Below are 288,358 nucleotides of genomic sequence, written 5' to 3' on the forward strand. Positions count from 1 at the left end.
TGCCAATTCTTGTTGTTAATGCTAGGAAGTATTTGAAGAAAAGCTATTGATGTCTTTGAGGTATAAAATTAAGCACTTTCAGTGGCTTTAGTTGATTTGATTTAATCCAACCATCCAGCAGACGATAGCAACACCTAAACCGTTACCTTGACAACAGCAACAATGTAATATCAATTATTATAATTTTTATTTCCATTTCGATACTGAACGAGTGTGAGGTGGATCGGGTGCTCGTATTTTTCTCTCATAAACGAACATATTTATTCAATAAGATCTGGAATCATAAATAATTCTACGCTCTTGAAAGTGAATACCCAAATACCTTAGTTCTATCTGTTCCCAAGCAACTCTACCTGAAATAGCTCCAATAACTCCGCAGAATCTCTTGTAAGCCCTCAAATGGTCACAAAAATCCACGGAGATCTTTTGAGTAAGCTCAAAAGTACAGAAAACCCAAGCGACTTATACTGGGAGTAGGAATAATTTAAATTCGGTTGGCAACGGAGGTATTGAATTTCTGAGGTGGCTTAACGTGCCTTCTACAGAATAGCTCTTCTTAAGCCGCCCGAAGCTAGTTAAAATGGAGTCGCCGTGCTCCTGTGGTTATAAGCGCTACTTCTTGTGTTTCACACTCGCACGGATCCAATTTGCAAACCCATTACGAGTGTCTCCAAAGAAGAGGCATCAATCTTTTGCAACATCACTTTAGAGATCTGCAGTGACAAGACGAGGTATGCTTGGACTCTATGTTAGGGAGATTAGGAGATCCGCAGAGACCTACTCCATTTACTTCGAAGACAGCTACGTGCAAATACAGTGCTCAATTTTAATCCCTTATTTTTCTCCCTTAAGAATACGCAAAGAATGGCTAAAGATAGAATAAGTATTAGGAGAGAGAGAGAGAGAGAGAGAGAAAGAGGATCATGGCATTCTTTGTTGTGCGTGACATTTCCTTGTTTGCGGCTAGCTAAAACCGTTTCTGAAGTATGCAAAGTACTTCGGTTTTCTTTTCCGTTAGAGATACTTATTCTTTAGGCACTTAAGTCTAATTGTATCTTGAACGCTTAATATGAACAACGTAAGAAATCTCAAAACTGTCCGAAATTTTTGATTGTGACTGATTTGAATATTATTGATTTAAATGTATTATCTTTTGAAATGAAAATTTTCACGTCATATTAGAAGAAATATATTCAGTTTGTTACCTTACAAGCTTACATAAAATTATATTTTTCAAGGAGGCCTAAATTTATTGTTTTCGAAGTGATCTGTAATTACGAAATTTAACGTGTCCTTTCTCAATATTATTCAATTCAAGATGACTTTTCTTCATATTATGTCTTTCAGAGTTATCCGAAATCGTACGTTCAAGGTGACCTTTCTTCATTTGTACCTTTCGAGGTGACCTTTCCTCTATTTATACATTTCAAGGTGACCTTCTTCCTTTATATCTTTCAAGAAGGTGATCTTTCTTCATTTGTACCTTTCAAGATGACCATCTTAATTTATATGTTTTGAATTGACCTTTCTTCATTTGTACCTTTCAAGGTAACCTATTAATTTGTACCTTTCAATGTAACATTCTTCCTTTCTTCATTTGTACCTTTTGAGATGACCTTCTTCATTTATATCTTTCAAAGTGACCTTTCTTCATTTGTACCTTTCAAGGCGACCATTCTTCATTTATACCTTTCAAGGTGACCTTTCTTCATTTGTACCTTTCAAGGTAACCCATTAATTTGTACCTTTCAATGTAACATTCTTCCTTTCTTCATTTGTACCTTTTGAGATGACCTTCTTCATTTATATCTTTCAAAGTGACCTTTCTTCATTTGTACGTTTCAAGGCGACCATTCTTCATTTGTACCTTTCAAGGCGATCTTTCTTCATTTATACATTTCAAGGTGACCTTCTTCGTTTGTACCTTTCAAGGTAATTTTTTTTTCATTTATACCCTTTGAAGGTGACCTTTAATTTGTACCTTTCAAGGTCATCATTTTCTAATAAATTTTGAGATGAATGTTCATGAAAAATCACTTTATTTGCCTTTAATTACACAGTACATAACCCTGAAAGATATTTCAATTTAGGGAATAATACTCCCAGCAATAGCACACGATAATCTTAATGCAGTTAATATTTATAAACCGCCATCCTAGACGTCTTAAAATATTAGATGTCTTAGAAATTTCTGTCTTGTTTTGTGCAGTCTGCGTGTGATTGGCTTACCAGAATCGACGCGTCGCTCGGCATTCATTCCTTTATCTTAACGAAATAAATGAGTTACTTAGTGAAAGTGTGTTAAGAACAAGGAACGCAAATAACCTTCCAAGATTAGTTGGATTTGCAATTGATTTCAGTATGCGTGTTATTGTCGTTCACAATTTACAGCTAATTTCGTGTATTGTTTCGTAAATAGACCACTTTCCTTCATACGGACTCCAATTATGCTTAGGGGCAATAAGGGAGAGCCTGCCAATAAAGCCATACAAGGCTTTGATCTTCCAAAGCCTGTCGGAGACTGTCATAACTCATTAAACTGCTTGTCTAAAATTCAAGGAGAAGCAGCAACTAAGCGCTACTTCTAAACAGTATTTGACCTTTCGTTGAAATATTGGAGGGAATTTTTTAAATCAAAGTTCACGAAACATTTGCAATGTGCGCCATCTTGCGGCAGATTTAGAAAACCCAAGATCAAAATCATCTCGATATCCTGTTAACGTAGTGAGGCTTCCTTGGAGTATATTGTGTATCACCGCTAATTGGTGAGCTAGCGAATGTCACGCTCCATAAAGTCTCGCGCCAACGATCTTGCACTAAACAATAGGTGGCTCTGTTCTCTATTGTTGGCCATGATGAATTTCCGATAAGGACGAGAAAGAACAGGATTGGTATTTTGTAGACGAAGTAAGGAAAACAACAAATGGCGATACAGAGAAGCCTTTCAGTTATTTTTCTTATCGTTCGACTTTTATGTTTCGCTGTACCGAATCTTAGAAAAGAAACCAAATATTCTTTGTATGATTAAGAGCAATTTGCCAGTCATTTCTATGAAATTCTTGACAATCAGATGCCAATTAATAAATTGTTACAAAGACATTGTTGCCAGACAATTGAGTATTGTTGTGAATTTATAAATTCTTGACATTGGTTTATCTATAAACTAACTTCGTGATTTAGTTGATGCATTTTCAGGCATTTACTTAATTAAATTATGTATTTTTATGCACCAAAGCTTTTACCAGTTAGATATTTCTTGGAACAAACTTTTTAACAGATTCTCTCTCTCTCTCTCTCTCTCTCTCTCTCTCTCTCTCTCTCTCTCTCTCTCTCTCTCTCTCTCTCTCTCTACCGTATTTTTATTTAATAATAACGAAGTATGGAAAAATGAGTGTAGGGCCATTATCTCTGCGAAGACAAGGTTAAGAACGTATTTATTGTTTCATTTACTTGCATCGTTAAGGCGCAAAAGACAGTGCAAATTGAATTAGAAGAGGCCGCATTATTCGAGGTGACATGCACTTGACTATGCCAATGGAAGAAGAAACCTCATCACAAGAGTTCGTTGTGTCTGTCACGATTACTTTAAACCAAAGCCATCTGGAACAAATTAAGTTCCTTTAGCTGGAGGCTTGCTTCTAATGAGTTTATTAAAGGTACATTATGTATCACCTCGTGACGACACTACTTGGGATGTATGCTGTACTCACTTCCGAGATGGATGCAGAATCTTCTATCTCCACAGAGATGCTACTAATAATGCGGCTCTTCGAAATCCATTTCGGACTAATCTGATTAGCCACTTCAGAGTTTTAGCAACTTTTACATCCTCATCTTTAGCGAACTTTTTAAAAAGGTTTGCTTGTCTTTATAAGCATCATTGGAATTCAGAGTTGTTTCTGTTCTTTGATAAATTAGTGTGCTATCTTTTTATTGTTAAATGCACGTTTTAATTTTAGATATTGTCGACAAACCAGCTAAAGAACACACTCAGTTCATAATAGTCATCCACAGCCTTAGTTTCTTGGTTGTAACCTAAATAAACAAACACACGAAAGAATGTGGATTATTTCAATGGTTCATAAGTTACAGTGGCATGCTCAGTAAAGCCTGATTTCTCTAATTGCATAAATTTGACATTATATTTGTCGTCCAGTTAGCTAATGGCTAGCAGTTGATCCAAACTGAAGGATGCCTTAAAGACAGGGGCGACTCGTGCATAGGCACTGCGGAACTGCAGCACCCCCAATTTTTCTCGATATATAAATATATTTATTAATTTATTTATATTTGCTTGTAATATTTAATTTTATCATCAATAATCCTATACAATTCCCTTATTTTGTATAAAAAATAATAAAAATCCATCTTGTAGCACTTAGGAGGGCGCTAGTAGCACTGTGTTTACCACAGTGTCATATTGCTACGCGCGCAAGCATATGCACGTCATAATGAGATGCGAGCTATGGCGTAATGCGGCACTGTCCTTCGCGCAGTTCCACTGTTGTTTATATGCAGTTTGCGCCAGTAGTAGAGTGTTCGCAGTGCTTATCGTGTTTACTCCGTCTCTTTAAATATTTGGACATTACAATTAAACACATAACATTAGTTATAGCTTTTATTTTAGAACATTATTGGGGTTACGATGATGGATTTTATTTTTACGTAATTTTGAAATATACGAAACTGTATAATTTTATCGATAATAAACAATTTTTTTTCATGTTTAATTTTATTTTAAATTTTTACCATAATTTTGATATTTTATCCAAACACGTATACACTGTAATTACAGTGTGTATGTATATTTCTAAAGTTGCAGCACCCCCCACGATTTCAAGCTACGAGACGCCACTATAACTTCCCTTAAAGGATCCCTCATTTCTAAGGGACTCTGTGCACACACCAGGTTATAAAACTAACTAATAACGTCCTTTACACACACACACACACACAGCAAAGAAAAACGTTTCTGATGGAAGAAACATCTCAAAGGTTATCGTTGTTATCTTAATTCTAAAGGCGTTTAACTCATTCAATTAATTACAATAATTAAAGAAACATGTGATAAGAAATGTGCTTTTAATTAATGTAAGGCATTATGGTTATCTGTACTGTAATTAGCAATTAGATTACGCATATTTGAGGAAAGCAGAGGCTTTCTTCATTGCGTTTCTGTTTTGTTCCATAACAGATGTTTCAGCTGCTAAATTACTACGTTTCTGTGAAGGACTCCATGAAATGAACAGAAGGTCAAGGAACGAAATCAAACTATTTATTAGTATTGGATGAATTACAAACATATACACATTTTATGTTAAAAAGCGTTCTGCATATAAGAACTATTAAAATGTATTACATACTTCATCATTAATGTTTTTTTCTCTCATCCTTTAGCCAATTCGTAATGGTAATATGTTGTAGGTCCAACACGTTTCATGTTTTGATTTATCAAATAAGTACTAACTTGCGCTAAACGCGGAAATGATTGTAAACTAGGGTTAAACCACGTTTCTAAAATCCCACATTTGTATGATGACGTCATTCATCCCTACAACAATTGAATTTGTATTCTCATTGTTGTCGTTTGGAACATGTGTTGCGAACAATTTATAGCAGATTTCTAAAATCCCACTCTTGTATGATGACGTCATTCATTGGTCCAACAATTGAATTTGTATTCTCGTTGTTTTAATCTGCCTAATACGTGTTGCTGATATGACACTAAAAGAACTGACAAGTATTAGTTTTTTTTTCCTCTACAGAATTAAACAAAATAAAAAAAAAAACCTTCATACTTGGGAGACGTTCTAGAATGAACACTCTCCATCGATTCCACTCATTTTTATAACCATCTTCTTTTCTACTTCCACCTTTATTAGCATCCATAACTGACTATTTCCAGCCCATTATCCTTTTGCAAAATAAAAGGGCATCTTCACAAACAAAGAAACAGCATAAGTAATTAGCTGTACTTTCTTTGGAATTTTTATTTTCTGTTCATGTAGCATTTCACGGTTGTTCTCCTCACTCCACCCCCCTCTCGCTATAATATTACGGTAATGAATGCCGTCTTTCTGCTTAATGCATGGTCGCAAAGTATCTTCAAGTAGTTTTCGTTTTTGTCGCCTCCTTGTATCTGAAGCAGCAGATGGAAAGATGAAAGGGGAAAAAAACAGACACAACTTCCATTTCGTCGTTCTTTGAAAGCATAATGCGTAGTAATAAAGCAAATTACATGCGTTGACTCAAGCTAATTATGCCTTCTTTTCTGTAATCGAGCACTTTGATAATGTCGTTTGCATGAGAATACTGACAAACCAGCCACGACACTTCATCGAGAACTAACATCAAAAAATGGGGAAAAAAATCATTAATTCTAACTACGGTATTTTAAATATAGTAGTCACATATAATTTTAGTTATAATTTTATCTAAAACTTTTATATGGATTCGTAAAAATAGATGCACAGGTATATAATGTAAATAGTATGTGCAAATAACATTTTGATTAAATATAGAAATGAAGCGAACATAAAAAATAAATAAATAAATAAAGGCATATACTTTAAAGAGCAGCGCGCATGTGCATAAAGTTGTATTTCATATAGCGATAAACAGCCAGGAAAATCTTCGATATGCAGAAACTTCCAGAGAGGAAATATTGAGTAAAACTCAAATGTGTGATCGGTTCCCTAGGACCAAAAGTAAAGTGGTGAAGTTTGTTGAATGCCAATTTTTATATATATTAATAAAACTATAAATATGTTACTTATAAATATGCAACGAAATTTACCGAATTATTGCAGTCCTTCATTTCTCTTCCATGACAATTCTCCTGCTCATTCTGCTTAGTTTTTGTAAGAATTTCCGGCCGAAAACGGTACATATTTTGTTCTGCACATGCCTTAATTTCCAATGATATCTTGAGTTCCCCCTTTTCTACTGATAAACTCAAACCAATACTGAGGGAAAGATTTTATGACATGGTCGCACAGCCGGGGGGGGGAAGTCATACTTAAATGAGTTTAAATCATAAGATTTATTATTATTATTATTATTATTATTATTATTGTTGTTGTTGTTGTTGTTGTTGTTGTTGTTGTTGTTATGGGTAACTCCAAGGAGTCGACAGACTCATCGAGGGAGGCCCTAATATCATGTCAAGAACAACTATTCGACATTCACACAGTATCTATCATACCTCGCCTCGAACTCATTTACAGTCATGGCACCCACAACAGACTCTGGCAGCTTATTCCACTCATTTACCACTCTCCAAGTAAAAAACCTAGCTCTAACACCCTTGCTAACCACACTCTTGCTCAGTTTCCATGGATGTTCCCTAGTCCTCTCACAACCAGTCCTGTTCTCAAAAATATCTTCTGAATTAATCTTATAGAAACCCTTCAGTAATTTGAATGTCTCAATCATATCTCCTCTTTTCCACCTATCAACCAATTTCTGCATCCCACAAATCTTCAACCTGTTCTCATAAGGTTCATTCCATAGACCTGCTATCATCTTGGTCACTCGCCTCTGGATCCTCTCCACCTCCTCCCCATCAAGAAGAAACCCTGGCGCCCATATCTTGGCACAGAAGTCCAGATGGGGTCTTATCAAGGCTCGATACAGAGGAACAACAACTTGTTTGTCTCTGCTTGTTAAAGCATTTTTCTGCAACCGAGTAATTTGATGAGCTGATTTAGCCACTTTTGCGATGTGCCTCCTAAATTTCAACTCCCAATCCACCAACACTCCCAAATCCCTGGCCTCATCAATCTACTGGAGTACAGTTCCACCAATTCGGTATATTCCTGCTAATCTTTTCACCCCAAAGTGCATAACCTTACACTTTCCCACATTAAATTGACATCCATTCTCCTTAGCCCAGTCCTCCAAACTATCCAAATCATCCTGCAAGATTTGGACATCTTCTGCATTCACTATTGCCTTACCCAACTTTGCATCATCGGCGAACAAATGAACAATTCCTCTCAGATCCTTCCCTATATCGTTAATGAACAACTTAAACAGCAGTGGTCCAAGAACAAACCCTGCGGCACACCACTAGTCACAAGCCGTCTTTTGGACTCTATTCCTGAATAAACCACTCTCTGATATCTCTCCATCAACTACCCTCCTATCCATCTCACCAACCCTTTATCCATCCCCATATCCTGCAGTTTACTGATTAGAATTCCATGTGGTATCCTGTCAAAGGCCTTAGCCAGGTCCAACAGTATCACTGTAAACCCATTACCCTTATTCAGTTCAGCCGTCACTGTGTTATAAAACGCGAGCAAGTTACTGTGGCATGATCTACCCTTCACAAAACCATGCTGTCCCCCCATACAGTATCCCATTTTCATTTATCTAATCCTGTGTTTTTCTCTTGACTAATTTCTCCAAGACCTTGAGAACGATTCCTGATATGCTGATCGGTAGGTAATTTACAACAGCAGTCTTGGAACCTCCTTTATGCAGTGGAACTATTTTCCCCTCTTTCCAGCCCCTCGAGACTAACCCACCCCCGAGACTCAAATTAAACAAAATGGTCAAGGGCACTGACAATTCTTTAGCCGCTTCACGTACGACACGAGCTGGTATACCATCCAATCCCACAGATGTATTGACATTGAGGTTTTGTAATAGACTATTCACCTCCACTTCATTCACCACAATTCCCGTATAAGCTATTGGTTCATTCATTTCTGCAATGTCACCACCTGGAAGATATATTCTTGCAAAGTGCTCGCTCAGTAATTCAACTATATCAACTGATTCGGTTACCTCCCTACCATCTGCATTCTTTAAAATCATTCTGCCATATACATTTTTTATTTTACTTGCCGCATATCGAAAAAAACTGTTTGGGATTCTCTTTAGCCTGCATGTCTAATGTTCTTTCATAATCCGTTTTGCTTTTCTTACCACATTCGTTACCCTTCTGGCCTGCGCTTTATACCGTTCATATGCCTGCCGGTCACCTTTCTCCTTAAATTCCCTCTACAGTTGTTTCTTTTTTGCAGCTCAAGCTTAATGGTGTTATTCATCCATTTAACTCCTACTTTATTTATTATTCGAACTCTAGGTATACAATCAGTCATAACCTCCTGTAAATGCTCCTTGACCACTTCCCATGCTCTATCTACGTCCAGCCCTTGCAGTTTTACATGCCATGGCACTGAACCAATCAAACTCCTAAGCTTGTCATACTTACCATCCTGATAATTCCACATGTACCCTGTCCTAATTGTAAATTCCGCACCTTTAGCCACCTCCCAAGTCAAGACCCCATGATCACTCTCACCAATTGGTGGCAATGTGGTCATATTTGTTACAGCCAAATCCTCAGATGCAATTACTAGGTCAAGCAATCTCTGACCCCTGGTATTTTCCATTACATGCTGTCGCAGATAGTTATCCCTTAATAACCGCATAAAATCCAATTCCTTCCTCCCATGTGTCCTCTCCTCCTTCCAATCAATGTTATTTCATTGATTACCTTCCTTCCACTATTTTCTTCTATTTGCTTATGCATACTATCTCCACCATCTATTCCATCACCTGGTCTATATAGCAGCACTCAACTGTATATTTTGTTCTGCTTGTTTCAATCTCACACCAAATAGCCTCAAATGTGCTCCTTTCTTTAGCCTTCAGTTCCACTTCTATTCTCCTTGGCTGTAGCTCATCAGCTATCATCAATAACACTCCTCCCCAATTTTATTCTCCCTGTCATTCCTGAACACACCACACCCCTCACATTCAATCCCACTAACTATATCATCTTTCGTCAGCCATGTTTCACTAATGCCAATAACCTGTGGCCTGGAAGTGCCAACCAAGGCACAAAATTCTTCCTTCTTGTTCCTAATACTTCTGGCATTAGTATACATTAATTGCAGAAGCCCATTTGTCCCATCCCTATTTTGATGCCTTATACTAACTGTCTCATTCTGATTTGTTGTCCTTCGTACACGCTCGGGCATATTACACACATTCATACACTCAACTGTCTCCCTAAAGTCTTCACATCAACGCCCCCCCCTTAATAATTCTAGTTTCCCTGATTCTGCACATCTACTTCCCCTTCATTCAACAACACCTTTTCAAGTCTCCGTACACCAAATCCATTCAAATGTAAACCATACATCTTATATAAATCCTTTCACCCATCGAACTCATTCCACACATCCACAAATTCCACACCACTCTTCCTGCATAATCTGGGCATAAAGTCATTTGCAATTTTGGCCCTCCTTCTATACTCTTCACTGTCATACCGCTGCAACACTCACCATCCTACCTCTCTCACTCTTCTCTTTTGCTACCTCAAGCAATTCCTTCACATCCTCCCTCATAACCATTTTGTCTCCTTTCAAATCATTCGTTCCTGCTACCACTATTAATTCTTTCACCTTCTGCTTTTACATTCTAATGGACTCGCTTACATCCTTAACGTTCACACCAGGTTGGTACGATTTTGTTAAACTCTCTTCTCTTCTTTGTTAAATTCTCTTACTAACGAATCTCCGTACAACAATCGCTCTTTCATTTTGTTTACACACTATCATACTCTTATTTTTCTTATCATACTTTTGCCGTTTATTAGTTGGTACGCTCGATAAACATTTTTGCCAACGCTCCAGCTTCCGATTTGCCCAATGTATCGCTCCACGTAACCAAGCGATCTCACTCATTGCATCTGGCTCATCATTTTTATTATCCATTAATTAATTCATTCGCTCTGTATGTTTACCCTCTTTCTCACTTTCAACGCCACTCTCACAGTACTACCTCGCAAATATCACCATTCATACCTCGCAAATATCACTATTTTCTACATTCTCACTTTCAACAACGAGATCACTCTCACGACTTGAAACACAGTTTAAATCCTCACATTCCTTACACTTTCTGCACGCATTCACTCCACCATCATTGTCTAACCAGACTCCAACCGCTCTCCTCAAAGCATACATTTCACAAACGGTACACTGAATAAAATCCTTTAAATTAAAATTTTTAGACAAAGATGGCAACCTGGACGCCATCTTTGTAATTCCCTTAATGGGGACAATGTGCACAAATAATCGTATCTATCAAATTACTAATTGAAACAACTCAGAAAACACACAAAAATCGCCCAGACACGCTACGATACGAAAAGTAAGTAATACTACGTAAGATTCAAGCAAAATTACCAATTATTACTTAAAATAATACTTATATTTCCAATAATATTGCGAATTCTGGTCATTCACCCAACATCCGACTATAAACCGTCGTATAAAGTGGCGAATCAAAGTTAATATGGAACATAAGTGAACAAATTCCATTATTGTTGTTATCCAATAATTTACTATACAAACTCCTCCTTTTATAAATTAGGTAAAACAAACGGAATCAATCCTATTGTTTAAAAATTCCTAGAGGATTATATCGATAAAATAGATTTTTGAAATTCATGGAGGTCAGCTATAGTCAGCTCTGTTGACTGTAGGGGGCGCACTCAATTTCGCTGTTTGGACAGAATCCTGAAATATATTGTCTCCGATATATCGCCTCTATAGGCACTCAATTCCACGGATTGTTCCCTACTTTAATCTTCTATGAAACATTAAAAGAAATGCGCCAGCTATAACTAATGTATACTTGTTACATTCCAGCAAAGGCCGTTAAAATGTTACAAGTGTTTAAAGAAGCCCCTCATAAATGTGTTCATAAAACGAAGTCGGAAATTGAAATCCCCCAATCGCTAGTACTGGAATTCCTGTATCTGAAAAGCGAAAACCTTCACTGAGTCCGATAATGTTCTGCTCATAACAATAGATCGCGAGTACTGTTGCCAGAAGCCAATCCTCTTTCATTCTCTTTCACATCAGCGCGTGTCATGAAATGTTACATTGTTGACTGCCAGCCTCCAGCATGATGGTTTTATGGTTCAGCGCTGACACAGAGTCAACATTATAGTAGCAACTGCCTTCTAGGTGTTGCAACCTTCAGTTTAACTGTTTCGATATCCATTTATCACTATAATGACGATGTAATACAATCAAACCAACAACCATACACTCTCAAGAATCTGCTTACAGGTAGGTAATAATACATTCCATTAACGTTATTATTAAATACAGAATTGTTGTACACCACATTAAATACAGTTATCTGTTTCAATGGTATAGGAATTAAATCGGTCGATAAATTTACATTGTTTACACATTACTGGAATATTTGATGGAAACTTTTATGCTGATTTCACCAAACACAGAAACAAGACTCATATACCAAGTATGTACACTAATTGGCTAAGTTATTAGGACACTGAAGCAGTCATATGACGTCACAGAACCTATAATCATTTAAATTTGCATATGCGATCAAAAATGAGATTAATTTCCATGAAAGCGTGGCTCTTAAATAAACTATACAGACATTTTATAAGTGGCACGGGTTCAAAGGCATCGCAAAAAAAAAAAAAAAAAAAAATCTAGTTTTTGCTGTATTCCCTTGTAGGTATCCGACTCAGGAATTCTATTGAAATAATTTTCCTTGGCGTTCTACTGCGCTTGCTAAAGCCATTACAACTGCAATTTACTGAAGTCTAAATGGAAGTTGGGTAACAAAAGAAATGTAATTAAATAAAAACGGAACTTCTTGAAAGACTTAAAAAGAGAATACGCTGTTTACGAGGGGACCAGCTGCTATTAATTGCTCTAAATTACATCTGTTAGTGGGGTTAGATAGTTTCTGATGGAAAATGGGAGCAAGAAGAAAGGATCGCTATCAACACTCGCCATGTTCATTTGCCCATGGGAATTACCAGTTTTTTCATTTATTTTTATTTTTTATTTTTTTATTGTACGTATTACCAGGAGTTGAGTTCTTTGCGTTAGGTTATTTTCCGATTTTGTTTTAGCATTTATTTCGTTACTCTTTTATAGGTTATTAAAAATTGACAGAACAAGGTGGCTAAGCCTTATTCCCGTAGTGTCTTATGTTTGTATATTGCGTGTATTCTCCTGACAGGTTTGACTGTTTTTACGGATTGAAAACCCCGTTTCGGTAGAAAAAATCTTCCACCTCCGCATGAGACCGGCTAATTACCTTTAAATGAAAAGTTTTGAAAATTCTTCGTGTCCTAACCGACGTATTTCCAACTAAAAGGCATTGTCAAAGCCGATTGAAGTTAAAAGGCTCGTAAGATTAATATTTATATTAAGAAATAAATGTTATAAAAAAACAAAGAAACTAATTTTCTGGAAGATATTCAATAATTATTTGACTCATAAACATGATTTTTGAATTAAAATCCAATGTTTTCAATAAACACCATTTACTTTTTAAATTGAATATGAAATAAAATTAATGATCATTATATTTGCAACATTGTTGTTTTTATCATATGAACTGGTCTTTTATCTTCTTTTATTCCTAATATAAATAAACTACAATATGTTATTTCAAGATAAAACAACAACAACAAAAAAAAAACATTAAAATCCACCGAATCCGTATAAGAATTCCATGATTTATTCAATGATAAACGCGAGCTTTATCCTACATAGATTGGACACATACCAAGATACCTTGGAGATTTACATTAAATCCGGTAAAAAGGAGAATATTTTATGTAAAAAAAAAAAAATCTGGCGTACTTACTTTCTCTCAGTGCATTACTGGAATATTCCAATGATCCGAAGACTTCGCTGTGATGGAGTATGTTTTCTCGTAGTGTCAGTGCTGTGTCCAGTTTGAAAGAAAAATCTCTCGTTGATGGGAACAATTCTTGTTTGAAAGCAAGAAACATTTTTTTTTTTTTTTTTTTTTTTTTTTTTTTTTTTTTTTACGCGAGTGATTTTCTGGTTCTCAGCGGTAGCCGATACCTTATGATCAATGTCAAGCTAACGAGTGCAATCGTCTCTTCACTAGCTGTGAGGGGGAGAGGAGACAAGATTTATGGCGGGAACATATCACACGAGAGAATTTGATAAAACTTTTCTCACTCGGTTAATATTAAAGTTTTTTTGTTTTTTTTTTGCTTTGCGAGTGTGCAAGAAGTACGCATTGACAAGAATTCTCCAGCGTATATCATTGCTTTTCAGATCGGACTGCAAAAATAAAAAAATCCTGAATTATGTTGAAAGGAAGACAGATATTGTGTTAAAGATGGTTTGCAATATTCTTCGGCCCGTTAAACTGTGGGTGATAATCGGGGGGCTGTAAAAATCCAACTTTATTCGATCCTTTGGCATTAAAGGCAATTAGCTCAGAGTATCGAAATCTTTTGTCATCTGTAAACGCTTACAAAAATTCTTAAGGGAAAAAAAAATCAAAAGTATAAATATTCCCCCAGTATTTTATTAAAATTTTAACGAATAAGATGGCCTTCTTACTTCATATCACCTGACACTGTATAGCAGTTCTTCGCAACTGGTTTTTGTTATGCTTTAACAATAAAATTGGCTAGGATTTGAGCATTCTGCATGTTATAAATGCATCCTGTCTTGGAATTTTTAATAAGAACTATAGTTCAGTTCTTCAAAGTCCACATTTTAAGCACCTACAAGATAAAGGTTATGCTTGATAGAAATAATTACATGACATCTAGCGTTTTTCGGCTGTTTTACTTCACAATTGATATCACAAATAATATATTTTTTGGATAGATGGGCGAAACAAGAACGCTTTTCATCTTCCCCGTTATCTGTAGAGGACAATGTAAGGAAAGGGTGTTATTGAGCTATGAGCTCTGATCATGGCAGGAGGGTAACAGCAATAGCCGAGCCTCAGTTAGAACTTCATTGGCTACAGCATTATTATCCATTACCCTCCCTGGGTACCCATTTTGGTCTCCTCGTACGACATGCATGGGCTACAGTGAGGCTGATATGTAAGTAAAGCCATCTCTAAAAATTAGAACGATCCCTAGACCACTCCATAGTGGCCGAGAGATCATCCAACTCAGCTTTGGCTCCACTCAGTGACGGGCTCGCCCACCACCGAGCAAAACCGCTCATTTCCAGGGAAAAGTATTCACCGTGAAAGCTCCACACGGGCCTTGCCGGAAAACACTCTCCTTTCCCTTAAGGCAAAAACCTTAAGGGAGCGAAACTCAAACTCTCGAAACTCTTCGTCCATTTTAGTAGCCTTTTACGACACGAATAGGTTACTGTGTAAGTAAGGCCCTCTCTAAAAATTAAGTCGATCCCCCTACGATTTGCCGGAAGACCGTCCAACTCAGCATTGGCTCCACTCAGTGACGGGCACCTACCCCCCACCACCGAGCAGAACCGCTCATATTCCAGGGATAAGTGTACACCGACGAGGCCCCTCACGAGCCACGCCGGAGAACACCCGACCCAGAAACTCAAAATGCTCTCCCATGGCAAACCCCCCCAGAAATCAAGCCCCCCCCCTCATCGGGAGCAAAATTCCGGAGAAACCTGAGAGAGCGAAACTCATCCCATTTTATTCGCCTTTTACGACATGCATGGGTTACAGCGGCACTTTTTTAAGTAAAGCCGACTCAAAAAATTAGGACGATCCCTAGACCACTCCATAGTAGCCGAAAGACCGCCCCACTCAGCGTTGGCTCCACTCGGTGACGGGCTCCCCTACCACCGACCAGAACCGCTCATGTTCCGGGAAAAAGCATCCACCGACAAAGCCCCTCACCGGGCCGTGCTGGAGAACACCCTCCCCGGAGACTCAAATTGCTCTCTTAAGGCAAAAACCTCAAGAGAGCTAACTCAAACTCAGTATCCATTTTAGTCATCTTTTACGACACGCATAGATTACGTTGGCGCTATTCTTATCCCGGTCACCACACGGGGTATCCATCACAAATAATTGACAATTGACATTTATGCTTTAGGGGGGTGAAGCAAGATGCTTTTCATATTCCCTGCTACCTGTTGCAGTTACAGTGAAGGTAGAATTTATGAGCAGTTTGCTCGCCCTGATTGGGCATGGAGATTATGCATCACTAAAGGAGGCTAATATAGCTTTTGGTCTTCTATGCTTGAATATGTCCGTTGCCTCGTATGCTGCAGCTTGCTGAACCAAATCGTTGGGATGTGTGGACGTCTTGAGGAAGAACTTAGATGCTAAGGATTGTAGGAAAGAGAAAATATAGGGAATATTTGCATCTCTATGAAGTTGATTGTTTCTAACATACCATGGGGCGTTCAGAATCATTCTCAAGCATTTGTTCTGTACTCGTTGTATTTTGATAATGTTAGTATTAAAGGTGTGGTTCAAGGCTGGACAGGCATAGTTGATGATTATAGTGCGAATCGTCATCTGGTATAGCTGCAATTTGATTCTGTTGCTGAGCTTGCTATTTCTATTAATTAACGGATAGATCTGTGCAATGGCTTTAGATGCCTTTGCACACGTAGACTTCATGTTATCACACATAATTGAGCTATTAAAACTCTGATCATGGCAGGAGAGTAACAGCAATAGCCGAGCCTCAGTTAGAACTTCATTGGCTACAGCATTGCCATCCATTGCCCTCCAAGAGTATTAATCATTAATCACCGCATCTCCCATACTCTCACAAATAATTGACAATTGACAATTGACATTTATGTCTTTAGGGGTGAAGCAAGATGCTTTTCATATTCCCCGCTATCTGTTGTGGTTACAGTGAAGGTAAAATTTATGAGCAGATTGCTCGCCCTGAATGGGCATGGAGATTATGCATCACTAAAGGAGGCTAATATAGCTTTTGGTCTTCTATATTTGAATATGTCTGTTGGATCGTATGCTGCAGCTTGCTGAACCAAATCTTTGGGATGTGTGGACGTCTTTAGGAAAAACTTGATTGCTAAGGATTGTAGAAAAGAGAAAATATAGGGAATATTTGTGTCTCTGTGGAGTTGATTGTGTCTAACATACCACGGGGCGTTCAGAATCATTCTCAAGCACTTATTCTGCACTCGTTGTATTTTGATAATGTTAGCATTAGAGGTGTGGCTCCAGGCCAGAGAGGCATAGGTGATTATAGGACGAATCGTCATCTGGTATAATTGCAATTTGATTCTGTTGCTGAGCTTGCTATTTCTATTAATTAGCGGATAGATCTGAGCTATGGCTTTAGATGCCTTTGTGCACGCAGATTTGATGTGTTGGTTGAAAGATAACTTTTTGTAGAGAATTACACCCAGGTAATTTGCTTCTGTCTGCCAAGGAATTTTAGTATTGAATAGTAACACATCTCCTGCAGGAGACATTGGCCTTTTTGAGAAAAGAACGGCTGAGCTTTTCTGGGGGTTGACTTCCAATCTCCACTTGGAGAACCAACCCTCCAGCTTTAGAAGGTTTTCTTGAAGCTTTCTGGTAATGAAATGGGGTCTGAGAGATCTGGTTAGTATTACCGTATCGTCCGCATACAGGGCCAAATTGGAAGTCATCAGATTGTGCGGGATGTCTGACATGTATATAGAGAACAGCAATGGAGCCAGTAGAGATCCCTGCGGCACTCCAGCAAAGATGTGGCGCTGGGAGTATGTAGAACCGTTGATTTTTACTTGCATTGATCTATTCTGAAGATATGAATGGATTAAGTGAACCATTTTTAGTGAGGTACGGGCTTAGATAAGTTTGTGCATGAGTCGAAAATGCCAGATTTTGTCAAATGCTTTGGATAAGTCTAGGAAAACAGCGCCTGTGCACTGGTGCCAGTTGTAGCTGGTGGTGATGTATTCCACAATTCTGTGGATTTGCTGGGTAGTACTATGGTGTTGCCTGAAACCAAACTGTTCTTTAGGGAGGAGGTTTAGGTCATTTACTGAGGTTTGGAGTAGTGAGAGGATGATCTTCTCTGCAACCTTACCCAGATTTGAGATACGACTGATTGGACGATAATTTTGCGGTAGGTGTGGGTCTTTGCCTGGCTTATGTATAGGAATTACATCGGCCAGTTTCCAGGTGGAAGGAAAATAGTGAAATCTTAAAATTGCATTTATTATACTGGTCAGGTGCACTACTGCTTTGGCAGAAGTTTAATCGCCCGATTAGCAATGCCGGTCTGGCCCAGGAGCTTTTTTGTTCTTTAATTTTTTAATAATGTCATATAACTCAGCAGGTGATGTTGGTGCAATATGGTCAGTACTGGAGATAGGAAGCTTGAGTGAGTGTCTGACCTTGCTGTGAATCTTATATATGTCAAAGTCAAAGTTTCCATACGAAGGCCTGCATTGCTCCTCTAAGTTGTGTGCTATAACTTCTGCTTTGTCTACATCTGTGTGAGCAAGGCCCTGGTCAGAGAATATTGGGGGAAGGGATCTGTCTTTGTTTTTGATATTTTTCAGTAGTCTCCAGATGGAGTGATCAGTAGGAGAAATGGAGGATAACTAACTTTTCATCCCATACTTGATCTCTATGGGCTCTGAGTGCATCTCTTACTGCCTCATTTAATCTGTTTAGATTTATTTTATCTTGTGGTGCACACGTGTTACGGTATCTTTTCCTAGGTCTGTTTTTGTCTCTGATCAAGTTCATGATGTCTTCAGGCAAACGATCTGGCTTGCGGGTAGATTTGTAGGAGGAAGCTACCTTTATAGCAGAATTAATTTGTTGTGTGAGATTTGTAACTGCAGTTTCTACTTCTTCTTTTGTGCGTATGTGAGGAACAGGTCCAATATAATCCTTCAGTGCTGCTGACAGTCTTTCCCATGCAATGTAGGAGTGAGAAGGAGGACATAGGTATTCTTGATTTCCCAGCTGTAGTAGAATTGGATTGTGATCGGATGATAGTTCATCCATAGATATGATGCTGAATTGAAGTTTAATATCCTGAAGGATAGCTATATCCAGGATGTCAGCAGTGCCGAACGTACTGAGAGGAGTTGGTTCGGTGGGGCCTGCCACAACAGCGTTGCTTGATCCTAAGTAATTGTAAAGGATGCAACCATTCTTGTTTGTGGTTGTACAATTCCACGCAGGATGCTTGGAATTCAGATCCCCGGCAATAATGGTGGGCTCTCTGGTGCATAAGATGGCATTTAGATCAGAGTGAAGTAGAGATTTTTTGGGAGGGTTGTAAGCTGAGTAGATTTTCAGTTTGCCAGTGGAGCTGGTGACTACTTCCACTCTTGTGATCTCAAGGTTAGTGGTTGAAGGAATGCTCACAGAGTGGTGCTTAATGTAGTTTTTTATAAAGATGGCAGTGCCGCTGCCTCTGTAGAGTAGTCTGTCATTTCTGTATAGGTGATAGCCCTTTATTGTAGGATTGTCTGAGGGTTTTAAATGAGTTTCACTGATTAAAATAACATCTGGTTGATACCTAGATGTGAAGTGTCGGAGTTCCAGAATTTTGTTTTTAAGGCCATTTGCGTTTCACGCAACTATCTGAAGAGATGCTGGAATGAGTTTGTTACTATTCATTTTTGAGAGCTGTGAGGATGACCTGTGTTTCACGAAGAAATCTTTTAGTGGAGGTTTCAGTAGGGTTTGATAAGCTGAAATTTTGTAGCATGTTTGCTAGTGAGGCCGTAATAACAGCTGTTAGGTTTTTAGGTGCTGTTGGTTGAATTTGATCTGGATTTGGTCTACTTGTACGGGTCACATCAGCATAGCTTCTTGTTTGCTTTCGGGTGTCTCTATTATTGGAGGTCTCCGACTGTGGCCGCTGAGTCTCTGGTTTTGATGTCTGGGACTCTAGTGTTCTTGTGCTGAAGGAGGAGGGCTGATTGATTGCCTCCATCCGTCTGTTCTTTGGATGCTGAGTACATCCTTTGTAGTTCGCGGGATGAGGGCCACTGCAGTTGGCACATTCGGCCGAGGTAGTCCTCGGCTTTGTGCAGGTATTGGTTGGGTGGCTGTCTCCACATTTTAAACATCTATATTCCGCTCTGCATAGATTCTAGGCATGGCCAAACTTCTGGCACCTGTGGCACTGCCCAGAAGATGATCTTTTACGGAGTGGTTCCGGTGTGACGATGAGACCACAGACTGTTTTTAAGTTGTAAATATCCTTGTATATTTTATGAATCTCAACAAGGACCAATGGCATGGGAGTCTTGTCAGCTTTGTACATTCTGCTCACTTTGACTGGGGGCAGATACCTGAGAATTTAGGTCAGCAGCTATTTCTGCTGTGTCAATGTCTTCACAGACACCACACCACGAAGGACTACTTTTAAGTTTTTGTCGGAGTTGAGCGCAAAGGTATGATACTGGATGCCTCTGTCGTCCAGTTCTTTGGACAACCTTCTATAGTCTGTCACTGTTGCTGGCTGGACCTTTATGCCTTCATCCATGTTTTTGGCCTTAATGAAGCCAATATGCAAATTGGACATTGTCGATCTTAAAGCTGCCCACTTATGCTTTTCTCTAAGGATGATCGGAGGCACCTTTTCTTTGGGAGAAATAGCGGCGTCCGAACCCTGTTCCATTTCACTATTGTCATTGTGCGGTTCATCTGTTGTTCTTCGCTTTTTGCGTGCGCGCACTTCTACAAAGTCTGAAGAAGTAGAAGGCACCGATTCTAAATGATCTTCAGCGGCTACGTCTGAGACACATTCGGGGGAAAACGTGTCATACAATTTCACTTTTCCCGGCCAATTATCACTCAGTAGCTTTACCAGTCTGAGGAATTCCTTATATACTTCCTCGAATTTGGTTTTATTCACAAGTTTAGCCATTTCAAGACACAGATGGAGAAAGAGTAGAGACAGGTGTCCCGAGCAGGTAAAGATAATCCTGTGGACTTTTGAGGATCCACTAGCAAATCCCGTAGACACTCTTAGGTTTCTACCAGCAATAAAATGTCACTATAAGAAACAAATAAAGGAGATACTAGCGGCTGTAGGCCTAGCGAATCGCCCTTGTAATTACAAATTACTTACCTGGATAAAGCACTATGGAAAATAAAGTGACTGTTTATGGTAGCAAGCAATTAACTACTATTACTAATGAATAAGCATAAATATAAATCGCTAAAAGCATATCAAACAAATTCATAATTCATCATCAATAATACACGACACTAAACACTAACACACGATCCGCCATAGTCCTCACAAATATAATTTATAGTCCTTATAAGGACTGGCTTAAAGGGGCGAAGCAAGAATGCTTTTCATCTGTATCCGTTATCTGTAGAGGACAGTGTAGGGATAAGGTGTTATTGAGCTATTAAAGCTATGATCATGGCAGGAGGGTAACAGCAATAGTCAAGCCTCAGTTAGAACTTCATTGGCTAAAGCATTGCCATCCATTACCCTCCAAGATTATGGTGGCCATCTTCACTTTTCCTCACAAATAATACTCTAGTAAACTTTTGATATTTGAGACTTATATGAAAAAATAAATGGTGTTTACAATTTCATACTAGGAAAAATAAATATCTTTCTGTGTTCTTATGAGTAAAGATGATAATGATAATAATAATAATTCTAAAAGCATCAAGAAACAAACCCGATTAAAAAAAGGAATACTAAAATAACCGATATGTGCGCTGGAAAAATAAACCCTTGCATAGCCAATTTCTTCGAGATACTGAGGACAAAATTGACGTGAACAAGAGGTGGCAATGGTTACAATATGGATATATTAAAAAAAGAAACAGAAGGATTTATTCTAGCATCTCAAGAACAGGCATTAGCAATGAAAGCAACATTTTGAACATCAATAATAACAGCAAATGCAGATTATGCGATCAGAAAGATGAGACTGCAGAACATCTAATCAGTGCCTGCCGCAAAATAGCTCAACCTGACTATAAATACATAAAAAAGACATAAAAACTAAAACAAAACAGAACCAAACATGATATTGATAAGCTTGCATACGTAATGAAAAATAGGTGAAAATAAACATATGAACAAATATTACATGAAAAAAGCAAGCGAAACAGGACCAGAACAGCATTATTATGCAGATAATACAAGTTAGTTGTATGCATAGAGATTATTCGAGAGACCCAGTAGTTTGCCACGATGTGCACTGTCAGCGTTATAATCTTCGTGTCGCCAATGGTCTCAGCTAAATCCGGTCTTCAGCACAACTCGTCGTCGGTGTTATGCTGTTCAGAATCAATTCGTCAGTACAAAAAGTCAATACGGGCTCTTGCTTTTCTTTTTCTGGTGCTTCATCTGATGATATTTCTTGCATTGGTTTTCTGATGACTCTCCTCTTTTTTGTTTCTTTTCTTAAATCCCGCTTTGTGTTTTTTATCGTTCAGTTGTAATGAGCGCTTCATCCTTCTTCTTGAGACTCATTGGATCCGGCTTCTTAATCAAACCAAAACGAAAAGGACTCAGAGTCTTATTGCTTGTGCGCACATTTCCATTCTCATCAGTCTCTGGATCGTTTTTTGTTGTGCATTCACAACTCTCGGTGTGTCGGATGTATTAAGATCGAGACTCTGTGCTGGCTATTGCAGTTTTTTTTCCCCGAACCACATGCTTACAATAATTGCTTTCTGATATGGAGCATTAAGTGTTGGAAGGAGTAACGACTGGTATCATAAAACTGTTGCACTGTAGGATGCGCGCAATTGTCTATCGATATACAGGCTGGCAGCGATGATCCCATACCTCTTGGACAAGTGGAGATAATCCTTAGCAATCCAGCATCATCACACTGTTATCGTCAAATTTCATCTTACGACAACACACACGTAAAAACAGTTCTCCAGAGTTCTTCATCGGGCCGGTTTTCATTGCCGCTCAATCCCCGTGCTATGGGAAATGGCCCACACGAATCGACGATGTCTGTACGTTGTTGACAAAACCCTGTGGATTGCACACACACACACACACACACACACACACACACACACACACACACACACACACACACACACACACACACACACACACACACACACACACACACACACACACACACACACACACGAGGGTTGCCTGAAAAGTTCTCGGCCTCGACCATAGATGGCAACACTATCGGCAAGACGTTTTTCTTCTAAGTTGAAACGTCTGTCATAAGCATCCATGTGAAATTGCAAGTCATTCTATTGAGCAGTTTGTTTAATACAGCTGTCTGAAGCAAAAGTGTTGTCTGTATCTCTTGAAATGGATGAAATTGAGTATCGTGCGGTTATAAAATTCTTTGTAAAAGAAGGTTTAACGCCAAAAGAAATTCATTCGAAGTTCATAAACGTTTATGGGCACTCTTCTCCTTCGTTTTAGACAATTAAGAAATGGGCTGCCGAGTTTAAACGTGGCCGTACCAGCCTTGAAGATGATCCAAGTGAAGGATGTCCAGAAAGTGTAACAACACAAGAAAACATTGATCAAGTGCACGATATGGTATTGGATGACCGGGGAGCCAAAGCGCGTGAAATTGCTGAGACTATAGGCATTTCAAAAGAACATGTAGGATATATTTTGCATGAAGAATTGCAAATGAAAAATTTTGCACAACATGGGTGCTGCGCTTGCTCACAGCAGATCAAAAACGCACTCGCATGAAAATCTCTGAACAGTGCTTGGAGCGTTTTAACAAGAATAAAACTGATTTTGTGCGTCGATTTATTACTGTGGATGAGACAGATTCACCAGTACACACCAGAATCCAAACAGCACTTAAACCAGTGGACAGAAGCCGGTTGTTCAGCGCCAAAGAAGACAAAGTCGGTTCCATCAGTAGGAAAGGTCATGGCATCGGTGATTTGGGATGCTAAAGGCATTTTGTTTATTAATTATCTTGAAAAGGGTAAAACAATAACCGGGGAGAATATTATGCCGATCTTTTAACCAGACTAGACGAAAAACTTCGTGAGAAAAGACCCGGTTTGCAGAAGAAAAAAATCATCTTTCATCAGGACAATGCACCTGCCCACAAAGATGTTTTGGCAATGGGAAACTTAAGAGATCTGCACTATGAATTGTTGGAACATCCACCCTATTCCCCAGATGCGACTTCTATCTCTTCCCAAAACTAAAACTCTTCCTCGCTGGTCAGCATTCTTCTTCTAATCAAGAGGTGATTGCAGCTGTAGAGGAGTATTTTGCAGATCTTACTGAGAACCACTACAGGGATGGGATAATGGCACTGGAGACATGCTGGAATAAATGTATTTGTCTTAAAGGAGGTTATGTTGAAAAATAAAGATAATTTCGAAATTTAGATTCGTTTTTTTTTCATTGTTAGGCGGAGAACTTCGATAAACGAAAAATAATTAAAATTTTAATAAAATATTTTATTATAATTATTATTCTTATAAATATTTCTAGCCGAAGATTTAAATGTAAAAATTATCAAATTGAACAAGTTCAAATGTGGTAATATTTAATATGGGAAGCAGCAACAATTAACTGAAAATAATTCAGTAATTCGTAATATTTTAGAAAATCAAGTAAATTTTAATACATTAATATTGTAAATATAAAAGTTAATTTAAAATTTAATAAAATATGAAATGTTTTAATATATATACTTAATATTATTAATTTTATATTAAACACCATAAAATTATTAAAATCGTTCAAGATCAAATAAAATGTGCTAGTAAATAAACAGCACATGATGGATGAAAATTTGATTGAGGGTAATCAATCGACCGTGAGATGCGGTGATTGATTCATTCAATCCAATACCCTTGGAGGGTAATGGATGGCAATGCTGTAGCCAATGAAGTTCTAACTGAGGCTCGGCTATTGCTGTTACCCTCCTGCCATGATCAGAGCTTTAATAGCTCAATAACACCTTATCCTACACTGTCCTTTACAGATAACGGGGAATATGAAAAGCACTCTTGCTTCGCCCCTTTAAGCCAGTCCTTATAAGGACTATAAACAGCACATTATATTATGTTTAAATAGTATTATGTTTGTTGGTATCACATGTCGTACTTCACTCAAGTACTCATCAATATCCATTTAATATTCCTTATTTTTGCTTTCTTAAGACCTAACTAGGCTAAAGCACAGCGGGTGGGTAAAAAACTTTAAAAAAAATAGTACGATTCAAAGAGTTTGCTGCAGGCATTCCTTGATTTAATGTTGAGCTGAATATAGGAGCAGTTAAAGTCATGTAAGAGAGATGGAAGTAAACAGAGAAGTAGCACGAAGTGGCCTACTGTAGATATTACCGGTTTGTTCTGGGAAAGACCACCAAGATACGACGCCCTACGAATACGGTAGCAGACTGGGATAAGGAATCATTCGCTGTCATTTTCTGTAAAAATAGATAAATCATCTCGTGGTTGTCGGCCGGGGTTTGTTATTGAATCAGAGCATTGAACAAACGGCAAGTGAGAGATATGGACAGAGTTTACAAAGACACCGAAGTGACACGTACTTTCTTTTATTTTTTATTAGAGTGAGTGAAAGGAAGCTGGTCTGTCTTATCTCTCAAAAAAAGAGTTACGAATGAGCGCAATGCAAGGTATCATTACGAGAATAATGGAAACTTTTATTCTTATGACTCTTAGCTATAAGAAACCGACAGCCTCTTTACCTATTCAGAATTTATTGAAGCAGTGTTTATTTATTCGATGTTTATTAAAATATATTTATTTTAATATATTAACATTGTAAAAATAAAAGTTAATTTAAAAGTTAATAAAATATTAAATGTTTTAATACATTTACTTAATATTATTAATTTTATTTAAAACACCATAAACTTATTAAAATCATTTAAGACCAAATAAATGTGCTGGTAATAAACAAGATGTCACTGATAACAAATAAAAAATAGTTTTTATGCTGTTTGAAAAACGTTATTTCTAGGTAGGATTTGTTTCTGAATTTGGGGGGGAAAAATGAGAAGTAAAACAGATGATGGTAGAAACATGTATGGTTATAAGAGCAAAATACCGAGATTCATTCGCCCGCAAGAAGTCAACAATCATCTTGAAAGATGATCTAAGAATCGATGATAAATGGATCTTAGATCTCGCTTTTCTCTGGATACGGCAATATATTTTAAGGAGGTTCCTTTTGAACTTCACAGGTGGGATCAATTATTATCTCTTTGCTATTGTTGTTGGCATTGAGGTGCGTGGGTACACATGCAAATGTAAATTACTGAATTATAAAACAACATCTACTTATAAATGACCGACGAAAGAACTGCGTGTATCTGTTCTTGAATTGAGCCGACTTGCAAATAATAACAATAAAGCATTAACAATACTTTAGTTAATATAAATCATTCTTCTATATAAATAATTTTTTCTATTTTATGTCTGGTAGTTACATTAGTATATCAGGATGGTGTAGATTTCATCTCGAGGAAAATCTCCATTTCGAATGGTCACGTGTCTAACAAATTACTCACGTGTCACCAGTATCTGAACTCGTAGCAAAATAATCCCCACAACGTATTCGCTGCTTCCATCGGTCTATTTGAATCCATCTTTTCTCTCTCTCTCTCTCTCTCTCTCTCTCTCTCTCTCTCTTTCTCCTTCCAAGAATGTTTTTTATTTCGCTATTACACCACATAATTTGCACTTTAAGTGTCATTCCAAGACTTGGAGATGTATTTCTAAGAAAAAAGACAGGACAGTGCAAGAAAAGGAGTAGGTCTGAAATATCCGAAAATAAATACCGAGTTCAGTGTTTACAAGCAAGATCGTGTTCGACTATATTAAACCGTGGCATTAATGGATACCGGACGAATAACATTGGTCTCTCAGTCGTAAGATGTACAAAGAAATTTCTTAGACTCATTACTCAAAGTTATCTTGACGGCTTTCTTATAGTTAAGGAGCTACAAGAATATGGAAAGCAAATGTTTCCAGATGGTCGGGTTACTCTTTACGACTCCGCATGTATTTATGGTTAGTTTAATGCTCCATAAGTCCGTCTTACGTTTAACATAAGAGAGAGAAATTCTTAGGAGACGGGAGTCATAAGATGACTTTGGAAAAACAATTTCTTAACCTTTTACTCTCTACATATTTTAAAGTGTGATCATCGGAGTTCAACGCTTATTATTTTTATCCGACTTTGTAGTACCCTATAACTGGTTTCTGGGAATTTTCTCTTTAACCTGACGTACGAGGCTCTCACTGTAGTCAAAGATCTCTTTTGTAAGGGTAAGGATAATGTCCTTTAAGAGATGATCATATCTTCGCTCAGAGTAGCTCGCGTTTAGTGCTCCTTTGGGGGAACTTCCAGGCTTGTTTCAAGCTCTAGAGAGTCATCTATAATTCGGTAGACTTCTTAAAAGTTCGTACGTCTGAAATTTAATAGCGTATTTCGTATAAAACTTTATAGACTGAGAGATCTCCCTTGTTAAATATTTTTAACAGTTATTCTGCTGCTTCTAGTCAAAAATAATGGCCAACTTCGGTAGGTGTATAATCGGTTATGGGAATGTTTTAAAAATTTCCTAGAAGATTTGAGCCAAAGGCAAGGACAAAGATGATTGCTACCTAAAAATAAACCAAAATCACTGAGAAATTTCAAGGATCGTTGATATGAACTATGGAAGTCATATCAAACATTAAAAACTAAAAGTTCAGCGGAAGACCGTAAGGTGTCGCCACTTGTTCTTCCAATAATTTCATTTGCGTTGACACTTTAAAAGTTTGGATTTATTTTATCTTGGTTATATTTTAGTACCTTTTTTTTCAGTGAAAATTTAATACTTAGTTAATTTTTCATCTTAATTACAGGGTGTTTAACTATTACTTAAACAGTAAACAAATTTACGGTAATAAGTTTACCTTTCATTTAATCGGAAGTGGATTAGAATTGCCGTTGAGCTAAACTTGGTTTATAATTGCTGATGTGCCATAGAACTTCTCATTAAAGGGCTTACAGCAAATCTCAAAATACCTTAACAAGCAGAAGGTCTAATTATTGGTCACTGTGGAAGAATAGATGGTATTATTCCTTGCAGAAAAGGATTCGCATTCATAGTAGGCAGTAGGACTTACAGTTTGCAACTACACGGCATCAAAAGTATTCCAGGTGAACTGCTACTTCTGCGTCACTAAATGTTAATGAGAATTGCTTATTAGCATACATGTTTCGTAAATTCAACGATCCTTAGATAATCATTACAAGTTCATCAGCACAAAGCTCATCGTTATTAAGTATCGTCGTTGTTAAAATCTTACCGAAATCAAAACTTAGGATAATTTTATATCCTAGAATCCATTGATCATGTTTCATATAATTAGGAGACATAATTGATGTTATTAATACCCTCTACGAAGGTATGAGTGGTCTGTCTTTCTTAAAAGCATAAATTTAGTGAAATTTCAACTAAAAGTATTAAACACGTGTCGTGATCCCATTGGAACAGGTAAAGTTCGATTTTTCATACCTAGATGGCGTTGACTGCCAAGTAAAATTGACCGATTGCCTTCCAGTGGCACGTCTAATTGATATGAATGGTTGCGCAAGTGCATTAGGTAATATCATTAGTTTTCCATAAGGGGAAAATTGTGTCCGGAGTTTAATAGCTCCAACTACATTTCCGCAACCGAACGGTGTTTGTTTACGGGTGTCCCGTAAAGTGAAGGAGAGTCGCTTAATTAATATCTAATTAACTACCGATACTTGTCTGGGAGACTTGCAGAGCACCGGCATGCTTCACCGACTTTCGTCGGCCATTAGTTTTAGCTCAGTGAATCCCGAGTGCGCGCACACACACGCACATTGTCACGAAGGAAGCATTTGGACCAGAACTCTCGCATAGGGTAGTGATCGGATGTTAAAGAGGAGACGAAGTCGACTCATTTGTTAGTACTCAATTATCCCTTCTTCTGGTAGTGTGGGGGGGGCATAAACACGAGGGGGGGAAGAAGAGGAGGATTCGTTAGCATGCAAGGAAACTCATTACGCGAATCTCTCGAGTGATTACAAGTGGCTCGTAGCTCGAGCACTGGAAGAGTCCTCTTCGTTACTGTTAACATTTTTACGATGGTGAGTCACAATGTGTACTTTGCCATCCCCCCCCCGCCACCTCACTGTAGTGGAGTGTTGCGAGTCAAAGTACCACAGAATGTGGTATTTTGACACAGAATCGCAATCTCTTAAATCTAATGTGATTATCCATTAGTAATGCCTTTCTCGTCCTCCCAATTACTTTGGTTAAATCCAGCATCATTTCAAAGCCGAATGCAGAAACTATAAACGTTTCGTGCGAAAATTGACCAGAGAACTTGCGGGAATACACTCGCCACCACACTACGAGTTGCCCTAGTTGACCCTAATAGGTGACACGAAAAGCAATGAGTTTGAAACAGCTGTCACACCAGTGAAACCTTATCAAAATGGACCAGAAGGCGAATATACGGGCGCTTTGGGCGTTCGTGGCTCCTATAAGGTTCGGCTAGGGCAACTCGTAGTATGGCGCGAGTGTGTTCCCGCAAGCTCTCTGGTCAATTTTCGCACGCAACTTTTATAGTCTCTGTATTCGGCTTTGAAATGATGTCGGATTTAATATCCACTTGATTTTTATAATTTTTCATCGCTGAAGTGAATCCTTTTGGCTCTTTATTTTAATAAATACTTTGGTTACTTGAATCCATGGGATTACCGACTTGGGCGTTGACATCGCCAACTAAACGTTCACAAAAACTGAGTTACCTGCCCTCCGCTTAGGGGTTAGCAGAAAGATATGGTATAGTTCCGGATCATCTTTGGCTAGTAATGACCCTACCGTCAACCATCCGGATTACTAAATCGCTTGAGGTCAACCTGAAAAATTAACGAAATTATAAAATTGGAAATACGATTGAGGTATTTCCAATCCACTTTCCAATACGGAAGGGGGGGGAGGAATTATTTAACGAAGATTTTCATCCTCATCAAGAAAGTTTTATATTTCCAGCTTTAAGTTAGTTTTAACTTTAACTTTAACTTGAAGGAGAAAGAATATACAAGTAGAGGAAACTTTAAAGACGTATTCTGAAGTTTTTACGTCGACTAAAGTCGTAAAGTTTGAGGATCACCATTCTTATGCAAATTAGGAAAAATCACGAACATAATATCGCACAAGGCGGATGTAAATGAGTAAATAAAATAAGGAATATCAATGGAAAAGCGGGAGAAAGTCAGTTTACTATGGAAGAAACTCAATGAGAAACTTCATGAAGATAAAGGTCAATGGAGAAGCCGGGGAGGGTTACCATTGACGATGGGTTGCTCTTTTACGAAATTTCAAACTTCCACAAATAAATCTCGGAAGAATTTAAGAAACTTCCCACGGAGAGTAGAAACACCTTTTTTGAAGTATTTTAAATTTATATTCTTTTATATATTTTGTAAAATTGTCGCCTTCGAGGCACGTGTCATAGCCCTATCTGCAGCACGTGCTTCGAAAACCTGTTACGTTCTTCAAAAAAAAAGTTTTAAAACAGGAAACGAAGGGATTAACATGTTGATACATCTTTTGAACAAGTCTCGGTGGGATCTGCATAATAAAGGCTTAATTTGGTTTTAGTTCTTTAAAGAATTCAGCAACGTAAGAAGTATATATTCATGAGGAAGTACAACACTGGATTTACTTCCTCATGAAAAATTTGCTATTAAAGGAAGTAAACTCATCTCAAACTTTCCCAGCGAGTCAAATATTATAAAGTAATATCACTTGGTTTTTGTAGAACAAAAGCCTCATCACGTAATAAAGAGCTTAATTGAATTCATTAGTTCTTTCGATCTCATTGGATTTAGCTGATGTTATATTCAATATTTTTATTGAAGAACATCATAGACATGCAATTTATAACATTATACTATAGCGCATTTATGGTATTTAAATTATATATAATTTATATAAAATACAAAAGGAAATTATATTTTATATTAAATATTTTAAAAATTCTTAATAATTTTAAAACATATTTATAATATAAAATGTTTTGTAAGTACACCAAAATTATTAATGTTAAGCGTATAACCTCTTTACAAAGTAAGGCAGATAACGGGAAGGGGTTTGATGTGAATGTGATATGCGGCGATTAATACCCACGGGGGGTAATGGATGGCTATTGCTGTTACCCTCCTGCTATGATCGGAACTTCAATAGCCCAATAACACCTTATCCCTACACTGTCCTCTACAGATAATGGGGAAGATGAAAAGCATTCTTGCTTGCTTGGCCCCTTTAAGCCAGTCCTTATAAGGACTGTTTGTCCTGGGGGGAAAATCGACCGTGAGATGCGGTGATTAATTCCTTTGGAGGGTAATGGATGGCAATACTGTAGCCAGTGAAGTTCTAACTGAAGCTCGGCTATTGCTGTTACCCTCCTTCCATGATCAGAGCTTTAATAGCTCAATACCACCTTATTCCTACACTGTCCTCTACAGATAACGGAAAAATGAAAAGCATTCTTGCCCTGCCCCTTTAAGCCAGTCCTTATAAGGACTATAATAATATTATATGGAATATTATCATGAAACAGAAACAGGACTTCATATTAAGAGCGGATTTTCAAGTCGACTGCTCGTTGTGTCTGCACACCGTCTCGTGGGGATCAGTGAATTCTGTCTGTCTATATGGTCTCTCCCTCATACAGATCTACTAGTTGACGTTGACTTGAGGTTTGTATGTAACGATACGTTCTATGTTATTAAAACCATCATTACATATAAATTTGCCCATAATGAAAAAAGTATATTGTACAAAATAGAATTTTGTTTAGAATACTTTAAATAAAAAAAATTATATTTACATATAAAATATTAAGAAATTTATAGTTTATATTTTGAAAATATTTTAAAATTTTTCTTATATAATAAAGTTTTGAAAGAACACCTATTTATATTCGTATTAACTTTAATATATATTTATGCAGTAAAATTTGTATCTACTTATGGTAACGGATGGAGGGATCAATCGACCGTGAGATGCGGTGATTGATTCATTAATGCCCTTGGGGGTGATGGATAGCAACGCAAAGCTGTACCAATGAAGTTTAACTGAGGTTCGGCTGTTGCTCTTACCCACTTGGGCGATGAGTTTTTGAGTTCGCTCTCTTAAGGTTTTTGCCTTAAGGGAGCACTTTGAGTCTCCGGGGAAGGTGTTCTCCGGCACGGCCCGCTGAGGGGCTTTGTCGGTGAATTATTTTCCTCGGAATTTGAGCGGTTCTGCTCGGTAATCGAGTTTCACTGAGTAGAACCAACGCTGAGATTTGGACGGTCTTTCGCCCACGAATGAGTGGCCTAGAGATCGTCCGATATTTTTGAGATATCACCTTTACTTACATAGTCGGTGATTGATTTTATATGAGATGCCCATACATATATAGGGTAACGGATGGCAATGCTGAACCAATGAAGTTTAACTGAAGTTCGGCTGTTGCTGTTATCCTGGGTAAATGAGTTCGCTCTCTTAGGTTTTGCCCTAAGGGAGCACTTTGAGTCTCCGGGGAAAGTGTTCTCCGGCACGGCCCGCTGAGGGGTACTTGCCGGTGAATTATTTTCCTCGGAATGTGAGCGGTTCTGCTCGGTACTCGAGTTTCACTGAGTAGAACCAACGCTGAGATTTGGACGGTCTTTCGCCCACGAATGAGTGGCCTAGAGATCGTCCGATATTTTTGAGATATCACCTTTACTTACACATTACGGTGATTGATTCATTAATGCCCTTGGGGGTAACGGATGGCAACAATGCAATGCTGTACCAATGAAGTTTAACTGAGGTTCGGCTGTTGCTGTTACCCCCTTGGGCGACGAGTTTTTGAGTTCGCTCTCTTAAGGTTTTTGCCTTAAGGGAGCACTTTGAGTCTCCGGGGAAGGTGTTCTCCGGCACGGCCCGCTGAGGGGCTTTGTCGGTGAATTATTTTCCTCGGAATTTGAGCGGTTCTGCTCAGTGGTCGGGGAGCCCGTCACTGAGTGGAACCAACGCTGAGATTAGGACGGTCTTTCGCCCACTATGGAGTGGCCTAGAGATCGTCCGTATTTTTGAGATTTCACCTTTACTTACATAGTCGGTGATTGATTCATTCAATCCAATACCCTTGGGGGTTAATGGATGGCAATGCTTTAATAGCTCAATAACACCTTATCCCTACACTGTCCTCTACAGATAACGGGGAATATGAAAAGCATTCTTGCTTCGCCCCTTTAAGCCAGTCCTTATAAGGTGTATCTACTTACGACCCTTGGAGGGTAATGGATGGCAATGCTGTAGCTAATGAAGTCCTAACTGAGGCTCTGCTATTGCTGTTACCCTCCTGCCATGATCAGAGCTTTAATTGCTCAATAACACCTTATCCCTACACTGTCCTCTACAGATAACGGGGAAGATGAAAAGCATTCTTGCTTCGCCCCTTTAAGCCAGTCCTTATAAGGACTATCTACTTATACAATAGGAATGGAGTATGTATCCTTTGTTTCGTCTGATCTGATTCGTTTCATTAGGAGTTTTGTGAATGATAAGTAATTTCTTGTTTTTCAAGGTATGGTAGATTGTAATATGGTAAGGCATTGCCTTAGTAGTAGACTGCGTTCTTGCGTTTTAATCCACAGCTTAAAATACGATGCATGAAAGCTTTTATTAAAATGTTGCTGCCATAAGACTGAGTAAATCTCTTATAACTGAATATTATATTCGTTTTTACTACTTTATATCTTTTTTTTTTATTCGCACTTTTTTTTTCTTGGATTATATGTTGACGTTTTTATTGAATAATTCGTAATAGACCAATCTGACATATGGCTCTCTTCACGAAATAGAGTAAAAACTAATGTTCGCTTGGACTGCTCTGTTAATTTTACTCCTAGTGACAGCGATGCTCAAACCTACCGATGGCAAAATGCCAAGAAAACACACAAACTGTGAACAATGACGAAACGCTGTTATATTGTTAGCTTGCCAAGGTCGCTCTAATAGCGTGTGTTTGAATAACTCACGGTAATACACCATTAACAGGGCATAAAGAATTTAGACGAGGGATGAAATATAAATATAATCACGTGACGATTTTCAGCCAGAGAATAGTAGATGGAAAAATAGTGTATATTTTGAACTGACTTATTTTTTTTTTTTTTTTTTGACGGACGAGGTGTGGGCATTCGATAAATGCTCCTCCATAAGAAAAGTCTGTCAACATTTGGTACGGATGATAGTGTAAGAACGGGTTTAGATCAAAATACGAAATCCTACTGAATTCCTGCATTTTTTTTCAAGAATCGATTCCAACGCAGAAAGCTTACTTGAAAGACCGGATTTCTGTTTCGTCAACTTCACTCCGTAATAAATTCTAACGGAAGTCACTCAGTTACTACGGCCAAACCTCGGAAGGCAACATTAATCACCGTCAATCACCAGGAAAACACTCAACTTTTTTTTTTTTTTTTTATACGGTCGACTAGTTGAAACTTATAGTAGTCTGTTTCGTTTTTTCGTTCTCCCTCTCTGCAAAGGATTTCGAAACAAAAAAAAAAAAAAAAATCAACATCGGAGCTTGCCCTTACCAACTACCGGGCAAACGTCATTCTAAATACGACCGCACTCACAAAGCGACAAAAAAAAAAAAAAAAAAAAAAAAAAAAAAAAAAAAAAATTATCAAGGACTCGCTAGCCATTGGTGTGTTTTTTTCCCCTTTCTTTTCTTTCTTTGATTGTACTTTGGATACGGTAAGGTTGCCGATCGCTTCTTGAAAACGGCCACACAGTTGCGATCTTTTATATTCTCTGCGAGTTATATTTATCATTAGATACTTGAGATATTATCAGTCTCTGTTGATTGATACAAACAGGGACAGATATAAATAAAAGTATATTTTAAAATTTTAAAATTTTCTATTTTAAAAGTCTAATACGTGGTCAAGTACACTTCCTGAGAGCCTCATCACTACCGCCTTATTGCTGAGGTTATATGCTTGACAAGTGTGGTAGGGCAGCTCATAACTCGCAAATGTAACACATGACCCATTTGCAGTAAGCATGTCTAAAATGCGCGTGCATATATATATAAATTCAACTTAATCGGATTAAAATAAAGGGATGGTTTATATCTCTGCAGACGCCTATAGGGTCTCGTGGTTTTACCGTTTTCAAACAAAATTTGGGATGGAACTCTTTCGTTGGTTCTTCTGGAATTCAAATACCAAAGAGAATACTCAGGTAGTCTCTACTAACTCACTATTTCTCTACTTAATCCTTCAGCTACAACGATACTACTGCCATCTACCGCCTACAACCACCAATAATAATTTTTGTCTGTAAATTGCGTGTGTCCTGTTGACTGATTTGCCTGTATGTGGGATTAAAAAACTCGAGTGTTTCTGGGAGGAAAAAATCTGTTGCCCCCGTACGAGCGCGGCTAACTCACCTTTATTTGAAAAAGCCCATATAAAAATTCCTCTCGTCACGAAGAAAATCGAATTCAGGTCCTGTTGTTCTTCCAACTGTGCAATCTTCCAACATCATATGAAGAATGGAAAATAGCGTATTACACAAGAACCTCAACGTACTTATGTGGAAATACGTTTTTTATTATTATTATTAATGATAATCCCATAATCAAAATAATGAATGAAATAACCACAATAATGAAGATACTGATAACATTATTCAGATAAGCTCTGCAAAGCTTCGAGGAAAAAGCCACCCAAAGAAACAAGCAAATATTATAATCGATTTATAAAGATCCAAGAGGCTATTTTTCCTGCGACGTAAATTAAGTTAAGGGGATAAGAAATCCCTCATTATTTTAAAGCCGGATACGAAACTCGGAGATCGAAATCTAAGAGTTTCATGCCAAAGATTATTGGCGAATCCAAGCGTAAGTCAACACCTGGGTGGAACACCACTAGGGAAACTCGTGTCAAAGGTGGAGCAAGCTCCTTTACTATCCTTAATATTTCCTCATAATGTAAAACGTAGCTCCTAGGAGATGTATTACTGTTTTACATTATGAGGAGAGGTCACTACCCAGACCGGTCTCATCAGTGAGTAGGTAGACCTGGAATACCAAGGTTTAAGTGAATCGAACTTACATATACGCCTACTAACGAATTGCCAGACCGGTGTACCCAGATTTATTATTACTACGATAAAGAGTCAAGAGGCTATTTTTTTCGAAACTCTCAGATTTCGATCTCCGAGTTTCATATCCGGTTTTAAATTAATGAAGGATTTCTTATCCCCTTAACTTTATAATCAATTTAATAAAAAAATGAATCATTGCAAATTTAAATGAATCCTTGTAAATATGAATGTGGAAAAAGATGTAAAACACATTGTTAATATCATTATTTATGCAATTTAAATAAGATATTTTCCTAGCATTCTGTACTGAATATATGTATGTAATTTATCTGAGACATTGTCATATTATTATTATTATTATTATCCATTATTCAAAAATTCCGTGCAATCTTCATTGTTAATATTAGAAGAGCACGTGTTGTAAATAAAGATGCAAAAAAGTATTATTATCAAAATTATTATTATTATTATTATTATTATTATTATTATTATTATTATTAGGGTGCACAGAAAGCATACGCTGTAACAACGTATGCTTTCTGTGCACCCTACAAATTAAATAGATTAATGTCGCTACAGTACAAAATGACAAAACTGATCTTTTGGGAACAAAGAGAAAATCACGATCTTATAAACATTGCAATGTCAGAACACAAAATACTGACAGCAAAACATTTATGTCATTATGCAGCTTTGCTAAAACATTATTTCGATGCCAACTACAGGACAGTCAGAAATACATACCGTATAACAAGACCTCAGACTACTAATTATATCACAGATAAATACAATAATCACTACGGAAAGGCCACGCGAAACTTCTACATCCCAGACATGATAAACAAATTACCTTTTGAATACAGAAACCTTACAAACTACAATAGCCTGAAAAGAGCTCTAAGGACATACCGTGAATAAAAAACACGCGCCCAAAATACCATACAAACTTAATGAAACACAATATATTCGCTCAGACTTCCAGTTCAGCGACGCTTCAATACATTCCAAGTTATTGTGTGCGTGTGTGTGCGCGCGCGCGCACGCGAATTTCTCAATCATAGATTTCGTAGCTTCCCAACACAGCAAAAAAAAAAAAAAAACAATACATAATAACCAACTGGTGTCATCCTCAGATAAGCTTACATATAAGCTTCGAGGATGAAAGCAAAAAAAAAATTAGTTCTCATCCAAGATGTATCATATGTAACCAAATGCATGCAATGCACGTATCACATGAAAACCAATGTATGTATTATATGTAAACCAATGTACGTAATGTAAATATCACATGTAAACAAATGTAAGTAATGTATCATATGTAAACAAATGAATGTAATGTATATAATAATTATAACAAATGTATGTAATGTATATAATAACTGTAACAAATGTATGCAATGTAAAAAAAAAAGGATTCTTTTAAAAGTAAATCATGAGTTTACACCGTATGTTTTGAGAATTAGGAAATACAATATTTAGATTGCATATGTGTAAATACTGTTGTATAATCACACCTTTTCAAACTTGAAAAAAAAAAAAAGTAAACCACAGCATGTAATATTATACAACTTATGTAACTCTGAACAATATAATTGTAAATTATTTTTATGATTGCTATATATAAAAAAAAAATCATCATTACTATTTAAATCTCATTATATGTAGCACAAAGTGCTGAATTGTAAAATAATATACTGAATAGATGATCATTGTACATATGTAAATATTTGAAAGAACAATAAAAAAATTATTATTATTATTATTAATTATTATTATGCAAGGTGGACCTCTAGACCGGAACAGACCAATATGGTCTATACCCGTAATTAGCATTATTATTATTATTATTATTATTATTATTATTATTATTATTATTAAAGTGACTGGGATTTGAACGAGTGGAAGGCTTCAGTTATTAGTTCACCTAAGGTGTCAATCAGCAACAACAATGAGGCGGAAGGACATCCCAGTCCGCAATCATAAAACAGCAATCGCTAATGGTTAGTATTCCCAGTATATACGACACTTCCGACATTCACGACTCCTATGCCTGGCCACTGTGCATATTTTTACTTGCAGTGCGACATTTTCTGACTTTCACGGCGACCTCTATTTACGTTTTTTTCTCCGAATTAAACTGACAGTATGATTAAGTATCCCAGTATTTAATGACTCCCTTGATAAATCCCACGCTTTACTAAGTCATTCATTTAAATAAGAGGGCATTACAGTGTCAGCATCTCACTGTCTGTAGCTTTTGTACTTATAATTAACAATAGTTATTGAGTAAGATTAGACCTAACTACTCAGTTTGCTAAGAAAGATTCGCTACCCGTTAAAACGATATTGTCTCTTCACAAATTATTTTACTGTTGAAATGCTCTAATTGTTGATACATGAGTGATTGTTGTAAGATGTTAATTGTTAAATGCCTTCATTTTTGAAATCGTTTGCAATTCTTTAATTGTTGGCAAGCTTCATTGTTGAAACACCTGCAGTTTTCGAATATTTGACATTAGTACATATAATTCTCTTATTGAACGAATGATTACGTTGCGTAGAAATGGGCGAAGTCGTGGATGGATCGTTAAGGAAATAGTTTCGCTATTGACTAGGAATAAAGTCAATTTAATTTCGCACTAAATCGCTGATAAGTTAGCGTTTCCTTAATCCAATTGTGGAGTTTCTGTGGACTTTCCGTGCAGTAAAGATGTAAGCCCAGGAGTTTAATTCTACGAGTACACTTGTGGGTTTCGGGAGAGAGCAGCTCATCAAATTCAAAGTTTGACGAGTGTTGTTAACTAGATTTACGCTCGTCTGTCGTTAGTGGTGTAAGGGAACTGACCCTTCTCCACAGCTTCGTTTCAGGCTGTTCGAGTCTAGAGCGAGCTGATCTCAATCATTGACGACTTCATTAGATGCTCTTCAGAGTTGAGTCATAAAAAGAGAAGTTCGGCCACGCCCCTGTAACATGCGGTTTATGAATTAATTAGGGACGTGTTATTTTTATCAGGGATTAACATCACTTAGAAAACAGGATGTCCCACGCTTTCCTGCTTTTTTTTTTTTTTTTTTTTTTTTTTTTTACTACACAACCCACCAAAGACAATTACGAAACACGCACACACAACTAATAATATAATAATTTTCTTTTTTTTTCCTGAAGGGGGCGCATTAGTAGAAAAATGCTGCGTCATAAAAATCAAAACAAAACCGAACTCCCAGAATACAGAAGACGATAAAGTCGACTTTTATTTCTCACTCCGTCTGTTTCCGCTTTTCTCCTTCCGGAAGCTACCCACGGAGAAAATTAGTTTCAAATTAGTTACGTCACCTGAAGCGAAATAACCCCGCCATTGACCTCTCTAGACAAGCAGCACTATTGCTCAAAGAAAGTGACCTTTTTTTCTCTTTTTCTTTTTTTTTTATCCCCCCCCCGTAAGCCATGATGGGAAGGAGAAAGCGGGGGGGGGGCGTCAGATAACAGGAATCGTCTTACTCGGTTTCGAGGGCGAAGTTGAAACCTCCGTGACCTATAATTGGTAAGTGGAAGTTCGATGACCTTCCCCCGAAACTGACAGTTCTTTCGCGATTACCGCGTCATGTTGGAATGTGAGTGCCGTTGAAACTTACGTTTTTTTTTTCTTCCCTTGAGCTGTTTTGCATCGTAGCAACACGGAAAGTCGAATAAGGAACAGACGAGAATATTTGTATTAAAAGTACTGACATCACCGACTTGTGTTGTAAATACGTTACCTCAGTCAGACCCATTGATTTTATCAGGCTGGTCGGAGCACTTTTACAATAAAGATATTTGTTAAGATATAAAAAAAAAAAATGTTCATAATTGTGGTCAGATGTCTAAAAAATAATATTTTACTTATTACAAATGATATCATTGAGTTCATTGTTATCAGTATTATTCACTGCTAATATATCGTTAATAATATTATTTTATGGTAACGTATTATTAATATTGTTTAAAAGTAGGAGACATTGTTGGGAGCCTTCGGATCTGATTTCTAAAGCTTGTACAGAACAGAGATACATTGTGGGGAAATACTCCATTGTTAAATAATACTGTTATGATAGTAGCCAGATGTGTTGTTGAGAAACCATGGTAACCATACTGGTGATTCTTTTAAAGCAATAATTGTTTGAAAACCAATCACTTTCTTTTGATCTTCTCGTTTTGTTACGTCACAGAAAGGACTGTGACGTAACAAATTTAACAGGACTGGGGTACAAGAGCAAAATATTATAATAAAACGTTAGCAAAGAAGTCATAGCAGTTAAAATAAATGGTATTGGAATACCAATTATGAAAAAAAAATTATTGCTATTAATTTATTTTAATATATAATAAATCGACTTCTAATAAATTACTTATTTTATTTTTTTCCTGATTTCATTATAGAGAATACAACGACATCTGACGGCAAGAAAGAAAAATATAAAGTTGTTACAATAAAAATAAGAATCGGATAATAAAGAAGGTCCTTTAACTTGTTGAAAAGAGTGCGTACGTAATGATTTCAAGCCAGTTTCCGTCACCACGGTTACAGATTTTTTTCATTTTCAATCTCTCTTTACTTTCTCTCAGTAAAGTAATTTCTAACAAAAGAAAAAAAATCTTCGTTATCTGAACTGCACGGATTGTTTCTTGAAGGTGGTTTTTAACAAGGGGAAAGAGATACCAAATTGCTATCTCTTTCCCTTGTTAAAACCACCTTCCCCAGTTCCACTGCTTGATAATTAACGTGGTAAGCAGCTCTGAAGAATTCCACCGAGAATCAGATCTTGTTAAGAACTGTCTGCATCAGTGACAACAAAGTCCAAAAAAAAATGAACCCAGAATAAAAAAATAAGTTTAAAAGAGTATCAAACGATGTAAGTTTGGACTCCTAAAAAAGAAGAATACAATGTTAAGGAAGGGACGCTAATTACTTAAAGTGTTGTCCTAAAATGGGCTAAACGAGAATTGTCGAACTATCACGTGGTTAAATAAAAAAGAAAAAGAAAAAATGGTTTAAGAAGGTTTTCTGATGATCCTGATTTTTAGTATTTAATTCATATATTCAGCACTATTCAAGTTTCCATAGCAACACTTACCAGTGACGTCATCAACAATAGAAAACGTGTCTAGCGTAAATTGTTTTCTCCACAGATCTAGTTATTCCAGCATGAGGAGCAGGCGAAGGAGAATAGTTGACTTTTATTCTCATTGTTATTCTCATTACCATTATTGTTATTGCTCTAAGTAATCGAAAAGAATGTATCAGGAAGAAATACGACCTTGTACTTATCTGCAGCTAACTCAATACTTAGTCCAAGTTTTTACGATAATAGTAAAATCAAACAGAGATTTTTCTCCTCCTCTTTCCCCCTACCCCTCTAGCCCCTGCTCGTTCCTTCTGAAAAAACATCACGCTATGCCGTGACACAAACATCGTAAGTGCGTACCTGCACATTTCTACGAAAAGTTAACATCTGAGTCAGTAGACAACGTTCTCATGGTTATGACGTCACATTAATGTCAGAACATCTTGGCAAGAATCAAAAATCGTACGGGTTTTCTGAAAAGTTCAGGCCAGACTTGACCTATATCTCATCAGGTAAAACCAGTAGGAAGAGGAGGGGACAAATAAATAAATAATAACCTCGGCACCCACTGGCAATCCCGCTGGTAAGTTAAACACAACTAGAGGCAATGAAATTCAGAGTATTTTTAAATAAATTATACAAAGAATGCAATATCATTCTGATCGTATTCATATTGGCAACCTACGCAATTTTCTTATTAATATTAGTTCGGTGAAACGCGTGGGGGATAAATTCTCCATGTACCCAGTGTCAAAAGACTCTCGGACTCCACACGAAATCCATTTATACTTAAAGATATCCAAAATGACTTTCCGTGATTATTTATTCCACTCCAATAGTAAAAACAGGAGAGGAAAAATTTCCCCTGTCTGCTACTGTTGTACGTACATTGAATCAGTGGCAAAATGTTTACAGAGAATTTTAGAATTCTCCTCAATCCACTTTATTTTAAATTTTCTTTCATGTATCGTGAGAGTAGTACGCGCTACACATTACTGAGGTATGCAATAAGATGTTCAAATTCCGGCTGGTTCATCAAGAAGTATGAGAGATTTTTTCCATTACACAATTCGTATGTCAAAAATCGTATCTGATTCTATTTTGGAAAAATAATCAGCATCGGAAGGAACTCTAAGCTAAGAATGTCATCATCTGAATATTAGGAGTTTCATTTCTGTTACATCTAGTTGAAACGAGCATTGGAAAGAATTGCAATTTATTTTGAGTTACGAAATATGAAAATGGAATAAGTTTGTAAAAATTTATCTTCAGATGGAACGACATGAAAACGCTATATCAACTCGCTCGCTGTAGGATTAGTTTTTATTTCTAAGTTTGTAATAAGGGATGACAACAATCGTCATACTACACAGAATAACCAGCCAACAATTAACACATTATGCATAATAACTTGCCAACAATGGTCATATACACAGAATAACCTATCAAAATGGTCATATTACGCCAGTGTTTCTCAACCTTTTTTGGATCATGCCCCATCCCCACATCTCAAAGATTTTGATGCCCCCCTCCAACATAATAGTCAGCAAATTTCTGAAAAAGTATAATATAAATATGTACATGTACATTTTCTAATTTTCCCCAAAATATTCAAATTGCCCATTACGCATAATAACTTGCTAACAATGAACACATTATGCATAATAACCTGCCAACAATGGTCATATTATACATAATAACTTGTCAACAATGGTTATCTTACATAAAATAACCTGTCAAATTGGTCATATTACATAATTACGCAAAATAACTTGCCAACAATGGTCATCTTATATAAAACAACCTGTCAAAATGATTATATTGCGCATAATAACTTGCCAACAATGGTCATATTATAAAAAATAACCTGTCAAAATGGTCATGTTACTCATAATAACTTCCCAACAATGGTCATCTTATATAAAATAACCTGTCAAAATAGTCGTATTACGCGTAATAACTTGCCAACAATGGTCACCTTAATAGAATAGCCTGTCAAAATGTCATATTACATAATTACGCATAATAACCTGCCAACAATGAATAAGCTGCCAGTAATGGTCATATTATTCTTAATAACTTGCCAACAATGGTCATCTTATATAGAATAACTTGCCAACAATGGTCACCTTATATAGAATAACTTGTCAACAATGGTCATCTTATATAGAATAACTTGCCAACAATGGTCACCTTATATAGAATAACTTGTCAACAATGGTCATATTACGCATAATAACTTGCCAACAATGGCCTCCTTATATAGAATAACTTGCCAACACTGGCCATCTTATTTAAAATAACCTGTTAAAATGGTCATATTACGCATAATAACATGCCAACAATGTCACATTATATAGAATAACCTGTCAAATAGTCATATTACGCGTAATAACTTGCCAACAATGGTCACCTTAGTAGAATAACCTGTGAAAATAGTCATCTTATATAAAATAACCTTTCAGAATGGTCACATTACGCATAATAACTTGCCAACAATGGTCATCTTAATAGAATAGCCTGTCAAAATTGTCATATTACATAATTACGCATAATAACCTGCCAACAATGAATAACCTGCCAGCAATGGTCATATTACGCATATTAACCTGCCCACAATGTTCATATCATGCATAATAACATGCCAACAATGGTCTTATTACATAAAATAACCTACCAAGAATGGTCAAATTATGCATAATAACTTGCCAACAATGGTCATATTTCACAGAATAATAACTCTGGTAAATATTACATATAGCTCCAACAATAGTGATTTTATCATGGCAACAATATCAGCTTACGATAATAATAATGCTGACAATGAATAAAGCTATCTCTAAACAAACCTGGATGCAATTAACAATAGTGACTACCATTTATTGATATAATCGACAGAAAATATATTTATATTCATATTTCAGCATATTTTATATTTTAAACTATAAAATAAATTGCATTTTTGTTTGGCATGCTCTTTACATACACATACGCAAATGGCTTCGAAGACACATCCTTGTGTGATGAGAACGAGATTCTGTGCTGATGATGCACAGATAAACTACGAAGAGAGTAATCGAATTAAGCCATGCGTAAATAAGAACGAGGATTAAGGATCGATTTATTCGGTCAATCCAAATTCCCAAGTAATGACGTTTGAAATAGGGGATTTCGCGAATGGGCAATCGTTTGGATAATGAATCAAGAAAGATCCCACTACATTTCCTACTAGAATGCATTCTAAATGCTTCATTTAACCAGAAAAGCCTGTGGTTCCTCGAGAGAAAAAAAAAAAAAAAAAAAAACTTCCAGGAAGGTTCTCGAAACACCAATGAGGTGTCCGTAAATGGAATTACCCGTTACGTATCTCCTATTCAATGCCTGCTTTACTAATACAAACATTCAAGGACGCCCCCGCCTTTTCAACCGGCAAGTTTCAAGTCCGCGTGGCCGTCACTAGGGTGTAACAAGTTGGCAGTTTATCTGGCCGACGCAGTTCGCCTTGTCGTCCAGATAAACACGGGCACTGCTCCGTGTTGCAGTACAGGTATAATGGATCTTTGTGTTGTTGTCGTTTTCCACTGGCGGTATTCCCCTTAAGCGTTCCCTCAGTGGAATACTACACGTTCCCTCCCTTCCCCCACATCGTCCCCCCCCCGATCTTCTCTTTGTAAATTTTCTCGCTTACAAGAACGAACACTAACAGAGAGAGAGAGAGTGACATTGATTCAGGTGTTACTTTGACGTCACGAACTTCGATGCAGCAGCGCCCTCTGTGTGTGCTTGTGAGGTATAACTTTATTTACACTTATGATGTTCTGAGAGTGCGCTTATGTGATTAAAACGAAAAATAATCAGAAAAAAGGAATGGAATACAAAAGAAATGAAAAGTGTATCGACAGACGTGAAGCTTCTTTGCCATTTTTGATGGGATGCTCCAAACCGGTTATGAAACGGATGATCGCACGTCAACAACTTCTTCGCCAGGTCAAGTCAGGTAAGCCGAAGCTATAACTTTGTAATCTGAGGGGGGGTAGAGTTGCTTTGTGAATTGTGATGACGGGGATTTGAACACTCACTCGGAAGTAGCGTTTTAAAGGACCAATTTAAGACTTTAGAGTATTTAACTGATCTGTGGATTAACTTTGACATTAAAGAGTTGAGCTCACTTCCTTGTTGCCACTGTAAGCAGAATCCATTTACGATATCATTTCGAGCAGAATGGATGACGACGTTTATCTCCTCTTGTCGTCATCGCTAATCTCCTGATCGCCATTTACGTTGCGAAAACTGGTTTTTATTTGTCCCTGTTGACCGTTTCGTACTTACGAGACCGTTTGAAGGTTTAATCTCGCGTATTAACCTTATCCCATGCAGCTTTTTCTTATTTACGTATGGTAAGATAAACTAATGAAGTTCAGCGAAGGTTTTCACAGATAACGCTTCCCATCGGGGGGGGGGGGAGAGAGGGAGAGACACGAGGTCGGTTACTTTGTACTAAATGTGGAATAGCATTCAATACGTTTGATTTATGACTCGTATCCAGAGAGAGATTGGAGGATGGAGAAGATACTAAAAGGTTAACCAAGCGATGATTGGTGAGAATTTAGGAGAGGATGGATTTCTGATTGGACGAGTGAGCGCAGACTCTCTTTTATGTGACTTAAGATTTCCATAAGTTTAGAAATAAATTCTAGACAATCAACAAATTTGTAATGATGAGAGAATAGGCTGAAGAATTTAAAAAAAAAAATTGGTTTCTTAAAATATCTTAATATTTAACTCACCAACTGCACTGATGTGCCCGAAGCGTGAGATTGAAGTTAAAAATAAAAGAAAAAAAATCATTCTATGATAGGTATATGGAGCACAAAACGCGCTACTATCAATATATTCATGACGTCACAAAACACGATCGTCCCTTGGTTACCAGAGTACAACAATGGCATTTTGGTTATAACACCAATTGATCTCCCATTATAGCACATGACGATCAAGTAGGCTAACTTTGTATAAGACTTCATCAGTCATACTAAACACTTTTCTTTCATAAATCTAATCACGTTCTCTTAAAAAGATTCATTGGTGACATATCCGAAACAAAGACCTATCACTCTAACCAAGCGTCAGCTATAATTTAATACCACTACATACGGAAAGAAAATGGTGGTCTGACATAACGTAATCCATTATCTCCACGTCATCTTGCTATCATCTTATCTCTTCTCTGAAGTGTGTATGTACCATCAGCCGTCCGCTCCTAAAATAACCAACGAAGCATTGGATCCACCAAACTTCCGTGTTTATTAATATACTGTAGCATTATATGATATTGATTTTTTTTCGCCATCTCCATGGTTCGTTATAGTCAATAGTTTCAAATTACAACCAACGTAATACTCCTTTGAGAATCGCTGTTATCTGCTAAATGCATACTGCAGGGGCGAATGCTGGTCTGGGGATTCAACTTGTTATTATTCAGGGAATGAGAGGTGCGATTGAAGTCTAATTAGCGGAATAATGAATTAACTGACCATTTAAAACTATGTACAGTATTTAGAAATTTATGTACATTTAATCATACAAATACAACATTTATTTTACAAATGATATTCTATCTTTTTCAATTTAGCTACTTGAATACAAATTCTACCCTACGGTTTCTTCTTTATGAACTGGTCAATAGCATCGTCATAAAAAGTTAGTTGTAACTTAATTTTCCCAAGCAATACGCACACTTATAAAGGCTGGATGAAGCTCACTGGCTAGAGCTACTTTGACTGCGTGTGGCCTGTGTTTAAGACGACGTGAAGGGAGTAGAAATGGTTATGCGCGCGCATGAAATCACAGTGCTGCAGCGAGGACCTGGAAGCTCCTACAACCGAACAAGCCAAGGTAGCTTTGACTAGACGAGCAAGCATCGACCTTCGATACACAACGCAAAGCTCAATTATTGCTGCGCAAGCTTAAGACGTCTTCTGTCTACAAAAATAAAAGCCTAAATGGAATGCTTATAAATGCATGCATTTACTAACAAATAAATATTACTTCTTTCTCAATTAATGATTGGAGCATGGAGAATACGCCTTTGGCATACTGTTATATTCTGGTGATGGATACTTACACTTATTTTTATTGAGTTTTTTCCCTCACGTCTTTAAGAAACGTTAAACACATAAACTACAGAGAAATAAAACTCCTAGAAACACGGGGAGTTAAATATTTCAAACTCTTTTCTATTAGACATTCACTTTCTTTGATTGAACTCCGAATAAATTCTCTACCCCAGATTTACGTGCTATGTGTGTGTGTGTGTGTGTGTGTGTGTGTCAGGCAGACGAAATCGCAAGTTTCTATTCGCTGCTTCTCTCCGACCTTCTTTCTATTATTTGCAAGCATTAGCATATTGAAATTAGAAGTTCTCTCCAAGCAATTTTCTTCATAGCGTCTATCTCTTGAAAGAGAAGCGTTGGTGAGGGGGGGGGAGAGGGAACGGAGAAAGGAAGGTACTACCGATAGCGTTCCTAGAGAGGTCTGATGTTCAGCAAACAAGTCGGTGTCAACACATCAAACACGGTGCTGCTCCGTATAGCAAAGTTTCTGTCTCTGGAGTGACCTGAAATATGCTCTCGAACAGCGATCTATCAAACGGAAGATAACCCAGTTCACCTTGCAATCATCTCGTTTTATAGGAGATGCGAAGGGCATGATGTAAGTCAAGGCTGATGGATTGTCGCAAAGACAGAAAATCAGATCTTTAATAGCTCTGCAGATAGTACTTTTATAATAGGAACACGGATGCAGTAAGATCGTGTTTCTATGACAACAGATCCATTACCGATAGATGTATTATATAGTGTCTGGTGTGGATATATGTCCGGCGAATGTCATGAAATATTTGATAAGTACTAGTCGGACTGTCTTGTACCTGATTACAATTTCATTTAAGAGAATTTTCTATTTAGAAACCAAATTAATGATCGTACCGGAAACCATATCTCATAAAAGCAGCATGTAAATGGACATTTTTATGTTTTAGTGCTTTTCAGATAACAGTGATGACGTAATAATAGCTTTTATCAAACTCACGTGATAGCCGCTATTATTGCGTGTGATTTTTGTTTTATTTTATAACAATGTGTCTTTTTCATCAAAATGCTCTTTTATTGTTTAGGCTAATACTATATGTAAATGGTAACAAGAATTCTCAGTAATTTAAACTATGCAGTCTTGATTATCAGTGATGTTATAGTAGAGAAAATAATTCTCTAATTTGACAAAGCGTTATTGATAAGAACTCATGAGTAATTTTAAGACTTATTTATTCTATTTTCATAATTCTTTATGGGAATAGTAATTAGGAAGAATCGTTAAAAATTTTAATAGAATTAATATTTAATTCTACACTTCAAAAGAGTCCTATTCTGGTTCGTATATAACTATTGGTTTTTAAGACGTGTTTACGTAGATTTCTGCAAGATTTGAAGGAAGAAAGTAATCAGATCATAGTGCCATCTGGTGGTAGTAGTGATGCATTGTCTCAAAACGAAAAACTCAATCGGTAGTCGAATATTCCACTAAACCTTAATGTAATGAAGTTAGCCAATATTTTTCTATCGGAATTTATAAAATAAAATTTGAATTTTGCCTTAAAATATCCTCAATTTTAGACACTAAAACCTATTCTTGGTGATGACGTAATTGCAGCCATCACTCAGTAAAGACTGATCCCCATCTCGCTATTTTCCCGTCACGTGGTATCTAGTCGCGATAAGCCGTGTTTACATTACGGTAATCGCCATCTCCGTACACATGTGGCAGCGAGACATTCCACTGCATGTCACAACAAACTACAGACACGTAGGGAAGAGAGTCGGAAATAGGTTGGTGACAGAAGGCGAGAAGAAATCGATTCGGTGAGCATGCAACGGAAATACCTGACAAAATCCCAGCGAAAATAAGGAGAGGCTGGCACGCATTAAATTTCAAATTAGAACACCACATAATTGTGAAGCTCTAGCGACACCGAAGCCTCTCCCTGCTTAAACAAGATGTTTGTCCTGTTATGTAGTTTAAAAGACTGCAATGATTTAAGACTAGGTTTCATTTACTTTCAGATTCGTTCGTAAGAAAAGAGAGGGTTTTTATCTAAGCTTATATCCAAAAAGAATAAAAATCAGCACATTAAAATTTATGCTTAAAAAAAAAAAATTACTTCCCTTGAGATGCTATTAATTAAACCGAAATCAGAAGTAATCTGGCAAATTTACTAAAGCAATCTGTGGAATTCAAAAACGTATTCATACGTAGTGTAATTTGCATAATGACGTGATAATAACTTTCCAGGAATAGCCAATGGAAGTTGGGTAAAGAATAGTTCTGAAATTGACATCAAGTATTAAAAATATATATAAAAATAGAAAACCTCCAACATGCAATAAACGTAACATCATCAACAATGCTTTCAACCTTGCTGTGACATTTCATTTATGTCTCGTGATCTAATGGAGCTCATCGCGTGAACAACAATACATAAATCATGAACAATTTCAGTAAGGGAACGCTACTGTTGGATTTCATTCTAAGCCTAAAATAACGCATTTCTATTTGAACAAGTAGTCGAATTATGTTCTTTATAATGAAAAGCAGGAAACACAGTATAAAAGAAAACCTGTACCCCAGGGATACGCTCTGCCATAAACAGTACACTCTATTGAAACTAAATATACAGGAATACAACACGTGTTTGACCTTAATGTGTTCTTCCACAAATAAAATGTATTTTTACTAGAAATACTCTTTGGTTCTGCTTTCCACGTACCAGTAAAAAGATATTTTAACTTGAATACTTTTTTTTTTCTATTGGTAGTCGTACATGTAAAACCATCTTAAATACGTAATGCCTTTTTATTTATATCCTTTTCCTGTGCTTTTGCTATTTTGATTTCTTCATTGCACTAAATCGATTATTCATCATTTTCCTTTCTCTTTTGGTTAAATATTAATAGAATTTAAAAGCAGTTAGTCAATCTCAAGAAACAAATGGGAATTGGAGTAAATCTCCAAAGGACGTAGTCAAACCACTTAAGTAATATTTCTTGCTAAAATTACTACAGTTATTTATGAAAGGGAAAAAAACTATCTGGTGCAATTAGATATAAAATAAACCTTATATTACATCGGAGAAATGGGAGACAACCTAAGGAGCTTGTAACCGAATCTATTTAAATATTTAATAATCTCCAAGATTGGACGAAATTACAAAGTGATATTTATAAAATCGGGGGTGGGGGAGGCGAATAAAGGCTGGTGTACGTGGTTATGCTTCTACTGTGTCCAATTAACGCACTACCCATCTATTGCTGCAATGGTAAAAATAATTTTCACTTGCTAGTTAATTTCGCATTGACTTTAGCTCTCCCTTCTGGCAAATGTGAATATCTCCCGAAAACGCACTTCTATCACTATTTGTAATGGACGATGCCATTATTCTTTTCGAGGGTAGAAGGTATGTCGAAGAAGAGACTTAATATTTCGTGATGGATTATACAGGATCAAATCCATCAATATCCTTGCAGATTAGCATGCTTTTCATGATCATTGTAGACACTTTAAGTATTAAATTCTTTGTAAGGAACCCTCCTTCAAGAAGGGTTTCCTTAAGGCATTTAAAAGCAGTTCAGTTTATCCGGTTTCTTACTCACTCATCCTATGATTGCGTTTTGTGTGTGAAGAAATATCCCGGATGTAGTCAGAGATATTTCTTGCATAAATTGTGCTATGCCCACAATGAATGAACACTACAATTCAGTTATTTATTTATTTATTTATTATTATTTTCTTAAAGATTTGAAAGGAAATGTTATTTCAAGTAAGCAGCAGAATTATCTGATGGCATCTTTTTTTGTTAACTGCAAATATTTCATTGATTATAACTTTTTTGTTTAAATATTCATAATATTTGGTGACTTTGATTTCAAAAATATTCAAGTACGATTACATAAAAATAAGTAGCGAGTATACAAATCTGCGAATTTATATTATGAAGCAAGAGGTCTTTAATAAAAATCAGTAGTAATAAGAATATATTACGTTATCGAACAACAATAATAACAGTATATTTTTGTTCAATTATGTCATTGTTACTGTTGTTCAATATTGTTGAACAATATATTGTCAATGAATAACAATGCATTGTTGGGACTTTTTTGTTGTGGTAACAATGAGCTACAACAATTACTTCAATTATGAAAACTGGACTTACTGGAAATAGCCTGAGCTTGTCAGAAGCAACATAATATTCTTTTGAATATTATGTTGCTTCTGACAAACTCAGCTTTCGGATGTGTAAGTGCGCTGTTCCCACCCCTATATTTCCTGTTACGATAACTGAGTAAACGTGCGGCTCTACATACATGCACAATGTTGTCTGCAGACAAGAGCTCTGACCGAATATGAGATGCCACTAAGATGAGACGATTGTGTTTTAACTGCAGGCATCCATTTTAAAATCTCACGTGTCAGTTATATCCTTGAATCTCGTGCTCTATTACGAACAATAATATCATCAACTCAGTGAGACTGTTAATTTTTCTTAGGCCTGACTCTAAAATAGTTATCTAAGAAAATTTTTTTTTTCTTCCATAGAACGAGAATGTTAGGCCTAATCAATGTTTGTACTTAGTTCAATGCTAAGCCTAAATGAACAGTCAGTGGAAGGTTGCCATATTTATGAAAAACAGTGTCAGAGGTGCTGATATATATGCAATATATTATCGACCTTCATTGATCATGTTCTAATAATCTGAGTTTTTTTTTTTTTTAATTGTGAATTTAAATAGTACTATTCCTGTAATGCAGGTCGCTTATGCAAACAGCTTAAAATAAAGAACTACAAAGGAAAAGCAAACAACCGTGGCAGTACGTATAAAAACTTTGTATGTTTGCTGTGTGGTGAAGTACTTTAAGTGACGTAGGTAATCGTGCAAAAAAAAAAAAAAAAAACAGTAGATAAAGATGGATGATAGAAAAAAAGGTGTGTGTGATCTTTCGTTAACGAGTTTTAGGTACACTTTTTACATCCACTCATAGTAGAGATTTTTCGAAATATTTTGACATGGAAGTAGTGAATTTATATTTGTGTAATTCCCATAATTTGATATTTTTGTTTATTCATTTGTAATACGTTGACTGTTTTTTATCTTAAGGTTAGTAACATACAGAGCTGATACTATTTCGCGCAGTGACATTTTAACGAAAATTCGGAAAAAGTATTTTTATATTTATTTTTATTTATTTATTTTGGTGCGCAGATCGCAATGAACACGTTCTATAGAAATTCCCACTACAAAATATTGGGATGAGTCATTGCGAATACTAAGGGCCTTGAGAAGATGCGCTGATTGTGTAGTGGAAAAGGTCCAAGCTTCAAATCTCACACGTTCACTCCGACACACACACACACAAGTGCTGATTTAATGTATCTCAATCTTAACTAGAGATAATAAGGTACCAAAAAGGAAACTAGTTTCTCTCTCTCTCTCTCTCTCACACACACACACACACACACACACACACACAGTTTACTCATCCCTCGCACGCCCTCTTCAGGAACTCAAGTGGCCTTTCCACTAATCTAAGCAACCCCCACCCTATCTTTACAAAGATAAGAGATAATGAAGCTGAAGACAGACAAGTGGGAAGAGAAAGATAGAAAACGAAAACAAAATTAACTGCGAATAAAACGAAAGAACATTATGAATATAAAAATCTATTCAAACTTCTCCATGAACTAAAAGAAAATAAATAAAAGTTCTTTTAAAAAGAAAATACGTATCTGCACATCCGCTTTTGGATGAGCAGTGTAGCGTAGTCAGTAGGTTGTGCCAAGAAAAAAGGATGGAAAAAATCTGCATGCTGCCACAGAATATGCGTTATAACATACGGTCATTGTTATTCGTGTTTGATAAAGGGGAATTAGTACTTCTACTAAGTAAATTCATTTTTAATTTTTAATCTTCATTCCTTCCTTGGCAACTGCCACGGTTCAGTAGGTAGCTAGTACGTCGATCTTTTTGCATCAAGTACTCGCATGCCTTCTTTTAAAGTTGAGCACTTGGAAACCTTTGGGAAGTGTACATCCTATTTGTTGAACAACTAGCGACATCTCTTCAAAGATGACTCGTAAAAAATGATCCGATAGGACCCGTTTGTTACACGTCTATCTAAAAATAGGATAACTGCTTCGCTGAACGGTTATCTTACCTATATAATAGCTAGCAGTACCCCCGAATTCTTTACTAAGTGTCCCAAGTAATCCCTGGAGGCCAGAACTACTTACGATGCATTCACCGTTATCTCCACGTGCCAGACAGTGGCACGAGATACACGCTTTCTTAACTACCGAAACTAACAGTGCTTGTAGCTTTCATTAGATATTTATTGCTTTTATCACCAGCCTGTTTCTCCTTCTGTCAGCCTCAATGAATCTTATCGGAAGATATTTAATGATTTGGGCACGCAATGAATGGAGCCCTTGGCTTTAGGGTACGCTACATCTGGATGGATGACGTCATCTTACATCGATGCCAACAGGCAAAAAAGAAGATGGTAGAGGTACAATGTCAACTGATGGTTCGGTTAAAGCAACATATTGGACTTTTCTTATTAGGTTTCTGATAATTGAAGATATGCTAGTGTAGGATTTGTGTCTAGTTGTGAAAAAAAATATCTTCGCGGGAAGAAAGAGAGAAGATGGGCAGTCAGACACTAATATTCAGCAGCACTTACAAAATGATTTGAACAAGGGGGAAATTTGGGCAAACGAAAATAGCTATCAGTTTAATGTTAGTAAGTGTAAAGTTATGCACTTGGGGATGATTACAGTTCCAGTGGCATATTATATGAGCGGAGTTATGTTCCAAGAAACAGATGAGGCCAGGTATCTTGGCGTAACGGTGGATAGGTATTTCAAGTTCAAAGGTCACAAAGCAAAAGTTGCAAATATAATTCAGGGAGATAATTGTTATGTTGAAGCGAACCTTGACATGTAAGGATAAGGAAGTCTTTTTGCCTCTTTGATAAGACCACACCTGGATTACTGTGCGCAGATTTGGTCTCCTGGGTTCCAAGTGGATAAAGAAACTGTGGGCAGGGTGCAAAGAAGAGTTACAAAGATTATATCCGGATAGTATGTGGATTACAGACTCTGGTTAAGAGGAGAAAGAGGGGTGATGCGATAGAGGTCTATAAACTTTTGAATGGGTGTTGTAGGATATCATCTGATGGAATTTTTCGCTATATGGAAGGTGGGGAGAGAGAGAACACTGGGGGGGGGGGGCATCCAGGGAAGTTAAGGTTCACACTCAAGAAAGGGATAAGAGCTAGGTTTTTCTCTAACAGAGCCGTGAGTGAGTGGAATAATTTGCCTTTTGGGTAGTGAGTGTATCTAGTGCGAAAGAGTTTAAGGGAAAGTAAGACAGCTGGTTTGGATGATTTATAGCCTTCCTCGATGAGGGCTAGACTCCCTGGACGTCTTAGATTATTATTATCATAATAATAATAATAATAATAATAATAATATAAGAGAGAAATTGGTTAATCTCAATAGTTAAAATATGAATTTAAATGGGGGGATAAAAATTTAGTTAGATGATATATTATTATTATTAAGAGAGACCTCCAGGGAGTCGGAGACTCATCGAGGGAGGCCACGTACTACACACACACACACACACATACACACACACACACACACACACACACACACACACACACACACACACACACACACACACACACACACACCAGCTATCATACTTATTCTTGAATCCATTCACACTGCTTGCACTCACAACATCCAATGGCAATCCATTCCAATCACGCACCGCACCCTGAGAGAAAAATCTAGCTCTCTCACCCTTCTTGGTGGACTTCATTCTCAGCTTCCAAGGATGCCCTCTTGTCCTTTCCCCACCCTATAAATTGAAAATTTTCAATTTTATAGGGTGGGGATTTATAAATTGAAAAATTCCATCAGTTGAAATCCTGTATGACCCTTTCAGAAGTTTGTAAGTCTCAATCATCTCACCCCTCTTTCTCCTATTTGCTAGTGTCTGCAATCTACAAATTCTCAATCTGTCTTCATAATCAGTATTCCATAATCCTGATATCATTTTTAACATTCTCCTTTGTACTCTCTCCACTTTATCAGAATCACAATGGAAACCAGGAGACCAGACCCGCGCACAATAGTCCAAGTGAGGTCTTATCAAGACCTTGTAAAGAGGCAAAATAACATCCTTAGTTTTACATGTGAACGTTCGTTTCAGCATTGCAGTGATCTTTTGAGTTGTATTTGCAATCTTTTTTCACATGGCCCCTAAACTTCAACTTCCTATCTATTAACACTCCAAGATCCCTAGCCTCATCAGTCTCTTCTAGCCTAATCCCTCCAATATAATACAACATTGGATACGTAATCATGCCGAAGTGAATGACTTTACTTTCACTGACATTGAACTGACACCCATTTTCCTATGCCCACAATTCCAGCCTATTCAAATCATTCTGCAAAGACTGCATATCAGCAGTATTCCTTGATTACCTTACTTATCTTTGCATCATCAGCAAATAACTGTAATGTCGCTTGTCAAATTCTTCCCAATATCATTAATGAACAGATTGAATAACACTGGACCAAGCACTGGTCCTTGTGGTAAACCACTTGTTAACTTAAATCTTGCAGACTCACATCCCCCATATGCCACCTTTTGATATCTGTCAGTCAGCCATCCTCTTATTCACGCTAAAACTGTATAACCCGAACCCATTTTCTCCAATTTATGCAACAGTCTACCATGCTGTATTCTTTCAAAAGCCTTAGCAGAATTTAATAGTATCATGGTGTATCAGTTCCCCTTGTCTAGTTCAGTGGTAACATTGTTATAGAATGTGAGCAAGTTGCTAAACACGGCCTTACTTTAATATGTTGTTCATTGCAAAATAGAGATTCACTCTCAAGCCATTTCTGAATTCGGGCTCTAACCAATTTTTCCAAAATCTTCACCACCAATCCTGAGATACTAACTGGTCGAACATACTGAGGATAAAACTAATATGTTGATTGCTTCTTAGAAGTAAATGAAGGAAGTGAAATATCTTAAAAACAACTAAACATGGGAAGCCTAAACAAAAGTATTATGGAATAGTAAGTGCCTAAAATGATTGGACAGAAACAATTCTAACAATGGTCTGAGATAGCATCGTTGTATAGTGACGTCATCATCGCAACAGTTGAATCAAGCACCAATTTTTGTCATTTATGCTGTAGACATAATTTGTTTTAAATCCGATTGAAAGGAAAATGGAGATGGATGAACTAATATAAGAAATCGGACATTTTCCAACCGACCTAAGAAAAGGATTGAAAAATCAGATGGAATTACGAATAAAGAAGAGAAATGAAAAGTGAAAGTAATAAAATTTTAGAAACAAGAAATAGTTGCCAGAAGAAAGATGACCTAAAGACACCACAATGGCACGCGAAGGCTCTCATTGGTCTTGAAATTCGTCTGTAACGAATAGAAGACAAGAAATATTTCTAATCTACTTCTTAAAGAGTTCGATCTGAAACCCAGCAGGTGTACACGAAGTCCAATTATGAACAAGTTGTACGGACATACTTTTTTTTTCTGTCTGTTGTCAGGATTCTTGTAGTGTCTTCACCTTGCACGCTATCTCTCTCTCTCTCTCTCTCTCTCTCTCTGTCTCCATTAGCCGAACGAGTTAATTACCTTGCCCGTTAATTAAAGTAACGGCTGGTAATTAGGATTGCACATCTGCAAGGGTGATTTGCAAGTAGAAAAAAATATATCAGCGAGTTAATGTATGCAGATATTCGACACACAGTTTTCTCTTCCGTCTCTCCAGGGAAAAGAGCCAAGAATATCCATTGAAAAGTGGAGGACACACTCAGAAAAGTATCCCGTTCAATAAAAAAAAAATAATAAAGTTAATTTCACTTAAGGGGAACATTACGACAGATAAACTGAGTGTAATAGGTGCACGTAGACATTTTTATCCGTTGAAATTATTACGATAAGAAAAGCATTGAAATACATTTCTATCTTTTAATGATGTTCTCCTTCCTTTTAAACTACGATGTTGCTGAGTCGAACATCTTTATTCTGTTTTGTGTAGTCTTAGCAGTGCCACTTCCGAAGTTAGTTCCTAATGGAACTGTAGCATGTACTGGTGCTGACATCTGGTGGTAGAAACTGCCACCCACGAAACTTGATGCAATCTTTACTAGAATTGTATTTTTATTATTAAATCGGATTTTTTTTTTATTTTTTAAATTACATACGTGTTTTATATTTTAGTTTCTTCTTTATATTAAGATATCTATTTCAAACACCAATGTCTTACGTATGGATTAATTCATCAGCTATTTTAAGTATCTCGCTCCTTTCTAACTTTTCCTTTACGGTTTTCGCTGTTCTGATTTCATTCGATTTTTTCTGCCTCGCTTCCATTAATCTTTAACTATTTTTACAGTTTACTGCTCGCGAGATATTTATACATAAGCAACACTCGAAAAACGAGTTTCTTTCTGTATTTCGGAAATGTTCGTAAGAAAATAAAAACGGCGCAGAGGTTATTGGGATATTTTTAGTGTCCGTCTGCGGGAACTGCTGTTCCTACTGTTGTTTCTATCGCAATACAGACTCGCATTTGGAGTGTCATAAAAGGGCAAGACTAGCTCGTGACCACATGAAATCTCCTCGCTCGAGAACTGGAAGATCAGAGATGGATGAAGCAGATGGTTTCTGTTTTGACCATATATCTAATGGGGAAAGGCAGTGGTTGGGGGGAAGAAACGAAAGGAAGTTGGGAAACCAGCATCGCTCACTAGTCCGCACGAACATTAACTTTGATGTGACCTCCTAGATGGTTTTGTGGTATGATATGGCTGCCGTATATGGAACAGATAGGTCAGCGTATAAAAATGGCTTAACTTGCTTGAGATGTTTCATCAATATGAAAAAACAGGATGACGTCTACTTGCCTGGGACTCGGTATTGTGTGGCAACGTGCAGGTTGTAAGTCATGGGGTCGGACTTGCACTTCACACATTTCGACGCGTGTCATAAAGGGCAAAGATAATACAACTCTGCTTAACTCTGATTTTTATTCGTTGTGGAAGAAGATTATGCATTTGACTAAACATTAAACGTATGAAATACATCATTTGTTAAGATAGAACATGAAAGCATAAACAGGTCCATTTTTATCCCAAAAAAAGAAAATTAGTACTTTTGCATTTTATTATTATCATTTTAGATATAATACTACAAACTTTTAGCAGTTATCTTTTAGAAAAATTAGCACTTACTTTAGAAAAAAATAATAGTTATCTATCTTTTAGCTTATCCTTGTCTTTAAGAATATCACTAGGTGCTTATCTTTCAGCACTTACCTTTATCAGAATTATGTCAATACTTATTTCTAGATAAGTAAACACTGAATACTTATCTTTATTTTAGCACTTATCATTTAGAAATATCACTAAATACTTTTAATTTAGTATTTATCATTTAGAAATATCACTAAATACTTTTAATTTAGTATTTATCATTTAGAAATATCACTAAATACTTTTAATTTAGTATTTATCATTTAGAAATATCACTAAATACTTTTAATTTAGTATTTATCATTTAGAAATATCACTAAATACTTTTAATTTAGTATTTATCATTTAGAAATATCACTAAATACTTTTAATTTAGCACTTATCATTTAGAAATATCACTAAATACTATTCATTTAGCACTTATCATTTAGAAATATCACTAAATACTTTTCATTTAGCACTTATCATTTAGAAATATCACTAAATTCTTTTCATTTAGCACTTATCTTTGATTGACCTCTTTTCATTTAGCATTAATCTTTTAGAAATATCACTGAATACTTTTCATTTAGTACTTATCATTTAGAAATATCACTAAATACTTTTCATTTAGCACTTATCTTTGATTGACCTCTTTTCATTTAGCATTAATTTTTTAGAAATATCACTGAATACTTTACATTTAGTACTTATCATTTAGAAATATCACTAAATACTTTTAATTTAGTATTTATCATTTAGAAATATCACTAAATACTTTTAATTTAGTATTTATCATTTAGAAATATCACTAAATACTTTTAATTTAGTATTTATCATTTAGAAATATCACTAAATACTTTTAATTTAGCACTTATCATTTAGAAATATCACTAAATACTATTCATTTAGCACTTATCATTTAGAAATATCACTAAATACTATTCATTTAGCACTTATCATTTAGAAATATCACTAAATACTTTTCATTTAGCACTTATACTTATCATTTAGAAATATCACTAAATTCTTTTCATTTAGCACTTATCTTTGATTGGCCTCTTTTCATTTAGCATTAATCTTTTAGAAATATCACTGAATACTTTTCATTTAGTACTTATCATTTAGAAATATCACTAAATACTTTTAATTTAGCACTTATCATTTAGAAATATCACTAAATACTTTTCATTTAGCACTTATCTTTGATGTGACCTCTTTTCATTTAACATTTATCTTTTAGAAATATCACTAAATACTTTTCATTTAGCATTTATCTTTTAGAAGTCTATCTTTTCTTTTGAACTTATCTTTTCGATACCTCAGTATGTACTTATCCTTCTTTTAGCACTCAAGGTTTGTATTATTTATTCTTAAAAAATCAGTGTTATTTCTCTGTGCTAAAAGTGCAAATAGATAAGTGATAAAAACTCTTGCTTTTAGCACTTATCTTTTAGAAAGATTAATACTTATCTTGTCTTCAGCAGTTATTTTTAAAAGCGACCTAAAATTTTAAAATCTAGTATTTTAAATATTTTCTAAAATATTAATGCCGAAGGCAACTCTTTAGAGAGAGACATCAATACTTATTCTCATAGTACTTATATATTAGACAGATTAGTGCTTTTCGTTTAGAAATTATCTTTTAGGAAGATTAATAATAATCACCAAGGATATTTAGTACTTATCTTTATTTAGAAGGTCTTCCTGAAAAAAAAAATCGCAGAAGATTCCCATCTTTTTCTATGAAATGCTAAGAAAGGTCTGAAAGCTTCAACATGCACGATGTAGTCAACCAGGAGCTCCATCTACCGGAGAAATTTACTATTACAAAACCTATAGTGTATTATTATTATTATTTACAGTTGAGCTGTCTGCTGATTTAAAATTCTGTTCAGTTGAGAACCAGTTGGCCAACAGTGCATCAACATCGTTATCAGCAGCTGTCACATCGATGCGTTGAAGCTGAAGATCTGCGGATTTCTAACACCTTCGCTCTTACGATTAAAGATGTTTCTCTGACGATAAGGCACGAACTATCGGAGATGTCTTTAATGAAATAAACTCCATTTCGAGTCTCATACCTGTCAGCGACATTTATACGATAAAGCGCACAAACACACTTTGCAGAAACTTCTGCAAACCAAGATGATAGTTTCTGTTGCACGTGTTGTCATGACATCCCATTATGAATTCTCCTTCCTTCTTCCCGGTATCAAATTGCTTTGCCATGTCATCTTTCTCCCCCACAAACTGTCATCAATACCACCTGTTGGCAAACTTTGTAAAATCGAGTACAAACTGCTTGCTTTAATATCGTTCGATGCCAACTTGCCATAGCGACGTTTACTTGTTAAGCTTTCTCAAGGTTACACCCACGAATAAGTGGCCATGTCATCCGTTTCCAGTCCGCCCACCCCCATTTGCCTGTTAAAGTGCAAGAATCGGTGAAACTCGAATAGGCTAATGGTGTTTACTTAGTTGAAATACTTAAACCGAAAGGAAACAAAAATAAATTCTCGATCGATATTTGAGTTAAAACATTTGTGGCTTCTTATTCTGTGTTCTTTCCAGCTGTTCTTCGCTAGGGATTGTTTCCGTGTTTGGGTTTTTTTCTCCTCTTTATTGTATAAGCTTTGATGCTGGTTTCTTGTCGCATGCATAAATTAATGTGAAATGTGTTATTGTAACGAACTGTGTACACTAAAAATAAGTTAAAGCTACAATACATCCCTGAAGAGTCGTCTAATGGACATAAATCAGAATTTTTTTGTAACGGATCTTCTATTTCTTTATTTGACTACTCGAATATGCTATTGACGTATGGACAAATTTGAATAACACAGAATTGTGTTTTATTCTTTGCGTGCAAGGCCATTTTAAAAGTCCCTGAAGAAAACATTGAAAAGTCTAAGAGCCTTTGCTTTTTTAAAGCTATCTGGTTCATTATTCTTTTACAGTAAATACGAGTCAGAGGAATAATTAGAATAACTATTGTAATGAACAACTCGTGAGTAGATATTGTTGATTGCACATAACAATACATTTTGAGGTTAAAATAGCATTTTATTGTTGCTTTGTATCTATATATTACAATATTTTTTTCATTGTTGCGTATAAAACAATTTCAATTGTTGTGGATCGCTTAGTTAGACAGGTATTGTTGAAACCTCCCAGTATTTACCAATTGTTATCATTGTCCAACCTAAGTATAACAGCTGATTAAAGGCAACAATAAAAAAAATAATGTAACAGTAAATGAATACTAGATAAATGTAGTATTTTGTAAAGCCGCAGACAAACAATTAAAACAAACAATTCGAAATACAAATTCATATATGGTGAAGAATAGAAAAATGATATTTATTTGTTGAATAAAACACAAATAAATAAAAAAAACAAGTAGAACGTCAGATCATTTGTTATTTCTTTTATTTTACAAGTCATGCTTGTTCTCAAATACCAGAGGAGTACAGTGTACCATCTAAATGCGACTCACAATTCCTAAAACGTGCTTCATGTTGAATTATCTTCTCTTTTCTCTCTTTCAATCCGGGTATTATTACCCATGAAATAAATAAATAAAAAAAGAACCTTTTAGATAAGTTCTCTTTTAGATCTATGCCACAGATTATACTTTTCTCCTGTGCAAACTCAATAAACCGTACTTAAGAGATAAACCAGGGAGTGATTTCTTAGCTAACAAGCCTTTTATCTTAAGACGGAGCACCACACATAGTGTGTTCTTATCTCAAGAGGCCTGACTTTTGGACAACAGTTCGCTTCGGGGGAAAGAAATTTAAATTCAACACATTCCTGTTTGTGAGGACGCGACTGTACATAGAAAACGCTGACATAGCGTCCGTCAGATGCAAAAGATGCTCCCCAGTGAGATTCAGATTTGTGGTAGGAAAAGAAGGTTGCAAAAAGAAATGTCGAAGACGCATTTAATGCGATATGTGACCTGAAAAGCAATGACAGACTTACGGAAATGCTCCGGGATGTCCTAAAGAAACGAGATAACAGAAGTGTGTGTGTGTGAGAGAGAGAGAGAGAGAGAGAGAGAGAGAGGAGTGACTGTATTTGGGTACGAATTAGATCATCAGTAATTCCAGCATTATAGAATTATAATCCAAATGCAAAAGCAGTTGGTTTATGGAGAACTGAAAAAGTCCCCCATAAGAGCGGGGGGGGGGACCATCAAACAGTATCAAAACATTTCTTTGGAATACCATGCGCTTACATCTGTAGGAAAAGAGAGAGAGATTTAATATGTTTTGCGCGTGTAGTAACGCGAACTGTAGTAGATCTGATGGTCTGATATAGTTGGTAATTGACAAGGGTTGAGATAGGGATTATATATCCGCCCCTCTTTGGAAGCGAGAAATAAATAAATCGATTCGGTTTTGTTCATTTAATTGGAATCTGATTGGAAGTTCACACGAATTATTCCAATTTGTAAGGATGATTCATCGCAGGAAGTGGGAAAATATAAAATAACTTAATCTGGTTCGTGTTAGAATTACAAATTACATCCCAAACAGGTCACTTACTGTGCAGAGACGGGGGGGGGGAGTATTATGGTTTCGCTACGGGGTGATGAACGTTTACAAACTTTTTATGAAGATGTTACGAGAGAAATAAGAAAGGCATGTCGAAATTTAAATAAATCATTCCGTATGAGCCGTTAATGATGCGATTTATTGAAATTCGGGCAAAATCTTTGATACGTTAGAACATTCTGATTAATACGGCAAACAGATATTGATGATCACCTTGTGGGTGTGATTAGTGGGTTTCAGTGTTAGGACTCTTATTGTTTAATATTTTCCAAGTGACTTAGGTTCATTATTTCCGCCTGATGACTTGAGTAGTCATTGTATGGATGACCTTCGGTTTTTCACTGCATGACCTTAGAAGAGTAGGCAGAGAAAGGAAGTCTAAAACGTAACGGAACAAATGAAAGCATACATGCGATGTATTAAGGTAGTAATGCACATACTGGGCACGGAATTAGAACTTTGATTTCATACAGTATTGGCCTATAGGCACGTGACTGTCCATTCCAATCCTCTTCAATTCCATGCACATAGTTCGGTGAAATTGATCGGGAACAGCCTTCATAAAATGCTTCCCTCAATTGCTACACACAAGAAATTCTGTTTGTCCGTACAAGCCTTCTCAGACGACAGCGATCTAGTTCCTGAACAGGAACAGTTATTCCTCTTTGACAAGCAATGTGGGTTATTTTTCCACTGATTAAACACCCGGGATATCTCACCTTTTGAGAAGCCTCTGCTGTTTTCAAAATCGTGGCTCCAGTCAGACGGGCACTCACAATAAGCCCTTTATCGAATTTCGAAAGATCTTTTTTACGTGCATCTGCATAAAAGTTTCGAATTGAGTAGTCTGTATGCGTAGATGGATATCCGTTGAATGGACAAGATTTAGGTACTTTGGTTAATTTGGTATTTGGTTTTAGAGAATTAGATTCGTATGATAACCAGTTGAGCTTCTGTAGCTCAATCGATACTGGTGATGCCTTTTGTTTAGAAAGACTTGAATATTCGAATCCCATTTAGGATGGAAAGAATCCGGGATTTTCAACTGAAGGTGAGTTAGCTGATCTGATATGGAAGCGGAAGAGTGTTTCTTATCGCTGTAATTTGGATTTTTAATCTCGCATACCGGCCAGAAGAATCCACGCAATAAACGTGCATGAGATTACGGGAATAAGGATTAACCACCCTTTTCCGACGGATCTGGTTCGCAAAGCTTGCACGGTGGGTTTCTGCGCGTAAGCGTCAAACAGGAAGAAACGAAGACAGTAAAGCTGAAAGAAAGGAAAGTCTCTTTCTCATACAAGCGAAGAAGTTAAGTTTCTAGGAGTGAGGATGTTTCTGGTCAGGTTAATGGAGCTTTACTCACCGAGTTTTATCGATCTCATGAGAAATTAACATAAGAAAAAAAGATTGACTTAAAGGAAAGAAGAGGATTGTATCGTGACAATTATAAAAATGATTAGTTCGTTGCAGTCGGATGAATTTATCTAACAGGAGTGGAAGTTTAATTAAGGTTTATAAGTTGGATTTATATGTTCTTCTTTTCGCTTTTCTTATTCGAAGTAGTCTTCAGTAGCAAGTAGGACTTCTTTTTTAAATCTTCCAGAATAAATCTGAGCTAAAACTGACTGTAGAAACGCGTGCACTCACGTACGCGTGTGCACACAATACTTAGGATTATAAACATTGCTTTTTATCTAGTACAATACGAGGTTATCATGGCGATAGAAGTGACTGACTACCTACCGATTTCCAAAACAGTCAGCAACATGCCTTCTTCCTTTTGGGGTAGAAAGGAAAAGATTAGTGCATTTTTTAATAATAAGCAGAACAAGAATAAGAATAATAAATTATCTGAATCATTTTATTCCTAGAGTAGGTGGAACTTTCTTTGGTCCTAACATTTTGAGTGCAGTCAGTCATTGATAGCTGAACTCAGTGCTATCAATGAATTAAGATTTTTTAGGGGAGAGACTAGTCTATCTCATACGAAGGTAATAGAGATTTTATTCCCAGAAATTCAGAGCAGACAAACGGCCAACTAACACGCAAAACGACAAAATAATTTTCCACTGTATTTATACTGAACAAGACTCATTAACTTTAGCACTCCTGGTGATTTCTTTAAAGAAAGAACCGTAGATAAGTTTGTCTAAGCCTTATGAAATGCAACAAAGAAGATGAAGGTAAACTAGATTTATGATTATATAGAAATTAATTATTAAAAGTTTAATTAAACATTATCGTCTTCCTCATGTGAAAGTTTAATTCAAATTATAGTCCGGGGAAAATTATATTGCAAATGATTTTCATCTTCCGGTGTGACACAGTTGCCTTGCTTACTGGAGTTCTGAAATAGTGAAATATATGCTCAGTCTCTAAGAGGACGGCACGTGGTTTTGGCTTTTGGTAACGCATGAACTGCTGGTGGTAGTAACGTATTAGCGATTTTAATATTTTCTCAATTTCTAATGCCAGGAGAATTTAAAGAACGTTTTTCTGAGTTATGTATTTTCGCTATGATATAAGACAAACATAAACCAAAAAAAAAAAAAAAAAAGCTTACCAGTAAGTTTGGATTATACGGTAAACTGCACTTTTAGTTGTGCCTTGAAGATTCAAAAGACCTACAACAGTTCGATTTATCGCATGAATTTCCACAACACTTCACGCTCTGCTTGTTCAAAAAAAAAAAAAATGCACAAGACAACTGTGAGGTTAAAGAAAGTCAGGATCGGTATGCGATGATAATAATTTTACTAAAACAGCCTTAAAGTAAATCTCAAAACCGCTCTTCCAAGAGAGATACAGCATAGTTATAGACATTGTATTTCTATCAAAAGAAGCCAATACGCTCAATCTCTTGGTACCACCATATTATCGGCAAGACAAACACACTTTATAAAGTGACTATTCAGAGGGCTTGGCTTGTTATGGGTTTTTTAGGTTGGATACTACCCCTATGGGAAAGTTAACTGTCTTATACGTTAGAAGATGACGTTGCTGGGTATATATATAGACAGATTGGAGCGGTAATCTTGCCAAGAGATGAGAAGAAGGTTGAATTTCTTCGAAGACAAACCTCGGAGATTCTGAGAAAGTGATCGGGTATAAAAATACATTTTGAATAGAACATAAACATTTAGACTACGAAGGCGTCCTGCACTTGCATTTGAAGTATTTATTACCATCATAAACATACTTAAAATAAATTCTGAGAAAAACAGGACGATGCTAGGCTTCTCACCCACGATAAGCAGACTATTAAAATGATTATCTGAAGACACGGGCTATCGCCCCTCCCCTCCTAGAAAAAAGAAATCTGGGAATGTAGGTCGGCACGAGATGAAGAGAAGTCGTTTATCCAATATAATTTGAACAGGAGGGGATAGAAAGAAAGAATTAAAAAAAAAAAAGGCTTAGCTATGTACTTTTTCAAGACCTTTTCCGTTATGAGCTGATTGGTGATGATTATCTGACTTGGCACAAACTCGTTCGTTCCATCATTTCTCTCTTTCGCTGATCCAAATAGAAAATTTAATTAGTTCGACTCTTCGCTATCTGTTTCTTTATTTCTGATTGTCACGTGCTTCTGTTTTCTATCTTTCCGACGGCAGCTTGAATATAAACGCGTTAACTTTGTTAGAAAACAGATTTGTTCAAGTCTTTTGCCTTCGATGACGTCAACGCTTTTCTATTAGCGAAGTAAAAGTCAATTTAAAGAGTTAAGCATACACGAAGCAGGGTATTGTTAGACCCTCGCGAAATAAAGGAGAACGCTAATAGCCATTAGCTTTCTTTATTTTCCTTCATCTAAATGGAAGACATCTTTATTGTCTACGTTGGAGGCTGACAGGAATTGTTTGTCATCATGCATCCAATGGGATTTCTATGAGATGGCTACCCTTTTGTGCGATTTCTTAAGTGATTCTTCATATTGGGTGAATGTTTTGACTAACATCTGCAGGATAAAATCATCATCCAATATTTTAGGTCCATTGTGAACCGCAGCATTTATATCTGTGAATGTGTTGTTCAGGTGGAGATGCTTTTCATATGAAGGTATGAGATCATCACGTTCAAGAAGAGGCGTGGCATTTTTATCCCCCTCTCAAGATTAGGATTCCCGGTTTATGTAATCCTTGGTCCAACGATGGTAATAAAACCTTTCACGGATGCAAACTGTAATGAAAAAAATAGCAATAATAATATAACTAGTCTCAAATGGCTGTTACAAGTGAACACCTAAAAACGACGCGTTGTTATGGGAACGGTTCTGTGAACGAGGCGCCATCTACTAGATACAGCCTTGCCATTTGAAATTAACACACCAGATTTTCTCCAATCTAAAATACGACTGCATGAAACGAAGTTAATGAACCTTATCACGTGATTCTTATACAGTTTGTCTCACTTGAGAATAATTAGCTATTATTTGGTTATCGAGGGGAATAGTGAAGCTTTAGGTTATCATACAAAACTCATTTGCATGGTTAGTTTCAGAATAACTGATCAACAGCTTATTTCAGACATAAACGTTCATATTATATTCGAAAATTATCTTCATATTCTTAAAGAGAATCGCAGACTAATGATGTGTAAGAAAATAAAAAGAAAATGTAAGCTGTAGATATTTTATTTACTTACCTTATTTATAGCTCGCTAACGTAAACTGACCCCAACATGCTCGTTGCCTCACCGTCAAAGTAGGTCAGTTGCTCGCAGTTAATGGGAAGTTTAAGGATAAGCCTGACGTCTTGGAATTCCCCTGCAATAACAGGGAGTGACTTAGTAACGGGAGGCAGTCGATGGAATCCAGTAACTCGTACACTTGTTCGTAATGATCCTCGGGTGAGATAATCTTTGACAAAGACAGAAATGGAATCTGAGAAGTGGAAAAGGGAAGTTCGGTCATTTGTGATTCACCACAGGGCGAAACGTCAATTTGTGTCAGGGTAAGAGTTCGACTAGAAAACTTGTTTACAATCCTCTATAGTGTCTGTGTGTGACAGTTCGTCACTTTTCTGTGATCTTGCTTCTCCTCCCCTTGCTGCTATACATAGATGGAGAGCCAGTGGCGATGTTTGCTTAAAGAACCTCTCCGACTGCGATGTGGTTGTATGTGAAGTTCAAACTTTTGATGCTTCAATGCTAGCTTGGGTGTGCTTCGATAGTTCAGGCACAAAACGTACTCCAGTAACAGTTAGTTTTAAGATTCTGTTACATTAAAATATAATTTTATGGTATATGATAACTCGTTAATATGACTTTTAACTGCAGAGGTTCAGTGCGATCTTGCGCTACATATGTTGGCCAGCAAGATCTTGTGCTTCGCATAATACCCATAATGACATAAAACATAATTAGTAAAATATTGTGGTGCCCAACATGGCCATCTATAATTTGGCAGCGTTGATTTTTAACTAGGTGATGATCAGCGCGATCTTACTCTGCATATACAGGGTGTTCGGGATAAATTTGACAGTTTCGTAAGGAAAAAGAAAATCTTCTTTGTATCTATTAAATTTAATGAATTGACAAAAAAACATTACAGGCAGAGTTAATTACAATACTATCAACAAGATTTACTCAAAATAACCACCATTAGCATCGATCACAGCTTCAATTCTGCTTCGGAACCTCGAACAAGCTGATGCTACAGTCTCCCTGGGAAGGGCCGCAAAAACTGTTTTAATTTTATCCATTAACTGGGCTTTTGTATTACTGGAAGTGCGATTGCTGTCTTTTTCAACTGCGCCCCATACAAAATAATCCATGGGGTTAAGGTCTGGGGAGTTTGGAGGCCAAACATTTGGACTGGTGAAGTCGTAGAAATTTTCAGACAACCATTTTTGACTTTTCCCAGAGGTGTGGCAAGGGGCCGAATCCTGCTGCCATACATACGGCCTACCATTGGCTACCCTTGTTATCCAGGGCTTGACTACAGTTAGCAACTCCACGAACAAAGCCCGAATTCCAATGCCAGGGTTCTTCAACACCTGTTCCTGCAGATTTGCGAGGAATTCTGCTGTACGAACGCAATCAGATCGTCTGCTAGGGATCTTTCTTCTTGCTACATCCTCGTAGTCACCATTGCAAGTCTCTAGTTCATGCCTGATTGTTTTTACTGTATTCAGGGAGCATTGGGCAGCAGTCGTAATATCCTTATTTTGATGGCGGGCACGAATCATCATGATACAAGTTATTCTCTTCCATGATTCAGGTGGGTTCCAGCTATCCATCCTTTCTGACATCTTGTATGTGAATGAAGAAGGGTCCAAACTTTTAAATGAAGAGAAGTGTGTGTTAATACATGTAACTTACGGAAAAATATAATTAATTATAAATATGTCAAATTTATCCCGAACACCCTGTATAATGGTCAGCAAGCTCTTATGATGCACATGATACTAAACAATACATTATATTGCACAGAATGGCCATCTAGATCTTCATAGGGTTGCCCAACTCACCGAGGTTATTACCAAACCGAACAACTCTAGATTAATTCGTATTTTGTAGAACATAATCGACCAAAAACGAGGAGATAATGCTTAATTTTTGAATCAGAAAGGGCTCGTTTATTTCTTGAATCCTTGATAGTACCACATAAGAAACGACATTCTCCTTTCGCTAAGTAGCTTATTCAGAACCTAAGTTTTCAAAAAAAAAGAAAAAAAAAGATGAATTGCTGTTTACTTAGATATCATACTATTTTTCCTACTGCGCCTTTAACAAATCCTTTTTCGTCAAAACTATTGCTTTTTCATAATCCTTTTTCCATTACATACTTCAGTTTCCAACTTCGTGAGGAAAGTAATCAGCTACATGGTGAAGCCGCATCAAAGGGGGTACACACTTACCAGTTGTGTATATTGATATTATAATTATTCTCGCAATAAACAGTTGATACGCAAAATTGAAAGACAGTGTATTACCAGTACTATTCTTCACTGTTTATTGATCCTCACATAACTCAATACACTTGAAGTATCAGCGAATATCTCCACATAAAAAGTATCTTTATAAGGAAAAGATAAAAAACTATATAATTAAAATTGTTAAGCGAACATCGTTTCGAGGGATTGTTTTCAAGATATTTTATACGTATTTCTGCGATCGGAGGACACTTCCGAGGATCGATATTAAGGAAAAAGCTTGTCTTAAACCCCTTAAGTAATCTTTTGTTCTATCAAGTGACTTAAGTGTTTTCTAATAGAAATTAAGTCCTCGTTAAGCGAAGAAATACTCATTAAAACATAAGTAAATGATCGAATAATTTTGCCAGATGTGTAACACTGCACAAATGGCGTGATTGATATTATTAAACACGAATCCAAGTACACAATGACAGGAAGCTGATCTCAAATAAAAAGATAAGAAAAAGCAAGTGTGGAGTAATCATGAAAATTAACGTGAATGCAACAAATAAAGACCATCTAAGAAGACACTTCGATTATAAGTTTAATAAAGAATTTGAAGAAGTTGAAATATGGAAAAACTAGACTAACAGTTATATTAGGACTTAAACAACTCCTATTTTAAATATTGGAAATTAAGTATATAAATTATACTGCTCAAAACAATTAGGGGATATTTTGGTTTTCTTGTAAATTATAAAGTCATAAAAATAATTTACAATTGTAACACATTCATTTTAAAATATTTTTGATATACAACAGTGTAGAACACGCAGCTGCGTACAAAAGCATGTTAAGACTTGTCCAAACGTGTCTTAGCCGTATTAACATGTGGGGGTATAAAAGCGTGGCTTGTTGCGCTCACTTCTACAGTGCATAATTATCACTTCAATTGTCAACTTGTGTCACCTACCACCCATTATTTTGTTAAAAATGGCAGAGCAACATGATATCCTGGAATCCATGGCTTGGAGAGCCGTTGATCGATTAGAAGCTGGACAAACGCAGCAAGTTGTTGCTCAAGCGTATCGTGTATCTCAAAGAGTAATTTCGGGACTCTGAAATCGCTTTCTGGAAACGGGAAATGTTTGCCTAAGACAATGTCAAGTTCGCCCACCACAACAACTCCAAGAGACGATCAGTATTTGTCATTGCTTGCCAGAAGAAATCAAACATTTAACGCAACACATCTTCGAAGTTAACTTGCCTGTTGCTGAGTTGTTTAGAGGTAGTTGTTTAGAGGCTGGTATCGACACAGACAGTACGAAATCGTCTTCATGCCATACGTGTATATGCTCGAAGACCAATGGTTTGCATTCCACTTACTGCAAATCACAAAAGAGCCCGAAGAATTTGGGCACAGGAACATCGCAATTGGACAAATGAGGATTGGGCTCGTGTACTTTTTAGTTACGAGTCCGGGTTCAGTGTGCAACCAGAAAACCGACGTATCTGGATATGGCGTAAAAGTGGAACAAGAAATAATCCACAAGTTTGTTCGTGAAAGACCCCAACATGAAGGTGAGAGTTTGATGGTATGAGTTGGAATAAGTACAGGTGGCTATATTGATCTCTATTTTATCAGAAACGATTCCTTAACAGCCCAAAGGTATCGGGATGAGATTTTGGAACCTATAGTTTCTACCATATGGTGCTGCAATTGGCCAAGAATTCATTTTTAAGGATGACAATGCTCGTCCACACCGTACAAATTTAGTACAAGAGTGGTTTGAGGAAGAAGGTATTGAACGAATGAACTGGCCTGCCTGTTCACCGGATTGTAATCCAATCGAACATGCCTGGGATGCCTTAGGCAGGGCCGTTTCTGTTCGACTGGTGCCACCACGATCGCTTAAGAGCTCGAAATTGCTCTCACAGAAGAGTGGGGAAATATCCCACAAGAACTGTTTGATCATCTTATCCAGTCCATGCCATCAAGATTCACCGCTGTTTTGGTTGTTAACGGAGACCATACGCTATTAAAAATTAACAAAAGCGTTTTTGGCTATTCTTGTTGTTATAAAAAAAAAAATCAGCTAACGCCTTTTTTTTTTTTTTTTTTTTTATTCCCGTATATACGGGAGTAGGCGAGGCCATTTAGCCCTATCTAACTTTTGGAGACTGAGTGGGCAGTTCAATCTCCACTGGTACCCAATCAGAGACAGATGGCCCAAGGCTATCACTAATTAAGCGGTACGCAGTGAAGAGAGACGGCTCAAATGTGCCGCCATCTCGTGGTCTCTAACCCTAACACAATATATTTAATGTCTGAAATAATGTGGGTTCTACGGTCGATTTTCTTGAGTTTACAGGACGAAAAACCCGAGTTTCCGGGAGGAAAAACCTGCTTGCCCGTGCCAGAGATCGACTAACTCTGGAACCGGTCGAAAAATGGCTTAGAAAAATTTCCTCTAGTCGCCGACTAGACTCGAAACCAAAACTTCCTTCGTGCGGCCTAGCGCGGTGGTGTGCAAACGCCACATTCACTGAGCTACACAGGCTCTTCTTGTTGTTATTCTTGTTAAAATTATTTCACTCTAAAATGTGTAATTTGTTAAATTTGTAATAAATATCGATTATTTAAACAATATCTTATCAATTACACAATGAAGTACCCAATAATTATAATTATTTGCATAAATTTATAATTCTCCAACAGAAACTAAAATATCCCCTAATTGTTTTGAGCAGTGTACTTAGATGCCATGGTTTAGTTGTTACCACTTAACGTCTTAAGATTACACAGAAAAAATGAATTTTTTACGAGGTAGTTGTCAAATAAGGTTCTCGTAATGCTAGCAAAACTTCTTAAGTCGCAACTTTTTTTTATCTAAAGGCACATGGAAAGAAAGCCGTTACTTTACAAATGCCGTTAATCACTGAGTATTCCTGTTCTTAAAAATTAATGTTATCATGTCTCGTGTATGCGTGCGTGGGCGCAAGCATTACCAAAAACAGTCTCTGGTAAATCTACAAAACATGACTTGCTGAAAAGTACATTAAAGCAAATGTAAATATCTAATTTATGTAATGAGTTTAAAGTACTGTTTGCAGCAAACCTTATTACGTAAAGAGATCAAACGTCAGATAACAAGGTCTGCTGTAAACATCACTTTAAACTCATTACATAAATTAGATGTTCACATTGGATTTGATGTACTTTTTTGAAAAAGACTGCTTTTGGTAACATACACCCACTCTTTCTCTCTCTCTCTGATTTTATAAGAATAATCAATTAACGTTAACTGGGTTGAACGAATTGAACTCAGTGACTATATTTAGCCGGAAGTTGGGTGGAATATTTGTCATTTTGATACATTTTGGATATTTTGATACTGTATTGAATGCAACCTGACCAGCCGTCTTAGGTTAGAAAGCTAAGAAACAGTAAGTGCTACGTTAATTACGAAAAGATGGAAATTTTAGTAGTCTAGTTGGCCGACTTTCCGATGCTGTTTCCCCCCACACACACACAAGAAAGGAGCACTGGAACATCCACCAATGTATCCTCCTTGAGCAATCCCACAATGTAAGACCATTTTCGTTTCTTTTTTTGCTTCAAATTGAAACTCATTTTCAACAAGTAATTAATGTGTATTATATTAAAAAATTGTTCAAAATGCAGCGATGTTGAAACAGATTTTTGAAAACTTCGAAAAGACGAATTACCTCTATAACAGTTGACAATTCTAACTCTTTGTGCATCTTTCTGAAACAAAGTTTTTGGTCAACCACTGATATCTCTATGTTTGCACATTGATGTATTTATTTCTCTTTTATTGTTGTTCAACTTACTATATTTTACTACTTTTTTGCATTTTCTGAATACGTTTGAAAATAAATTCCCTTCCCTATCCCCCCCCTCCAGAATCGAACTGCTTTTACACACTGCAACATTTAGCCAATGAGTCCCCACATTTTCTCCAAAGAGATTCTCAAGTATTTCTCAAACCGAATAGCAATTGAAGTGTGAACATGTTCCTAGAAGTTAATCTGAATGCTGCTGCGAATAATGAACAAGAGAAATATCATCCTACAAGACTCAACCACCCGTGGATAGAGCATGGATCCTCATACCAAAGGAATCCAAACACAGCAGTTGTATCAATGCAGAATACGGAGACATGAATCAACTGATAAAGCCAACTGCACTTTATTCTGTTTAATTAACTTAAATTTATATAAAAACACGATGTTTTCCTAAGAAACATTACAATTTGAAACTCTCCTATCGCATATCATCATGCTGTAGCATGTCCCATAAACCAAACATTAAATCTGAAAAGAATATCCAAAGCGTCCATCAATGTTGTCTTTTGTCAGAAACCCATATGTAATCCCAGTCGATCTATTAATGTTGCTGCAACCATCTCGCTTCAGACAACTAATTCTCTGTTTTCTTCTTTCCATCTCCAAAGAGAATATACCTAATTCCCAAGTTGGACAAAGGTTTGAACTGGCCAACCACCAACTTAAGTTCCGGTGACTATATTCCTCCTCCTCCTCCTCTATTCCAATTTCAGATACTCGATCTTGACGTACGCCAAAACGTCCGTATTCTTGGTACCAGTCCATTTTACTCACGCAATTGCATGTTTCATTTTCGAGTACCATCCTCTACTTTCTGATCCAGTTTACTGTCTAGAAGTTAATCTAAATGCTGTTGCGAATAATGAACAATAGAAATACCATCCTACAAGACCCAATTCGGATTCATGGCAAAACACTTACTCCCAAATATTTTTAAATTTTTCGAACCAATTTCACTGAACATTTTCATAGGGAGGTCTGGGGTTTATGGACTCGTCTTCATAAGCAATGACAGTTACTGATCACATCATTTTACGTGGTATTTTTAATAACGTTAAAATATTCTGATCACTAATTCATCAAGGTGGAATACAGTACCAAAAAGGGAGATGCCTTAAACAAGTAAGGAAGAAAGATCTGAATAAGACTGATGAAAATCTTATTAAGAGGTGCATGTAGAACAAATTTGAAAGAGAACCAAATCAAATATAAAAAAAACACTTTTTTTTGCCAACATCCTCTTAAGAAGTATGTCTTTGAAGTCGTTGAAGAAAGTTGAAACTTCCAAGGCATCATGACTTTCACAGACACAGCGCTTAGATCTGCGTGTGTGCGAACAACTTTTATAAAACAGCGTAAGAAAAAGTGTCAAAACTTGCATTTCAATTGTTTTAAATTAATTACGAATGCCAGTGAAACATGAACTGCATTTTAATTTGGATTCGAGAATAGAATAATGAGTTTAAAATATAAATACGATAACACGAAAATTATCAAATATATTATCCAATTTCCCCTATTTCTATGGTGATAGCGCAGATTCTGCCAGAGTTATGCATCTTCTCCACACTAAGCCTAACAGCAAGCGATGCTGAGGCGAGGTTCAACAGATGTGAGGCTGATATCGTAGGGTTACTTCACGCTTTTCTTACTAGCTGTCATAATATGAAATGATTGCGTGTAAACTAAGACAGCGCCATCTATTAAAATTTAGAAAGTAAAAAATTTATACGTAAAAAAGAAAAACAAAGTCAAACACAACAGTATAAAGTGGGCATCTTCATTTCCTCCTCACACACGCAGATCTAAGCGCTGCGTCTGTGAAAGTCATGATGCCCTGGAAGTTCTACATGCCTGGAGAAATTGGGATATATAACTTGCACGAGAGATAGTACAACACCGGGCAACCAGTAGCAAGCCGCGAGAGCATACCATATGCCGGAAGCCCTTGTTCTATCGCCTTCCTCCGACTCCTCTTCCCACCTACTCTTTTTCCCCCCTTCTCCCTGTCTCCCCCCCTCACTACCGTGAGTCGGCAGGCGCACGCCTTCCAGATAGATCGATGATGGACTCGGAGCGGTGAAGTCAACAGCTCGCCGTAACAGTTCGGGCTCTCCGTGGCTTCGGTGGCAGACAAGTCCGTGTTTTTGTCCGCGATGCTTCCTCTCCGGTCCCCTCTTGTAGTGGGTGGTATTTGGAACCCTCGCCGTCAACTGCTGAAGCCACCTTAAAAGATGATAGCCGAAGACCGGAGGGAACCGTCAGAATTATCGATCCGCTTAAGTGTATACGGAGGTAAATCGACATTATTTGTTGAGGGTTGTGTTACGTTCATTCAGAGTGTCGAACACATCCCGACACGTACGGTAGTGGCCATCAGACCGTAGAAACAGTCACCTACGAACAAGCGATCACTGCTTCTAACACTAATTACCTGGTCCGTGTGGAACTAACCTTGTGTGTCTGAGGTGTTTAGGGTGAGCATTCTGTAAACCTTCCCTTCCCCACCCACCCACCCACCCCTCATCAATCCCACTGTTGACAAGGACATTGGATGACGTGACCACCAAACAGTCACTAAAGAGGTTCTCAGAGGGGTGTGTGCATGTGTGGTCCAATTTGAAAAACGGTGAGTCTTTGTTATCTGTTTATCAGCACGTCTACTTAGTTACAATTAGTCTGTGCTATTTTAGAAAACGAAGGAAAAATCCTCCGATAGTATGTCCGTAAATATTAGTACACGTCAGTAGCATACACACGAGGAAACCAAGTGATATTTAAATGCAGTATTAAAGATAAAAATGGCTTTATCTAAATGGTTTTAAACGCGAAAATAGTGAATGATATCGACTCAAATAATTCATATTTATTACTAAGTTTTATAATTTTTTTTTCACACGAGATTTTATCTGAATCAGTATTATTCTATTGACGTTCTCTTCGCTATTGGCACTTCAGTGGAGATCATGCATACGTGGCTGACAACCGGGTGTTATTATTGGTCTAGTTTTATTGCTATTATTAGTACTTCTATAGTCTGGAGGTTAGGATAGCTAACTCAAGAGGCCCAGATTCGATTTCTAGCATGAGAATCTTTAACAAAATAGTATAGGACATGGTTTGAACTTCTTCCCATTTTAATTATAATAAATTTAGCAAATGTTATCTGTCCATGTTTTAATTAATTTATCTATTGCGAAAGATAGGCAGGCGTTTTTGTAGCTGTAACTGAAAAGTTAGGATTCTTGGAAAGCTTTCACTATTATTATTATTATTATTATTATTATTATTATTATTATTATTATTATTATGGGGATAATCATCCACCACTTTGCATGCTCACATTGAGCACCTGACACCCGAAACCAGTCATTGTTCTCCATTTATTATACTTAAGTTCTCTTCCTTAATATCTAGATGTGTCTTAATTTTACATCCTTTCTCAATCTTATACTATTAAGATTAGAGAATCCAGTTGCTTTTAACATGCGTTGCCATTCCTAGTGACGTTTTCTCAACCTAAACACAGATGCCATGATGATCGCGATTTATTCTACATTGACGGAATTCTTCAAGATAAATCTTTTATCAACGTCTGTTCGCTGATGACATTAGAGTGATTCGAAAAGTATTTCTAGAATTTCAACGAACAAAGTACTTTCCAACAGTTCCCGAACTAGCAACAAGTGACATTGACGACATCATTTACTACACCTCTAGATTTTTCTGGATTGCAATCCACACACGCACTTCAAACGACAAGAAAAGTTGTGACACGCACACATACACACACACTGGTTGCTTCACTAGGTTAATGTCCCGGCGCACTATATTGTTCGGTGAACAGAGTTTGAAGGCGAACATGACTGTGATTTCTCTCCCCCCCCCCCCCCACACACACATCTACTCCCAAAACCTGAGTTCTTTTTGAATGTTAATTTTGAACGATGGAAATCGGAAGATGCTTGAAAGATGTGGATCGAATCACAAGCAGCTAAACGCAATGAAAGACTACTGTTGATGCTTCCAGAAAGATTGGACTCTAGTTTATAAATGGAATCATTTGAAGGGAACAACAGCGATCTCCAGGAACTCCTGGAACTTTCCAAGCAATCCATCTGTCCAAAACACAATCCTTAGACAACCAAGAAAGCATGCCTAGGACATCATTCGATCATCCACCTTGGTCCACTTGTCTGAACTGTGTAAGAAACATATGCGAAGTACTGTCTTACACAGAGTCATCCCAACGATGTAGCCTACGTCATCACTGACCCGGGAAAATTGCGGTTCAACAATCTTTCCACTGATAAATTTTGCCAGTGAGCAGCGGAATTCTTTCTTCTGCACTGTTGTGTTCGACATTGTCCCTTTAGTCGGTAGGTGGAAAAAATAAGGGGGGAAAGAGATTAATAGTAGCAAGTACTCAATAGATAATCTACTTCTGTGTATCTTTTAAAGTAATGAAGGCTCATGGCACTTACCAAAGACGTTGCGAAAGATAAGTTCGCATTCCCATGTTAAATTCCTCAGTAATGACACAACTTGTGTCAGCTGACACTGTTTATGCTGAAGTTTGGGCTTTTGCCCAGAATCTCTTTAAGCTCTGGTTAATTTTCGTGCTACTCCTAGATCAGGTAAATCTGGTCACCATCTATTACTGGCAAACAAGTAAATGCGTTTATGGTCCATTTCGAAATCGCTAATGACATCATCTGCTGTTGTATTTTGGCGCTATGCTTACGGTTTGTTTAAGACATCGTGTCTTAAACAAACACTGACTGTGACGCACTGTACTACGTGAGTGATCTTATTAACAGACTAAAACGTTCCTCCTTACTTCGTTTTTGAAGGCACCTATAAACAGCTCTCGTGTTGTTGAAATTTTACCCACAATTGCTGCTTTGAGAGTAGCGACAAAATTACGCCAAAGCTACTGACTTCTTGAGATGAGTGTTATCTGCCTAATAATTTCCTGGATAAGAAACTACAGGATAAGAAACTTCCTATAAGACCGACTAACTTGTCTTCAAAGAATGCTCCAGTTTAGACGTATTATAGCTGAAGCGTTTAGTCCATAACATTGAACTCGATGCTTCAATATTCTTCAATTGCTGCGTTTACGCCTATGATGTTTGGACAGCCAGAATAGCAGAAAAAGCAGGTCAGACAGCGCCAGATGGTCTGATTGTTTTGCGTATCCAAAGATTGAATGAATTACTCGAAATCCAATCATTCATTAGAAGATCCACCAACTTTTCATAACTTCTATATTGGATTCAATGTGGCTGTTTCGTTAAAATGTAAACAAGACGTGTTCTAACATTTCTAAGTCAACAGAATCGATTACACGCTCAAAGAGGAATTCGTTTTATCCTCTTTGATCGTATGCAAGTAAATGTATGTGTGACTTTCATTCATTTTTAATCTTCGTGTTTATTTGCTTGGAAAACATTTTGCTGTCCTTCATCGGGTAGAATGCTTTTCTCAAATGAGGGATGCCTCAGTCCTCGAAGTCACTTGCATATTTTTTCAATACTCGTTCAATATATATATATAGAGAGAGAGAAAGTGTTTTACCTTGGGTATATAAATGTTAAGAATACCAAGCAATTTTTAAACTTGGTTTTACTCCATTTCCCAAGTAAGCAAACAGACAAACAAATCAAGTTTGCGCCTGCAAGTGATGCAGGTCTAGCTGATCCTACAGGTAGTGCAAGACTAGGGAAACTCGTGGCAAAGGTGGCATAAGCTCCGATCACTAATCTTTATATTTACCCTTAATGCCAAAACACATCTCCAAGAATTCTTCTCCATCTTCATCTTTTGGCATTAAGGGTAAATATAAAGATTAGTGATCGGAGCTTATGCCACCTTTGCCACGAGTTTCCCTAGTCTTGCACTACCTGTAGGATCAGCTAGACTTGCATCACTTGCAGGCGCAAACTTGACTTATTTGTCTGTTTGCTTACTTGGGAAATGGAGTAAAACCAAGTTTAAAAATTGCTTGGTATTCTTAACATATATATATATATATTTATTATTATTATTATTATTATTATTATTATTATTATTATTATTATTATTCCTTCCCTCCTCTTTTACCTTGCGGTGTCGAGGATTTTTCTACATTGAACCGCGATCGTATCTCGAGGATAAGGTGGTTAACCCTATGCCTCTAGGTGTGTCCTGAGTCTGTAGATGCGTGTGTGCATGGGCCGGTTTGTCTGTTCTGTGGAACGAAAAAACCCGAGTTTCCAGGTGAATTAACGGAAGTCGACAGACCAGACAAATCCATGGATAAGGTGCATTGTGCTATGTAATGTGTCACGTGTTTGTAGGCCGCATAAATTGGAGGAATATCATGCTCCCGAGTCAGTGCAACTGTGTCCCGGTGAAATGGTTGCGAGAAGGGGACTGACGGAGTTTGAAAGAGGCGTTGTCGATAGGATGCCATGTTGCAGGCCTATCTGTTCGGCAAATTGTCGACAAATTGCGCAAGCAATCAAATGAAACTGCTACCCGCAGTGGACGACTCACCATACTCACCGAACCTGACTGTAGGGTTCTACGAAGGATAATATGTAAAACCCTCCATTCGTCGTTGAATGCGGAATTCACGTTGAATGCGGAATTCCGAGCATCGAGTGGAACACGAATCTGCACATAAACATTCACAACCCAGGCTCGCAACGTGGGTTTCCATGGTAGGACTGCAATATGTAAGCCCCACATTATCCGAACCAACATGCAGCATTGTCTTCAGTGGTGCAGAGCATGTAAAGTGCGATGTCGAAGCTGAAAAGCTGTGTTATCGAGTGACGAATCGCACTACATCCTCTACCGAGTAGATGGACGAATGTGGGTGTGGCAAATACCCAGTGAATGTCTCTAACCAGAATGCTTAACCCCAACTATGAAATTCGGAGCTGGCAGCGGGATGGTATTGTTCTGCCAGGAATATTGAACTCTGAGAGGTATCTAAACATTCCGGAGAATGCAATGCTTCCTACTTTGGGGGGTTTCTAAGGAACCGACCATCGTCTCTTTCAGCAAGGCAATGCACCATGTCATAAGGCTGCTACTGTAACTGCGTGGTTTGTGGACAAGAACGCCAGCACACTTGACTGGTTTCTACAGAGCCCTGTTCGCAACCCTACTGAACAGTTGTGGGATGAAATTGTGCATCGGGTGAGGTCAAGGGATGCCCTCCCCAGAACAGTCCTGGATTTCATTACATGTCTAAAGGAAGAATGGTTTAAAATTCCCATTGATCGCGATCGTACGCATGTGGAAAATATGCCCTGTAGGAGTTCTGCAGTCATCGCAGCGAAAGGAGGTCCTACAACTTATTAAGGTGGGTGCCATTGCTTTTTGTTCCTCACACTGTGGTATCCGTAGACTTCTTTCCAAGCAGTGTATATATAAGGAAGAAAATTGGTGGAGGAAGAAATAAGGGATGAAAGATTTTATTTAAAAAATAAATTTATCTTCCTTTTTCATATCTTATGTATGAAATGCAGAGAGACGAACTTATTGTTCATATAATTCTTAACGTAAAGAACACTAAGCCTGTAATGGAGAGAAAGAGAGAGAGAGAGAGAATTTTTATGATAGTTTGATCACCCTCAGGGATTGTTTTACATTCTTCTAGCAAACAAAAGAGACAGAAACATACAACGCTATAAATATCTAAAATATCTGCCGATGCACGTTCTTCAAATGTCCACCAAACTAATGGATGTCAACCTAATTTTAATAAAGGATTACGCACAGAAACCATCGCAAATGCTCCAAACTAGCAGACTTACAATTTTCCTTTCAAATTATATCCGATTACAATCACAATTTATTTTCTAAAATTTAGCCTATAGGCTACGACGAAGTTCCTAAAATAAATTCTTAGTTTTTATTTTTCAAGTTTTATTTTTGAATTACCCTGTAGGTCAAGTTAGAATAACCCTTTCCGGCGAACCTCGCTTCCTTGCAAACTTATTCTGCATAAATCTTCATCATCATCAGTATTGTCATCTTCTTCTTCTTCTCCTAGTTAGTATTATTATTTGAGTGGAGTACATGTTGGAGTAATTTCCCACGGCGGAGTGTACTGCATGCATGGAAAGTATCAAACCTACACATGACCTAGACATCATCTGGGACAGAAACACGTCTCAGGAAGATACGACATGCTGTGGCCAGAGAGTGATAGAAATCGGGAATGTATTACGAGTAAACGTTTTAAAGTCACTCGGAGAAAAATGAAAATAAGTTGTTATCGTGGTAGAGCAACAGAACGCAAAAGCGCATGCTCAGATCAACTGATGCATAGACTTTAGTCTCGATGACAAAATGAAACAGGACAGAGGCGGGGTTGTGCAAAGTTCGGTTGACTGTAGGCTGTGAACTTTCTAGAATAGACTGTCCTAAAGGGATTTCACAATACCTGTTGGTCCCTCCGATAAACCACTCCATGAATCACTGAGTGATTCATGGAACGCTCATCCCATTAAGCAATGTATTTTCTATTCTGACCTGCCTTACAAGATGATATTGTCAAAGCTATAAAAGGGTACATTCCACATATTTCACACTGGTGAAAGTGATCCTCGACAGGCTTATCAGGACCTTTCCATATCTTTTAGTGTGGGTAACAGGTTTGTATTACAAACGTGTTACTCACACTGTCCTAGCTGCATGCGTGGGACCCAATATCCTTTGGCGTGTCTGTTTTTTCTATCCATTACTTGCATGACCAACTTCACCCATTGAGCTGCTAAGTATACAGTCCCGCTTTTGTATCCCTTTGCAACCTATAAGCAGAATTCTTAATAATACTTAAGGAAAAACGCTAATCATGCAGTCATCCTCGATTTTAGTTTGAGTTGAAAACTTAAAGGTCAGAATTAGACAACAGAAAATAACTTATACAGCTCAAAAGACAAAAGGCAGATCTGGATAAATTATTGTCATGAATGATCGTGTTATTCTATAAGAATCTTTTTTTATGATTTTCTATATTCATTGTATGACAGCAGACTCTATTCCTTCGCTTTATTGACAAACCTCTCAGTACTGAAATGATCCAATCTTCAAGACGTTCCAAGTCTTAAATGTTCACTTCAATGTTAGCAAAACACAGTCCTGCATTATTTTTCGTAAAAAAGATCTCAGGTTCACAATTCCAGTGAAGATTACATCCCTCTCATTGGGTTGACTTACACTTCTATCCTTTTCAGCAAAAATATCCAAACAAATATTCACAGCATCCGGAAATAACATAAAACTTGGTGTTCGCTTCCGTTCCTGGCAACACTATTGTATTACCAAATTTACAAATATCATTAAGCTAAAGATAGAGATGGTTTGCGTATAGACACAAGGATAAACACATTTAATACATGTTTACATTTTGGGAACCTCATCTAATATGAATCTATAATGTAATTAGCAAAGGATGATTAGGTTAGGTCCGCGCGGCTAAGCGCTTCGCAACCATATGCCTGGGGAAAGAGTGTCCTGGGTTCGATTCCCGGCGACGACGTGAGGAGCTTAAGGATCTTCAGCCATAGCCAAGTTAGCCGGTCTTGGGGTTAGCCAGTCTATACCATTTGAGCTACATAAGCTCTATATTACACTTGGTAAAAGTGAACTAGATTGTAAAGTTAAGCCTAGTTTTGGGTTAAATTAGAAACTAAAGTGTTTGTTTCGGAAATGCAACTTTGTCCAATTCCTACACTTCTTTTCCAAACGTGATGTCCTCACACCAATCTAAATTGATCCTCGGTGATGTCTCTTTAATGTGCGCATACTCATAGTCCAATTGAATTATTTGTTGGATGATAATCGTAGTCCCGACGAAGAGAAAAAAAATACACGAACCCACATTGAGAAGTGATAGAGTTACTGAGAAGCAATGTCTGCTCTGGTTATTTGTTAAATTTCAGGAGGAAATTAAATAGATAATAAAATTAAATGGGAGCAAAAAATTAGCTGGAAAAAAAAAATCCTCATCTACAATGTAACGAGTTGTTGTTTAGAATTCGGCTGAAGCAACAAAGACTATGAGGATAGTGTGTTGTGTCTGTTAATTGAGTATGTTCATCCTTCTACTTCGTTTGACTTGCGAGATCCTGCTACCTCCTTAGATTTAAGAGTTTCTTCAACTGGTTGGACGTCAGGAAGAAAGAAAGAAAGATAGAGTTCACTGAAAACGAAAAAGATACTTAAAAACAAGAGTCCAATATTGATGTTCATAAATTGTTCGGTTTGTCTATTTTCTAGTGAACGAGACTACGAAATACCGGAGTATCCCGGAGGAAAAAGTCTTAATATCGAACTGCGACCAACAAACTTAGCATCGTTTTAAGAAAACTTGTTCATCCTTAAAGGACTTCGAAACGAGGTTTTTACCCAGGCCAGCTGAATGCGTCTCATCGACCAAGCAGCTGCAGTAGACGATCGCCAAATGGTCGAAATGTTGAGTCAGATGAAAGCGAAACAATAAAATCAAAGTGCAATTACAACTGTACAAGATCCCCGCAGTTATAATGAACAGAATTCGATCGACTATTCGCGAGTTCAACCCGGTCATTACGGTACCAAGTAGATAATGAAACGAAAATCGATTATTGATTTTTAGATAGTCCAAATGATTTTTTTCTGTTGTCTGATAAAGCACGCGCGAAAAAACAGTACACGATTTTACAGGCGATAGCTTAAACGCAGCTCAATAAATGTTCTTACGTCTGTGACATGACTGAAATGGTCACAATGCGAGTGTTCTTCTGTTTTTTTTTTTAAGTTTTTGTTATGGAAAACGTCTTGTATTTGATTGTCTTAAGTACCTTTTCTTGGCACTACAGATTATCTTTCAGGTAAATCTCGTAGCCAAAAGTCATGACTTTTGGGTAAGTTTGGCAAACGAAGTCGCCAAATGTTTACAGATTAGCTATTCGCGTTCTTCATGTTTACTTTGTAAAGAAATTCAGAAAGATTGTGTTAATTCTCTTTTAAGTAAATAGAAACAGCGAGAATTCTTTTCATCACTTTTATTGAGTCCGAACTGGATGAAGCGATTCTAAGGATGAAGGTACGGAACCCATCAGTTCTTATAACAAACGAAAGACTCAGCTAAGAAATGTGCTCTTTCTATTGCTACGGGCACATCGGATAGGTAAAAACAGCAGCTAGCTTTTCCACGTCTTCGGTTCGTGCACTGTTAGAATAACAAAAGGAAGAAACTCCTTGTTACCTTCAATCCATTTCATCAATTCTTCAACGCATGCGCGGTAGACTTTGCCTTTTTTCCCTTGGTTTTATCGCAATACTCAAGTTTCATCTTAAAGTGTGTACATAATACGAAATTCAAGCATTTTTTGTAATTTTTTTCGCCTGTATGAACCTACCTAGATATAACAAAATGTGTGGGAACTATTTTATACAAGCTCTTTAAGAAAGAATACTTAAATTCGTAACTAATAGTTAAATATAAGACAACTGGCTTCAACAGTACTCAGACTGACAGGAGATACGATATTACAGTTTCAGTCACCCAGTTATTATTTTCGCCTCTAGAATGTTCTTCTACCTCAATTCTTCTTCTAGATACTCCCCTAATAAAATAAAATTCATATAAAATAAAATATTTATTTTCTTTCATAAAATATCGCATATCTATGATATTTTGAGAAGAATCTGTATAGTAAGCCCACAGATGTGAGATCCTTCGACACTTCTGCGCATGTCAGAAAAAGGAGAATCCATTCCGATAATAGGGTAATCAATCCGTCTTCTGGGATGAATTTGTTTATTATTACAGGTCGGAATTTCGCATGTTGGCGACCAATTCGTACATCTTTCATTTCTTTCTCCCCTTCTGCATGAATCGACCATTCTTAGCAGCAAACCAAGCGAAGCTCTACAAAGTGTGGGCGTACTGTACATGGTAGTGAAAATAGTGTTCACAGAACATGAGTGAATAATGTTTCAGGAGGAACAACCTTTTTGGACAATAAATATAAATAAAATAAAAATAAAGATCCGGTGTTTTTCCACGGTATGTTTTGATTCCTTGGATCATTCGTTACAGGCATTTATGTCATCATCAACTGCACTTTTGATCCTATTCAACTACATAAAATTAAAAAAATACATAATGATGATGAAGTACTCTATACTTTTCATGGTCTTTCTTTTTATTTCACACGCGCACACACACTGCTTTTAATCGATTTATCACTGCTACGATAAACTTATAACTTGGCCATCTGTCCATCTTCTTCTTTCAGATTTTCTCCTTCATTGCACTTTCTTGAAAACCTCTCACGGAATTTCTTTGTTGGCCCCTCTTGCCTGCTATCATCCATATTTGTTCATTCTGTTAGACCATCTCGCGTTTTTATTTCTTACAATGCGTCTGGTCCATCTCCAAATTAAATGCGTGATGGGTTAGATATAATGTTCTGTAGACCTGTTCTTGATTTTATTTAATGAGTGGATATTTTTGCCTCGAAGTACCAACCGGATTCCTTTTCATTGTTCTCTGGGTAACTCTCAGCTTGTGAAACCATATCTTCTTGTTATTGTTGAATTCCAGGATTCAATGCCATATTACGATAAGATACATCAGTTGAAAGCTTCTTTAAGATAACTAGACGATTGCCTTTGAAGATATCTTTCATTTTAGCAAAAGCCATCCATCACAGTTGTATTCCTCTTTTTATTTTTTCCGTTTGTCTATCTTTGCTTCTCATGACCTGTCCCAAATAATTATATGGATCTACTCTCTCTCTCTCTCTCTCTTTTTAGATTTACTTTCAATTTCTAGGTCTTCTGTATCTTCTTCCAAGAGCACTATATCATCAACAGAACTCACGAGTTAGAATAGTTCCATTAATTTGAACTTTGCTATTCTTCCAATTAAATTCAGGAAAATCTTTTTGTAAGGTAGATGTGGAGAGTTTTGAAGATATTGTTATATCTTTCTTTTCTTTGTACCTATCCACCTACAAAATATGATGTTGGCTCTCCACGTGCCGCTAACACAGTTCTTATCCGGCGGGGTATCGACGCTACAAGATTTCTAAAGCCTTCTTATGCTATCTGCTATCAACACCTAACCATCAAATCCTTTAACTCTCGTAAGTTACATGGTTGAGCTGCCGCAGAGCGAATGTGTGATGTTCAACTGGAGTGATGTCTGTGGAGTTTGGAGCCAGGGAGGTCTTCCTCGTGTTCCGAGAACCATTCTCGCACAATCTGGACAGTGTAGCATGGCGCATTATCCCGCTGAAAGAAGGCACAACCAGAGGGGAACATCGTAGCCAAGAACGGATGCACCTGGTCAATGATGTTTAAGTAGGTGGTACACGCCATAGTTTTCTGCACATGATGACTGGACCCAGGGTTTCCCAGCAGAACATTGCTCAAAGCTTTACACTGTCTCCATTGGCTTGTTTTCGTCCCACGTTGCATCCTGGTGCCAACACTTCCCCAGATAAATGGCACACATGTATCGAGCATCCATATAAGGCAATAGGAAACGAGATTCATCGAACCTGACGACCTTTTTCCACTCATATAAGTCTAGTTTTGATCCTCACCTGCTCATTTGAGGCGCTTTCGACGCATGGGTACTCGGCTTGAAACCACCCAGCCCCATTTTAAGGGTGTAATGTGCTGTCACCCATTACACCTGTCACCAGTATTCAAATTACCGGCGAGTTGCGCCACAGTAATCCATTTAGTTGGCTCGCACCATCCGTGGATAGACTTCGATCACCTCGAGCATTGATGAGCTGTGGTTGACCCACATCTTGCAGACGGTTCGTCGTTTTTTCTCCCTCCTCGGACCACACTTTTGGACCACACATATATTTCACGTTTTCTGTGTAAGCTTCCTCATACCTTGATTTTTCAGTGATCTACGATAGCTAAGGGTTTTTAAGCAGTCAAATGCTTTGTGGAAGTCCACCAAGCGAGTTTAATATATTCATTTGTGTTTTCTATAATTTGCGTAAGAAAATGCCCTATTGTAGTATGAATGCGAATAATAGTACAGTAAGTGCGTACAAACTCTGCCTGCTTCCGAGATTGCATAGTCAAGCTGATGACATTATTCTGTTGTTTACTGTTTTTTTTTTTTTTTTTTGTACACAACAATTCCACTGTCACCCACTAAACGTTTCTTATAAACCTATTGTTCGTTCGCACAGTGGTTGAGCCATGGAAGTTTTTTCTATTTTCTATTAAGTTCTTATTTATTATTATTTTATGAACATTTTTCAAATCACTCCAGGGGTCCAATAAGCGAAGCGGTGATCTCACACCGCGTGATGAATTTTAGGTGAGAATTCCACATGAATACCGTATTCTTAGTTCTACAAAAAAAAAAAAAAAAAAAAAAAAACCTGAACAAAATCCTTACAAGATCACTCATTTATATATTTTATTTATTTCATTTGCGAGACTATTTCTTCCACACCATCATTAAATTGTCCACTTTTCAAATAGAATTTTGTCTGTAATAGTAAAAATATATGTTAATAATATCACAATAAAAGACATTTAAAAATCAGTCATAATATCTTGTACATTATATCGAATTTATAATGCATACGGTGCGCAATTTTAGCTATCCATTAACACAATAAAACACTCTATGTAATTAGAATAATGAGCTCACTCACGGAAGCTGCTCAGCTAGTTGGATTCCAAAAATATATTATAAATACTACAGAATTAAACGTTGTACACAGCGCCACTTTTATCCCTAGTACTCAAATCTGGAACTTATGATATTTAAACAGAAAACTGCGTGCGTTAAAAGCCGAAATCACATGCGTTAAATCTGAATTGTGTTAGGTCTACAGAATTCAGATTTAAATTCAGGTAGGAAAACTGGTTTGTAGTTCCCTTTCCATATTATAATTCCTCTCATCTTTCTCGATAAAGTGTTACGAGCAAAGACCTGTCACGGGTGAATGATTTATACCATTACAATAATTCATCGTATTATTATTATTCCAATCTATAATTCAAGTAATGGACTTTTCAACTGAAGGTGGATTATTGTGTTTAATGATAAGACGATCATATTTTTCGTGTGTAAAAACTGAATTTTTCTTCAGTGAAACCTTGGAGACAGCAAATATACAGTGAACACTTGTAATGCATGTGTAGTGGCCTTAGTTGCCTCCACATGAACCCTAAGTAAATCACTAACCAAGGAACCAGTCGTAGATGCGATAAAAGCGTCTCACATATGGAATAGTTTTTCTCTCTCTCTCTCGTGTTCGATCTGTTGTTTTTCCTTTTAAGTTACTGTTATGATGTTGATCATCTTGTTATGTTTCAAGCAAATACAATTCGGATATGGACAGCTGACTTCCCTCCGCTAGCTTACCCATTTCTTTTCTTGTTCTTCACGAGGTAGTAAAGCTGGATTATGCGATGTCTAGACATTATTCATACAAGAGACTTTACTTTCACCGCTTTTATCTATAACTACGAATTATTCGCGTTAGATGGTAAACTTTTACTAACAAGTATTTCTCTAAAAACCCCAATTCAATCAAAGCCTCCAAGAAATGCGTTACCTTACATAGGAACGTCTGTCCGACAGGTCTGCAAACATATGCGTTTTAGAGTAATTCGAATATGTAGTTCCTTTTTTTTTCAAAGTGTAATTTCTTGATAAATATTTTTAGTTCTTCCTGAAACTTAAAGCAGCAAGATTCGCTCACCCATTTCTAGGCTATGTTATCTTGCAATAAAAATGAATAGAAACCTGAATATTCAGAAATTCTAAGACCTTTTACGACATTTATCCGATGCCTTTTCTAAACCGTTCAAGGTAACTCGGGGATTAAATTCTTGCCAACACACTCAGGGATTTCATAAGATGTAAAGGGATTAATGAACCACAAAGTCGTAAACAAAATCTACATAAATCCCAGTTACCATCTTCATTGTTTTAAAGCAGTTTCCTGTAGCGCCCTCTTCCGAGAAGATTAGACAACAGCAATGTACAATGAAGTGTCTACCTTAGAAGCTCTTGAAAATCCTACATAAGAATAAAAGGAGATTCTTTAACGTGTTCTTGTGAAAAAATCTAGAATTAACAGATGCGAACTCCCACTTATCAGCACACCTTTCTTCATTTATGGTTCTTAGACATTTATCCAGCTTAAAGAGAAAGGATGTCGAATGTTAAATTTAAACCTCGTATTTAAATGCTTTCCCTAGTGGCGTCGTTAGCCTCGTGAGATTAACAGACACAAGCGAAAAGTATTTGTAAAATCCCGTTATGATTTGTGCATGCGTTTGTGTTCACGAAGGTTGAGCTGTGACTTACGAAAATGTTTTAGAATTCAAAATAGCCTCGACCCAGTGCTCGGTCACCATGTTATGTGTTAATTGCCCGGGGGATCCATAGAGGTCGCGTAACTGCAATAATTCCCAGTTGCAAGGATTTCAAGGGTGGCATCCAAAAACAGAAATGAAAGCATAATGTCAAAAGCGGAAAATGAATTCGTCTGTTAATAAAAAAGTAGCGATGATTGCCAGTAATACAATATTGAAGCGACTTCCCAGTGCTGTCTTTCATTGGTATTGGATACGTATCGTATATACACCCTATGTCCAAAAAGAAACCGAACTTTTCGAAAATAGAAGAAACTAGTGGTGCCACCTGTTGTATCTTTTTGTTGTCGAAAGCTGCAACCTTCATTAGCGTTGTGTCAACTGTTTATGACATTTAAAGCCGAGTTATAGTGCCAAGAGTGACAGTGTGTTTTGACGAATGGTCGGAAAATCGGTTTCATACACAGAGCTGCGATTGACTTTTGTGTTAAACTTGGTAAAAGTTTTACCCAAACGCATCGAATGCGTCAAACAGCATACGGTGATGAATGCTTATCGTGTACTGCAGTTTACGTGTAGTTTAAGCCGTCCAAAAACTAAACTGAACGAAGTTAACATCCAAAAAGTGCGTGATTTCATCAAAGAAAACCCGAAATCGTCCGTGAGATTGATTGAGGATGAATTGGGGGATTCCAAAATCAACTGTGCACAACATTTTGACCGAGAGTTTGGGCCTTCGTAAATTGAATTCGCGATTTGTTCCCCACAAGTTGACCGACGACCAAAAAATGTATCGAATTGAACACTGCAAGGACCTCATTCAAACCGCTCGTAAGGACTCAAACTTCCTTGAAACGATCGTTACTGGTGACGAAACGTAACACCGCCAGAGTGCTGAGTGGAGACCACCAGAAGAGGGGCATCCGAAAAAAAAGTCGCTTGGAGAAGTCAACAGTAAAGACAACGCTGATTTGTTTCTACGATTACAAGGACATTATCCACGAAGAATTCGTTCAGCCTGGCCAAACGGTCAATGGCGAGTTTTATCTCGAAGTTTTGAAGCAACTGATAGCGAGAATTCGTCGCGTACGGCATGAATATCGTGACGACCGACCGTTCATCAAAACACACTTTCACTCTTGGCGCTATAACTCGGCTGCTAATGAAACAAATGTCATAAACAGTTGACACAACACTAATGAAGGTTGCAGCTTTCGACAACAAAAAGATACAACAGGTGGCGCCACTAGTTGTTTCTATTTTCGAAAAGTTCGGTTTCTTTTTGGACAGAGGGTATATTAAACTACTATTTTTGTCACAGAGAGTGACAAAAAAGTTGTTACTTTCTGTCTGTCAATCTCTCTCTGTTCAGTGAATGTGTCCCTCCCTCTGTCTGTGTTTACCCAAACTCTGTCCTTTCCATTTTGTGTGTGTGTGTGTGTGTGTGTGTGTGTGTGTGTGTGTGTGTGTGTGTGTGTGTGTGTGTGTGTGTGTGTGTGTGTGTGCTGTTACAATAACATGCTTGCTCTCCACTATGAAAGCGAATGTTTGTATGGCGAGCATTGTCAATAAATGTTCAGAGGGGCGTCCTGTTGGACCACCTGCTGTGTATGTTTACAAGTACATTAAATGCATGTACCGCCAGTTGGTTTACGCAACCTGGGAATGTGAGTTTGTAAACTTCACTCTATTAAATCGAATAACCCGGTCATTTAACTCAGCAGGTGCTTCATTCTCAGCGAATTCATTTCGGTGTCTACTTTTCGTTTAGATAATGCAAACGATTGATCAAGTAAATCCCCAAGCGAGGCCTTGAAAAGCTGCGTGAAATGCAACACGTTGATTATCAAATTAATACGTTAAGGCAAAGCTGATAGAACGGCACCTCACAAACTCCTCTTCTCCAAATGGAATCACGCGCGGTGATTCTTTCTTACTTCGTTTGCAATTGCCTGAATTGTAATGTCACTTAAAAAACAAGCGAGCATGCCAAGGCCAAGGAGAAATTTAGGAAAATCGAGTTGCTTACGAGTTGCCTCCGTATTACACAAGAGAACTGAATTTTACTTAGCTTTACAAACAGAGAATGTGGCAATGTTACCACAATAAAGGTTCTACTTAGAACAAAGTTTACAAAAATCAAGAAGTTCGTTAGGGAGGCTGATTCACTAGAAATTCAACACCGTAAGCTATTCGATTATGTTTACATTATCATAGTCATCGGAACAAAGTTCCGACAAACTTTTGGACTAGAATTAGTCCAGCGTTTGACTTCGATATAATTAATGCAATTACTAACAGATACAACTGGCTAAAATCCGTTTATGTCTACGTCATTCTGTGGAACAGCGCGTTGTCTGTTGTTTGACGCAAGCGCAGTTAGGATTGCACCCGAAGTTTCCAAGAAAGGAAACAATACTTTAGTGTACATTGTATTAAGCAGTGATGTAGTTAATCTGTCTTGTTAAGGGACTTGCAAGTAATTACCGCTAAGCAGCAGTTCCCTTGTGTGCCAAAGGAAAGAGAGCGATGCATGGTTCGTACCTTCGCTTTCCAAGTTTGCAGTCAGGGTTGAAAAGATAAGTTATCGGACACCTCATCGCTTGCAGTACGAAGTGCCATAACGACATAATAAATAGTTCTCTTAGGGCATCTTCTGCTTGCTGTCAGTTTGTTTCGCTTTTCTTGGAAGAGGAGATTTATTCTGTATCAACAGCATCGCAAGAGAGTTGACACAACTTTTATCTTCCACATTTTCCAGGGGATAAACGACAATTGCTATAAATGGCAAATATTTAATGCTTTTACTGTGTTCTATTGTTTAAATTCAACAATGCAACTGTCAAGTCTCTTGAAATCTAATGTTACCATAGCAACCAACGAAAGAATTGATATTAAAATCAATTATTCGCTTAAGTCAAAGATTACTTCGTTTATTTTTGTTATTTTAAAATTAATATTCATGATATTCAGGACATTATTTCACACTGTTTTTACATGCAACAAAAAAAAGAAACGAACATTACAACAATAGTAAAGTATCGCGTATATTTAAATTTGCCTCGGATGCAATATTTATCTTTTTTCAAATGAATTTCATATTTGATTTTTACCCTAGGAAACATTAATGAACTTAATCACAGTATTGTATTGAATAACCAGCGTTTATAAATTTAGCTTAGACCCCAGATCGCTTTATCTTTAAAATACATAAACAGAGATCAAGAGAAAGACAAACAAATGGAAAAAATAAGCCTTCAATTGAGCTGGTAATATGTAAATTTAGCAGAGACTGCTTCGAAGAAAAATTGAAGACAAATGGAATAAGAACCCAAAAAAGTTCTGATTGCGTAATTCATTAAAAAAAGTCTGTTTAAATGCTAGTTTTGGATTAAATTATCTTAACTAATTATTTTAAAACAACTTCGCTTGGACAATTTTTCAGATTAACAATTATGATCAATGTTATCGATTAGGAATTATCTTAAACCTCATAGTTGCACTTAAAACTAACACCTTTGATTAATAGATGTGTGCTAACGATGTTTGACATCAGCAGAAAGATCGGAGTTTTTTAGGGTATGTGTATTTTATAAGATGTCACTTCTTAAAGAGAGTCTCTCTACTAGAGAATGTCAAGAAGGAAAGAAGGAATGAGGTTGGCCCTCGAGTTGTCACATTATCATCCCTGTGTGTTTCCAACGCGGCTTTGACATCTGTACACATGTCTCTACGTGTATGTTAAAGGGATTTTTTCTCCTCCCATCGATCCATAAATATCGACTCCTTGTTTTCCTTTAGTGGGATGTTGTGTTTATACGAGATTATCTACGTATTTTTGTATAGTAAGCGATTGGTGTTAACGGGGGAAGCTGCATTATTATATATTGATCAAGCAGAGTTTCTACGTACATTTTAAGTTGTTAGAAAACTGAATCCGTATATATTTTATAAAGTTTATATGTTTATTACAGAAAGTTTCTTTCAAATACTTGTATAGTTCAGTCGATAGCTTCTTCCCTTTCTCTGGAAAGGCTGATTTAAATTCCGATTACTTCCAAAATTAGATTTATAAGATTCGAAGTTACTTCGTGGTGATTTGACTTAATACATTAGCACCTTTTTAAGGTTCTCCACCAAGACGACGACTTTTGCTTTCACTGGAAAACAACTCAGTTCGAAACTGGTTTAGGAAGCGATCCACCTTTATATTGGCTTTTCAACTAAATGTGAGTTAATCAGTCTTGTAGAGCCAGTATCAGAGCTTTTTTCCTTTGAAAAAAAAAAAAAAAACAGATAAAAATCTGGATGAAGAAATAGTAATTAATATTTCCGTCACCATAATTAACTAGTGATTCAGTATCTTTTCTATTTGAGAGAGTTAGGTTGTTTTTCAAGCCGGCCACTAGACGGTACACAAATCGAATCTGATGGTAAACCACCAGAAGGACTTCGACCAGTTGGTGAATTATCGTAGTGCATTATCGTAATTTGTGTACGTAAATTAACGTAACTGTCAGAGCCTTGCATAGACAGGAGACACTGGTTATCCCTTAAGTGGGATCATCGTTCGTGAGTCTTTTACCCTCGCTGTATACTCTTCCTGTGTAACATACTATCACCGATAACGAAACACACAAAAAAATAACAGAAATACTGTGGATCCGAAGAATCTCTCACAAAAATTAACCAAAAAGGCACAAAAAAAAAAAAAAAAAAAAACACATTTTCATATGTAATTCACTACAATGCATGTCGTCGATTCGAATTCAGATTGAACGTGTATACTACTTACATGAGTAAAAACCTGACGTTATGCTTTGGATTTGCGAAAATTATTTTTGTGTAGTTCCAATTGTAACATAAAAGATCTAAAGCTTTTGGATAAGGAACTGATCCCGAAACAAATCCATAAGGATTAAAATTAAATCTTTTAACGTCACTGATTTAGGCTTGTTTTAAAAAGAATATAAAACACATTGGAAAAACAGTCTTATTATCACGTGACACCTCCGGAGAGTTCAAAGGCTCATCGAGGGCGGCCGCCTACTCTATAACTCTCTCTACCACTCAATCCACCAATTACAATGAACCGCAACTACACCAACGCCATCTACCGCCCACCATCACTAGTATTTTGACAGATAATCACAAACATTCATGCCCACGGCGGGATTCGAACCCGGAAGGCAGATACGCTAGCCATTCGGCCAACCAGGCCCGCGATATTAGTTCCAATAACAAAACAAAATATATAAATATACCATGAAAAGCTCACTAACCTGTAATAGCCCTTTCTTACTATTTTTAGGCTAAATTCGTCTCTCCAATAATTAAATCATCGTTAAAACATTAATGAAGTATTTAAGCATAACACTAAAAGAAATCGTCCTATCATCTTATAATATCCTCTTTTCCTTTGATACTTAGCTTTGATGTTCCCGACAGCTTTGACGTCGTCCGCATTCTGTTTATTACTTGCCTACAACTTAGCAGAGCGTTAAAAATTATTTCTTTCAGATATCCTTTTACTAATTCATATAATAATCCTGAAATGTCTCGCCAAATGTTTTAAAAATAATCAAAATATGTACGAAGAGATTTTGGTGTTCCAGTGGCATTAGTTAACAACTCGCAGAACTTTTCCTTGACTACTACATCGAATTGATAAGATCGGATCATTACGTAAGTACAAAAGAATAGCATAAGCATTTCCGGTTATCCTTAATAGATAAAAATCTATTAATTTAACACACAGGTTATTAATGCTTACAGATAATCGTCAGTCACCGTATTAAACTAAGAAATCGAACACATCTTAAACATATCTTTGACTTCGACAAAATCCACAACATCTTATATGAGTATGTTCTCCATTCAGCCCGATCCCCCTTCAGTGAAAACAGTTTTTAAATTTCAGTGATTGTTTGAAAGTCTTTCTTCAAATTGTTGGTATAATGACAGCGCCATCAAAAACCTAAAATTTGGCTACAATATGTTGAGGATATTTTCATTATCTGACTAGTTTTCAAACAAAGAACTGGATGAGTTCAAGAATTATCTTAACTGCCTCCCCATACTGTAACGTGTACTCTTGAACTTGAAAAGAGGACATCATCTTTTCTTGACCTTCTTCTCGTATTTTCGGGATATAAATGACTTATTTATTGTATAGAAAACCCACCAACATTGGGACATTCCTCCATACTTCTCATCACCATCCCTGAATGGGAATAATCAAAACACTAAGGAACAGAAAGTACCTCTCTACCAACCTTGAGAAGGAATTCGATACCTTATCTCGTATCCTTTCCCAGTAGATATGGGCACAAGACGTTAAACAACAAGGTTTTACAACCCCTACCCCCCAAGGCATCGACAAATGGACAAGACTTTAAAGGCGCAGTCACCATTCCTTACACCCGCTGTGTTACGAAATTTCTTAGGTTGTTCGAGTCGTGGCATTGCATTCACTCCACTATACAAGCTCTCCAGATTCTTATGGCTTCTGAAAAATCCTTATCTTTCCTCAAACAGCTAGGTATGTACATGATTCGATGTTCGCTTGGCATTTCTTATGTTGATCCGGAGAAATTCACGGTTTAGAACATTTCAAAGATGTCAAGAAGAAACCGTAGATCTGCTTTAGCCTTTGCACACAACCACGAAGTCCATCCGATATTTTGACACAAAAGAGAATGTCGTATACATTTGACATATTTAATATTTGATAGATCGAGTTTGCTAGTGTTTACTGAATAAAAAAATAAAATAAATTATGCTAGTGAGCTGACACTCAAGTCATCTGATACTCGTGTTGTAACCTAAGAAGAAAGATAATTGCAATTCTAATTGCTAGTGTTATTAATTATTATTATTATTATTATTATTATTATTATTATTCGACACCTCCAGGGAGTCCAAAGACTCATCGAGGGAGAGTGTGCCAACAGCATCGAACGATTGGTTAATGTAAAACATGATCAAACAAGTAATTGGAATGATTTCGAAGTGTTGAATGACGTGAATAAAAAAAAAGGAAAAAAGAAAGTCCTTAAATGGATCGAATCCGAATGCAACACCCCCAATCCCAGTGTATTTTAGTGGAACAGATGAAGAATAGAAATGGGTCACTTTCTGTTAATCAAAATATAATAATGACGTCATTACATATAAGATCATATATGTAGAGAGAGAGAGAGTCATGCTGTTAGAGCAAGCTGAAAGGAGTCTTCACACACTGGCGAAGAGAAAAGACTGGAGGCGGGGGGGGTGTAATAAAACTCTTCGACCAGGTGCATTAGGGGGGGCCATTGATAGCTTTGATCAGCTAATGACGCAGCCATTATCTGCGCAATCTAGACACATCACTAAACACTATGTACACAGCGTACATTCTCCTGTACGTCTTAGGTACACAATGGGAACTGTGCGTGTGTGTGTGGGGGGGGGGATTACGTAATTATTAATGCCCTGCTGGCACTGGCGGGTCATGTGAAGTCAAGAGGAAAAGCAGTTGAGAGCAGATGCACGTCCGACATTTGTCTTACATTGTTACGTGGGATGTTAATGCCGTTCAACTGAGTATACTCTCGATCCCATGGCAGCTCTGCGAGACATTAACCACCAACAAAACGATATTGTGAGCGGCGTAATTTTACGGTACATTAATCCCCCATTATTGTAATTTGACACTCGACCAACTTCCGCCTCCGCTACTCTACAAACTGGCCGCTTCTGAAGATCTTTTTTTTTTTTTTTGTATTTTCAGTCTGCCACAAGTAAAGTTCCACGTGTTTCAGTAAATACCGTTCATTGTCCTGGATCGTTAAATGCTTTCTTAAGTTCGTTGCTGTTAATTAACAAAGAAAAATGCTCCCATCCTTAATGAAAACGTAGCGATGGCAAGAGGAGACTGCTAATCCCAGTAATTAAAACTTTTCTTGAGAAAAGGGTCGGTATCTCCATTTATTCTTAGTCTTCTGGATTCCCAAACATGACGTTTGTGCAAGACAAGGCACACGTTTTGTTTTGTTAGCCATTTTAATCGGAATAACATAACAATGATTATAAACCCGTCCATTAGGATTTTTAAATCACAAAAACAGAAAAGTATGCCAAGTTAATGTCGTGTAATGCTATTGTCTGTAATATTTTTAGCTGGCTGCTGAACACAGCAAATGAAGGATGCTGCCAAATGCATTGGCTTCTCTTTCGTCTGCTTTCGTTGCTACCGAAATAGACAATTAAACCGTTTGCTTAGTAATCTAACAATGGAATTAGTCTATTCCATTGTTAGGTTGCTACAACACAATTAAAATTTGTTCGCTATTGTCTACATATTTTGATAAACAAACCAGTTAAATTACGTTTCTTCAACTATATAAAATATGCTTCCATTGTTACTAAATATAACTAACTTGATTATATTGTTGCTAATGATACTGTAATTGATATTTGCATTTTCGTATGCCTAATATTAGAAGTAAAACCAGAAATTAACGAACGGATACCAAAATAAATTGTTCTTGGAAATAACCAGTATATAGTACCGTTACAAAGATTTAGGAGGGGGGTGTTAAGAGACCTTCCCCTCCCTTGAACAATCAGGGATTCCGTCAATTGATATCGCAAGCAACACTGGCCATCAACTGGCATCCGGAGAGCTCCGTACTGGCATCAAAATTCAGAAGAGAGAAGCGAACGTCCCCTGGGTCATTTTCCGTTGCGAGGAACTAAAAGGCGACAGCACTTTCCACTCGCTAGCTAATTCGGGATGACTGCTGGCCGAAGCGGACGAAGCGAACGTTCTCGATGGAGACAGTTGCGAGCGGGAGACATAAACAAGGAGAACATATGTGACCCGAAGAGTGACTTAGGAGATCGATCCCGTGCGATATTAATTATATGGACACTTGACAAGAAGAAAGAAAGAAAAAAAATCTTCGAAATCTCCCATTAATTCCGTCTCTAGGATATGCTGCGTATAATAAGACTAGTTCTTAACAACTTATTCACTTGACATCATTGAAACGTTGTAGTAACGCGCGTCATAAAATAGTTCGTCCACCGACGGAAGATTAGCGGAGATTTGTTCTTGTTAGATTTCTACTGTTCGAAACGCAAAGAATAATTAGTATCTCAATGTTTTATTGCAATAAGGGTAAAGGGATAATTAATCGACAATTTCCTCTTCGAAATAGGCAAACTCTTCTTGGAACACACCGCATGTATAGTGCGTAGGTTGCGATTATTATTAGTCAATTAGTAACATTAATAAAAACAAGAAGTTTCAATAAGTGATGCTACTCTAAGGCTAATTAAACATTATAACCATTTAAAGGAATCATCAAGAGGAGAAGAAGATGTCCGACTGACTGCTTCCGGTGGAAATAACTTCGCTTGGCTATGAACGGAAGTAGGGAGATAATAGGAGGGAATTATAAATGGACAGTGCGAGAAGTAAATAATCACTGATATCATTCGTCGCCTTCTGTGTGTGACGGAGGGGGATGGGTGGGCTGTTTCATTCTCTCGCACATTTCCTCTTCGAGAGCTCCAAGTGAAGATGTGGCCTTGCTCGCTTCCTTATTAAGTACCACCGAGTGAGGCGCATTAACCGTGTTATTCCTCCACAGGATGCGCACTATTAAGGTCTAATAACAGTCACGGGCAGAAAGGCTTCACCTAATTAGCCTCAGAGAGACTCGATATCTTCGAAGCCGAATCGCTAACGAGGGGGGAATCGACTTCCCCCTTTTTCTAAGGCACTTCGAATGATCGATAATTCGGTTTATCTACGAAACACACGTTCGTTTTTGGGAGCGAACCTTGTGGAATCGGCTTCGTTCACCACTCGAGTTGAATTAATACGTCACATGTTTATCCCGAATAACATCGCTCATTCGCATTCGTTTATACGAGTCTGAGAAAGGAAAAGTAACTTGGGATCTTATTTTTAATAATTTAGCATTGATTCATTTGTTCCCTTCTTAACCATTCACTGTTTTTATCTTTCAAGAAAAATGATCCTTTACACTTATATTTTTGAAGAATGAATGCTCCGTTGTTTATATTTTCTCTTAGATGACTAAATGATCCTTTATTATAACTTTCTCCTTGAAGGGTAAGTAATCCTTCACATTTGTCATTGAAGGGTAAATGATTCTTTTTACCTCCTTCAAGGGTAAAATGATCCTTCATTTATTTTTTTCCTTGAAGGTATATTTATATTTTGTCACCATGAAGGCTAAATTATTCTTTTTATTCTTCTTCTAAGGATAAATTACCCTTTATTTATATTTTGTCCTTGAAGAGTAAATGATTATTTTTCTCGTCTTGAAGAGTCAATCTTTCTTCATTTATTTTTGTCCTTGAAGGTATATTTATATTTTTGTCTCCTTGAAGAGTAAATTATTCTTTATATTTTGTCCTTGAAAGGTAAAGGATATTTATTTTGGTCACCTTAAAGGGTAAATGATGCTTTATACTTGAGAGTAAATTATCCTTTATATTTTGTCCTTGAAGGGTAAATGATGCTCTGTTTATATTTTTGTCTCCTTGAGAGTAAATTATCCTTTATATTTTGTCCTTGAAGGGTAAATGATGCTCTATTTATATTTTTGTCTCCTTGAAGAGTAAATTATCCTTTATATTTTGTCCTTGAAGGGTAAATGATGCTCTATTTATATTTTTGTCTCCTTGAAGAGTAAATTATCCTTTATATTTTGTCTTTGAAGAGAAAAGGATTTTTATTTTTGGTCTGCTTGAAAGGTAAATGAGGCTTTATTTATATTTTGTCCTGGAAGAGTTAATACTTTTTATATATTAAGGTTACTCTAATACCTATGAGTCGTTATCCAAACATCTGTCACACTGATCGTTTATTTTAAAATGTTATTCATCAATAAGTTATAATTTACTTATCCACTTACCCTACCTATCCTATTTATCATGTTTTCATCCTTTATGGATAACTTGTACATATTTCTTTATTTATAATATTTATCTTTAAAGCGGCTAAGCTGCTGCTTATAAGTTAAGTTTCTTATCTGTTTTATCCCGACATACATAGGAATAAGCTGACCTTTATCTTTGAAATGATATTCAGTATCGATTCTTCATAGATTTTTCTTTTATTTTTACACCATAAGAAAAAGTGTTTTAAGTTTCTGTTTTTAAACGGTATTTTTCGTTGCTTGCAATTTGCTTTATCTTTCAAGACTGACATTATCACCTTATATTTATATTTTCCTTACCAGGAATGAATTTAATATTGACCTTATCCCAGTTTATCTTTCAAGGACGGACGCTATCATCATTATCGTTTTGATTTCTAAAAGTTCGAGCCTTCTCTTCACACCACACGAATATGTTCTTTGTACGATAGTCCAACCACTTCCCGCACGTACTGGCGACCTTTAGAGTTTCACAGACGACAAAGGGGCGACAAGGCGATACCTTTCTCGAACAATGAAGTTCGACACTAAGTGTGGTGAGTCCGCGGGATGTCGGAAGTGTTATGCTGTCCAGACGGGGTAACCTCCTGATCGGGGAAGCGACCAATGGAGTTAATTTGCGCAGCATTTGCTAGAAGTGGCGGTCGGGAGAAGTCTTTACTTGATTACCACAAGTTCGCAGAGGCGACTAATGACATCCTTTCCTTACTTGACGCTTTCAGCTGCTCGTGCCACGTGTCCCTCCTCCTCCTCCTCCTCCTCCTCCTAAAGACAGACATTTCTACACAGCGTTGAAGAGATTAGACAGGGATGAAGAGAAAGAATAAAAACGCACCACGAAGAATGGAATGATAGAAAGAAATTCCTTCCAATTTGTGGTTGTTTTCTTTTCTTAACTCTTCGTAAGCATTCATGTCGTCAAAGATCATTAGAAAATAAACCGCAACAGCTTCTTTCGGTGTGGTTTTCTTAATACTTTAGTGAAAACGTGTTGTTATGTTTCGCTGTTCGGTTTTGGTAAGCAATCATTAATTTATTTTAGTAATTTGGCGCTGATATATTCTGCTGTGTATTTATCGATGAACATACCGTTATAGGATCACCAAAATAGTTCAAAATCAATCGATTGAGTTCTCTCTTTAATCATTTGCTTGTTAAAAAAACGCAGACAATCACATGTAACGGAGCTTGGTGGCAAAATGTCGATCTCCGGATAACTAACTGAACACAGGGAGTAGGAGATTGGGAGTGGATTGAAGAGATGGATTAAGCTGGTTGTTCAAAACGTAAAGCTGGATTAAGGATTGGTAATTAGAAATCTTGGTTTAAGGACTGGTGGAATGGAACCTGTAACCGGAAAGGCCTAAGAAAGTCTCAAAAAGGGGAAATCTACAAAGATATCGTCTCAGTATAACAACCAATGAACGAATAAAAATGTATTTTAGATGATGAAGAAAGCATTCAGTAATCTTACATAACAACAGGCGTTTATTAGGTTAAGTACCCTTAGAGGCAAAATATTCGATATTGAGACATTAATGGTTATGTATTTTGAATATTCTCAATGTGCGTGTGATATTAAGTTGGGATTAAGCGAAACTTACGTAAGAGGGTATCATTATCCAAGTTTTTCTCTCTCCTTTCATCTTGGTATACCGTCTCCTCCACCAACTCTCGCTGATGTGTCAAAGCGTTAAAAAAGTGCGGTTTTTTTTGTTCGCCATATTCCCCACAGTATTCACATATTCTAGGGACATGGGTGTTACTTCCTCTTTAGGTTCTGTTCGCGTCTGTTGGCAATTGGACTACACTTCTCTCGTCTTAACTGGTTTGCTTGTGGAATAATGATTAGAGAGGGAACCAGATGGATAGATATATAGAGAGAGAAAGTACAGTTTTCTTATTTGCAACCTAGAAACCACTACACCATTTCAGCAAATAAGTCTCTCTCCTTCTCTCTCTCTCTCTCTCTCTCTCTCTCTCTCTCTCTCTCTCTCTCTCTCTCTCTCTCTCTCTAGCCTTCTCTTGTGTGTGCGTTCTCGACGGACAATTTAGTGTTGCGTTAGCTGGAAGTTCAATACCCGACAGATTACAACAAATAATTCACCAACAGAATTACTTTTCTTATCCAACCACTTCCGCCAATGCACTCACCCCACTGTTGTAGGTCATCATCTTCCCTGATGATACAAGAAAGGAATGTCTAAATGCCCGCTTCTTGCAAAATCAATAAGCTAGTTTTTGGCATGTGTTCTATCTCCATACCCATGTACATAGCGATTAAACTTCTCATTACATATTTTACTGACGTTTCTTGCTGCAAGGGTAGTCATATCTTTGTCATTTTATTACTTCAGAATAACACCTTCAGTCACTGCGTGCATATCAAAATTAGCGACTGACTCTATAATGTCATATATATGGAAGAATTTTGTACCAAGTTGATGAAGCATTTCCAGATATCTGTCCTTTCTTCATAAATACTTTAAATACCATTCGCATTCCTTGGGAACGAATAAGCTCTTTGACTCATTTTTCCTGAAAAAAAAAAACTCCGATGGATTACCTCTTGATAAATCGATGGAGCGAAAGAAGTTTGGACTCACCAATACGATAATACTTAAGATCCTTTATGTCATTAATATGTTTATACGTCAGTCGGTCTTTTCAACAACGTCTTTTTTATTTTATTAAATTGTTTTGTACTTGTTGATGATCGGAATCAAATCTAACAATTCAAATAATATAGAATATCGTAGTAAGATTGAATAGTACGCTAAGTGATCTTGGCTTTGATCATTTATTCGTTATCCGGAATAAAATGCGAACATCAAAGCGTCGTGTATCTAACTTTATTATAAATTAATTTACTGTTTGTTGTAGGTACTCTTGTAGACAAACAGAAAATGCAAGAGTATGACAAATACAACAAACGTGCTTGGGTCTAGTGAGAATTTCAATCAGTCAAATATTCTTGAACTCCGATGTTCTGCCTCTGGTTGTGAATAGTTTACGAGGATTGATTAAACATCTCTTATTGGGTTTAACCCAGGAGTAGCTACAATTGAAGCAACACTGCTGATTGGAAGTACTGTAGGGTGCACACAGGGGAGAAGACATTAATAAAATAGAAACTTACGGAATTCTTCTTCCCGTTGGCGTTTTGACTAGGGTAATGGAAAAATTAATTAGTTCATATTTACCGACAGTTTTAAGCTCATTTTGTAGAGAAGACCTTGAATGGATTGAAAGCACATCATTGGCGATACATTTGAAATGTCAGATATCAAGTTTATTTGGAATTCATTAAACCTCGTCACCAACCTCTCCCTCGGCTGAATTTGATTTTAAATATGCTTCATTTGGTGGCCTTTTACACCTCTGTCAGATGGAAGACAGATTTGAAATAGAAGATTAATATAATGTATCGGAATGCTAGAGGAAAAATGTGAGCTTTTTTTTGCTCAAGAAAAAACGTTGAATCCCATTTCCATAGTAGCATTTGAAAAAAAAAGCATATTTAACCAAGATTAATTCATATCGACCTAAAGCATGCGCAGAAAACTGTAAAATTTGAAGCTTGGTAGTCACCTTTTTCCTCATTCCTCTTCAGATAAACTTAACAAAAAATATTAAGACTACGTAGTCAAAAGCTATCTAACTGGATGAAGACTTCGAAAGAAAATTCTGTGTTCAAATTAATCCAGTTTACGCGTTCTTACACTGATGATGGGTAATGAATAGGAACTGTCTTGGAATTAAAATGTGGTTCTCATTTCATAGGTTGAGTGGGAGAAAATGCAATATTTGTCCTCAGGCATCGATTGTTTCCCAAATAAGTGAATTCTTTCTTTACCTTGAACAATGTTGCATGTTTCGCAATATTACTGATATTTATGTTGAAAGATTTTTATTTGGATTACCACCACTCGTGCAGAGTTATGATTTGGTTACTTTCGATTTTGATATGCGTAATGATGTATTCTTTTCTGCACTGAATCCATCCGGGTTCACTGCAGAAACCAACTATGATTAAAACTATATGAAATTAGGATTATTTTGAAAAGTAAAAATATTTAAATAAACATGTTCAATTACGAAAAATGTGGTTAAAAATAATGATTTGTATAACAGGTAATTAATTAAAAAATATAAACATGAATGGATGGAACATGTTCAAAGAATGAAAATACAAAGATTACCAAAACAAGCCTTAAAGTACAAGCCATTAGGAAAAAGAAAACCAGGACTTCCTCTTAAACGATTCAACAATGACTTCTAAGGCCGAAACAGGCCACGCTAGGCTTAAATCCTTGATACGCATGATGATGATGATAACAGGTAATAGACTAAACAGACTTATGACGTTGAACAGAGAAAAAGTCTTAATTTACCTAATAGTTGAGAAGATACATCTAAGAATTTTATGGATTTGGTAGTGGCTTCCCAATTCGAGCGATATTTAAAATAACAAACAAACAGTAAATAGAGTACGTAGAAATTTCCATTATTCGGGTGCAGAGGGTGCATTTGTAGCAGATATGAGCGAACACCATCAACGGGAAGTTTCTTATGGGGAGGGGACTTTGAAGAGATCTATTAGGATACGATTTTTAGAATGAAGATTTCTCTTTTGGTACAGACTGGTCCAGTCTGTACCAAACTGGACTGGTCCAGTCCAGTAAAATAAAACATCCTTAATGATGGAGAGCTTGTAAAGATTACGGGACTTTTATTTCAACAGAAAAAACGTTTCCACGCATACGGTATATATAGGAACAGTACGGAGTAAACAACATAGTGAAATCAATAAATACTGACTACTTAGAAAACATTATTTCTTCATGCATGTATTTTTATCCATTGTGTTGTCCTGGATAATGATGTAAAATCGTATTTCGAAACAAGTATTATTTTCATCATCATCATCTTCGGCAATTACTCGTGAACTAATATGATTATCATCTAAAATTTGACCCACAAGACTTTCCACAATGTGATGCGTGTGTTCTGAGATATTGGAGATTCTGTAGAACCATTTCCTTGAGCATTCTGACAATGCTTATTCTTCTATTTTCGGTCTCTGTGACACTTTCAAGATGCCCGGATCTTATTGCTTTCCTCCATTTCGACCGATCTACAGCCAAACCTTCCCAGTTGTTTGTGTCAATTACGTGTCTTTCTATTTCCAGCGAGATTGTCCGTGAAGAGCTGTTTTTTTATTATCTTCTTATGCTTTGTGTCTCCTTCATTTAGGAGGTCGACTGTTCAGGGAGGAGGGTATTGCATAAGGGCGAAGTGATTGATTCGACGAAGTTGATGGTGGATAATCAATGTCTCAGGACGATTTCAGCTGGTATTGAGACGCTGAGTGAGGATTCATTAGTGATGTGTACAGACAGCGTTGATGTCATTTTCCAGGTTCTTGACATCCAGAATTTCACAGCTATACAGCAAGGTTTGAATGACAACAGTCTTATACCACACCGGTTATGATGAATCACGAAGGAAGTTTTCATCAGATGAACTCTTATAGTATGGTTGCAACTTAGTCACCTCTCGCTTGCGAAGAGTGGCGAATTGGTGGCGTACAAACTTCCCTACAAGCAGCCTTCTTCCATCCTCCGTGCCTATCTTCAATTGAACAATTCTTGAACTTGGGACAGTAGAACAACACTTTTTTTACTCTTGATGATACTTTCTCTTAAAAAATTAAATTAATAGAAACAAAGGTCGAATTTTCAAGACACCCTCCACTGTAATCACCTAAACTCCATAAATTATGGCGGTAATTCGGTCTCAATAGAGACCGAAAATATAAAGAACAAATACTGCAATCCTTAATTTTCACTCAGAAATAGACGAAACGCTAAAAGATGACATCTTCAAGATACCTTGAAAATATTTCCATCTCACAAAAATTGTCAAATGCCAACGCTTTGGACCCACGAATCAATGAAAGGTGAGTTAATTACGACGAACAGGTCAGAATCAAAGCTGTTGGGAACAACAAGGTCAAAGTCACTTCTTTCTTATCGCACGTAAGAGTCTGGCCAGATGTTCCCTTGACTCACAGAAGCAAGGTCATCGAGTAGGTCAACAACTGGAAGAAATCGCCAAAGAGGTAACGAAGCGTGGAAGACTGACTTTAAAAAAAAAAAGAAATAGTGCTAAATTAAGCGCTACTAATAGTTATCGTGGAATTATGCAAGAGAGTATCCAAGTGGAATCTGCTCATTTCTATATTTTCTCTCTCTTTGCGCCAAATCCATTTGTTGCCTCTATCACTCTCTTCCTAAGGTCACCAACGATTCTGAACTTTGGACTTCCTCTTCATAAATGCTGATTGCTTTCAGTCTAACATTCCCAATAGTGAGGTCATCTTCCTCAGAGATTTTAATGTTCACAACACCAGCTGGCTTTCCTCACCCAACAAACAAGTAAAGATGCTGACACATTTGCTCTCGCTAGCAATCTTACACAAATCGTTTCCTATACTAAATAACCCTATGAACTATCCAAACATTTAGATCTCTTCCTCAACATGCCCTTCTAAATACATACACTGCGAATGTCGTATATCCACTAGGTAATTCAAACCACAATCTGGTTCTAATCTCTTCTCCAACAGAGCAACATCCACACAGCCGCTCTTACTCGAGAATTCGTGCATAATAAGAGAGCCAAGTGAGATGATCGTAGATTTTATGCCTCGTTGCCTTAACTCTATTATTGTTTTTGATCTTCCGACTCAAATATATGCATTGAAGTAATCCTTACTAGTATGCCAACGTATATTCTCCATTCGACTTTAAATTTCCATCCCTTATATAAACCTTAATCCTCCAGAGGGTTGTACAAGAGAAGAATCGGACATACCGTAGCTAATTTTCATCCCGCTCTCCATCTTCTTTACTGTTTATATCAAAGTCCAAAACAGCTACAAGAAAATTATCTTTGCATCCAAATGTTATTTCGAAAGAGCCAAAAGCAAGAAACTTGCACCGTGCCCAAATGTCAATCAAGCCTTCTGGTCTCTTGCCAAAGCAATTGGCCAAAGGGTTTGTTCAGTACTGTAATAACAGTGGCTACAGCGGAAAAGTTCTTTGCATCTTCATGCAGATGGAAAAAACCAATCTTCTAGATATATTCTTGCCTCAAATTCATCTATAGTTGACTTCATAAATATCCCTCAACTATTCTGAACAAAGCAACACTCTGTATCACCTTCTGACTGTTCTCCAGAAAGAGATCAGAAGAATCTTGCCGAAATTGGATATCAAAGAATATCCTAATGTCCTGATGCTGTTCCTCGGATTGTCCTAAAGGTTTGCGCTCCAGAATTGACTCTTGTTCCATGTCGCCTTTTATGCTTTCTTATTCCACAGATGTCTATCCCACATACTAGAAAATGCAATCATTTCTTCATTATCTTGAAGTCCTTACCATCAAAGTACTGCTCCGATTTATCGCACTCAGTCCACTCTCAAGTAATAGGGAGACTCCTTAACACTCAACTCTTACGCTACCTTAAAGGCTCTCGACTACTAAATGACCACCAGTGTGGATTTTGCCACTAACAATCAAGAGAGGATCTGCTTTCTTGTAACCCATTCTGGAGAAATACCATGGAAAAGTTTGGCGAATCTCACTTGATATCTTCACGGTTTTTGACTAGATCTAGCAGCCAGTGGATTTTCTAAACATTTTGTTCATCATCTTTTAGTTTGACCCGCAACTAAGTTGCATGCGGGTCTGCCAGCTTCCTAAGTGGATGTCCACCTTGCATGATAGTATGATGGTTGATGGTGCGTTATCTTGAGGTATGCAACTAACGCTGGAGTTCCACATGGCTCTTTTGTCTCTCCCATCCGTTTCCTTCTGTATATCAACGACCTACTCCAGTTGACTTCCAGTCCAATGTACAGTTTTGCTGATGACATTACTCTATATTTTTCTGTTTCACTAGACAAAGTTTGCATTACATAAATCACCACAACTTAGAATCGAAGAACGCATACTACTATAAATCATTTCCCAATGGACTTCAGACAACTTTGTCAATTTCAATCCTAATAAAACACAGTTCTGCCTTATTTCCCATAAATAAAGAATTGTGACAATACCCAAACTCTAGACAAGATTAGATTTTTCGTCTTGGAGTTACTGTACTCCAACAACAAGCTTCTCTTGGAATAAATAGATGACAGTTTCACTTCTGCACAGCTATTAACCCTTATACAAATCGCAAATCCTCCCCAATGCGTATTGTTCTCCAATTTGGAGTGGTGGCTCTAAGTGCTCCCTAAAAACGCTTCGCTTAATGTGGAGGAGGTCAAATAAGTTGTCCTCTTCTGTATTCTCTTACCAATTCACTCCACCTACTTTCGCATTGCGTTTGATTCTTCTTCATGTATCTTGTATGAACATCACCATGGTAACTATTCATGAGAAGAGCTTCATTGAATGCGTGCAGAATTTCTCTTTTATTTGTTTCCCAAGAACACTCACCTCTTTGATTCAAACGTAAAAAATTCTTCTTTCTTGATTCTCTGACCATCCACGCTACTAACGTATTATAGGTTGACCAATCAGCTCCTCATGTATGGGATCAACATAAAAAAATAAAAGTTAATAAAAAGTGATAAAATTCCATGTTCTGGTAACTGCATTTCTCTTCTTCCATTGATGTCTACCTAGCACGTGGTGTAACGGCTACATCACATGAGTTCGATTATTTGAGCAAAGATTCAAATAATTGCGAAGTAGTCCAAGGACTTGTTTATGACGAACAATCAGAACATTGTAGTCAATCAGGAGAACATCGTTTAATATTTGCATTACCGGAGTGTTCTAAGCCATTCACTGGCAACTTACAATGATGTAGTTACAAGTAGTCTGAGGTTTTGCACTGTTTGAACTATTGGCAATTCTGTTTGATTATTGCTGGAGGAACATGAATTTCATCCCTCATGCAAACTATCCATCCCGTATGCGCTAGATCGAAGGCTTATACAGCTCTGATTCTATGGAAGGGATATGAACTCGAAGAGAATGTAACACTCGTTCAGACAACTTAGATCGAAGCTCACTGTGGTAATATTTTTGGTAAAAGCTCATCCCATAGAGTAGATGCAGAAGAGGTGGAGGAAAAGTTAAATAGATGGAACAAAAAAAAGTGATGACGTGCTTATTCAACTGAATAAAGAAAGCTGATGGAAGAAGAAGCTGTAAAAAAGATGATGCTGAGTAACTATGAATAGCGAATTAGTTACAACAGAGAGAGAGAGAGAGAGAGAGAGAGAGAGAGAGAGAGAGAGAGAGAGAGAGATCATTAAACAATGTCGTAGTTCTCTGTTGAACAGTCCTTAAGGAGATTTTAGAGAAACTTAGTGAAGCATGGCCACAGTATCCTTAACTGGTCGGATCTGGAACGGTGAGCAGCCATCCAGATAAGAGGTTCAAACAGAAAAAGAGAAAGAAAGTATTACTGACGCTGTGGCAGCTATGCATACGATATATTTATGTCAACTAAAGTTGGAAATTATTTTATTGAAAAAAAAATAAAAAAACTTTCTTGTTTGAGGACCTGAATTTTATCGATATGAACACATGCAAAGTATCTTTCTGTGTGTGTGTGGCAGACAAGCAAACGCAGTTCTGAAATACTCCAATATTAGCAGACAGCTTAGATAAAATCATTCCAGCCGATGTGTGACCAAAGTGACAATTGGATTTCGGTGGCGATGGGAACTGTTAAGTAAACAACTCTTCTGTCATGTTCAATCCAATATCATGGAGATAACAGCACAAGTTTCTTTTCGCCTTTCCTCCATACTTATTTAATAGCGAACAACCATATAAATGTCTCCTTTGGAACGACAGTAGTGGAATCGACATCGTCAACGTTTTTTCCAATAAGAGTCTTTCGCGTAGAGTAGAAGATGAATGTTACTTGATTTTACACTCCTAGAGATCATAGAGTATAACAATAAATTCCAATATTTTATTTTTATTTTAAAGATCCCTTCATGAGAACGAATAGATCTTTAACAAAATAAAAATAGATTCCTGTAAAATGAGTGTAGTTGAGAGAAGTGGATGGGAGATGGAATATTTAAGCCCTCTGGAACGCGATGATTTTTTTATTTATTTTTATATTAGGAGCTTATTTGTATTCTTGTTTTATTTGTCATGCTGTTTGACACGAGTAATGTGGTGCTTTTTTTTTTTTTTTTTTTTCCCGTGAAGCCTGCATTTTTGTATCTGCTGAAATATGCTGTATTTGATCAAGCGAATGACCAATTTTTCGTAAGTGGAAAATAACCTTGTTTATCCAGCTAATAATAACGGAGGTCAATCTACTCCGTATTAAGTGTGATTCATTGTTCTTCCGGTCGGATTACTGTAAATGTTTTAAATAAATACGATCTTTGACTAGCCAATCTTTCCAGTAGTACTCAACACACAGCATTAATAATCCTGGTTGAAAAGGTTAATATTAATCACTTAAATAAGAGGTCATCCCTCCCTCTCCATTCATTATGTAGGCCTAATTACCGTACATGGCACCCTCCACTGTGATCTACATCACAACCGATCATAAATAACGAACACAATCGCCACTGAGCACAGCATAATTAATTTTCGCCCACAATATAGTTCGGCTACTGCTCATAAGTCACATGACTATAAAACCATCGCTCTAATTTTAGTTTAGCGAACAAACTCTCATCGCAGTCGTGAAACCTGAATCGACGCAGGACAACTATGGTAATGGCAGACGTGCAAGTAACAACCTCTATGCTTTCGACAATGTCCATGTTATTTAATGCACGAGATGGGTTTGCAGTTCTATGGATACTTTATTAACTAATTGATATTTTCATAGAGTTCTCTGGATACTTTAACTATTACACTGAGATGTTCTGAAAACAGAACCCAACTTACTTTTATTCGCCAACTTTCAGCAAGCACAGTGATCAGTCTCATTCACTGGTCTTTCTCCCCTCAGACTATTTGCTAATCCCTTATCCATTTAGACATCGTTAATCATTGTGATCTGCCAATTCTCTGCCTTCTCCTTCTGGCTTCTTAGTTTTCCGCTTTGCCCTCCCTGGAGAAATGGACAAATGGTTTTCCGAAGCCTAACTGAAATCTGTCATCAGATTTAAGTAGTTTTACGTTATATTTTTCCACTTGGTGTAGTTCAATATTATTTGTTGTTTTATTGAAATTTTTTATTTGTAATGTTCTTAATTATTAGTAAACATTAGTTTATTTTTTGACAGATGTTTTTATATTTATTATGCCTTATTGATAAACTACAAGATTCTCCGTAATCTCTGTTCTTTCACATTCTTCCTACATGTCCTTTTCTCTTATTAATAATGCTGCAAAATAATAACAAATTAAAATATGAAACAGACTTGCAAGCTGAACAGATAGATCCTCTTCAGCCATAACTCTCTTACAGGACTTGCTCTTTGAACTGGTCCTCTTTTCCAATGGTTTAAGCCTACATTATATTAACTCCTGTTTAGCAATCAACGTCTCCAAGGCACATGACGTCTTTATGGTTTCTAAAACTTTTTAGTCCAGCCAGCTTAGATAGGATTCTTAATAGACTCCTCCACCTTCGCCATTCAAATGGATCAATCTCTTTCCGTCTCTTTCTTCTTAATGGTCCAGCTTCCACATCCATGCAGTACCACTGGAATGACCTTGGCTTTTAAATGCTAAGTTCACTGTCTTACTTGCATCTGTGTATTTTATCTTCAACCCATACGTTCTTTCTTATTCCGAAAACACAATAAATCATTTTCAATCACCTCTGGTTTTTCACTAACAGAATCAACCGCTGAAGATCTTCCTTAGTTTCTGCCAAGGGGATTGTATCATCCGTTTATCTCAAAGGATGTTGTGTTTCCTCCATCCATTCTATAGCGCATTAAATTATAGTTAAACAAAATACGACGACAATATACACTCCTAGCTTTTTTTTCTCCTACAAATGGTTTTACTGAAGCTCCGTAGATGTCGCAAATCCCTGATTAAGGACAATCAGATGCTTCCATTGCTCTCATCACGTTTCTTAGTCTTTCATTATCTATACATTCGCGTGAGTTTTTAAATAATCGATTTAACAGGTGCATACTTTCTTGTTTGAAATTCTCGTTTTTTTCTAGAATCCATTCGATGGATGCTAGATTGGATGGATCCATCCAATATAGATGGATCCATCCAATTGGATGGATTGGATGGAACCATCCATCCGTTGTTCTTGTGACGTTATGTCCTTTCTTTTCGTTCCATCTTTTGTTATTAAATGTTTCTCTATCTTTTCTAGATTATCTCTGGGATGTCTAAACATTTTGTTTTGTTTCTCTGAATATTCAGGTTCCTTCTTTTGCTATTTTAATAGTCTCTTCTGAGAGCCATTGTTCTCCTTAATTTAATTAACTTCTTTGTTTCTTCTGTCATTGTGCATATTTTCTTTCCACGCCGCTAAATCTGCTTTTGTCTTATCCACATTTCCAACTTCTTCTAGTTTACATGTTTCAGTTATATGATCTAAATCAACTAGGATCAAGTCCTTTTGTTCTTCTGCCCTTTTAATTTCAATTTATCATCAACAGTCAGTAATGCGTAATCTGTTTCAAAGTCTGCACGAAATATCTTTTTACTGCTTTGCTAACATTATTAGCTTATGTATTCATGTGCGTGCAATTCCTACAGTGTTTGAAATCACAACACTCTGAAATTCTTTTCCTGTTTAATTCCTTAGTCCTAATTCAACGGTTCTTGCTGTTCCTCTCCCTCTAAGTTGCCATTCCAGTCTCCCAAGATCAATAAAAGTGTACCTGATCAATACTAACCACTACTTGTTGCAATCCATCACAAAACTTTTCTACCTCCTCCTCCCTTCGTTTTTGCAGTGGATGCATATAATTGTATGCGTATGACATTCATTATTCTGACAGAGATCGAAACTATAACCGAAAATTTATTTTTCATACTCTGTTATGTTTCATACTCTCAGGCACTGCGGAACTGCAGCATCCCCAATTTTTCTCGATATATAAATATATTTATTAATTTCTTTATATTTGTTTGTAACATTTAATTTTATTCATCAACAATCCTATACAATTCTCTTATTTTGTATAAAAAATAATAAAAATCCATCTTGTAGCACTTAGGAGGGCGCTAGCAGCACTATGTTTACCACAGTGTCATATTGCTACGCGCGCAAGCATATGCACGTCATAATGAGATGCGAGCTATTAGCGTAATGCGGCACTGTCCGTCGCGCAGTTCCACTGTTGTTTATATGCAGTTTGCGCCAGTAGTAGAGTGTTCGTAGTGCTTATCGTGTTTACTCCGTCTCTTTAAATATTTGGACATTACAATTAAAGACATAACATTTGTTATAGTAATTTTTAAGTAATTTTGAATTATACCAAACTGTAATTTTATGGATAATAAACACTATTTTTTCATGTTTAATTATTTTTTAAATTTTTACCATCATTTTGATATTTTATCCAAACACGTATACACCGTACTATAGTGTGTATGTATATTTCGAAAGTTGTATATTTTTGAAACCCCCCCCACGATTTCAAGCCACGAACCTCCACTGGACGCGAGTAACAAATTCTAATGGCGTTTGATCAAAGATCATTAGAATTTTCATTCCTTTCTTTACTAATTCCAGTTTTCTCTAATGCATGCTTCGTATATCCGATGTGTTTATTTTATGTATATCCTAAAATATCTCCATCAGAAGTCAAATTTCCGGAATACTTTAAATCGACTTCCTCATTCTTATTAATTTCATTTGAGATTTCTGTTCTTCTCTTCTCCATTAACCCTTCCGATGGTTTTCGATTTGGGTGTCCTATCTTTCAACACCGCATCACAGCTTAAACCTTTTTCAATAAGGTTTCCTGTTCAAAATGTATTGTACACTATAGAGGGGTGTTGCTGTTGCCTTGTTCTACGTTAGTCATGCACGTAGGCCTTAAGGATCACTGCTTGTCTGCTGTGGGAGATCCGATGGGGAACTCACAGTTTTTTAGACATCAGAGCCAGCTTTTTCTTAAGTTCCTTCCCAACACACTGAGAGGTTTATACAACATAAGAAAGAAGTAGACTCGAAGAGGAACTAGATGCACAAGGTGCGCCAAACACGCTAAGATGATACGAGTAAGGCTAGCTTATCCAACCACTATGAGACAAAAGGAATATTATTATATCAAACATAAAGGAATACGTTGATGATATTCTGATTAATATGCTTGACGAAAATCAGTACTTTTTTGTCTCTTGCAGAGGTTCGCGTTTGAAAGCAGCCAAATAAATGAACGTAATCTATACATTGCAAACTCGAAAGCCATTCAAATATCTAAATCTTCATTTTTCTGTTTAGCAACACTAGGTGGCGCTTCTGCTGTTTGTTAGTTGCAATACTTCGCACTAGTGGAAGTTGGAAAAACTTCGCGATGATATCGAGTTTGTGTGATGCGTTAGAACGGAATGTTTTTCGCTCGGCGTCTTTTATTTTCTCTTTCACTCTCTCCGATTCCATTCCGTCGCTCGTAGATCTATTCGGCGGCCACACACAGACAGGGATATCACCTTTTAATGGCCCTCACAGTCCGCCACCTCATTTTTCTCGGCACCCTTCTCCACGTTTTACTTCCTCTGGTAGGTCCTGACAACCGATGAGCCCCCGCGCACACTCATGGACCCCGAACTGTCGCCTCCGTAAATCTCTTTCTGACTGATAAATGTCGTCCGTAAGGCGAAAGAGAAAACTCTCGTTTGCCGTAATGTCACGATACGGCGGGGATGGACCGAAATTGTCATCTGCTTAAGAGTGTCGACAAGGAAAAAGAAAACGGGGGAAAACGAAGTACGAGACGACGTTTGCTAGTGTGCGAGAAAATGTTTCTTTGGTTCTGTAAACCAAGTTCTGAGAAACTTCTTTTCCTTGTTTGACCCCGTGACCTTTGATCCGTGAGGCGCTTTTTCTTGCGAACTCCGTAGCAATGATCGCAAACACGTAAGTTTGAGAGACAAAAGTAAAGTAGGAAAAGAATAAAAAAAAAGACGACAGTAAAAAGAAAGAAAGTAAAAGAATGTACTTCGACAAAACACAAAGACCGGTAAGGATAAGGAATTGCTAAAGCCACCCATCCTGATGAGTAAATCAAGTTTAAACCACCTTCTGTTTCAAATGATATGCGATTGTTGCTATAATTCATTTATAATGTTCTTACGCAACAATAGCATCATCTTATGACTAACATATAGAATTACTTTTAACAATTAAGCACGTGATTGGAGTTATTTTTAATTAATTATCTTATTATTATTTTCTGAGAGCTAGGAGATGAACTAGATGGACTCTCACTGATTGTGGAAAATGCCCCAAAATTGTCCTTAAATGTCTAAAGACGTTGAAATGAAATACTCATTATTGCGTTTGATCAAGGCCGATGAGGTGTGTGTGTGTTCAGGTATGAGAACCAGTGCAAATTACTGGAAACAGTAGGCCTAGATGGAGACTCCAAGCTTAGCCCCAGTATATTCCGTATGTTTTATCGCTCTCTGCAATATTATTAGCTAATCTTCTCTTGTTGGGACAGATTTTTTTTTTACTCTGAGGGACTAGAACCCTTATTCTCATCTACCATGATCTTAATGTTCGAGTTGATCTGCTTGGATTTCGATCGATGTGGTGGACTCTTTCTGATTTGAAAGAATTTTCGCTTTATTTTGACCAAGTTTAAAACAAAACTTTTGCGAATTCTGTTTCTTTCACGCCACACATTCTAGAAACTAGATCTCAATAAACAACAGAGTAATTAAACACCCCTTCACAAAAACCATTGCTAGTTATGATGACGACACTCAACACAGAAACGAATCTTGTGGATTAAGGATTAGATCATACGGAAACTATTCCTAGAAATCAACCACGAAATTTTTTTGTCACTTCAAGTCCTCAATAAGTAGCGCAACCGTCTCACACCGGTCGGTGAAACTCATCTCTCAACTAACGACATCCCCAAAACATCTTGCTCGAAGCAAATTGGAATCTATACTGTGGGTGTTAAAAAGATGCGAAGCTCCTACTTTCAACTACATGCGCCCTCTTCGGCCATTCTAGGAACTATTGAGTAACATAAAGGTAGTCATTACGTGCATTATATTAAGTTGATTTCTTATACATGAAAACTGTTATCCGCTAATAAATGTCATCATTTGTATTTATATTAAGATACTTCACATCAATGGGGCTACGGTGTCACTTGCATAACTCTAGTCCAAATCGGATATGGAAAAGATTGTTATTTTTGATGTTCTGAAAAACTGCTGGCATCTTAAGAACTCCGATTAATGCGATCGTGAAAGAGCCTCGAAGAGCTTTTAAAACGTAACTACTTTCATATCTCGACCTTTCAGCAAAACTAAAAGTTATCCACTTGCTTAACATCTGCTCATGTGAATCGATCCACGGAACTTATACCGACTGCTTGTCCGTACGCATCGTCCTTTAGATAAGAGAAACTTAAGTGTCCATACCTTTTTCTCTCTCCCAGACGTCACGGCAGGCGGTCGCGTAGTGTTTTTTTTTTTTTTTTTTTTTTAAGAATGGAAGATCCCCGGGTTTAGTGTTCGGTCCCCAGGCGCAGGTCTTAACCAAGATAGATTGCCGTTCCATGCAGAAGGCTTAGCTGCGAGAAAGGGCGACCCAAAGTGAAACTTAGACAAGGACTATTTCACAAGATGTACTCTGCTAGCGAGGCTTAATCCTGCTTCCCACAATTTATGCGACCCTCCTAGACTTTTATAACCTGAGCCTTCCCCTTTTAACAGAGAAAAAAAAAAAAAAAAAGTAAAAAAAAAAAAAAAAAAAGTCAGTACAGTAGTTCTGGAAGACAACGCGACGAACAGCAGCGCCCTCTAACATGTATTGACGGACTTCGAGGTGACTGCAAGTAATTTATCTTAGACTAGGGAGTCTGAAAATATCTCGTTATCCGGCAAGACTCTTCGCTGCCTTTTCGTAGATCTGTCTGCGCGTATGGGTCGGAGGGGGGTGGGGGGCGTATCATCACAATTCCTATCCTGGTTGACCTCGGTAGGCGATCAAAGTAGGATTTTGTCTCCGATCTTTTTTGGGGGTGATTAAGCATTGCCGTGTTCTTAGCGATAGCAATAGAAAGCTTTTATTTTTTATTTATTTATTTTTATTGCCAGGAGTGATAACAATGGTCTACTTTCTCTTGCTTGACTTGTAGGTGGCACGAGCTTATTCTTAACACCTTCACAAAATCCTTCCAGCTTATGGAACAATAAGGTTCTTTGTGTCTCTTTTTGTAAGGTACTTAAGATAACAGTTGTTGCAATCCCATAATGCACCACGCGAAACCGTTTCTGGAAGTGCATTGTCTTCGTTTGTCTTCGAATTATTTGTTCGGGGGTCTTCCGTAAGAACTCTTCCGATATAGCACACGAAATGGGTAACTATTCAGGTGTGTTCTTTGGTCGGTTTGTCGGTTTTGTAAACTGAGTAACAACTCCAAGTTTTCCTAAGGAATACTTTTGCTATTATTATACGAGAACTCGTCTTGGGTTATTACGACAAGAACCGACTCCAATTCTTGCAAATATAAACCGCTAGCCGCCATAGCTTAGTCGTTAGAGCATTGGTTTCGTAAACCAGGAGTCCTGAGTTCTAATCTCACTAGTGGCTGAAAGTTATTCTACAGAGAATGGGTTTTTTTATTTTATTTTATATAAAGTTTAATTTGAAATTACTCTCTACGAAGGTTTTTAATTTAATGCACTTCCTCAACGAAAATAAAAATATATGGATATCTATAAATTATCAGATACAACACTTAATAATTTTCATGTAAAGTAACATTAGCAAATTCATCGAAATCCCAGGTTGAATTTAAATTGCAAAGAATTGTTTTTGGCATTCCTATTTCCACTTTAATTGCTAAAAGGACAGAGTGGAATAGAAAAAAAAAAATACAAGAAAGACAATTTTAATGAATTCTTTCTCTCTACCCTCCGTTTTCCATTTATTATGTTCTTAGTAGTGGAGGTCCCGGATGAGGGTATACGAGTGCAATGCATTTAACTTCAAGGGAAAATTTTTCAGCTAAAGCCTTCTGTCACAGATTACCAGAGGCCATTTTTCCGGGACATAATGACAATCATCCCTGAGTTGCGTTTAGATTTTATGGTTCTTTGAACCATAAATGTAGTAGTGTTTAATTTTCAGATTTTTTTTCTCAAATTTTCATCATTTAATTTCTTTGTTTCCTATTTTGAATTAAACAAACTATTGTTCAAAGTAATCAGTCTGTAACGTAGAGCGCCCTAGGCAACCCTGTATGTAATTTTTGTGTTTTATTTATTTATTTTTTGAAAGATGGACCGAGTCCTTGACTCTTTATCCCTTCATCTGATTGAAGAAAATGTGTGGATGGGGTGTTATTGAGCTATAAGCTCTGATCATAGCTGGGTAACGGCAGTAGCCGAGCCTCAGTTAGAATTTCATTGGCTACAACATTGCCATCCGTTACCCTCCCTGGATACCCATTTTAGTCGCCTGGTGCGACATGCATGGGCTCAGTGTGGCGATGTTTAAGTAAAGCCAACTCTAAAAATTTAAGACGATCCCTAAACCACTTCATAGTGGCCGAAAGACCGTCCAACTCAGCGTTGGCTCCAATCAGTGACGGGCTCCCCCACCACCGAGCAGAACCACTCATATTACGGGGAAAAGCACCCACCGACACAGCTCCTCACGGGGTCATGCCGGAGAACACCCTTCCCGCAGACTCAAAGTGCTCTCCCAGGGCAAACTCGAAATCTAAGCCCCACCCACTCACCGGGAGCGAAATTTCGGAAGAAACCAGAGAATGCATAACTCAGCAACCCACGGAGTAACAGCTGAGCCTCAGTTAGAACTTCATTGGCTACAGCATTGCCATCCATTACCCTCCCTGGATACCCCTTTTAGTCGCCTGGAGCGACATGCGTGGAGATTATTAAGTAAAGCCACCCTCTAAAAATTAGGACGATCCCTAGACCACTCCATAGTGGCCGAAAGACCGTCCAACTCAGCGTTGGCTCCACTCGGTGATGGGGCACCCCCCGCCACCGAGCAGAACCGCTCATATTCCAGGGAAAAGCATCCACCGACAAAGCCCCTCAGCGGGCCGTGCCGGAGGACACCCTCCCCCAGAGACTCAAAATATGCACACCCAGGCAAACCTCCCGAAGTCTAAGCCCCCCCCCCCACTCACTGGGAGCGAAATTCCGGAAGAAACCTGAGAGACCAAAAACTCTCGAAACTCAGCGTCCATTTTAGTGGCCTTTTACGACACGCATGGATTTATGTCGATGCTATTCTTATCCCGGCAGCCACACGGCTCTGTTATAGTCCTTATAAGGACTGGCTTAAAGGGGCGAAGCAAGAATGCTTTTATTTTATATTCCCCGTTATCTGTAGAGGACAGTGTAGGGATAAGGTGTTATTGAGCAATTAAAGCTCTGATCATGGCAGGAGGGTAACAGCAATAGCCGAGCCTCAGTTAGAACTTCATTGGCTACAGCATTACCATCCATTACCCTCCAAGAGTATTGGATTGAATGAATCAATCACCCCGGCTCTGTTATCTTATAGTCCTTATAAGGACTGGCTTAAAGGGGCGAAGCAAGAATGCTTTTCATATTCCCCGTTATCTGTAGAGGACAGTGTAGGGATAAGGTGTTATTGAGCAATTAAAGCTCTGATCATGGCAGGAGGGTAACAGCAATAGCCGAGCCTCGGTTAGAACTTCATTGGCTACAGCATTGCCATCCATTACCCTCCAAGAGTATTGGATTGAATGAATCAATCACCGCATCTCACGGTCGATTGATTCTTCATGCCGGCTCTGTTATATAGGATAATTTCGCTTATGTTTGTTTAGATATAATAATTATTTTGGTGTGGTATTTGTATCATATTTTGGGGCGATAATTTTCAAAATTTTTTAGTAATAATACATTTTTTTATTAAGAAGAAAATACTTGAAATAAGAAAGTAGGAAAAATGTTTACACTTGACGCGATATTTTAGTTGTTACAGAACTGGTCTCGTAAACCAGGGGTCGTGGGTTCAAAACTAGCGGGTACAGCAGTGCTAGAAATAGTCTGGTTTTTTAATTTATTTTTTAATTTACATTTTGCGCTCTCTTCATTTTTACCAATAACATTATCAATTCTTCGAGGATTTCGCAATCGTTGCAATTTTAAAATATAAAAGTGGCTTCGTTTATATTTTATTTACATGAAAGGCATCAGAAATACAACTTCAGAAAACAGTGGCTTTCACCAGCGAGTCAAATAACTTTTTTTTTGTTCTTCTTTCATATTTCTTTTCTTTTTCAGAATATGTTCCAGTACTACTGGAACACATTTTGCGCATTCTTTGAGCTGATTTTTTTCTTTTTTCCCCCGTCTCTGTAGTCGGAACGAAGGAAGAAAAAAAATTTTCTTCAAGATGCACCGAGTTCTTCGTTGACAGTCGATCCCCTTGAGCACGTGATTCTTTTCGAGCAAGTAGCTTGGATTCTAAATTTAAGGAGTCGCACAGATTTTTCAAGAGCTTTGTCAACTGCATCAAGCAACTGTACGCGACAATATCTAACATACATACAAAATAGGCTTCTTATAATAGGCTTGTTATCCCTCCTGCGCATGGGCGAACAAAAGTAACTTACAGTGAAATAGGATTTTGTTTTGAACTATTAAGTATGAAGATGAAGAATAAATAAAATACTCCAGAATTTTAAAGAAGAAATTAAGACTGCATGAGAGGGAATAGGTACTTTCTAAATGGTCACATGATTGTGGATTCTTCAATGTACGGGATCTTTTATTAATAATTACAAATTATACTTATAATTATAATAATCCTATTTTACGATTATTTTTCTTTCTTTTTTTCCTTCCAAATCCATATAGTATACGCCGCAGTGAAGCCTTTTGGCTCTTTATTTTAGTTAATACTTTTACACACCGACGTAAGTTCGCTTACGGAAAATACACCTGTCCGACACTTCGAGTTCCTCGGCACTGAGAGTTTTTGCTCTGTTAAGGTTTCTGCGTCGAAACCTTAACGTCTGTGACGAAAACCAACCAGTTTGAAGCAGCTGTTAGGCCAGTGAAACCTTTTTCAAAATGGACCAATAGGAGGGGAATATATGGACGCTTGGGCAGTGATCATCTTTGCTATAAGGTCCGGCTAGAGCAACTCGTAAATATCGACGAGTGTATTCCCGTAAGTGAAATGAAATTTGACCAGAGATTTTCAAAATTATGACCGCAAATTCAGACGAATCCGCTTGTGGCAATTTGTGTAAAACTGACGATTTCAAGCAGGACTAGGTACGCATTCAAATTTTCGAATCGCGGGCAAAGATAAAAGGCTGTGCTAAGAATGCGTTTGAGAATGAGAATTTGAGAATTTGCTAAGAATGTCTCAAAGACATCAATCTAAGTGATTTGCACGAAGGGAAGAATTATTGATAACCTTGAAGAAGACTTCAGAACTACTGATATTGACACAGATGGTTTGGAATCTCGCAAAGCGTTGTATCCTCGCTGTGGGCAGTTTCAAATCAACGGAATGTGTTCCAGACGTTTGCTAAGAGGTCGCCCTCGCTCTACGACACAGAATGAATATAGATGTTTGGTTATAACAGCAAAACGTAATCGACGCACCACGGCAGGTCAGCTTGCAAGTCGGCTCCATCTAAGCACAGGCACCGTTATCTAGACAAATAGTGGCAAGTCGTCTACGACAAGTAGGTCTATACGCCCGAAGGTCTGTAGTCTGCGTCCCTTTATCCACGAGTCTTTGTAGAGCACGTTTTCAGTGGTGTGGAATCCATAAAAATTGGACAAGACACCAATGGGCTGATGTACTCTTTACAGATGAGAGGCGTTTTTAGTCTTTCCTCCGATTTTAGACGACACTTGATTTGGCGTGAAAGTGTGGTATTGCTTACCATCGCGAGAATATTCTTGAAAGGGATAGGTAAGCCATTATGCTTAATGGACGCATCGATCTACAAATGCTGGGAAAAGGGCGAAGAATTCATTTTTACTCATGACAGTGCCACACCGCATCGTACATGAGCAGTGGCCAGCACGCTCCCCAGATATAAACCTCATAGAACACATTGGGGACGCAATAAGGAGACATATTGCTGTTCAAAATTCCCCTCCAGAGAACAAACAAGGCCTTATCCTTACTCTGAAGGAGGAGTGGGGCTTCGCCTCAAGAACTTCTGAATCAATTGGTGCTATGCATGGTACGATGTTGTGAGAACTGCATCGCAGTTCGAAGTGGATATATTCATACTGAAATATCTCTCCACATAGTTTTCTGTAAGCACTGTACATTAATTCCTCAACTATGTCCTTAGGAAATTAAAAAAAAAACCTATTGCATTTAATTTGTATGAAATTTATAACTGATTTTTATGTAAAAAATTTGTTACATAAAATTCGCAAATTCTCTTATAATTTCGTCAATGGGCAGCTGTTTTTAATATTCACTTCCTATAGAAAGTACTACTAAAGACGATTATTTTGACTGAGATAATCCAAATCGCAAATGATTTTTTTTATACGATTTAATGTCGAAAATGCTCGTTCACCTTCTGCATTCGTCCCCCAAATTGATAAATAAATTTGAAGGGCAACATTTGTATTCAGGAAGTTTGTGACCAGATTTCGTTCAATTTGTGCGGACAATAATTCTGATACTGCTTTGCACTTTAGAAATGATTCAGAAAATAATAAAAATTTGTAGACAAAACGAATCTTCTAAATCTTGATTATATATGTGGATTAGTCTTTGCTTTGGAAACAGTTTCACTTTCTGACAATGAATTATCGATAAGAAAGTCTATTTAGTTCACCTTACCACATCCCTATTAAAATACGAGGGGGGAAGGATGCGCAAGGGCTAAGGAATCAGAAAAATTTTCGACTTCTGGCTTTTAATTTTTTTTTTTGGGAGGGGGGGCTCAGGGGCTCACTTTATTGAGTACGGGCATGGCAAACCCGAGGTACCTGATGCTGGAGTATGCCTTACTTCATGTAATATACATCTGTTGTATTATCTGTAGACTGGTCCCTCCTCTTCCTCCCTTGATTCTTTCTTTCTTCTCTTCTTGCTCCTTCCCCCGAATGCTACTAAAGTATTCGAGGGGAATCTTTCCTATTTTGCTGTGTCATTTCGTCTTGTGCTAACAGGACATTCTCAAACACTGTAACATGATCAGGCCATCAAAAAATGTTCATACCGCATCGTCCGTCGCGCAGGTTACCAAGGGACGCGTTTGGGGTTTTAAGCAGAGGGACCCGTTCGAAAAATAGGTTACACTCTCCCTTAGACACCACTCCTCAGCACTCTGCTAGTGGAAACTCCATCAATGAGCCCGTTTGGGGAGGTGTTTAGGGGCAGCGCAAAGAAATGGTTCTGCAAAAGGACGGCAAGGGCAATGACAACGACATCAGACTATGGCTTTAGGCAACTGGAACATCTTCTCTCTGACAGGGAAGGAGTTGGAACTGGTCGAGGAAGCCAAGCGCTACCGGCTAGACTTAGTCGGGCTTTCTTCGACCAAGAGGAGAGGCTCTGGAACTGTCGACCTGGATAAGGGGTGGAAGCTCTACTACTCTGGTGTGAGCCCGACAATGTCTGCTCAGGAGGGTGTGGGGATACTCACAAGTCCCCAGGTATCAGACTGTGTTGCTGAGTGGATCCCATTGGGGGGACGGGTATGTGTGTTAAGGCTCCACATGAAAAACTATGACTCGGATATGGTGCAAGCCTATGCACCTAATCTGGAGTCAGAATACTCTGCCTTCCTAGAGGAAGTGGATGCTGCTTTAGACAAGGTGGCAGACATGGAATCAGTCCTGCTAATGGGTAACTTCAATGCACATGTTGGAACAGATGACCAGACATGGAGGGGTGTGGTTGGGAGGAACGGCGCCCCTGACCTTAACGCGAATGGGTTGAAATTATTGAACTTCTGCTGTACTAGCAGCTTTTCCATAATGAATACCTTCTTCCAGCACCGAGAAGTCCATAAGTATACCTGGTACAGGGATACACTAGAACAAAGGTCTCTGAGTGACTTCTTTATAGTCTCAGCAGACCTATTTTCCTCAGTGTGGGACATGCGTGTGAGGAGAGGGGAAGAACTATCAATGGACCACCACCTTGTTATGTGCATTCTACGGCTTCAGAAACCAGATGCTACCATCAACGCTGGTAGGCCTAAGCAGCTATACCTAAGCAGAAGGCTTTGGAATCCTCTGGAGAAAGATTAGACTCATCCTATGCAAATTCAAACAAAGTATTCTGGTAGACCATCCGCCACCTTCGAGGGAGGAAATCGTGCACAGCAAGGGCAATTAAGGCCTCTGATGGTACACTTTAACAACCGATAAGGATATCCTCCACAGATGGAGGGAATACTTTGAGAGCATTCTTTCCCAGCAGTTGTGAACATCCAAGAGGTGCAGATCGGGGCAATGACTAGTCTCACAGCAGAAGAGGTCCATTTAGCAATAAAATCGCTGAAATCGGGCAAGGCTGCTGGCGATGATAAAATTCGACCCGAAATGCTAAAAGCCTTAAATCAAGACGGTGTTCTCTGGCTGACTCGAGTGTGTCAGGCTGCTTGGATATCTGGGCGAGCACCAAAGCAATGGCAGACAGGCATAATAATACCAGTATTCAAGAAGGGAGACCAGAAGGATTGCAGTAACTATCGTGGCATCTCTCTGCTCAGCTTGCCTGGGAAAGTGTATGCTAGGTGCTTGGAAAGACGGTACAGGAGCATAGTTGAGTCAAAGTTCCAGGAAGAACAATGTGGCTTTCGTCTTGGTAGAAGCACAACTGACCAAATCTTCACTTTTAGTGAAGTCCACAAAACATGTGTAGAAATCTTGGGAATATGACAAGAATGTCTACACATGTTTTGTGGACTTGGAAAAGGCATATGACCGGGTTCCTCGGGATAAACTTTGGCAAGTAGTACAGGAGTATGGAGTGGATGGCCAACTATTAGCTGCCATCAAGTCCCTGTATGAATGCCCAGAGTTTTGTGTCAGGGTAAACAGCACAAAGTCCGAACCTTTCCTAGTCTACGTTGGCCTCCGCCAAGGGTGTGTTCTGTCACCCCTCCTTTTCATAATATTTATAGACTGGATTAATAAGTACAGCCGAGGCAGTGAGTGTGTCAGAATTGGAAGATGTAGCATTGGATGTCTGCTTTTTGCAGATGACCTAGTTCTGCTTAGCTCTTCCACAGATGACCTCCAGCGGACCCTGGATAGGTTTGTAGCTGTTTGTGCAGACGCCGGAATGAAGATCAGTGTGGCCAAAACTGAAACATTTGTGGTCTCACGACAACCATCCCAGTGCACTCTACATGTAAGTGGAGTCCCAATGAGGCAGGTGGAGAAGTTTAAATACCTTGGGTCCATATTCACGAATGATGGAAAATGGGATGTAGAGCTAGATACTCGAATTGACTTAGCAAGCTCAATATTGCGGGAGCTTGGCCGTTCGGTAGTATTGAAGCGGGAGTTAAGCCAGAAGGCAAAGCTGGCTGTCTTCAATACAGTCTATGTCCCCATCCTCACCTATGGTCATGAGAGTTGGGTAATGACCGAAAGAATGCGGACACGAATCCAAGCGTCTGAAATGAGGTTCCTTCGAGGGGTTGGCGGCTGACAAGACTCGACAGAATCAGAAGCTCTGCAATTCGGGAAACCCTCAATACTCTGCTTCTCTGTGTTGAGAGATCATAGTTACGTTGGTATGGGCACCTGGTCAGAATGCCACAAGAGAAGCTCCCTCAACAGGCCCTCTTTGCCAAGTCAGAGGGTGGGAGGCCACGTGGAAGGCCAAGGACTCCCTGGATAGATTATATTCAATACCTTTTGGGTATGCACGTTTGGGAATCCCACCAGAACACCTGAGCTTGGTGGCAGAGGATCGTGATCATTGGAAGTTCCTCTTTACAGCTGTTGTCCCCACAACCCAATTAGGAAAGGTGGGCCTTGAAGATGTATGTATGTATGTATATTTTATTAGTATGCTGGCAATAAATTTATGTTAGCATTTGGCTCTACACACACATACGATCCATATCTTTTGGACACCAGTGTAACTCTCAAGCTACAGAGCTGTTGGTTCGCACCCCATTTGGAATAAATGCGTAGTAAGCAGATGGTTTTCATCTGCGGTGTGAGACACTATCCTACTTATTATTGCAGTCCCGAAGTGATTTCATTTGAGAATGTTACAGATTTGGTCTCCAGAGCCAAGTTGTCTCTGGGCGATACTCTCATTCAGCCATGAAATGCTGCTTTCAATAAAAAATAAGGTTGGTTCAGACTACAGGCTCCTCGATTAAATTAAAATTAAAATTAACTTGCGAATTTTGGACTTCAAAGATGAAATCACATAGCACAATAATGACTACAAGTCACGCAGAACGTTACTGTCTATATATAAGTGTGAGTGTAAGGGTGAATGCTTTTGTAATCCCTGCTATCTGATAACGTTACTCTGTAGGGAAAATTTTATGATCTACGTACTCAGCCGGAGTGGACAAGTTAAAGATCCTGAAAGGGAACTAGGATGGACGAGCATTACAAGTCCTTATAAGGACTGGCTTAAAGGGGCGAAGCAAGAATGCTTTTCATCTTCCCCGTTATCTGTAGAGGACAGTGTAGGGATAAGATGTTATTGAGCTATTAAAGCTCTGATCATGGCAGGAGAGTAACAGCAATAGCCGAGCCTCAGTTAGAACTTCATTGGCTACAGCATTGCCATGTACCAATTTTAGTCGCCTCGTACGACATGCATGAGCTACATTGGTGCTGTTTTTTAAAGAAGCAAACTCTAAAAATGAGGACGATCCCTAGACCACTCCTTAGTGGCCGAAAGACCGTCCAACTCAGCGTTGGCTCCACCCGGTGATGGGGCATCCCCCACCACCGAGCAGAACCGCTCATATTCCAGGGAAAAGCATCCACCGACAAAGCCCCTCAGCGGGCTGTGCCGGAGGACACCCACCCCAGAGATTCAAAATATGCACTCCCAGGCAAACTTCCCGAAATCTAAGCCCCCCCCTCACCGGGAGCGAAATTCCGGAAGAAACCTGAGAGAGAGCAAAACTCTCGAAACTCTGCGGTCATTTAGTCGCCTTTTACGACACGCATTTGCGATTTGCGGTGGAGATATTCTTATCCCGGTAACCACACGGGGAGGACAAGCATTACAATACAATTGTCAAACTATAATGGGGACATTATGATAAATTAGAGAAGGTGTATTATATGTTAAAAAACGTTTAATTTTCTTGACCAAAAAGCTCTGGAATGACTTTTAATGGGATTATATTGATCAAGTGCATATAATAAACAACTAAGTTATACCAACTAGTTTCACCAACTAAGGCTGTTGGTATCTTCAGGGTACATAACTGATGTAAGGCACTAAAAAGTAAAAAACTGTTACAAATTATAATCAACCGGTTCCAGTTATATTAAACAAAGAACAGAGCGCGTACAATACATTCATAGAGCGTGCATGATATTACTTTTTGTTTTTCTCTGAACCCCGACAAAGACAACGAGATGATATACGTTATATTTCTACCATCGTCATTCCATACTTAGGGACAGTTTCCAATAAGATTACTAGACTCCTCAGACCACATAAAATAAGAGTGGCCTTTAAACCCACAGAAACGATTAGACCATTCTTAAGATCTCCAAAAGATAGCCATCCTTTCTTCAAATATGCTGGAGTTTATAACATACCCTGCACGTGCAGCTTGAATGACATCGGCCAAACTTCAAGGAGCCTTGAAATTAGGCAAAAAGAACACATAGGTGACGTCAATAATAACAGAGAAGAAAAATCGGGGTTAGCTTTTCATTTCTCAAGAACGAACCATACCATAGAGCGGGATAGAAGCACAATTCCTTACATGGAGGAGGACTTCCGCTCCCGAATTTTTAAGGAGGCCACAACAGTTGCCCGCTGTATACAAAACCTTAACAGGAACCAAGGACTAATCTTGCCCGTGATTTGGAAGACCCTTATCAGATCCTTCAACTCGCCAGAACTGAATTACAGTTCCAACTATAGAACGTTCGTAAATAACAACAAGTGAGATCATCCACGCTCTATGCATGTATTGTACGCGCTCTGTTCTTTGTTTAATATAATTGGAATCGGTTGATTATAGTTTGTAACAGTTTTTTACTTTTTAGTGCCTTACATCAGTTATGTACCCTGAAGATGCCAACAGCCTTAGTTGGTGAAACTAGTTGGTATAACTTAGTTGTTTATTATATGCATTTGATCAATATAATCTCATTAAAAGTCTTTCCAGGTGTATTATATATTTTTAATTATTAAAAAATAATAACTTATATAGTTAAAAATAATTATTATAGTAAAGTATATTAGTTCTAGTGTTATTGCATAGAGAAATCAAAATTTATCAAAAACTGTGCATAGATAGTATTCTATTCTATTCAATGCAATAAAAAAGTATTGAGATGAAGTTGTTCATCTCAATGCATTTCTGAACTACAGCTGTTAGTTTGAATTCATTTGGAATGAAAACATTGGTTTGAAAATAATAAAATTTAGTAATCCATTATTATATAATGCGGATATCTCTACTGCTATTCTAAAAACCATCGTTGAAATGTTGAAATGTGACTAAAATCGTTATTTTACGATGCTCCATATTTCTCTTCTGCAATTATAATCCATCATTTCTCTTTCAAGAATTGGAAGTTATTCTTGTAAGCAGAAGTTACTGTAATTTCTTTTGAATAGCAAACATATTTCTTGCAGTAAATAAACACGCCTCATTGGTTTCTAATCTACTATTCCTTGTGCTCACCCCCCCCATCTCTGCACCCCCGTTTTCCCTTCTCCACTGTATCTTCGCCGGTGCAATTTTTCTTCGTTATTTCTATAGAACGAACGATCACCTTCCTCAAATCCTTTTTCCTTGGGCAAAGTTAAAACGTTTCTAGAGCCATCATTGACTCAACAGTCAACCATCCATCAGCCATTGCTTATTGATGTTCTCATCATTCATACTTTTTTTTTCCTGAGAATAAAAGAAGCCATCCCATAAATCAAACATCTCAACAAACTTCATTTACTTCATCCAAAATTTCAAACTTCTTTATTTAATTTTTTTTTTAAATCGAGTAACAAACTCTTGACATTAGGAAGCATTCTAAATATTAAAATCAAAAGAAGAACAGCAAAATATTTTTAAACACACACCCTAAAGGCTTTTAAAGATTCGTATTAATCTCCTTTCTAGTAGTTTAATGCATGCACATTCTACCGAAACCTTTTAGCAACTCCAGTCGTTAATTGGGTTACCTCAAGACAAAAAAAAAAAAAAAAAAAATTGAGTACAGAGGAAAGGAACCATTGACTAGTATTATTAAAGCTTTAGCTGTTGCTATAGCAACGTTGCATTGGTCACGGATTTAGGCGAGAAATGGCAAGAGATATGAACGGTAATAAGTACAAGAATAAGGAGAGAGAAAAAAATAATTTAAAAAAGTGGATTTAAAGGTATAAAAAGGACGGTAAAGTCAGTTAATGCCAACAAAAGGAAGACAGTATGAAATCTTGTAAAGGTTTTTTGCACGTATCAAAACAGGAGATTTTAGAATTCAATGCCATCAGCTTAAGAACGTGGTTATCACAAGAAAGTGAATATCTTAGTTTTTATCTTTGTGCACAGCAGTTTGAAGCCTTCTAGATTACAATGTTTGCAGAATGGTTTGTTTTGATCTGCCGAACAGGAGATTAATTTCTCTCAAATAGTAAAGCAGTCAGTTTACTTAGCTGAGTGTAGTACCTGAAGGACTTCCCTTTTATCAGTTGTAGAGATTTTATTTCTTCTTCACAATTATGTGCGACCGAAATCAAAGATAGTACGTGGACATATTCTATAGCACGGTTGTTTCCTTGTTTAGTCGAGAATCTCTAAGCAATTGCGATGTAAAATCTTTTCGTTCCGTTTTCATTTCGAGTACTGTGTTTCTACTGCAAGGTAAGAGTGTTGAATAGGTTTGTGACACAAGTCAGAACACAGAAATTCGGTACAAATGTAAATAATTGAAAATTTACTCAACAACAATATGAAATTTAACAATTTCCCATGTTGTTTCTTTAAGAATAGCTCATAAATTAGTTTTAATGTTTAGTATAAAACGTAAGGCTAATCCCTTGGTCTCTTTGAGGTAACCGAGTTTCGTGCATTAGACGGTATTTGCATTTTATTCTTCTATTTGATATTTTACAATTTATGAATCACTGTCAGAGTTATGAATAGAACTGCTCTTAGAATACGTTGCATAAATAGCAACTTGTTCTGATGTATTTCTTATGTGTTTCACCTATATTTGTAATTGAGAACATCACACCGAAGCCTCATATAATTTAAGTATGTAAATGGAATAGCAACTTAGCAACACAATTTATGTTTAACAATTATATTAAAAATCTGAAATTTACCTTTTATTACTTTCCATATATAAAAAATAAAATGGTGTGTATTCCACTAGGTCTGAACTGGAGCAATATAAGTTAACAACTTATTTGAATACTGAAGTTTTTAAGAAATTGCATTCTTATTTTAAATTATATAAAAAGTGAAAGTGCAATTAATAAATTTATTCCACCGAACATAAAGATTCAAATGATAAACATGAAACATTAATACCATTGTCCAAATATTCATCATGATATGATTTAGAAATATGTTAACTTATTTGAATACATAGGTTTTTAAGAAATTACATTCTTATTTTAAATTATATAAAAAGTAAGAGTGCAATTAATAAATTTATTCCATTGAACATAAAAATTCAAATGAAAAACATTAAACATTAATTTTTCTGCCCAAATATTCATTATGGTATGATTCAGAAATGACTATTGACATTTATGTCTTTAGGGGTGAAGCCATATGCTTTTCATATTCCCCGCTATCTGTTGTGGTTATAGTGAAGGTACAATTTACGAGCAGTTTGCTCGCTTTGGATGGACATTATGAATATGCGTCACTACAGGAAGTTAAAAAATTCAGAAATGTCCTTATCCTTATAAGGACTGGCTTAAAGGGGCGAAGCAATAATGCTTTTCATCTTCCCCGTTATCTGTAGAGGACAGTGTAGGGATAAGGTGTTATTGAGCTATTAAAGCTCTGATCATGGCAGGAGGGTAACAGCAATAGCCGAGCCTCAGTTAGAACTTCACTGGCTACAGCATTGCCATCCATTACCCTCCAAGGGAATCAATCACCGCATCTCACGGTCGATTGATTCAATTCCTGCCTAATTCAGAAATGTATCTTTTATTAATTTTTATATATTAAATATATATATAAAGTAAAATGGTGTGTTATAATTATAATTTATTTGAATATTTATAATTATCCAAATAAATAAATAATTTATTTGAATAATAAATAATTTCCAAGGATTTCCATTCTCATTTTGATTTATATAAATAAAAAGACACAATTGATTATAAATTTCTTAAACTGCCAACTCAGCCAAGATTCAAATGATAAAAATGACGTGTGATCGAGAATATCTCAAGTATTATAATAATTACATAGGCCTAACACTATGCGTTCGGCCTATAAGCTGTTCTTACAATATGTCCGTTGCAAAAATAAAAATAAAAAAAAAAATAAAAATAAAATAAAAATGAAAATAAAAAGTGTCCTGTTATGATAAACATTATTAGCATAAGCTAACCGTTGCTAGAACCATGCAGTTTTATTTCTATGAAACACTCAGCTTTGTGCACAATTCAAACATGCATATTACAACAGAAGCTTTAGTAGACACGAAATAAATAACTGAATTTATATTAACAAAACAGATTTGTGTATAAGCGTCGGCAAGATCTAAATTATCACCATTTAAAATGATCCTCCATAAAAGCGAATCTTTTATCTTCTAGAAAATTTTCTAAGAACTTCTACCAGCGAGTCATTCTTTGATAGAAAGTGTTTCTAAGGCCATCTATTATTTATGCAATCTTGTAATGCATCTCTCACCCAAATATTTCTACCTCAATACAAAGCAGAGTGGTCCGGATAACATAGAAAATAGAATAACCGAAGTGAGCTGTTTTAAAAAGGTTTGGCTTCGAGGCATTATTGATAGCGAGTGTGTAATTAGCATACAGTCCGAAACACGTGTACAGGAAAAGGAGCATTGAGGCGTGCATCAGCACTTGCATATATACATTACAAGAATGACGATAGTGCAGGTCAATTCATATGAGAACGAGAAATGAAGGAAGTCGCGAATCTCGTGAATATCTTACTAAGTTTGTTTACCAATACCATCGTGCTGTAGTTTGTGGCCCTTGGAGATCGTACACCCGTTTCAACGGTTGTGTATGAGTGAGAATAAGGGCGGGAGGGTCACGAGGAATATTTGAAAAGACATCTCAACCGACTACCTTAGGAGAATAGCAAACACGGTTTCAATATCGGGAAAATGAATATTACATGAGTTATGCGAAGAGTTAGAGTTACTTTCAATGTTCATTTATTCGCATTTTCTCGTAAGTGTACGCATCTATTGACAAAGTTTTCTCTGTGTAGATTAATCAGTGTTCGGGAGAAGACATCGTAGAAACTCCGGTATATTAACCCTTGGTATTAGGGCTAACATCCATTGGCCTCCTGCGATGTGCTGCATTCTGTTCGTGTTGAGCAATTTCCTAAACCGGTATTGCCCGAATATCTCCAAGAGTTGTTAACTCCGTTACTAAGAAACAGACAAAATCACCCCCACAAAAGAAGGCAATGATTCAATTATTTCCGTTCGCAGTTTTCCTCCAGTTTTGCTCTGCTCTGACAGACTTACGATGTGGAGGTAATTCTGGTTTGCTGTCATTAGGGTGAAATAGTGGGAGAAGGGGAGTGGGGGGATAGAGGGGATTTTCATTTACCACCTTTCAGCCATCGAAGATGGATACGCTGAAGAAATTCTCCTTTCATTGGAGTTTCATTTGTGGTTGTTGCCTTAGAAACTGACCGGCTATTTATATCCGGGTGACTGATGCTCAGCGGAACTTTTATTAGTTTCAATTAGAAGTATGCAGTGGCAATCACCCATTCCTCAGGAGGATTACAGGACGCCAGGAATGATCCCCCCCCACGAAGATAAAACCGAAGTCAGTAGACATTGAAACCATGCGGGGAGTAAATGGTCCGTCTTTGGACTTTTATTTCCACATTTTTCTAGCGTCAGCCTCAAACTGCATGCTGGCTTCAGTAGATTATCACTAATAGTAGTAATAGTCAATGCTGTGGACGCTAACATTTATTCTTTTGTAAGCATATTCCGCTTTGATAAACACCAATAAAGACAAATTGATTTAAACAAAGTCTTCTCAAAACATCGGAAGATAGCCACGATTATCAACAGGTATGGTCTCACGAAATTCTTAACTAGTGGCAATAAATTATGATACAAGGCGAAATCATAACTATTAAACCCTTTGGATTTAATTGAGGCATAATTTGATTCTAAATAATTAGTTCTCTTGATGAATTAGAAGGATAAGTATGGCCACTCTACCGAGTATCAAAGAAGAGCAGGAGGTACTCATTTATGTTCCAGTATGGGGTGTCGATAAGTTAGATAAAAAACAAAAACACGTATTCAACAATGTTTTGACACAGAGATAATTCCACTATTTGGATTCATGTCTTCACGTGTCAATGGCGAAAGCAAAAATAGATCAAAGAAGTTCTGTATTAATGATAAGAATATGTGAAGACGGCCACGCATTTATTCTAACATTTTCAACGAAGGAGCAAACCAACTACAAATGAATAATGTTTCTATTAGTTTCATCAGAACATTTTAACAATTAATTCTCATTCTTGTTATAATCATTTGTATTCGATTGTTCTATCCATGACTCAACAATAGCTTATTATACGACATATAGTTGATTGTTCTCAAGTTGCTTATACATCTTCATCAGGCATAAACAACATAAACAATATATATGAGACGCACGTTTCCAAGATGGATCATTTTAGAAAATTCTGAATTCTTTTATTGTATTCTATCAATGATTAATCCTTTTTTTCTGAAAAAAATCAGTATATTTTATTTTAAGGAGTTTTGACTTTTACATATCATTAATTAATAAGATATCGAAGTATGAAAAACAGTTATTCCAACTGTCACGTGAATAAATGTTTTTCTCAGATAATTAACTTATACAGTGAGTTAGCTAATTGAGTTAGATAGAATGAAGGTTGAGTAGAAAAAAAGGATTGAACTTATTGAACATTTGATTTAATGTTTGTGTTTGTCAATTAGCGACGTTTCGATTACTCCTTCAATCCTCATCAGGAAAACGAGGTAAGTAAAACGACTTTATGTTCACCACTCAAACATTGTTTTGTAATAAAAAAACATTCTCATGTTTTTTTATGTTTATCCTTACGTTTTAGTTTTCTTCTGCTATCAGTCTCATTTGGGTTGCACTTTCTTTCATTTCTATGTTTTTCTTATTCTAAATATCCTTTGAAATGTTCATATTTCTAAGTCTCATTAAAAGTCACGAGGATATGTATATTTAGCACTCGAATGTTGTTTCTTTTTCGTGCTTTCAAGCAAAACTTCCCACTCACTCAGCATATTTCTAAATCTGGCCTGAGTAATGTAAAAAGGCGTGTTCGATAATGCACCTAAAACGATACTGTTAACATCCTTGTCATGCAACTCGCGCTATCGTTAAACATCACTCTAAGTGCACATTAAGACGAGTACGTTGTAACGTGCCTTGAATACTTCGTGACGAAGTATCGAAAATAACGATAGGTATCATACTAAGCACGCCTAGTGAAAATGTTTCTTCCATATTGGCTTACGCGCTAATATTTTCATTGTTTTTGAATTAAAATCTTTTACCATGGTTGTGATGCTACGTACATCAACACATTTTTGGCCACTTAGTTGCAGGCATTATTGGGAGCATAAGGTATCGGCCACATCCGGGTACTTCGCTGATCTCAATCACAGCAAGCATTGTCTGTGATTAAAGTAGTTAAGAGATGGCGACCAATTCCCACCTTACGAACTATCCGATAATTTTCTAACGCAGTGTACTCGTCTAGATTGAAAAAAAAAAAAAAAAACACATCCGATTGTGAAATCTTAAAGTTGAACTCTATGAATCATAGCTCTGTCTCGAACTAATTAAACTCCAAAGTCATCTTCAAATAAAACACTTTTTCTCATTTTCTTCAGCGCATAACAAAACCCATAAAATCCCCAAAGTGCCGACTTTGTAATTAGGAGGGACTCATTAGCTGGCTGTTTGTGTGTCATTATTTTTTCGTCTTTCTAACAACATTAATCACCTAAAGAAACTAATTGACATTAATGTACTTTCTTCTGTATGTGTGTAATTTAAACGAAGTATTTGCTTTCCTTTGTTAAATGCACCTGAGGCGACAAGTTTTCTAATCAGAATTGGCCACCCCGTGCATTTTTCTAAAATCTCAATAGAAAACGTGCAACTCAAAGAGAGGAATCATGGTTGATTTCTTGAAGATGAAAAACCAGAGCAAGAAGTAATAAAAGTATTAACTATCGATTTCTGACTCCAGGTGTTCTCTACATCTGCACAAACAATTGGCGTTCAAGTCTCTACACAGCTGTTAAACGAACGAATGCAGCAGTTTAATTAAATTAAATTTTTTTTTCAGATCTTTTGAAGAGTAAATCTGTAGTCGTTGAACATTGCGTCTTAATCCTGGAGAAGAAAACAATTTAGAAAGATACAAGATGATACAAGATTTCGAAGTAGATGCTTAAAATTATTTATGGGAAAATAAGGATGAACTTGGAGCTTGATATATTGAGATCAATTCTATGGAAACAAACTTTGGCAATCGTTATTTCGCTATTTTTAGAAACATTCTTAGAAATTATCTTCAGTTCTGAAGGTTTTCCGTTTTGGCCCAAAATTTATGGATGGGGTGTGACTGTATTAGCTCCTTTCACGACACACACTTTTGAAATCACCAAAATTCACTTCTTCACCACGACATTTTTTCTTCGTTGTACTGCACTTTGGGTTTATGTTGAAGTTCATTTGATAGTTCAGAAAACAGCAACAAATGTGTAGAAGAAATGGATGTGAGTTCGTTTTTTGGATGTGCGAAGTGTGATGGATGGCAAAATAGACTTGTATAAGAGAGACTGCCTTCACTTGATTCCATTTGGCATCAGGAGCCTGGAAAAATTACTTATAGCTAAAGTTAAAGTTCATCAATGGTATGCAAACGCGATAAAGATATGGATGGCTTCGAACATGGTTATGCATCTGGAAAAGGGGTAGAAATGTACGCTTTGGGTTCGGACCTTTTCAGTATGTCTGAGGAGAGAGAAGAGAAATTTCTACAAGGCCAAATAGAATTAAAAGAATAGACTAGATGGTAGTTTGTTATGTCTATACCCAAATGCCAGGAGCATGAGAAACAAAGGGGTTGAGTTCGTTGCTTTATTGAATACGATGTGGCCTAAGATTGTTGGCATTAGTGAAATCTGGCTATCAGAATCAGATATGGTAAGTGGGATCGAGTGTAATTGGTATGCTATTTTTAGGAATGACAGAAGAGATAGGAGACGAGGAGGAGTGCTACTAATGATATCAGATGACGTAAGTCCAGTTAGGGTAGAAATACAAGAAAATAATGATGGTAATAATGTTCCATGTAATGATGACTTTGAGTCTATTTGGTGTGAAGTGGAGGTTAACAGAATGAGATATATGGTGGGGGTGTTGCTATAGACCTGGTGGCTCAGTTGCAGGGGACGAAGAAATACATCGCCAATTTAGTCTTATTGGTACCAAGCGAATGATCATTATGGGTGACACTTTAATTATCCAAACATGGATTGGGTAGAAGTGACATCTCATGATAAGAATGAATTCAAATTTATTGAGTTGTGAGACAACTTTCTCAAGCAGCATGTGAAAAAAGAAACTCAAGGTCAAAGAGTGTTCGATTTGTTCACAGCATCAGAAGGAATCTCTGTTAAGAATGTGAGAATTTTCACCAGTTGGTGATCATGTCTTGCTTTCTTGGGAAGTATCTAATTATATTGATGTTCCCATTTTCTGATGGCAACATCAATATAATTACATGTTACGTGAATTACAGGTTACATGCAGAACTACAAAACTGGAAATTATGATCAACTTAGGAAAATACTATCTTTGGTTCCATGGTATCAGTTACTGAATGGGAAAAATGTCGGAGTATACGAGTGAGAGACGTAGTTCCCGCTTTTACAAATTAATTGGTTCCTGGCGACCATTCATAATGGTCGCCAGGGAGTTCGTAAACCGGGAGTTTATTTACCTTAGATATAATGCTATAAGCTAGAGCTACGTTGGCAAGAAGGAATATACAAAATATAAAATGAATACTAAATGATAAGGAAGACTTTACTGGCCAAAGATTTACATATTTAAAAAATAACATAAGAAAAATTTTTAATTAAAAAATATTCTTTGAGGGAAAAAAACGCTAATTTCTACATCGCTGGGTGTATATAAAGCACATGTCAGAAAAATAATGATTATTGTGTGAAAAGCTAAGTCGGAGTACGAAAAGAAATTGACTGTGCAGGCTAAAGGGCAATCCAAAAGAATTTTATTGTTATGCGGCAAGCAAAAGAAAGAATGAATGTGGAAGAATAACTTTACTGAATTCAGATAGTACTCGAGTGTCGGAAGCTAAGGAGATTGTTAAGTTAATGAGCGCTCACGCTGCTAAGATAGATCAACCCGATGTGTGTGTAACATGGTGCACAGTACTACTGTTACGTTGGATGAAGAGTCAGAGCTTCGTGAAAATGAGGTTGACGAGCTCTTGCATAACGTGGATAAGAATTTGTCAATAAGGACAGATGGAATATGAGCCCGTTTTCTAAGGGAAAATGTTCAGCTGAATTGGCTAGACCGTTCACATGTTTGTATAACTTGAATCTCAGCTCAGGAATGATACCACAGGATTGGTATCATTCCTGGTGCGTCTAACTGATGAAAACCTGAAATTCCTGATGTGAAAAACTGATGTGTCTGACTACCAACCTGTCGGTATCTCAAGCTATGCTCTGCAAGGAGCAGCATTTAGTTTACTAAAGGATGATCATGTTTTAGCAATTTGTTCATATTTTATAACAATGTTACGGACGGATTGGATAAAGGGAATGGATACACTAGGACAATGTTGGATGATGCTAAGGCATTTGATAGGATACCACACGAAAGCCTTTTTCATAAACTGGAGAACATAGGATTGGAATATAAATATTTGAAATGGATCAGGGGATGGTTTACAGACGGACATCAAAAAGTGGTATACGGTGGGTGCGAATCTGCGAAATTTAAGGTGACCAGTGGTGTTCCTCAGGGTTCAGTCCTTGGGTCATTGTGTTCCATCTATAGATTAACGATATTAGGAAGGGGCTAACAGGAGATGTGCAATTGTTTGCCAATGATGGGAAGATAGGCAGGGCAATCAGGGATACCACGGATATCAAGCACTTATAGAAGGATTTGAATAGGCTGGAAATTTGGGCAAATGAAAATGGCTGTCAGCTTAATGATGAGATTTCCAGCAGCATATTATATTAGCGGGGTTATGCTACAAGAAACTGAAGAGGCAAGGGATCTTGGTGTATTGGTGGATAAGAATTTAAAGTTCAAAGGTCACATAGCAAAAGTTGCAAATACAACTCAGAGAATAATTTCTATGTTGAAGCGAACCTTGACACGTAAGGATAAGGAAGTCACTTTGCCTCTTTATAAGGCTTTGATAAGATCACACTTGGATTACTGTGCGCAGATTTGGTCTCCCCGGTTTCAAGGGATAAAGAAGCTGTGGAAAGGGTGCAAAGAAGAGTTAGAAAGATTATATCCGGATTATGGGATTTAGATTATGAGGACAGATTGCGAGTATATGGATTACAGACTCTGGATTACATACTCTTGCTGTTTTGTTGATTCCCTTTAAGTTTCAGATAAATAATAATAATAATAATGAATATTAGTTTGGTTTTCAACTCACTTATTATAACAACAGATAATGCCATGCGATCTTACTGCTACTGTTATGCGCAATCTCACGGCTGAATAAGAATTATACTTAACACATAAGCCAGGAATTGCTATTAAAAAAAAGAAGAAAAAACTATCAAGATAGTATACGGGCATGTCAATATTTCACAAACCTCAATACAATTTGGGCCTACTGTGGGTATACTTCGATGGTCTAGAGATTTTTTTTGTTTTGTCTTTTGGGCAAAACGTCAGGTTCAAGGATACCAGTCAACCAATGCCTGGGCTACAACATCCTACAGAAGCGTGTTGCACAGGGTGTTGAAATGTTTTATTAACCATCGTGTATCGAATTTTCATAGTTTATTTTTTAAAAACAATCTAATTTTCAAGTTAGTATCATTGATTTTGATTTTTAACGCGGACGAAAGTCTTTGATGGCATTCTCTTTATAAAACGCAACAAATGTAAATAAAATTTATCATTTTCATCGGGATTGTCATCGTTCACATCAAAGCCATTATTGGAAGTTTTGGATAGTGTTTGTTCATCTGGATTCGATACTTGCTTCAAGTGTGTCTCTATCACTAAAGAAAGAAATTTATAAAACACCATTCACTGCATTAAAAAAAAAGGGGAAGAAAAAAGAACCCATCAATCCTTGGCAGCAAGTGTGTAGTGTCAGTTATATGGGCGCATGCTCAATCACCAGTTGTCAAGTACGGCCTGTATCCCCTCACAAAGTAAACACAAGGCGAAATATTCCAAGCAAAAAAAGAATTTATTGTTGGTTTAATTGAGGATATTCAGTTGCATTAAAATATATTTAATACCTAGATTTTACATTTATTAATGTAAAATCTAGGAAATTTCTTTGTTTAATTTTCTGTAGTCCTATCTCCATTGTAGGAGATATTTTTATTTTTTTTCATCTGCCTGAAAACCATTTAAATCCAACATGGTAGTTTACTCGACTAACAATGGAAGATTTATTGTCTACGAACAATGGCTGAGTATTATGACGCAATAATTGCATTTCGAAACATTAATGGAAAGTGTTAATTTCAACACTACGTGTACAACAAAGCACTTAATTCGAGACAGGAGTCTAGAAACAATGCAACTACATATTTAATACTCAAAAACGGCTTGGATTTCTTCATCTTAAACCTTAAGGAGTTCATCATGCACCCCTTTCGCATGCACACACAGATATACGTGAGCACACAATAGACCTCAAATACCCGCCCGTCACGTGCTTCGATGGTAGGTGGGGTTTTATGTTGGAACGATTTTATGATTACCTTATCACATACGATCTCTCGTGCTGCATCGTAGCGGCAGTGGCCGACGGTGGCTCTATTAGCAAGCGAACTACACTCCCCCCACTATCGATCTGCACTATGCTGAATACCTGGTACGACATCAGCCTGTGATTTATCCAGAAATGTGCTCTCTCTCTCTCTCTCTCTCTCTCTCTCTCTCTCTTCAAGGACTCCGAAATGGATTGTAATTGTCTAGAGGAGTCTGGTTTCAAGGGTATTGTGGTAGGTAGGGTTTCACGTTCGTTGCTGTGTCTTCCTGCTAAACTAGTTTACTAGAACTCTATTCTATGAAATTCACTGACTATAATTGTATCGAAGCGCCACCTGTTGCTTCCCTAAATATCTCCAGGTCATATTTATATATATGCTAATAATGCAATTTTTTCCCCTTTCAATGCAAGCTATCGCGGTTTACTGTGAAGGAATACTTCACAACAGGTAAATCTAGTTCGTATATAAATCGTAAAAAAATTCAAAAGAATAGATTAAAAACATTATAAAGTAACCTCAATAACAAAGGCCTTATATTTCAAAAACATAGTTATAATCATTTGCTTAGCTTTTTTTATCTTTTGACTTTATTTTCTATTGATTTATACAATAGGATCTAATAATTGGTACTCTAGAAAAAATGAATACGCATGACATTCTGTATATCGTAAATGTTACAATCAATACAGGGTGACATTTAGATACGCTTTTTGATGATCTTGGAAGTAACCCATTTATGTGATGCTTCGGTACCACTCAGTGGTTCGAACATGTAAACAATAGAACCTGATTGATTTTCGACAATGATTAGCGTTTAGGTGTGTGTGTTATTCCTTGAAAAACATGTGAGGCCTTGTTATACAGCACGTGGTTCTCATTATTCCGTAGTTAGCATCGAGGTAATGCTTTAGCATAATTGCGTACTGGCTTGGGCTGTTAATATTTTATGCGTTGTTATTGCAGTGAAGATAAACTTGGCATCGTCTCTTGGCTGCTAAAAGATCAGCTTTATCAGTTTATACTGCAAAGATATTCATCTCTTTAGTTTGTAGTCTGCACAGAATCACACGTCGTTATAGCATATCTTAAAATGTTCATTCACGTAATGACTTTTACATAATTAATTTTATGTATTTAGACGTTAACTCTTCTGGTCTACATAGTTTAATTCGGAGTGACAGTGATAGGCTTAGGTGGTCCACTTCATCTTATTCTGCATCTTTTCTATTCAATTTTATCTTTTCTAGTACAGTTTATTATTATTTATTTTTTTGCTGTGGATGGACGGAATGAATGTTAAGACAATCCACTTCTCCTCCCCTAACGACTAAGCATGGAACATTTTCAAGCCACTTCAGCCCTCCAGTAAGCAGGCTATAATGGTTTACATGGTGCGGAAATCGTTGCTGCTTGATAGTGGAATCTGCTCCTCATTTGACTCATAAGTGGTAGAACAGTTATTGATTTGTAGTTTCTTACGAAGTTTATTTTCTTTTTATATATGCGTGATCAATATTTCTTTTAACATGTCTGGTATAGGTCCATTCCAAAGATTTTATTTATTTAGTATGATGGGACCTATCACTGGAGTGTCTTTTAGTATCTCGTGGTCCGATGTCTTCGATCCTTTGTTGGAGTTAATTTGATGAGCAAGAGAAAAGGGCCTTTCTTTTTTTTGTTGGTAAGGAATCACGCTAAATTGTACGTAGACCCAATGATGAACTGACATGTTTCGTGTCCTGAGGGATCTTTTTCTGTAGGTGCAGCATAGATCCGTAAAATACTATTTGAAATATGCTAGCTGTTCGATAGAGTTTCTATGTTGTGTTTTTTTTGTGTTCAAATGTATCTTTGTTTCTTAGTTTGAGCATCTAGTTAATCAGAAGACAGGCTTTTCATGTTTTGCTGTCCAGAGGTGAGCGTGTGTCTTATAGTTCTCTTATAGTAGGTTCTTCTCCACGTTGTTGAATGGTTTCTTATTCTTCGGTATTCAGTTCCCAAGACTGTGTACTGTTTACTAGGACATTTTTTCTTTGTGTTGATCTTGGTTGAGATATAATGTCTCGGCTTGCATCCTCGAAGCTTTTTAGTAAGCTTATGTGAGGATGACACCAGTTAGTTATTGTTTATTGGTATGATTGCTGTGATGGACGTAGGCTGACGTTTGATAGGCCTGATATTCACTATTTTCGTAGGACGTGCACACACAGGGACGCGTGCGCACGCATGCACACCCACACACCCACACATGATAATTTGGAATGTCATGACGCTTCACTGAAATGGAAAGCCTGAACTAATAGGGTGCGTATTTTTTGTTCATATTACGTCCTTAAGGCTCTTTTAAGGCTATTGTAATTTGTAAGGTTCCTGTATTCAAAAGGTAGTTTGTTTAACATCTGGGATATAGAAGCTTCGAGTGGCCTTTCTGTTGTGATTGTTATAATTATTATATATATATATATATATATATATATATATATATATATATATATATATACAGACCGTAAAGTCTTCCAAGAGAGAGAGAGAGAGAGAGAGTCGTCCATAATTTGATTGATTATTGGAAGTTCTGCTATAGGAATGTAAAAAGGATGTCAATAATAATAATAAGAAGAAGAATCAAAATTAATATCCTTATTATTAGCATTTGCACTAAAGTGTGTATTTTATATACCTTTAAAATACTGTGCTTGCAATGAATTATTTTTCTTCTTTATATTGATCTTGGATGAGGTGTAATGTATTAGATTGCATCCTCGAAGCTTATGTTGAGGATGGAACTGGTTAGTTATTATTTATTGATTTGTTGTTGTGTTGGAAATAAACTGACATATAATAGATCTGATATATTCCACGCCATTGCAGTAGGATGACAACCCATCCATCCACCCACACGCACACAGATATTCTAGGAATGAGATGATAAATGACTGAACTAAAACGCCTCAAGTAGTAGAGTGCATCTCAATGTCTGTAAGGCAGGGTATGTAGAGTGCATATTTCTTGTTCACAGTTATATCTGGAACGTAGAGGCTCCAGGTGGCTTTTTAGTAGCGATTTCTATATTTATATGTGGCATCCATCGTATTGTTTCAACATATGTAATGGTGGTTGTTTTGCTTGTGTATTTATATTTCATGTTCGATGACAGATCTTGGATGGTTATGTACTTATTATGAACTGGCCGAGAGGGGTTGTCTTGTCAGAGTGTAGCTGAATCAGAATGGAGTTTATGATGAGCTACCAAACTGATGTCGTATTTGCTTGTGCGGTGCTTATGTCAATATTGACAGATACCACTGCTGTGTCATCTGCGTACTGGAAAATTTGCCTTAGAGAGGTAGCTGATTGATAGCCAAGTTACAGCTATTGCATATAGTAGCCCTACAGGTTACTGACAACTCTGTATTTTGGGAAGATCCGATAAAGGTTATTTGTTTCCTGTTTTGGAGATAATTTTTAAACCACCTGTACAGAGGCCCACGTATTCCAATATGTCTTAACTTTGCCGGAAGTGCCTGATTGTATCAATTGCTTTAAACTGGTCAACAAATACGACCGAAACAATTTTGTTTTTATCAAAGGCGATGTCAATTCACAGAATATACAGAGTGGAGTCTACTGAATCTACAGATATAAAGTATCAATTCGCAATTCATCTTTTCTAGACTCTTATATATGATGATGACGTCACTATGCCATGTGATAACGTCATCACCATACATATTAATAATCAACTCAAATTGAATTCGTCATTGATTGAACATGGTTATTGTTTTATACAGGGATATTATCAATTGCATCCATTTTGTTTTTTTGCAGTGTATCCTTACATTTTTTTGTTTTTTCTTATTTTCGTTACAAAGATTACGCGTTTTTCCAAAGAAATCTCTCTAAGCACGCTTGAAAGACTGAATATTTATACAATATTAAATTCTTCTAGAGAATTAAATATCACAGAACAAACGAAGCGTCTTTCTATCGTGTATTTAATTTCAAAAAATAATAAATTACTTCAGCCTTGGTCTACTTTTATGCTTGTAATTACCTCAGATACAAAATAGCTGTTATTAGTGTTTGTGCAGTGGAAGACTGTAAGATTACACGATGCTGGCTGGCTCTTCCAAAGAAATAATAAAAACACTTCCTGGAAATTAAACCATGCACAGGCGAATACCTAATGACTAACAATCCGAACAAAAGCCACATAACATTCTCAGCAACAGAAAAAACAGATCTGTCGTCATTGTAAAGCTCCATGATGAATTTCTATAACCCTTGAGCAATTGTCTGTATCTTTTGTAATACAAAAGGAAACTATTTTTGCTCTTTCGTTCGTTCGTGCGGGTTAAATAAGAAGAATACTATTTGCTCTAGGGATGTGAAGTAGACCAATGCATTTGATGAAACGGATTCTTGATTGTTAGTAAATGGTTAAAAGGCGCGCTGTGTTATGTTTCGTATGTAATCAACCGCGAAAACGCATGCAATAAATGTGAGCATTATTGGTTTGTTGTTTAGAAATATACGAGTGATTTGCCTCGGAAGTGACGTCATGGATCTGTGGAAGAAGATCAGCGCTTGGATCAAACCAAAAAAGATACGGATTTCGAGTATGCTCTTTTACCACACAAACTTATAAATCTTTTGAATTAAATAATTAATATTACGTAACAAAATTACGAAATTGATGTCATCTATCGTCAGAAGGTCACTGCCACGTATTTTTATCTCTTGCAGGAAACAGGTGCGAAGACAAATTAGCTCTCATCACAGATGACCACAGCGGTGTTTCCTTTTTCTGTGAGATGACACCGAGCAGCGAATACAGGAGTCGACGTCCAAGGGGAGAGCGGCATCGCATTCTTCTCCGCAACTCAGTAAGAAAAGTCACGGAGATGTCGTAATGTGTGCCTTCGCCGAGAGAAGATGGTAGCGGCAGAACCTGGTTTACAGGCAGTGCTCCGGGCGTTGATATTCGCTTTCGCGTGCCTTTGGGTGACCCGTGGTGCCCGCAACGAACGTCGTACCGCAACCATCCCCGGCGACATCATGATGGGGGCTCTGTTTTCCGTACACCATGCACCAGGACCGAAACAGGCTCAAGCCCGGACTTGTGGGGAGATGCGGGAACAATACGGCATTCAGAGGGTGGAGGCGGCCTTTCAAGTGATCGACGAAATCAACAAGGATCCCGCGATTCTCCCGAACATCACCCTGGGGATCGAAATTAGAGATTCCTGCTGGTACTCGCCCACCGCCCTCGAACAGAGCATCGAGTTCATCCGAGACGCTATCGCCATGAACGATGACGTTGTCGTCAACAAAGCGAACTCTCTTCCCGGTATGGAGGTGACCCCCGAATGTCCTCGACATCCTAAGCAAGTGAAGAATCTGGTGGGCGTGATCGGTCCCGGGTCGAGCACTGTTACCATTCAGGTGCAGAACTTATTACAACTGTTTAGCATACCTCAGATCGGCTATTCGGCCACCAGTCGCGACCTCAGCGACAAAAGTTTCTACAAGTACTTCCTGAGGGTGGTACCCTCGGACTTCTTTCAAGCTCAGGTGATGGTGGATCTCGTGAAGAAACACAATTGGACTTACGTGTCGGCTCTGCATACTGATGGTAAGTGACTCTTTTCGTATTTCTATCATTTAACGCGTAACTAAGACATTCTTTTGTCTGTCTAGCTAATGATTCCCAGTGTTTGTTCGTTTTTTAAGGAAATTTTAATGCATTTGGCTCTAAATAAATAAATAGTCTTAAAAACTCATATCCTCCCCCTGGCTACAGCCCCTGAGAGGAATAATATAAGCACGATTGACACTCGTCTTCCAGGCATGACCTCATAGCGAATGTACGTAACCGCTAATAATTCTAGTCTAATATTGAGATTACAGAGATCGCATGTAGAGTAATTATGTCTACACTGTACCTCCAAAAGTTACGGGACATCAACATTAAGAACGGACACCGACTTTCCTTTTAAATGCCATGTTATGAACTCCGTAGAGGGGGAAGAGGGGGATGAGAAACGCACAGTTCAGTTTAAAACATTTAACGATAATGTCTGGAGAGTACACAATGAACTAATAGGTAGTTGAACAACACGCAGAGAATGTGACAATGAGGGAGTGATGAAAAGTAATAGCAATTGTCAATTGGGCGTCTTTGAGAGACGCCCCAGCGAGACCCTCCCCTCTCACCGTTACAAACACGCAGGAGTTTCCACTGGGTTGAATTACTGATGATTTGCTGCCGGAATTCTTTCTGCATCACTTTCTGGGGGGGGGGGGGTTTCCGACCACACGTCGGATTATTTCGCAGTGAAATTCCTTGCGTCGCTTTGATCCCCAGGGATCATTCACCTCCGTCAACCATTAAAAGCGATGCGTCGTGGTCAAAACGCTGGAAGGGAATGACCATCGCTACACAAAGTAACATGTTATCCAATAAATCGTAATGCCTGCGTCTTCGACAAAAAAAAGAGCGGAGGAAGGTGAATTGTTGACCTCCGAAATAGCCTCTTTATCAGCAGGTTACTCTAATGAGATTCTTATGCCACCGTGCAAAAGATTTACGTTTGGTTAAATTCGCGCATTTGGAAGTAAATTTATGAGAATAATTTTAATGATCTCTCTCGTTCTATCTGTTCTTTTTCTCACTGATTTCATCATCATTGTGTTCTCATACGTTTTCTTTTGTTATCTATCTTACTCGGTCTTTCTCTCTCTTTAGTATTCCATATCTTTTTTATTTCATTTTTCCGAAGCATCTTTCTTCATTTAATTAATTGTTTTTCGTTGTTTTTCAACTTTTATTCGCAAACGAAGTTCTTCCTTTCTTTGTTTCTTTTTTTTTCCCTCACGCAAATCGTTGTGTAAATCCTTCCACCTGCCACGCATTTACTTCCTAATGTCACCAGACTTCCTCCATTATCTCCGATTGCACTACGAAAAGAAATATTGCAATTTTAACAACCAAGCAAACGGGCCTCTTTTTTTTTTTTGTTCCTTTGTTCAATTTTAATAATAAAAATGTTCTACTGTTTAGCGTTTAAGAGAAAATGGAGGGTGAAGAGATTATCCTAATTTATATTGGACGAAAGAAATGTGGAAGCATCTCAATTTCTGTTTTGAAATTAATCCACCATCAAATTATGTTAAAGAATAGAAAGAAAATAAAAAGATCAACTCTATCATAAATAGAATGCAGGGAGTTCTTGATTATTATTTTATGTAAGTTCCACACAAGAAAGGTAGAAACGCTATAGCACATTAGCATCATGGATGGGATAAGAAGCTTTTCAATTTTTATAATTGAATTAAATTTTTTTAATTTTTAATTTTTTTTTTTTTACATAATCCAGAAACTTTGCTCAAGTCACTTGCAACGCTTTTTGGAATATATAGTCAGGCAGGATCAAAATAAAACCCATCGCAACCTCTCCTTTAATTGCATTTAGGCATAGATTGCAAATCCTACGAAAAGTAGGATTACGTCTTACCTCTTACGTCTTCTTCGCTTTTGTTTTCAGCTTCATCTATTCCTTCCATTTTACATCAAAAGGAGCTTTTAAAACTGGAAGTTAGTCTATGCGTAACAACATCTTATTAACACTCAACACTTTAATCCTAATGTTTATAAGCTTTGCAGTCTTCGGATTTGATACCGATAAACAAAATCAAAAAAAAGTATCAAGAAAGAAGTATCAAAGTAGGCCTTTAAGCGCACACAGAATATATAAATATACATTCCCGTGCACATCCTTAAGTTGACGTACGATAATAGTGGTGGTTAATGAGAAAAATAAACACATAGTCACGTGATGTAACGAAATATTACGTAAAGTTAGGCCATATTTTCTAGTATATTGAGTTAGTTGAGTTACTTGTTTTCATATTTAGCAGCCCTTTCAACATTTTATACATCAAACAGCCATTATTTAAAATTATGAATAAACTTCGTATTTATTGATGGGTAAAATTCTATCGTTGGCCGCGAGGGTGGCTTACGATCTATCAACCGGTGTTGATTGTTGTTGGATTTTTGTAGACACAACTAGGACTATGAGGCCGTGGATTTGTTAATTGCGCGAGTTCTTGTGGTCCGGTTTACTGTTTGCAAAGAAAAAAAAAAATATATTAATCACGTGATATGTCCAAGAACCAATCTTAATGCATGTAGGTTTATTTTTTAAACTGAAACTTTTTTAAGCTGTTCTAACTTCTAGCGTTATCTTTATGATAAATGAAAATGGTTATCACATTAAGCAAACACACGGAATAGCAGGCCCCGACCAAACATTACGATCCTATTTTTTTAAAAAAAAACTCCTTCCAGCTAGTACTTTGCATTAAAATACCACAATTCTTCTGCACATCATTATTTTCCATCATTAAGTGTTTATCGTTTGCATGAAGTTTATCTCAAATGAAACTACCACATTTTTTTTTGTTTTGTTTTCACCATCAATGGTTAAGTCTGTCTCAAAGGAGCAAAAACACTTTGCCTTAAACCAAAAGGTGACATTAAGTACGGAACTATTTTTAAAATTCTCACTATTGGCAACTTGCCAGACATTTGCAAGTTTCTTTAACAGGAAAAAAGCTCCCTCATTGCCCTCTTCGAGTGTTGATGGTCGTAGAAAAAAATAAGAGAAATCATGATAAATGGAAGAAAATCTCAGTGATTTCCAGAAATGCATGGTGGACTTACTAGTGGCTTCGGTGGGCGCTCGTCAATGGGTAAAGTCAATGGAAAAGATTTTTTTTTTATTTCTTTCTGTTGGTTGTTTTCTTTTAGCTGCGATTTTTATGGATAAAAAGATCTATCATTCATTTTTCGTCATGTACATAAATGCATAGCAAAGAGATCGCAGACTAGGAGCATGCGCATTGTGAAGGAAATTGCCAACGAGTCTTCGTATTGGGTTTAACACTATTAAAGTGAGATTTTGTATTTCACATTGCAATGACGACTTCTCTATCAAAATAATTATTTAGACAACCTAAAATTATTCCTGTAAGATATATATATATATATATATATATATATATATATATATATATATATATATAATATTCCATCGATCTTAGATCCGAAGGAATATCACAAAACAAAATTATTGACTACAATTAAATGCATCGTTAAGGCTGATATTAAAATTGAAGTGTCGAATGTCTCTCTCTTTGTCACCCCCCCCTACACACACTCTTCATATTAATTACTTTATCTTTTCCTTTCTATTATTCTCTCTTTCACTTCCTGCAATAGAAGTTCTTAAATCCAGCACGATCCTATTAATATTTTTCTTATATAGAAAAGTGTTTGCAGATGTCCAAGTGTGACCTTTTATGTGGGTAACGATCAAGCATAGATCGTTTCTACGGCAATATCCGAAGCCGTTAAACAGTGCACCCGCACTTCTTCCACGCGCCCATTAACCTTATTTTCCTTAATGGAACAACAACTGCACGAAATCAAACTAACGAACTCGTTTAACAGAATCCTTTCCATTATAAATGATAATACAAAATACTAATTGATCTCCCCTCCAACCAGTTCTCGGTTATGACTTGCTAGTTGTCAAGGGAACAGTGATTAGTGCCACCTTAGCATTCTCATTGTAACTGTACATTGATTCTCAATAAACCTGAGAAACATTTGATGTTTTAGTTTTTTTCTTGTTTAATTTGTTCGCCACTTCGGAGTCTACAAGTTTACAACAAAGTCTTCAAGAGGCCAATTACGCTTGATCAATAGTCGACACTGGACACCCAACCCTCGTACGTCATAACGTATTCTATACGTGTTTGTTCAATGTATTATTTGCTATAACATAACCGTAATGAAACTTCTCTCGAAACGAATGCCAAGTATTTGTTTAGGTTAAGAATTCTCAATTGAATGCTCTGCACCCCATTTCTTTTTCTTAGACTGGTTTAGAATCCATCTGACGCTCCTTCAATTAATGCAGGTTCTTTGTATCTGATATCACGGTCTAGACAAGCTTATCATACTGTCTGGGTCAACCTTCTATCCGTAATCAGACGACTTAATACAGTAGCGATAGTTGAGATCTTTCATCATGTAATGGACAGGTTTGAATTCTCATTTACGGAACACAAAAGTCGGTTTGCGAATAGCATCATTCACCTGAGAAGAGGGCTTTCATCACATACCAGAGACGTTAAAATGTATGGGTAATAAAATCAGGGTAATAAAATATAAAGGACTTTACAAATCGCATTTTATAAGTCTGTCCGTTTGGATAACGACAACATTTGAAAAAAAAATTGAAGCGAAAACTGTAACAAGAATAGTGGTCATTCTATTAAACTTGGTTGTTGTGAATAGCAGAAGATCAAAAGTATTCTTAGCCAACTGCAACGTAGAAGCTCATTGTTAGACAACAAAGTCCAAGTCTGACGTAATAACAATGACTTTCTATCTGTGAAGTGTTGGTTTGTTTGTTTATTTTCTGATGATGTAATGAAATGTACAGTTTTTCAGATGCCAGCTTTTTCATTTGTATGAGATAAAACAGAACTTTTATATTGTTAAATATAAGTTAGCGTAGCAGCTAACACGTTACAATAACTGGATAAGAATTTTTGGTTTTTTGTGAACTAAAATTGGAATTGTATGCCTTAGAAACTAAACTTTTCTCATCCTACAAGACGCGTCAACACGAGCCTCACTTGGTGCGTTACGGGGGAGAGAGAGAGAGAACATGGGGAAGATTCTTTCATAGCTCGCATTGTCGACGCGCGTAGGCTTTCTTGACGAAGAAAAATTTACACTTTGAAATGCTGTCAGTTTCAGACCTAAATGGAAAGCTGTAAACCGATTTCAACACTCCCCTTCAATGTGCAATGAAAGACGATGGAAGAGTATGTAGGGATGTTTCTGCTTTTAGAAGAGCAATCGATTGTCGCCAGGGAGAAACGTTAAATTTTTATGCTGATTTGAAGCGACCTGCAGGAAATGTAAAATAAAGTTTTTCTATCAACTAGAAAGGGAATTTTTTCTTACCTTCGATTTTGTGTAAATGTATTCTGCGTATTCCTTATCGTCAACCAAATTCTTTTGTTTTTGCCTTCAAAGCTGCAGTGGTTTTGGTCTGTCTAACGTCGTCTTTTCGCTTCTTCGAGATATTGTCGTGTATAACAGCGGCAAATGTTCAAAAAAGCTTGCATCAGTCCCCATCAGGGCACTTAAAAATAAACAAAGCAATCCCTGAAAGATGAAATTTCATATTCCAATTAAATTGCTATTTTTTCGATGTTTTTTATTTCCTATTTTAAAAATGCTACGATAAGATCGCTTAAAAGCATTATTGTTACGATATTTATTTATACAGCACTTATACATTATGACAGAACACTTCTCGAGCACTTTAAATCACTACAGACATCGTTTACGAGCACCTGGACTCATGCACAATAAATGATGATCATGTGACATTCTCCGAGCATTTTGAATCATTAGCCCTGCTTACGATACAACCTCCGTCGCTTAATGAGAATAGATACGATGCAAATAACCTTTGTACAGCGCTTTACAGGTAAAGGTGAGTTATCCGACCATAAAGAAATGTCTCTATGTCGTGTGTATGGTGGCTGGTTTGTCTGTCTGTTAGTCAAACCTTCCCACCTCCATCTGAGACCGATAATGCAGACGCGAGGCACAAATATTTCAGTTTTTCGTACTAACAAAAAAAAAAATAAGGCTGCCCTTGAAAATATTTAAAAAAAAAACGAAATCGCGAAGGGATGTTGCCAATCATAGTCTGATCAAAGAAGCTTCTTCGCATTTTTATAAATTAGTTTTCAGGGTCCTCATTTACCATCTCCAGAGTAAAACATTCGAGAATTTTCCACGATGGACAAATAATTTTAGCGCTTCCAATAAATTGCATTGAGATTCGAATAATATCTTCGAAGGTATGGAAAACCCACTTAAATATTAAACAGGACTGGGATACGGCGACTTCCACTTGATCATTTCGATGCTTTGAACCAAATAAGAGGAAGGTAAGAAGTCCTCTGGCGGCGTGTTTGGCACTCGGCCATCGCTTCGCTCGTGTTATTTCCCACCAGACTTCCTTCGGAATGAACAGAAATCCCCCCAGAGTCCAGATGTAATGAATAGCGCGTGAAATATAAATTACCTGACTGCTTTATTGTCTTCAGCTATTTACCCCTCCCTCCATCATCGATTAGCACTTCTTTCTTTTTCTACGACTGAGCATTACGTAACATAGAAATAACCAATTGAAATTATATCTCCCATTCCATGCTTGTTGTTACCGTTAACTAATTTCCTATACGTTATGGGAGTATATGAATATGTTATCTTAAATTTTAAGATGGATATTTTAAGTATCTTTTGGAAATTTTTATAAAATAATAATGAAACCTTTATTTTATTTTAAAATTTATAAATTATTTGAAATTTTTAGAAATATTTAAAATTATTTTTAAATATACTTCAAACACCTTTAAAAAATTCATATGATATTACAATTAAATTACAACCATATGTAAATAAGAAGCTAGAATAGGCATTTCAGCGTAGGGGATAATGCTTCAGCCATCGAAGTTTTAACTGCGGTTCGGCTATTGCAGTTAATCTGGGGCGTTGAATTTCACTCTCTTAAGTTTCTTCCGAAATTTTGCTCCCGGTGGAGCTTAGATTTCGGGGAGTTTACTTTGAGCGAGTATTTTGAGGATCGGTGGATGCTTTTTCCTAGAAAATATGAGTAGTGGTGGAGCCAACGCTGAGTTGGACGGTCTCTCGGCCACTATATGGAGTGGTCTAGGGATCGTCTTAATTTTTAGAGTTGGCTTTACTTTAATACCAGCCAGAGAAGTTTTAACCGAGGCTTGGCTATTGATGTTGCCTGACGAGGTCTTCACGTGTGAGCCGCGCAAACTGCTTATACAAATCCATGGTGAATATGGTCTGCTTTGCCGTAGACCAAATTAAAGCTTTTGCCGACACTAGAAAATCAGTGTAGTCCAAACTACACCCACATAGATCCAAGTCTTCATCGGTAAAATACGTAGCTGGATACATTGTACTTAAAATGCATAGCGAACGTAAATCTCATCCAGTCGACATCCCCCCCCCTCTGTTGAAGTATTGATGAAATCATAAGCAAGCTTAAATGGGAAAGCACCCAACCCAGCTGGGATTTTAACCTTCCACATAAAGCGGTAATAAGCTTGCTATTATTAATGCAATATTTAGATATCCCTACTTCCAGAATGAGGGAAAACAGCCGATGTAATCTTAATACCAAAACCAAGAAAAGCATCACCCCTTCCACTAAACTATCACCCAATCAGCCTGCTTTCCTTCAGAGTTGTGGAAAACATCAGCGATCTTCATGGACGTTGCCAAATTCCCACTAGGATTGGTCTAACGTGTTAACTCATACCGCAGCGATCCGATCTCAACATTAAAGTGAAGCTGCTGGGAAGCAGGTGATATGAACGTAAAATCACAGCAGGTATCCCTTAGATCCATGTTATCACCTACGCTTTGCCATCTATCTACATGGCTGACATCCCACGACAGTTGCCACCACAATACGCAGACGATACTGCATTCATGGTACTCTCCCTACGACGTACATTAACAAACAAAAAACTGCAAATGCAGTATCGAAACCAAAAGAAGGGTTCAAAAATGGAGAATTGATGTAATAGATAACAGTACGGCAGTGCTAATTTTTTTTTAAATTATTTTTAGAAATATTTTTGCGATGTCATTTTTAAGTTTAAGGCAGATGTAGTAGAAGGGGATTTAAAAAAAAAATTAAATAATAATTAACGTAGTTGTTCAAACACATTAAGTAGCGTTTAAATCACAGTTTGTTTGATTCACTTGTTTCAATTCGTCAAAAATCGCTTTTACTTCCATCACAGACACACGAACTTTGGAAACAGAATTACGTATTCATCTAAAATCAGCACAAGAAAAGAAGAAGGAGAATTTGTTTGAATAACAAGCCGAACACAAGCAAGATTTAATCACAGCGATGTTAGTAGAAATTCTAAGAAAACTTTTAATTAAATAATTTTTCTCTTTATGAAGGCAACCCAATAAAACAGCAAAGAAAATAATCACCCAAAGTCCAAGCGCAGCAAAAAAAGAAGAAAAAAAAATTAGGAAATCTTTATTGAAAAGTTTAAGAAGAGAAAAAAGACGTTTGCAAAATAAAAAAACTAAAAATAAAAATCGTTTAATCCCTCGGGGGTTGAGTAACGTGGAGGGTAGTCTTCATCCAGCGACAGATTGAAGTTCTTGTCGTGTCTTCTAATGTTTGTTGTGATCAGCTTATCGATCGAAGCGAAGAAAGAACGAAAGTGAAAAGGAGAATGTCAATGCACCACACTAAAGCAACTTGCCTTACGAAGTGAAGAACTCGAAAACAACCTTTACTGATTAAACTGCTTTACGATCCAGCTACGCTAGTGGTGCCACTCAAGAACTGTTGTTGTAAGAGACATGCTCAATGACTGTTACAGCTGCTTCAGGAAAAAAAACAGCATTTTTTGTCATATGCGTGTGGTGTGGTCATATATCGTCGAACGAAGTTCTATTAATTGCTCAGACCAGTGTTACAACCCATCCCCGTTTATGGAATTATAAATTTCATAATAAAATATCTAAAGGAAATTGATACATTTTTATATAATCACCTCCACTGCGCGCGCACACATTATATAAAAATGTATTTGTTGTTACGTCAATTTCATATTATAACAATGGAATATTTGGCAAACCACAACAAAGAATTTCTGTTTCCTGCTCATATATTCATTCTTTAAAATATTTTTAACAGTTACGTCAATTTCATAACAATAGGATGGAAAATTTTGCTCATCTCAGCAAGCAATTCCTGTTGATTTCTTTCTTGCGCTCAATGATTGTTAAAAGTATTTCTTTTATTGTTAGATCAATTTCATAATAGAAACAACGTATTATTTCGCAGACCACAACAAATAAATTCTGTTAATCTGTTTCCTGCGCGTGCATTCATTGTTTAAAAGATTTTCTTTATGGTTGCGTCAATTTCACAACATAACAATGGAATATTTCGCAGACTGCAACATAGAATTCCTATTGATCTGTTTCTTGCGCGCGCATTCATTATTTAAAAAAAATTCTTTATAGTTATTGTCAATTTCATAACATCCAATAGAAAATTTTGCAACCCACAACAAGGAATTTCTGTTGGTCTGTTTCTTGCGTGCGCATTCATTGTTTAAAAAATTTCTTTACAGTTATTGTCAATTTCATAACATCCAATAGAAAATTTTGCAACGCACAAGAAAGGAATTTCAGTTGATCGGTTTCCTGCTCATGTTTTCATTTTTTTTGAATTATTTTTACATTGTTAAGTAATCTTCATAACGATAAGATATATTTTTCATCCATGTAATTGTAAAAAAAAAGTAATGATGGTAGTTAAACGCATTTATTCAGCTTATAAATAAACGCACGATTTACTTTATTCATCAACGCTATCATTGTCTGTAAAATTCACTTTTTATCAACCATCACAATAAAAATATTTAGAAATATTGCTATTTTAGTTGTTTTGCTCTGTAAGCTATTATAGCTAATGATTCGTAGTAATTATGGCAATTGTATGCATCGGAAAAGTTTAAATCATGTTACTTTGTAACGATCATCAAATAAAATTAAGGAAGACTAGACAATCCTGATAAGTACCCAAATATAATTTCGCATGATGGTTCTCAAGAAAATGGTAGAAAACATTAAACAGCTCTTAAGAATTTCACGCTTGGGAGAATAAAAATAGCTCATTTCTCGAGATGAAATAATCCTTCCTTCCTAATAAGATTAAATTCTGATTTTCACCGAGCTTTAAGGAAAAAAAAAGATTGGCTTGGTTGACGCGTAAGTCCTCTTAGGGCTTTTCGTAGAATGAAAGAAAGTTGAATTTTCTTTTATTCTAAGAAATTTTTTTTTTTTACATTTGGGGTTAATAAATAAATTGCCTTTTGCATTCACAGAAAATTACTTATGCAAATTAGCTCAAGAATAAGGTGAGTTTTTTTTTTTTTAAACTATCTGTCTCTCCTGACTGAATATAAATGCACTGATTTCTGTTTTGGAATAATACAAATAATGATCTTCTCCGGATAAATAATTTTTATTTTATTTTGAGTTTTTAGAATTTAAATGTTTTAATTATCGTAGCAATTTCATTATTTTACAAAACAATAAAATAACACGTTATCGTAAAATGAAGGTCTGCGATCGCAAGGCACCTAATAAAGTGAAGGTTTTAATAGTTAAAAATGGATAATTAAGTATGCACTACGTCACCATGAGACTGCGTACAACTTAACAGTGACCTCATTGTGTCAGTTATAAGTAATTGTGTAATAAAAGGGAGCTGTGCTAATAGGAGTCTTTTGCTCGCTAATTAAGACGTAACTTCTTAACGAAGAATTGGATGCAACATGAAAACTTCGACTTACTATTTTTTTAAATTTTAATAATTAATGGTGTTATAATGTGTTATATATAATGCGAACTTATATATATATATATATATATATATATATATATACCGCTTCTAACGAATTGCCAGACCGGTGTACCCATATAATATTATTATTACTATTACTACGATAAAGAGCCAAGAGGCTATTTTTCCGGTGGCGTAAATTAGTTAAGGGGATAATAAATCCCTCATTATTTTAAAGCCAGATACGAAACTCAGAGATCGAAATCTAAGAGTTTCATGCCGAAGAACCATCTCCTAGGAGCTGCGTTCTACATTATGAGAAAATATTAAGGATAGTGATGGATCTTGCTCCACCTTTGCCCTAGTGTTGGATCACCCAGGTGTTGACTTACGCTTGGACTCGCCGATAGTTCTTCGGCATGAAACTCTTAGATTTCGATCTCGGAGTTTCGTATCCGGCTTTAAAATAATGAGGGATTTATTATTCTCTTAACTTACTGAAAATTAACGTTAATGCATAATGTGCTTGCTTTATAACTTTTGTTGTTTAGGTCATATTCCAAACTCCTTCACACACACACACACACACATACCTTATTTTAGTCCGATTAGACTTTCTTAGGAGAATTTTAGCAAATAAAAAAATATTGCATTCCAAATTTAGTCAAATAAAAAGTGGTGGGCCAATAATATCCAACTTACTTGGTAGAACTGTGGCTCTAAAGGTTCTTTTAGAGCCACAAATCCATAGATGAGTCATGAGACTCACTCATAAGCCCAGGAAAATTTTGATCATAGTGTATATACATATATATACATTATGATCAAAAATTGTATTAAAATCTTTTTAAAACGTCATGAAGTTAATGATGTTACAGATATATGCAAAAACGAGGTGTTTTATGTTTTTCCTCAAGTGGGGGGGGGGGGGGGATTGTAATAGTACTACCATAGAGAAAGTTGGCACCCGGATCCAAAGCCCTTCAGCCAGCCTCTGCCAAATGCGCTGCACTGGTAGAAGGGGAGTATCTTCCAGCTTCAACTGCGTGGTATGGAGAGAGTAGACCGTTCCACATTCTCACAGGTGTCGGCCGAACTTTTCTGGTTAAGTATGTAAAATAAGGGTTCGCCGAACATCAGTTGCAGAGAGAATCCTTTCTATTGCACTAGCTGTTCCTCAGAAGGAGTAAATTATGTTTCGCCCCCCCCCCCCTCTTTTTCTGAGAAGATGGTACTTGGAAGACCTATCTGCAAACATATACTGTAAGTCCGAAGGTCTACTAGCAAAAACTAATCCTGTAAGCACGAAAGCTTACTAGCAAAAATAAAAATCAGCGCACGAGAGAAAGTAGTGCGACCTCATCTGACAAGAGACGTTCTTACCTCTGTAAGACAAGACATACATGAACAAAACATGACCTGAGACAGCATGTACAAATACATCACTGATCTATCATACTAAATCTCAGTAACTGGTTTTAAATCTTTAGTTATTTATTAGTTATTCTAAATGAAACTTCGTTTCATTTAGAATTCTCAAAGAAGATGCGATATTTCATAACATAATATTCCTTATCAGGACTGGCTTAAAGGGGGAGGATGAAAAGCAAGAATGCTTTTCATCTTCCTCGTTATCTGTAGAGGACAGTGTGGGGATAAGATGTTAATGAGCTATTAAAGCTCTGATCATGGCAGGGGGGTGACAGCAATAGCCGAGCCTCAATTAGAAAACTTCATTAAAGCCAACTCTAAAAATTCGGATGATCCCTAGGCCACCCAGGATAACAGCAACAGCCGAACCTCAGTTTACTTCCTCGGTTCAGCATTGCTATTTGTTACCCTGGAAGTCCTGATTAGTAAGTAAAGGGTAAAATCTCAAAAAATCGGACGATCTCTAGGCCACTCCATAGTGGGCGAAAGACCGTCCATGTCTCAGCGTTGGTTCCACTCAGTGTCGGCCGCCCCGTCCTAGCACCCCAACGGGCTCCCCGACTACTGAGCAGAACCGCTCAAATTCCGAGGAAAATAATTCACCGACAAGAACCCCTCAGCGGGCCGTGCCGGAGAACACCTTCCCCGGAGACTCAAGGTGCTCCCTTAAGGCAAAAACCCTAAGGGAGCGAACTCAAAAACTCATCACCCATGATAACAGCAACAGCCGAACCTCAGTTTACTTCCTCGGTTCAGCATTGCTAATTGTTACCCTGGAAGTCCTAAAAAGGACTTTTATCGCTAAAATCACCTAATCCTTTTATAGTCCTTATAAGGACTGGCTTAAAGGGGAGAAGCAAGAATGTAGTCCTTATAAGGACTGGCTTAAAGGGGAGAAGCAAGAATGCTTTTCATATTCCCCGTTATCTGTAGAGGACAGTGTATGGATAAGGTGTTAATGAGCTATTAAAGCTCTGATCATGGCAGGAGGGTAACAGCAATAGCCGAGCCTCAGTTAGAACTTCATTAGCTACAGCATTGCAATCCATTGCCCTCCAAGGGTATTGGATTGAATGAATCGACTATGTAAGTAAAGGTTCAATCTCAAAAATATCGGACGATCTCTAGGCCACTCATTCGTAGGCGAAAGACCGTCCAAATCTCAGCGTTGGTTCTACTCAGTGAAACTCGATTACCGAGCAGAACCGCTCAAATTCCGAGGAAAATAATTCACCGACAAAGCCCCTCAGCGGGCCGTGCCGGAGAACACCTTTCCCGGAGACTCAAAGTGCTCCCTTAAGGCAAAAACCTTAAGAGAGCGAACTCAAAAACTCATCGCCCAAGTGGGTAACAGCAACAGCCGAACCTCAGTTAAACTTCATTGGTACAGCTTTGCGTTGCTATCCATCACCCCCAAGGGCATTAATGAATCAATCGCCGCATCTCACGGTCGATTGATCCAATCATCCTTTCTTATCCTTATAAGGACTGGCTTGAAGGGGCGAAGCAAGGATGCTTTTCATATTCCCCGTTATCTGTAGAGGACAGTGTAGGGATAAGGTATTATTGAGCTATTAAAGCTCTGATCATGGCAGGAGGGTAATAGCAATAGCCGAGCCTCAGTTAGAACTTCATTAGCTTCAACATTGCCATCCATTACCCTCCAAGGGTATTGGATTGGATGAATCAATCACCGACTATGTAAGTAAAGGTGAAATCTCAAAAATACGGACGATCTCTAGGCCACTCCATAGTGGGCGAAAGACCGTCCTAATCTCAGCGTTGGTTCCACTCAGTGACGGGCTCCCCGACCACTGAGCAGAACCACTCATATTCCGAGGAAAATAATTCACCGGCAAGTACCCCTCAGCGGGCCGTGCCGGAGAACACTTTCCCCGGAGACTCAAAGTGCTCCCTTAGGGCAAAACCTAAGAGAGCGAACTCATTAACCCAGGATAACAGCAACAGCCGAACCTCAGTTAAACTTCATTGGTTCAGCATTGCCATCCGTTACCCTATATGGGCATCTCATATTGAACCAATCGAATATGTAAGTAAAGGTTCGATCTCAAAAATATCGGACGATCTCTAGGCCACTCATTCGTGGGCGAAAGACCGTCCAAATCTCAGCGTTGGTTCTACTCAGTGAAACTCGATTACCGAGCAGAACCGCTCAAATTCCGAGGAAAATAATTCACCGACAAAGCCCCTCAGCGGGCCGTGCCGGAGAACATCTTCCCCAGAGACTCAATGTGCTCCCTTAAGGCAAAAACCTTAAGAGAGCGAACTCAAAAACTCATCGCCCAAGTGGGTAACAGCAACAGCCGAACCTCAGTTAAACTTCATTGGTACAGCTTTGCGTTGCTATCCATCACCCCCAAGGGCATTAATGAACCAATCTACCGACTATGTAAGTAAAGGTGAAATCTCAAAAATACGGACGATCTCTAGGCCACTCCATAGTGGGCGAAAGACCGTCCTAATCTCAGCGTTGGTTCCACTCCGTGACGGGCTCCCCGACCACTGAGCAGAACCGCTCAAATTCCGAGGAAAATAATTCACCGACAAAGCCCCTCAGCGGGCCGTGCCGGAGAACACCTTCCCCGGAGACTCAAAGTGCTCCCTTAAGGTAAAAACCTTAAGAGAGCGGACTCAAAAACTCCTCGCCCAAAGGGGTAGCAGCAACAGCCGAACCTCAGTTAAACTTCATTGGTACAGCTTCGCGTTGCTGTCCATCACCCCCAAGGGCATTAATGAACCAATCGACCGCATCTCACGGTCGATTGATTCCTTAATCGTCCAATCATCCTTTCTGTTTCAACATAATCTCTTATTATAATAATAATGGAGATATTGAAAGGTGTGTAAACTTGAGAAGATTAAACAACAATTTAACAAAGATAATACAAGTTTATGGAAAATATTTATGTTTAAATATAAGTTACATTATTATTTTTAATAAAAAGTAAAAATATCTTTTATTTTTAAACCACATAAGTCATTTATATATATATATATATTAAGTAATATTCTTAGAACGGATACTTTTTTGCGTTTAGTCTTTATATAAGTAATTTTCCGATAATTAATCTGTCATAATCTGAACAAAGCTATCTCTTGTTATTACTGAGTATTGTATGCGTCGATAAAAAAAAAAAAAAAAGAGAAAAATTGCGATGAAGCAAGGGATGAATTACCTGAGTCATACTGACGTGAAACCCGAAACCAACGTAGATGTAACTTGACAGAATAGAAGAAGCTGATCCAGGGATTCGCACGGAGGAATAAGAAGATGACGACGGCAGCGGGCGCGCTCTTTCGTGTCACGAACAGAAAGTCTCCTCCACACGTGCAGGGGGTGGAAACATCCGTTTGCGGATTAGGTTTAATATAGCTCCGTGAATTATAGGGAGTTAAGGCAACGTCGGCTATCAGAGCGAGGCATTCGCCCTAATTACGACAACCCCATAAAATCCTCAACTTCTAATAACCGGTGATGAAATCGTATACACTTCTTCTCGAGTGATAATTAAATTAGTTTTTCTTGCAGATCTCGGACAACGCGAAGGAGAAATGCGATCGCTGATAAGAAATGCAATTAAAACGAATCAGCAATTGGAGCAGCAACCTGAAGGGTCAGAAGAAGGGAGAAATTCAAGGAGAACGAATTCTGGAAGAAAAATCTGGATAATCTTTTATTATTAACTTTACTGCTTATTATTTCTTAATATTCGACAAACGTTGCCTAACTGTACAGAATTTTGGATAAAAAATATCCCGACTGAAGTTAAGTAAATCAAAAAGGGTGCTTTTTGATTTAGTTTGATTTACGTTGTCCTATAGGGAGAATCCAAGCGTTGTTCTTCCACAGATCGGCTCTCTTCTTCCTCACTCATTCTCTCAGCTTGGCCAGAACCCCAAGATAATAATGTTGGTTAACTGTCTGATCTTCTGATACACATTCAACCATTACCACGCCATTGATAAAAAAAATAAAATAAATAAAAAAAAAAACGATCAGCATTGTCTTCAGTTTTGACTTCTCATTCTTGCTTTTTTCATTCTCGGTGGCGTGGGAGTTTTCGAGTGCATCGATTGTCCCTTAATCGCCGGACTTAGCTCCATGCGACTTTTCCCTTTTTCCAAACTTGAAATTCGCATTGAAGGGCACCCATTTTAAGTCAGTGCATGAGGTAAAGGAAAAAACGGCAGTGCTACTGAAGCAGATAACACCCGATGACTTGTAGCACTGCTTCCAACAATGGAAAATTCGTATTCAACGGTGTATAGATAGAGGAGGGAAGTATGTTGCAGGGGGATAACAATTATTTTGTACAATTGCAATAGTAAACCACATTTTTGCAACCAGTCTCGTTATTTAATAGCACACCTCGTAAGTCTTTCAACGTGTAAATGCGTACGTCTGTTTTCCATGTTTGTACGACTACCGAATGCCAATATCGACCTTTCAACGGTCTCTTAATTCGAGAAAAAGAAAAAAGTCACACCAAGCAATGTTCCGAATGCACTAAAGGATGTCACTTTAGTTGAATACTGTTTTTGACTAAGAACTGTAAAGACGACGAATTTTCTTTATATATACTTTTTTTTCAGTTATATGTTGAAGTGAAAAACGCCCCATTCCCTAAAATTGTGGTTTGTATGCTGCATACAGACAAAACCATCGGTATGCATATATACTGGAGAGCAAAATCCCTTAATATTTATCTCTGAATTTTTAAGGACATGATATGCTTTACGTGGTCTGAATACAGAATATTGGCTGCTAGCAGTGTATAGGATCTACATTTACAAGTGCATTCCTATGTAGTACACACACACACACACACACACACACACACACACACACACACACACACACACACACACACACACACACACACACACACACACACACACACACACACACACACACACACACACACACACCAGACTGTGTTGGGTACATAGGAAGCAGTGATTTTTATGACTGCGATCCAAACTCTGTAACACCCCTGGATTAAGTGCACTTCGAATTCCGTGTTTTCTAATGATGAAGAGATGAGAGGCTTCCTCAAACATACTTAAGAAATCTAAAGAAATTGCTTGACAAAAAGGGGAAAAAAAAACTAGGCCACTTCAGGTAACGTCATTACAGACCATGCATCTGCCGCTGTTAGTTGACGCCTCAGCGGTTCGGAGACAAATAATCTGCCTCCGAAAGTAATTCTCAACCATTGTCTTGCTTCGTGGATTTATGGAGCATGAACACAAGTTATAAGAAGCGACATCTGTGGGGAAAAGTATGTATTAGAAGAAGTATTATCATTTCGATGAATGAACTTTTATTATTATGAATCACGCACAAATAAAAAAGAAAGAAGAAATGAAAAATCAGCCTGTGATCATATTTAGGTGGTAAACGATTTTGATCGCCCGATATGAGATGATCACCTGCTTACTGGAGGCCTGAAGTGTTTTGAAAAAATTTCGTTCCTCGTCTCTAGAACATTTTAGCATTTTACATTTTTTATTGTGGGTTTGTCTTATTTACTGACTTCAAGTACCCATATTTAATTAAAACTTCTGGCTTCCCTCTCAAATAGTGAAAATCTCTACGTTGATGCATGCAACCGAAATAAAAATAAAAGTGAACTTTCCGGTAGAGGGCAGCACTAGCTACAACTTTCAAAAACATATCACTAAAAGTTATTTTTATGCTTTATCTTCCTGTAACGGAGATTGGAATCAATGTCAGCCACAAATGGAGAAAAAAAAAAGCGAATAAAAATACCAACAGAGAGCAAAAATAACAGATATTCTTTGAAAATATGCTATCGATTTGGCCACTTTCTGGAAGACACACAGGCAAGCAACCTAATAACCCGTGAATGATACAAGTCTGGAAACAAAGTAAACAAAGTGTCACTGGCATTTATCTCTAGACGGTTGGCACATTATGTCTCTTTGCCCTTGTGAGCTTATTGTTTAGAAAAGGAAGGAAAATTTTTGGTCAGAGATGTTTACACAGCCAATCTGATACAGAGTAATCAGTTAAAAGTTCGCAGACACAAAATGATAAGTAAAAAATCATATCATAACTGATCAATTTTTTTAAAGAAAAAGGGATTAACTAAATGCCTCATGGATATGTCAAATTAATATGTATCAAATGAACATGATCACAAGTCCTTATATAAATAAATAAAGACAGGCTCAAAAAGAAAATTTTCTTACATTCTAATAATATCTTCATATAAAATATTTAAAGGTGTATTTATTTATTTTTAAAATTATTTAAATTAAAGTAATAATTTTTAAATATTTTTTTAGATTCAAAAGTTAAATATAAGTTAAATTATTATTTATAAGCCAAATTAATATTTTATTAATTTATAAAAGTATAGATTAATACTTTTATTAATCTGACATATTAATAATATATGTCAGATAAATACCTGACATATATCATAGATATATATATATGGATAAACTTTTATGTGAAATATTCACATAAAAGTAAATATATGTGAATATTTTGCGTTTAATGTTTAACAGGAGACTTTAAGGGAACTGCAGACTCCCCTGAAAAAATTAAATAGTATTGGAGCTCTAGGGAAATTGAGAAGAAAGTTAGTAAGCGACTGTGGATACTTCATTTGAAATATTGGTTCAGACACGCTATGTTTTTCGGCCATTATACGATTGGGTTACTAACAACGCGAATCGATATTGGCGGCTACTTTGAGTCCCTTCAGGGCACTTTCCATGCCTTTCTGTTGCTGCTGTTAGAGTTTTTCCTTTTATTGTAGAGCTGTGCGGAATCACTTAGTGCATTTGATAACGAGTTTATATATCGATGCCGTAAAATGGGGGACTCGTGCAACGCATGCGTGGTAAATCATCTTTATTAGTTCGTTGGAATGATTTATCTGCAGCAAAATCTTCGACTAATAAGATAAAAAAAGACTCTATCAAATGAGACCTTGGGATCAATGTTATCGTAACACATCCTTTGATTGTTGCAAGTGAAAGAATAGTTCGTCGAAGTGAGTCAGTATTGGGATGTTTCTTTCGTAAGAGGGCAATAAAAATTATTCACTTGTCTAAATGGAAGAAAGGACACAGTTTATTTGCTTAGTTATCAATTTAATACAATCGATGTCTTTAGTAAATAGAGAGAGGGAACGTATGATAATCTGGTAAGCCTAATTGCCTTACTAAAAGTAGGCTAACGATCATTCATAGCCATTGAATTATACATACAAACCGTCACTTCCGGAATGCTAATCGAAACCGGAAATTACATATATGATGTGGGAGAAGTCTGTATCTTCAACGTATTAATGCGAAAACATCTAAAACTTCAGTATTTACTTTCTCTCACCTTGAAGAATGAGTTTGAGAGAAATAAATGAATAACAAGACAATCATTTTAAAAGAAAATAAAGGTTCATTAATATGATCCAATTCTCTAAGTTCACTAATCAATTTTTAGAATTATTCGCTTAGTGGACTTCAAAAGACATCGCTGAAACGATGCTTCTTTGAACCATCTAGAGAATGCAGGTCAACAGTTCGCTTAGCAACAAGTAAACATCTCTAGAGAGAGAACACAAATCTGTTACGTAATTTTAAGGACAGAGTTAAGAACACAACAGTAAGGATAGAGACGGGATTAATTGTAGTTTGATACTGCTGTAATTTGATGCCATCTTCAGATAAAGACGGTTGTACGGAAGATCAACAATAAAAAAGCAAACATATACCAGTAAGCTAACGAAAAACAGATTTAAGATTTTAATATAATTCGTAACTGTATTATGCAACTAAAAAACGACAGCAAAAAACATGCGCGAAGAATAGCACCATCTGGTGGTTGGAGGAAATTTAAAATCTGATACCTGTATGCGATGCAGAAGCCTTCTCCAATGTTTCCACGATTCTGAGAGTTGTAAAAGAACCACGCAGAGAATAATTACCTTGCAACCACAACTGCATGCATGGTAGAAGAGATAGGAAATGCGGCAAAAGGCTCTTGCAGTTTACACAATACCGAAAAGTGTTCCGATAAACAGATAATCTCCTTACGCAGCCTCGCTAATTATCCAGTAAGCAAAAGTAAACACTAATACATCGTAAGAGTTTTTAATAGTTTGCCAAAGAAATGGGTAGCAACGCCTTAATTCTGTACCGACCTGCAAAATTTTTTGTCGAACCGTTCCTGTTTTCCGTAGTTTTAAGTCTGTAAGGTTACGTTAATTAGCTTAAGAAAGATTAATGAGCATCGATTAGTTCTTTAGATGAAGAGATGAGCAAAAAAGCACTGCCCTTTTATACATGTCTAGACTATTAACGTCACCTTACATCCCAAGACTTGTTTCTTACAAGACCGACATCTGGCACCAGTTAAAAAAACACTAACTTCGTTCGGTAATCAAATTGGGACCACCACATTTGATATCTGAATTCCTTTATTTTTTTATGTCATTTTGTCCTCGTTTTCTGCTCTGTTGTATTTGAATCCATTTCAGAGCATTTCTTGTTTTTCGTTTCAGCGGATTGTTTCTTTAATGACATAGTAATTTAACTCGGTTTTCATTCTTGGCAGAATGACCTAGCTCCCATGGCAAGTACCATCCCTTACTGATGATTCAACACTTTTTTCTTTCTCACAAACAAACCATCCATAGGATACAGTGATAAACATTGATAGGAATAGCTTTATACAGAATATAAAGTTCATTTTAAACTCGATAGTTTACCACAACAATAGTATTGTGAAGAAACCTGCATTTAGAGGTCCAAATTTCGTTCAGAGAGATTCCAACATAATCCTCCAAAAGTGTTGATAGACGCAAACTTATAAAGTGTAGTTTCAAAGTGAACCAAAAATCGCTAAACTATTTTTAATAATTTTTCGATGTACTATACGTTTCTATTTCTTCAGTATACTTGAATCATCTGTAAAGGAATATCAATAAAATTCTTCCGAACGTAGCCATTATAAGCATCAAATTAATGATTTGACTTATTTCATTTTTTCTATTGCAAAACTATCTTCTTTTCTTATTCTTTCAAAAAGTAGGATATGGAAGGTAGGAAAGCAGTCAAAGAATCCATATTTTCTGCCTGCCTCCACTCTTCCTACTCTTCTTGTTACTTTTAATATTCATTCCTTCGATAATTATCTTTATTAACACATTCATGCCTTGTTTCCTACAAGTTAGTGTCCTCTCCGCTTTTTTAATACCATTTAAATCATTTTCTTCCTCTTCTTGTGCCTTATTCCATTTATTTTTGGGTTAGCCTTATTACATGATGCGACCTCACACCGATCCCAAATGGAGGGGGAGAGGTAGTTTATGTATGTAAATACGTGTGTTCATGGGACCGCTTTGCCTGTTCTGAAGGATGAAAACCCTGAGTTTCTGGGAGGAAAAACCCTCTACCTCCGTGCGAGACCGGTTAACTCGCCTTTAGTCGAAAGAAACCAGATTCGAATCGAACCCAGGTCCTTCAGATCAAATAGCATCGTCTGTACAAACTGAGCTACGAAGGCTATTGATACAATATAGATATGCCGACCAAAATAAATTTCCTGTTATCATCCAGAAACTCAAACTCGCTCTCAAATCAGGGCTTAGAACTTATCTACTGCGTTTAGGAATACATTCAAGAATAATCAGCTCTTGAATGCCTTCATGCTTGCCCATCTCTCTCCATTAACAATTCATTCCACTCGATTGCTCTATTTATTTATATTTATACTCTATTTATAAGGGCTTTGCAACTGAAGATAACTCAGTTGGCCTCATGAACAGGGTTTCTTACCGAAAACTCGGGCATCGTTTGCAAAATAGACAAATCAGAGGATGCAAAGATATAGAATTCTGTGTGATAGCATGAACTCGTTTGTGATAAAAATTAAGTTTAGAAAATGCACGTTATTTGACAGTAATAGACTAGTGGACTTTATACACGAATAGAGGATGAAGATGAGATGATTTTTCCCAAGTATATATATATATATACTTGGAATTAGAAGTTAAAATAACCAAGTTTATAAAATTACTTGGTTATCCTAATATACAATATCCCTAAGTTAAAAAATATATTACATCTATATCTTCTCCAGAGATTTTTATTAAAAATAAAAACACCTTGTTGCAACTTCTATAGGTAAAGTTGATAAGTCTCCGTATTACTATAACCTTGGTATAGGGGCGTAATGGCGGTTGCCAAGTGTTTATATATGTGATCAGTGATTTAAATAGTCGTTATGATTTTCTGAAGAAAAGTTTATTTATTTTGTAAAATATTTGCTACTGATGCTGGTAGATCGATTTGATCTACGGGATATTTATATATAGAGGTAAGTGTTCTTCATTCTGTGAAACATTTACTACCTTTGCTGGTAGATCGACTTGATCTACGGGATATTTACATTGGGCTCTAGGTCCCACTTCTCAAACTTTATTTTAATAGAGTTGTTGCCTTCTGTTAATCATGACAAAACCTCTCAATGAAGGCATATTTGAAGAAGTTTACAAAGAATTCCTAAGATTAGGAAAACTTTTGAGCGACAACTGGCCAGGAAAAGTAAAGCTCTTAGATACATTCCCCCCTACAGCAGTCACAGAAGATAGGATGGATGATTCTAATGAAGGAAGTATGTTGACTGAACCAGAATCAAGTCACTCCACGAATACAGAGAATGCTGCATCTCAGGATAATACTCCGCAGTTTGTGGAAACCAACACAGAATTTCAAACAGTCAAAAAGAAAAGGAAAATCTCCTCTACTGCAGATACACCCAAAACAGTGGAGATAGAACCAGATAATGTAATTAAAGAAAGGGTACCTCCAGTCGTCCTAAGGGCTAAGGAGCACTGGACGTCCGTTGCATCCACAATGAAATCTTCAGATATCACCTTCATTAAAGCCACAAACACAGAAGAAGGGATTCGCATACAACCTAAAACATCATCAGATTACAGAAAAATGACCAAACTTCTAGACAACAACAACTTGCCATATCACACTTTTGCACTCAACAGTGAAAAAAATTTAAAAGTAGTGTTAAGGGGAGTAACTGAAACATTACAAATAGAAGACCTCACTGCAGACCTCCAACTTAAGGGATTTAGCCCAGTTAAAGTCAGCCGAATGCGGAGAGCTGATAAAACACCCTATCCCCTAATTCTAGTAGAAATAAGCAAAGACCAAAATCATATATACAATCTCCAAACCATCTGTGATCTAGTCATAAAAGTTGAGGCATTGAAACATAAATCAACTACAACCCAGTGCCATAGATGCCAGAAGATTGGGCATGCCCAACGATGCTGCAAGGCCGAATTTCGTTGCGTTAAATGTGGTGGCAAACATGCATCAAATGAATGCCATAAACCTCGTACACTTCCAGCAAAATGTGCAAACTGCGGAGGACCACACCCTGCAAACTATAGGGGCTGTATAGCATTTCCTCAAAACCAAAAATTACAACTCAAAACCAGTAAACCTCTTCAAGAACAAGCGTCTTCCCATCAAACCATAGTCTCCACAACGGATGGAAGATCGTATGCTGAAGTTACAAGATCAACCTTCCAAAAAGACCCAAAACCAAAGCAGTCACAGCAAACCAACAAGCCTATCCTACTGAACATAACAAGTCACTTAGGTGAAATGCTTGCTGAACTCCAACAAACCAACCCAACTCAAGAAGCCAAAGATATCATCTTAAGGCATACACAATCACTCTTTATGGAAATTCTTAATGGATAAATCTAAAAGAAAACCGAAATCATTACAAATTGTTTCATGGAATGCAAATGGTTTATCTATCAAATTACAGGAGCTGCAGGAGTTTGCAGCAGAAACTCAAGCAGACATCATCCTCATAAATGAAACACATCTTCGTCCACGTGACAAAATCAGAATCAATAGTTATAGCACTTACCGAACAGACAGATGCTTTGCTAGAGGTGGAGGCACTGCCATCTTTGTGAAAAGTAACATAAAACATAATTCAATAGCAGAACCCCAAACAGAACACATGGAAACTACAGGAATAGAAATACATATGGAAAATACAAGCAGCATTACGATATATGCAGCCTACAATCCCCCAAATAAAAAACTCCTTGAATCTGACTTAGAGGTGATACTAAATACAGGCAGAGCAGTGATTATAGCCGGAGATCTTAATGCCAAACACTCAGTCTGGAATAGCAGAAACTCAAATATTAATGGAAGAATACTCAACTCTTACACCACTTCAAGAAATATAACAGTAATAGGACCCACTGAACCCACACATTATGGAGCTACCGGTCGTCCTGATGTACTAGATATAGCTATATTAAAAAACATAGCGCACAGCTATCAGATACAAGCAATCAACGACTTAAGTTCTGATCATAACCCCATCATATTACAACTAGGCACCATACAAGATATAACAGAAAACACCACCGCATTTATAAATTGGAAACAACTTCCCTCAGCCTTCCAGGAAAACCTTGGTCCAATACCGCATATAACATCTGCTGAAGATGTAGAAAAAGCAGTGAAGACTCTTGAAAAACAACTGCTGACAGCTATAACGCAGGTAACAAATATAACCAAATGTACACCATCAAATAAACTTCCACAGGATATAAAACGTCTTATCCAAGAGAAAAACAGATTAAGAAGACAATATCAGAGAACAATGGACCCAGCGGATAAACAAGCAGTCAATAGAGCAACAAACCAAGTTCGATATGCCCTAAAGGACCACCGTAACCAACTCTGGAATAACAAAATTCTCCAATTAAACACAGAGGATCAATCAATATGGAAAATGATGAAATCACTCCGTTCAAAGCGTTTTACATTTCCTCCAATCCAAGGTGAATCTAATGTTGTCTACAACGACGAGGAAAAAGCTGAAGCATTTGCTGACAGTTTAGAAAAACAATGCAGCCCCAATTATATCAATACAGATATAAATTTCATAAGTAAAATTCACACCCAAGTGCGTAAAATAACTCAAAATGCCTCATTCCAATCCAATAACAAATCCGTATCACCAACAGAAGTATATGAGATTTTAAGAAAACTAAATAACAAAAAGGCTCCAGGTCCAGATGGAATAACAAATAAGATACTCAAGTTACTTCCTCGCAAAGGGGTTATGCATCTAGTAGCCATCATTAATGCCATCTTCCGGCTAAATTATTTCCCACAACGATGGAAAATTGCCGACGTTTTCCTAATTCCCAAACCTGGGAAAAATACACAGTTTCCTGTAAATTACAGACCAATCAGCCTTCTTTCATGCATAGGTAAGATAGCCGAACGTGCTATTCTCACACGGCTTCAAGAGGCAACAGATATGAACCATATAATTCAAGATGAACAATTCGGCTTTAGGAAATATCACTCCACAACGCTACAAATTTACAGAGTTATCGAACATATAACCCAAGGGTATGAATGGCACCAACACACTGGCGCAGTTTTTCTAGACATCACCCAGGCATTTGATAGAGTATGGCATCATGGACTAATTTTTAAACTACACGAAGTTGGTATTCCATTGCCACTAGTGCTACTTATCAAATCATATCTACACAACAGAAAATTTAAAATAAAACTCAACGGTATCAGATCCACGGAGAGGAGAATCACGGCCGGAGTACCTCAAGGCTCTCTACTATCTCCCCTGCTCTTCTCCATATACATGGCAGATCTCCCCAAACTGTCTCCAGCTATCACCGCTCTGTATGCCGACGATACAATCATTATAGCCAGATCCCTCCGTCCACACCTGGCCACAATCAAGCTGCAGAGAGCAGTCAATGAATTGGAGGATTGGTACACCAAGTGGCCTATCGCAATTAATCCAAACAAAAGCTCTGCAGTACTTTTCACCAGACGTAAGGCAGAACCGAATACAAGCATACAAATGTTTGGTAAAATCATCCCTTGGCGCAATTCTACCAAATATCTGGGAATTCATCTTGATAGACGTCTAAACTTCAAGTCACATATGGATAGTGTTACCACTAAGGCAAGTCAGACTATAGCACAGCTATATCCACTTTTGAACAGGAACAGCTTCCTAAGCATAAGCAACAAAATCTTACTTTTCAAATCGGTAATCAGACCGCAACTAACTTATGCCTCTCCAACCTGGGGTCACACGACTAAAAGCAACATCAACAGACTTCAGATAATACAGAATAAATGCCTAAGAATGGCATTTAATGCCCCATGGTTCATCAGAAACACCCAATTACATCAAGAAGCCAATCTTCCAGATATTAAGACCTACATGACAAGCATTGCAGAGAAATTCTTCACAATCACGGATAATCACCCAAATCAGTTAGTTCGACAGGCAGCGGACTACAAGCCCTCAGATCGTTTCAAACATAAAAAACCGAAATCCTCCATCGCAAGAGAAAGCTGATACAGCTTCAATGCTCACAATGAGCGGGTAAATTACCCACAATAATCTCATCACCCACAATCTAAAATCCAGATGAAGGGATAAAGAGTCAAGGACTCAGTCCATCAACCAATTAAGTTCAAGTTCAAGTTCAACCTTGGTATATTTAGGGTCTAGCTACTCACTGAGGAGACCTAAGAAAAGGTTGAAACCCGTCTCCGTAGTGACCTCACCCATAATGCATTTCAGTATACATCTTCTAGTGAGATGTGCTTTACATTATGGGAAAATACTCAGAATAGTGATCAGAGCTTTACCCACCTTTTACAATGAGTTGCCCTGTTGTAACATCTTTAGACTTGAACTTTGTTTCAGGCGCAAACTTAATTGTTTGCATACTTGGGATTAGGAGTTAAAATAACCAAGTTTATAAAATTACTTGGTTATCCTAATATATATATTATAAATATATATAAATTCATCAATAAAATCTGCCTCTTGAGGCAGATTTTCCTCTGTTGTAAATCAATTCAGTTCCTCGGAGATATACACTCTTGTGGTTCTGTATACTCAGTCCTATCATGCTTTTAGTTAAACCTTTAGCGGAAATTAACCCAAAGGAAGGGAGCTTCTTCGATAGTTTAATTATATCAGAAAGCGCCGTATAATCCTCCAGGAAAAAAAACGGAACCAAACGTTTCTCCATCTCAATGCAATAAAATGGAAAATTAAAACCATCAGCGGGGAAAATTGTATGCAACTCAATTTTCTTTCCCGACAAAATCCGTTCGCTAACCGTAATTGGCTGCGGTATATTTTTTGTCACGAATAATACCACCTATGGATTATATTATTTTGGTTAACACATCATCGAGCAATTGAGTGATTTGTTTTTAAACAAATGTAAAGACTGCAGCTTATGTGAACGATCAAAGCTTCCCGCTAAATAAATAAAATATTTATGCGTAAATAAAAATTCTTTTATCGATTTAGGAATTTTTCTTCCACCTCTTACGATTATTTCCTTTTGTAATTTTCATTTTATTTATTTATTTTGCCTTCACCAACTTCTTTTATTTAATTCGCAATGATAGAAAGATTTTTTCATCTAAAGAGCAAGAAGAATGCTGAAATGCGATTCCTGTTTATGACTTATGTTTGTCAAGCCATTCTACGTTTTCCTTCCGATGCTCTACTGTAAGGATTATGTGTTCTGCAGAGAAGCTCGATTGACGTGAATTTAACAAACGTAATTCATTCATACTAAAGATTTTATGGAGACACAACACACGTGTTAGAATAATTACTTTACTTAACATTAAGCAAATACCAATCGACGTTTCGACCTCTGTATTGAGGCCATCATCAGGAAAACATACATGTGTACAATATATAAGCTACATGACGCTGCACTATACAAAAGTAAAATGAATCTAAATGTTTGTTAATCATTTATCTTAGCCTGACCTCTGGTGAGAAAAAACGGAACTATATTAAACAATTTCTACAGTCCTTTCGTATTGAGATTTTCTTTTGTCTGGGGTTGTTCTGGTTGCTATATGGCGAAAGAAAAGATGAACACAAACGCCACATTAAATACTTCCATTATGGTAAAACAGGCCTATCAGACCACGCACTCCAAACATGCCACAGAATCGACTGGAAAAGCACCAAGTCATTACACCGCACCAAAACCTGGTTTGAAAGAAAATTCAAAGAAGCTTGTGAAATGCTAGAACATCATCCAAATCTGAACAAAAATGAAGGATTAATTATTCCAAGAATGTGGAGGACCCATCTTCAACCCATATAGCAACCAGATCAACCCCAGACAGAAGAAATCTCAATACGAAAGGACTGTAGAAATTGTTTAATGTAGTTCCGTTTTTTTTTTCTCACCAGAGGTCAGGCTAGGATAAATTATTAACAAACATTTAGATTCATTTTACTTTTGTGTAGTGTAACTGGTATATTGTACATATGTATGTTTTCCTGATGATGACCTCAATACAGAGGTCGAAACGTCGATTGTTACTTGCTTAATATTAAGTAAAGTAATTATGCTAACGTATGTGTTGTGTCTCCATAAAATCTTCACCTATGAATGCTGACCACCGTGTAACCTTAAAGGAAAGAATTAACAAAAGTAATAATTAAAAATTTTAGATTTGGGGGATTTCAAGATAAAATTGAGACCCTGCTTTCGATCTTCATCCTCGTAAGGCTGCTGAAAACAGGATAAATATCGCTTATAATTAAGTTGCAGTTAATGAGTATAGGAAAATCCTTAAATCCTTTTATCGAGCGGTTTACTCGACGAAAGGATTGTGGTTTAATATAAAAGTTTGACTCTTTAGCAGTCTGTGAGCAAAATCGAAAAAAAATAATTTATAACAGATTTTTGTGTTTAATTTTAAACAGCATTTAATCAGAGGAAAATGATCACATCATTCACGTTTATTATATTTGTGATAAAGACTTTGTTGTAAACAGATCGTGGCAGTATTGCAACATGGAGGATAATCGTATGGTTTAAGATAACAAGTGGAATAAAGTACTTGGGACAAGTTAATGGAAAATGAAGACGAATATATTTTAGTGACTGTTTATATTTAAGTGATATTTTATTTTGGTGCCCTCTATGTGGTACACTAAGTACAAATTACCAGGAACCAACTGAGTTTAAAATGGATTTCTTAATCAGTTCCCCTTTTCTCTTTTGCACAGAGTTAAGAAAATTTAAAGAACATTTGAAGACACGACAATACGATAATAGTGTTATATGACAGTGGATTGGGAATTCAAACAATGGCAAAAGTACTTTTGAATCCCAAATTCTCTGCCAAGTACAAAGTAAAAGAACACCTGAAATAAAAAAAAGAAAAAATTCTTGATTGCCGATGATGAAATAGCTTTGATATGTTGTGTCCGAATAAAGTGTGGGTTAAGGCCGTTCCAAGAATAGTTATATTTGGAACGGCCTGGATTGTTTTCTGGATTATTATCATTTGTAAGGACAGTGAAATAAAGTCAGAGTTTAGTAGCATCTGAATTAAATACTAGAATGTCTTGATCGTGAGTTAAGGAAAAAAATATCAGTATTATAGATATTTTGTTGGTTTTCTACAATGTATAGTTTTTAAAATAAGAAGAAGAAAATGAAAGCAATTTACTCTCAGCAAAAGTATGGATAAAGTTTACAACCAGAGTATATCACTGATAAACAGAAAGAGAGAATAAAGGAATGAAAAGAGTTTTGAAGTTCTATTATTAACAACGACCCAACAGTTACTCAATGTCGAAGTCGTGAAAAGTTCTCCATCAATGGGTTTCTTTATTTTCTAAAGGATTGCACTCATAGGAAAGTCATGGGATAACAAAGATTTGTATTTATTGTTGGAAGCAATCCGATTGCGTTCGTTTCGAGAATTCAGGATAAATCTCAGTAGAACCGAATACAGTAAAAACACATAAATGAATCTTAAGTTCAATTCTTTTGATTTTTTTCTAGTGAGAAAGTAGGTTTAGTTAAATCCTTAAGATTTCATCAAAATCGAGGGAAAGACATGATGCTATTTTTTAATTTTTCCCAATTAAGGTATTATAACAGAATCCGGGATGTGAAACACGTAAAGCCCATTGTGATTATTGGCTTTACCTAAGAGTTATTTTTTAATTTTATAAATGTGATTATTTTAATAGTTTTGGACTCGACGCTAATTCAGTTAGCATCAGTCCAAATAAACGGACTTACTTTATTATTCAGGGTGTTTACATACTGGTTTGTTTGTTTCATAAAAAATATATTTGATGTTGGTTAGAAGACGTCAGCTCAAACTAACTTAAAATGCAAAGATCCTTATTTGCTCAATACTCAGACTCAGTGGCGGCTCGTGGCTTGAAATCGTGGGGGTGCTGCAACTTTCGAAATATACATACACACTGTAAGTACAGTGTATATGTGTTTGGATAAAATATTAAAATTATGGTAAAAATTTAAAAAAAAATTAAACATGAAAAAATATTGTTTACTATCGATAAAATTATACAAGTTTAGTATAATTCAAAATTACTTAAAAATAAAATCCATTATCAGAACCCCAATAATGTTCTAAAATAAAAACTATAACAAATCTTTAATTGTAATGTCCAAATATTTAAAGAGACGGAGTAAACATGATAAGCACTACGAACACTCTACTAAGGGCGCAAACTGCATATAAACAACAGTGGAACTGCGCGACGGACAGTGCCGCATTACGCTAGTAGCTCGCATCTCACTATGACGTGCATATGCTTGCGCGCGTAGCAATATGACACTGTAGTAAACACAGTGCTGCTAAGTGCTACAAGATAGATTTTTATTAGTTTTTTATACAAAATAAGAGAATTGTATAGGATTGTTGATGATAAAATTAAATATTACAAGCAAATATAAATAAATTAATAAATATATTTATGTATCGAGAAAAATAGGGGGTGCTGCAGTTCCACAGTGTCTACGCACAAGCAGTCCCCTGCTTAGACCTAGATCTAATGCAGTTTGGAGATGGAGACCTCCATCCTATGAGTAGTTCCTGAAAACATTGCTTTAGTGTAGAAAGTAAAGGAAACTGATGATTTAGAACATTTAAATGAAGAAAAGTTATAAATTGCTGGGAGAATGAAATGATAAATCGAGACTTAAATGGATATTTCAGATTCAAGGAAACTTTTTAGTCTATGGATTTTAAGAAGTTTGATTTATTCTGCGGAAATCTTTTGTCCACACATACTGTTATAATGTTCAAAGTCACAATGTCCTAACAACCAAATCATTTAAAAAAGAAATTAAGTCTTTAGTAGGGCCATCTTCTCCACGAACAATACACAACAACAACAGTTGCCCTGGAGATACAATCATTAGCCATTGTTCAACCAAACTCTGGTTCGTAGCTATTAGCTTATTGGTTGCCTTTACCTACCCTTATTAAAACCGTTTCGTATATTTGAAATTATGTGTTCAGGTCGCTTGTTAAGTTCTCTCACAACATAAAAGCCATAACGGTTTTCTTGTTGCTAGGCAACTACGGCGGGAGTGGTATGGATGCTTTTATCAAGTTGGCGCACGATTCGGGAATCTGTATAGCAGCTACCGACTCTGTGTTCAGCAACGCCGAAGACGCTATGTTTGATGCCGTCATCCGAAATCTCCAGAGGTATCCTGCAGCTCACGTTGTCGTCTGTTTCTGCGAAGGTATGACTGTTCGGGGACTACTGAAGGCTTCTAGGAGAATGAACGTCACTGGAGAATATATGTTTATCGGAAGGTAAGAGACCCATTTAAATTTACTTCAATGGAACACTGTGTAAATAACTGGAGTATGTAATGCATGAAAACGATTTTTTAAAAACTTAAAATACCTTGAAATATATTTCTGTTGTGCTCCATTTGGTGTTTCTTACATTTAAAACCACTTTTAGAGTCGTGGAGTTCTATAAGTATTTTTTTTTTCATTTTGGTCGTGTGTTAAGATATCAGAAATAGAAAGGAGAACATTAAATTAAAGATATTGTGGCAAAAATATAAATGACGATATTAAAATATAAAGGAGAAAGTGTACGATCTTTTCAGAACCTGCAATCATTTATTTCCAGGTACAGCTAACTTGGAAACCTTTGATTAATTGTTGGCCAGCATTGTTTAAACGTAATTAGAAGCATATGCAACAATGTGCTCAACAATATCATAGTTTGTTAGTTTCTTTTAATGTTAATGGCAAGCTGTTATCTAATTGGTTTGTTGACTCTTTCAGTGATGGATGGTCTGACAGACACGAGGTAACTGATGAATTAGAGGCAGAGGCTCTTGGAGGAATTTCCATTCGCATTCACTCAATGTACGATAGCACCTTTGATCCCTATTACTTTCATCTGAGTCCACATCGAAATGACAGGAATCCATGGTTTAGAGAATTTTGGGAATTCCGTTTTAACTGCTCTTTGGATCCATTCCAAAAGTCTTCCAAGTATAACAAATCATGCTCAGGTACGTTATTAGTTTCTTTAATAGAAGATTGTAATGAAGTCTCTAAGGTGCAGACCGTACTTAATGAGTTGTAATTGAAGACAATTCTTAAATTTACTGCCCTCGAGTGGCTTTAACGTAGATAAAAGATAAGTCACGTTCTGGGAGAAGGAGGAGGAGGTCGTTACTATGGCAACTCGTAGAGATTTAAAAAGATGGAAAGAGGGAAAAAATATTTCTCTTTTTTTTTATGTTGGGCACTAACAGTTACCTATTGAATAGGGTTGCTATAGCAACAAGTTGAAGAAGTAAAATACTGCGCGTTGCGGAGCCATTTTGTTGCACGATGTAATGTTCGTTTTACGGGAGTAGAAAGGATAAAAAGGAAAACATTTGTTGCCGATAATCAAAAGGCCGAGCGTTTATTGATAACGAGTTTAGCACTTTGAAGAGGTTATCTTAGAGTGCAAACACTCTTCAAGGTTTACACTTGGTCGCATATACTTAAAAAATCAGGAGAAAAAACAAAAAAATTCTACCTTGAGATGACACTGGCTAATTCACTTTCGGCTGAGAAGAGTTCATAAATATGCGGGTTCCCAATCTGGATTCGAAACGCGACTTAACAACACAATATAGTTCTTTGCACTGCGATAATAGATGAAATGTTTTTCTCTTGTAAGAATAAAAACAGCAATATTTATTAAATATATATGAGCAAATTAAAGGGAAAAAACTTAGAAAAACAAGGATGCTTCTTTATCTTTTTAGAAAGCTTCTAAGTAACTAATTTTAAGACACCATTTTATATTTCATATCAGAAGACATTAACAAATCGGTACATGTAAAACAAATGTACGCGGTGTCATTTACCCGTGTGGTGGCCGGGATAGCCCTAATGTAGCTCATGCATGTCGTACGAGGCGACTAAAATGGATAACCTGGGAGGGTAATGAATGGTCATGCTGTAGCCAATGGAGTCCTAACTGAGGCTCGGCTATTGCTGTTACCCTCCTGCCATGATCAGAACTTTATATAGCTCAATAACACCTTGTCTTTACACTGTCCTCTACAGATAACGGGGAAGATGAAAAGCATTCTTGATTTTCATCTTCCCCGTTATCTATTGTTAATGTTTTGAAATCATGATGATGATTTCAAAACATTAACAACGTAAGATAATCCTAAACGGGTTCCTTTCAGAAATCGCATTGTGATATCCACGTGTACTGTAGACATACTGATCCGACTTGACAATCAATGTTTTAATAATGACTCCAAAGAGGAAGATTTCATTGACTTTCATCAAGACGGGAGTAAAGTAATATTGGTTCGATTTGTTGTTTTTCAAAGTAGTCCAAATTGAAACAAAATGCTCATTCACGTTCTTGATAATCGAGTAGACTTGCCTGGATTCCTTTGGATGCGGTAATCCTAGGACTTTTCTTGATGGTGACTGTTTGCAAAGATTTGAATGGTTGCTGCATCATTCTCAAGCGGCAACTTTTCTAATCTTTATCAGTTGATAAGATTTATACATTCAGGAATGTTTAAAAGTATTCTTTAATTTAAAAAAAATATATCAAAGACTCGAGCATTGTTTTCAGACGTTGAATTACTCGGTCGGATATGAATATAATGTTTCTCTCAGAAAACGTGTGTTTTTCTCGATTTTAAAATAACCAAACTAGCCCATAAACACACCTAATTGAAACACTGGTCTTGTGGCCTTAGGATCTGATAACACTTTTAACAAATCAGCATTTGATTCCGGAACTTACGTGGCAAACTTCCAAATCATGCGTCATGATAGAACTGAGCAAAACAAGATTTGCGACATCTTTAGCAAAGGAAACGGATAAGTATTTTAATATTTAATATATAAATACATGCAACAATCCGCTCTGAGGAACATATCGAAACAGTCAGCTACGTTGTAATCATTTGATAAAAAATGATCTCAGTAAATTAAATACAAACAAGATTACTGTAAGATGTCTTACAGAGTGTTTCCCATAGTGGAAAAGTTTTGTCACTGTGAGGCTAACGCACGTCGCTCTTGTGGCGGTGAAACTGTAAACAATTCTTACTTTTCTCTTGCAAACAACTTTTACTAGTTAAAAGAACTGATTCTGCCGGAAGCCAAGTAGCCACGATTATGCCATTTCGCTTTTAGCACAACGAAGAAATGGACGGAAATGTGTGTAAATTGGCAACTCCGATTCTAGGAAATGACCTAAATGGAAAAGAAGAAAAAGGGAAGCAACGAAATTAGACGGCTGGTTAATGTCTAAAAAATTAAGCACCACATCCTGTTGGAGAAAATTAGGTGGAGATTAATTTCTTTGGGAATACATTACAAAGCCAAAAATACTGCAATAAAGTTAACTGATATGTTCATTTGTATTTTTGAAATCCGCATGCGAATAATTGTTAACATATTTCAAGGTCCAATTGATATTCAAACTAAGTTCATTTTTGTCGAAGATAACAATGACTGAATTTTATGGTAGCTTAGCATTGTTGCAAAAATTGTAATTTCATTTATTAGTGTAAAAGCCAATAGCAAAACGTATATTTCATTTAAACTACTATCGTTGATGCCAATATTACAAATATGGGACATTAATACTTTCAGGAAAAACAAAATCTAAGATTTTGTTTTCTTTTATAGGTAATGAGACCCTAGCAGATCGGTACAAACAAGACACAAAGATGACATTTGTCAAGAAAGCCATTTATACTATGGCGTATGGATTGCATAATATGCAAAGAGGAATGTGTCCAGGACAGACAGGTATGTGTTCAGCTATGTTACCAGTCAACGGCTCAGTATTTCTTCAGTATCTCATGAATGTCAGCTTTGTCTGGGGTAATGAGACTGTACTGTTCGATAATAATGGAGATCCACCAGGAAGGTAAGAGAATTCATTGAATTTGTATTATTATTATTAAAAAATCTTTTTCTAAAACGAATAAAACTATTATGATAGTTTGTTTATATTCTGAACAAAGTTATATTGTCTTTCATTGTTGAAACCAACAATTACATCAGTTAGTATACTGCTCATTGTTGAAGATAACGACAGAAAGTTGTGTTGTTGTTTTCAATTGTTGAAGCTAACAATAATAGAAAGTTAAATTAGTAGCTTCCATTGTTGATCGTAACAATGACAGAACTAAGCCTACAAAATAAAACCAAAATACGATCCTGCATGGTGAAAAGAGATTCTATAAATGTCTTTAACCAATAAAAGTTTTATCTACTGTTTATGTTTCTTGATATCCACTGATAATTCCTTAAACAGTTGAAACTAGCAAATATATTGGTTTTATTTCAAGAATGTCGTGGCTTCTATTCCCAGGTATTGCCAGCGTACTTGCATTCTTTCTTTCTTCCAATGCTAGTAAGAGAATGTGATATACACGCGTTCCATTGTAAGCGACGCAATTATGCCCTACTTAAAATACTTTTTATTTCCGGATACGGTGAGCGTTTGGGGAGTCGTAGAAGGAGTTGCATGGAGCCATTTTCAACAACTGTAACGAGTGTGGAAACACAGAAGGAGGTTCGGATGGTCCTCTGGAGAACGGCAACACAAGAGAGCACTAAGTAGTTTAACTTCGTGTGATTACGTTCGCTAGAAAGGAAGAAGGGATCTTAAATGTCGATGCTGAATCGTACGACTTTCCGAAAGATCTTAACGGAGGTCATCAAGCGGAGTTCAAATTACACCGAACAAAACTTAATCGATCTTTCTGTTTTGAAGTATCAACCAAAAACTATTTAACTTTTAATACTGTTGTTATTTATGTGTAGCGTTTTTTATAATTATTTTTTTCAATATTAATTCTTTTTAATTACTTATTCTCTGCATGATCACAGGTACGACATCATGAATTTTCAGTTCAACAACGGATCGTACGAATACGTGGCCGTTGGTACATGGATCAGTGGCAAATTACTGATAAAGCGCCCTCTGCAGTGGAATAAGAAAAACCACGGTGTGACAGTTCCCGAGTCTGTTTGCAGCAAACCATGCGAGAAAGGAAAAGTGAAGGTACGTAATGGAAATATTTTCATTGTAGTTTTTGCTAAAAATGCTTTGAAACATTTATTGTAATATTTTATATTGAAAAATTTAAATTAAAAATTTGAAACAAATTGTAGTACGTGTTGGTCAAATGAGCAGACATCTTGCCCATTTGACCAACATTTTATTTATTTATTTGCTATTCTTTCTTTCTTTATTCTTTGCTCTTACGAAGACCACGCTTCATAAACCATAACAATAGCATTCTTGTATTGTGATGTCATTCATTGTCATTGCAATTGAATTACGATGATTTGCAGTGTATGTTTGTTGCATAACTTACAATAATCTAGCATAATAATACCCCAGTTAACAGAGTTAGGAAACCTAAAACGTGCAGAATTGATCAAAGCAGTGACAAACTAGTCATGATAGCATCACATGTTAAGAAAATACAACTACACTCGAATAATAATGAACTTTTATTGAGGTTCAGTGTGAAAGTGGCTAATAACACGGATCAAAGAGGGGGTCTCGTTCTAGTAGGTGCGTAGTTGTAGAAGCGGTTATCATGTCGACATTTGCTAAATAATGTACACAGCAGCTGACCACGTACACGGACACACGGAGAGCACACAATGAATGACTTGAAAGTCGGCGATAACGGGTAATGGCCAGCCTCGAGAATTGCCAAGCAGGAGCGCTATAGTGAAACATCGTTAAGCGGGGTATTGCTGTGTTTGTATTCCATGATATATATATATACATGCATCAGAAGATGCTATATATATATATATATATATATATATATATATATATATATATATAGCATCTTCTGATGCATGCAAAAATCCCTGAAATGGCATTCATACTAAATTTCATAAAAATTCGTCTAGATGTTTTATGTTTACAAACGAATAAGAAAACACATGGAATCTAGTAGTTACTAAGATACTACTGAGTTATATATTCCATGAATAAATGCATTTAGGTTGAACAAAACCTTTTCAATTCATATACGAATATCTCATATTTCTGCCACCAGAACAATAACAGTTATACAAGGCGAAAAATATTTCAAAACATGTTATACTTATTTAAATTTTTATTATACGTTGAGAAGATTGAGTAGGAAATAAAGCAGTTAAACAAACTAAATAATTATGTATGGGAAATCTTTGGAAAACAAACAGCTTAAATTACAGCAGTGATCGCCAAAGTGGTCGATATCGACCCCCAGGGGTCGATATAACATTGTTAGGGGTCGAGTCGGGCTCAGGGGTCGATAGAAAAATATAAGACATCATTGTACGGGTAATATTTAATTCGGTTAACTTGGATTACCTCCACCCTGAATGACAACGCAATTAAGAGTGAATCGTGGTTACAGTGACATGAACAGGACCTGTAAGATGGAGCAAGGTCATGAAAATAGTTACGGAGGCCAATCAAGTAGGCCAAAATGACGTATTTTACAATAAACGGATGTAGTGGCTCCCAGACGCCCGGCGCAGTGGGAGCGAGATTGCAACACGTGTGTGGTTCTTATTTACTGATACTTACAAGTATTCGATCCCAGTCTCATTTTTGCGCATCGACATACAAGTGAGCGTTAATGTTCTAAAATTCATCAACATACATATTATAATTCAATCGTTATTCATTCACGAACTAAACTTCTCTATGTTGAAGAGTTGAGCAGCGCTGGTAGTAATACCAGCGATATTAATACCAGTAGTTTATTAATATCACTAGTAATACCAGTGATAGTAATAGTAGTAGTAATAGTAATATAATAATATATACTATATTATACATACAATAAACACTGTAACTATAAAATAAACAATTTGAAATATTGACGGGCTCGACGGTCAAAGAAGTTTGGCGACCCCTGAATTACAGTAAAATAAAATCGGTGTTCTCGATCTGCTTCAACACAATTTCAATTGCACCGCCATGCATAATAAAGAGGGCAGAAATAAATAAACCAAACCATTGTTCTGCAGCAACAATACATTGAGTAAAATTTCTCCTTGATTGTGCTTGCCAAGAGAAACTATTTAATTATTATCAACAAAGTAGAAGTACAATAAAGTAAATTGATTGTTATACTTTAGGAAGTGCTGTGTTTGAAGTCGAAAGATGTTTGGGATTTAAATTTTCATATGTTAAATATTTAAGTAGTGAAGCTCGCAAGTTGATATAGAATGGTAGGTAAATTTAATCTGATCTCTCTCTCTCTTCCTTTTATTAAGGAAAATCCTTCGAAAAAAAAACAAAAAAACATGGGATTAAATTATTCCCTTACAACCGAGAACTACTTCAAATCACAGAACCTTCTCTTTGAAGTCATTTCTAGAATCTCTGTGATGTTCCTTCGACAATCTACCAAACTTTCTACGAACTAAAATTTCATTTGAAGAAAAAGAAAAAAAAAATGTTGTCTGATCCGTAACACGACTCCGGCGTTTCTATCAAACGGATCAATAGTCTGCTCATGACATTTCTCCTGCATTACCATCATCTCTATATTAGGAACGTGATGCCAACAAATAGCATTGCGAAGGTTATAATAATTATTTTCCTTGACATGTCTCTGACTTAACGATACACACGCCCTCTGTTGACAATATAAGGAACTTCTAGCAGAACGAGTATTTTTCTATTTGTTATCGATTGGGAATGTGTTACACTCTAAGAGTTGCCCCAAAATTATCCAGAAAAAAAAAAGAAAGAAAATGCACTTAAGAAATTAAACCACTTTCGTAGAGTTTCATATTCATCCCGTAAGTCAACAAACATATGGGGATATATTTTATTCACTCGTATGTGGTTAACACTGCGCGAGGGTTATTCCGTTTTGCGAACTATGCATACGAAAGAGAATAAAGCAGACAGGAGGCAGATTGAAAATTAATTCTCCAGGTAGCTCGTGAGACTAGGCTGGTCGTAAACGATAAGACGACTCGCTTGTGTTAGGGAGCCAATTAAAATGATAAAGCACATTGGAGGAAGAGAAATACGGGCAACATCCATATAATAAATTTAAACTAAAATTGCCAAACGATGGTTAGTGTTTTATGACACTTGTGGGAATAAAATAGAAGAGTGACAGTAAAGAGAAATAAAAGAAAAAAAAGTGTATTGTCTGAAATATTTTAACATTTATCATGGGCTACGAAAGATAAATAGGAAATACCGAGGGAGACCCATGGAATGAGAAACAAAGAATTGAAGCATTTAATTAATTTTATTTTTCTTATAATTCAAATAAAAATAGAAAAATAAATAAACCTCCAGGAGAAAGAAATTATATCAGAAATTATACTGGACGCATTGATTCGGAAATACATATTATAGTAATATTATCTTAATTCTCCTGTATAAATAAAAAAACAATTAACTGTAAAATATCAATAATTTGAAAAAGATTATTTCGGATTTTTCCCAAATCGCGTTACATAACAATATATCATTGTTCTATGTTAATGGGATAGATAAATTATTGCATTTTGCATGAAGCGAGAATAAAAATTTAAAAAAAAGAGAGATCTAACTTATGCAATTTCAAAATTGAATTTGAATTCAAAACATTTGTTGAAACTACAGAGTTATATGTCAAAAATATACAATCAAAACTAGAGTTATGTCAAAAATACAATCATAGCGCATAAAACTTAGAGAACAATGGGACGTTTAAATGCTACTAATTATAACTACTCCGTGCTGTAATAATAATAGTTCTCTACAACAATGTATCTCTACAACATATATATCTCTACAACAATGTATAATAATAGTTCTCTACAACAATGTATCTCTACAACATATATCTACAACAATGTATCTCTACAACATATATTTACAACAATGTATCTCTACAACAATGTATCTCTACAACATATGTATATCTATATCTACAATATCAACAACAATGTATCGCTACAACATATGTATAATAGTACTCTACAATAATGTATCTCTACAACATATATCTACAACAATGTATCTCTACAACATATGTATATCTATATCTACAGCAATGTATCTCTACAACATATATCTACAACAGTGTATCTCTACAACAATGTATATCTACAACATATATCTACAACATATATCTACAACAATGTATCTCTACAACAATGTATCTCTACAACATATGTATATCTATATCTACAATATCAACAACAATGTATCGCTACAACATATGTATAATAGTACTCTACAATAATGTATCTCTACAACATATATCTACAACAGTGTATCTCTACAACAATGTATATCTACAACATATATCTACAACAATGTATCTCTACAACATATATTTACAACAATGTATCTCTACAACAATGTATCTCTACAACATATGTATATCTATATCTACAATATCAACAACAATGTATCGCTACAACATATGTATAATAGTACTCTACAATAATGTATCTCTACAACATATATCTACAACAGTGTATCTCTACAACAATGTATATCTACAACATATATCTACAACAATGTATCTCTACAACATATATTTACAACAATGTATCTCTACAACAATGTATCTCTACAACAATGTATCTCTACAACATATATCTACAACAGTGTATCTCTACAACAATGTATATCTACAACAGTGTATCTCTACAACAATGTATATCTACAACATATATCTACAACAATGTATCTCTACAACATATATTTACAACAATGTATCTCTACAACAATGTATATCTACAACATATATCTACAACAATGTATCTCTACAACATATATTTACAACAATGTATCTCTACAACAATGTATCTCTACAACATATGTATATCTATATCTACAGCAATGTATCTCTACAACATATATCTACAACAGTGTATCTCTACAACAATGTATCGCTACAACATATGTATATCTATATCTACAATATCTCTACAACATATGTTGTATATGTTGTATCTACAACATATATGTATATCTATATCTAGAATATCTACAACAGTGTATCTCTACAACATATATCTATATCTACAACAATATACCTCTACAACATGTATATCTATATCTACATCTACAACAATGTATCGCTACAACATATGCATGTATGTATGTTGGCTAAAAATAAAAATAAATGTCTCATACCCACTAAAGACCCTTCGAATACACAATTTTTAATTAAATATATTATCCTAATATAAAAAATATTTAAAGGTGTGACTATTAAATTTTAAATATTATAAATTAAATAGAGTGCAATTTAAATTTTTTATACATTATTCAAGAAAGCTATATTTTATGTTATTTGAGCAAATTTTATATTATTTGATAAACTTAAAACAATGCAGTATAAAAATGCAGCAGACACACAAGGGCAGAACTAACCGATTTGGACTTTCATGGTTGCCCGAGTAATGCAATAGGTTTTCGGTGCCTGTTCACTCAATAGATAAACGCAGTGCACCGTCAGAATTGCATTATTTGAGTACAGATGGGGAAAATATTTTTTGTTTTGCGAACCGCTTCTTTACCTCAGCGGCATGTAAGGCATCTTTCTATATGGGGATGGCACAGATCAAGGCTCATGGGAATTCTACATGTTTAAAAAAAAGTTGTTTAACCCCCCCCCCCTAAAGAAACGCTCAATTTTCTTCAGCATTCTGCTGGAGATGCTTCAAGATTGGCTAAAGGTAGTAGTTGGGCCTGTAGGAAATGAGGGCTCTCATATCAATAGTTGTCATGGAAACGGTTCTGCCTGTCATCCAAAGCTTGTCGAAAACAGAATGTCGTGGATTTCTAGTTCCATCAGTTAGGGCTGTTTATGAATGAGAAGAGTTTGATGGGGGGAATCGGTCCAATCTTTTTTTCTTTCATCATGTAACTCAGCGAATACTTGAGAAAGATGTAATAAACTACCGATGGATGTTTGTGGCCATAAATCCAGCTTTTCGTCTTTCCACACACGTCCCATTGGGTGTACAAATTTCTGTGAATAGATGAAAAAATATTCACACAACATTTAAAGTTTAGAAGTTAGCCAAATAAGTGTGGAAACAGATAAATAAATTCAGTAACAGAAGAATGAAAAACTTGTTTATTTATATTTTCTTTTAATGAGAAAAATAATAAGTTGTATCTACTTAACTATCTTACGGTTATTCGTGGCATTCATTTTTTTAAAAATAGAACTAATAATTCAAGTGTTGATCTGCAATTACTGCCTATTTGTTACAGAGCATCCAATCAGAGAGTGTGAAGTGCTGCTGGGCATGCGTAGCTTGCAAAGAAAATCAGTATCTTTTGGACGAATATACTTGTAAAGATTGCCCTTTAGGATGGTGGCCAAATGCTAATCTAACAGGTGAGTTTCTTTAGCAAACAATCTCATGCATCAATCTTTTAACGATGAAATAATAGTCATTCATTGTCTCGGATTACTCCTTTAATGTTTCGGTTTTTTTTTTTTCAATGTGCTGAGTGGTCACAGCTGTATAGTTAGATCAAATATACCTTTCGCTATCCAGAAACTTAAATAAGTTAGCTGGCTTCTCTTCTTCTGCACCTGAACCAACATGAACTTACGCAGCATCGACTACCAGCGTAATCACTACCGTCAGACAGGCATGATATTAGCACTACGCTGATCACAATTTCCTTATCAGCATCTCTTTTCATTGCCTTATTTCACAAGATTTTGCAAATATACATATACACAAGTCATGGAATATGTAGTCATACCATTAATCAGAATATATTTGTTATGTTTCTAATATATAATAAATAACATTACATATCCATCTTGAAATAATTTTCGCGCATGTGTAATGTAATAAAAACTATTTCTTAAAGTTCTTAAAAGAACTGGGCGATGGACTGAGTCCTTGACTCTTTATCCCGTCATCTGAATGAAGTAAATCTGTGTGGATGGAGTGTTATTGAGCTAAAAAGCTCCAGTCATGGCTGGGTAACGGCAATAGCCGAGCCTCAGTTAAAACTTCATTGGCTACAGCATTGCCATTTGTTACCCTGATTAGTAAGTAAAGGGTAAAATCTCAAAAAATCGGACGATCTCTAGGCCACTCCATAGTGGGCGAAAGACCGTCCATGTCTCAGCGTTGGTTCCACTCATTGACGGCCGCCCCGTCCAAGCACCCCGACGGGCTCCCCGTTTAAGCAGAACCGCTCAGCGTTTTTTCCACTCAGTGTCGGCCGCCCCATCCTAGCACCCCGATGGGCTCCCCGACTCCTGAGCAGAACCGCTCAAATTCCGAGGAAAATAATTCACCGACAAGAACCCCTCAGCGGGCCCTGCCGGAGAACACCTTCCCCGGAGACTCAAGGTGCTCCCTTAAGGCAAAAACCCTAAGGGAGCGAACTCAAAAACTCACACCCAGGATAACAGCAACAGCCGAACCTCAGTTTACTTCCTCGGTTCAGCATTGCTAATTGTTACCCTGGTTAGTAAGTAAAGGGTAAAATCTCAAAAAATCGGACGATCTCTAGGCCACTCCATAGTGGGCGAAAGACCGTCCATGTCTCAGCGTTGGTTCCACTCATTGACGGCCGCCCCGTCCAAGCACCCCGACGGGCTCCCCGTTTAAGCAGAACCGCTCAGCGTTGGTTCCACTCAGTGTCGGCCGCCCCGTTCAAGCACCCCAACGGGCTCCCCGACTCCTGAGCAGAACCGCTCAAATTCCGAGGAAAATAATTCACCGACAAGAACCCCTCAGCGGGCCCTGCCGGAGAACACCTTCCCCGGAGACTCAAGGTGCTCCCTTAAGGCAAAAACCCCAAGGGAGCAAACTCAAAAACTCACACCAAGGATAACAGCAACAGCCGAACCTCAGTTTACTTCCTCGGTTCAGCATTGCTAATTGTTACCCTGATTAGTAAGTAAAGGGTAAAATCTCAAAAAATCGGACGATCTCTAGGCCACTCCATAGTGGGCGAAAGACCGTCCATGTCTCAGCGTTGGTTCCACTCATTGACGGCCGCCCCGTCCAAGCACCCCGACGGGCTCCCCGTTTAAGCAGAACCGCTCAGCGTTGGTTCCACTCAGTGTCGGCCGCCCCGTTCAAGCACCCCAACGGGCTCCCCGACTCCTGAGCAGAACCGCTCAAATTCCGAGGAAAATAATTCACCGACAAGAACCCCTCAGCGGGCCCTGCCGGAGAACACCTTCCCCGGAGACTCAAGGTGCTCCCTTAAGGCAAAAACCCCAAGGGAGCAAACTCAAAAACTCACACCAATGATAACAGCAACAGCCGAACCTCAGTTTACTTCCTCGGTTCAGCATTGCTAATTGTTACCCTGATTAGTAAGTAAAGGGTAAAATCTCAAAAAATCGGACGATCTCTAGGCCACTCCATAGTGGGCGAAAGACCGTCCATGTCTCAGCGTTGGTTCCACTCATTGACGGCCGCCCCGTCCAAGCACCCCGACGGGCTCCCCGTTTAAGCAGAACCGCTCAGCGTTGGTTCCACTCAGTGTCGGCCGCCCCGTTCAAGCACCCCAACGGGCTCCCCGACTCCTGAGCAGAACCACTCAAATTCCGAGGAAAATAATTCACCGACAAGAACCCCTCAGCGGGCCCTGCCGGAGAACACCTTCCCCGGAGACTCAAGGTGCTCCCTTAAGGCAAAAACCCCAAGGGAGCGAACTCAAAAACTCACACCCAGGATAACAGCAACAGCCGAACCTCAGTTTTCTTCCTCGGTTCAGCATTGCTAATTGTTACCCTGATTAGTAAGTAAAGGGTAAAATCTCAAAAAATCGGACGATCTCTAGGCCACTCCATAGTGGGCGAAAGACCGTCCATGTCTCAGCGTTGGTTCCACTTAGTGACGGCCGCCCCGTCCAAGCACCCCGACGGGCTCCCCGTTTAAGCAGAACCGCTCAGCGTTGGTTCCACTCAGTGTCGGCCGCCCCGTTCAAGCACCCCAACGGGCTCCCCGACTCCTGAGCAGAACCGCTCAAATTCCGAGGAAAATAATTCACCGACAAGAACCCCTCAGCGGGCCGTGCCGGAGAACATCTTCCCCGGAGACTCAAGGTGCTCCCTTAAGGCAAAAACCCTAAGGGAGCAAACTCAAAAACTCATCACCCAGGATAACAGCAACAGCCGAACCTCAGTTTACTTCCTTGGTTCAGCATTGCTAATTGTTACCCTGATTAGTAAGTAAAGGGTAAAATCTCAAAAAATCGGACGATCTCTAGGCCACTCCATAGTGGGCGAAAGACCGTCCATGTCTCAGCGTTGGTTCCACTCATTGACGGCCGCCCCGTCCAAGCACCCCGACGGGCTCCCCGTTTAAGCAGAACCGCTCAGCGTTGGTTCCACTCAGTGTCGGTCGCCCCATCCTAGCACCCCGATGGGCTCCCCGACTCCTGAGCAGAACCGCTCAAATTCCGAGGAAAATAATTCACCGACAAGAACCCCTCAGCGGGCCCTGCCGGAGAACATCTTCCCCGGAGACTCAAGGTGCTCCCTTAAGGCAAAAACCCTAAGGGAGCGAACTCAAAAACTCACACCCAGGATAACAGCAACAGCCGAACCTCAGTTTACTTCCTCGGTTCAGCATTGCTAATTGTTACCCGGGAAGTCCTAAAAAGGACTCGTTCCTTCTTTTTCTAAAAACTATTTATTATTCGCTGTGGTATCAAAGAAAAATTATATTAATAAACATAAGGTGTATTATGATAACTCATTCATATTTAAATTATTTTAAAAATAATTATATATTTTGATTAACTGTTATTTTTTTATAAAATTTTATTTTTTATTTTATATTAAATATATAATTTTATAAAAGTTTTGTAATATTATTTCTCACTATACTATCACTTCTTATTAGACTATCACAATTTCAATCTTGATGCTGTTCTGATACAGCGTAAAGGTTTTATATGTAGCTCTACCTGTTTTACTTTTTGTTAAACCGTGGGCATCTGTACAGGAAGTTCTGACAGACAACGCAGGAAATTTCCAACTCAGTTCTTTTACCATACGAAACAGCTAGAAAGCATCCACTTCCTTTCACCCAGCAAGTGCGTGCATTTATCTTCTCCCTGCTAAAACAGGAAATCCATTTCTCTTCTAGCAGTGCAATGTCGTACATTTTATTTATGTTCAAGCGTATTAAGATATATTAATATATTTCATCTTATCCTATTCACTATTGTTTGTTTCCTCCTATTTCGGTTTACTCTGTATATGAGTCACTTTTATCTCAGAAATTGAAAAACAAGAAAAATTAACAAGAAATATTTCATTCTAAAATAGAGGATATTATAGATCCAGTCATATTTTATAGCCAAATATAAAAAGACACATAAGAAAGTTTTAAAAATTAACAGTAGACTATTCAGCATAATTGTGTTTGTTAAATAGTGCACACTGTAACTGCATTAGCGAAGGTATAGTCTCATAAGCTCTCTGTTGAATTTTCGAAACTTTTTTAAGTTTCCTTTTACACTTGGCTATAAAATATGGCTGCATCCATAATATCCTCCATTTTAAGATCTAATTACTCAAACTGACGCTTTTTAATTCTATATTTTAATAATGTGTTCGTTTTTAGTTCTTGTACATCGATGATTATAAATTGCCGAATGAAACCGGAAGTTTGCCTAAAATAGACCGGAAATACTAATTGAATTACTGTTCCATTTTATAAAGTGAAATCTTAATTCTTCTTTTCTTTCCAGGATGCGACCAGATTCCAGTGGAATACATCCAGTGGAACGACCACACTGCCATAGTTGCTATGACGATAGCATGCATGGGTTTCATCGCCACCATCTTCTCGATGGTGGTGTTCATTCAACACAATGACACTCCGGTAGTGAAGGCTTCGACGCGAGAACTCTCATACGTGATCATGGTAGGGATGTACTTGTGCCACGGCACCACATTTGCTCTTCTTGCTCAGCCAACTCGCATGACCTGCTTTCTGTCTCGAGTCCTGCCAGGATTCAGCTTCGCAATGATGTACGCTTCTCTCCTTACGAAGACCAATCGTATCGCCCGTATCCTGGCGGGAAGCAAAAAGAAGATAATCACCAAGAAACCTCGTTTTATGAGTGCCACAGCGCAGGTGATAATCACGTGGTTGCTCATCTCCATAGAGACAGGCATCATCGCAGCCATGTTGGTGTTCGAACCAGCAGACTCCGAGTATTGGTACCCAACACTGTACAAGGTGAGGTTACGATGTAACACCACCCCTTTAGGGATTATTGCACCTCTTGGATTTGACTTCTTCCTTATTGCTATGTGTACTCTGTACGCTGTAAAGACACGAAACGTGCCCGAGAACTTCAACGAAGCCAAATTTATTGGTTTCACCATGTACACAACCCTTGTGATTTGGATGGCCTTTGTACCCATCTACTTCGGTAGCAACTCAAAAGTAATCACCATGTGCCTCTGTATCAGCTTCAGTGCCATTGTAGCCCTTATACTCCTCTTCTTCCCAAAACTATACATCATCCTCTTCCGACCAGAGAGAAACAACAGGAGTGCTTTTACAACAGCCAAGGACGTCCGCTGTCATATTGGGTACTCAAGTTCTGGAGTTTCTAGAAATTCTAATCACTCAACATCTGATTATAGCCTCGAGTCTCCCAGGTAAGCCAGTATTCTACGCATGCAATAGTCTTAATTCTATATTTCTTATTAAATACCGCAGTTAATGTCAGTAAAATTTTTTGTAGCTAATTTAATGTCACATATCGCATCCGATAGTGGATAACTGAGAATTCACTTTAATGAAAAATAATCAATAGTCAGTCTTGGCATAACAGTATCGTAGGGTTTTTATCATCAATATTTTCTTTTTATATTTCAATGACCATTCAACCAATAAGTGACTGTTTCTCCCAAGTCCTCATGTTACATCATAGACTCCATCTGTTACAAACGCGATACTTCTTACATTTTCTAAAGGCATCCGAAATTCCAATATTGGATGGAAACTTTCCAATACGAGAGAGAGAGAGATGAGATTGTCGATAAACTTAGTGAAACGAAATACCATAAAGCAGTATTTATTCAGTAATAAAAACTTTAAAAGGATAACGCTTATTGGAATGCTAAACACTTCTGGTTGCATTGCGACAGACCTTTCCATAATAAAACCATCAGTAAAGAAGACCTTGACTTTCATTACCCGATACCTTTTTTGTGTTTATTTTTTCATGTTTGATTCATTTCGTCCAAAATAAACATTCACGTGGCAGGTTATTTTGCAGTGGCAAACAATCCTTCATTGGCTGCTTCAAAGTAGACAGTAGAAGGTACAGTTTCACAATAGATTTGTTTATCCAGACCAGAAAATCATTGCCAACGCAATTTTAATGAAAATTCACTTTATGTAAGCAAGAAATACAATAACATTCATCTCTATTGATTCGTCTGGACGTTTACATTATTATCTTCAAAACTGGTATTTTCTTAAAAAATTCTTGAAGTTGTAACTTCCAGGAGTGACAGCTATAATCCAGATCAATCTGTGCAGATAGTTGCGCGCATCTTTTGCAAAACTCAGTTTTTCCTTTTAACGCAAGTCCCTCGTGTATCATTAGAAATAGTGTGCTTCTATCTTTTAGTTTGTACCTCGAGCGCTGTCTCTATTGAATTATGTATTGATATTCTACAAGGATACTGTTTACTTCAAAGTTTCCTGTCTGTGAGCCACTTAAGATTCTCTTGTTAGCCATTAATCAGGCCAGGTGAGTAGTACGTTTCTTGGAGGTCTCCATACAGATCAGTTCGATAGAAATAAATTGTCTCCAAGGGATGTTTTTTCCACTCTGCTCAAGTGAGCGACAAACTCCTATCGATCACACGTTGGATTCATTACAGATATCCTACTTCCTTCTTCTCTCTCTCTCTCTCTCAAGTTTGTGTTCCTAGCACTGAATGTCGATAAAAAAGAGTTTTAACTTTGCTAAGATATGTTGTTTCTAAGAGTTTTAGTTTTCAGAAGATTGCGAATGATCACACCTACAGTACTTGTAGGTATGATCGGATTTCGAATATAAGAGAATTACATTAATTAAAATGTTAAAACACAACTAATAAAAACATAGTTGGATTCATAATAGGCATTATAACAGGAGGAAAAATTAGCATGCCATTTATTATCCCTATACATTGCAAATTTGCTCCTAGAAAAATTTCTTTGAGGCTTAGAGTGTAAATTCACAAACTGATGGAATAATGAATAAGGATAAAGGGGAGTAGAATATTTTATTTAATAGGAGAGACCCAGTCTTCATCCTCCTCTTCTTCGGAAGATGAGGAGGATGATAACTGTTAGACCTATTGGATATCATTTAACACAATAGCAAAATATTGACTTTAAAACCAAAAATAGCACTCAGTTTATATTATCCTTCACAAACCATTAGGAAAAAGAAAACCAGGTCGTCCTCTTAAAAGATTGAACGGTGATTTCTAAGGCCAGTATAGACCTAAATCCTTGACAAGCATGATTATGAGCGTCAATAAATGAGACATTATTTCTTAACTGATTAATCATATTTGCAAGAGACCTTGATCAGACACGATATTGGCTGTATTTCGTACTACAACAAATATCCCGATTCAAGCCTGCCACTTCTCTTTCGAAATACACACTCGCAATAGCAAGGCAGGGATGGACGCAGCATCTCATACATATTATCCGAACCATACACCGTAACAGTAATATTTACAGGTTTTCTTTGATATGTTTGACTGCCTGTCAGAACTACAACACATATTCTTGTATGGTAGCAACTCGCCTCGATGACTTCAAAAGAATTCCGAAAGAAAATTTGCCCCTCCATCGAGTATCGGAAACTTCTGTCAAAACCCAAGACAGATTTTCTGTATGGGCCTGTCAACACAAACAAGAACTTTCATCTTCTTATCCATTGAATATTAAGACCTACTTGTTAGGGATTAATTCCGTATCATCGCAGTGTAGTTTGATGAAAAATACAATTTGTTTGGCGTACGTATTCACTCTCATGTGTCAATACGTCGCTCTGTCAGCGAGATATAACTCAGGGTTAAAACGTATGCAAATATCATCATCCCTTTCCAAAAGATGAACTTTTTTTCTGTGCTATTGACTTTTCTGGTCTGTCAGTGATGCGGATGAAATTTAAATAATAGCTTGCGTGGATGGGAGAGAAGGATAAACCGAAGACTTTCTGTCATCGTCGAAATGATGGATGTCTGGCGGTAAATCCGACTGAGAAGATTCTCTATCTAATTTCCGATGCCCGATATCGATGAGAGATTAGGTCTGCAACGTCTCGGGAAAGAATAACAGCAATCGCTCACCTAAGAAATATGGGAACGTATTAAGATGCCGTAGGGGGAACAGTAGGAGGCAGGTATTCAACACGACAAGAGGTCCATTTGTTTATTCTTCTGGGATATCAGGAAGCGAACATGAAGACTGTTTGGTTTACATACCTTGAGGCCATATTTAGTACTAATAAAATAGCACGTGATGAGATGGTACGTCAGATGAACTAGATGACATTTTTATTTCGGTCATGTCGCTGCAGATACCCCGAAGGACAAGATACACAAATAAGTCCACGTTAATAAATTTTAGTAGAAACACGAAGTCGCTCCATTGCACTAATGTCCAAGTACTTTATTTGGTCCAGAAGACTGCTGATATTGCAAAAATATATTAAATCCATCGTTTCCATTGACTACCATGGATGATTTTGAGCAATTCTTGAGTCACTCACTAATACGGACCAAAAAATTTAGCTGATAGACGGTCTAAAACCTGCAATATATTATTTGACAATATCTACAAACCATTCTATAATGTATTTTTGTTGATTGAGGTTTAAGTACGAACCTCATACTTTTATGCAGTGATATGCACTTGTTTTTAATTAAAAATCCCGCCTCTAAAACGATATTTAGATTGAAAGGACATGGCTGATTCATCATCGTATAGTATAAAAACATAATTACTAATTTATTTGCAATTACCAAACTTTTAATAGCTCCAACCAAATAAAAAAGAACATTTTTAAAAGTTTGACAGAACCTTGTGTTACCATAGAAACATGATCACATCTTCACATCCGGGTTTCTTCGACATTAGTATATAGGTGGTTCAAAATTCCACGTACAAACTTTGAGGGGAGGTAGAGAACATCAAAATCAACCAAACTGTAGACTAATCATTGTAACATTTAAAAATCCTACATTTTTAAATCATGATATAAGTCAAGTGCTCATCTTTATCAATCAGTGACAATCACTATGGAAACCTGTGGACTAATGGAAATCGGCAGTTCACTTTACGTATTATGAAGCACTTGCTCGTGACAATCATTGAACAATAAGAAGCGGGTTTACCATGGAAACACTTTTTGGACTGAAGCGAAAAATAGAATTCGCACTTAGATAAATTATATTAAAATGGTTGTTTGATGCTGATGTCATGTAGAGCTGTTCTGAACATCGATTCAGGTGATTAATAAGTTCTGGTGAAGCTTGGTTTTATTTTAAATTGTGCGCAAACGCTGTTAACTCCATAGTTGTACCTATGTGTGTATATGGAAGAAGATCCTCAAATAAATCAATGTTGATTATACCGTAGTTCTTTGTCTTCTTTATTTGATAACTATTGAGATAGTAAAGAATCAATTTAAAAAGATATGATTATGAAATTTTCATGCATCCATAATATGCTTCAAAATTATTTCGATAGTTTTATATTTTTAAAAATATTTTATAAGTAAACTTATTAATATAAAAGACACCATATTAGTTTACTTTAAGTTAAAATTAATAATGTAATAATATAGGTATAGGTTATTTTAGATTGTTTCAGTACCAAGTATTAATAATCTGAAGTTTGTATCAAACGGTGTTATTTGAAATAGAAAGCCTGTAATTATATGTTTATTTATATAACCAATTTACTTTTCTTTTTTTTCCCCTCCTATAACAGTTTTAAATTAGTTATTACTTCGTGCCTAGGATAAAAAGGCTAGGTTATGAAATACATCCTAATATAGCAAAAAAAAGTTGTATGCCAAGCTATAATCAAGGCAGCGGAATCGATTTATATTTATGGCTTCACACCCTTAGGGGCGGGCAAAGATTTCAGATAATAGTTTTCGAGATCTTATGAATGACATCGTCGCTGTTCTCAACGTATTCTAAAGGAAACCTGTCTATTTTAATTGTTATTGCCTGTGCTATCCGGGTGTCAGGAGGCAGTGCTTTTGGTGTGGGTCCTATGATGATTGGAGAGCGGGGTGTAGAAGAGCAAAATGTCCAATTTGCAACGAATACGGACACGCTTTAGAACATTGCAATAGCCCTTGCAGAAAATTCCAGCAACAACACCACAAGACCAACACCTGCCCGTATCGAATAGCGGCAGAGGAGAGGCTTGCTGGGGTTGTTAACTCACAACTCCCAATCTTCCCATTGGTTATTTCTGATAGCACGGGCATATCCAAACTGCCATCTCTACTAACAACAATAAGAGGAGGTGAAACGGTCAGACTTTCATCCCTTGCAAAAACCAAACCGCACCGCGAGCTGTTTGCAGACTATTTTTACTTCATCAGGTTCAAGTACTATTCCTGCAGAAGACGTATTTTTATTAGTTCTGGACATTGAAAATTCTATCAGAAACTTACCTTTACAAACTTCTGGTGTTTTGGAGAATCCTGCTCGAGGGAGGTGAGAGGAAGGAGAGGTGAAAATCCTTGTTCGTCAGCCTATTCTAGGCGAGTTTTTCAATGTACATAAAGATGTTGCAGGATCTCTATATACTAGAAGCCGGGGGAAGGACTGTTCGCTTCTTCACTGTCTATGTCCCTAATCAAAAATATATCGTTGCAGGAGGGGGATGGGCTCGAACTGCATGGCGGACACGCGATATGGCAAGGTGGGCGATAACAACAATTCTGTTATCACTGGCTCTAAAGAACTGCAACACTGCTGGGGACAACGTCGATCTCATTGACACCTGGAGGAAGTATAACCAAGGCAGAGAAGATACCAAATGGTCGCGAGGTGGAGTCTCGATTGTGTTTATATTTCTAATAACTTACACCAAGGTGTATAGCGGTTGGCAGTTCAGCAGCAGACCGTAAAATGGTTCTGGTAACCATGAACTACCCGTGATCGTTGATACAAACAAAGGACCTTGGAAACTTCCCGAAAATGTACAACGAGGATCTGCAGTTGCTGTTCTACAAATGGAGGCATCCACTGGGACTGGGAGGCGTTGGCAGCCTTTAAAAAAGACGTCAAGCAGTCCTTTCGAAACTTTTATTCAGTTTACCGGTTCTGCCTGGATTTCATAACACCCTTTTCTACTCTCGATTTTTAATAGGTTTTTATTAACCGGACACTTACCAGCTGACTTTGTAAGTGAGTACACGATCTTTATTTACAACGAGAGAGACCTGAATAGCGCAGGTAGCTAGAGGCTCCAATTCTTTTACCAATACGGATTACAAGCTGTTCACAAAAAGTGGTCTGTAACTGTCTGAAATGGAGCATAGGAAATGTGCTTAGCAGCACTCAAGTGTTACGAAGTTACGGGCAGGTCGATGGGACTGAATCTATTTCTGATAAGAGATCTTCGTCGCGTGAGGAGCAAAGAACTCTCACTCGCGCAAGTTTCAGTGGACTTGGAAAAACCGTTTTAGAGTGTAAAGCACAAATTCCTGCGCTGTGTCCAAGAGGAAGTTAGTATGGCTTCTTACGTAAGGGCAATAATCAGCATGTAAAGTAGAACAACAATATCTATCTGTTCCTATGGGTTCTTATCTGAATAGGAACATAGGCTTCCCATAGGCTCCAAACAGAGCAACACCGTTGTGTTTGCTGGTGATGTTTTGGAACCTTTCTATATTTCGATTTTATTTACATTTTCTTCGACCTGCGACAGTTTAGAGTGCTTACTGGTTTTCGCTCTAACAAAAATAAAAAATCAAAATAAATTTTTTTTTTTTTGGAAAATTCGACCCCTGCCAATCTTTCATATAGTTTGACAACGTTAATGACACTCTTCCTTGCGAGCCCTGCGCCAACACAAAAACCACTTAGTTCCTGTCGGTTTAAAACTTGTCTCCTATTAGGCCACGTTATCTGTCATACAGCGGAAAAGCAACGGTTATTAAAACCATTATAGTAGCCATGTTACTACGTACAGTTAACAAACATCACAGATGCACAGGATAGCTTTACGGACAATTTATCGACTTCTTCTGGAACCACAGGAAACATCAGGTGTGCAGGGCTTTATTCTAACCCCCTCTCCCACGCAAGGAGGATCGCCATGCCGATCTTCAAATATTCACTTTTCCCTACCATTGTTCGAGCCATATGGAAAGTACTGGCATCAAATCACCCATTTGTTTTTATAATTAAATATTTATTGAATATTTCCTAACCTGTTTTGGAATCACTGATGCCAGAGTTGTACTATGTAACTTCCATTTATTACTCTTGTTAGGCTTTGTTATTCTATTCTTTCTTTCTGGGACCTTTGATGAGTGAAAGTAAAACTACTGCTTTGGAAATACCAGATGGTATTCTTTCGTTCCTGCTCAGGAATTGTGCTCCAGTATTGACGCCCATCCTGTGTCGTGTATATAGCCTTTCATATTCTACTGGCATCTACCCAACCACATGGAAGCAAGTCCATATCCAGCCTGTATCCGAAAAGGGAGACAAAAGTCAGCCCTATAAATATCGCCTCCCTATTGCTCTCGACTCAGTATTTTATCATAGGCGCTCACTACCTTTGGACTCAGCCATGGGAAGATTTGGAGAAATTCGCGTTATCGCTCTCGATATTTCAAAGGCATTTGCTCGTGTCTGCACTCCTGTCTACACTCTGTATCATGGTGGATGGCTTACTCTCATGAGATTTCCCCATCCCATCAATGCCTGGAGTGCCTCAGGGTTCTCTGCTCTTACCCACGCTCTTTCTTCCTTTACATCAATGACCTTTCTCTCTCTCTCTCTCTCTCTCTCGCTGACTTCAAATCCTATTCACAGCTTCACTGATGACAGTACTCTTCATTCCCCTTCGTCATCCGACAAACTTCGCAGCACCTTAATGTCAGATGCCTTAAGATCACTGACCTCCTCAATATCCTGAAATGGAAGGAAAACAAATTAGTAAATTTCAATGCCAAAAAACTCCTAACAGTATGTCTCGGATCCGTTCAACTTTGGAGTATTGTTCCCACATTAATAGTACAGTACTCAAGATCTCTCTAAGAACTCTTGATGATATTCAGAAGAGGGCACACCGCTTAATAGACGACCCTTCCCTCCCATGGGCATTGTTCCGCTGAACTGGCCACTACCATTTCTCTAATTTCTGCTAATCATCTAAGAACAAGAACAGCTACTGGCCAACACCCACTATCCGGTTTCGAACACACCGAACTAACTTCTCGTCATTTTTTCTTCGTTTAGTTCTCCTCTATTCTTTGGAACAATCTACCTCGTACAATTCTCCTTGCCCACAGATGGCGCTGTTGTGTTATAGGTCTTGTGACCTTTCACGTGTGGGATGAACATAAAAAAAATTGAGGCCTCTTTCTCTCCTCTTCTTTCTGATGAATCTCAGAAAGAAGAGGAGAGAAAGAGGCCACTGCTATAGAATGCTACGACCATTCTCCAGACGACAACCTGGAGTGATATTCCTGACTTGCAGGATCCTCCACGTACTTGTTTAAGAGATACTCCTCTTCTTCGTATCCAGAACAAGCGAAAGATGAATAATTTACTCGTAATTAAATCAATTATATGTTTGTTTTATGGGGAATGCCTTCGGTCTGCTAAGATCTGCATAAGAGACTCTCATTAACCTACTTTCATACGATAAACAGGGACGTCGATGCAAAAAGAAATAGAATTAATTACACAGTTGACTTCAAAGTCCAATATCTGACCACGTATAGTATAACGAGAGAGAGAGAGAGAGAGAGTTGCAATTAGATGTAATCATCTTGTTTGACATCTGGTTTATTGATTGTTTTCACCGATCAACACCTTACACTGCTAATCATCTTAATAGTCACGTTTGGTTTAAATTATTTCGAGGTACTTACAGAAGACATATATTCAGTCGGTCCTACCGTTACCTGTCAAAGCAATTACTCTTGAACTAGTGAGCGGAGTTCAAGAGTAATTGCTTTGACAGTCCGTTTAAAATGAGCTCAGCTCGTAATCCAGAAATCACGCACCGCACGGTCCCTTGATTAGTGGCGGAGGCAAAAGTGATCAGCGAAAAGCTTTCGTGAATTTTCCATAAAAGGAATTACTTATGCGGCGTGTAGTGTATTACATTGGGGGGGGGGGTATTGTTAGGGTAATACCAGATAAGTCATGACATCATCGTTAAAAGGCTCAGTTTTAGAAGAACGAGAATCGTGCATCTGTGGTAGTTAGCTAGCACGCTGTCTTCGGTGGTCTCGATTTGCACGATACTTCCTTCCCCTCCCCCCCAGAGTTATTGAGAGGTTAGGGTGTCCGAAGTATTCCTCATGAACTGTAACGGAATCAATGACTCTGGTGGGGGATCGTGTAAATCGAGACCACTGAAGACAGCGTGCTAGCTAACTACCACAAATGCACGATTCTCGTTCTTCTAAAACTGAGCCTTTTAACGATGACGTCATGAGTTATCTGGCGTTACCCTAACAATGCCCCCCCCCCCAATGTAATACACTACACGCCGCATAAGTAATTCCTTTTATGGAAAATTCACGAAAGCTTTTCGCTGATCACTTCCTCCGCCACTAATCAAGGGACCGTGCGGTGCGTGATTTCTGGATTACGAGCTGAGCTCATTTATCTATCGACTGCCCTACAGGGGTGTTCACCTTTTGTAGATGATCATAAAAGAAGAGAAAAATAAAAGAAACAAATCCCAAATGCCGTAACCCTTGTGATCTTTATATGGTGCGCAACTATTCTAAGCTTTATGAACTTCCAAAACCAAACTTGACATCATTTCTTCTTGTCATTCTTCAGCGATATCAGGATAACCTCGTGAACTTCAGTGCTCCCAAAATATCTCGTTTTTATCTCACGCAAGAAAGATTGCACTTTTAGAGACTTATAATTTTTAACACAAGCATTGGTTTGACTATTGGAAAAATGGATATTCATCCTTATTCTAAGTATTTGTTCATTTCTGAGAGGGTTGGGATGAACTGATAGACGCAGTTGTTGGGATAGACAATCCTATAAAAGTCAAATAAAAAGAGCTTTCTATCAGGAAGAGTTTTAAGACTAACAAGCATTATTACGATGTGGATAATTAGCAGTTAAACAGAGGAACTTACAGTTTGGATTTGGACTAATGATATATAACTGTGCACTTCGTAAATCAATCGTGACACGTCTTCAGCGACACTCTCAAAACAAGTTCCTATTCCATCTTGCCTTATTAGTCCTAATGGATTATTGCTACCAAGTAAAGTCGATTTATATAAGCCGACTAATAACAGGACGTTTAATCCTCTCTCCATAGGCTGCTATCCAATAATTGTTTATCTTCTTGCGTCTGTTTTACAAAGGAAAACCCCGATTTTTCTGGAGTAAAACTTTGTCAACTCCATATGATACTAATTAACCCACCTTCAATTGAAAAGTCTGTAAAATTGTCCAAATTCATAGATGGTATTCCCAGATTTTTTTTGAAATCAAAGAGCTTGACTACGTACTGGACAGAGACTCTTCAAAAGATATTTAATTGCTGAAATGAACGGATAACAACCAGAATTTGACTAAATAAAAATATCAGTCAAGAATAGCAATGAAATTGAACCCGTCCTTGGAATCGTAGTGGGAAAAACTATACGTAGTCCTAAAGGACACTAAAGATGGAGTAGCTATTAGCAGATACAAAGTTAGGGTTCTCCAACTTACGTAGCTATTCCAAATGTCGGAGAAACTCCAAAACAACCAAACTGTGGTTTCGTAATGCATTTTTATTTTATGCGTTGTAAAGGAATTAGTGTAATCCACTTGCACAGTGGAACACGCCTGCAGAATAATGAAATTACATCGAAACAGCTTTTATATTGTCCTGCGAATTTCTGCTTACATCGTGTTGCCATTTAGTCCCTGGTGTAATTAACCAGCGACCTTTTCCACATAACTTAGTGTTATCCATCCATCTAACATCTTAAACGATGCGTGATCATCGCTGCACTCATTAAATTAGAATTCTCATAATAACATTAGCTCATCTCTGTTAATTGCTTCATTCGCAAATATCGCAGATTAAAGACGACTGTAGCATAAAACGGGTTATTAATTATTAAATTGCGCACGATTGGATTTATTATCGTCGGCGAACCGAGAGAGAATATGTAAAATTGTCAAATGCAAAACATCTCTCATACGTGTGTGATTACTGGTTGAAAGTCATAGATTACTTAAGCTGCTAATGTGTTAAGATAGCATCCCTGCATTACTGGACTTTGTCGTATAAAACTGACCAAAATCGGGTATTTTCAGCATGCCTGCTAAATTATCGTAAGGTTCCTATCTGAAATTTTAAAGCTACCCATCTTCGAGAACATTAAACCTGATCATTCCAGAAAAATAGATTACTTATTCCAGTGTGCTGCCCTGAAAAGCAATGACATAAACCTTAAAACTATTTCACTACATTAGAGTCAATTTTTATATTTTTATTAAATAGATTTAGAACATTTATATATAATATAATTGTAACTAAATACTAATATAAGATATTTGAATAATATTTGCAAAACGTTTTAAATTAAAATAATAAGTTTATATAACATTAGATACCTGTTCATTTACAACATACAATACTTTTAACTTTCCATGTGTTCAATTTTTTAAGTACTGGGAAGATGGCGGCTCGCGTGTTAGTGTTTGACTGGTAAGTTTTTAGAGATTTATGCTTAATCATTAGTAATATCAGTTATTTTCTTGCTGCCATAAACAGGCATTTTATTTTCCATACTGGTTTATCCACGTAAGTCAACTGACTTCACAAAGGCGATACGCTAGGCCTACTGCCATTAGTATCGCCATTGTTGTTGTATTTTAACATCTTATTGCTGGTTGACACGCCTATGCTTGATTTTGCTGGCAGTCCTTTGCGGCTGCGGGATATTTTACAAAAATTTCTGCTGGCAGGTCTTCAGACCTGCGGGATATTTTATTAACGCACATACGCAGTTAAACCGATATGAGCGTACCTGACCTAGACGTATTCACTGATTTGCTCGATAAAGAGCCAGCTCTTGAACTCATTGATAAACTCCAAAAAAAGTTCAAGCTAGCATGATTGACCCCGACACTATTATCGAGTTACTCGATAAAAAGCTAGCACTCAGTTTTATTAAAAAGCTCCTCAAAAAGTTTGAACGGGATTGTCCCGGCTACTTAAATTTGTATTCCTCACCTGAAGTCGATGTTGAGGAAAATGAAGACTCCCCTCAAATGGAGGAAAAACTCAATCTAGTTGTCTCTACCTCTAATCCTTCTGATCAAGAAGAAACCCACGCACGTAAGAAGAGAAAAATTCTTGCTGCTGAGTCAACAAATGTTGTTGGTATGGACGAGGATGTTCCCATTTCAGATCCCTCTGTTTCCCCCAATGAAAAGGTGCCACCGATTATCCTAAGGGAAAAGCAGAGATGGTCATCACTCAGAACCATCATGGCTAATTCAGAGATTACACGTCTGCTAAAAATGCAGACGAGGGAATACGAATCCAGCCCACCACGGTGGCTGACTATAGAAATCTTACAAAGGAACTGGACACTAGAGGAACCCAATATCATACATTTTCACTTGCCTCCGAAAAAAATCTGAAAGTAATCTTACGTGGAGTCTCCGAGGATATTGACACAGATGAAATAGTTACTGACCTTAACCTACAGGAACTACCCCCCATAAAGGTTACTAGAATGTTTAGATCAAATAAGACACCTATGCCATTAGTTTTAGTAGAAATTCATAACATTTACAAAGACATTTATAATTTAAAATCAATCTGTGGACTCAAAATCACCCCAGAACCATTGAGAAAGAAATCATCTTCTGGGCAGTGCCACCGATGCCAAAAGTTTGGCCATGCCCAGAAGCTATGCAAAGCTCAGTTCAAATGCCTAAAATGTGGCGAGAATCACTCCACAAACACCTGCGCCAAGCCAAAATCCACCCCGGCTAAGTGCGCTAATTGTGGGGGTCCTCACCCTGCTAATTATAGAGGGTGTATACATTACCCCAAAAACAGATGGAATGATTCAAGTCATCAATCTACCTCGTCATCTAGTGCGAGAGTTCCTGAAGCTCAGGCTACCCAGTTCTCCAAGAGTGAAAACATGACAACAGGTGCTCGCCCATCATTAACTGAGCCCCTTAAGAAAACGAATCTTCAACATCAAGTAAGAACATATGCTGATGTGGCCCGTTCCAAACAGATAGTACAAACCCAGAACCGGAATAATCCACACTCAAATCTATCAGCTGTTATCACCTCTTCTCTTGCAAACATGCTGCAGGATTTCAGCAACACAAATCCATCCTTAAGTGTCACAAAAATATTCCTACAGCAAACCCAATCCATATTATCTGCACTCTCTGATGCATAGAAAAAAAATCGTCCCAAACTCTCTTAGGATTATTGGTTGGAATGCCAACGGTATAAAAAACAAACTGTTAGAAATCCAGGAATATAATAATAGATACAACCCAGATATACTGCTAATTAATGAAACTCACCTGAGGCCTGCTGACACCCTGAAAATCAGAGGGTATCAGATTTATAGAAACGACAGGCTTGGGTATAGAGGTGGAGGTACAGCCACCCTTATCAAAAACTATATCAATCATCACTCAATAACCAACCCTACAACCACCAACCTTGAAATCACAGGAATCAATGTTCTCACAAACTCAATTGGAAACCTCAAAATTTTTTCTGCATACAACCCTCCATTAAAGACATTATTGACCTCAGATCTGGATGCCATCCTTGGAGTAAAAGGACCAGTCATCATTGCTGGAGACCTCAATGCAAAGCATCCTGCTTGGAACAGTAAATTTACTAACAAAAATGGTCGCATCCTTTCTAGCTACACAGGATTAAACCATGCTGTTGTGGCTGGACCTACCGAACCAACTCATCTCAGTACATCTGGCACTGCTGATATCCTGGATATAGCCATCCTGCAAGACATTAAATTACAGTACAGCCTTCCATCACTAAACGAGCTGTCGTCGGATCACAACCCAATTCTACTGCAATTGGGAGAACAAGAATGCCTGTCTCCTCCTTCTCATTCAGGCATATCGTGGGAGAGATTGTCTAAAGCACTTCGGGATCAAATAGGAACCGTCCCTCACATATGCACGCCAGAAGATGTGGAATCTGCAGTGACTATCCTCACCCAACAGATTAAGTCCGCTTTAATGGTAGCAACCTTCCAGAAACCTGTTCCCAAGCCTGATCGTTTGCCTGAGGACATTATGGACCTGATCAGAGAGAAGAGAAGAGCTAGGAAGAGATTTCATAACACTCGCGCACCTCAGGATAAGACAGTGCTTAACAGATTGAATGGAGCAGTAAGAGATGCACTTAAAACACATAGAAACGAAGTTTGGGATAAAAAGTTAGCCTCTATCTCACCTACTGATCACTCTATCTGGGGCCTACTGAGAAACATCAAAAATAAAAACAGATCCCTCCCCCCTATAATATCAAACCAGGGCCTAGTCCACACAGATGCAGATAAGGCAGAAGCCATACTTAAAAATCTTGAGGATCAGTGCAAACCTTCTTATAACAACATTGATTTCAATCATCTGTACAAAATCCACAGACAGGTTAGGCATGCACTAAACCTCCCGGATACCAGTGCTGATCATATTGCACCCGCATCACCTGTTGAATTGTATGACATTATTAAAAAACTTAAGAACAATAAAGCTCCTGGACCAGACAGCATCTCAAACAGGGTGATCAAGCTGCTGCCTCGAAAAGCTATAGTGCATCTGACCAGTATAATAAATGCAATCTTAAGACTTCACTATTTTCCTTCCACCTGGAAAATGGCTGATGTGATTCCTATACATAAGCCAGGCAAAGACCCACACTTACCGCAGAATTATCTTCCAATCAGTCTCATCTCCAATCTGGGTAAGGTTGCAGAGAAGGTCATCCTCTCACGACTCGAAACCTCAGTAAATGACCTAAACATCCTCCCTAAAGAACAGTTTGGTTTTCGACAACACCATAGTACTACCCAGCAAATCCACAGAATTCTGGAATATATCACCACCAGCTACAACTGGCGCCAATGCACACGAGCTGTATTCTTAGACCTATCTAAAGCATTTGAAAAAATCTGGCATTTTGGACTCCTGCACAAACTTATCTCAGCCGGTATCTCACTAAAAATGGTTCATCTAATCCATTCATATCTTCAGAATAGATCAATGCAAGTTAAAATTAATGGTTCTACATCGTCCCAGCGCCATATCTTTGCTGGAGTGCCGCAGGGATCTCTACTGGCTCCATTGCTGTTCTCTATATACATGTCAGACATCCCGCACAATCCGATGACCTCCATTTTAGCACTGTATGCGGACGATACGGCAATACTAACCAGATCTCTCAGACCCCACTTCGTTACCAGAAAGCTTCAAGAAAATCTTCTAAAGCTGGAGGGTTGGTTCTCCAAGTGGAGATTGGAAGTCAACCCCCCCTGAAAAGCTCAGTGGTTCTTTTCTCAAAAAGGCCAATGTCTCCTGCAGGAGATATGTTACTATTCAATACTAAAATTCCCTGGCAGAAAGAAACAAATTACCTGGGTGTGATTCTCGACAAAAAGCTATCTTTCAACCAACATATCAAGTCTGCATGTGCAAAAGCATCTAAAGCCATAGCTCAGATCTACCCACTAATTAATAGAAATAGCAAACTCAGCAACAGAATCAAATTGCAGCTATACCAGATGACGATTCGTCCTATAATCACCTATGCCTCTCCGGCCTGGAGCCACACCTCTAATACTAACACTATTAAGATACAGCGAGTGCAGAACAAGTGCTTGAGAATGATTTTGAACGCCTCGTGGTATGTTAGAAACAGCCAACTCCACAGAGACACAAATATTCCCTATATTCTCTCTTATCTACAATCCTTAGCTTCATAATTTTTTCTAAAGACGTCCACACATCCCAACGATTTGGTTCAACAAGCTGCAGCATACGAGCCAACGGACATATTCAAATATAGAAGACCAAAAGCTATATTAGCCTCCCATAGCGATACATAATCTCCATGCCCATTCAGGGCGAGCAAACTGCTCGTAAATTTTACCCTCACTGTAACCACGACAGATAGCGGGGAATATGAAAAGCATTTTGCTTCACACTTAAAGAATAAATGTCAATTGTCAATTGCCAATTTTTAAGTACGAAGGAAAAAGAGGGAATGAAATCCTGGTAGGGTAATGGATGGGAGTTAGTAATTTTTAGGACTTCCATGGTAACAAATAGCAATGCTGTAGCCAATGAAGTTTTAACTGAGGCTCGTCTGTTGCTGTTACCCCCCCTGGGGCACTGAGATTCGAGAGTTTGAGTTCGCTCTCTTGAGGTTTTTGCCTTAAGGGAGCAATTTGAGTCACGGGAGAAATGTTCTCCGGCACGGCCCGCTGAGGGGCTTTGTCGGTGAATGCTTTTCTTCGGAATTTGAGCGGTTCTGCTTGGTGGTGGCGTGTGGGTGGAAGGCCAACGCTGAGATGGACGATCTTTCGCCCACGATTGAGTGGCTTCAGGGATCGTCCGAATTTTTAGAGACGGCTTTACCTTTACATATGGCAATGCTGTAGCCAATGAAGTTCTGACTGAGGCTCGGCTATTGCTGTTATCCTCCTGCCATGATCAGAGCTTTAATAGCTCAATGACACCTTATCCCTACACTGTCCTCTACAGATAACGGAAAAAAGGGTGTGTAAGATAAAGCAAAACAATTTATGAAATTAATTGATGGTATTATTTTATAATCACTAAAAGTTAGCCAAGTTATCAAAAAAAAAAAAAAAGACAAAAATTCGTTCACTTAATTCACAAAATTATATTCGCTTCGCAGGTGAGTAGTCTGTAGTTAAGGATAAATGATGCTTCAACCGAACCTTTAGAAATTACCATGAGGGATACAAGAATGGGGAAAATGGTATGTCGAGTGATCTCAGCACTTAATCTGGACAACTCCTGAGCAATGCAATACACGAAAGTGTTACTTCGATCTTCTCCAAATTCCGTAGCCCACTTATTTATTTGATTTAATTTTGTCTATTCTTAGTATGCATCTGAAACAGTATTTTTATTTACATTGTATTAAAGTGTCTTCTTTTTTTCCTCCTGGACGATGGATTGTTTTTAATTAAGATAAAATGCGACAAGTAGTAAAATAAACTAAAATGTCTTGTATGAGATATTTTACATTCGTTGTTTAAAATAATCGTAATAATGATATTATGAATAAAACATTGCTTTATAGATCTCCATGGGGAGGGCTAATTGTCTATTCCCTTGCTACATTTGGTTATTGAGTACTGGGTATTATTCATCCATAAATATTCATTAACATTTGTCATAAAGGTTGCATTGCATGTTTCAGCTTACCATGCAATAATTGTCTTTCAGACTGCAGATGAATTTATTGAAATAATATATACAGTTGGAAGAACAGACAAGTAAAATCAGTTTCTGAAACGTGCTTCTAGCAGAGATCTCCAGTTAGCGATGAAAACAGAGAAAACGGGCGACTGCGAAACTTTATACAACGTACAGCTATTTTCAATTCAAAATTCCCTTTGAATTTAGAAAAGATTTCACTTTAATGTAACAAATAAGAATGAAAGAGTCTCTCTATGTCTTTCTCTACTGAAGTAATAATATGGCAATAGCGAATAACTTTCAACAATGAAAGAGGTTAATAATTTCCTATCAACAATGCATCTAGTGAAATGAACAACTTTCACCAGACGACAATTAGCTGATGCAAACTTCTCACCAATTGTTGTTTTCAATAAAATAGCATTTCAATTTTGATAAATAATGGGGATTATTTATTAGGGATAATTTCGAAAATAGAAGAAACTATTGGGGCCACCTGTTGTATCTTTTTGTTGTCGAAAGCGGCAACCTTCATTAGTGTTGTGTCAACTATTTATGACATTTGTTTCATTAGAAGCCGAGTTATAGTACCAACAGTGACAGTGCATGTTTTGACGAAAGGTCGGAAAATCGGTTTCAAACAGAGAGCTGCGATTGACTTTTCGGTAAAACTTGGTAAAAGTTTTACCGAAACGCATCAAATGCTTCAAAAAGCATACGGTGATGAATGCTTATCCCGTACTCAAGTATACGAGTGGTTTAAGCGATTTCAAAGTGGTCATGAGACGCTTGACGAAAAGCCGGGGAGTCCAAAAACTGGACTCAGCGAAGTTAACATCCAAAAAGTGCGTGATTTCATCAAAGAAAACCCGAATTAGTCCGTGAGATTGATTGAAGAGTAAGTGGCAATTTCAAAATCAACTGTGCACAACATTTTGACCCAGAGTTTGGGCTTTCGTAAATTGAATTCGCGATTTGTTCTCCCAAGTTGACGACCAAAACATGTATCTAATTGAACACTGCAAGGACCTCATTCAAACCGCTAGTAAGGACTCAAGCTTCCTTGAAACGATCGTTACTGGTGACGAAACGTAGTGTTTTGAGTATGAGCCCGAAACCAAGCACCAGAGTGCTGAGTGGAGACCACCACAAGAGGGGCATCCGAAAAAAAGTCACTTGGAGAAGTCAAAAATAAAGACAATGCTGATTTGTTTCTAATTTCAAGGGCATTATCCACAAAGAATTCGTTCCGCCTGGCCAAACCGTGAATGATGAGTTTTATCTTGAAGTTTTGAAGCGATTGATAGCGAGAATTTGTCGCGTACGGCATGAATATCGTGACGACCGACCGTTCGTCAAAACACACTGTTACTATAACTCGGCTGCTAATGAAACAAATGTCATAAACAGTTGACACAACACTAATGAAGGTTGCCGCTTTCGATAACAAAAAGATACAACAAGTGGCGCCACTAGTTTCTTCTATTTTCGAAAAGTTCGGTTTCTTTTTGGACAGAGGGTGTATAAATATTACTGTTTTATCCAAAAATGACCAACAATCAGAAAATCCAAACACAACTCAGTACTTTGCAAATTTTACATGAATGTCCTAATCTTCATATTTTTGTTCCTTTATCTTTAGAAACTATTTTTATAAGTCATTCTCTTTTGCGACTGACAGAATTGTTCTAGCATCAAATCCAATCATGAATATTAACTGCATAGAAATGGGGCTTTCAGCGCTAATCCATGAGTAAACATCACAATGAATCTAGAAATCCGAATGAAATTAGACGCTCAAGAAGTCGTTTGCAGGGTTTGGAACAAACGATGGTCATTTATAGATATACATTTAGGTTATTCCGACGACTTCTAAATGTTGCCAAGTATTCTTTATGATTAGTTTACGAAATCTAGAAAGTTTGAAGTAGTCCGACGCACTGTCCCACATAAAATGTCCAAGTACAGACTGCTATTACTGTTTTTTCTTATTGGTCAGTCAAATGGTCGCGTATCTACAATTGTTGTCAAGACAACATCCTAACGATCTTTTGACAACAACATTCATAATAATACATTACCATACTTTTGACATAAAACCGCAATAAGATCTTAATAATGATATTAGGGGGCGTCACTCAAATTGTAGGAAAAGGACTTGTTACCGAAGAACACTATCACTGGTCACTATCGTAACAAGTCACTAATAACCTTGACGAAGTCGCCACGTGTTTTTGTTATTGAATGTTTCTTGTTCCCTGATTATTGTCACACGTTGTTCTATTTTTAAAGTGATGAACCATTTTGTTATTGTCCTTATCTTTCTAAACCGTCCGTTGATTATAAAAAATGTTAAATTACTAACGGTAACGATGATATGCGCGGAATATACTAATTGGTTTACTACAAATTAGTATCTCTTAGCAGTGAAATGAATATTTTTATGTGCATCTCACCCACTAAAAAGCACAAACCTATCGGTTAGTACCGTAAAGAACTAAAAGATAATCTGAATTATAATCTGGAAACCTATTCTATACACTAAGGAATAATCTCGAAACTGTACTAGAAACAAAATAACGATAATCCTCCTCTAAAAAGCAGATAGAAGTTTTTCAAGCCACTTTAAATGTTCAGTAAACACTCTGACACCAAGAGATGTAGATCATTCACCACCTAAATAGTTTATTATTGAATAACTTTTACATCATTGAATACCACGAGATTATTTCTGTTAACCAAACATGTTCTAACGATGCTTAAAACCCACAAGATTTTAACTACTTGATTTTTACACTAACTAAAAACAGAAAGATTAAAAACGCCTACGACTTGGTTACGGTGGTAACTCACGGGCGTTGTTATGACTACCAAAGCGTCTGAGATAGAAAAAGTCGAGTAAATCTGACTTAGCATACCATTTTTCTATTCGACACACGTCCTCACCGAGCGACCGAACTTCCTTCGACACGGCGTTTTGAGCTTCCCCGTTCAACAAGTCGTACGTGGGATATCTCACTTTAGGCACGTGTTTGTATCCCGTCCATCGGTTTTGACAAGAACAGAATTTCTGGGTTCGTCGAAGCGTATAGAACGCGTCGCGCCCGTCCATCTAGTTCGTCCATCACGCTAGGACAGCGATCTTTTTTTTTTTTTTTTTTTAGTTTACGGCAATCGGAAACCAGTAAACCTTCTTGTGAAATGTTTTTATAACCCAAAGTCATCTCTCTTTTTTTTCCGCTTTTGCCTTTTCCTGTCAGCTGTGAAATATGAGAAGAAAGAGTTTCTTAAGATTGCAAAAAAAAAAGGTCTTCGTAATGCAGACTCCGTATATGACACGTAGACGCCAGACGGAGCATTTGAAAAGACTACCGTCCTTAAGGTATCCTTACAAATAATTTCCACATTTCATCATCTCTCCAAGTTTTATCGTAATGGTAAAACATCATCTATGTGTTGATTTACGTCAACAGTAAAATATAGACATTGTTTAAATCGCAACAATGAGATGTTTTAAAAGTTAAACAATAACAAGTTCCACTTTTATTACGTAAAACCTTATCGATTCATTGATTTCGTTTAGTAATTAACAACAAAATTTGTTGGTGTAGTTTTCTTTTAAAGTAAATAATAATCTAACAATATTTGTTGTTTTCATATCTATTTTGGATAGATCGGATCCATATACTATTTTTAGGAATGACAGAAGAGATACGAGAGGAGGAGGAGTGCTTCTAATGATATCAGATGACATTGTAAGTCATCTGATATCATTAGTACAATGATGGTAACAATGTCCCATGTAGCGATGAGTTTGAGTCTATCTGGTGTAAAGTGGAGGTTAACAGAATGAAATATATGGTGGGGTATTACTACAGACCTGGCGGCTCAGTTGTAGGGGACGAAGAAATGCATCGCCAATTTAGCCTTGTGGGTACCAAGTGAATGACCATTAAGGGTGACTTTAATTTTCCAAACATTGATTAGGTAGAAGAGAAATCTCATGATCAGAAAGAACAGAAATTTATTGAATTGTTGCGAGGCAACTTTCTCAAGCAGCATGTGAAAGAAAAAACTGGAGGTCAAAGAGTGTTGGATTTGCTCACAGCGTCAGAAGGGATCTCTGTCAAGCATATGGCTATTTTACCACCAACTGGTGGCAGGGATCATGCTGTTCTTTCTTGGGAAGTATCTACTTGTCTTGAAGTTCCGATTAAAACAGGTTACAAGCTGAACTACAAAGCAGGAAATTATGATCAACTTAGAAGAATACTATCTTTGGTCCCCCTGGTATCAGTTATTGAATGGAAAAAATGTCAGCAATGCATGGGAATCTTTGAAAAAGTGCTTGAATGAAGCGGTATCTGAATGTATCCCCTAGTGTGCGAAGAATAAATAGGTTGGGAGTGAAATGGAGGTGCAGCCTTATTAAGAAAAAGATCCCCAAGAAGAATATGATGTGGAAAGAATATCGTGAAAATAAGAGTGAGAAGAGTTATGAAATCTATAAAGCTCAGACCAGAAAAGTAACGAGTATTGTGAGAAAAGCTAAAACGGAGTGTGCAAAGAAATTGTCCATGCAAGCTAAAGGCAATCCAAAAGAATTTTATCGTTATGTCGCAAGAAAAAGAAAGAATGAATGTGGAAGAATAACTTTATTGAATGCAGATGGTACACGAGTGTCGGAAGCTAAGGAGATTGTTCAGTTAATGAATGCTCATGCTGCTAAGATAGATCAACCAGGTGTATGTAGCATGGTGCATGGCACTACTGCTACGTTGGATGAAGAGTTACAGGTTCATGAAAATGAGGTTGAAGTGCTCTTGCATAACCTGGATAAGAATTTGTCAATAGGGACAGATGAAATATCAGCCAGTTTTCTAAAGGAAGATGTTCAGCTGAATTGGCTAGACCTTTCACACATTTGTATAACTTGAGTCTCAGCTCAGGAATGATACCACAGGAATGGAAGGAATGTATGATGGTTCCATTGCACAAGGGTGGTGCAAAAACGGATGTGTCTAACTACCACCCTATTAGTATCTCTGGTGTGGTAGTGAAGATTTTAGAGAGGTTGGTAAGAACTCGCATACAGAAATGGGTAGACAATCATTCTATACTCTGCAGGGAACAGCACGGGTTTACTAAAGGAAGGTCATGTTTTTAGCAATTTGCTCATATTTTATAATAATGTTATGGCCTAGTTGGATAAAGGAAATGGATATGCTATGATAATGTTGGATTTTTCTAAGGCATTTGATAGGATACCACACCATAGGCTGTTGCGTAAACTGGAGAATATGGGATTGGAATATAATCTATTGACTTGGATCAGGGGATGGTTTACAGACGGACATCAAAAAGTGGTATGCAGTGGGTGTGAATCTTTCAGATTTAAGGTAACCAGTGGTGTAACCTCAGGGTTCAGTCCTTGGGCCATTATTATTCAATCTATACATTAATGACATCAAGCAGGGTCTATCATCAGATTTGCAATTGTTTGCTGATGATGCGAAGATAAGCAGGGCAATCCGGGATGCTACTGATATTCAGCAATTACAAAACGATTTGAATAGACTGGAAATCTGAGCAAACGAAAATGGCTGTCAGTTTAATGTTAGTAAGTGTAGAGTTATGCACTCTTGCGATTTCCAGTAGCATGTAATATTAGCGAGGTTATGCTACAAGAAACTGAAGAGGCAAGGGATCTTGGTGCATTGGTGGATAAGAATTTGAAGTTCAAAGGTCACATAGCAAAAGTTGCAAATACAACTCAGAGGATAATTGGTATGTTGAAGTGAACCTTGACATGTAAGGATAAGGAAGTCACTTTGCCTCTTTATAAGGCTTTGATAAGATCACACCAGAATTACTGTGCACAGATTTGGTCTCCCCGGTTTCAAGGGATAAAGAAGCTGTGGAAAGGGTGCAAAGAAGAGTTAGAAAGATTATATCCGGATTATGGGATTTAGATTATGAGTACAGATTGCGAGTATGTGGATTGCAGACTCTGGTTAACAGGAGAAAGAGGGGTGATATGATAGTGGTTTGTAAACTTTTGAATGGGTGTTATAGCATTTCAACTGAAGAAATTTTTCGTTATATGGAAGGCAGGGAGAGAACACGGGGGCATCCATGAAAGTTAAGGTTGTTCTCAGTCAAGAAAGTGGTAGGAGCTAGGTTTTTCTCCTAGAGAGCAGTGAGTGAGTGGAATAATTTGCCGTTAGGGATAGTAAGTGCATGTAGTGTAAATGAATTTAAGGGAAGGTATGATAGCTGGGTTGGGTAATCTACAACCTCCCTCGATGAGCTCTTGACTCCCTGGAGGTCTCAGATAATAATAATAATAATAATAATAATAATAATAATAATAATAATAATAATTACAGGAGTCTGCTTGTGGTCAGCAATTCTTCATTGTAATGTGTGCAGCTTTCTGGCAAAAATAATTTTCAGAATACGTAACACATCAATATCTATTTTGGATACGTCGGATCCATCATAATAGTCAACTATAATAGCGAAGATTATCACTGTTGGTGAAAACAATAACATCTATGGTAAAGATCTATCTATTATCCAATATTCCGTGATGAGTGGCTTTATAAGAAAGTAATGAAATACATACTTTTTGACCGTGAAAGTAGGAACAACATGTTAAAACTGACCAAGTTTCAAAAACCTAGAACAGGTGATCTTTAAAAGGCCACCATCCAGTATCTGCAAAGTCGTCAGTGCCCACAAAGAAGGTCACCATTCAAATAGCTGACAATTAATCAGTGTTCAAAAGGATCACTGTCTGCAATCTGTCGAACCATCTGACAACCAAGCCAAACTTCAGCGCAGCATAACCAGAGGAAAGTACCGCCACTATGACAAATCTTCTCTCGACAAAGTGTCAGACAATCCACCAGACTGCATAGGGCTTCTGTTCTTTTCGGAGACCAAACAAAAATCCAAGCTAGTAGTTTTTAATTACAGGTCTTAAAAACCCGTGCGATTCCTGGGATTACCCAATCAATGAGTTATCTCCGAAGGATCGTTGCAACTAGTAACAAATCCACTCTATCACCACCTAACTTACCAGATGGAACAGCTCAGGAAAAACCACTGAAGCCACCAAATTCTGCAAAACGTTGTTTAGAATGGTTGAATGTTATAAGATATAATAAGAAAATATATTTTGGTGTTTGAATTAATTAAGGTATTAAATGGTAAATTTAAAATATTTTCTAATCAATAATAAAACATCAAACTTATAAATATACTTCCACTCATTTTATTAATTAAATAATTATTTTTAATAGCAGTAAAGTATAAAGTGTCCAATAACAGTAGAAACGTTTATTTTTTCCATTGTCCCATACTAAAGAGGAAATGCGTCTGTTTTCTTCTCTGTTTCGGAATATTTTGAGCAATAAAATCACCCATGAGCTTTTTGAAATTGCACGTTCACATGGAGAAACTCAATATTATGAATCTGTACACTAATCTCTGAAAGAAATTCAACCCTTCCTTCATTTGTAATACGTCACACACACAGCGGTTGAAGGGAACCATAACAAATGATGTTTTCCAATATTAGAATCACCATTCGCTACTGGAGATCGGAAAGGGGTTGTGTGTGTGTGTGGGGGGGGGGGGGGGTGAATAGCGAACTACGATGAATGACGACTGCATCCTTATCGCACACTGGCGTGTGTGCGTTTATCACAGACAAACAGTGGCGCACAGACCGTGAACGAAGTGCATTCAAGATACTAATTCGAGCACCAGTCAGCCACCTCTGTGCACATTTGACTTATAAAGGGTAATCCATCCTAACAGCAGCGTCTGTCCTCAATGGCAATTTCGAGGCTTTTCTCTAACAATTAATTCATTAGGCCTAAATGGCTTGCACTATTCCATCTAATATTAGCCTTTAGTAATCCATTACTGGACTATTCCATTTTTGAAAAAGGGGTGTTATGGAACTTTAATGGGGTGAGTAAGTGAATATTATTTTTTTTTATTCCCCCCTCTTCTCTGACCTACTCGAATGTAACTCCAGAGTCTTGTGTGCTCACCAGAATAACGAAATAAAGTTCCCACTCATAAAAAAAAGTACCCCGCTCCTGAAATTTCCTGTTACGCTCCTAATTAATATCCAAGTGCAGACACGTGTTTTAATGAAGGCCGCAGGGTATGCGTATCAAGCGATGTCGCTACTCTCACGAGTGTTTTATAGCGCAAGTACCTGCTGAGTTTTATTAGGGGGGATTTCTTCCGTATCCTATCTCGCGCACAACTTTGGAAGACGAGAACTTTGAAGACTTCTTTCAAGACAGGGGAAGTCGCATTCTGGCGTGAGGTTACAGCCAGAGGCAAAAGTCTTTGTTTGACTCCGATTTAATCCGTTATAAAAATACTTTTAAAAGCCATCTTATCGTCCATTTATTTCATACATTAGTGTTATTTATAGTGGAAAATAGCACACTGACATTTCCCTGCTTTTGTTAATGTTCTTCATTTATCTTTTTCGGTTATCTTTCTCCTTTCTGTCATCTCCGGCCGGAGAGGTCGTATGGAGTTTAACCCTGCGGAGGTCGCGGCTGATCTGACAGATAGAAACAAATTGTTTAATATAAATATTCTTAAGCATATCCAGCTTGGAGGTCATGAGTAGCTGTGCATACATATATTACGAGTGATATCCGCACTTTTTTCTGCTGTCATTTTGGTTTAACACGTGTTATGTAAAGGTTTGTGATATTTGACAGTAAATTGTATCTGAGAGATACCGCGAGCTCTGATGTCAGTATATTATTGGTTTAGATGTTGTTGTTTTTTCTTTGTTTAGTAATTTCTAGATTGTAACTGAAAATAAATAAACTATCACGTATTATATTTGCAATGTTTTTTTTTTAAGTTTTATCGCATTTTAGCACATACTAGTAATGAATATATCTCTCAGTTCACGCAATTTTTTCGAAGGGCTTTATTGCAATGAAATTCAACCATTTGTCACGTGCTTGTTGTACTCGAGTTGTATTTTGATTCTTTAGCGACATCAGTGAATTTTGACCGCTTTACATAGCGAATAACTCAACGAGCTGCTTTAGTTTTGAACTAATCATCACTAGAGCATCTCGATTAGGTCAAAGGGGTGGGGGTTACCAACCCAAAACACTTTGCTCTTTTCATTGTGTGTTTGCCGTACAACAATTCTCATTTCTTTTTCTTTCTTTCTGCCAGGAACCATTCCCTCGACGTCGTCCACAAGCAGGGCAAGAAAGACCACCGACGCCACAGCATGAACATCTTCGAACGCTTCAGGATCAACAAACAAGACAAAATCGCCGCGAACGTCGCCCAGCACATCCGAGCGGTGCGGGCGGCCGAAGCGTTAGACAGGAGGACGCGCTTTCGACGCAGCGATTCGTTTCAGCTACCTGACCTTCCTCCGCAGAAGAGCACCTCGAGCGGAGAAGAGAGTCCTGGTTGCCACGAGAAACGTCGACTCGTGGGCATGCTAAAACAGGCGTACGGAAGCGAAGCGGACGAAATACCGGGGATCGCCAACCTGACGGGACCTCGCAGGACGGAAGAGGCTGCGTGTCAGACCAGCTACGATCTGCTGGAAAGTCTGCTGCCGACTCTGCGTCGTCGGATAGTGCGATCGGAGACGATGATGTCCAGTCTGACTCCGGAAGAAGAGGAACCTCGCATTTCTCCGAGAATCATTGGAACCGCTTGCTATCATCCGCTGTTCGGAAGCGGTGAGAAGTACCGGCATTATTCGGTGTGCGGAAGCAACCACGCCTCCGTCAACTATGCGTTTGACGAGCCAAACGGTCCTAACTACAGGATTGCGGAGAGACGTGCGCGTCACGGAGGTGGAAGGCTGGCGGATGACGACGTGTTCAGTGACCGAGTGGAGGTTGAGTACAAGATGGCGGACATGAGCCTCCGGCGCAACGAGGAGGAAGACGGCGACACCATCTCCCTCCAGGAGATGAAGCGATCGAAAGCGTTGGGCCTCTTGGGTAAACGCTCTCAGTACAACAAACTGCAGCGGGTCTGCGCTACGGTAGAGGCCGTTCCCTCCGACAGAACAGATGCCGCCGCCGCCGCCGTCACCGCTTCTGCTACCCCCGCCGACATAAGGAGCGAACCACACCCCAAGGTGTCCACAAACGTTAGTCAGGACAGCCTGATAGAAGCGGGCTCGTCCATCGTCGAAGAGAGTGCTAGCACCGGAAGTGACGACACTTCCGGAAGTGCCGTGTACAAAAACATCATCATCAACTTGGGTAGTCCTCAGGACAAACCCCGTTCCTCGAACTGTTCTCAACAGGAAAACGCCTCTTCGAACTTTCAACCGAGTCGCAGCACTTCGAGTCTCCTGTCTCTACCGCATCACGAGGAGCGAACAGAGCCCAGCACATCTCAGCAGCATTCTTTTGCTAACTTAAGGGACTCGGAAAATTCGACTTCGGCGATACGTTGGTGCCATAACAATGGAGATGCTACTGCCACCTAACGGAAAAGGAGTGTAACTAAGTTAATTTTAAAGGAAAAAAAAATACTAAGGCAGCTTTGCTTGAAAGAGTGACGCGGTGTAAACTAATTGGTGGTTGTACATCTGTTTCGAATACAAGTTAGCACACATTTCGTACTCTTTTTTCCACCAGAATAAATATATATATACATAAATAAATATAAATCTATATATATATAAATATACACACACATACGCATAAATCTATATATTAAGTATAAACATTTTAGAATGTGCATTTCCCCCCCCCCCCCCGCGCAAATGCCGTAAGCATTTTTGTGTCTCTTCACCCCCCACTTCCGGTTAGTTTTCGTATTGAGCATGTTTGTACTTGTGCATATTTAAAAACGCAATTTTCCTAACATGTCAATCGGAATTGAGAGAAAGAAGAAGTTTCTCAAAGAGTGAATTGAAAGAAAGTACTCTAGTTTGATTTATTCTTAAACGCCATTTTTGTTATTTAGTTTTAGAATCTTTTATATGAAAAACTGTGATTTTTGTTAAGTATTAGTCAATAAGACTTTAGAGCTTCTTAGTTATTAATGCCATCAACATCTTTTCGTTCTCGTTGTGAGAACATGTAGCTGCAGATTCATCCCTCATCCTCCCACAGACATCGAGTTTAAAGTTAGTCACCCCCCCCCCCCTTTACATCCTCGCTTCCCATCTATCGCCCTTCTACGGCAGTCTATTTATTAGAGTAGGAAAGCTATTGTTAACATTTCAACCATGGCTCGTGCTGGCGCTGCCTAGCAACAACCATCAACAATTGAATTGAAGCCTTACTCGTTATAGTAACAATGGTATTAAGTAATTTGTTGGAGCGCATTTTAGTGCTTTAGTGAAAATTTTAATTCAATAGTAGCGTGTTCTGTGATTATTATAACCGATGTTAAGATCTCTGTGGTAGACGCAGTCAATATCTACCATTTTAGTAACACTATTATGCAGACTTAACAACCAAGTTCTGTCTCTAATCTCAACAGTGTAACTCAAGTGTGTTTGTAGTTATTATTATTAATGTCACAAGTTCCGTTTTCACTTTAATTCTGCTGGTAAAGAATAGGCAAAAGGACTGACTGCTTGGGATGTTTATTTGCTCAACAATTTCTACACCAGAACCACCAAAGCAGTGCGTTTACTAGCAAAAGCAAAAAAAAAAAAAAAAAGGGGGATGAATACGGGGATATCATCCCATTTTCTCTAGTCTGATCTTCTTATTAGTGAAGTTTTTAATCTATGGGACAGTAGCAATATTTCATAAAAGTTTACACCAACATACATCTTAACGTTACATACATTTTGAGACACATCATTAATTTCAAACTCGCTAGTAGAAATACGTTAGAGATATTAACATTTGTTATACTACCTGGAGCTTAAAGTAGAAGCAAACGATACCAATTGAAATGATTTTCTCCCAACAATGCATTCACAATCCCTGATCTATTGTTACGTCACACTGATGCAAAAAAAAAACGAATTGTTAACATTGACAGCGTAACAATCGTGGAAAGTACTTGTTGGATGTTTGTGCTTTTTTAATAGTACCTGAAGAATGCATAATCGAAGCTCGAAATGTACTTATATGAAATATTCATGTTTAAGTACGATTTAAATTTAATTTGTTACCAAACTCCTATCCTTCTAATAAGTCGTGTATTTCTTAAAGTATTTATATTGCAATAAAATTCGATGAAATGCACCTGGGCAACGTTACCTAGCAACAGCTAATATTTAAATGAAAAGTTTCGCGTTATTATGTACGTTAGACTTTAATCTGTGTAACTATGACCTTTCGAATTGCTACGCGGCGTCGTCACGTGTGTACGAAAAATAACCTGTGATATCTGGAATTTCTGAAAGTGGTTCTTGCGACTGCTTACAGACAGACATTAATAAGAAACTAGTTTGCTTTTTTTTTCGTTTTTTTATTAAATCAGGAAATTAGCGTCAAAGTCTCAAAATGGATGAACGAAACACGTGGTACAAATGGGTCGAAGTATTTCACGGCATAAAAAGAACGAAATATTCTGCAGGCATTTAATAGAATAAAAAAAAAAACATTGGCAGAGCAGCAACGAAAGACATCTCTCGTTAACACTAATTAATGTCGTTACCTTGGCAACCGCACAACAATGACTGCCTGTCACATGATCGCCAGTTCCTTCCTAGTAACAAGTGAATTGAGCTAATTATAAAATCTCACCAATTCAAAAGAGAGCAATGAATAGATTTTTAGAACGTTGCCTGGTTTTAAGGTGGTACAGCTGGACATAGGTAGCTAAAGATGTCTTCCAAATACATGATAGCGGTTGCTAAACGTTGCATTCAAGGATGGAGGTAAGTTTTTTTTTCCTACACAATCCCTGGTTCTAAGTAGCGTATTGGGATAACATCTTATTTATCAAATTCTAAGTTTGAATGATATTTACATAATTAATGGTTAAAAACGAATTTAAAATTTCAATTTACAAATGTAGTTTTGTGTCTCTAGTTCAAAAATACATATCACGTGTTCCTATTGGATTGAAGTCAACTGGGCTAGTCACATGATGTAACAAAAGACGTGTGTTTTTTGCTCTGCAATCAGAATTTGTCCAATGTTGCTCTGTCCCTTTTTACAAATGTAAATGTATGCTGCAAGAAGGTTAAATTGATGAGCATCTTTTATGTACAGATGTGACAAGTAAATGTTTATACAATGTTTTGTGAGTTTTTTTATTTATCTTTCTTATATATCACAGCATCAAACAAACATTACTTTGAATTGTGTAACGTCAAACTCAAATCGTTTGTTATTTTGTTATGACTTCAAATTTGTTGAAGTTCATCTATAGGTCATTTTTACGTCATGATGGCAGCTGAATCCTATGAACTTCTTATAATAAAATATGCCAATAATAACGCACAGAAAAAAAAATGAATTGTAAATTTGAGTTACTTGCCAAGGTCAGTACTATGTAGAAATATTATAATTTTAATAGTAATTTAAAATAGAAAACAGAAGTATGTGAAGCTTTATCGATACTATCCGGAATGCTGGTGACAACATAAAAGTGCACAAAAGAGAATTAGATCCTCCAGATATTAAATGTTCTTTAAAAGAGAAAGAGATAGTGGACACCTGAGATCCATTTTGCAAGAGAAAAGGTAAGACTGGGTTTTGGTGGTAAGTATCAGATTGCCCTCACCCCATTGAAGCGATGCGTGAAGATCTGTTTAACAACTAGTTGCTGTTGATCTTGAAGCTTGACAATGTCTGGCACCGTGTGGTTTTCTGAATGCGAATGGAATATGCTGTGGGTAGGATTGGTGGCGATTGAGAGTGGGTTATTTAAGTATAAAAGAATCAGGGTAGGTGATAGAATCGATCTTCAAGCACTCACACACTGATGGCAAGTTCGAAGAGGGTGCTATCCACCAGACAAGCATTGAACGACCAGAGAGATGCCCGTTTACAAAGGGTGACAGGCAGCCTAAAGGATAGCGCGCGCACACACACACACACAGATTCAACAAAATCATGCACGATTTTAAAGTCTTACTGCTGTAAAACACTTCTGACTTTAAAATAACTTTGCCAAATGGATCGCTCATAAAATAAATTATCTTTTTAAACTCGTTCTATGTTTACTTCGTATGGTGAGGTGCGTGTCGTTTATTCTAAATAATATATTTATTATCAGATAATAATTACGATGAAATAGCTCGAAAATCCACATCACCCAAAGTTCTAAGTTCTAAAGTTTCTTTTTCTAAGCTTAAAGAAGGATTTTCCGAAAATCAAGAGACTGCTTCCGAAAGACTAAAAAGTATTGAAGAATTAAGCGAAGTACCTTGTTAACGTGTTCTTTCCTGAAGATTTCCTCTTGGTAATTCAATAGTTTAACAATCCAATAAGTTCTTATCATCAGAAAGCACACAGGACTAAGTTCCTGAAATTGTTACTCTTAAAACTGACTTTTTCGAAAAGATAAAAAAAATCACAGCTGAACGTTCGGAGCTTAATAGTAATGGGAAAGGTGAGTCTTTTTACTTTAACTGCCAAGAAGAGGATTCTGGGGTCGGATTTCACAAAACGAACCAACTGAATGCATCGTTCCTATTCACGAAAACAAAGAAATGACTGTCGGACTTAATGGGTTGGAGAGCTTTTAGTTGGAATGGAGGTGATGTCGCTCCGATTGTGTTGACTCATTCCAATTATTCAGATAAATGTCGAGAAATATATTTCACTACTTCAGAAGAATAAAAAGAATAAAGAAATACAATAAAAGAACGCAGTGAAAACAGACTCTGACGCGAGATTTCGAGTTAACCGACTTGTGGATGATAAATATCTACTTTCTTTCGCACAAGTGGAAGGGCGTAGGAAGCTATTGCCATCCCTGTCCGCCATACAAATAGCAACGAGTCGCCAACTGGGAAAACTTTATCCTAGAGATTCCCGAGTCGAAGAATTCGTCACCAAATTTAGCTCCCAAGAGCAACACATTTTGCCCGCTTCGCCTTATCGTGGGGGGGGGGGGTTTCCCCGCTCCTGCCACCCACCCACCTGCTATTGTCAGCAACACGGGAAATCGATACTCAGTTATTGTGACAACGACACTCTGGATATTGCTCTTTTACGGAGCTGGAACCAACAAGCCGAAGATGGCTCCCATGATTGATGACAAATGCCTCCGTCCGGACGTTATATTCTGATGGAGGACTCTCTTTCTCCCTCCGATAGGCTTCAGGAGAAAGAAAGAAAGTAAGAGAGGGAAATATGGGTTCGTTATGGTAGCTTACAAGAGGGACTGCTCTATGAAACAGAGGATTGCTTTCAATGCGACTGTAAAAACATCTTGTTTGAAGGGGAGGGGAGACATCAATGACTGTGGAGTGGCCACTGCATTTCCGGGCAGATGCAGTTGATCTAAGTCAAGCATTCTGATTTCCATTTTCCTATCTTCTTTGTGCTGACTTTTTCTTATTTTTTCCTGGTTTTCTTTCTCTTTGCATATTTCTTGGCTTATCTTCTTCTTTTAGAATTTCCTTGTCGTTTTCATCCTTATTGATTTGCTTCATTTTTCAACTTTTATACTTTTTTTCTATTTTCAATTCCCTTTTTTTGCATTTAAATTTTTTTCCCTTTTTCATCGGCGTTTTGCTTCTCTGTCATCTTCATTTATTTGTCTTTCTGCAATGCCACCTGGTGGAATAATTAACATGCCTTAAACCCCAACAATGCGAAGCTTGGAAGAATGGAGTATAAACGTCCCCAGTTAAAATCCTCAAGGGATCCAGATGAAACTGCAAAGAAACCCACTAAAAGCTTGTTGTAGGGATGCTGAAAACTCTTATGTCAGCTATTGCTGTATCCTTTTTTCTTCCATCAGCTATTTACGCTCACTTCAGAAATCCATCCATTATTCTTCCCCTACTAATTTAACTTGAGGGTAAAAACTACATTGTCTTTTCTGAGATGGCATTAGTTTTTCTTCTTTCTCTATCTATTTTTATTCTGGAGTGTCTCTTCCTAGACAGCTTTCGAGAGAAATTTTACCACTTATAAAACCATAGAAGCAGTTGAAATCAATGTCTCTCTGTAAGACAGAAATAAAACTTTGATTAAAAAAAGAAAAAAAATCAGCTAACGTCTTTTTATTCCCGTATATAGGGAGTAGGGATAATCTTTTAAAGTACAACTGCCTGTCTAAATAATAAAAAATCTACAGGCTAATGCGTGGTTCCCAAATATAGCAAATTAATATAATAATAGGGTCCTATATTTTTTTATCTTAATATAACTCGATGAGTTAGATATTAAAAACATTACGCCGAGATATATGTCGTGATATTATTAAATAAGTAAATCATCAGCAAGATAATAAGTAATCACCTATTTTAGACAAAAAAAAAAAAACATCATTTGAAAAGTTCATCATTACCGAGCGAACCCCCTCATTCGTTCTATCCACAATAATATAACAGCGTCCTATAATTCGACCAGTTGCGCCACAGACAGCCTTGCTTAGTTTCATCCCGCTAACGTGTAGATGCAGTTAAATATTATCCCTTTTATGTTACTCCTCGGATTTCCCTTGAGCAATAGGCGAATATATTATTAAAGGAATTCAAATAAAATGTCCATCTCAATGACATAATGGCGATAAGATGAGCTCAAAGATACGCCTAGCCAAACCCATTAACATAAGCGACTTTGCATCCATTATATACACGCCGAAGAGTCCTTCATTACGACCGCAGGAGTTGCAGAGTTTCGTGGGTGACAAAGGCCATTACCGAAATGGTATATGAAACTTTAAAGAGAGAGAGAGAGAGAGAGAGAGAGAGAGAGAGAGAGAGAGAGAGAGAGAGAGAGAGAGAGAGGAGAAGCTCTAATCCTCTGTGCATTTACAGTTCTGACGTAAATTAACCTCTGGTGAAAATATACGCCTTCACTTCCTATAAAATATAGAACGAGGCCTTGCCTTTGGTATGCTTGATGGGACACAAGAGTCCGTGTCTGAGCGCACGTGCCATGAAAACAATATTTGTATTTGTTACGTATTCTCATTAAGCTTCATTTTATAAACTTCAAACATGTGTGTTGTTGAGTTTCGTTTATTCAATTAAATATTTAAGGACTAAGTCTGTCTATTAGAAATAAAATTTATTAACACTCAATCCATTGGTTCTTCTAGGGAGAGTAACGCTATGGAGAGAAGGTGGGTGGAAGCTTAAAATTAGTAAAACGTTAATGGTATTGGTTACAGAATGTTTATAAGTGTCATTAATTTTAAAATGTTTACTAATAATAATAATACATATTTAAATGATCCTAAACGAATGAAGACCGGTCTGAACGTGCTTAGACATGTCTGAACTTGTTTAAACATGTTTGAACCTGTCTTAACTCAAGCAATATTGCAACACAAGCTCAGTCTGTTAGAAATGACGTCTCAGATGTCTTTTAATCTCGTTTCTTTATTATATTTAAGGTTACACTTATTTTGTTATGATAGCATTACAAATACTTTTACCAAGACAAGAACTGGACCCCCCCTTATATTGATGGATATCTTGTAAGGTTCGATTCAACGGATTCAAGATTTTGATTCTCTCCAATGATTTGGACATAATCAAATAATCCTGAAACAGATTACTGCTTATGTTTATCTAATGTATCTGTATGTTTTGCAAAAAACGAACATTTTATATCATATCCAACCTTAGAATTATGCCATAAAGTCAATAATTAAATCTTTAGTTCTTCCAGCATTTGCGCATCCATAACAACAAGATATACGATCTTAATGAATCATTAACCTTTTGCTTCCGGTGTGGACAGGAAGTCATTGCAGATGAAAGCATCCATGAAGTTTTCAACAACCCTCATGTAATTGAACAGGAGATAAACAATGCTGTCAGAGATATGAATTCACCTAAGCAGTACTGAGTGTTTCTTAAATAAATTCAAATCTCTGACAAGATTGTTGATTGTTTATACCTTCTGTTTAATATTTTGAGATAAATAATAAAATTTGTTACTGTCGAAACGAGTAGTCTTTAAAGGCACGAATGAAGTTTATAAACTGATGATTTACTTTGTTGCATGAGTTGCAGAGTTTGAACGTGTTTAAACATGTCTGAACCTGTCTTAACTCGAGCAATATTGCAACACAAGCTCAGTCTGTTAGAAATGATGCCACCATTCAGATGTCTTTAACCTAGCTGCTTAAAAGCCGTTTCGTTGCATAATAGTAAGAAGATGCTTTCCTGCTTCACACAAGGAATACAAAAGAGACTAGCAATACGACCACGTTGATGGAAATAATGACCACATAATATTTATAGCGATTTAAAAGTAATTGCATGCATTCTGGATAGTCCCAGCATAAATTTTAAGTCAAGAATAAGTGTATATATATATATATATATATATATATATATATATATACACTTCCATGTGAAATAAAATTTTATAGCTACAGACAGGCTATAAATAAAATATACATAAATTTAAAAGCTTTAATCTCACTGTTGCAAATTACGAAATCTATTCTTAAATATCTCCAAACATTGATATCTTTAATGTCAACATTTGTTTGTACATATTTATATGTAAATGATTGCAATAAGTATATTTTACATGGAATCTCTCCAAATCGACGAAGATTTTTAATCAAATTCAGTCAGAACCTGGTAATGATCAAGTCAGGAGCAAGCATTCTCGGAGAATTCTAAGCGATGCGGTATTTCTATGTTACCTTAGCTGCTAATATGCTTCGTGCATAATTTATTAAGCTCTAAGATGCCATAATGGAGTTTGCAGGTTACACGAGTGCAGCATTAAGAAAAAAAAAATAAACTCGAGTTTCTCAATTGAAACTGGCTTCAATTTATTTTTAAAATGATTTTTATTTCTAACGAGCTCTTTTGATATCCGTAATTACCTACGACTGGTCGACTTGCTTTAGTCGATATTCCGTGATTTTTACTTGTTCAATAGTCGGCACGAGGCAAAATATTCCTTTTTTTTTTTTCTTAGTTTTTAAAGTGGGATTACGATAATGATTACAAGTCTTTGATTCCACATGGAAAATGCATTTCGATTTAATCGCCTTGTTAGTACGATTTCGTCTAAAACAAGCTTTTAAACCATCGATAATTAAACTGTGATTCAAACTCAAAAGAATTTCTTTTTATCCAAGCGTCTCCTTCAAGAAATCTTTTAAAGAAAATATCGATCGCTCCTTCATAGACTAGTTCTTCAATCCAGGTCAAATACTAAGCCTAAGGGAAAAAAAAGATAGAGAGAAAGAAAGACTCTTCGAGCCTTAGTGCTTTCCATGAAGAAACTCTGGACTAAGAAGGATCAACTGGTCTTCCTTCCAATAAAATAAATCACACAGGATTTGCACATTTCATGTGAAAAAAAAGCCAATTTGTTTTTTCATTGCTGGTTGCACTGATGAGTTTCCGTATAAAGTAACATAACCTATATATGCTTATTTTATACGGAAACTCATCAGTGCAACCAGCAATGAAAAAAAAAATTAAAATAATGTTTCTAATAATGTCAAGAAAATCCATCTAACTCACCTTCGCCTATAATTATTATTAAATCAATAAAACACAGACTGCAAAATTACAGATGTTTGGATACCTGAGAAATATTCAGACAAGAAACCAGATGTTCATTTTTGAAATTTCTCGCGAATATTTAATATTTATATGAGGTTAATGGCCCATTATCATCACAATGGATAGCTAGAATCAATAATAATGGCTGATGACAAAGGAATCAATGATTACTACGTCGGTTTTAAACAAATCTGTCTTGAATAAAAGTTATGTTAATCCAACAGTAGCGAATTCATGGCTTTGTAGCCATCTGGTGGACCATTGAGACAACTCAAAAGAAAAAACAAAAGGTGGGGAGAAATACGATTAAAAATTTGGTTCAAAAACAGTTAAAATCATTAATTCATTAAAGACAATTCTAACAAGTTCATTATCATTAAGGACATATGTTCATCAAATCAATTTAAATAATTTAATGACGTATAATGGTAAATTGTTTTCATTGTCTTCTGTGACACTTTTCGTCACACAGACAATTTCGTCACCTAATTTTTAAAGACTGAAGTGTTTTAAATTATATATATATATATATATAACAGGGGCGACTAGTGCATAGGCACTGTGGAAATGCAGCACCCCCAATTTTTCTCGAAATTTAAATATATTTATTTAATTTATTTATATTTGCTTCTGATATTTAATTTTATCCACAACAATCCTATACAATTCTCTTATTTTGTATAAAAAATAATAAAAATCCATCTTGTAGCACTTAGGAGGGCGAAGGACGCTAGCAGCACTGTGTTTACCGCAGTGTCATATTGCTACGCGCGCAAGCATATGCACGTCATAGTGAGATGCGAGCTATTAGCGTAATGCGGCACTGTCCGTCGCGCAGTTCCACTGTTGTTTATATGCAGTTTACGCCAGGAGTAGAGTGTTCGTAGTGCTTATCGTGTTTACCCCGTCTCTTTAAATATTTGAGATTACAATTAAAGGATTTAATTGTAATATCCAAAAATCGTAAATCCATTCCTTTAATTACAATTAACTGAATGGATTTTATTTTTAAGTAATTTTGAATTATGCTAAGCTATAATTTTATCGATAATAAACAATATTTTTTAATGTTTAATTTTTTTTAAATTTTTACCATAATTTTGATATTTTATCCAAACACGTATACACTGTACTTCCAGTGTGTATGTATATTTCGAAAGTTGCAGCACCCCACGATTTCAAGCCACGAGCCGCCACTGTGTATATAGTATTAGTATTCATATCAAAGGAAGCAGACTGTTGTAGAAATCTCCACCCCCACAGTTGATTTATCCAAGAATAGTTAGTATAAGCATATTAAAAATTCTGCATTTACAATTATTTAACGTAATATATCCTGTTATTTACAAACCTCAATCTATCTGTTAAAAAATGAGTTATGGGATTTCCATTTCAGATTTCTGTTGATATGGAGGCCCAAATTATTGATTTTTTTTATTAATCTACAATTACAATTTGAATACTAGTACAATTCGCGTTATGCCATTTCAAAGTTATATTATGATTTAGCTTATCTGTTAGGAAGTTTATATATTATGTTTTATCGGTATTAATTATAAGGCCATTATTGCTAAACCACTTACTTAGTTTCAACATTTTCTATTTTCAAGGGTCGGTTCAGTATATATTAATGCCATGTGCATGCTGCTTTTCCTTCCTCTGTTTAAAATATATAAAATAGTGGCATCTCTCAATAATAATCTATAGTTGAAAGAATATCGTACTTCACTCACTTTGCATTCTTTAGCATAATTCTAATAGACGCTTCATTATTAAGGTCGTGTGCATTTTTATTGTATATTCAAATAATATAAAGTTATTCATTGTTGAAAACAAAACAATGAAGAAGCAATTTTGAATAATTACAGAAAGTATTTGTCATCAGTTGTTAGAACACAACCAACTAGTTAAATGCTTTATTAAGAAAACTAACAAAGGATTACATCAGTTAATTATTAAAAAAATAGTTAGGTTAACCGTTTGTCTTTTCCTTAACTCTTCTTTTTTCTCCAACAAATTACCATTATCGATATAACAGTCACCATCAAAATAGTAGAAAAATATTTCCATACTTTCCTAAATCCGTCAGACTCTTCAAACGCTTCTGGTTGTCAAGGCAACAGCAAATATTAGATTGATTCACGGTGTTTGTGATCGACCATAATCTGTTCGCTCGAGTTTGGGGAGCTCTGTCATATTACACCTGCTCTTCTGCTAATCCTTTGGTGAATTCGTGTTTAATTAGAATGAGAAATATGTTTGAGCATTCATTACTGGACGGGAAGGTTGAAACTCCTTTCAAAGTCTTTTAGAGAAACTCGGTGAGTAATAGACTAGAAACAATCCCTCAGACAGTAACGTCTGAAGAGGAATCAAACAGAGAGAGAGAGAGAGAGAGGGGGGGGGGGTATGGAAGGCGTACATGTACCTTTAACATTAATTAGCATCGTGTGGCGGAAGAAGACTGGACCTATTCTTGTTAGGTAGCGGAATGCATGTGGGTTGAATGTGGGATCTAATAACCAGCCAGTTCTACAAATAGATTCAACTGGAGTTAAACTGAGCGTCTATATGCATACTGGTTTAATTAGTGAAGTTTACTATCGCAATTACTGAATGTCCAGCGGTCTATTACACGTCTGATGCCTCTTCAGAATGAGTTTAGCAAAATGGATGTGGTGCAACAACATGGCGAAGCTATGTTTATGGTTTTGTGACTGAAATTGTTATTGGCTGAGGTAGGTAAAGGATATTAATATACATAAAAGTAACAGAGAAATCTCTAATAGCAAGGCGTGCAATCAGCAAACCCCAACTTCAATTACTTTTAGTTCGGTGTTATTTCCGCCTCAGTGTGTCACGGGTTCTAATATTGTGAAAATCTTACTGCTACTTACTAAATATATAAGGGATTTACTTGAATTTAAAATTCATTAAAATAAATATATTTTGTTATTATTATTATTATTATTATTATTATTATTATTATTATTATTATTATTATTATTATTATTATTAGAGAAAGTCGGTGAGCTTCCCAACACAGCAAAAAAAAAAAAAAACCAATACATAATAACCAACTGGTGTCATCCTCAGATAAGCTTACACATAAGCTTCGAGGATGAAAGCAGAGAAATTATTCTCATCCAAGATGTACCATATGTAACCGAATACATGTAATTTACGTATCACATGAAAACCAATGTATGTAATGATGTATGTATTATATGTAAACAAATGCATGTAATGTAAGTATCATATGTAAACAAATGTAAGTAATGTACCATATGTAATCAAATGTATGTAATAACTGTAACAAAAGTATGCAATGTAGAGTGATTATATCCATTGATATTGTATATATAGAGTGTAAAATTGCAAAGAAACATCTGTAATAATCATCATTATGAATATTATAATAATATACGTTGTAAACAGTTATTGTTATTATTATTATTTTAAAAAACTTTATGTAAAAGTATTTGTTATGCATAATTGTGTTCATATAATGTATGTAATTTATCTGAGAAATAATAAAATGTTTTAAAAAAAATTATTATAAGAGATACCTCCAGAGAGTCAGGAACTTATAGAGGAAGGCCACATACTACACCCACCAGCTATCATACTTATTCTTGAATTCATTCACACTGCTTGCACTCACAACATCCAGTGGCAATCCATTCCAATCACTCACCACCCTCTGAGAGAAAATCTAGCCCTCACCCTCCCCCACTTCTTAGCGGCCTTCATTCTTAGTTTCGAAGGATGCCCTCTTGTCCTTTCCTCACCTTCCATAAATTGAAAAATTCCATCAATTGAAATCCTGTATGATCCTTTCAGAAGTCTGTAAGTCTCAATCATATCACCCCTCTTTCTCCTGTTTGCTAGTGTCTGCAGTCTACAAATTCTAAATCTCTCTTCGCAAACAATATTCCACAATCCTGTTATCATTTTAACACTCTGCTTTGTATTCTCTCAAATATATCAGAATCACAACGGAAACCAGCAGATTTCAGCATTGCAATTATCGTTTGAGTTGTTTTTGCAATCTTGGCCAAATGGCCCCTGAAATTCAACCTCCTCTCTATTAACACTCCAAGATCTCTAGCCTCATCAGTTTCTTATAGCCTCATCCCACCAATATAATACGACATTTGGGTATCTAATCATGCCAAAGTGAATGCCTTTACCTTTACTGACATTGAACTGACATCCAGTTTGATTGATCAAGAATTTTTTTTTTTCAAAGGAGAATTCGCTGTCACTTCGTCGGCCTGGTTGGCCAATTGGTTACCGTATCCTTTCTCCAAACAACAACTGAGGGTTAAAATCCTACAGTGGGCATAAATGTTTGTGATTGTCTTTAGATGGGAGATGAATTTCAACCCTTAGTGTGAGGCCACTACCCCTTTTAGTGGACATGAAGAGGCGTAAAAAATTTCCGTATTTGATCTCTGGAGCCATTAACCATCAATGCCGGCATGGTTGGCTGAGTGGTTAGTGTATCTGCTTTCCAGCCAAAAGGCTGCGGGTTCGAATCCCACCTTGGACATGGATGTTTGTGTTTGTCTGTGAAATTACTAGTGGTAGTGGGCGTTAGATGGCGTTGTAGTAGTTGGTGGATTGAGTGGTTGAGGTAGTAATAATAATAAGAAAACCTAGGCCATTTAGCTTGAAAGTCGAACTGGGAAATCAAGTATTGGATCTTAGATTTATCATCAGTACATTATAAAAATTTCTTATCTAATTAATATTATTTTAAAGATGGTAAATCGTTGAAGCCTTACAGCAGAAAAGAATTTTTCTGCTGTAAGGCTTCAACTTTAAGGAAACCAACAACGCTACAAAAGCACACTCAAGGCACATTCAATACAGCTGCTTACAGAGTTGGTTCTATACAAATGGCTTGCAAATTAAATTCTCTAAAGGGAATCTTTCCGTTATGTTTTAGCCTAACTTCGTTTGTGTACCGCATTGAGTAGTAAAGGAAAAAATAAACACCGATCGATGCCAACCTTCTTATGTATCAAGGAAGAAGTAGATTGCTTTTCTACTGTCTTGTGAAATATCACGTTCGCTAACCAAGGTGTTCTTGTCTGAGGACGAAATACCAAAAAAAAAAGTAAAACTACCTCCTTCTACTCATATTAAACTTTCATAAAGAACGCGAGGAAATTTGTACACTTACGTCACTCGTATGATGGAGAAGTCAAAACATAAGAGATCCAGCCTAGTATTAAACAAAAAAAGTTAAATTCACTCGAGTAAAAACTTTTATCTAAGGCGAAGTGAGATGCGCAAATAATACTTCTTGGAGATGCACTGAAGCCTTTATTAAAATTGAAGGAAGGCTTCGTTTTAAACAGCTTCTTCTTTCCCGGTGTTTATTCATCAAAACATAAAAAACGGTATACGTGGAAAGAACGAAAATGTTGTAAATACTTAATAAAGTCAGGCGAAGATTATCTATGAAAGTCAGATACTATTACAGCACATAAATAAATATCAGAAAAAGTGTACAGTTGCTTTTACCGGTTTACTTGTCGGCATTATATATATATATATATATATATATATATATATATATATATATATATATATATATATATATATATATATATATATATTTTTTTTTTATTTATTTACAAAACATATTTCACTAATTTAATATTTATATAATTTTAGTGTAAGCAATGTTGTCTTATATTAGTATTCATATATTTAACTCAAAGAACCCTGGAAAGATTAAAGAAAAGTAAAAGATAATATTTTAAACTATCTAATGCACTCTAGCTGAAGCAAAAATCTGAAATATCTGAGTCGCATACATTTCGGTACAATATTTATCGTTGGTGATTATAAAAATCTGCTCAAGTTATTTTGGATAACACTTTATAGTTAGAGGAAATCGATATATAAATTAACTTGGTATGCTTGAATCCCTTCCATAGCAGTTAAGAAAGCTATAAAATTTGAAGGGATATCCATCTATCTTATCTTTCTTTTGCTAAAGAATAGAAATGGTACGTATATTTCTTTTAAATTTTAAAATATTAAAACTCTAAATAATATAATACGAAGCGTTTTAATAGCACTGTATGTAGATTATACAAATGACATCAAACGTATTATGTTTTCCTAATTAAACTAATAAATTTATATAAAATTACATTTATAATTCAAAATTTAAAATTTAAAATTTAAAATTTTAGATTGAATACATGTATTTTATGAATTATACTAATGCAATTTTTAAACACCATTTTAAAACTTCATTATTAAAAATATAAATGATTTCAACAGCTTTACATGTAATTTATTAGAAATACTAATCATCACAGTCTTTCTAAGTTTAGACTTTATTATCGTTGAGTGGAGCCAACGCTGAGATGGACGGTCTTTCAGCCACTATTTATCGTTGAGTGGAGCCAACGCTGAGATGGACGGTCTAATCTAATATATATATATATATATATATATATATATATATATATGTATATATATATATATACTATTTATACTATTCAGTGGTCTAGGGATCGTCTTAATTTTTAGAGATTGGCTTTACTTACGTATCACCAGTCGTGACTCTTCTTCTCATTCCTTTGATCTTCACAACATAACTGACTTTTCCACTGATTCATCAGCTCGCATAACATAATATATGTCCAAAGTACATCAAAAGTTCGCTTTCTGTTTTTCTTCTTAATAAACCAGTTTTCACATCTATACATCACTAGAAATGGATTATCCCAGTCTAATATAATGAAATTGGTTATAATCTATTTACACCAGTGTAATATAATTAGACTGGTGTAATGTAAATTTCTAACATTTGGGACGTGGTTTCTGAATATTATATTAACCTAATATTTCAAACAAATCTCTGAACGTAATTGCACTAATTAATTTTACTAAATAGGTTACATCAATCTAATATATTTCTTTGCGTTTTCATTGAGTATAGAGATAGGACTTTTAGTGCAAACATCGGTTTTTTTTTTGTTTTTTTAAACCCTTTTCTTCAGAATACGCTAATGTTCAGGAATCAACACCAGTTATCAGATAGATTTTATAATTCATTTCTTTGATTGGAGGAGGGGTGAATTTACACTCATTGCACCACAAGCATAGCATCCAACAGCGGAAACTTTCCAGAGAAAAATTAACAAAACTCGTCAATTCCACGTGAACTAGTTAGAAAGTTGCTTCGCAAGATTTATATACAGCACTCTCTACTTACAAAAGCAAGAAAAAGATAAAAAAAAAAAGAATAGGAAAGTGACAGACATCCTCTCTCTTCTACGCAGCTGGATCCGTTGGAGTGGTCGGAACGCTAAAAAAAAAAAAAAAAAAAAAAAAACCTACGAACGAAGTGTAAATCTGGTATCGGAGAAAGAACACATGTGCGCGAGTTTTGTGACATCTCTCGTGCAAGTTTTATTACTGCTTAAGTTCCGTCAGCTCGAGCTCCATTAGCTACACGACATCCTGATAAATTCTGTCTGACACAGGGAGCACTTGGAATAATGCATTAACCAAGGGAATGTCCGGCGTTCGTTACGAATGACGAGCGTTTGTTTGGTATTTAGGAAACTCAGATGACTTCGATTTGTCACGTCACGCAAAACTTTACAGAATCTTGGCAATGTCCTTCGAGTACGAAACAGAATCACGGGAAAAAAGCAGCAACTTGGACAAGTAAGTCGATCCACATTGCAATGATTTAGATGTAAGCGTTTTGTCTTTTATTTCCATCGTTAATTCATCTTAATATCCACCTCAATGTAGCCTTATGCCGTTCTTAATCTGGAGAAAGGGGTCAGTTGGTCCAGCATAATACCAAAGACCACTAATAATTATCCTTTTGCGACTGATACTTTCTTTTGTTTTTAGTTAGACATTTTCAGCCATTTCCATTATTCATTTCAAGCCAAGTACAGTTGACCCTTGAATGTTCTTGAACTGCGTGATTCCACGGATACGCGATTATTTTTTGAATAATTATATTGGAAAATTTTTTGGGGATTTGCGACAATTTAAGAAAATTCGCAGACGAACTGCGTAGCGTAGAAATATCGAAAAAATTAAGAAAGATATGTCACAAATGCATAAATGTATGTAGACGCTAGTCTGTTTTATCATTTATAAAGTTTATCTATTATAAAAAGTTCGAATTTATCAAAACGTACTCACTTAAACACACACCGTGTATGGTCATTTGCAGTCTACAGAAATGTAAACAAACGTAAAGGTACAGTATTGAATTATAACTGCATAAAATTAACCGTTATTAATTAGTTAACCTAATTAATTAGCATAAAAGTTTACAATGATTCATTCATTAGTGTATAGGCTTGGCTACCGCGAAACCTAGCCTAGTCTAGGCTTCATTGTACTAGGCTACCACAAAGCAATCGCATGCTACTTCTTCGTTATCAATGCATGAAGCGTTATACCTGTAAATAAATATGAATTTCTTTATCATATTATCATTTCAATAGTCTTTTGTATCATATAAGACAATATTGATATAGTTACTGACAGACATACGATTCATCTTGTAAATAGACGAGGTAAACTTACGGTATCGATAAATACAGTACAGTACTGTACTGTAAATGTATTTTATCGTCCTTATGATTTTCTTAATAAGATTTTCTTTTCTCTGGCTTACTTTATTGTAAGAATATAACATATACATGCACGCATACCATATAAAATATGTGTTAATTGATTGTTTATGTTATCGTTAAGGCTTTCAGTCAACAGTAGGTTATTAATAGCTAAGTTTTTGGGTAGTCAAAAGTTATACGCGGATTTTCGAACAACGCGGGGGGGTCGGTGCCCCCAACCTCCGCGTTGTTCAAGGGTCGACTGTAATTTAATTAAGCGATTCGATAAAGACCACCAACAAAAAAACTTCTGATAATTTTGATTTCTGATTAATTGACTTGTGATTTAGTTAATCTAATTGGCTTGGTTGTTGAAGATTTTGGGGGATTATATCTACTAATTCGGCCTATTTTAAGTAGCTTTGAATGTTATGTATTAGAGAGTTACTCGCGGAACACTAACTTTCATCAAAATAAACAAGGGATAATATCATCGCTGATGTTAGGCTTAACTTGCAGTTAATGCCATGTAAATTTACAACCTGTTTAGGTTTAAATAATTATCGATGATTAAGAAGAAGTCGAGTGTATGAGAATTTTTCTACGTGTTATTCTGCATACATTCATCCCTAAAATTTAAATTTTGTTTAGTTATAACTCTCTGTAGTGTAATAAGAGAATGCTATGCTAACTATTTACCAGTTAGTATCATCGATAAACAGTTCCTTCCTCTGTTTTTTTCTCTTAATATTCATAACGAGTTAAAAAATTTATATGAGTGTTGTCTTCATTTGAAATACAAAAATTTTATTAGTGTTTTCAAACTTATATATTTCCTTTAACTCTCGGATCTTAATTTATTTTATTAATATTTTTTTTCTTTTCTTTCAAATTCATTGAGATGGCGTATTATCGTGCAAATATATTGGAGTTTCATCCTTATTCGTGATAGACGATATTTCTGCAGCAAACAGCTATATTTCTGTCTATATAAATGAAATCATTTTGTTTGCCTTTCAAAGACGGATGTAGTGTTGTGTTTCATGTTTCCATGGAAACAGTCATCTTCCATATGCGTGTATTAGGTGACTGAAGAACCAGCGTTTCCAAATAACAGACTAACAGAAGACATCAGATATACACCAGAAAAACGTAATAATGTTAAGAAATTGATGACGTTCGAATACACTAAGCGCGCGCGCGCAGATGCTCTAGTGTAATACTAATTATTTGATCTCTGTATTTTCGTAATTAGTTAACATATACATGGCTTTATTTCCTATTGAACTCACGCGCCTTCGGCATATCCTTCTAATGTAAGTTTCATATTTTATAGAATTAACAAATTTCGGTGATTTGCTTAAAGGGATATTAAGATATTGATGACATAGGCGAGTCGAATAACAAAGTTGGAGATGAAATCCTCGTGCGGTAATAAATATTCATTAATATGACGTTGGAATAAAGGAGAGAATCGATACACATAATAATAACGACTACTTATTAATAATGCAATGAACGCAATTAAATTAATTAATTGCTGTGCTGTCTAATGATTGATTAGATTACGGATAATGAATCTTCGCCTTAAGAGAAGAGGATCGAGAAATTGTCTACGGTTGTCGTTGATCTTCGATGAATGATATTTTAATCATTAATGCAATGAATTTTTTTTACGGTCGAGAAAAAAAAAAACGTGATAAAGCCTTTAAACTAAATTCATTTTAGGTGTTCCATTTATAAGGGTTATTAATAATCGACTGTTAAAAGCTCTAACATCCGGGTCTTCTCTATGGATAAATTGCCAGCCTCTGACTACAGCCTTCTAACAGGAGCTAAGAACTAGGAGATGATCTTGTCAACCAGTATTTGTCGGTGACGTCATTGGCTTATTGATGATATGTGAAAAGGTCACGGAATAGATGCATTAAACATGAAGAAGGGGTACAGATAAGGATGGGAGGGAATTCAGAGAGAGATAATGACGTCTTCGAGAAAATAAAGAGCCTTCTTGAGGGGCTTGAATCCGAGAATTGAATAAATTACTGGACTAACTCAAATCATTCGCAATGTCGGCTTAAAGAATTTATTGAACATCCCATTTCTTAGCAGCAGAAATATACGAAGGGCAGTTGATATCTGTTTAAGTAACTGTTTTCACTTACAAGGCTGTTTTGCCAGTACATATTTCCATCTCGATGTTCATATGATGTGATGGATGCAAAAACTTTGAAGACAGTGATAGATGATCGATTAAAACCACTTTTAAAACTATATTTCAATTCGATCATAAAATAATAATACATTATAATGGAGGATATTATAGATCCAACCATATTTTATAGTCAAATATAGCAGGAAACTCAAAGTTCCGAAATTTATCAGAGCTCACGAGAATATAACCTTCTGCATCGGATTTTGCTTTGGTTTGCACTCCTTAAACAACAAAAGCTTTGCCCGGGGGGGGTGTATGTTCGCTTTTGTTATTACTGTTTAAATTGGGTTTCATTGGCCTGAGAACTGTTTAGGATCGATGGTTCTCTGATGAGAACCAACCGTTCGAAATCAAAAGAAACCTGGCAGAATTAAAAGGAGAGCCACCAAAGCAACTCTAATGCAGAAGGTTATATTATCATGCACTGCATGATAAATTTCAAAATATTTTAGACTTTTTATATTTTGCTATAAAATATGAGTGTATTTATAATATTATAAAAAAGTTTAAAATTGTTCAAAATTAAAAGGAATTAATTATATAATTTAGTAATTAATTATGCACCTAGTAAAAGTTCACTTACAATGTATATAACTTTTGAACAATGTTAGTTTTCTTTTTTTTTTTGATTGGGGATGGTGGAAAATCGACCAAGAGATGCGGTGATTGATTTTATATGAGATGCCCATATAGGGTAACGGATGGCAATGTTGAATCAATGAAGTTTAACTGAGGTCGGCTGTTGCTGTTATCCTGGGTAAATGAGTTCGCTCTCTTAGGTTTTGCCCTAAGAGAGCACTTTGAGTCTCCGGGGAAAGTGTTCTCCGGCACGGCCCGCTGAGGGGTACTTGCCGGTGAATTATTTTCCTCGGAATATGAGCGGTTCTGCTCAGTGGTCGGGGAGCCCGTCACTGAGTGGAACCAACGCTGAGATAAGGACGGTCTTTCGCCCACTATGGAGTGGCCTAGAGATCGTCCGATTTTTTGAGAGTTTTCACCTTTACTTAAACAGTCGGTTATTGATTAATACCCTTGGTGGGTAATGAATGGCAATGCTGTAGCCAATGAAGTTTTAACCGAGGCTCGGCTATTGCTGTTACTCTCCTGCCATGATCAGAGCTTTAATAGCTCAATAACACCTTATCCTTACACTGTTTTCTACAGATAACAGGGAAGACGAAAAGCATTCTTGCTTCGCCCCTTTAAGTCAGTCCTGATAAGGATAAGATTTTTTTTCGTGCAGGCTTTGCCATGCGGTTACATCGGTGTAAACAAAATGTATGAGATGTTTTTTCTTCTGCTTGATTATTTTAAACTTTTAAGTTTCTGTATTAGGTATAAGATATGGAATTGATACATAATATCCTATATTTTAACATATTACTTATGCCAAATTTTAAGCTTTTGGCTGTATATGTTAGTAATAAACACTAGCAATAATTCTATTTAGATGATATTCAGTACTACTTCAAAAATTCCAAACATTTTCTCTTAGAAAGCACTAAGATTCCGGAAAAAAAAAAATAAAGATAATTCTTCATAAATAAATAAAAAAGCGAATTTTTCTTCAAAAGCAACTATCTCAGAAAGTTGAATAAAATTCAGTTGCTTAGAAACACGCACGTTCTTTAGTGTAGTTTTCTATTACACCACCAAGCTTAACATTCTTTAACTTCCGTCTGGATGCGCAGCGAGGAGCTAATTTCACGCTTCAACTGCGCAATGATGAAAGCCAATTGTTGTTGACGGCAAACAACTGTACTTACATACTTACAAGAAAAGGCTCGCACATACAAGTTTCTCTATTAAAACTCACCTCAACACCCCAACACTTAATTACCTGGACGTTATGTTCTCCTTATTCAAGAAAATATTTTGTTTTTTAATTCTTTCTTTTGAAAGACAGCGTTCTTCTTGGTAGCAGTTATTTTAGTTGTTTTTGCTGGTGTTACTTCTTCCTAGATATATTTGCAGAATTTTAACACTGAGCTAAGAAACACTGTTGAACATTTACTACGACCTCAGTTCAACATTTACACTGTTGAACTGAGGTCGTAGTTGATGCCCCTCCTCTCTGTTTCTTGTTTGAGTACAAGGCATTATATTCAATGATTATTTCAGGCTGTTTATCAGTATCTAACTGTTCAATGCAAGGTAAAGGTGGCCATAAAATAACTTTCCCTCTTTGGAAGCATCTGTAGCTAAAACCAATAAACGGAATGAGGCCAAATTTTACATTGAGACTTTTGAAGGCATGGGGAGATGATTTCCGCGAAAACAAAAATTTAGTACCAAAAGTCGTCGGTAGGGGAAATTTTGGTGCTGGAGGAGCCGAACACAAGCGGATAATTACATTAAAGGCAGATAAAATGGAATAATAACATTTCGACGGTGTAAGCGACAGCCGCGTCACTTATTCCAGCTGGATATGTGGCGCGTTACAATGATAATAATAATAATAATAATAATTAAACTTAAACAACAACTTGCGAGAGACACAGAAATTAATGTAGTGATTGAACTCAAAGGAAATAATGTTTTAATAATCAGAATCAGGGTCCCCTGGACCACATACACGATTTTCAATGTGTCGAACTTTCTTGTGTACAACAAATTGCATCCGGTGTGCGAAATGCTCTACAGCTGAGCGTAAGGAGTCGGATTGGATGCTCATAACAGACAAGCAAGTTGGGAACGGCCAAAAGGACGCATGTTGAGCATAATTCGTCATTCATTCGAATAACTGTCTGAACGTTCCCAATCCCTTTTGAAGTGGAATTGGAGGTGTGCTCTCATGTACGCACAGTAAAATTTGCATAATCCTTTTTACCTACGTTTACTGCAAATATCTGACTGCTTTCGGCTCGGCCAGCGCCAAAATTTCCACTATCGGCGTCTTTTGGTACTAAATATTTTTTCCGCGGAATTCATCTCCCCATGCCTTTGAAAGTCTCAGTATAAAATGCGGTCTCATTCCGTGTATTAATTTTAGCTACAGATACCTCCAAAGAGGGAAAGTTAATTTATGGCCACCCTGTATATAAAACAGAATGAGATTAATTAACTGGATGTAGCGAAATTCCTTAGACAAAGCAAAGATTAAAATTACTAACCTATTTTTTATCATATGCATTATTTACTGTCCAAAAGGACAGCGTTTTGAACGGTCTTGTTCCGCCTATAACATTGCGTTAAAATCGTCTTAACACTAAAGGTAAATATTTAAGATTTTGTGCTTATTTTTTTTACTTTTTTTTCTTAGATTTATATATCATGTATAGGGCATTTAAGTCAAGGAGATCGTATAACTGATAACCATCAATTTCATAATAGAAAGTGATGGTTATCAGTAAGAAAATTTTTATATTTAACGTAATTTGTGATGTTTCATTTCTTCTGTTTGTTTTTTTGTCATTCTGTGGCTTAAAAAGAGGACGTACGAATGAATTGGATCTGCTGAATCAAAAGTAGAACGTGACCTCCTCTGAGATGTCTTGGGATGTTTAAGATCCAGTCTGTGTGCGGTTTCGATAAAGTTGTTTGTCCAAGCCTATCTAAGGAATTTTTGGAAACTTACTCGTTATGCTAGTGACTGTTTTTTTTTTATTTATTTAGCCCGAGGTCTTTCCTCTTGAAGTCAGTGCGAGGAAGAAACTCCGTTTATGTGTGTGTCTCTGTGATGTAAATGCTGCGAGGCGCGCCTGTCGTGTGATGACACATATCATCAAGACCTCTTTAGGTAAGAAGCGTGAGTTCCTAAAGAGCACGTTCTGATTGACGTTACTTCTACGGAGTATGTTTGAAGACAAAATAAGAAAGCGTTCCTTCGTCTTGCTGGTTTTGCTTGACGGACGGTTGAGGACTTGAACAGCTGCCGAAAAAAACGGAAATACTGAAGAACTGTTGACACTTACTGAAAGGTGATCCTTTAGGCATCGTCTCAGTTAGCACTACTCGCAGTTCGCGCACAACTAGTAGGATATCAAGTTACATAAATGTACAATTCAGCCGTTGTAACTAATGCCATTTCTAAGCTGATCGACTTAATCTTATGGGTCTGTGTTTTGTTTTATTGTGCATTATTTTCTTAAAAATGTTATTGTTGCTTTATTTCAGGTAAGATTCGGTGACTTTTATGTGTTATGGTGAAACAAACAAACAAACAAAAAAATAGGATACTAAAACAATCTCCAACATTCTGAAATTTCTAGAAGAATTAAAACTAAAAATAGAAAACAATAAATTTCTGTCAACTGAGCTTTCCATGATCGAGAATTTACACTAAATTGGCCAAAGCATTTGAATACCTTACGTGCCATCCAAATTTCGGATCCTAACACATGCAAATAATATTCAGCAAGTGTCTGCATAAGTCTGGTAATAAAAAGTAAGATGTAGTTCATGTTTTGCACCGTACTCGATGTCGATATGTGGCATTCAACTGAACGGACGGACTTCCAATGTGGGATGATAGTTGGCTGTCACATCAGTGGTCTTTCTGTCATTGACATTGCTGCCCGTCTCAGTATACCGAAATCCACGGTTGCTTATGTCATTCGTAGATGGAAAGTTGACGATGCTACCCTCGTAAGGAATACCCCCCCCTGGGAGGCTAACGACACTCATTGACCGAGATCGACGAGCTCTGTCTAGGAATGTTCGAGCATTCCCACGTCATCAGCGAATGACCTCGTAGTCAACCTGGAAAATCTGCCGGGACATCTTTCAGCACTAGGATTGTCAGCAGAGAGTTGCATGCCTTAGGTTACGACGGCAGAACTGCTACATACAAGCCACACATTACACCCGCCTTCAACGCCAAACGACGTTTGGACTGGTGTCTTTTTGACACCGTTCCTGGACCGTAGATGATCAGAAAAGGGTTCTGTGGAGTGACAAATCACGCTTCCGAAGGTTTCACTCTGATGGTCGTGTTAGGATCTGGAGATTATCCGGGGAACAGGACTACCTCATTTCAAATGTTAAGTTTTGTGGAGGCTTGGTAATGATATGGGGGTGTTTCGGTTGCATGGGACTTGATCCATTGGTGGACGTATCCAAAACATCTGATGGTTATCTGGACAACTTCAGGCTTCGGACGTTGTGGAAATACTTCGGCAGTGACCCTTGCATCTTTTAGCACGACAATGCCATACTGCACTGCGTGTCCGAGACTGCTTTCCACAAAAGAACGTTGAAGTGTTGGACTGGCCAGCTCAGAATCCAGACCTAAATCTCATCGAACATCTTTGGGACCAAACGCTGATTTCGCTTCTGACCACAGCGGCATTCATCAGGAATGGGGATAGCGTTACACGAGGAATGGAAGAATATTCCTGTTGTGATGTATCAGCAATTGGTTGAAAGCCTGCCTCGAATGGTAGTTGCTGTCATTCAGGCAAAAACGTGGTCCCACTCGGTACTAAAAATTTAATTAAAACGCATTTTTTTTACCACAACTAGGTGTCCAAATACTTAGTATAAAACGTATGTGTGTGCGCGCGCGCGAATACAAAACTGTTACTCGCCATCTATGAGTCATTATGTGAACAGATTCCTATTTGGATAAGTGAGGGGGGGGGGGTTGCTCTTAGGATGATGGGTAAAAGGATGATCACTAACATGCACCTCCTCCCAGCGTCTTAATGTTTCGGATTTCATAAATGTGCCATTTTGATCCTCTATAAACTTTTGCCTGTGGTTATCCTATCATTCATTTTTTCATACAGAAGGAATCGACAGTATTTCGGAAGCGAGAATCTTATTTGGATATCACCTGGGCAGAGTGTCTTTACATTGACAGCAATTAATTATTCGCAAACCAAACACACACGCATGCGCACTGCATGCCATGAAATTTTACAGAACTGTAGTCCCGTATACATACAGAACGTGGACTATGGATATCTGCCTCCAATGGAGCCACGAATCTTACTGGATGGTCAGGCAGCCTGATAAATGCATTTTCTGGGTAGGGAGGTCGTAGATGTATGAAATCGTTCTGGTTTTGAACAGCTGAGGTAGTCTGATAGCTATGACTAATGTAAGCAACCTAACAACAATAAACATTTGAACGCAACAATGAGACACTAGTAACAATCAACATTAAAATATCTTTATATTCGCTGCAGAATATATTAAACACATTGTGACGTCATAAAATAACATGGTGGAAGGCGTCAGCAACCAGAGCTGCGTCACCATGTTACCAAAAATTTTCCCAAATACATTAAAGATTCATAGTCCACTCTTTTATTCTAAATTGTTCGTTACGATATGCCAAATAAAAAAAAAAATGTTCGCCAAGATTTTTCGAATTATCATCGTATTATCGCATTTCTGCGTATCGGTTTCTTAATCAGATTATGTTTACTACCCAAATTTTCTCTACGATTTTTTTAATGACGTCTGAGTGATAGATTGCACTTCCCACCACTAAACCGGCTTAACGTGAACCAGATGAATTTAATCCTAACATTTACCAACGCAATAAGGAAGAGATATTCGACTTCACCTCTTTCAGCACCACTTAGCACCAACTTGACGTAGAGTTTAATCTTCAGTTCTCCATCAGAGTCTCTTAACTGCATCTGCTCCCTCGTGAGTTAGAGTGTTAAGTCGCAGCACGTGCAGACAAATTACCCGATGATGGAAGGGAAAAAAAAAAAAAGGTGCACACGGACTAGTCTAAAGATCGATCGGGATGAACACTGACGCTTGTGTAGTTTAGTGGAGCAGTATTACGGAAACTTTAATGGGGAGGGGGGGTGTCAAAGAGAAAATTTAGGGATCTACAGAGATTTTAAGGATCATCAGAAAAAATATAACACGTTAATGATTTTAAAAAAATCTCAAGCCTCTTGAGGGACAACTAAAGTGTACGGAAGATGCAAAATGGTTCTCTTCTCATCTCTGGCAAGATTTGAAGAACCGCATGTCCGTGTAGAGTTGGTTAATGACCACATCGCTTAAAAAAAATCGCCATCAGCAGCTTCTCTTCATGAAAACTTTGGCTAAACATAGCAAAGAAAGACTGCCCCCTAGCGGCAGTTTCTCTCTTCCTCCAGCTGTGTCTACACACCTCTATGCTTTGCGATAAGAGAGATACCTATAAATCTTCCTACGCTATCCCCGTCTTTGGTTTTGTCACGCTTACTCTTATCTCTTGAAGGGAATTTAGCCTTCCCTGTTTATTCTTCACTCGTTCGGAATGGAAGGATAAAGTAAACGTAGAGACAGGATATGTTTCACAAGATTTCGAGTATCAACAAACACATGGAAACCCTTCTTTGTTCGTCGCCTTCTTGAAAAATAATAGTTGCAGTGAAAGAAGCGTGTCGAGATTGAACGGGCTGATGACAGCGTGTTTTGTAATGAATAACCAAGTGCGGGTGTGCTTAATGGATCGTGCAATGAAATAAAAGATAAGGTCTTAAAATTCAAGAGCCAGACCATTTTTTTTATTTCCTCTCTGCAAAAAAAATAATAAAAAAGGAGTGAAAGAATATAGCAGGTCTCGTCATACCTTCAGAAGCGTCCGTAAGTTCAGTTGATAATCACAATGCTCTTTTCTTTAGAAAAAAACTGGGTTCAAATCCCGTCTGAGACGCGAAAAAACCTTCGATAGGACTTTTCATCTGAAGGTGAGTTAGTCAGCTCAAATTGACTCAATAACGGTGCATATCTATAGACAAGGGAAACACGTTCTTAACCTATAATTCTAATTTTGTGATTAAAAACTTCTTGAAGGTTGGCATTTCTACCAGATAGTTTGTGATTTATGGTCGTATCAGACTGTCCAATGCGTCAATGAGGAAAGTGTGGCCTTTGAAAGCCTCGACAAGCATTGCTGTTTTTGCTCGGTAATGATGTGTCTTTAGTTGTGAGTGCAGTAAGCATGATGGCTCTACTATGTTATCCCTGATATGACATCGTGTTTAGCTGCTGTTGATGATCCCATGATAAATCTGCTTCTTTCCTAATTCCCTACGAACACGTTCATTCAGAAGCTTCTTATGTGCATAGTCTCTGATGGGAATACTTGCAGTAATGGCATTAAAAGGAGGCTATGAGAAGAGATAATAATAATAATAATCCTATTGAGGAAAGTTTTCTTGATTTAATACAGAGAGAGACGGAAGCTTGGAAATACTTTATTTATATTAATAATAAAATATTTAATTTTGATAAAGGGATAGCGATTTCTTTCTCTGAATTTACTGAGACAGCAACGAAATATTACAAATTTTATTCTAGCAACAAAATAATGATTTTCACTCAAAATTAATTTTTGTTAACTACATGACGTTAATTATAAACATAATTTATTATTTATACTAATATTTAATATTTTCTTAGATATTCAATAATAACAGTAAAGATTACTTAGAATCCATAATATTTTTAATACGCTGATATTATAAAAGATAAATTATATGCTTTGCTGAAATGTTTCCATTTGGTTATACTGTAAATTAAAGGTACCGAGAAATTAAATTAATATACTTGATGTAATCCTTTATTCAAGTGTAACCAAACAAAGTTTGCGTCTGAAGTATTTTCAGGACTGGGTCAACCCTTGAAAAAGGTGGTATCATTTCACATAACTTGCGTTAGTATTATGTTATGTTATATTATGCTTAGCATTATACATGTCCAAAAGGAGATGCGCTTTACATTATGGGATACTAAGGCAAGTGATGAGAACTCGGTTCAACTTTACCACGAGTTGCCCCAGCCCTGAAAATACTTTACGCGCAAACTTTGTTTGCTTATACTGTACTTGGATAAATGATTGAACCAAGCAGTGGCTTGAAATCGTGGGGGTGAAGAAACTTTCGAAATATACGTACACATTGTAAGTACAGTGTCGTGTTCGATGAAATATCAAAATTATGGTAAAAATTAAAAAAAAAAAAATTAAATATGAAAAAAGATTGTTTATTATCGATAAAATTATACACTCTGGTATAATTCAGAATTACTTAAAAATAAAATCCATTCCTTTAATTGTAATTAAAGGAATGGATTTACAATTTTTGGATATTACAATTAAATCCTTTAATTTTAATGTCCAAATATTTAAAGAGACGGAGTATAAGCACTACGAACACTCTACTACTGGCGCAAACTGCATATAAACAACAGTGGAACTGTGTGCCAGACAGTGCCACATTACGCTAATAGCTCGCATCTCACTATGACGTGCATGTGCTTGCGCGTGTAGCAATATGACACTGTGGAAAACACAGTGCTGCTAGCGTCCTTCGCCCTCCTAAGTGCTACAAGATGGATTTTTATTATTTTTATACAAAATAAGAGAAGTGTGTAGAATTGTTGATGATAAAATTAAATATTACAAGCAAATATAAATAAATTAATAAATATACTTAAATTTCGAGAAAAATTGGGGGTGCTACAGTTTCGCAGTGCCTATGCTCAAACTGCATCTGAAACCAAGTATATAATTGAGTGATATCTTTAATTTATAATATAACAGGTAGAAAAACTTTCAATAACCATCTATCTCTATTCAGAGTATTATAATAATATACGACACCTTTTAACAACTCATATAGAAAAATATTATATAATATAATATAATATAAAATATAATATATAATCAATCGACCGTGAGATGCGGTGATTGATTCATTCAATCCAATACCCTTGGAGGGTAATGGATAGCAATGCTGTAGCTAATGAAGCTCTAACTGAGGCTCGGCTATTGCTGTTACCCTCCTGCCATGATCAGAGCTTTAATAATAGCTCAATAACCTTATCCCTACACTGTCCGCTACAGATAACGGGGAAGATGAAAAGCATTTTTGCTTCGCCCCTTTAAGCCAGTCCTTATAAGGATAAGGAAATATAATATAATAATATAATACAACATATAATATAATAATATCTCTAATTCAGAGTATTATAATAATATAATAGTATATGACACCTTTTGACAACTTGCATATATATATATATATAGGGAAGAATAATCAATCGACCGTGAGATGCGGTGATTGATTCATTCAATCCAATACCTTTGGAGGGTAATGGATGGAAATGCTGTAGCCAATGAAGTTCTAACTGAGGCTCGGCTATTGCTGTTACCCTCTTGCCATGATCAGAGCTTTAATTGCTCAATAACACCTTATCCCTACACTGTCCTCTACAGATAACGGGGAAGATGAAAAGCATTCTTGCTTCGCCCCTTTAAGCCAGTCCTTATAAGGATATATATACACTTTCTTGGGTTGTAGTCAGTTAAATTTATATATATATATGTTTAAAAGGAGTGCTATATTTAAAATTTATATTTAAATATTAAAATTAAAGCTTATATTTAAATGTTTAAAAGGAGTGCTATCGGAGAGCTCCTGAGAGATTTGTGTTTTTTGTTGATTTATTGGTGTTTTGGATTCAATTTAATGGACTTAAGTGTTTAATTTTGGTATATTATTTAGAGCTTTATTAACGTGGTTAGTGTACTAAAGTGTTTTATAACATAATCTATGTCGGAAGTCGCCGCTAGATGAATTCGTAATGAGTAGTGTTCGTGCAAGCTCCAGATAAGATAAGTATCATTTTCAGTTATCGATACAAATTACTTAATATTGTGTAGTTTTGTTTTGTTTGCCTTGCGTATTTTACTGCGTCTATTTTTGGTGTGTTATAACGTTTAATTTGACAAAACACGTTACAGATAAATATGGCACCTGTGCGTAGGAAAATGGCGGCCAGTAATGAAGGTTCGCCATCGTTATCAAAGAACGGTAGCATAAAAGAAATGAGTCAGTGTACTAGCTGTGAAATGTACGCTTTGCGGAGTGCGGTCGGAGTGTGGTTAGATGATGATAAAGGTTTGAATGTGTGTAGAAAATGTAGGGAGAATGCGGAATTGAAGTGTATTTCGGATCGTGAGTGTGATATTTTTGTCAACCTTCAAAATGAAGGAAATAGGGATATGACAAGAAACGGCAAGGTTGTACATGAAAATTGTGAGAGTGTGAATGTAGAAAGTGTGAATGATAGTATAAATGGTTTCTCAGAGAACAAAAAAGATGAGATAGATGCATTGAGTGAGATCGCGTTGTTGAATAGTGCGATAGAAAGAGCAAAACAGCAGCTAGAGTGCATGAACAAAAGTAGACTGAATGAACCAACCAATAATAAAAGGTATGACAGGAAAAATAGACGTATGAATGTGAACATGAACAAAATGAAGGATAGAGTGCTGTATGGAGACTCGTTTGTACGAGGTGTGTTAGTAGAGGATTTGACAAAATCGTACCAACCTGGTGCGACCATAAAGGACGTAACTGCGTCTATTAGAGAGCAAAAGGAAAGGGTGAAAGAAATGATTGTTGTGGCAGGTACGAATGATTTGAAAGGAGACAAAATGGAAATGATAGAAGACCTGAATGAATTGTTTGAGGTAGCAAAAGAAAAGAGTGAGAGAGTTAGAATGATTAGTCTTTTGCCACGGTATGACAGTGAAATGTTTAAAAGGAGGGCTATAATTGCAAATGACTTTATGCTTGGGTTATGTATGACGAGTGGTGTGGAATTTGTGGATGTGTGGAGTGAGTTTGATGGGCGAAAGGATCTATATAAGATGGATGGCTTGCATTTGAATGGTTACGGTGTAAGAAGACTTGAGAAAGTGTTGCTGAATGTAGTGGATGTGCAAATTCAGGGAAACTAGATTTGTTAGGGGGGGGAGTAGAGATACAGTCCTTATGGAGGCAGTTGAATGTAAGAATGAATATAATATGCCAGAGCAAATAAGGACAACAAATCTGAGTGGGATAGTTAATATAAGGCATCAAGGTGGGGTAGGGGCTAATGGGGGTCTTAAATTCATGTACACTAATACTAGGAGTATTAGGAACAAGAAGGAAGAGATTTTGGCCATGGTTGGCACTTCCAGACCACAGGTTATAGGTATTAGTGAAACATGGCTGACTGTCGATGATATAACTAGTGGGATTGAATGTGATGGGTATAGTGTGTTCAGGAATGACAGAGAGAATAAAATGGGGGGAGGAGTATTGTTGATGATAGCTGATGAGCTCCAGCCAAGGAGAATAGAAGTTGAATTGCAGGATAGAGAAAAGAGCACATTTGAGGCCATTTGGTGTGAGATTGTGGCTAGCAGAACTAAATATACAATTGGGTGCTGCTATAGACCAGGTGATGGAAAAGATGGTGGTGAGAGTATGCACAAGCAAATAGAAGAAATGGGTGGAAGGAGGGTGATTATTATGGGAGATTTCAACTATGGTCGCATTGATTGGAGTGAGGAGAGGACCCACGGGAGGAAGGAACTGGATTTTATGCGGTTATTAAGGGATAACTATCTGCGACAGCATGTAATGGAAAATACTAGGGGTAAGAGAGTGCTTGACCTAGTAATTACATCTGAGGATTTGGCTGTAACAAATATGACCACATTGCCACCAATCGGTGAGAGTGATCATAGGGTCTTAACTTGGGAGGTGGCTAAAGGTGTAGAATTTTCAATTAAGACAGGGTACATGTGGAATTATCGGGCGGGAAAGTATGACAAGCTTAGGAGTTTGATTGGTTCAGTGCCATGGCATGTACAACTGCAAGGACTAGAAGTTGATAGTGCATGGGAGGTAGTTAAGAAGTGCTTGCATGAAGCAATGGCTGACTGTATACCTAGAGTCCGAATAATAAATCAAGTAGGGGTTAAATGGATGAATAACACCATTAAGCTTGAGTTGCAAAAAAAGAAACAACTATGGAGGGAATTTAAGGAGAAGGGTGACCGGCAGGCACATGAACGGTATAAAGCGCAGGCCAGAAGGGTGACGAGTGTGGTAAGAAAAGCAAAAAAGGATTACGAAAGAACATTGGCCATGCAGGCTAAAGAGAATCCTAAACAGTTTTTTAGATATGTAGCAAGTAAAAGGAAAAATGTACATGGCAGATTGATTTTAAAGAATGCCGATGGTAGGGAGGTAACTGAATCAGTTGAGATAGTTGAGTTACTGAGTGAGCACTTTGCAAAAGTATATCATCCAGGTGGTGACATTGCAGAAACGAATAAACCAGTAGATTATACGGGAATTGTGGTTAATGAAGTGGAGGTGAGTAGTCTATTGCATAACCTCAATGTCAATACATCTGTGGGATTGGATGGTATACCAGCTCGTGTTGTACGAGAAGCAGCTAAAGAATTGTCAGTACCCTTGACCATTTTGTTTAATTTGAGTCTCGGGTCTGGGTTAGTCCCGAGCGGGTGGAAAGAGGGGAAAATAGTTCCACTGCATAAAGGTGGTTCCAAGACTGCTGTTGTAAATTACCGACCGATTAGCATATCAGGAATCATTGTCAAGGTCTTAGAGAAAATAGTCAAGAGGAAAATACAAGATTGGATAGAAGAAAATGGGATACTGTATCGGGGACAGCATGGTTTTGTGAACGGTAGGTCATGCCTCAGTAACTTGCTCACGTATTATAACACAGTGACGGCTGAACTGGATAAGGGTAATGGGTTTACGGTGATTCTACTGGACCTTGCCATGGCCTTTGACAGGATTCCACATGGAATTCTAATCAGTAAATTGCAGCATATGGGAATGGACATAGGGTTGGTGAGATGGATAGGAGGGTGGTTGACGGAGAGATATCAGAGAGTGGTTTACTCGGGAGTAGAGTCCACAAGACGGCCTGTGACTAGTGGTGTGCCACAAGGATCTGTTCTTGGACCACTGCTGTTTAAATTGTTCATAAATGATATAGGAAATGATCTGAGAGGAACAGTACATTTGTTTGCGGATGATGCGAAGTTGGGTAGGGCAATAGTGAATGCAGATGACGTCAAAATTTTGCAGGATGATTTGGATAGATTGGAGGTCTGGGCTAAGGAGAATGGATGTCAGTTTAATGTGGCAAAATGTAAGGTTATGCATTTTGGGATGAAAAGATTGGCGGCAGTTTACTGCATTGGTGGAACCCTGCTCCAGGAAATTGATGAGGCACGAGATTTAGGAGTGTTGGTGGATAAGGAATTGAAATTTAGGGGACACATTGCAAAAGTGACCAAAATAGCTCATCAAATCACTTGGTTGCTGAAGAATACGTTGACAAGCAGAGACAAGCAGGTTATTGTTCCTCTCTATCGAGCCTTGATAAGACCCCATCTAGACTACTGTGCTCAGATTTGGTCACCTAGGTTTCTTCTTGATGGGGAGGAGGTGGAGAGGATCCAGAGGCGAGTGACCAAGATGATAGCAGGTCTGTGGAATGAACCGTATGAGAACAGGTTGAGGATTTGTGGGTTGCAAAAATTGGTTGATAGGCGGAGGAGGGGAGATATGATTGAGACATTCAAATTACTGAAGGGTTTCTATAAAATTAATTCAGAAGATATTTTTGAGAACAGGGCTGGTTGTGGGAGGACTAGGGGACATCCATGGAAACTTGGCAAAAGTGTGGTTAGTAAAGGTGTTAGAGCTGGGTTCTTTACTTTTAGAGTAGTGAATGAGTGGAATGCGCTCCCTGAGTCTGTAGTGGATGCTGTGACAGTGAATGAGTTTAAGGCGAGGTATGATAGATACTGTATGAATGTCAGATAGTTGTGATGAATATGATTTGGGTCCTCCCTCGATGAGTCTAATGACTCCCTTGAGTTGCCCGTAATAATAGTAATAGTAATAATATATAAAATAAATTTAACTGACTTGAACCCGAGAAAGTATAACAAAAACCTTTAATACATCACGACTAGTTTCATCGGTTCTCCGACTTCTTCAGGTGAGTAAGAAATAACATAAGACTTATAAAAATAACAAGGTAAAAAACATGGACTTTCCAGCTTAATAAAAAGAAGTAGAATAGTAACAGTCATATTTGAATAGGTGACCGCGTGCTACCGTTGGCATGAGTTGAATGTGTGCGACAGCTAATTTTAGAGCGCCAGTACTGGATTACTGCGCTAAGGGAATCAGGAAAATTGTAGCTTAGATTGATGTTCAAGTGTGAAGGGTCCAGAACTATTTCTTTTGATTCGATAATTCTTCTTTCGAATTCATCCTTGCATATATATATAAATTCGTAGTGCGTTCCCAATCAACTTGGTGTGGCCGTTCTTCAAGGTTAGAGTTTGCCGAGAAGAGGACATGATTGGAAAGGGCGCTCGCTCATGTTCTACTGTAAGAGATGTCACGTCTATGTTCCTCAAGACGAAGTGAAACAGATTTATCTGTCTGGCCAAAATAAGGTCGACCACAGTCGCACAAAACTTTATAAACACCAGGAAAATGCAGTTGGTTGTGTTTTGGTCGACTCAGAAAAGAACGAAGTTTTGGGAGAGTAGTATAGTCGGTCTTTATGTTGAATTTCTTTAAAATCCTAGATAGTTTTGAGGTAAGAGTGCTGATAAATGGTAACTATATATGAGTGATAGGGTTGGATTAATCTTCTTGTCGAGGTTGTTGACATGGTCTCAAACGTTTAGTGATGTTACGAGACGAATATCCATTATTTAAGAAGGTGTTTTTCAGGACGTTTGAAGGTGTTCTTCTGTGGAAGTGAGACATCTTGCTCGATGGGAAAGGGTGGAGATGATGCCCAGTTTCTCTAACCTTGAAGAACAGCCACATCAAGTTGACTGGGAACGCACTACGAATTTATATATATGCAAGGATGAATTCGAAAGAAGAATTATCGAATAAAAAAAAAATAGTTCTGGACCCTTCACACTTGAACATCCATCTAGGCTACAATTTGCCTGATTCTCATAGCGCAGTAATCCAGTACTGGCGCTCTAAAATTAGCTGTCGCACACATTCAACTCATGCCAACGGTAGCACGTGGTCACCTATTCAAATATGACTGTTACTATTCTACTTCTTTTTATTAAGCTGGAAAGTCCATGTTTTTTACCTTGTTATTTTTATAAGTCTTATGTTATTTCTTACTCACCTGAAGAAGTCGGAGCACCGATGAAACTAGTCGTGATGTATTAAAGGTTTTTGTTATACTTTCTCGGGTTCAAGTCGGTTAAATTTATTTATATATATATATATATATATATATGACACCTTTAGGAGAGGAATCAATCGACCGTGAGATGCGGTGATTGATACATTCAATCCAATATCCTTGAAGGGTAATGGATGGCAATGCTGTAGCCAATGAAGTCCTAACTGAGGCTCGGCTATTGCTGTTACCCTCCTGCCATGATCAGAGCTTTAATAGCTCAATAACACCTTATCCCTACAATGTCCTCTACAGATAACGGAGAATATGAAAAGCATTCATGCTTCGCCCTTTTAAACTAGTCCTTATAAGGTTAAGGATATGACACCTTTTGACAACTAGTATATAATAATATATATCTCTCTAATTCAGAGTATGATAATAATATATAATAATATATGTAATAATATATGACACCTTTTGACAACTAGTATATATATATCTCTAATTCAGAGTATTATAATAATATATGACATCTTTTGACAACTCGTATATATATATATATATATATATATATATATATATATATATATATATATATATATATATATATATATATATATATATATATATATATATATATATATATATATATATGTATATAATTCACAGTATGATAATAATATATGACACCTTTTGACAACTCCTATATAGTTCTTAAAGTTCATAAAAGAACTGGGCGATGGACTGAGTCCTTGACTCTTTATCCCGTCATCTGAATGAAGATAATCTGTGTGGATGGAGTGTTATTGAGCTAAAAAGCTCTAGTCATGGCTGGGTAACGGCAATAGCCGAGCATCAGTTAAAACTTCATTGGCTACAGCATTGCCATTTGTTACCCTGGAAGTCCTAAAAAGGACTTATTGTTTTATTCTAAGGAGTTGTCAAAAGGTGTCATATATTATTATATATTATTATCATACTCTGATTTAGATATATATATATATATATTATAATAATATATGACATCTTTTGATAACTCGTATATATTATAATAATATATACGAGTTATATATATATATATTTATATATGTTATAATAATATATATTATAATAATATATGACACCTTTTTGATAACTTGTATATAATAATATATGACACCTTTTGACAACACGTATATATATATATATATATATATATATATATATATATATATATATATATATATATATATATATATATATATATATATATATATATATATATATATATATATATATATATATATATGTTATAATAATATATATTATAATAATATATGACACCTTTTGATATGACACCATTTGACAACTCGTATGTATATATATATATTTTAAAAACATAGATTTAATGACTAAAAACCGAGATAACTTATAAAGATTTTAATGATAAATACTACCAGTTTCGGCTTATAACAGCCTTCTTCAGGTATTCTTAAAGGAAAAGAATAGTAATAAACATTGAAGTATCTAAACAAACTGGAAATTACAGGTACAAATTGCCTCACATAATCGATACATAAAAAACGTTCTAATTTTTCAAGTTGTTCTAACAGGCGTGTCATTGTTTATTGCAAGTGTGCGTGCAGGTTCACGTGAACGCCAATATTGAATAACTGCAGCATGGCTATCTGGGATGTTATAACTCAAATTGTTGTTTAAGTGGACAGGATTCAGCAGAATTTCCCTTGATTCTACAATTTTTCATTATAGAATTGCAATATCCCATATTTTGGACAAACTAACAAATCTATTGAACAACGAATAGAAGAGCGTAAAAGAGACATCTCTTACAAAATATCTCATACAACGGCATTATCCAGTCATGTTCTTTTTTCAAATAATCCTAATGATGATCAACAAAGCCACTCCGTTTGCTGGGATAGATCAGAAAATAGCTTTCGCTGTGATGATGAGTTTGAGAGGAAAATTGTAGAATCAAGGAAAATCCTACTGAACCCTGTACACTTAAACAACAATTTGAGTTATAACATCCCAGATAGCCATGCTGCAGTTATTCAATATTGGCGTTCAAGTGAGCCTGCACGCACACTTCCAATAAACAATGGCACGCCTGTTAGAACAACTTGAAAAATTGAAAAAGTACAACGTTTTTTATGTATCAATTATGTGTGGAATTTTTATCTGGTGTCATTTACAAAAGGTGTCATATATTATTATAATATATACTAATGTATATTATAATAATATATGACACCTTTTGACAACTCATATAGAAAAATATGGCTTCTACGTTACTTCACTAACCATTATTCTGAATCAATCGACCGTGAGATGCGGTGATTGATTCATTCAATCCAATACCCTTGGAGGGTAATGGATAGCAATGCTGTAGCTAATGAAGCTCTAACTGAGGCTCGGCTATTGCTGTTACCCTCCTGCCATGATCAGAGCTTTAATAATAGCTCAATAACCTTATCCCTACACTGTCCGCTACAGATAACGGGGAATATGAAAAGCATTCTTGCTTCGCCCCTTTAAGCCAGTCCTTATAAGGACTAACCATTATTCTGAAAGGAGGTGAAGGAGCAAATCGGAGAGACCTTTTTAGGACTTCCAGGGTAATAAATGGCAATGCTGTAGCCAATGAAGTTTTAACTGAGTCTCGGCTATTGCCATTACCCAGCCATGACTAGAGCTTTTCAGCTCAATAACACATCCACACAGATTTACTTCATTCAGATGACGGGATAAAGAGTCAAGGACTCAGTCCATCGCCCAGTTCTTTTAAGAACTTAAGAACTAACCATTATTCCAGGAGAGGTGATCAATGTGAGATGCGGTGATTGATTCATTCCATCCAATACCCTTGGATGGTAATGGATGGCAATGCTGTAGCCAATGAAGTTCTAACTGAGGCTCGGCTATTGCTGTTACCCTCCTGTCATGATCAGAGCTTTAATAGCTCAATAACACCTTATCCCTACACTGTCCTCTACAGATAACGGGGAAGATGAAAAGCATTCTTGCTTCGCCCCTTTAAGCCAGTCCTTATAAGGATAAGTATTCTAACCTGGTAGGATCCTCTGTCTTGTAGATCACTGGATATATATATGGGAGGCTCTGCTTGGGGTAGGTTTATGCCTGTCTCTGAGTAGGGCCACCGCTGAGATGAGATGAGATTATTGCTGTCTTGTGGTGGGGTGAGCCTTCCACTGGATAGAGCCAACGCTGAGAAGTTCTCGGTGATGGGGTGGGCCTGTCACTGAGTGGAACAATGCTGAGTTGGGCGATCTTTCGGGATCGTCTAATTTTTAGAGAGGTCTTTACTTGAATACACCTCTCATAACATGTCTCGCCAATCTCATCTTTCTCTGGATTATTTCCTGTAATAAATTAAATCTCTGTGTTCTCGTTCTCTGCAGGACATCGGTATTTGTCACATATTGTTTCCATGAGATTTTTAGAGCTCTCGTATAGCACGACATTGCAAAGGCCATTATCTGTTGTTTGGGTCTGGCTCCCAAAAGTGCTTTTGTGCGGAAGTGGTTGTGGTAATGCTATAGCCAATGAAATTTAACCGAGGCTCGGCTATTGCTGTTTCCGGGTCTGGCTCTCCAGCGTAGAAGGAGCGGTGCTTTCCTTGAGATATGGGCAGCTCTGCTTGGGGATAGGGCTTTGCCTGTCTCTGAGTGGCGCCATCGCCGAAATTATGGCTCTGCTCGGTGATGGAGGGAGCCAACGCTGAGATAAATGATCACACAGGTGATCTGAGTGATCGCACGATATTTTGGAGAGGTAACCCCGCACTTAAACAGGGAAACCGGTCCGGGTAGCGATGGAGGGAGCCAACGCTGAGATAAATGATCACACAGGTGATCTGAGTGATCGCACGATATTTTGGAGAGGTAACCCCGCACTTAAACAGGGAAACCGGTCCGGGTAGCGACCCTTCCATAATGCTTAGCATTATACATGTCCGCAAAGAGATGTGCTTTGCATTATTTGGATACTAAGGCAAGTGATGAGAAGTCTTAGTTTCTTTATATGAGTTGCCCCAGAATACTTCATGTGCAAACTTTGTTTGCTTATACTTGAATAAAGGATTAAACCAAGAATATAATTTCTTGGTATCTTTAATTCCTGATGCTTTTCCTGGAACTCATTATATTCCAGGAAAAGCATCAGCCAAGGAAGCCTTAATACAGGCCACCTCAACGGATTGAAATTCCTGGATATATTTTGTAAATTATATACCTGAATTTTGAAAATATGAATCTGTATTTAAACAATAAGACAATTTAATATAATAGTAACATTTGTGCTGGATAAACATTTAATTCAATAAAGCATGCGAAATAAGTTAAAATAAAACACGAAAATAGTAATTATTGTATTTTAATCTCTCCGGTCTATATAAGTTCATGGATAGGTTCACGTAGCTATGCAGAAACACAAAGGAAAGCCATCAACAGAGAAAACTGGAAGGAAATGGTGCTGCATCCTCTCACTGAGGAAGCTACATGAAGAATAAGAAAATAATATCTCTTAAAAATATATAAAAAGTATCCAATAATTTTACACTCTTACGAAAGATACCTTAATGGTTTTAAAAGCGTATCATCTGCCTATTTGTTAGCGACAACGTCTTTTGATGAAGAAATTCTTGGATTCCTATGTCCTCTACACGTAAACCTTTTATCGGGCTCCTCAGCTTAAAATAAGTTATCCGATCTCAAAGGATAGTTTCCCCTTCCAGAAACGCTTTGCAAAATATACACACTGGCTGTAGAACATATACAACAGTTATTGACAACAGACAGAATTAACAGTATTAAAATAATTAAATCTAGAATCATTAGTGTCATAGCACCTGATATATTACAAACATATAACCTGTAGAAAAACCACATCACGTAAATGCTTTCCATCACACACACACACACACACACACACACACACACACACACACACACACACACACACATCTATCTATATATATATTGTGGCGTAGAAGAACAACTGAGCATTTTATGTGCTTATATTGACGACGTAACTTGTTTATTAGATAGTTGATTTTCTTGGCATGTTATGGGCCACTTGGTGCATTTCATGCCATTTCGGACATTTTTATTATCGTCGGATGGTCGGTCGTTTTTTTTTTTTTTTTTTTTTTTTCGACGATCAAGTAGACTGGGTTATTTTGGGATCACTTGGTTATTCGGCCGAGAATCAATTGAGTTTTTTTTTTTTGTTTTGTTTTCTGTGCTTTTATGTTGTTTATGAGTGATAGCGGTATTACGTTGATAGTAGATTGGAAGTGGTTATGGCATTGATATAAATGTTAAAAAAGGCGACACCAGCATTGTCGGCTGCATGTGCCACCGCAATGTTGATGACGGAGAATCAGGGAAAAATTATTTGTAGTAAAAACTATATCAGGTACTACAGCCTCTGCTAGCCGTTATTTATATACGTTATACTTTATAGTGTTACGACTAATTAAATATGGAAGTCTTTTAAAAATATTCCATCTTTGATTGTGTAATATAGCCAATAAACATAGCTTGCTTGCATTTTTGAGATACTTAGATTAATAATATATTTTACCAAAATATAATAACAAAATATTTAAAATTAATTGTTACGAATTATAACATTTAAAAAAATTTAAGTTAGAAAGGATTAATTTTTTATTTAAAATGTTTTATACTAAAACACCATAATATTTTTCATATGTATATTTTATTAGTGAGTATTCGTGAGAACGAAGTTCCTCTTGGGAGTCGCTAGTGAGTCTTCACTGATACGGTTGTGAACTTTCTTCTCTGTAGAACGTGGTAATTAAATATGATGGTTTTGAAGTGTAGCTGCTAGATTAACTAGCAGAGACGCGTTTATTTAAAGTCATTAAATTGCGGACTATACTGAATCTAAGAACATCAGCAAAGGTAAGTGGACGGTAATTGCAACGAGGGCGATTCGTTAGGCCTAACAGCCGATAGAATCGCCATTGTTGGCATATCTATTCCAGATACATTTACTTGCGTTTATACGCAAACTGTCAATAATGAACGTGTCAGATTTGGACGCCCTCACAGATTCGCTGGACGAAGAGCCAGCGTTCATACTTGTAAATAAACTTCAAAGGAAATTTAAGCTCAAATGGCCATCAAACTTGATAGATCCTGATACAATTATAGACTCTCTAGATAAAGGATTGGCTTTCAGCTTCATAAAGAAACTCCTTAAGAAGTTCGAGCGTGAATGGCCCGGCTTCCTGAATCTTTACTCTTCACCTGAGACTGACGATGATCCAAATGAAGACACTCCTCAAATGGAGGAAAATTTAAATCCAGTCACCTCTGAATCTACTCATTCAGATCAAGGAGAGAAGCACGTGCGTAAAAAACGCAAAACTCTCGCCTCGGAGTCAGCAAACGAAAATGGCATGGATGAAGATGCCCCCAACATAGATTCCTCTGCCTCCACCAATGAAAAGGTGCCTCCAGTCATTCTTAGGGAAAAACAGAGATGGACAGCCCTAAGAACCACCATGGCCAACCTGCAAATAAATTACTCCACTGCCAAGAACATAGAGGAGGGCATCAAAATTCAGCCCACTACAGTGTCTGACTATAGAAATCTAACCAAGGAGTTGGACACAAGAGGTATACAATACCATACCTTCACACTTACCTCGGAGAAAAATCTTAAAGTGGTACTCCGAGGAGTATCTGAAGACATTGAAACAGCTGAAATAGCTGCTGACCTCAACATGCAAGATCTGCCTCCCATCAAAGTCAGTAGAATGTACAGATCTAACAAGACCCCTATGCCTCTAGTATTAGTAGAAATACACAACATCTATAAAGATATTTACAATTTGAAGACAATCTGTGGGCTCAAGATCTCACCAGAGCCATTTAGGAAGAGGGCCTCTTCTGGGCAATGCCATAGATGCCAAAAATTTGGTCATGCCCAGAAGTTGTGCAAAGCCCAATACAGATGTCTGAAATGTGGTGACACCCACCCCACATATACCTGCTCCAAGCCAAAAACCACCCCGGCTAAGTGTGCTAATTGTGGTGGCCCCCACCCTGCAAATTACAGAGGATGTATATGCCACCCAAAAAACAGACAAACTGAGTTAATCAGTCAGTCTAGCTCACTGACAGAAACGAAAGCCCCAGAAGCCCAAGTTCATCAGGCTCCTATTAGCTTGAACAAGATGACAGGTGTTCACCCACCATCAACTGAGCCCCCTAAGAAAATAAATCTTCAACACCAAACAAGAACATATGCTGATGTGGCTCGCCCCAAAAAAGCAATCCATGACCAGAATATGAAAAATCCACATTCAAATATAACAGCCCTCATCACCTCTTCTCTTGTAAATATGTTACAGGATTTCAGTAACGCAAATCCATCACTGAGCACTACAAAAAGTTTCTTGCAGCAAACACAGCTCATTTTATCTGCACTCTCCAATGCATAGGAAAAAATTTACCCCAGATTCTCTAATGATTATCTCATGGAATGCCAACGGCCTTAAAAATAAAATACTAGAAGTACAGGAATTCAATGACAGATATAATCCGGATATATTATTAATTAATGAAACTCACCTGAGACCTGCTGACAATCCTAAATTCAAAGGATATCAGCTCTACAGGAATGATAGACTGGATTACAGAGGTGGTGGCACAGCCATCCTCATCAAAAATCACATCAATCATCATTCTGTAGCCATTCCTACAACCACCAATCTCGAACTTACAGGTATCAATGTCATCACAAACTCTATCGGAAACATAAAAATATATTCTGCTTATAACCCACCATCAAAAACATTGCTGACCACAGATCTGGATGCTATCCTCGGCATTAAACTGCCGGTTATTATTGCAGGAGATTTTAACGCAAAACATCACGCCTGGAGCAGTAGGTCTATAAATAGGAATGGCCGCATCCTCTATAACTACACAAGCTCAAATTGCGCAACTGTGGCTGGTCCCTCAGTGCCAACTCACCACAGTCCTACTGGCTCATCCGACGTCTTGGATATAGCTGTCCTTCAGAACGTTAACCTACAGTACTCCCTGGAATCATTGAATGAGTTATCATCAGACCACAATCCTATTCTGCTCCAACTGGGTTATCAGAGGGATCTTTCCCATTCGCCTCATACCTTCATTCCCTGGGAAAAACTATCCAAAATGCTTCCAAACTACATTGATCCCATCCCTCATATTAATTCCAAGGAAGAAATTGATTCTGCAGTCAATAAACTTACTGATCAAATCAACACAGCCATAGCATCTATCACCTCAAATTCAGTTGCCTTCAAGCCTAAACGACTACCAGATGACATAATGAACTTAATCAGGGAGAAAAATAAAGCAAGAAAAAGATACCACAACACCAGAGCACCCCAAGACAAGAAATATCTCAACAAAATGAACAGTGCAGTGAGAGATGCACTTAAAGTCCATAGAAACAAACTATGGGAAGATAAATTAGCCTCCATATCACCTGGTGATCAATCCGTTTGGAAGTTCCTGAGAAACATCAAAAACAAAAACAAATCTCTTCCTCCTCTCAAATCTGACCTGAACATTGTTTACACAGATGCAGAAAAAGCCGAAACTATAGCTAAAAATTTAGAAAAACAGTGCAGCCCTTCATACAATAATCTAAATTTCAATCATATTTACAAAGTCCACCGCCACGTCAGACATGTGTTAAAACGGCCTGATACCTGTACTAGCCAACTCACACCTATTTCCCCAGCTGAAATTTATGACATTATAAAGAATTTAAAGAATAAAAAAGCTCCAGGGCCTGACGGCATCTCCAACAAAGTTATTAAACTGCTACCCCGAAAGGCCATCGTATATCTCACAACAATAATAAATGCTATGTTCAGGTTTAAGTACTTCCCCTCTGCATGGAAGTTGGCAGACGTAATTCCTATATACAAACCAGGCAAGGATCCTCAGCAGCCTCAAAGTTATCGTCCCATAAGTCTGATATCTAATCTGGGCAAAATAGCAGAAAAAGCTATCCTTTCCAGAATTCAACTTTCAGTAAAAAAATTAAACATCCTTCCTTCAGAACAGTTTGGTTTTCGCCAATTTCACAGTACCACCCAACAAATTCACAGACTAATAGAATTCATTATCACAAGTTATAATTGGCATCAATACACCGGGGCAGTTTTTCTTGATTTAGAGAAGGCGTTTGACAAGTTATGGCACTTTGGACTACTATACAAGTTGATTTTAGCTGGCATTCCATCAGATCTAGTTCAAATTATAAAGTCATTTCTTAGTGACAGACGAATGCAAGTCAAACTAAATGATATATTATCTACCCAACGACGCATCTTGGCAGGAGTTCCTCAAGGGTCCCTTCTGGCACCGATACTTTTCACGATTTACATGGCGGACATTCCGCACAATCCAATGTCATCTATCATTGCCCTATACGCAGAAGACACAGCTATACTAGCCAGATCTATTAAACCTCACCTTGTCACCAAGAAACTGCAAGAAAATCTGCAGAGATTAGAGCACTGGTTCTCGGAATGGAGACTGCAAGTAAACCCTCAGAAGAGTATTGCCATGCTCTTCACTAAAAACTCAATACTCCCCAAAGATGATATCTTCCTATTTAATACCAAGATTCCCTGGAAAGCAGAAGCCAAATATCTGGGTGTACTGCTGGACAGAAAACTAACTTTCAGTTCACATATAAAAGCCTCATGTTCAAAAGCATCAAGAGTGATTGCACAGCTTTACCCTCTTATCAATAGGAATAGCAAGCTGGATACCAAAATAAAACTGCTCCTTTATCAACTGTTGATTCGACCCATTATCACTTACGCATCCCCAGCCTGGAGTCACACCTCAAGTACAAATATCCTCAAACTACAGAAAGTGCAAAACAAATGTCTCCGCATGATATTAAACGCACCATGGTACGTCAGAAATGTCCAACTTCACCGGGATACAAATATCCCCTACATCTATTCTTTCCTGCAGTCTTCAGCAGTGAAGTTCTTCTCAGTGTCCTCTTCACATCCAAATGAATTAGTGCAACAAGCAGCAAATTATGATGAAACAGACTTCTCAAAATATAGGAGACCGAAGGCCATCCTACTTCCAAATGAAGATCTCTGAATCGCACCCACTCAGGCAGAGCTCTTAGCTCATAAACTTTTCCTCACACAGTAATCCTTATCAGATAGCAGGGAATAAAAAAGCATTTTGCTTCGCCCTTATAGTCAGCAACGTCTTGCGTCTTGCGTCTTGCGAAGTTCCTCTTAGGACTTCCAGGGTAGCAAATGGCAATGCTTCAGATGACAGAATAAAGAGTCAAGGACTCAGTCCATCGTCCAGTTCTTTTAAGAATTTAAGAATTAAATGTTGTAATAATCAAATTTCTATTTTGTTTCCAATGTGAGAGAGTAGTTGACTTTATTCACGACTGTGGGCTTTCTCTCATACAATTTTACTTCCCACTGAAATCATTATGCACAAATTAACTAAACACACCCAAAGAATTCTACGTTCCATTGCTGTCTTCAAGCGAGTTTAATGATAGTTACGCTAAGCCTTCCGGAAGAGAGTCATCATTGAGCGGTTGTCTAAGCCTCCACTTCACCGGTGCATTTCCATGCACCAGTTGGCAACCAAACTAAGGTTTTAATTATGCTTCATCAACTCAAATCTATGCGTGTCACATGCACCACAATGTTCGCCCTCCCATACGTTGACTTCTGGTCGACATGCTGAGATGCTGCATTGTGCCAGGAGGAACAACCGTATAACATCGTGCTCTCTCAGCGCCCATCAGGTGACTGAACTTAATCCAGTCTGCGGACATTACAGGATCAGTCAAATAACGGTTATCGTCAATAGGAAATGTAGCGTACTATCAGCTGAATTTAACAAAAATTTCAAGGCATGCGGGAAATCAATAGCCGAGGCAGAGACTCCTGGTTAGGCTTATCGTGTTATAACTCTGTGTGTGTGAATTATGAGCATAATAACTTTGCATTCTGATATCTGTGTGATAATCACCATATTGATAGAATACGACTCTCAGGACGATAGCTCATAATGTTCGCTATCAAATTGCCGGATACTAAATATGCTAGAATGTCCTTTGAGTTTCATGCAGATATGGGAAAAGCAACTCGGAGGGCTCCGCATACGGTGGTGATCAAGAGGCAATGGGGTGACACCTCTCAATCCCGCAGACTTGTAATTTCTCACTGAGGTGCTACTCACTACGAGGTTGGTAATTAGCTATCCTCCAGAAGCCCAACCTATCCTAACTCCGTTTCTTTAAATTTTCTCTGTAATTCGGCACTATGTTACCCCAATGCATAATTAACATTAGACATTAACCTTATAGAATTGCATAATTTTAATATAATGGTAATAGTAAGGCTATAAAATAGTCTGGATTTATATATCAATCTATGACTAGCTATTCACTTTCATATCCAGGGGTATGACAGCATTATAACAGTCATACTGATAAAATAAATAAATAAATAAATAATAAATAAATAAATAAAAGTGGCATACATATGATTACCATTCTGAGCCACAGTGGTGTACCACTGGTTTGACTTTCTACTCTTTTATATTTTGCTTATTTAATAAAAAGCAACCTTTTAAAACAAATTATTGTATGTTCTCGCTGAAGCATGCCGTAAAATTATAATCATATACACCATGTTCAAATAAGTATTAGAATATAATTACATTTCAGGGAAATATAACTTTAACATTCCTTATAGATACTGAGTTCTCCTTTGGTTGTGATCACACAGGTATACTTTCCTCCAGTTTATGTCTCCTATCAATCTGGTATTTTGGACCCTTCTTCCTTCACCAGGACCACCAACCCATGGACATAATCATTGAGTTCTCTCAACGTTCAACTTTGTCCCAAAAGTGCTCTGTTGGTTTCAAATCAGGACACTATGCAGGCCAGTCAAGTTATTCACATTCCTCAAACTATATTCTAATTGCACTTATAGCATGACATGATCATTGTCGCACTGAAAGAGACATGGATGTGTTCGATAAAATCTCCGTAATGTGAAGAGCTTTGTATTATTCTAAATAATAAAAAAAGCCTGCATATCTATTGGTGGATACTACAACTAAAGTTCTTCTGAGTCCTATCCCATCAAACTTCACAACTAGAATGATATATGAAAGCATGATGCGTTTCCATGCACCCGTCACCGTCACACACTCTTCAAATCGGGAAAAGGGTCGAATCGTGCCTCCAAATAACGGACTTGTAATGTGTCATTGACTACTATAGTTGATATCAGTCGTACGAGCAGATTCGTCTCCCTAGAAAATGGAACTATTCATCTTTATCCACATCTGAAACTCCGCCTCTAAATTCTTTGAACTCATATCTGATTATTTCCACAATGGATGGGTTAGATTTCCGTACTGTCCTTTCTAGTATTCGTTGGCTACCCTGTGTTAACTTCCATTGCGTTCCTTGACTCAGGTGATACAAGCTGAGTCAAGGAACGCAATGGAACTCAGGTAACCCATATTTCCATCGTTTGATTCAACCTACTTGCTTGTTTACGACTGATAAACAAAAATGTTGAATTCGAGTGATGCGATATTTTAATGGTGTCAACAGATGTGCCACTCCATGAATAACTGTTATTTACCATGTGCTCTTCACAATATAATAATCCGACTTTGGGGTAATTCGACAGCTTTACTGATTATTGATCTAGAATGGCCCAATTTACAATAATTCGCTGAACAGATAGGCCTGCAACATGGCATCCTATCACAACGCCTCTTTCAAACTCTGTCAGTCCCCCTTCTCGCATCCATTCACAGGACCCATTTGCACTGCCACGTGACTTGCTACAAACACGTGACTTGTTTGTAGCAAGCACTTCTAATTATAGATTTTCGTATCATAAATATTCTAAAATTTTAACAAATGTTTAAAATAACATATAATTGTTTTAATATTTTTATACTAAACTTAATTCGGTCTAATAAAATTTAATAAAAAGACAATGAAAATAGGCAGAATCACTGAAAATGTCAACTGTGTTGTGAATGGAGAACCTGTGGAACAAGTAAAACATTTCAGCTACTTAGGCACGATTTTTAGTGAAGAAAGTGATTAAATATAGAAATAGACAACAGAATCAGCAAAGCTGGTATGGTGGGAAGTCAATTGAATAAATTCATATGGAATAAGAGAGAAATTAGTCGGATCACTAAATTAGCTGTATACAAGACAGTATTCAAGCCAATTTTAACTCATAGATCTGAGAGCTGGGTCAGAAGTAAAACTTTTGACCAAAGACTAGAGACTGCAGATATGAGAGTCCTGAGAAAGATTAGAGGCGTGAACAGATGGCATCAATGGCAATATCATATTAAAAACGAGGATATTAGGAAAGAACCTGACATTGTCAACATCCAGGAATGTGTTAGCAGAGCTAATCTCAAGTGGTATGGTCACTTAAACAGAATGGGCGAAGAAAGATTAGCAAAACAAGTGTTCTCTGCAAGGTTGGCAGGAAAACGACCCAGAGGAAGACCAAGATATAGGTGGATTGATATGGTACAAAGTGCCTTAGATGATAGAAATATAAGATCTGATAATGTTGGAGTCTTGATTTGGAGGAAAATTGTAGATAGGAAGTTAGTAATGATGTAATTTTTTCATGTAGTACTATCATATCCCCTGTACACCCCTTGAGGGTACATGGCAGGAATTTGATGATGATGATGATGATGACTTAATTCGGTTGAATATTTTATACAGACTTGATGTTTTTTTTTTATTGTTTTTAAGATCATTATAGAACCCAAAAATAGGATAACAGAAATTAAATCGTGGTAGTATGCAGCGCCCTCTAACAATGTGGTGTGAATTATGATGAGAGTCTGAGCGTATATTAATGAGGTAACTAAAAAAAAATAGAATGTTAGATTCAAAAAAAAAAAAAAAAAAATGAAGACTGGTTTACACTTTTCTTTACGAGGACCAGGACGTCCTCTTAAGAGATTCAGCGATGTCTTCTAAGGCCGAAACAGGCCACGCTAGGCCTAAATCCTTGACGATGATGATACTGTTTTAACTTCGGTGATAAAATGCTTGCTGCTGGCTCAAATGATTCTAGATTAATACATTCCAACTTCTTGCAATATGCGTTCCGTGATTTTACAAACGAAATCCATAATATTTTAACATATGCTGAAGTACTAGTTCAATTATAATGTATTTATATGAACAAATAAATGGTCATGTATGCTGCATTATTATCTTCACCTTTAACCCACCCACGGTTCTAAAGAATTAGAACCGTGGGTGGGTTACTGTCTGGACTTATGGTCTCTCTTTGGCCCTTTATTAATCTCGTCTTTCCCTTAACATGACAAACTCAATTGCCTATCTCGGGCTTTCACATTAATTCCTCGCATTACTATTCGACTGAGGTATTGAGGCTGTTGCTGAACAATATAGGTAAAATCATATTTGATACTGATCAAATAATACAAATACAACGCCACTCTAAAGTCTGAAAAAAATAATTTAAAATATTGAATCGTGCTTCCTGAATTCAATTCACCTTTTTCCATCATTATTCTTCCAGATCATGTCAGAAAAATTAAAAAAAAAAAGTTGAACGTTATTTAAAAGTATTATTGAAAAAATAAATAAATAAATAAAATCGTAATAGGTATACGTCCGATGCTGGCGGTTCATATTATGGAGCGGATGTTCGTGTACGTAAAGCCACGTCTTAACTGAGGTTACTAAAGAAACTATAGAATTATTTTACAGAAAACAATGCTGGTTTGCTCCGCGAAGCAAATCTGGCGCTATAAAAGAAGCCCGAGGAGACTTTAAGTTTGCGACGTGTTTCCAGGATCCCATGTTGTCCGAAGTAAGTGGATGAAGCAATAAAGAAAGAAGTTGTGCAGTCTGCGATCTGTTTTAGTGGCACGCGAGTTGGTAGAGAATCCATTTGGAGTATCTTAAATTTTAACTCATAACATTCTTGACGGTAAGATGTCGTGTTCTTACCAGCAATAAAAGAAACATGTAAGAAAAAAAAAACCAAAACGTAAAATTTTGATAGAATCGTAACCATTATACAAATAAACCTCACTTTCACTAGATGGTACTGAAGAAGAATACGAAACGGACAGAAAGAGAGATTTCTAGACGATGCAAACGGTCCTCCAGTGTATAATATTCTTAGTATTATTCTTACAGCAGCTTTGATTACGCTTCGTAACTTTTTTAACTCGCTTGAAATCTTCTATCGTAATTCTGTGTGCTGAATTCCTTTCTGTGTGTCGGTCGAACTTGTTCAAATGATGTTCGACCCTAATTCATTTACAGGCCAAGTGGAACATTTCCATGTAGTTGTACGCTTTTCGATGGTGCATCCGCTCTCCAACCAACGAGTTCACAAACATCCACTCCCTCGTGAAAGTGGATACCCACAAACTATTCTTGGTGAGATTTTTTTTTACAGGATAGTTCACCATTGCTTTCCCCTCCCCCATTTTATCCGGACTGGGGACCAGCATGTGGCTCGGACATATTCATGTGTGTGTTCATGGAGCCAGTTTGCCTGTTCTGGGGGACGAAAAACCCCCTAACCACCGTATGAAACCGGCTAATTCGCCTTTCAAAGGACTTCGTGTGTACTGACTGAGCTACGGAGGCTCTAGAATGATGGTGCCCACCTCCATTTTTATCTAATCGTACCCAGAGATCACTTTCATTTCTCTTCTGACATTACGCTTTATTTATTTATTTATTCGTATGGAGTTTTCTCCCTTTTTCTACCCCGTCCCTATTGGGGCGAGTTGAGCCCCTCATGGGTGGGGGGATTATGTATTTATGACTGTAGATCCGTGTGTGTTCCGGGTCCGGTTTGCCTGCTTTGCGGCATGAAAAACCCCAGGAAAAACTGGCGGAAAAAACCCTACTGCCCGCGCCCAAGACCGGCTAACTTGGCAATGGCAGAGGAATATCCTCAAATTCCTCACGTATATATATATTTATATACATATAGTCGAACCCCGTTTTCACGTTCCCGGGTTCACGGGTGGCAATACTGATTTTCGAATCGATTTCTGCGGAAATCTGCGCATTTCTGTTCCCAGATGGCGTTGCTTTCGGCTGTAGTTTCGCTTCCGCCATGACGGTGACCTGCACGATTTCCCCAGTAATGTAGTGATGAACGACACCGTGATTTTTCAATCCCAGTACGAATTGATATTGCAGAATTTCTGCTACGTAATTCAGCGTGTGAAAGTTGCTTTCAAGTTGCGGTGGTGGATTATCCATGTTAGTAATATGGAGAAAAAAAAAAGACAGAAATGAATTTCGGTAGAAGAAAAGATGGCAATTCTGCGACGTGTAAATTGGCATGGCGGAACACGTGTGCATTTAGCAAAAGATCGTGGACTCTCCTTGTCCACTTTGAACACGATAGTAGAAAACAGGTCAAGCATTGAACTCAAGTCAAGCAATCTGGTACTATGTAAAAAATAAAAAATAAATAAATAAATAAAAAACGAAAAGCAAAAGCCTTTTGGCTGGAGAGCGGATACGCTAACCACTCAGCCAACCAGGCGGCCAGTTGTACATTGAAAAACTTCTTAATATGTAAGAAAGAGTAAGCTTTAGAATACTGTTCTCACGTCTGGGACAGTACCAAAAATATTCCTGAAATGCTTGATGCCATCTACAACAAGGTAATCTGGTTAATGGATAACTCCCTTCATAACAGATTTGCTCAGATGCAGTGCACCTGAGGAGAACCAAAAAGTTCGAAACCGGCTAATATTTAAAATGTTATCTGCCAGCTCTGTATTATAATTGATTTTATTTTCACTTATCCAGCTAGAGTTTTGAAGAAAGAATACCCTACTTTCAGTTACCCCAAAAAAGCATCGATGTTATCAGCATCTAATGTATTCAAATTGAGAAGCTAAGATTTATTGGTGATTATCAACATCCCCATAGAGATCTTAAGCAAGAGTTAAGTTGCCTGAAGACGCGATAAGCATCACAATTTGTTAAACACGGAAGAATTCTCCTTCCCTATTATTCTCTGTTACTTATTCTCTTCTGTATTCCAATAATAGGGTGCGGCAAGCCTTTGTTACGGATATTTTTAAGTAGATCATCGTCGCCACTCTATTTAGAGGTTTTATGACCTCCACAACATCTCTAAAGATCGACTCTTGTCACATGAACGCCATTCTTCATCATCCCCAAGTTGTTCGGCCGCCTTTCACCTCATTAAACCTTAGGATATCAGCCCCCATAAAAACCCACACACACAAGGATGTTGCCGTCGATAACACAAGTTTAGTAACTATTTTAAAAAGCGTGTTTGGTGCAAAGATTATATTTCCCCCTCTTCCACCACCCTCCATCACATCCTGAGCGCAAATTTCATTTTCTTAACTTGGGTGGAACAAAATCGTCTTCCTGTGCATTTTTTGCAACGTTCTTTACTTCCTGCGCTTCTTTTAAATGAAGGAAAATGCGCGAGCGTCGAGAAAATATTAAATTCACGTTTGCTTTACAAAAAAAAAGTCGTATGAATATGATACATAAATTATACATACAGCGAAGCTTTATTATTCGACAGAAACTATTATTGTTGCTATACATACTAGTTTCCCCAGCAACTGAACCTACGTTCCTGTTACTATAGTAACCACAATAAGATTTCAACTTTGTATAATTTGATATAATGCAGTTTTACGTTTGTGTAGTCAATTTTTTAAATAAACACAAATTTCAGCTTTTGCAGATAAACTGCAAAGTAAACTGTAAATAATATCAATTGCTGCAACAGCAGAAATTGATCTCTGCTGTTGCAGGTCATTAATATTGCTACTTCTTCCATGATTTAAGCAGCAGTGACCGAATACTTCTGAACTCAGAAGTATTCGGTCACAGAAGTATTACTAACTTCATCCGTTTATTTACGAACTTGAAGAATTCATCAAAAAAGAATTTTATTTTCTCTTCATAACTCTTTTAGTTTAGCTGTTTCTTTCATTATAGCTCTTTCGCAAGCTACGGCCAACCTTGGCGAAGTTAATGCAAAGTAACGATGCTTAAGCCTTGATATCTAGGTTACTGAATAAGTTTTTTTTTTTTTTTTTTTGAAAAGAGAATCAAAAGAGTAGAAATGAAATATTCAGTAGAATGTACGATGCCCCACTATGCCTTAGTGAGTTTTGTAACTTGTTAGAAAACCGAGTTCAGCCAGGAGCATTTATAAATGTTTCATGAGTATGCAATATTTATGTGTTTTGTAGTTGCAATTGGAACCAGCAGCTCAAGAAGTTCACTTCTGACACTGCTCGAATGGTCAATTAATGCGATATTTAGAAAGAAAAGCATTATGCAATATATATATATATATATATATATATATATATATATATATATATATATATATATATATATATATATATATATATATATATATATATATATATATATATATATATATATATATATATATATATATACCCTCTGTCCAAAGGGAAACCGGACTTTTCGAAAATAGAAGAAACTAGTGGCGCCACCTGTTGTATCTTTTTTGTTGTCGAAAGCGGCAACCTTCATTACTGTTGTGCCAACTGTTTATGACATTTGTTTCGTTAGAAGCCGAGTTATAGTGCCAAGAGTGACAGTGTGTTTTGACGAACGGTCGGAAAATGAGTTTCAAACAGAGAGCTGCGATTGACTTTTGTGTTAAACTTGGTAAACGTTTTACCGAAACGCATCAAATGCTTCAAAAAGCATACGGTGATGAATGCTTATCCCGTAGTCAAGTTTGCTAGTGGTTTAAGCGATTTCAAAGTGATCGTGAGACGCTTGAGGACGACGAAAATCCAGGGCGTCCAAAAACTGGACTGAGCGAAGTTAACATCCAAAAAGTGCGTGATTTCATCAAAGAAAATCCGGACTCGGCCTTGAGATTGATTGAAGATGAATTGGGGATTCCTAAACAACTGTGCACAACATTTTGACCGAGAGTTTGGGCCCTTCGTAAATTGAATTCGCGATTTATTCCCCACAAGTTGAACGACGACCAAAAAGTGTATCGAATTGAATACTGCAAGGACCTCATTAAAACCTCGTAAGGATTCAAACTTCCTTGAAATAATCGTTACTGGTGACGAAACGTGGTATTTTCAGTATGCGCCCGAAACAAAGTGCCAGAGTGCTGAGTGGAGACCATCAGAAGAGAGGCATCCAAAAAAAAAAAAAAAAAAGTCGCTTTGAGAAGTTAAAAGTAAAGACAACGCTGATTTGTTTCTACGATTCCAAGGGCATTATCCACAAAGAATTCGTTCCGCCTGGCCAAACCGTCAATGGTGAGTTTTATCTCGAAGTTTTGAAGCGATTGTTAGCGAGAATTCGTCGCGTACGGCATGAATATCGTGACGACCGACCGTTCGTCTAAACACACAGTCACTCTCGGCACTATAACTGGCTTATAATGAAACAAATGTCATAAGCAGTTGACCCAACACTAATAGAGGTTGCCGCTTTCGAAAACAGAGATACAACAGGTGGCGCCACTAGTTTCTTCTATTTTCGAAAAGTTCGGTTTATTTTTGGAACAGAGAGGTAAAAAGAAGAAAAGTCGCTCCAAAGAAAACCCCAGAGCCATCTGTAGATAAAGTGGATAACTATTCTATATTTTAATAAATAGCCTCTGATAATTGTTGATTAAAAAATATAAACTTTCGTATTAATTTAGAATCAATGTGTTTGAAGGTTTTCTTCACTTGAAAAGTTCCTATAGGTCAATCAGGAACTATTTATTTCTGATTAGTTCTGTTTAGGTTTTTAGTTCTAGAAAATCAAACGAATTCAGTAAGATGTTCAGAACTTTTTATGGCTCACAATATAGTCACTCTTTGGGATAAAGAAGGAAACTATTTTCTGTAAACGGCTCCACTCCTCTCTTCATATTTTCCATTTGTATTTCATGACCTTCATTCTCGCAAGAATGTTCGAAGTATAAATAAACGCTTTCATATGATAAAACTTCTTTGATATTCTTAAAAGCGTTCTTTACGATACCATTCATGACAACAGTTTAAGCGAAAACGACTCGAATCACACAAAACCATAAATGTTTATATTTCCATGCGAAAAGTGTTTCCAGTATGTAAGTGAACTCATGATGGACGTCAAACGATACTTACATACCACTTGAAAGCACCTTTCAGGAAATGATGGCGATATTTTATTGGTCGAAACTATAATACGTTCGCATCTATTTCAAGTTCCTTATGTTTAAGTAAAGCATCCCCCCATCTATTATTTTTCATTGTTGTCATGATGAACTAACTCTCTTTATTATTCAAGAATTTTTTTTTAAAAAAAAAGCAGTATTTTAGTTCCTTTTAATAAGCCAAAAACCCAAAGGGAGAAGGTCAAATTTTAGTCCAGACAGCCTACTTCCCACAATCAATTCATTGTACGGTTTTCAATTATTATTTTTATATCTACAGCTGTTTATGACGCTACGTTGTTCATAATTCTCGGTAGTTCCCACAACGTATTCATCACACTTTTTAACATGTTTGCGTTTGCTGGGAAGTCTTTCAGAAAACAAATTTTTTAGACGTAAAGATGATGGTCATCTAATGTTTCACGCTGTTTATTGTGGAGCTCTTCTGTAATTAGAAAACGAACAGCGAACTGCATTTACATTAACAGCTTCCTTCGAGTGGGTATTAATCACCCCCTGGTGACCTCATTTAGTAACCCGCATTAAAGGAACAGCTGACAAAAATAGTCGATTTTATTTTGGCGCTAAGGTGCTTATGAGACTTGTTTGAAGACTTCCCATAAAAACACACACCTTTCAAGGGTCGTTAGATAACCATGATCATCGCCTTTGGCCGTTTTCTCCAATTAGTTAGTGGCCAGGGAAAACACGCTTTCCGTTAGATGGAATGTTGTCTGTTGAAATAAGACGAATATCATATCGCAGAGAAAATGTTCAAACTTTAACACGAATATATGGAACCCATTGGCAATTTCCTTGATAAAATGTCAAGGAAAGGAAAATGCCAAGAGTAGTTAGTTTAGATCTTTCAATACTCGTTATTACAAAATAGTGAATTGAAGATTTTTATCATAATTATCCTCTCTACACGCGTAAATTTTTGGAGCAGTTTCGTGGTATTTATTTGTTAATCGTGTGTCCAAGCAACAAAGGATATGAAGCCATATTACGTCTGTTAATTGCGTGAGTTCTATTGGCCGGTTTGTCTGTATGGCAGGATGAAAAACCCTTGTCAGCTCTGAATGAATTGGTCTAAGTCAACTTCAGTTGAAAAGGCCTGTTAAATGTTATTTCCGATTCAAACCACGTCTTTGAAAATAAGACGACATCGCCGATACCGAATGTGCTATGAAGGCTCCTTTATTTGAAGTAATATTTTTGGTAACCTGCTGAAGGAGATAAGATCTTGGAGTTTATAACAACATTTATAGAGTTACTGTAGATTACCGAGAGCTTCCGTGGCTTAGTCGGTACAGACGAAGCCCTTTGGTCAGAAAGACCTGGGTTCGAATCAAAATCTTAAGTACCGTACGAGGATGATAGAATATACATCTGACAAATCAGCTGTTAAGTGTGATAGATAGAAGTGAAAACTATCATTAACTAAACGGTTTAATAAATAATGTTAAGCAATATCAAGCGTCAGGTGGAGTGATGGAAGTTCGCTGCCCTTGGATTCTAGAGCAGCGGAAACGCGTTTACTGGGGGTGATACCTATGTTGTGCCAACCGTGAAGTTTGACAGAGGAAGCATTATGGTCTTGGGCTGTTTTTCATGTTCTTTCTCATCTCCTGGTTCCATTGACGTGGAATCTTAATTATGCGGTATAAATGACATTCTAGACAATTCCAAATTTATGGCAGTAGTTCGGTGAAGGCCCTTTCCTGTATCAACATTGCCTTCGTCCACAAAGCATGAATGTTGAAGAACTTGATCTCAGTCCCACCGAATACCTGCGGGATGAAGTAGAATGCGAGCCACACAGAATTGCTCGTCATCAGTGACCGATCTTACTAATGATGCTCTTCTGGAAGGGAGTTACCAAAACTTAGTAGAAAACCTTTCCAGAAGATCGAAGACTTATAGCAGAAAATGGTAAACCAACTCCATATTAATGCCTTTCATATTAGAGTGACAGCTGGGATGGGCGGGCGTGCGGATATTTTTGATCTCGGTACTCTGTAGGATGATCTTAAAAGAACAGATAGGAAGCAGCGTTTAGAATTTAATGAAGAGAAATACAAGTATATGAGATTTAGTAAGAATATAGTATTAAATGGATATATTGTTGACTGGTCAAACTTTTAAAGTTTTACTTTTCCAATGTCCTCTGTATGAAGAAATCAACGTGAATGAATTTCAATTAAAAAGATGAATGGAAAACTCTTTCTATTATACTTGAGATCTATAATCCATGTTAGAAAGTTCTTTGTGCAATAAATAAAAGTGTCATTACTGTATTGTAGTTCTTTAAAATTATTAAAAAAAAAAATCGATGATCTTTCACAATCTAAGCACGGAATTTCTACCAAATAATCATTCATCAGTGGCTTTAACAGGCCCTTAAGCGCCCGTAGCCTTCCAAGTATCCTTGGACTTCTCAACCTTAATACGAGGATAAGAAACTAACCCCTATGTCTCCAAGTATTCTTGTCTGTAAAGTGCTTGTTTTCTACTGGCCAATTTGTCTGTTTATTATTATTATGTGACACCTCCAAGGAGTCCAAAGACTCAGCAAGGGAGAGTGTGCTAACATCATCGAACGATTAATCCCTTCCAACTACTAACCGCGTTCAAACTTGCTTAACATTTTGCGAGCCATTAGTAGCAGAGGCTCTACCAATCGACCAACCTTTGCTTGCACGTTTTTTGGGAAGAAAAACCCGAGTTTGCAGGAGAAAAATCCCTCTCCCTCCGCATGAGACCGGCCAACTCACCTTTAGTCGAAAGAGACCAGATAAAGGTTCCTGACGGGAATGGAACCCAGGTCTTTCCGAGCAAAGGGCTTCGTCTATACCGTCTGAGCTACGGAGACTCCAAATAATAATCCGCTGTTAAAAAATATGTTTGTCAATAGTTGGGGAGCATCGGCGTAGCCATATTTGAAAACGAAACAAGAAGCTTGCAAAAATGGAATTTTTTGCTGGCTCTTAGCTGCAATATGGAATCACGTGAATCGAACTCGCTTTCAACAAAGATCACATCCATGTTCGTTATTCATTGTTTCTTAAACAATTCAGAAAGCTCCTTGTAAGAATAAAACATTTATTTCTACAAAATAACGAGAATTTGAATGCGACTTTCATAGCTCTCTTGTTTGTAATGTTTCTCTCATGAAACGTTCATGCACCGAACTTATAACCACGCGATAAAAAGAGATTTTATTCCACCGCTTACTTCTTGAAAGTATTCGAAAAAAAAAAAAATCAAAGTAAAAAAAAAAAAAAAAAAAAAAGTTCACGTATGAACAAAGAGGATTGCATTGCTTTGTATCTCGATGTTAATAATAGTCAAATCCTTTGTTTACGATAATTTGAATGCAAAACATTAAACTTAGAGGAGATTAAGCCAGAACACAGCAGAATAATAACTGACGCGTCCCGGGTTCGATTCCCGTCGAAGACGTGAGGATCTTCCTCAGGCATAGCCAAGTTAGTCAGTCTTGGGGGCGGGCAGTAGGGGTTTTTTCAGCCAGTTTATCTGGCATTTTTCATCCCGCAAGAAGGCAAACCGGCCCCCCCCCGTGAACATACGCTTCTACAGCCAAAAATATATTCCTCCCCCAGCGGCAGACTAGGCGACAGGTCGGTTGGGAGTGGTACTAACAAGAAGTCGCATCTACGTAACACGCGGACCCTGCATAGGAAGCGGGAATGACGCGTAGTGAAAGAGGAACTCGACGTTTCTTTAATACAATCCTGGTTTTCATTTCTTCAGCATCTTTTTTCATGTCATTGATCTGATTACAGTGATAATCGATGCAGTCATTAAGTTTAATAGATTAGTTAGCATAACTAATCAAAAGAACATTTATATGACAAAAGAATTGTCATTTATAATTAGGTGTGGTTGTTTTTGGCACTAAAGTCTATCACAATTTTCAAATTGATTAAAGTTTCGTTCTAAATACAAACATTTAGTTTGATAGCGTGTAGAGTTTCAAGATGCTCAACCATGTGCAGCATCTCGAAGCAATGCTTGAAACAGGAGGACTTTTTATGTTGATATAATTCCATTTATATGTAATTTCCTTCCTTCTATCTTATACTGATCATCCTGTCTGGCAACAGCCACCGATTCCTCCCAGATAAAACTAAGGAAATGAGACTCATTTATTACTGATGAAGAGGTTAAAACTACTCTCACAGACTCGCCAATTCCGAGACACAATTAATCTTTATTAAATCGCTGAAGGACTCTCACTTTTCTGGTAATTAATGTTTGTTTCGATTCCTTTACTGTAGTTAAAACTCATCACCAATAACCTTTCTTCATTAAATAAGGAATGAAGTGGAGGGGGGGGAAGAAATGTGGCTGTCTCGTGTCTAGCCCATTATCCACACTTTACTTTTCAAAATCATTAACTGTGGTCATGCAGCTAATATTACGGTCGTTATTTAACCACTGAAGACCTCATAAGTTCGATTTTCCGATAATGGAAATCAAACCAAAACGCAAACTTTTATAATTCTTGGCATTCAACTTCGTTCTAAATTGCAATTCGTCACTTTAATATCCCCAGACATAAAAACGACCAGAAATACATACTAATACGGAACAATATATAATTAGTGCTTAATAGCAATAATATACGGTAAGTGCAATTAACCGGTTTTAAAAAAAAAACTTTATTTAGAATTGCATAGGTCTACTGATGCGGTATTGTAGGTGGCGCCACCTGGCGTGTGTGTCTTTACACCTACTAAACAGGTGTAGATTTCCAATTTCGTTCTTTTGCAATTGTACATCAGTGCAATCTAATTCCTTTTTTTTTTTTTTTTGCTCGTTGTGTCTATTTTATGTTCATCTTTATCTTTTTAACTGTCGTAATCATTAGACAATTTAATTTACTGCAATGTAATGCGATGAGTCGGTCACGTTTATCATAGCTGGCTACCGTCACCTAAAAAGCAATTGATTGTTTTGCAGGCAATCATTTCCCCCCACACCTAGTCTCAAATTGTAGGAAATAATGGCTGTCAGCTGTCTCACTCAGTTACAAATAACAGACGCCCGTTGCAATGTTCTTCGAGTACAACAACAGCTTTGGGTTTACTACTATTGTGCGAATGCCTTACGTTTTAAGGGAATCTTTCTCGTCCATTTTTTCTTCAAAAAAAAAAAACCATTGCATCTGGCGTACGTAAGGACCCTCATGTTCTACGGTTACATTTTAGAACATTATTGGGGTTACGAAGATGGATTTTATTTTTAAGTGATTTTGAATTATACTAAACTGTATAATTTTATCGATAATAAACAATATATTTTCATGTTTAATTTTTTTTTTAATTTCTCTCTACGCACTCACTCACACACGGCACATCAGTACCGTGTGTGAGTGAGTACGTAGAGAGAAAGAAGGAACTTGTCGAGGTGTTTCGCGTACCTCATGAGAAAGGCTGCTCCAAAGATGTAAGCGAATTAAAAAGGAGGAAGAGAAGTTGGTCTGATAGATTTGAAGCTGGATGATAAATGGCTGTTAACCAGTAGCAGTTGCTCGTGTTCTTCCAGGTTTAAAGGAGAACGAACGAATGATTTGTGAACATTTCGGCAGAACATATTCATAGCAAAAATATAATGCAAATCAGAACTATAAGAAAGTGATTGGAGTAGTACGTCGTATATATATCTGTCTTTCTATTATTCTGTTTATCACGATATTGAAGTGTTATATTGCAATCAAAATGGAATCGGATGGTTGTTAGTATACCAATTCGATTATAAATGCTTGGATTAACTTGTAAGAAGAAAAAACTTTCGGCTTGTTTGACACAAATGACATCATTTATCCATGACATCATATCCATTTTAGTACGCGCTCTACGAGTTTAGAGCGAACTGTTATGAATAATCGAAATACATAAGAATTGAGGTCGGTCTGCTAGTAACAAGAGGGGTTACTGCATGGTTATTATCTCGTTGTTATAAATATTTGGTTAGTTAGGAATATGCGTTGATGTGCTTGTGTGGAGAAAGCATTCGAGGATAATGACTGTAAAGTAATCATTCGTTGTCATGGTTACAAAAAATTACATAAGCGTTTACAGATGCTTAATGCACCCAACATAAGTTGAAACTAATAATATAAGAGATATGTAAGTAATGAACGAAGATCGCTGAAGGAATACAATATGAGAAAGAATAGAACCTTAAGGAGTCTACAAGCAGAACATCCAGAGAGGAAACTGGATACTCATTTAGAAAATGCTGCACAAGAAAGTCTAAGAGGTTGAAATTGGCTCAGAAGACATTATCTGCTGGATCCAACGAAATGTCTTGATAATATCAACGACAAAAATTTAGATGACTTCAAACTCTTGTAGTAAAAGAAGAGAATAACAATTTTCTTAAAAATTGTTATTTTTAAAAATTAAAATGAAAATGAAAACAATTAAAACATCATAAGAATTCGTCTGGTGACAAATGCAAGATCTGATTTTCTATCGCAAAGCGAGCAACCGATATTTAAACAACTTTGCTAATAAACAAGCCGCACGCACACACACACACACACACGCACGAAAAGTTTCCTCTGACAAGCGACCGAAAGCTTCTTAAACTTAGCAATAACCACAAGAGAACTCAACCCCTGTTTGTAACGATACGCTAATGAGACGTTGTCCGTACCGAAGTATGATGAGGTTTAGCGAAAGGATTGTAATTAAGCTTGTCAGTCCCTCCCATATCTGCTGTTCATCCGAACATTACGGAGAAGTTCATGGCTACGATGGTCGAAGGGTTAAATGCAGTGGGCCGGCACGATTCTAGTGCAGAGTTACCCAAGAGGAGGATACGAAAGATAACACATGGAGACTTACATTTCTCTAAGAATATGATTGACTGGTGAGTCACATGACTGGTAATTGCATGATGGTAACAATGGGAATTTATTTGGAATTAATGATGCCTTAGCTCATCTGTCAATCTTAGCAACTTGGATGAATGATGAGTTTATTTGGATTTGTCGTCGTATGATCTGCCTAATATTTCTTCCTTCTCTACAATAATTTAAAATTAAAATAAAAAATCGGATTTCTCAAGTTTTTAATTTTTATTTTGAATTTCATAACTTATAAGCGTGTTTAGATTAAAACTAGCATTTCATGACACCATGGCAACCGGTTTTAACAAATCATTGTTCGCAGATGCTTGAATTGCGCATGTGCTAAGAATGAAAGATTCATTGGTTCATATTTTACTGCGTAACAATTAAAATAGTCGTTGATTTTTCCTGTAAAATAGTAGCGGATTATCTCAACTGATTACTTCGCATGGTAAGCTACCCATTTATGTCTGATAATTATCAGTGTTGTTAATCTCTTGTTAATAATCATTCTTTGTGAAGTTTATCGTGTTTTTCTTTCGCTTCGTTTATTTGAGAACAAGTTTAATACGCCATGCATTAATTACTGTTATAGGCTGGCAATAAAATACGCAACACTGATCAATAATGAAATTATACACGTGATTATTGCAACGGGTATTTACACTGTGTTAAGTACAAGCTGTTAGAATACCTAGAAAATTAAATCAAGCTTCTTTATCTCGTAAAAGGAAGTAGATTTTTTTTTTGTTCATTTTAAACACTAAGCGATGTCGTAAACAGAATTTAATCATTAAAATGAAATGGAAATCAATCAATCAAATTACTGTTAGTTTATAGCATCGTATTCAAGTTTTTTTTTTCATCTTATTTATTTGGAGATGTTCACAAACTTCCAATAATTAAACTAAAACGAAAAAAATCCAAATTTGTTCCAAAGACTACAACCAACTTTAATCTTACTTCTGTCTTTAACCATTTCCATCAAGATAAGAAATTCCTTATTTTAACTTCTTAAAAAAAAGCGAAAATAAAAAGGAAAAACTAGGCTAGATATAAATTTTGTCATTCGACTCTCTTTTTTAGAAGAAAGTAAGACTGAAGTAGTGAGGAAACGAAATCAGATAAGTCTAGCAAGGAGTTCGAACTAAAATACAAAAAACTCATAATCTATATTTCTGTGCCGTAAGAAAAAACTTGACGGCGCGTTTTAATAAACTAGCAAGTTTCTCTCGTATTACTCTTCCGGTTAGGCCAGAGACAGAAGTTGGTAACATAGCAACGGACCTGAAGTCTGTAAAGAACTTCCAAATCACATGTCAACGTCTCTTTTTCCGTGGGTTTGTATAGAAGAGGCTTGAAATGCAACAGAGAGAGAGAGAGAGAGAGAGAGAGAGAGAGATTCTGATATTAATTCTGTAAATCTGCTAGCGTTTTGGACTGCAAAGATTTTGCACGCGTACAGTGTTGGTACTCTCTGGATCGGAAATAAGCATCACTTAACCTCCTGTTTTCTTCCTGCATGATTCATTGCTCCTTCTTTTGTTCGACTCTATGGACATCCACAACCCCCCCCCCTCCCCTTCAAATGATTTATTTGGAAACTTCTGACTTCACGGCCAAACATCTTATAGAAGTCTTGGTACTTCAAAGCATCCATTATTCAACACCCAGATAAGGAAACTGAATAAAAAATGTTTCTTTAAAATTTCTTAAAGTTTGTTTCAGAAATATCGGTTTCCTTTTAAAGTTAGTTTTTTTTTTAAGAAATAATGAAAAATATAGATAAAAGGGTTGCCTCCTTTATCCTAAAATGATGGTTTCTAATAAATTACTGCAGTACTGCGGTTGTTCTAACAATAACTGTTTGATTTAGATAAATATGAAGTAAATAAATCAGATCAATGTTCTTCCCCTCTAAAAGACGAATTGTAAAAACATAATCGACCCCTTCAGACAGTGGTAGTCTTA

The 288,358-nt window shown here is 37.1% G+C and overlaps 1 protein-coding gene across 2 annotated transcripts; it reads left to right on the forward strand.

Moving 5' to 3' along the window:
• Positions 1 to 44,865: 44,865 nt before the first annotated feature.
• LOC150094184 (metabotropic glutamate receptor 5-like) lies at positions 44,866 to 223,366 on the forward strand. 2 transcript variants are annotated; one of them, XM_090412018.1, is made up of 9 exons: positions 44,866 to 44,985; positions 146,347 to 147,235; positions 179,060 to 179,306; positions 179,793 to 180,025; positions 182,679 to 182,922; positions 183,891 to 184,065; positions 190,267 to 190,393; positions 194,740 to 195,661; positions 221,957 to 223,366. In XM_090412018.1, the coding sequence occupies exons 2-9, from the start codon at positions 146,536 to 146,538 to the stop codon at positions 223,242 to 223,244; spliced, it is 3,936 nt and encodes a 1,311-aa protein (XP_090268144.1). In that variant the 5' UTR covers positions 44,866 to 44,985; positions 146,347 to 146,535; the 3' UTR covers positions 223,245 to 223,366. The 2 variants fall into 2 exon arrangements, with proteins under 2 accessions (XP_090268144.1, XP_090268145.1); XM_090412019.1 differs by lacking the exon at positions 44,866 to 44,985 and adding an exon at positions 76,180 to 76,304.
• Positions 223,367 to 288,358: the final 64,992 nt, after the last annotated feature.

The sequence above is a fragment of the Typopeltis vanoorti genome, chromosome 22, assembly GCF_054136105.1.
Source record: "Typopeltis vanoorti isolate ZY-2024b chromosome 22, IOZ_Tvanoo_1.0, whole genome shotgun sequence".
NCBI lineage: Eukaryota > Metazoa > Arthropoda > Arachnida > Uropygi > Thelyphonidae > Typopeltis > Typopeltis vanoorti.

What these genes read in the sequence shown, in the direction of transcription:
- LOC150094184 (XM_090412018.1), top strand. Translation starts at nt 146,536, where the DNA reads ATGGTAGCGGCAGAACCTGGTTTACAGGCAGTGCTCCGGGCGTTGATA. An exon ending in GTCGGCTCTGCATACTGATG is followed by an intron (nt 147,236 to 179,059) that starts GTAAGTGACTCT and finishes TCTTGTTGCTAG; the next exon opens with GCAACTACGGCGGGAGTGGT. An exon ending in TATAGCCTCGAGTCTCCCAG is followed by an intron (nt 195,662 to 221,956) that starts GTAAGCCAGTAT and finishes TCTTTCTGCCAG; the next exon opens with GAACCATTCCCTCGACGTCG.